A 288,358-nucleotide genomic window follows, 5' to 3' on the forward strand; every position below is an offset into this window, starting at 1 on the left:
ATACCCATCCAGTCAGCCCAACCTTCATGATCAAGGACAACACATAGGGAAGAAATGTAGCCATTTTTTTTCTGTTTCTTGGGCTAAATAATTGTATTTATGAGGATGGAAGTTACACATATCTTTCCATTCAAGAATGCCAAAGAATATAATTCTGCAAGGGAATTTTATGACAATTGATATACAAGCTCATTTAACCAAATATTTTGTCTAGATTAATAATGTTGACTGCTATTGTGTACTGAGGAGTAACCATGGCGCAGTTGCTCTCCCAGTGTTAGGCAACTTAATCCTTACTACAGGTTTATTAGCCCAGTATTACTTAACACTAGGACACTAAGATTAAGCTACACATAGCTTTCTCCTTTAGTAAGTACTACATAAGTATAAAATGTTGTTTGAAGTGCAATAAAATATATAGTTGAGGAGTGATGAAGTTCTGAGAAGCTAAAGCCAAAACAAGAACTAGAAATCTCAGCTATCCTATTTTCATCAGCTTTGTGTAAAGGTGAAAATGAACCGAAGCTGTAAAAGTATGATTTGCACTCCAGGTTAAAATATGAAGGAAACACGTTTTCATTGATTTTGTTACAAACTGATAGAAAATTATATCACCATGTAAAACCCAGACTATCTGAAACCCAAAAACTCAAAGCTCAGCTGTGAGTTACTGTGAAATCTGCACCAAATTGCAGATGGGATTTAATCACTTCACACATTTCTTATTTTATATGCATAGATGTTTTATTTACATGTATGTAATGTCCACTGCATGTGTGGTGCTCATAGAGGCTAGAAGGTCTCAGATCCCCTGGAACTGTAGTTGCAAACAGTTGCAAGCCACCATGTGAGTGCTGAAAAACCTGGTTTTCTGGAAAAGCAGCCAGTACTCTCAACTGCTGAGCCATCCCTCCAGATCCTCACACTCTTAAAGTTTGGGGGGCACTGCCTTAAGTGGCTTAAACAGATATCGAGTGATTCAAGGACTAGAGCTATAATTCTTACATATGAAAATTGGTAAGATATCGATGGAAGTTCTTAGACAGTAGAATGCAAAGTGGGGAAGAGCTAAGGGTGAAACTCCCTCTGAGAATTGCTTGGGTCACCATCATCATGCCTGACGATATGGTCACTAGAGGGCAAAATAGGAAGAAGGAGAAGGACATATGATTGATTGACAGTTAAGAACTGTAAATGAAACTGTCTTTAAAAGTACACCGAAGACCAAAGACACCAGCAATGAGAACAGCCATTACCTCTAAAGGAAGGACGATAAAACCCAAGAAGGCTAGCCTGTTTCAATAGCACTATTTCTCTCCAAATGATGCTTCAACGAACTTCTCTGAAAGTAATAAGGATAATGGGACATGTTTGGAACTCTTACATGAGACAGGATGAATATGGATCAGAACACTGGTCAACACAAATGAAAGGAGCACAGTGCAAGACAGCTGCTGTTTCATTTCTTAAAACAAACCCAACAAAACTTTCAAAACTTCCAAAGGAAAATTACACAAAATTAAGAGAGGAATGATGTTTTGCAATCAATAAACTTAAAATAAATTCTAAAGAAAAAAACAAATACATTTTAAAAGGAAAATTACATTTCAAAAGCAATGATGACAAATACAACACTCATATTTTCAAGATAAAGAAAATGTTTCATTTAAAAAGAAATCACAAAGTGGCATTTAAAGAGATCATCCAATAGTGTCACTTGAATGATAGAATACTTGAACTTTTATTAAATCCTCTGACATATAATAATACTATAAATTATTTTTGAAGGAATAAAAATATCCCTGGCACCCAGAAAATGACCCTCATGAGCACAGGGAGCTGGAAGGAAGTGGGTCCTTACTAACAGGTGCTGCTTGTTTTCCTTGGGACTTTTAGGTGATGTCACTTTCAGGGTCTACCAGCATAGAGATGCTAAACAAAGAAAATACCGTATTCTTGAGAAACCAGTTATCAAAGAGTTTTCTTTTTAAAGAAAATGTAAAACTTAGTTTTTACATTCTGGTCCTACCTTGGGATGATTCAACTACCTACAACTACCTAGAAAGAGAAGCAAAAAACAGGCAAAGAACTATAGGACCAGAGAGCAATGTCAGTCTCTTTCCTGGAGGAAAGACGAAGCTGAAGATTTAATTCAAGTTAACTGCCCACTACTACTGAACTACAACTCTTCAGAAGAAAATAGCAGAAAATGACCAGTGACAATGACCCTAGACCCATCAGACTCCAGCAAAGACAAAAGTGCTATGATGGAACATTGCATGTCAACAAGAGTGAGAGTACTTTTAAAATAATCAGATTCCTAAGAACAGTGGCCAATGTTGACATAAAAATAATCTTGGCAGTCATAAAATCATTAAAAAGTTTAGCCTGGCAGAGGTGACACACACCTCTAATCCCAGCACTATGGAGGCAGAGGCAGGTGAATCTCTGAATTTGAGGCCAGCTTGGTCTACACAGTGAGTTCCAGGACAGCCAGGGCTATATATTAAAACCCTGCCCCCAAAAAATAATTACAAAAATGTCAACCCATTATTGAAATATTCCCATCATGAAATCATCTGTGCTTTATGGCTTCTCCAGTGAGCAATCTCAAAATTTCATTAAATAAAATTCAAAATTTTGTGAATCTAAGATGATATTAGACCAAAACTAACAAGGAAATTAAAGCAACAAATCACATGTGACTTTAGAGAATCATAAATGTGATTTTCCAAATGATGAATTTGTCTATGTCTAAAGTCTTAATTTCTCTTCGTTTCATAATGTAAGTGAGAAGTGATGTGCTGGCTAGTTTTTATGACGCAATCTGAGGTCATCTGTCAAGAGGGATCTCAACTGAAATTAATGATTGATCTGGATGGCCACTGCTAGACCGTGGTGCTAGATGATATAAAAAAGCAGGCTGGGCAAGCCATGAGGGAAAGCCAGTTATCACCGTTCTTATGCGACTTCTGTTTTAGTTCCTGCACTCAGGTTCCTGTCTTGACTTCATGCTCTGACCTCCCTCACTGATGGACTGTGACTTGAGTAAGAGTTGTAAATTGAAATGAATCGTTTCCTCTCCAACTTGCTTTTGGTCATGGTATTATCAAGCACAGAGCCTGAGTCATATAACTGTCACTTGCCAGAAAGAATGGGAAAAAAATAATAAGATAATCTACTTAAAAGAAAATGAGATAAAATGCCAACCAAATTGGGTAGGGTTCAGAATATACGCAGGTGTGTATATATGTGTCAAGGCAGAAACACACACATTAGTATAATATTTGGCTTTTGTTTTCCATGGGTATCTACAGGAAACACAGCCAACCATCATGGACAGCATACCAGAACCCATAGAGACAGTTTATCCAGGTTAGAGATGCTGAGGAACACGTAGAACTTGGCCTCTGTGGTTGTTTTAAGGAAAAACTAAAAAAGTTTGAAGAGCATTTATTTGACTACATAATCTTTAATTAAAATTGCTTTTGGAGTTGTTGACTTGGGTTTTATTTAAACATTTTTGGGTTGAACTCACAATAAAATTTCCAACAATTTCTAAACACATACTCGAATAATTTTGTATTATGTATTTATGCAATGTGTCATTCTTGCTGTTATAAATCAATATAGCATTCGAGCTTTGCCTCCAATAGTGTTAATAACTAGGCAAGGTTTAAAATTTTATGGTAAAGCAAGTACTTATACCCATCTCCTTACTACAAACATTCACTGTCATCTTTAATAAATGACAAAATTATAACTACATGAAAGAATTGTTTTGAACTAAATTTTTTATGCTTATTGTCAGCAGATGATATTTGATTTATGTACATGTATGCCTAGGGACACATAAAAATTTCTTAGGCAAAGAGGTGTTATGAGTGGAGAAAGTTTGAGCACCCAGAAAGGCAATGACCCTGAAGGCAAGGATCCAGTGGTGTCTGGCTTTATCCACACGTGGGGTGAAGATTAGCAAGCTCCTTCTACTAAATCTAAAGGAAGTGACACATGTAGCAATTTCATGTATCTAGCTGATAACTGTTTATAATTCCAGGACAAAAACAAATGCAGAAGATAAGTGTAGAAGAAACTCTCTATTACACAGGCTCTGTGACAAATGGTGTTTACAGTCTTGGCAAGAGGACCCAAGGTTTACAGCATTAGCTGGCATCCTAGTTTGGAAATACCTTTCTTAGTTTCTCAGCAACAGTTCACCCATGACAAACAATTTCAGCATCTCCTTTTTTGGTTCTGAAAAAAAAAATAACATAAGCACATTTGAACATCTATCTCCTTCTAGTTTTAAAATTCTTAACCACAGGCTCAGTCCATCTCAACAGACATCCAGGAGGAGAATTTTCTAGACTCTCAAGACACAAGTTTCTTCCTTGATGCAACAGTATCCCATCCTTCCCTGATGTTTTTTGTCATGATTCTATTGGTCAAAACATGAGCAACTTGTGGTTCACATGCAGACTCCATCAACTTTCCTCTGCTGGTAAATTGCTTGAGTTACACTAGAATTTAAAGAAGTCCTAGGGTCAGTTTCAGCCTTACTGTGTGGAAACTTGTAATAGTGAAACAAGCCGCACAAAGTATGTTAGAAACAATGTAATCTAATCCTCAGTGTACTTGAGGTTTGATAGCAGTATGTCTGTCAGCAGTCAGTGGTCTCCTCTTTAACATTGGAGGTGAAAGGAGAAGTAAATAGCAAAGCACTATCTTTATGCTTCTTACTCTTGATTTCCAAGTTGGGAAACTGTTGCCTCTTAAAACCCACATTGTTTTGTGCTGATTGTGGATTGCCAAAAAGAAATTCCTCACCTTCCCCAGATATTCACAGATTATATTAAACTCTGATTTAATTAGCTAAAGTCACAAATAATTAACAGAAGCAAGATGGACTGTGAAACAGATTAGAGCAAGTTAGAAACAGATGCACCTTCCCTTAACATAACTTTTTCCAGGTTTCAAATTCTCTTTAAGAAAAAAAAAAAAAAAGCAGAAACTAACACTTTGCTTAAAGTACAAAAAAGCCTCATGTGTGAAAGTGGTCTGTGTTCTGATAGCATCACCTTTGAATTCAGGGTTTCCCACGTGCTATTGGCAGAATTATGAAGTCCCTATACCTACATCCTAACCTTTAGAAACAGTGGCTGTTTTGTTTCCAGGCAATGGAAAGTTGGTGTGGCAGATAGAACTAATGATCAACTGAATTCAGCATAAAGTACCCCATATCATCCAGGTGGGCTCAAGACCATCCCAGAGTCCTTCAAAATGAAAAAACTGAAAAACCGGTGAGAGTGAATTGTTATTAAAGGCAATCTACTTTAGGCCTGAAGAGGAAGAAAATAGTCAGCGTAGGTACATACAGACACTGAACATGCAGAGACACGCTTCTTCCTAAGAACACAGTGCTAAAACACTCCATTTGCAAGGGCAGTGATTTGCTCTCACAGTGATTGGTTTCAACCCTTGTTGGACCTCTGTGCAAAAACAAGCCAAACAAAATCCCAGAATGGACACACACACACACACACACACACACACACACGCACACACACACACACACACACACACGCACACACACACACACACACACACACACGCACACACACTCGGGGAGGAGAGAGGAGTTTCCCTGACCACACCCAGTGGAAGGCCACCCATCCAGATGATTTATCTTTAAAAAGGACTCACAATTGGGTGAGTAAGAAAGGGAGTGGGTAGCTCTGGAAAGAGTTGGGAGAGAGGTGAAAACACATTGTGCTCAATTCTCAAAGAACTAACAAAAATTAATTTTGACAAAGTTATTTACATAATTTTAGCAGCAAAGGGAACAAAAGAATAATCATGCAATCTCTCGTTTTTACATGGAAAAACTAAGAGATGAATGAAAACAAGTTTCTTAAGGTTGAGTAGTTGACTACCCAATACAAGGCCTATATTTGAGATAATAGGAAAGGAGGGAATGTAGATCTCACATTAAGTACCACCATGAAAGCAGAACTTGAAGCATCCAGACATCCCATAAGGGAGCTCTTAAGACAGTATGGGATGCTTCTTCATGATCTGAAGACAATGACAAGAGGTCTGAGATATTCACTCACCTTTGGCCATCGCTGCGAGCACACTGTTCACACCATGGTGATAGGAGCAAAAGAGAAAACTCCTGGGTACTTTGTGCCTGTGAGCGAATGGGAGACCAATGCCTAAGGCATCTTCCTATGCAGGCGCTACAGGACCAAAATGAAACTTGTATGATAACTTACACATAGGGATTTGGGAAGAGATTTGAAGGAAGAAGGCTTTGACCTGACAGTGTTTGTAACAGCTCCAATATAAAGAGTTTTCATCTGATAATCTGTGTGGTCCCATTTAATATTAGTGAAAATTGCATTTTTACTATTTTTATATCTAACACACTATCTTCAAAGTCATATATCCCCCAAGGGAGGAAAACAGACTCAAGATCCAGCACTCCTGAGAAACATCCACCTTCACAGGGACCTGCACAGCTCCAGCTTTCCAAACTTGAGCAAATACTTTGAGTAATTGCTAGGTTCGAAACAATCCCAGAAAACACAGAGTGTGGAACCTTGTCATATTTCAATAGACACCGTGATACAGTTACATAAAATCTAAATACTCGATTACAATATTGGACAATTGTAAGCTTTGAACTTTTTCAAACCTACTTTATTTAGGCTTCTTTAGTGCTTATGCCTCCCTTGCAACCCACCTATCATAGATAGGAGAGAAAAGAGGTTAGTGGGAACAGGAGAAGTAGACCTTCTTAGACTCAGTTTCTAGGAGCAATTCCACACTTCGTATTCAGCAGGATTCCAGCAGACCCATTAAAGAGCAAACCAACAATTTAGCAAAGGTGACTGCACCTGCAGTAGCTGGAACCTGGAGCAGCAACCAGAACCCAGAACCTCGAAGCATTCTCTGGAGTGGTTCTCTCTTGGAGTGTCTGGAAGTGGATCGATGAACAGTCAAACAATAGGAAATTATGCCAAGACCAAAAGCCTCTTTTTTTGGGCTCATATATATCTCCTCTCAGAGTCAGTACCAGGTTGTCTTTTATCTGGCAAAGGCCAAGCCCCTTAAAGAGGCAGTTCCTCTTCTAGTGGATAAGCATCACCTGTTCTCTCGCAAGTCTGTTTCCCATCCCACACTTGGGATCAAAACAAAAACATGTTTACATTCACTACAGACAACAGTGAGTTTTATATTCTGTCTGCTGTTGGCACAATCAATGGAAAGGCTACAACCTTAAGTGGCAATGCCTAGCAATGGTTATTATTTACGAATAGGTCTATCTCCTTAGGGTGAAGTGCATCCTTTCTCAAGGCTAAAGTGGCACTGATTTGGCCTGATCTTCAAGAGTGTATACTCAAAATCAGTTCTCTTTGCCTGTAGATATGTTGTCCCACACTTTTTATGAATGGCATTACCCTTATGCCTATATTTTTTTTTTCTTTAAGACAGGGTCTCACTGTGTAGTTATGAATGTCCTGGAACTCTCTCTGTAGACCAGGCTGGCCTTGAACTCAGAGAGATCCATCTGCCTCTGCCTCCCAGTTTTTGATATTGAAGGCATATGCCTGGCTGCCCTTAGGTTTAAAGTTATCTCAGGGAGGTGTTTCCTCCCTGTGTCCTTAACTGCTGGCATAGTCTCAGTTTTGTTTATGTTGCTGTTGTAGCCTGGTCTATTGAGTCCAATCCATCTATCGGAAAAACCAAAAGTATTATTTTCCCAATGCCACTTTCTGCATTAAGAATCTTCAGGAAATTATTTTTCATGGTGCTAGGAAATATGTTATAAAAAGGCTTCACTCTTTTGCACAGGGGACAATACAGTACTCTAACTCTTGTTACTTGTTACTCAGCAGCATTCTATGTGTTTTCTGTAATAATAGCCCCCTTTCACAATTGAAAACTATAAATTTGACTGCCAGTTTATTTTGCCTCTTTGCCATTTCTTGTATCATACTCGCACTGTTTAATAGCTGCCTGCAATCTGTTATCTTCCCTGAAGTTGCTACAAATTGAGTCAAGTCGCATGTTATATTTCCTCTTGATTTCCTGATTTCTGCTCCATATTCTTTCTGTGTTATATCCATGTGTTATATTCTGCCCTAGTTCCCATCTGTATAATTTTGGATACTTGGTTATATATTTTTCTGTGTTTCTACGAAGAAGTCTGCCACTGAGCAGCAGCACCTGCCCTTTGCTGTCTAATTGTTACAGAGCATTGAATTTTTATGCAATGTTTGTCGTTTCATCTACTCAAAGCCACTTGTCATTTTTCCCTGTTCTGATCAATTCCACACTAGCACATACTACTAGGGCTTCCAATTCAATGTCCTCCCTGAGCTTAACAATGGGAGAACTTCATGAAAGATTAGGAAGAGTAAGGAGGGACACTGAGAGGTCTGTTTCTGTGGCTGTCTTTGTCAGCTGCTGCCAGAAGGCCTCACCCATGCTTCTGAATCTGCACAAGCCCTTTCCAGTTTCTAGAATGTTTCCTCTGTGGCTTACCTCTGGGTTGTTCTAACTTAACCTTGCTGAACTTCCGTTCTTTCACCTCTGTTGCATCTCTTTCTTCTGCTCGAAAGACAGACTATACGTCCTTTTCCCAGCAACACGCCTCTTTAAATCTAAGGAGATATCTTAACTGTTCTCTTAAGCTTCCATAGCCAGCCATATTGGAATGCTACTTAGGTACGCAGCTGTTGTTCACCAGCGTTTCTGGCTTATATGAGAACCCGGCTGCCAAAACGTGTTCTTCAAAACATGTCCTCTAAGAAAAGTTTAGGAAGTACATCTCCCCCAGATATCGCTTTCAACATGTTTTTCCTGTAAAACTTATTGAAATTAAGTGGATTTTACTGGTGATAAATAAAAGTCATTACACTTAGAGATCATTTTAACTAAGCTACTGACACCAAAGAACATAAACATGTGTTAAATGCATTTAACACCACAAAGAAAACATGTTCATCAATTCTCACTGTACGCTGAACTTCTCATACATGGAGAAAATGGTTAAGAGATTAAAAGATAAGCACCAAGGGGACCTGTCAACTAAAGTTGGGCTGTTGGCTTCCAAAGTCCATGTACCTGGTGTGTGACTTGACTCTGTTTAGTTGCATCAGCAATGGGCACAGCTGTAGGACTGTATCTTGTCAAGTTCTTCTGAGTGAGTTTTTTTTTTTCTCTCTCTCTCTCTCATCATCCTACCACTGGCTGAATCACATTACCATGGTACCATAGCTCAAGCAAGGGAAAGACTTCTATGACAAGAACTTCAAGCCTGTGAAGAAAAAAACCGAGGAAGATTTCAGAAGATGGAAACATCTCCCATGGTCATGGAACAGTGTGATTATCATAGTAAAAATGGCCATCTTCCCAAAATCGATCTACAGATTTAATGTCATTCCCATCAAAATTCCAACACAATCCATTAGAGACCTTGAAATAGCAATCCACAACTTCATATGGAAAAATAAAACCAAGGATAGATAAAATAGCCCTGTAGATTAAAAGAACTTCTGGAGCTACCCATGATTTCACGCTGTACTACAGAACAATAGTAATAAAAACAACAGGGTATTAACATGAAAGCAGACAGTTTGATCAGTGGTTTTGAATAAAAGACCCAGAAATAAACCCACATACATATGACACCTGATTTTTGACAAAGAAGCCAATGGATGGAACTAGAAATGATCATCCTGAGTGATGTAACCCAGACCCAGAAATACATGCATGTGATGTACTCACTTATAAGTGGATATTAGCCATAAAGTACAAGATAACTGGGCCACAATCCACAAGCCTAAAGAAGCCCCAAGGGAGGATGCTTGAACCTCACTCAGAAAGGGAAATAAAATAGACACCTGAAGTAGATGGAGGGAGGGAAATGGATGAGAGATGAGGTAGGAAAGATAAAGGATAAGGATGGTAGGATGTGGGTGGAGGGTGGGGAGAGGATTGGGAGAGAGAAAGGAAATAAGGTTTCTCTGGAACAGGGAGGCTCCCCAGAGTCTAAGGTGATCTCTGCTGAGACTCCTAGCAGCAGGGGATATGGAGCCTAAAGGGTCCACCTACTGTACCCAGGTGGGACTTCCAGTGGAAGGAGGGGGACACAACCCACCCATAAAACCTTCAACCCAAATTTTTTCTTGCCAACAAGAAGTGTAGGGATAAAAAAAAGGAACAGAAATTGAGAGAATGACAAAGCAATAACTGGTCCAACTTGAGACCCGCCAAATGGGAGAAAGCCCACCCCTAACACTATTAATGACACTCTGCTACGCTTGAAGACAGGAGCCTAGTATAACTCTCTTCTGAGAAGCTTCATTCATCAGCTGATGGAAACAGATGCAGAGACCCACAGCCAAACAATAGGCCTAGGTCAAGAAATTTTGTGGAAGAGTTCCACAAGAAGACTTACAGAGTAAACTAATCTGGGCCCGTGGGAGATCACAGAGACTGAAGAGCATGCATGGGCCTGATCCTATGTATATGTAGCAGATGTGCAGCCTGGTCAATGTGTGAATCTCATAACAATGGAGTAGGGGCTGTCTCTGACTCTGTTGCCTGCCTTTAGATCCTTTTCCCTTAGCTGGGCTGTCTTGTCTGGTCTCAGTGGAAGATGATGCATGTAGTCCTGCTGAAATTTGAGGTTCCAGGTGGGTTGGTACCCCTTGGAGGCCTCCCTCACTTTGAGAAGGAGAGGGGAGAATAAAAGGAGGGATGTGAGACTGGGGTTGGGAGAGGAGGAATAAATAAATGAATGAAAAATAAAACTGAGTCTCTGAAAGAGCAAATCAGAAAATTCAAACAGACTAGAATGCACATTGGGATGAATACTGACCCCTGGATGTTTAGGATTGGTGGTGTGGACTGTTTCATCTGTCTTGTCTTCATCAGTCCTCCAGGTTAGCTTGAGTTATCTACTATAGTTCTTTAGTTGAAGACAACACAGGACACACAGTCAAAAATCACAACCAGAAAGCACTTCTTTTGATCTCAATATATGAAGAATCACAGTCCGTCTGTCTGTCCGTCTGTCCGTCCGTCTGTCTGTCTGTCCGTCTGTCTCTCTCTCTGTCTCTCTCTCTCTCTCTCTCTCTCTCTCTCTCTCTCTCTCTCTCTCTCTCTCTCTCTCTCTTTCTCTCTCTCCATCAATAAATTTAAATATTTGGCAATTTTGCTATTTGCTATTTGCTAAGGAATTTGCTATTCCTTAAGAACTAGTTTTGCATTGTAATTTTCTGTTGTATTTTCCATCTCCATTTCATTAATTCTATTCATTATTCTGCTCTTCCTCCTTGTTGCCTTAGTTTTTACCTTGTACTTGCCAATGTCTTAAGATTAAAGTTTAGCTCATCAGTTCGGGGTCCGCATTCTCCTTTAACCTCAGCACTCACCACTCTGACTTTGTCCGGGAACTGCTGAGTGTAAATCCTCAGCGATGCTATCTTGAGCGTTCACCTTGTGTATCTCAGAATAAGTTCTATTTCTCGCAGAACTGATTACTGAGAAACGGAGTAGACAAGCACACACTCTACATGCAATGCCGAAGATAAATGTGAACAAAATTAAAATTGACTTTGTCTGGATATTTCCCGCTCACAATGTTTTTCCTAGTTTTATTTTTAGGATATTTGAATATTTAAATGTAGAGTTAATATGTATGTCTCAATTAGTATTAGAACCAATTTCAAATGTAGACCAACTTAATTTCCATGAGCTGTAGAGATATGGTTCTGAATGCACCCCCCTTTCTTCTTTCATAATACTGTGAAACATAGAACATTCTCCTACATGCTACATGCTCAGTATTTACTTGTATAATTTTGTTTGTTTTTTAAAGAAGCCAACAAACAAATAAAAACACATATACAATTTCTGTTACCCCAAACGTCTTTTCAGTTCTGAGTCTCTTTCTTCATTTCCGTGGATTTGCGCTACTACCTGGAATAATTTTGGTAGACCGATTGACACTCAACCTCCTCTGCTGTTACTGGCAAAGATGTTATATTCTTACATTAACTATACATCTATCTTCTTATTTTATACACTTGCTTTTTAAGGTCTGTAAAGGAGGAAATATGCTGTTCCACTCTTAAATTTACACAGTTGGTGTTCTCCGGATGAATAGATCCACAAGACCATCCGGTTTTAGTATTCTTGCAAAGCAAGCCTTCAAACAACAAAGTATCTTACTCTTTGTTATAGTGAATGTATTTTTTCTGTTTTCAGTTTTGAAGGGTAGATAGATTTTCTGTGTGCAGTGGGATACATGGCTTTGTTTGTTTTCTTTCACCAGGAACTTTCCTTGTGTTATCTACCACTCAGCTTCCTAGCGCTTCCTTCCGGCTTCCATCCTTTCTAAGAAGAAGTCACCGTAAGTCTGACTAAGTCCCTAATAAATGTTGAGCCATTTTTTTCCTTTTGCTTTCAAGACCTTCTGTCTTGCTTTTAGGATCCTGGCACTTTGGCTCCCCTGTGGCTTTGCTCACCTTCCTTGGTGTTCACCTGAGACTCCTAGGCTCATAGGTTCGCATCTCATAAACTTGGAGACCTTTTAAAATTATTTCTTCAAAAACTGTTTTAAATCATTTATCTTATGTTCTTCAGAGTTCATAGTCTCAGTGGATTTACTTTCATGCCAAACCTAACCTGTGGTTTATGCACACACACTCTCATATGGGCTCCCGCGATGATGTGTATTTGTTGTTTTCATGGCTCAACTTTTCATTTGCAGTCTCTCTACAAATAAGATGTTGTATCCAAGGACACAGCCTTGGATAACCCACAACCACACTGAGATGACAATACTTTTGGCAGATATCTTTTGCCTCTTTCCCAGGCCACACCTAGTTGTTGGGCTCCAATAATTGTCAGATGACATTATTTTCAACAGTGTGCTAGGCCCTGAATGGTTATGTGGACTGATTTAATCAAATTTGGGCACCTTTGAAGGTACCCTGAGGTCAGCAGTTTGAAATGTGTTCATTCATACAAGTCAAAGAGGGCTCCATCCAGCTGTCTCTTTCTGGCTCTGTCTGACAAATTAGCCAACCAACAGTTTAGCCTACATCCTCAGTAAATCTGCTAGCCACCCAGTGTTCCAAGTTATTGCTTTTATCATGGTGTGTTAGGCTTGAGGTTTCCCACTGTTTACTCCCAGTGACATCCTTCTTTTGTAGGATAGAGTCAGAGTTATCTTTAGAGCCTGTTATCACAGCCTGTCCACCACAGAAAAGTAAACCCAGGAAATGACAATAGCATAGCTCTCTGTCTCTCTGTGTCTCTCTGTCTCTCTGTCTCTCTCTCTCTACATCTCTCTCTCTCTGTCTGTCTCTCTCTCTCTCTCTGTATATGTGTGTGTCTGTCTGTATGTCTGTGTATGTCTTTCTCTGTGTCTCTGTGTCTATGTCTGTTTCTGTGTCTGTCTTTCTGTGTCTCTGTCTCTGTCTCTCTGTCTCTCTGTCTCTCTCTCTCTCTCTGTCTTTCTCTCTCTCTCTCTCTCTCTCTCTCTCTCTCTCTCTCTCTCTCTCTCACTCACTCTCTCTCTCTCTGAGTGAATATAATATATTGGGACCTCTCTTCTTAATCTACCTTTCACTCTAGAGTATCTAAGTGGAGAATGGCTCACTGTTTTCAATGATGGTATGCCCAAGAGAGTACAGCCTTTGTCATGGGGAGAAGGCTTTGTAGACAGTGATGTCTTTCCTCATTGATTCTCTGAACTCATCCCTAGACCAAAAGTGGGTCAACTCAAGAAGAGCTAAGGCCTTGCCTGACCTTGGAGATGACACTCTAGGCCATCGCTGTGAGAAGGAGCCTTGTGTTCTTGGATGTGCAAGGCTAAAGTACAGTTTGTATCTACTGGAAAGTGGGAGCAAATGAGGGACTAAGCCTTAGTTCAGATGCTGTGAAGCTCACAGATCTTACTGTAGCTGCCTTCCTTGGGTATTATTTCATATGCTATAGGCCATGGGCTCATTTCCAATGTGCTTTCAGAGTTCTATTTTGAATAATACTTTTTTAAGTATAGTATTTTTTTTAACTTTTAAGAAACTATACATAGATGAGATGTGTACATTTATCAAGTCATGGTACATTATACTTTCAATCTAATGTCAGCTAATTAAATTGTTCAGATAATATTCATGACAGTGTGTGTTCAAATATGAGAGTCAGATGGTATAAAAGAACAGTCTTCCTCACAAGAAAGTTAGATTCTACTCCTTAGCCTGGCCCAGGAGTCCAATTTTATTGTGCATTGTCTAGAAGATTCGTATACACACTAATATTTGATAACCACTGATCATAAACATCAAATACTAATAAGTACAAAATATTGTAGCAGGATGAAGCAAAGAGCCCCTGAAGAAAACTCAAGGATAATCATAGAGATTAAGGTGTAACTAGGGACAAGACTGTCTCTGTCAGTATGTAGAGTCCATACGTAAAAACTTAATAGAGAACAGCAGAAGATGGAAAATATTTTTAATTATCAAAAATAAGTTATAAACATATATACAAACAGAACAAACAGACATAATATTAAGTCCCTGATCAGCCTTGGCATATGACAATAATTTAAATCAGATATTTCTGTTTTTAAAAAAGTACATCTACAATGCATATGAAAAACAAAGAAAATGATTTAATCTTTGTTAATTGCAGGTTAAATGGGTAATGACATATTAAAGGACTAGAATTTCATCAGAGGTCATTTAAAGCAAAATGCTACTATTGCTTACTTTTTGCAGATACTAATCATATTTTCACTCAGGCTTTCAGTATTTCAGAATGAAATTGTTCCTCATTTTTGTGCCAAAACATCTTTATAGAAGTTGTTACAGATTATTTCCAATACCTTTTGCTCAGCAATTTGGCATCAACACTGTTCAGGCAACAACATTCATATGGTAATAGTTAAATTTGTTTCTCATGAGGGATCTCTCAGCTTTTTTTTTTTTTTTTTTTTTTTTTTTTCCCATTTTCAGCCGGCCCAAGCTGAACTCTAGAAAGTGCTTTAACTCTTTTGTTCAAACGTGAGTCACTCTAAATCAGTTTATATCACCCACATTGCCAACTCCTTTTGTACTTGAAGAGTTGGCATGACTTGAAAAGTTTCAGTTGTCTTATCTCTCAGGCTCCAGCTGGCCAAAAAGTCTTGGCTTTATATTGCAACGTTTTTCTTCTTGCCCATGTGACGCTGGCAGGGTGTTAACTTTCCAGGCCATTGCTTCCTCATCTCCAAAGTGAAAATAACACTTTGCGTTGTAGTTGAACAGGGAGGTTGACTGGGATAGTGCACAGAGTGCAGTTCTTGGTATGTGGTAATCAGCTCCACGTGTTGCTCCCTAACTGACTAACTCAAAACTATTGAGGTCAGCGCTTAATGTTGATCTGTGTTTACTAAGTTAAGAATTAGGGAGAGGCTTGGCTGGGAGGCTTGTGGAGAGGGCCACCAAAGCCTCTCCTTTTGGATGAAAGGATGGGCTGCTGTTTTCTGAAGCACAGATGGACAGGATACCAAACAACTCGCCCAGTGCTGACACATGGAGAAATGTGAAGGACCAGACTTCTGTTACAAACTCAGACACTGACTCCTGTCCCTAAAGGAGCAACAATTAAATATCAGAAGTATAGTAAGTGGGTGGAATAATGGAAGTAGACACAGGATGCCAATGCTCACATGTGTTTGGCATCAGTGTCCACTAGAAGGGATTCCCACAGGAGGCGTTCACAACCAAATGGGTGCCAGGACCCACCTTTGTGGAGCTCAACCACCTTAGTAACTGAGGCAAGGTGAAGCTGACAAAATGAATTATGAATAAAGTTGGTCTTTTTCTCATGGATAGGGACAATGAATGGACCAAATATCACAGACTTTCTCTTACCAAGGACAATCCATCCACTGCCACCACTGAAGAGCCCATCGCTAGTGACAATGTGGCACATCTGACTTCAGCTTTGTTGTGTGGCACATGTTTTACATGTTACGGTCCTCACTAGAACTGAATCGAGTTTCCTTTCATTACTAGAAGCTTTTCTAGGATTAAACTTAGGTACCTAATTCTTGAAGCTATGGTGCGGTATTATATTCAACACTGTCTCACTCTAACAGACCAATTCAACAATGAAGGTGGTATCAGAATAGTTAGGTACCCACTGAATCCATTGCGCTCAGTACATACATACTTCACTCTCTAGAAGCACTTATCTTTATGAAACAGTGAATTTACCTGTTAAATGGCTTGGAAAATTGGCACACAGTTCTCTAGAGTGTGGTCAGTCTTTGAAATCAATAGTCCATCCCCGGTTCTGTGACCACAATAAGAAGAAGATGGAGGTCCCGGAACAGTGGTGCTTTTCATCGCCATCACTCCTAGTGACTCACCTTAAGAGAGTATGCTATCACGATTGGTTCCCTTAGATGTTCTGATAGAGGAGACGCAATTTGAAAGAAAGAATGGGCACTGATGAGATCAGAAAAGAGATAGGAGAAGACCGGGTTCAGGTATATGAGCAATAAAAGGCTCTTCCAGAGATAACCAAAGGATTGAAATACATACGTGAAAATTCATAAAGAAACCCATTATTTTGTAAGCTTATTTTAAATTTTATATTAAAAATAATGTGAAATTAAAACTATGAACGAATTTTTAAAAAAGAAATTAAAAACAAGTTCTGTTTCCTTGAGACCTTTGTATCAGGAAAGGAAAGGTTCTGGTGTTTTCTCAAGTTGACATAATGGCTGCCAAACTGTTTGTTGTGCTCTAAGATGAGGAAGTGAAGAATTAGCTGGCAGTGTCTTGCCTTGGTTAGTTAGAGATAAGTGTTACCCATTAAGGTCTGGAAGGACTACACCTGGGGAGGGGACACTGTGATGCCTTTCGGTGATTGTGCTGTACTCGAAGGCAGCAGAAGAAACATCTGTAGCAAACACAGCCTGTAAACCTCAAGGGCCAAGGGCCCCAAACTTCTAAGTTTAAAATTCTAGGTTCAAAGTTCATCAACTATACCAGCTAGTGACCAAGTATAGGCATAATTTAAAGTAGATTTTGTGTGTGTATGTGGGTGGGTGTCCATGTGACTTCAGAACTATTTAGAGCAGCAAGGACCAGAGTTCATTCTACTCAATCGCTTTCTTTTATTGCAAGTGTCCAAACTCAGGGACCATCTTGAAGAGGGCTACGTGATAAGTTAGAGGGAAACTGAGAGGTGAGAGGGCAATCCTCTGCAAAGGTGATGCAGCATTGGACTCTACCTCAAATGTTCTCCTTCTCCTGTTCCAGGATGCTATGGGCTTTTGAAGATTTTGCTATAATTCCCAGTGTTTGCAACCTGATCACATTGTTGGCCCTGGATTAAGCATCCCTCAGACTCTTCCTGTGTGTTTTGTCTCTGTTTTGATACATCTGCATGGGACATCAGCAAGAACCTACAAATCAGTCAGAAGTGAGAAAGAGAAAGTGTCAGGAAGGTTTCCTTAACCAACAGTAGACAGACACTAAAAGACAAAATCATTCCTGTTGCCCCGCAATCGGTCATTTCTGAAACACACACCACATGGCTTTTCTGAGAAAAGCATGGGGTTGAGCACTCCCTGCTCAACTTGGCAATGTGCTCTTACAGCAGCATTTTCCATTTCCTGTCCAAACCTCCATCGCCTCTTCCTTTCTCCCCTGCTACTTCCTGTAAAAATATCTTATACAGAACACTGCCTTAGAACCTGCACTCAGAATCTAGGATTGAGGGGCTACTGGGCAAGCTAGGGTCATGGAACAGCAAAGGAGAAGAATTTGCAGAATATGAAAGTTGTAAGGACTTTAGGCATTATGTTTCCGCATAGAGATATGGGAAACTATTTGGTCATTAGTTAGGGACTTTAACCAACTAAACAATTCTTGAAGCCATTAGAACACGGATGTTGTATTCGCTCTCATTACTTCTGACTCTAAGCCTGGGGCTATCCTAGCAAGTGTGTTCAAAGAATCCCGAACACAATGCATGCACTTCTGGAAAATTTTCAACTCGACACTCCCATTTATGTCACTGAAGTATACACATAAAGACCCAACCACAATGGCTGGCCGGCTGGCTGGCCTTGTGGCAGAGAGACGTCTGTATTTGTGGCACAGAAGCAATGACATACATGGTTTTGTTGTTGGTGATGATGTTTATTCTCATTTCACAAAAGCTTTCTCCTAATCTCTCCTAGTTTCTCAATGAAATTTAAGAACCCACACAATTCTCTTTGTAGGGAGCCCTACAAAAACAAACAATATGTGTTTGGGGTTCACAGATAACTTTGTTTCTGATAAACAATTTATAAAACCTCAAATATCCGGCATGTAGGATTTAGAAATTATAAGAGGCAAATATCACTATCAACAAAGTTTAATCGCTGATGTCTTCAATGTTGTCACAATTCAGGATGGACACACCTGAAAATTATTAAGGTTAGAGACAATTTTCCAGAAAAACTCCACATATGTGTGGCTTTCTTACCAAGAAAATTTAGAGCATGCACAAGGATTTTGTAAAAGTTAAATGCTTTTGATAACTAAGCAAGTTTCTTAATCAGAAATTTTGTCCTACCCTTAAACATATACCTGTCACTTTAAAATGGATGTATTTGTATCCACTAGAAGAGCCCTAAGCTTAAATTAAAAATGATAATAGTGGAAATTATTATTATTATTGCTAGCATTATTGAACACTTTCTATACCATAAGCATTTTGCTTAGTGCTTTACATGTATTATTCTATTTAATTTCACACTATTGCACGAGTTGATTCTAGTATTATCTCTGTTTTGTAAGTGTAATTACTAAGTCACAGGGAGATTAGAAACCTCAAGAATAATGTCCAGCTTGTAAATCACAGAATAGTAATGAAATGTACTCAAAGAGCCAAGATAGAAGGGCAATTGCTTCATATTTCTCTGAGGTATATACAGTAATCGTGTCTTTCCAATGAGATAAGATTAAATAATATCAGCTGGTATTCTAAACTAATTTTGCTTCATTGTAAGGGTCTCTCAGTTATTGTAAGGTGTTAGTTTACTGGAATGCGTCACAATGTGAGCAGTGACACCAAGCTCTCATATGCATATTTAAATATTTAAAATTGAACTTTATTTCCTGCTGGAGTTTGTGCCTTATTATTACAGCAAGAGCAAATGTTTGCAGGCTTTAGTAGACATGCTTGCCTTTGCCTTGCCAGATGCTAAGATGTGCACAGAACTTGAAGGCCTGTTTGCAAGCACCTCTTGCCTTGTGATATGGTCGTGCTCCTCAAAGTTGCTCTTCACGTCTCTATCCTCGCATGGCCATCACGGTTGAGAACAGTGCCTCCAGGCCGTCAGTTCTAACCCCACAAAAGGGGAGCTTTAGAGCCTCTGTGGGATCCTTGGTGATCTTCACAGATCATGCCTTCCCAGTTGTTCCCTCTCCACCTGGCCTTGGGCCGAGGAGATGATGCAAGGTTGAGCAATGGGACCGTGCTGAGGGAAGCGGGCCACAGAGGTCACAGAAACTCCATGTAAACAGAGCTGTGCCTGCCTTTTGGAAATCGTGCTGAGCACTGCCTGTCTCAGAGAAAGGCACACATCTATACAATAGTCAGAAGGGTGTCTTTTTTGTGTTAATGACATAAATTATTTTAACAATTAGTAAATTTTGTATCCCTATCAGGGCGGGCCTTTGGAATAGGTATGAACCAAGCTTTTACCTACTGAAACCTGCATCCTTTTCACACCCTTTTTCAGCACTGCGATTGGATTTTCAATATTCCTATGTTGTCATCTGATATGGAGGTAGCACACCTTGTTGTCATTCACAGATCTCGTGGCTTGGTGTTCTCAATCATATCCCAGCCAAAAATTAACATGCTACAGTTGTCTACATTTTGTCTGGTCGGTGCAGAAGCTAGCCCCTAGTTGGCCTGTATTTCACAATAGGTATGCTAATCAAGCTTCAAGTTTGAAAACCCTTTCAGAAATAGTCTATTAAGCCAAAGAGCAAAACTGGGTGAAAGAATTTCAACTTACATTTGACACTGGGGCAACTAAGTTTCTTCATCTCTCCACACGTAGCCATAGCACCGTATATTCCTATGACCCTCAGATATGCTTGAAAACCGAAGTTCTTAGTGCATCCCTCATTTTACTTCCAGTGCAGGTCATTTGATCCGCAGCTCAGCCTCTCTGTTGAGTAGTATCACCCAGCACTTATTCTTGCAAGCCTGAGCCTTTCTAATCTTTCCTAGCTGTTCATTTTGCTTTGCGCAATCCGAGCCCCACTCTTTCCTCCAACGTACTATGAGGAAACCAGAAGAAAGGCTGCATAAGAGTGAAGGGCCATTGAGAAGCAAACTATTGCCTCCAAACTCCTGGCCTTTACAAAACTATATATTTTAATTGAGAATATGGATAATCAGTGTCTATCTCAGTTTCTGAAGCACAAGAGGAAATGCATAGAACCTGGCATCGGAGATAGAATACTCACTCAATCCTTAGCAGTCCTCGTGTGGAGTGTGGGCTTGGGAAACTTCTTACACATTGGGTCTCAGTTATGTGAATAAGAAGGATTTCTACAGAAGTAAAATAAGCGGCTGGAGAGGTGGCTTGGTGGCTAAGGACACTTTCTGATCTTGCAAAGGACCAGAATCCTGTTCCTCGCATCTAAATGGCATCTAATGAATGTCTGTAATTCTACTTCCAAGAGAATCCAACACTGGCATGGACTGCATACAGGCGGTACACTGGCTTCCATAACACAATTACATAAGAAACATATGCATAAAATGAAGATGAAGTCATTTAATTTTACTTATGATATATGAATATATATGTGAATGCATGTGTGTAGTAGAATGCACATATAGATCTAAAAGCTGAGTGAAAAAAAAAAAACAAAGGGAGAAAGTAAGCAGTTAACAACCTGGTATAAACATAAATGTGTGTCCTTAGAATTCTACAGTAAGTGATGCAATCCGTAGATGCTTCCCCTTCGTCACCGTGTGGTCTAGTCTGATGTAATGAATAGTTTCTGCTGCCTTGGCTTCTAAGCTCTTGCCAGCTCCTCACCCAAGGATTTGCTCCTCTACTCCACATCCTTGATCTCTAACCACCTGGCCTTCCTTAATTCCACTGTCAAATCACATCCTGTTCCTTTCACATAAGCTATTCTTCTCAACCTGAAGATGCTTCTCTACCTTAATCTCCTGAAAATATTAAGACCCAACTTCTGTGTGGAGCCTTACCCATCTTCCCAAGGCCTCCAAGATATGCAAACACGTTCATGCGCGCCAAGTTACGCCTCCTCTGTTCCCTGGGTAAGCTGCAAAAGACTCCAAAGAGGAAGTGGATCCCTGAGCGGAGTTCCACTGGTGATTTCAGGCAATCAGGAGCCTCGTAGACTTGTCAGTCACATTTGTTTTCCTTTTCCACATTAACTACTTGGATTTTGATCGTATTATCAGTAGGGTCTGTTATCCTGTTGAGTGTAATAACCATTGTTGTAGCTCTAGGACAGAAATGGTCATTGTGTGGCAATATTACTGAAATGCCACTAAATACCCAAAAGGTCCATTATTGGTGATTAGTTGAAGTTTCAGTGGAGCACTCTCAAGGTATTAGAAATCATGGTCACAATGCTACATGAGGAAAGTGACATCTATAGGACAGGCAGGGCCTTCCTTTTCCAGCTGACAGCAAATAGAACTTGGTTGGTGTGGTTCACAGTTTGCTAATAATTGATGCTTTTTCTACATACAGGAATTAATTATAGCATAATGGAATTTAACAGCATTTGTTCTTAATTCTCCTCTGATCTGCTGTTTGTTCTCATTTGTTCTGATAAGGTCCATTGTCTCTAATGTTGCTTCACAAAGGGCAAGAAATAAATCAATGGTATTTAGCTCCTCTAACCATCTGGTCTGGCAAACATCCCAAAATTAATGTTTAAATCTGGGTGCAGTTCATGTATTCTGTCTTGTCTTGGGGAAGATCTCTGGAGGCAGGAAATGAGGGGTAGGAACTGCCCTTGTAATGCCTGGAGAAATTTAAGGGTTTCTTTCTTTCTTTCTTTCTCTTTTCTTTCTTTCTTTCTTTTTTTTTTTTTTTTTTTTTTTTTTTTTTTTGTAGTTATTATTGTGCTTCTAATGTGGATTTCCACTGTGGGTTGTCACCATTACTGGTCATTCTGGAGGTTCCTGTTTAGGACATGACATGCTTTAGAGACAGAGTTAGCAAATGTTTAGGCTCAGGGGTCAAATAGTCCAAGCTTTGTAAGCCACCCAGTCTCTCAGCCATTCAATACTGCCAAGAAAAACCGACACAGCCCCTTACAGACAAACAGGTCTAGCTATGTACCAACAAAGTTTGTCTACAAAAATGAACACTGAAGTGGAGTTTATTGACCTTTAGAGAAAGGAATTCTTAAAAATACTATTAATGGACCACTTGATAATTTCCAAGTTCCTGTAGTATAGTGGAAAATCATCCAGCGATGTTATTGAGGGTCATTTCTCTAATCTGCCAATCAAGCATGCAGGCACCAGTCTGAAGAATTATCTTGAAAACTTGGGAACATGTTTTAATGTATTTACAACCTTTCCTCAAATGTAGGACTTAATAAACCATCAGTCCCATCAGAGGCTCTCCACTAGAACCTACTTGACATTGCTACCAAAAATGGCAGTTGACATATTCTGAGTGTCTGCTTTGGGAAGCAAGTACCATGCAAGTTTGTTGTTGGTTTTTTTTTTTTTTTTTTTTGGTTTTTGGTGTTTTTTTTTTGTTTGTTTTTTTTTTTTTTTTTTTTTTTTTTTTGCTACTCATAACAATCCTATGGAGTAGGCATTACCACAGACCTATTTTCCAGAGAACAAATAGAAGGCATAAATATATTGTATCATTTTTAGAAGCTACCCTGCCAGTAATTTTCACAGCCATGTTTTAAAGTTTTGAGGGCATAAAATGAACTTCAAGAGAAGATATCAAAATAGACAGGTGTAATCATTTATCCTATTGTAACATGGGAAGGGTGTTTCTTTTACATATCCAAAAGTTCTCTGATACATCTAACAAGGGGGGAATCATCTCTGCAGCACCCCCTTTGATCTGGGAGGCCATTATCACCTATTTCACCAACAGTGTGGCATGACAGCAAGGCTGCATGGCTCATGGGGCCAGGTCAGGCAAAGCCAGAGGGCTTCCTCCTTTTTATCCCAGGGTGTCCGTTCTCGGGGAGCTGTGCCATGGAAGAAGTTCAGGCACCCAAGAGAGGCTGCACGTGAATGTTAGCAGACAATGGCCTGTCTGTGCCCAGCCAGCAGCCAGATCATAAATGAGGTACCTTTCATTGTTAACTTAGTGTAGTCTTTAAGGGGCTATAGCCCTACTTCTAAGCTAGCTAAAGCTTTGTGAGGGAGCCCACAAAACTCCCAAACTTTCATCCATAAGTTCAAGAATACCAGGGTGATATAAAGACTCTCTTTTTGTTGCCTTCCCACATTTAATTAGTGGTAAAGAGTCTATCATCTCTGTGACATCTTTTCATCATTAATCCTTTCTGCTAGTCTGATTCCACTCAGATTACATTTTTGGGCTAATAGGAAACTTTCTGGTTTTATTTTTATTTTTGGTATTTTTTTTTTGTTTTTTATTTATCTTATTATTTTATTTTATTTTATTATTTTTGTTTTGTTTTTCAAGACAGGGTCTCTCTGTGTTAGCCTTGGCTGTCCTGGACACTCTTTGTAGACCAGGCTGGCCTCGACCTCACAATGATCCACCTTCCTCTGCCTCCTGAGTGCTTGGATTAAAGGGGTGCGCCACCACACCCAGCAAACTTTCTGTTTTTATTAGCTACTCATTCCCCATCTAATTGGACAATAATTCCTTCTATAGCCCTTGTGTGTGATTCTAAGGAACTCTTTGTGTAAAGAACAGCACAAGTGGCATGTGCAATTAGTAATACTGTACTTCAACCAGGATTTCTTCAGTAAGATCTGCAAACTTGAGAAAACTTGTCATGATGTAAGAAATCCACGGCCTTTCACTTAATTAAGAGTATTATTCCATAATATACATTTCTAGACCATCCATATCCTGTCCCTAGCCTGCTTTCCTCCCACCCCCACCCTGCCTTCCTTGTTCTATTTTTTCCCCTGCATTGCAGCTCCTGTGCTTACCATCTGTGGCAGTGAGAGCAGGGAGGGTGGGTTTTGTGGGGAGCCCCTGCTTAAATAATGAGTGTATGTGGATGACAAGCAGAACAAAAGAAACAAAATTATTATAGATCTTGTAAAGTGGATAGATGCCTGTCATAGAAAGCCTAAAGTTAGGTGATTCAAAGAAAACAGGGATCTCTCTGGCATGACTCGAACCTTCTCATCCACTCCCTTGGATAACTCAATTCCCTTGGACTTCTCAGTTAGCATATTAATCTGGAAATGCCCCTTCCTGGATCCACACTCAGCTGAACTTTGCTGGGGAAAGCATGCAGCTCTAAATGCGTGGGCCCCACTGGTGCTCATGAGCCTCTCCCTGCTTTTCATAAGTCATCATCTCATATGTTTGAATATGTAATGTCCTCAGAAGGGACGTGAAACAAGTTCATGCGGCCCCAGCCAGTGGTACTGTTCTAGTGGGCTATGGCACCTTTGAAGCAGAAACCCCAGTGGGCATAGCTCATGAGGGTTATTGATTACACCTGCCTGCAGTTTCAATATAGTTTTCCCTGCCTTTTTCTGCCACAGTGAGATCCCTGCAATATGTTCTCATGACATTTTCTTCCCTTAAGCCGTTTGCCTCAGCTATTTTGTCACAACAAAAAGTAACATGTTCTCTCTCACTTCTAGAACATTCCAACCCTTCTCTAACATCACACACAGAATACGTCCCCTTAATTTCCCTTCACATGTTGACCCTGATTCCCATTTTAAAGGATAAAATAAAACAATGTAAAACAAATCAACATCCACAGCTTCCGTCTCTACTTGTCACCACAGTTGTACGCCCATGTCCTATACTCTTCCTTCTTTCCTGTCCTCTCAGCATTTTCTACCAAGGATTCTAGCCTAGGTCCTTTGTAATGGGGCCATACAGTCTATTGTTTTTTTTTCAAGGCTAATTTTTGCACATCTTTCTCGCTTCTTGGATTACCACCACATTTTCCTCTTTACCAGTTTGTAATAGCTTGCATGCATGATGCCATCTGTTCTACAGTAGCCAAGAAATTCTTCTCCTGACATCATCTCACCCATGCAAACTTCGCCTTCTTCACCAATACTTTCCCACCCTCCTCTCTCCAAGTTGTTTGCATTCAGGGTCTGCATTTTTCTTGTCTCTATCCCTGGAACTAACTCCTTCTCACTTCTTTCTCTCCTGCTCTCTGAGAGAGCCCTTTGTGGTCACCATTGATGCCTATACATCTAAATCCAATGACTAGCTCTCAAAGTTCATCTCCTATCCCTCTCTTCTGGGTTTAGCTCTTTTGACATTTTTTCCTTTAGTTCCTCCACCTTCAACACAATGGAGAACCCAGAAATCAGTCCTCAAATTTCTCCTTACCTCTTTGTTGCATCATTTGGTATGATGAAAATAAAAACAAAATTTATATGATGCCATGCACGTTGGTCTACTGGCAATGCACATTTATTTCTATCTTGTTCTCTTGTGGGTATCAGAGGTATATTTTATCCTAACATCTACAACTGACCGTCTTCCCAGTCTCAAGGAATTGGAGCTCCTTTCTTCGTGCTCCTAGACTCAAATTTTGAGGTCACCCTTCACTCCTCCTTCAGTGCTACCTCACACTTTGTATGCTAGTAGAGCCTATTAGTTCTGTCTTCACAATGTTTTTAGAGTCTTATTTCTTTCACATGCACTAGCGTCTACGACTGACTCTCTTTCCAACTAGTGCGTCTTCTTCTACATTTGCCTACACACTCTCAAGTCCAGTTTCAATGCACTTTGAATTCTGAGCGTTATTCTTTCATCAGACAAGTGGTAGGTGGTTAAATACTCTCTCCTGATGTGGGGCAGGAGGAGTGAGCACCAGCTTCTTGTCAACCTCATGATTGGGATGTTGGTAACATCCCAACACTCCACAGACTGCTATGTTCCATGCTGTGATGCTTATTAGGGAAGGTGTGCTAAACGTTTTACCTGCTTGTGGTATTTTAACACAGGATAGAATTACCTGGTTATAAGTAGGAAAACACCTGTATTTCTGGTAAGATCTTCATAGATCTCCTCCTTTTTAAAATACCACAAGATCATTCATCTGTTGCTTGTGTATACCCTTCCAGACCACTTAACATAACAAGTGCCCTCCTTCTGTACACTAGAGGAAGGCACAGGTTATGTACTATGGCTACATGAAACAGTCCTAACACTGCACACCACCGGCTCCTGCGACAGCAGCTAGGGTAAAAAGGTGACCCAAGAAGATGTTAGAGAGTGCATAGCCCCAACACACAGGCCAGCTGGTCCACTCCTAACCAAAGAGCTAGCTTTGTATCACAACACATCTACTTCATCCAGTGCCTCTCTGAGCCCGTTTGAAGTGACTGTGTGGAAACAGATTCAAAACAGATTCCCATATCTGTCTCACAAACACTTTACCCAAGCCATTGATCTTCAATTCATCATTTCCTTTTCTTTTAATTTATGCTCCCTTTGCTCTACTTTGAGTACACAAGTGAAAATGTGTTTGACGTTACTGATGTTCCTCTTTATCCCAGTGTGCCAGTTTGCTATGCCTCTAGAAAGGTGACCTTTCCTGTGAAGGAACAAGGACATAAATAATGTTGGTAGTATCTCCACTAATGCCTTTGTTAGGATGTCTTAATGAACGAATTTGCAAACTCTTAATTTAACCACTTAGTATATCAAAATGCATGCAAAATACAGTTTTCAGTATGTGCATTTGCATATTTACATGTTTTCAAAAATAAAGGGAAAATACATAATATTTGGATATAGCATATGAAAATGATTTTCACAAGTTACAGATGTCCTGATAACTCATAAGTACTGAAGCTATATAAGGTCATCTCTAATGAGTGAAAACATTTTTTATTTCACACTTCCCACATCTTTTTGCTCTGCTTATAAAACTGCTTGAGATATTTTAATATTTTAAAAAATAAATGGTAGTTTCATTTAACTATCAAAACTGGATAAATAGGTTCATACAACAGCCTGACATTGCTAAGTTTACATTTGACATAAGGATGCTGGGAATCTTTAAGGTGGTAAGAGGAAGGCAATTCTCTTTTGCTGGAGTGGGTTGGCCAAGACAAGGTCTCTCTGTGTAGCCCTGGCTGTCCTGGACTCACTTTGCAGACCAGGCTGGCCTCAAACTCACAGGGACCCGCCTGCCTCTCTCTTCTCAAGTACTGGGATTAAGGTGTGTATCATCATGCCTGGCTGAGGAAAACAATTCTTACAACTTAGAACTCGAAGTGTAATCTCTTAGTTATAAATCTATTTCTGTATGTCAAATTTCCTTGTAATATTTTGTCAATGGAGTGTAAATGTTTTCATAAATATATTCACATTTTAGGACACTTGTGGAGTAGAACACAAATATAGAAGCATGGCTCACTATTTAAAAGACATTTAAAAATTTACAGAGTTCCTAAATTCACTGGGAATATTTAAATCCTAAATCTATAACTTTGTATTAATTATTTACTCATTTAGCTATGTAAACTTGACCTCTATTTTTTAATGTGTTTAGTTTTCTCAAGAGTTTTCTTTATAATCACATTTGAAGAAAAAGTTAATACCTTATTTTCTAAGAATTGTACAAATAGACGAGAAGTCAACCATCTTAACTGCAAATTCCTCAGAACAGGCATGTACTTCTCATGAATGTGACATGCTACAGAGAAAGCAGAGCTAAAGGGATTCTGCAGGACTATGGATGCAAGTTGAGGCAAACTCAAATTTAACTTTAGAAATGTTTCCTTAACATCTGTCACTCTTAACTTCAAATAAGATTTGAGGAATTTATAGTATGTTCTTTAACTGCATACTGTGTTGATTACTATTCTCTTACTGTGATAAAATATCCCGACCACACCTTGCCAGGGGGAAAAAAAAAGCATTTATTTGGATTTACAGCGCTAAAGAGCCCTCTGTGCCCAGAAGGTATGGGAGCGGGAGTGTGAGGTTGGCCTGGCAATCAAGAAGCAGGAAGATCACATCTGGTCTGACACACACACAAACACACACACACACAAACACACACACACAAACACACACACAAACACACACACACGGAGAGAGAGAGAGAGAGAGAGAGAGAGAGAGAGAGAGAGAGAGAGAGAGAGAGAGAAAACAGAAAGTTGGACTAGTCTATAACACCCCACCATGGATTTTCTCTGTCAAGCCTCTGTCTCTTGAATGCCCCAACACTTTGCTAAACAGTGGCACGAATTGTTTAAATATATAAGTGTATGGGGACATTCAAACTATGACAGGAAGGAAGGCAACACAGACATAATTTAAATGCAGTTTGTTGAGAGACTTGATACCCTATGAGCATATACAGGGGGAGGAAGTCCCCCTCAGTTACAGTCATAGGAGAGGGGAATAAGGGGAAAGTGGGAGAGAGGGAGGAATGAGAGGATACAAGGGATGGGATAACAATTGAAATGTAATATGAATAAATTAATAAAGTATATTTTGAAAAAATGCAGTTTGTTGAACTTCTAGATGGATGACTCCAACACTAAACTTCAACTGTATTATCTAAGATCTACATGTGATTATACAGCAAGTATGTTACTTGATAGTAGCATGGAATTCTGGGTAATTACCATTTTCTCCACAGTACATTAGCATTCAACATTCACAGTAGTGTTAATCACTAGATTTGTTGCTTTATCTTTAGAGAAAGCTTATTAGACATTCGAAATAAATAGGCAACTATTAAGAAAATGGCTCTCGAGACACAAAGGACAAATAATGACTTACTTATGTGAGAACAGTTTTATATTTACTAAAAATAAAAGTGTAAGCGTGGGAACATATGCTCCAGTAAATTGTATTTTCCAAAAAGTCACCTTAATAATAATTTAGTCAATTACGTTATTCCAATTCACAGTGCCACGTCACATTCATTTGCTTACTTTTTATTTGCTTATTTTGAAGACATGTCTTGCTGCACTGTTGAAGCCGCCCTGGAGCATCAGGGTGTCCTCTCTCGGCTTCCTTCCTGACTGTTTGGAATTATACATAGGTGGGCTCTGCCACACCAGTCAAATTCACTTTTCTTATTAAACCTAAAACACCATAGCCATCCAAGCACTGATGACAAAAACAGACTCATTAACTGTGCTGAGCAAAGAAAGAAAGATTCCTTGTAGTGTTCCTAATTTAAATGTGCCCCACCCTATAGCCCAGATCATTCTGAATCCCAAATGGGAAATATTTTCTACTACTGAATTGCATGAATTTGTGTGTCTCATATTTGGTTAAAGTGTCTAAAGAACTTTATTCATTTAGAATGCAATGTGGATTTTATTTGTTCTGAAACCTTAATTAGGAAAAAGGAGCACTGTGTGGATAGAGGGGAGGGAAGGATGTATAACTGTCCCACCGATACTGGATGTAGCCACCTTCGCAACGACTCTCAGCCATTCTAATCCCCTTGGATGCTTTATCTACCAAAACAGCTTGGGCCCATCAGCAAATTGCAGTGGCATATGGTCCAGGTTTATGGGTAATCTGGCACATGATTAAGGCAAGGGAGATGCCACTCTTTAGCAAATACTGAAAATATCATGGAAAAAAAAAACCTTGGTGAGGCTTCAAAAGTCAAAGTGATAAAGTTATAATTGTTAAATTGTTCCCCCAAACCACCACTTTGGATAAATTTCAAATTTAAAAAATTATTTATCAGCTAGAGAAACTTTACTGTGGAATATTTAAAGAAAACCAAAGCTGGTGCCTAAGGTCTTCAGACGTGGTTCTGTTTCTGAGCCTAGACTCACTGCTATTTCTTGCATAGCTTGTGTATTGATCTGTAGGAGCCCGTGTGGCTGGAAAGGGGCTTGTGTTTAAAGAAGGACCAAGCTTCCACCTTGCAATATTATTACAGTTATTACCAGACAGATATTCCAGGTAAACAATTTAGGCCTTTCAAAAAAAGGCATGATGTAACAATTAATACAAGGGTAAACACTGTCTGGAATAGCCCCGCCCTTTTTTCTCAGGATGGAGGAAATAGCTAATTACAGACTTTATCCCTATATGAGCAATGACTCCATCTGGGGAGAGTTTAAACTGTATCAATTTTAAGAAGCTTCACCCAAGTTTCAGGCTTAACTGACCACTAACTCAGACCCAGCTCTGAGTGTCACTGTTGACCAGTCACAGTCATATCCCAGTTTGTCAGGGTAGCAGGACAGCATGCCATGCATTGCACAAATAATAGGTTAAAGGTTGAACCCAATGTTCTGGAAAAATCTATCTCACTCAAAATTTGGAAAAGAAGAAAGGCTTTCATTAAACTAAGTAAGACAGGTAGAAGTTTGTGGTAAAGTAGGAAAGCCACGTTAGTTTTTCGGGCAAAATTATGTCCCAGTAACCTATAGACATGTGTGTTCATCCATTACTTTGCTCCATTTTGTTCAGGTATCCATAAACAGCTAACATGCAAGAATACTGAGCTTTTGAGAGGGTAGGTATGTACTTGGGAGTTCTCCCATTTCTTCGTGCGCTCACCACTCTATGGCTACTGTCATAAATATCCATCCACTACTCAGTAGCACAGGAAAAGATACATGTGTGTAATTCCGTCCTGTGGGAAATAAGGAAATTTTCTTTTGAAGATCCTGAATGTCAGCTCACATCTACATTTAAACAGCCATAGAAGCTACAGGTGTGGTCCATGATCCCTACTGACATGTTGTCATCTTACTTACAGGTTAGCTTCTCCAACTGTGAGGTCCCTGAGTTTAGCAACTAATCCTGGCTGTCAATTTCACAGGACCTAGAATCGCCTAGGAGAAAAACGCCAGGCATACTCATGAGAAATAACCAAGGTTGGGCTAACCTCTGACGGTGACTGTGAGGGGTATCCTCAGTAGGTTGTCTGAGGTGGGGACACTTCCTCTAACTCAGGCAGCAGTGTTCTCTGGGTGTGGCCCCTGGACTGCATAAGAAGGAGAAAGTTAGGTGGGCACCAGCTTTCATTGCCTTCTGCTTCTTGGCTGTGGATGCAACATCACTAGTGCACCATGCTGCTGGTACCAAGGCTCCCTCATTATGATGGACTGCACCTTCCAACTGTGAGCCAAGACCAACACTCTCCCTTTAAGACATTTTTGGCACAGCGGCAAGAGAAATAACTAAGGCTCTGAGTAACAAAGTGAGTACCAGAGGAAAAATATATAAAAGTTGTTATTTCATTTAACTTAATTTTCATTGTGGTCTTTAGAGTCACAATAAAGCAGAAACAAATTTTCAGGTAATGTTCTTAATCCAAACATCAGAGCCTTAACTCTACCATACCAAAATATTTCTTATATTCTAGTAGTGTGAGGAACAAGGATATTCATAACTGAATAGTTTCATATAATTTATGCATACATACATATGCATTGAATTTTCCCAAACTTCTACTTGTACTAATACCTACTCTATGAAAGACAGGCTAAGTTTAGCTTTAGTCTTCTGCTCTTCCCCCTTACAAAACTTCAGTGGCATTTAAGAGGAGTCCAGAGACTTCCCCTACCCACAAACTTTCTCCTGTTTTCTCCTCAGGGTTAGTTAATACAAAATTCCATATTGATCCATCTTTCCTACAGCATTCAAGCGAGGAGGAAATGTGTTGTATTTCACTCTTAGCAAAGTCATTGTTGTAAAAAGTCCAGCTGGGAAAAATCAACAAGTGAGTACTTGGCCGGCTGCAGAATCACCATAGCAACACAGCCATCTCATCGTGTCAAGACCTCTGGGCTTTGAGGATGCTGACTGTATCAAGAGTCACGGAAAGTGACACAGTGAGCAGGCATGTGGGATTCAATATGGCTTTGGTAAAAAGTTGAGTATCTACCATATGGAAAAATCCTTGTGCCATAAATCAACTATAAGTTCTTTACATTGGAACAAATACTCAGGAAACTTTTTTTAAAGATGTGTTTGATGAATGCAGGTGGGAGGAAGAAATGAGAGATCTGGGGATAACAAGGTAATTTCCAGCAGTGAAAGGATTCAAGTCACCTCCGCCATCTGGCAGACTGGAGTGGCTTTTGATGACTTACATGGAAAGTTATTTAGGTGGAAGAGAGCTACTTCGCAGTCTGGAATTTTAAAGTGAAAAGAATGTTTTTAAGATCACATCATGAGGAAACTGTAGGCTGGGGCGGATTCTGCGTGAAAGGTTTGAGAGTAATTTTCCTAACTTCCTTATGAATCAGTTGAGGCACAGACAAGTGGCCACTGAGACACAACAGTCCCGGGGCAAACCCAGAGAAGAGATAAAACAGCAAGTGTGGATGAGTTAAGCATCCTTTCTAATAGAGACCAAACCCAGAGACAGTGCTCTACCAGCTTGGCTTTACATCTGCTCCAGGCATTTTCTTGTTCTTCTACCTACCTCACTGTGTTGTTAATCACTTTGTAACCTTCACATGACTGGAAATGTGCTTACTCTTCCCTTCTTACCTCCCCAAACTTCCTGTTGTCCTTGTTCCTCATGTGCACACTAACCCTCACCTAATCAGGCCTTTGACTGTCCCTCCAGGATTCGCCTCCTTCTATGGCTCTTGCTTACTGCAGCCTCAATGTGAGTGAGGCCGCAGCCCCTCCCGCCCAACATGCATATGACAGAAAACATCACCCAACTGGCTCTCTCTCTATCACTACAAGTTAATGGTGACCTTTTGGCCCTCAACATTTCCAGAAAATACTGCGTGGGTTCCTTATCTCATCTACAGATAAACTGTTCTTAACTGCATTTCAAAGACTTTTCTTCCATAATCTCATCCTTCACTCTCAGCCAAAGGCCACCATCTCATCTTCTACAAAGAAGAAAAGACAGAATCCAGTGAAATATACAGTTTCACATGTGTTCACTCACGTGCTCACTATACTTACATGTTCATTATATTTGCTTTTTGTCCCACCCACCCACCCACCCACCCAACCTCTAGAAAAGGTATTCTGTCCTCTGTTCTGATGCAAATATTTTTATCTTTCCTTGTCACAGCCAGAGGTTATCCAGGCATTTACCATTTACTCTCTCACTCTCTCATGATAAATTCTATAGTCTCTCTCTCTCTCTCTCTCTCTCTCTCTCTCTCTCTCTCTCTCTCTCTCTCTCTCTCTCTCTCTCTCTCTCCACTAATGCATTCTGTGTCACATAGAGCCTTCATTCAGTCTCTGCAGGTAAAATATTGTCTTCTAAATCTCTATTTATACCTAACTACCCCAGTTTCTTATCCTTAAGAATTCAAGAAATTGTTTGCCTCTCCTAACATTGTCTTTTACCATAGAGATTGCTGGCTACAGCCATCACTCCTGCCACTGCAGGGCATGCACAGACAGGCTGGCCAGGCCTGCTTACCTGAAACTCTTTAAGATTCTATCTGCTTTTCTATAACACTCACTAAAAACAGCACGTTTTCTCTCAAATCTATACTGTTTTAAATGCCAATTTATAAAGCCATCCTCTCTGCTTTCTAATCCTTAATTTCCTTCCAAGCACTGTAGCCCATGATCCTGGTACTTTCTTTCAATTATCTTGATTCCAAGAGTCCGCCTGCTATTCCTCTTAGTCTCTTTTGTAATGTCCAGTTTCCTAACTGCTGAAAAGGTCCAGCATTGTTTCAGGTTTGGTTTTAACCCAGTCCTTTTGGATAAATACTCATCCTGGTAGGTGTAGGTGGTGGCAACTGCTGTCCTTCCCAATTGCACATCTTTGGTAGGGATGGCTCCCTTGGCCCTTGTGTAAGGCTACTTGTGGCTATTTACTCTGGAAGTCCCCCAATGACACTGTACATAAAACCTGTCTCGGCTGAATGATCTATGTCCCCAGATCACTTTATTTCAATTGGTTCCTTCGAACAGGGAGAGAGCAACATCATACTGACTTTTGAACTCAGATCTCCATGTCATCTTTGGCCTACTTCCTTCCATTGCTCTCCTATTCATACCAAATTTGTCCTCAATTTTAATTAACTTGAGTTTCTAAATATTTCTTGAATTCCTGACACCCATCTACTATAAAAGGAAGAATTATCCTTTCTATATTAATCAATACAGTAAATTATTATGGCAGTAGTTGTTTTTAACCAGCTAGTTCCCCAATGACTGACACAGAGAGACTATGATCTCTTTTTAAGCTGTAAATATTATGTTGGGCAGGTTCTGAGCTACTCTAATCCCTAGTGCCTTTAAAACCCACATAAAAAACAATCAGTTGCTGATCTGATAACTGCCAGGGCAGCTTCTGCTCCATTGGTCTTTTTCTACATCCTTGTTCTCAACTCCATCTTGCTTTATAGTGACTGCCTCCTCCGCAACCCCTTCTTCCTCTCCTCCTCTCCTCTACCCAGTCATATGTTTCAGCATCTTTGTTTAGACAATCAGGATTGTCATCACATGTTTACAGGAGATGATGGGTCAACATTCATAACAATGTTCCTAGCAGGACAGTTACCAGATCTCAAGGCACTGAAATTAGCATTCAAAAATACAGTTGGACTTTCCTCCATCAACTTACATTGATCTGACTACCTTGCTTTGAGACCACTCTTGTTTCTAATTGTTCTACTCTAACTGCTTTTCAAGTGGGTTTTTTTTTCCTGCAATTTCCTTTAACCCATGTGCAACAATACCAGTAGATTGACCTTCCAGTGTCCCGTACTGATAAGCCCACAGTGGCAGGGCAGGCAGGGCTTTCGTGAGTTCACCTTAGTTTGCCTCCCCAGCCTTTGCACCCACACATTACCTATACTTAAGGAGGAATTCCTTCTCTGAGTCAAGTTTCTCCCACTTTGTATGCTTCTTCCTCTCCCTGGAAAGGCTCTGTAACACCTTCCTCATCTAAACCAATCGCACTTGCTCTTCCTGTGGATGCACTCAGAGAGGCTTCCAGCAGGATTAGCTACTCTGTGTTCCCTGCACCATTGGCCTTTTCCCCTCACAGAACTTATTATCTGGTGATACAATTGTTGCCCAGCTCTGCTGCTATAGGGCAGCATTGCTACCATCCTGCATTAGTCACAGACCTTTTTTTAAAAATCCTTTTTATTTAAACAAATTTAAGGCATCCTATTACACAAATTATAATTTGCAAATAGGTATTCTGTAGTTTGTTAACCAAATTACTTGGTGGGTATCTGCTAATTAAAAATCTTTTTAGCATAACAGGGAAGATACAACTGAAGAAAAATACTTTTGCTAATATTTTATATTTATATATATATTTATAAGTATTTTTAGATTTGATTTGAAACCCATATGGAAATGCTGGTTACTTGCCTACGTTGTTCGATGGATCATGACTTCTGTCTTGTTATTTACCATATATAGTTCATAGCTTGTTTTCTTTCTTATCTTTTGCTTGATTATTGTGTTTCACTGTCTGTTACTATGGTCCTAGCAGTGCTGTGGCTGTGTAATAATTCAAGCCTTTAGGAAGGTATATGAGTCCTTATAAGATTCATTTTCTTACTAACTGTGTGTGTACTTTTGGAAATATTTCACATTCCTAACACTTGATTATGAAATAATATTAAGCTAAATAATAATTTATACATTCTCAGGATACATTTATTTTTCAGATTCAAAAGATGAGTAATAATTTCCCATTTTTTCTTAGCTCAATTGTGAAATAAAATTCCTTAAATTTGCTTAAGTGAAAAGCATTAAAAAATAAAGTAAAGATCTATGTTTAATGTATGGAAAAGAACCTTCTAGCTTTAGCCATTTTATCTCAATGGGACAGTATGTACTGGACAGTATCAAGAAAAGAGAATTAGGAATCAAAGAGGTGACTTGAGGTAACACTGAATAATGAGGTGACTTGTGATTATTACCTTATAGTAACAATAGCCACCAAAGAAAACGCCACTGACACCTGTCCTAGTCGAGTTAGAGGGTGGGAGAAGCTCCTGAGAAAGAACAAAAAGGTTGTTCTTGCTTCCATAGACTAAGACTTTCCTGACTCTTTCCATGAAGAATTCTAACATTTGTCCATCTTCCACAGCTTTGAGCTTAACCATCTGCTGCTCACAACTGTGCCCGACAATTCACTAAGAAGGAAGGACTACATACTTCCATGTCAGTTTTTAAGACTATATGTGTCGAACAATGCCTCAAATGTTGTCTGATAAGTTTTACTATTAGGAAACTTCGAATGAATCACTCCCAGTGAGATTTAGCCAGCTAGATAGAGCCAAAGCTGCAGGGCCACCTGGGGCTGATGCACACACAGAGATGATGGCAGGGTACTAAGAGCCATCCCAAACAATAAAGACACAAGGCCACTCAAAGCCAGCTGGCATTAGTGTGGCCCACTGAGGCGACTGCTGACCACCTTTGCTCCAGTTTAACAGCATTTCCATAGCGTCAGCCTCTTGCAATTTCCAGCTTCCATTACGCAACCAATATCATAGCACATTTAAATTAAAAAAAAAAGGGGGATATAAATGGAAAATAATACTACTCTGAAGTAAATACAACCTACTCCTGGAATTACACCCCATGACCTAGAATTGATCCTGCCACATTGAAGGTTTTTCACATAAAATAGCCAAAGCAGAGTCCCACAGACTCCCTCTCTTTAGAAATATGCACTCACTCCCTGTTGAGTATGCCAATGCCTGCTTTCCCACAGTGCTGATTCCTTCTCTGATGAAGACAAGGCCTTACCACTTGATACTACTCCCCTCAAGTATGATCCCAAATATGACCCTGCAACGATTCTTATGCTAGCTGGCATTTAACTTCTTCCCCTTTATTCTTCAAAGAATTAATATATAGACAACGTAGCACAGTCCTCTATACACGACCACATCAGTGTCCAGTCACGAAGGTATGGTTATGTCTGTCAACACAGCAGACATAGTTGGGTCAAGGTCAACATTTGTTTCTGAAATGTGAGAATTCCTAGAGCTTCCTGTGTATTATATCACAACTTAAAGAGGTCTGTTCATCATCTACCAAGCTCCAAGTAGCCATGCCCTTCAAAGCAAGCCATTTCTATGGCTGAGTAGATAATCCAAGTTCATCAATTCAAAAGAATCAAACCAAGCAAAAGACTGCAATCCCAAGTATCTGGGAGGCCAGAGATGAAGACTTGCAAGTTAAATAAAAACTGCTTGGATTTCAGCATTAGGTCAATACCTGGCTAAGCAATTGTGGGATGAGTGGGATGAGCTTCTCTCAGATGAAAGCTAGAGATTGGGCTGAGTTTATCGGTCAGAAGTAGAGAGAAATAAAAAGGCAAAAGAGTCAATCTCCCAACTTATAGATTCAGTTCATTCTCAATCAAAATCCTAGAGAAAAAAATGTTTGGAAATAGCAAACCAATAAAAAGCTCCAGAGCAGTGAAAGATACAGAGTAGACAGTAAAATCCTGAGAGAATAAAGCTGTAAGAAACAGCCTTAAGTTCAAAATGGGTCAAAGACTTTAACAAACACCCTACCAAATAAAATGACACAATGGACCATGTCCCACTCCACGTGTCTTCAGGAAAATGCCAGTTTGAGAACAGTGGTATACTAGTGCACACCCCCTAAAACAGATGAATTGCCAGATACTGATGACACCCGGTGAGGGTGTGGAGCAACAGAAAAGTGTCATTGTAGGAAGTATGCAAAATGGCACAACCTGTTTGGAAGAGAGTTGACCAATTTCTTACAATGCTAAACATACACATTCCATGTTTTCTGGTAATCAGAGAAATGACAGGCATCTGAGTAGAGATGTTAACAGCATCTTTGTTTATAAGTGGAAAAACTTAAAAGCAGGCAAACTGCCTTTCAGTAGGTGATCTCTCCTGGCAATGAAACACTCTGCACTCAGTAAAAAGAACTAAGCTATGATGCCATGGAGAAAACATAGTATATCATATTACAGGGGATGGAAAGGTGGAACAGAGTTTTAGGCCTGTGAAAATTGTGTAGCACTGTCATGATGGATACAAAGTAGGATACGCTTATTGAAGGCCAGGGAACATTCCATGAATTATGACTGCACCGAAGGCTCACAGTTGTTACAGCTGTGCTGCGGGGTGCTGGCAATGAGAAAGGCTATGCATGCACCTCATTGGGGACATGTGGAAAGATCTTTGGACCTTCTTCTTAATTTTGTTGTAAATGTAAAACACTCTAAAATACAAAGTCTTTAAACATCTTAAAGTAATAACAGGTCAGGTTACAAGTGTTTCACACACACGAAAAAAAGAGACAGATTTTTTTTTTTAAATGAATCAAGGACCAAAACAAATTCTCAAATTACTAATTAACAATCCATGGTTTATGTCACTGAAGTTTTCCTCCTATGAGATCAAGGAAAACATAACTTATCATTTGATTTTATTTTGTTCAGAATCAAAGCTTTCTCGCCTCCTCCTGCTCCAGCAGCCAAGAGCTGGGATTGCAGGGATATAATACCACTCCCAGTGATCACTTAACTTTTGAACATATTTTAATATTGTCGCACTGCTTGTTGAGTTTAAGAACATGAGGTAAATTTCTCAAAATTCTCAACAAACTGCTTTCAAAAAATATTTTAAGGCAATGATGTTTCAAGCTAACCGTTCCTGTCTGAAGCTCCATGTAACAAGAGGGGCCATACGGGAGCACCCAGCCTGTGATGAACCATGGGGAAATGATGCTCATTCTAAAAGCTGCAGAATATTTTTTTTCTTTCTCATTTAAAAATTCACTGGCACCTGTGACCAACAGTTTTCTATAAAGCAAAATTCAGCATAAGGCAGGTCCATATTGAACCCTATCCAAAGGGGTTTAATTACTGAATCACCAAAAAAAAAAAAAAATCCTGTTATAAAATGGATTTACCCCAAAGGCAGCCAGATGGCCTAGTTCCAATGTATCATAGAGGACAAAAAAGAACAAGAAACATGTTGTTCCGTACCCCACCCCCAAGATATTTGCTGTGTTGCTTAGAGGCGTCAGAACCCAGGAATGAGAAGAGGTTGATGCCCAGAAAAATGACACCATCTTCATGACACTCTTGGCGGCTGAGCAGAACCTCTGAGGTCTGAGAAAACACTGAGGGAAGAAAGCCCCTCTAGACCAAGTTTATTACTTCCAAAAATGCTGCCGCTACTTGCCTTCATAAGCAACTGTATCTTAGGAACAGAAAACTTAATTGACTGAGATGCACAGTGCAAAACTTAGAATGGAAATTGGGTTCTCCACCTCCACAGCACCTTTATTTTGGGCCATAAAACTTTTGAGAGGACAGCAGGGAATATCAACTGGCTACTGGTTTTCTCCTGTATTATTCGATCATGTATTCAGACCCACCAGAAAACATTTCGGCTCAACAGGAATTACAGGGAGGGTTAAGAGTGCTGCTCGTGGGGCAGATGGCATGGCGCAGTGGTGAAGTGTGCTTACTAGTTAAGCCTGGAACAGACACATTGTAATTCTAGCACTGGGGGTGGGGAGCATCCCTGGAGCTCACTGGGCAGATTGGTAAGGTCCAGGTTCACTTATAGTCTCTAGTCTCCACATACACATGTGCACGTGCCTGCAAGAACAGGCATGCACATCTACTCACACAAAGACACACACACACACACACACACACACACTAGAACTAGAGAACAGACACCAGGAAATGACAAGTTAGCAGAGTTGCCACATGTTTTGAGATGAAAGGAAAGGCAGGCTTGGTCTCTGAGATCTGGGAAGTTTGTCAGTCATATAATCTTCTTAGCCTTCTCAGTGTCTTCAGTCAATCTGCATATAGATCCTTTTCAGGCAGAGGGTGGGGGGGCTTGTCTTATCCTTCCCACAGGACAATGCCTGCATCTTAGTTACTGTCCCATCGCCATGCACAAGGCAACTTATAAGAGAAACCATTTAGTTAGAGAAATCACAATTCCAGAAGTTTAGAGTCGTGTCCATCACGGCAGGGAGCATGGCAGCCAGCACTGTGCTGAAGCAGTAGCTGAGAGCTTGCACGGTGAAACAGCAACCAAGAGGCGTGCTCTACTGGAAGAGAGTGAGCCTTTGGAATCCCCAAAGCCCACCCTCAGTGGTACACCTTCTCCAACAAGACACACCTCCTAACTCTTCTCAAACAATTCCACCAAACTTGCATTAAACTTGAAACTACGAGCTCTGTAAAACCATCACACTCTGGCACACAGAAGTTTATTGATGAATACCCATACTGTGTGACTTTTTCTTAACTCCAGTCTCATTTCTTATATATTTGCGCCCCCAAAGGAAAACTTTTTAAAACTTTGCTGAAGTGAAATGTAATTAGGTATATCACATACTCTAATGAACTCCAAAGATGCATTAAAGACCCTTTCCCTGTAGCAGGTTCTAAAGGCTGGCCTGGTCATCACCCATGGTTTGAACTACACTATTGAGATAGAAGAAATAACCTGATCTAAAGATATCCAAAAAAATGTGGTAGTGTTGATAAATGTTGTCAGGGAAGCAAATGTGAAATTGCTATGTTTCTATCATAATAACTATTTGTCAAGTAGACACTGATCCTTGAGCAATGCACATAGGAAGGAAGCTGAGGTAGCTGCAGCCCCTGTGATACACCAGAGAAATCACCACACAGATAAGAGATCAAGTGGATACTGTGTATTGTCACTCAAGGAGCCTTCACCCTTAAATAAAGTGTTATCATTCCCAAAGTAGCCCCAGAGAGCTGTAGATTCGCAATTTGGGGATTACCAGTTTCTATAATACAAATTATCGGTCTGAAATTCCGTATCATATGTTTGTCCTTTATATAGAAGGACCACAGCTGGGTATGTCTATATGTAAGGTTTCAAGTTCATGCTCCTTTATAATTTCTATCTGTATAATTCTGGGAAAAAAAATTGGCTTCTTGATCTGTCATTTTGTGGGATTTTAAATTCATAGAATATTAATAAATAGATGAGGTATTACAAGTGAAGACTCACTGGGGCTCATGGTGAATTTTTGGTTTTGTCTTTTGTTGTTGTTGTTGGCATTTTTTTAAGAAAAGAAAAAGGAGAACAGGGAGGTGATGGCTACTTACCTTAGCTTGATGGCTAAGCAACCTATCTCTGTTGGATTTGTTTCTTTTTCAGATCTTGACGAGTGTGCCAGTCAGCTTTTTTATCACTATTAAAAAATACCCATGGCAATTTAGTTATAGAGAGAACAGGTTTAATTGAGGTCAGAGTTTTGGAGGTTAGCCCCTGAGTGACAGGCTCTGCTGCTGGGTTGATGATAAAATAGAGAAGGCAGAGAAGAAACATCGTGGCAATCTGTGTTGAAACAAAATAACTCCCCCAGGCAGAGACCAGAGGGAGGAAAAATATCTCCTTCAAGGATACTCTGCCAACAACCCAACTGCCTTCATATCTTGAAGTTCCCTCCACCTCCCAATAGTTTGGAGCTACTAAGCTCATGGCATGTGGGTGGGCTATGAGTGGTCTTCTAGATCAAGACTCCACCAACGTTTTACTGCCTGCACAACATTAGGCAAGCCAAGACCTTCTCTGAGACTCTGTGCCTTGGTTTTAAAATAAGGAAAACTCCAGGGCTTCCAGTTGTGTTGTTAAGATGCTTATGTGCGATGTTTCCAATTTCTTTTTAAAGGCACTTAGTGCTATGAATTTTCCTCTTAGCACTGCTTTCAATGTATCCCACAAATTTGGGTATGTTGTTTCATCATTTTCATTGAATTTCAGAAACTCCTTGATTTCTTTCTTTATTTCTTCCCTGACCCAGGTGTCATTTAGCAGAGAGTTGTTTAGTTTCCACAAACGTGTAGGCTTTTTGTTATTTCTGTTGTTGTTGAATTGCAGCCTAAGAGCATGGTGATCTGATAGGATACAAGGTATTATTTCAATCCTCTTGTATCTGTTGAGGCTTGCTTTGTGACCTACGATGTGATCAATTTTGGAGAAGGTTCCATGGGGTGCAGAGAAGAAGGTGTATTCTTTCTTGTTTGGGTGAAAGGTTCTATAGATATCTGTTAGATCCATTTGACCCATGGCATTGGTTAATGATGTTATTTCTCGGCTTAGTTTCTGTTTCAATGACTTATCCTTCAGTGAGAGTGGGGTGTTGAAGTCTCCCACTATTATTGTGTGGGGATCGCCCGAAATTTGTGGATAAATGGATTGAGCTAGAAATGATCATAATGAGTGAGTTAACCCAGAAGCAGAAAGAATCAAATGGTATATACTCACTTATATCTGCATACTAGCCCAAGGGGCATGTACCACGAAAGCCTTCACTTACCAGGAAACTGGGACAGAGGGGAAGGCATCCTATTGGGACTCTAAATGAGAGACGCATGGGAGAACAGCAAAATAAAAGGATCCAGAGGGTCCTAGAAATCTACAAGTAGAACAATATGATAGGCAGATTTGGGCCCAGGGGTCCCGCTCAAACTAAGGCACCAGCCAAGGACAATACAGGAGGTAAACTTTAAACCCCTTCCCAGATCTAGCCAATGGTCAGAATATTCTCCACAGTTGAGTGGAGAGTGTGATACGACTTTCTCACATACTCTGGTGCCTCACATTTGGCCATGTCCCCTGGAGGGGGAGACCTGGTGGCACTCAGAGGAAGGACAGCAAGTAGCCAAGAAGAGACTTGATACCCTATGAGAATATATAGGGGGACGTAATCCCCCTCAGGAACAGTCATAGGGGAGGGGAATAATGGGAAAATGGGGGGGGGGAGGAATGGGAGGATACAAGGGATGGGATAAACATTGAGATGTAACAAGAATAAATTAAAAAAAAAAATAAAAATAAAAAAAAAATAAATAAAATAAAATAAGGAAAACAATACCCCCATTTGTTGTAAAGATACAGTGGCTTCACGGACTATTCTGTTGATATTCAGAGTTGAGCTCTTGATACATAAAATCAGTAGGCAAAGCACCACAGGAGCTTGTAGATAGAGAGAGCATGTGTTTTTTAAATGGATGCGAATATGCATCCGGAAGAAGGTCAAGAGTCTATATGCATCTTGGTTCCTATGTCTCTCTAAAAAGACTCATGATTTCTCATCAATCTATGTGGTCAAAACTTAAAGCTGCAATGTAGCCACTGGCCTTCTGCAAGTGGCTAACACTAACCAGCAGAATCATAAAAGGGCTGTAGCCCCACCCTTCCCAGAGAGACTTCGCATGATCCACCCTTCTCACGGAATCAAGCTGAACATGGGAGGCCAGCTCCGTGGCCCAGGGGTCATTCTCAAGATGCAACCACAAAACAACAGGAATGAGCTCCAAAGCTCAAGAGTGTCCACCCTGCTAGCCAAGTTCAAACTCCCACAGATGGGTTGAAGAGACAAGAGCACTGATGACTCACAGGGGAATTTAGCTGCACCTTTCACAAGGTCAGATCCTCCCAGTACTTACTGGCTAGTTGTGTGGACCTAATAGAGAGGCTTTGAGAGAAGACATGTGCAGCTATTGACCTAGTTCCATGGCCAGGAAGAGATGCTGTTGTCAGGGGCATCCAACCTTCTGCATCTAGTCCAACAGATACCCAAGAGCCAGATTAAATCATTCACCTCACCCCGACCTCTTCCTCATAAGATTCTGACGTGGCCATTGTTTACTCCTATGCCAACCCTATGCATTGTATTTTTGCCATTAATTTTATGTTTGTCATATACATTTTACATAGAGTAAAATTTCATATAGTTTCCCTGCTGTTTAATAAAATGATATACCAATGTAACAGTCACTCAGAAGACACCCTGGCCACCTTTTGCTTCAGGAGTGCCCTTCCATCAGTAGCCACCAGAGAACCCTGTCCCTCTTTTTGCATGTGCTTTGAATCTACATCATGGCCAAGCACTTTTCTCCTCCAGTCTCCTATTGAGAATGTGCTGTGTTTGTCCACATGGGATTCTAATGTAGCTGTGGTTCCATGGCTATTTTCCCCATCCGGTATCTCTCAACAAAGAAGGGGAGCATCACTAGTGCACATCGTTTGTTTGTTTATTGGACTACTAGGATTGAAGTGATTGTGAGTGCTTGTGAACAAATTTTTAGTGATGCATATGCACACGTTTGTGGATAGGTAAGAGTAGAATTGTTCGGGGGGGCAGTTTCTTGTTAACTATCATTAGGATATACTCAACTGCTTTTTTTTTAAGAGTACAAAGCATTTTTTTTTTATTTTTAAGCTTAGAAAATGTAAAGTGTTTTCATGATTTTTGTAATTGTCTTTTTAAAAGTTGATTCTTTGTGAATTTCACAGCACACACCCCAATCCCACTCATCTCCCTGTCCCTCCATATCTGCCTTCTGCCATTTTGACCTCCCCTTAAAGAAAACAAACAAAAAATAACAAAACAACAACAACAATGACAATGAAAATGTTTTTGCCATGGAAGCAGCAGTGTGTCAAGGTGTGTCCCATAGTATACGTTTTTGTCCACACGGCTTCACTTGAAAATGTTCATTTCAATGAGTCATTGGTCAGGTTTGAGGTCTTCTGGCTTCTGCTACAGTGTCAACACTGGTCCTCACAGGGCCTCCTTTTGTGTACCCTATTGTCCTGTGTCATGGAGATCCTGCCTCTTCAGTTCTGTAGGACTGGCCCCTTTACTATCTCCAGCAGTTCACAGATGGGATAGATGTTGAGTGGGCTAACTCAAAGCCTTGGAACTGAGCCTGGATGGTGGCTGGGCTGATTTGCCCACCAACTCTCCTGCACTCAAACTACCAGGGTCAGCTCTTCTGCTTTGTCCAGACACAAAGGGGGAAGCATCACTCCTCTCTATGGAAACCAGCATGGGGCAGGACTGGCTCTCCCATGCCCGTATCATCAGGCCAAAGTTAAACATAGCAGCGAAAAACTGTAATTCAACAGAGAGTCACTCAGTTTCATGGTTGAAGCGCCACCACAACCAACCAGAGAGATCAGCAGATAGGCCAATGATGGGGAGTAAACACAGAAAAAGAGGCCAAGTCAGTCATGGGTCTCTACTCTGCATTTCCTGCTCTTCTTCCTGGGCTAGGGTGCAGCTCTGGGAGTCACAGAGACTCACAGTGGTCATTTCTTTTAAAGATTTTTTTTTTACATTAGTATCCTGCCTCCGTGTATGTCTATGTCATGTGTTAGATGCCCTGGAACTGGAATTACAGACAGTTGTGGACTGCCACGTGGGCACTAGGATTTGAAACTGGGTCCTTTGGAAAAGGAGCAGTGCTCTTAACCACTGAGCCATTTTTCCAGCCCTGGTCAATTTTCTCAATGGAAGAAGGCATAGGCCCACTGTCACTGGCTCTATTGATGGGCAGTAAAATTCTCCATTCCTCAAGGGTCAAGAACAGCAATCACCTTTGAGTCACCAGTTCTGTCTCTCTTCATAGTGCAAAAACTCTTCCATCTCTCCACCACCTACCTGCTTGCTTCTTTCTCTCCCATCATGCTACCATCTACTTGGTCACTTCCCACTGGGCCCAGCCCAGCAAGGGCCTGGGCACAGCAAGCGATGTTGTCTCAGTGCCAGGTGAGGGCAAGGACACAGACCCCATAGTTTTTAGTTGAAAATTCATTAAAAAAAAATTGTGACCATAATTTCTCCCGGCCCTACTTCATCACTCATCCAAATCCATACAGTCTTTCTCTCTCTTTAGAAAACAAACAGGAAAAAAATTTAAAAAGCAAATAAGTCAGAATGAAAAAATATCAAAGAAGTACAGAAAAGACACATGACTAACTCCTAAAAACACAAAGTTGGAAACCATACTACATAAGAAAAAAAAAAAAAAAGCAGTACAATGAAGAAAAAGCCCCCCAAAACAATATAAAACAAAAATAAAAGTAAAAAATAAAAAACCTACAAAAACACCATTGAGTTGATCATTGAGTTTATTTGAGCTGGCCATCTGCTTCCTGGTCACGGGGCCTGCTCTTATGTGTACTTTATATGTCCAGTGAGACTTCATTGCAGAAACCTAATCTTTTCTTGCAAACAGTAGTCAATCAGAGCTACCTACTTGGTTAGAGATGGCGGATAGTGCCCATTTCTTGAGCCTGTACAGGAACTGAGCATGCTGCCACAGTCTCTATGAGCTCATAAGTTTGTCAGTCCTGTTGTTTCTGGAAAGAACGCAGAAAGATTGTGAGACCCAGACAAGATGGCTAACAACATCAAGGAAACAGTGTTGTCCATATGCAGTGGCTTTTCTTTTTTCTTTTTTCTTTTTTTTTCTTTCTTTCTTTCTTTCTTTCTTTTTTTTTTTTTTTTTGTGTGTGTGTGTGTGTGTGTGTGTGTGTGTGTGTGTGTGTGTGTTCGGTTTGGTTTGGTTTTTGGTTTTTCGAGACAGGGTTTCCACAGTGGCTTTTCAAAGCTGTATGTTATTCCATTACTCTGCCAACAGTGTGATTTGCTTCACTCAGTGCCAGTGGTTGATATGGTCAGTCCTTTTGAAATTTTTATTCTGTTGTGGCAAAAACACTTAACATGAGATGTACAATATTAACAAGATTTTGAAGCATGTGACAGTTTTGTTAGCTACAGGTATGGCACTGTACTATAGAACTGAATCATTGGTTTAGTTTAAACTCTGAGCTTGTTGATTACCAACTCTTCTTTCCCATGGTGCCCAGAAAGTGATGGCTGCCACTCTGTTCCTGACTCTGATTTGATGGTAGTAGGTTGGTCCCTCCTCTAGTCTAGGCTTTCTACTTTGTAAAGCTGATGGGCATCAGAGACTTCCTCCTACCGGTTTTATATTGTATTTCTCTGCAGACAAACAAAGTTCACCAACTTCTCACATGCTCAGTTATGCTCATGTACCATCTGTGATGCATATGCCCATTTTATAAGTTATATATTTATCATTTAATTGTAATATTTTCCATATATCCTAGAGATAATTTCTTTGTCAGATTCCCACCATGTGCATAAATCATCTTGTTTGTAGCTTATTTTATTTTCATTTTTACAATGAATTTCAATGGTCACATTTTTGTTATTTGTTGTCTCAATTTCAATTGTATATTATACATGTGTATTATTATTATATATTATGCATTATATATAATTATACTCTAGTATATGCTATCACAAGGGTAAAGAACACTGTATTATTTTTTATATGTCCTTCTTCACATTGAATTTACAAGTGATATATTATGTGTCACATTGTCCTGTCGAAAAACACTTTTTCTGGGAATTTTTTTTTATGGTTTTGGTTTTTCAAGCCAGGGTCTATTTGTGTAGTCTTGACTTTCCTGGACAGGCTGTCTTCAAATTCACAGAGATCTGCCTGCCTCTGCCTCCCTGAGTACTGGGGTTAAAGGTGTGCCACCATGACCAGATCCTGAGAATATTCTTTAAATTCCTCCACAAGTTTTGTAATATTAGGCCATATGTTAAGGCCTATTATTTACATTCAACTTTTGTCTGTAGACTACAAAAAATGTAGAGAAATTTTGAATGAGGGAAGATTCAAACTTATTTCCAAATATGTTCTTGAAAATACTGAGTATTGAAAATATTTTCCTGTGAACTTATTTCTACCAATTATTCTTACATGTGAGCTTTCTAAAAAACAGTGGCCTTTGTGAGTAACACATCTTTGTATTTTTAGTCTTACACAGAACCTGTTTGAAACAAAAGCTTAACAAGTAAACACTGATCGAATCCATTCAAGAAACAGAAAGCTGGCTTAATCTTTAAGACAGTCACATTTCCTCAAAATACTTTGTTAGGTTCTGTGAGACATAATTGAGACTGTTGGGGCTACTAAACCTTATTATATAATGGATGCTGCCATGAGCATGCCATGAAAGAGAATGGATAGTTAGATGCCATAACCACAGACTACTGCATGCAACGAGCATACATGGATGGTTGTGTATCATGAATGTGCATGGATGGTTGTGTACCGTGAGCATGCATGGATGGTGTGTACCGTGAGCATGCATGGATGGTTGTGTACCGTGAGCATGCATGGATGGTTGTGTACCGTGAGCATACATGGATGGTGTGTACCGTGAGCATGCATGGATGGTTGTGTACCATGAGCATACATGGATGGCATGTACCGTGAGCATGCATGGATGGTTGTGTGCCATGAGCATGCATGGCTGGTTGTGTACCATGAGCATACATGGATGATTGGGTGTCCTGGCCTAGAGGGTGTACACTTACTTTTCTTGTAACAAAATACACAAAAGAAATAAAAGAGGAAGAATTGTTTGACTTGTGTTTCAGACAGCTGGATGGGACATGGCAGAGAAGTCACGGAAGCGTATAGCTTTACTATCTAAGCCAGGAAGCCTGGTAAGTCTCAGTGTTTGCCTCACTTTACCCCTTTGCTCTTTTGTCTTCCTGAGTCATCAGACTGTAAGAGAATGTCACCCATGCTTCCCCTGAGATGCTGGGAAACCCTGCATGAGCACCACATATCTTCCTCTGTACTGTAAGCAATGCTACATCTAGTCAGGCTAACAAAGAGGCTAAAGACCACACTCAAGGGACAGATTTAAAATTCTCCTGTACACAGGTGTTGTTTTAAAAGTTAAATTTGTTAAATCAACTATTCTAGACTTCCCAAATAGAGCATCTCCTTGAAGATGGAACAACTCAAATCTTTGATGTTGAGGTAATCACTATGCTAATGTGTGAGGAAGTTGTTTTCATTAATCATAAAGTCCCATATGAAGAATAAAACTTCAAAATGACTACTACAGTCTCTGTCCTCCTATTTTTTTTTAATTTTATTTTTTTTATTAATTTATTCTTGTTACATCTCAATGTTTATCCCATCCCTTGTATCCTCCCATTCCTCCCCCCCCCCCATTTTCCCATTATTCCCCTCCCCTATGACTGTTCCTGAGGGGGATTACGTCCCCCTATATATTCTCATAGGGTATCAAGTCTCTTCTTGGCTACTTGCTGTCCTTCCTCTGAGTGCCACCAGGTCTCCCCCTCCAGGGGACATGGTCAAATGTGAGGCACCAGAGTACGTGAGAAAGTCGTATCACACTCTCCACTCAACTGTGGAGAATATTCTGACCATTGGCTAGATCTGGGAAGGGGTTTAAAGTTTACCTCCTGTATTGTTCTTGGCTGGTGCCTTAGTTTGAGCGGGACCCCTGGGCCCAAATCTGCCTATCATATTGTTCTACTTGTAGATTTCTAGGACCCTCTGTATCCTTTTATTTTGCTATTCTCCCATGCGTCTCTCATTTAGAGTCCCAATAGGATGCCTTCCCCTCTGTCCCAGTTTCCTGATAAGTGAAGGCTTTCGTGGGACATGCCCCTTGGGCTAGTATGCAGATATAAGTGAGTATATACCATTTGATTCTTTCTGCTTCTGGGTTAACTCACTCATTATGATCATTTCTAGCTCAATCCATTTATCCACAAACTTCGGGAATTCCTTGTTTTTAATAGCTGAGTAGTATTCCATAGTGTATATGTACCACAGTTTCTTTATCCACTCTTCTACTGAGGGACACTTAGGCTGTTTCCATGTTCTGGCTATTATGAATAAGGCTGCTATGAACATGGTTGAGCAAATTTTCTTGTTGTGTGCTGGAGCATCTTCTGGGTATATTCCAAGGAGTGGAATAGCTGGGTCTTGAGGAAGCCCTATTCCCATTTTTCTGAGATAGCACCAGATAGATTTCCAAAGTGGCTGTACTAGTTTCCATTCCCACCAGCAATGAAAGAGTGTTCCTCTCTCCCCACATCCTCGCCAGCATGTGGTGTCGCTTGAGTTTTTGATCTTAGCCATTCTGATGGGTGTAAGATGGAATCTCAGAGTTGTTTTGATTTGCATTTCCCTGATGACTAAGGAGGTTGAGCATTTCTTTAAGTGTTTCTCAGCCATTTGATACTCCTCTGTTGAGAATTCTCTGTTTAGTTTCAAGCCCCATTTCTCAATTGGGTTATTCAGTTTGGTGGTGTTTAATTTCTTGAGTTCTTTATATATTTTGGATATTAGACCTTTGTCAGATGTAGGGTTGGTGAAGATTTTTCCCAGTCTGTAGGCTGTCGTTTTGTTCTCTTGACAGTGTCTCCTGCCTTACAGAAGCTTCTCAGCCTCATGAGGTCCCATTTATTAATGATTGACATTAAGGCCTGGGCCGTTGGTGTTCTCTTCAGGAAGTTGTCTCCTGTGCCAATATGTTCCAGGCTCTTTCCCACTTTTTCCTCTAAGTGGCTTAGTGTCTCTGGTTTTATGCTGAAGTCTTTAATCCACTTGGATTTGATTTTTGTGCAAGGTGACAAATATGGGTCCAGTTTCATTTTTTTACACATAGACCTCCAGTTAGACCAGCACCATTTGTTGAAGATGCTATCCTTTTTCCATTGAATGGATTTGGCCTCTTTGTCAAAAATCAAGTGACCCCTGCGCTTTTCTTAAGCAGCCTCCCTTTGCTGTTCTCTTCTCCTGAGCGTTGGGTGTATCCTATCTCTGACTCCTTCTGTCACTTTGTACCATTGCCTTCATTGTTTTGGGATTAAAGGTGTGTGTGAAAGAATGTCTGCATCACAGGCAGATCGTACTGTGATCCAGGGCGTATCTGCATTCCAACCGGATTGCATGGACCTAGAACGTCTTTGGATGCTTTTTCCAGAGCAGTCATGTTGCAGGATTAAAGTTCCACCACTGCAAAGGATCCAGGTTCAGTTCAGCACCTATATGACAGACCATCACTGCCTGTAACTCTGGTTCCAAGGAAATCATTGCATTGTATTAATATAAAACATTGTTAGCATCCATGTGGTTTTACTGACTTGAATTATGTCACCCAGCATTCTTTTAAACACTTGATTATATATAGACTCATTTGAATTTTAGTCCAAGCAAAATGTAGTCCAAGGGCAGATGGTTCCACAATGACTTAATAATTAAAAAGCCACTTTTTCACAATCTGGTTCTATAGCCATTGTAATATTCAAAGTGGTCTTTATCACACAGATATAGCTAAGAGAATGCATGGTACAAGCTGCTAGTTAGTAACAGAAATGAGAATAAAACCTTAATCCTTTTCTCAAAGGATTGGAAAAAATTATTATTATTTTCTGTATCTCAACAAGTCAACTCAGTTGGCCTTCCTGCTTACAGATTTGGTGTTACTGACATGTTGGTATTACCAACAACAATTAAAAACACTGTCAATATGAAAGGAATTGCTCTGATAAAGTGTAAGTGCTCAGTCTTTTAAAATTTGTTTTCTAAGGTTTTACAGATGGTTGAAAGAAGCATTAGAACACATTCTGAACCTGTAATATGTGCTCACTACTGGTAAAAATAAAAGCACATCCTGAAAACTCTAGCCTATGTCTCTTCCCAACAAAACGTCATCAAGTTTGCAATTAACTGCAAATTAAAGTGTTTTTCAAACAGCCTGTTCTCCATAGAAGAAGAAAGAAAAAGTTTTTTAAAAGGCATAACAAGAAATACTATATAAATTAGCTAGTAGTGTCATAAAGAATAGTGAGCCACTATTCACACCTTGTTTTTAAAATGAACAAAACACTCCATTGCAAATTATTGTCCACACAAACAAGCTTATAAGAGTCACTGTAACTGTAGCAAGTAGATAAGTATTAGAGTGGAGGCAGACATAATATATTTACTTTTAGTAATTCTTTAATAAGAAATATTTAGGTATGCTTTGCTATTGAAATAACAGGAAGAAATGGTATGACTACAACATGTGCTAACCCGATAACCTCATTTATTTCTGATCAATATTGCTCCCCTGTTTTGGGTTTTATTTGTTCTCTAATGCAAAATGGCATCAAATAGCATGATTTCCTGCATATTAGTCATAGCCTCACTTTTTCCAGATAAATTGTTGGTGGTCACATGCAAAACCTGTCTGACTAGTTAATATCTTTGCCTTGGAACATTTCAGACACAGATGGGCTGGCCTGAATACAGTTAACTTTATTTCCTAAAGGAGAAAATTATTAACTTTAAAAACTGAGACGCACTCCATCCTTGGGACAAAATGAGTCTAAACTACTTTAGTTCAAATAACACTTTCCACTCTCAATGAATAGACTTAGAAATATTATTTTTATATCTAATGTACCCGACATCATTTTAATGTTGCCTCAAGTTTTAGACATTATGTGCTATAGATATATTTTCTAATGGTATAAACCATTCCTTGAATGCTTTGCATTCACTTTAACATTGGCTAACATGAGCTAATATAGAAACTGGAGCTTCAAGCCCTATACAGAGGACTCCTGCCTTAAGAAGACCTCTGTGATGGGAACAGCAGGCAGAGCGCTCTTAAACGGCTCCATCTTCTTGGGCACGTGATTGACTCTGTTAGTAAAAGGACCACAGCGTCTAGCTGAGCAATTCTCTTTGCTGTACCAGATTTATGAAGCCTGGGTCCATATAAATCGTTATAGGAGACCCACAAACTTGTAATTCACTGAGGAACAATAATTGAAATGAAAACACGGCCTTGATGGTGTCTTTGCTCGCTCTTTTTATTGGCAGATGTATAATTGAATAAAAAACTATCATGGCATGTAATGAGCAGGTACAGCATGAAGAATTGCCCTCTTTGAACACAGTCTTTAATCTTTAGTGATGGCTCAGGCAACAGAAACAAAGGTGAGCTTTAAACACAGAATTGACTGTCGTTCCACCAGAGGTCTCATCAATTTCCTTTGAATTAAGGTATTTATTTATGAGTTTTTATCTTTTGAGGGAGAGAATTCTCTTAACATGTAAAAACCGTGTACATATGAAAACCCCACTTTTCAAAGACACATCATTGAATAGCCCAATTGAACTCACAAAGTATTTTTGACCTTAAAGTTTATTTTAAAGGCAAATGTAAACTATTCACACTATCATCCCCATATAACACATATCATCTAGACAGTTCAAAAGACCTTCCAGAACATTAGGCTAAAATAACAAAATAATTCATAAGCATAACACTGAGTGCTTATCATCACTCCATTGTCATCATGGTCATCTACAGGACTCATTCCTTTTATTACATCTATTTCTTATATTGTTTTTTTAAAATGCATTCAGGCTTTGTCACACTTGTTATCAACAGACACATCGCCTGTATTTCATATGATGCTTACTCCTTTCAGTTACGCTATGCCACCATCTCTGAAAGTTCAGGCACCCATCCATGTTTGTCAGATGAATCCTGGGCCCTAACTGACACAAACACAGTTTAGCATCAGTTGCAGTTATAGAGACTAGTGAAGGAAATAAAAGCCTAAGATAAGGCTTTCAACTGAAAAGCAAAGTAGAATGTTTATAGAAGATCGTGTGTCCTGCCAACACAGATAGATTTGTAGCAGTTCGTATAATGTGATGCTCAGTTTACCAACTGATGCCTTGAGCCATCACTAAAGATTAAAGACAGTGTTTAAAGAGGGCAATTCCTCATGCTGTACCTGCTCATTACATGCCATGATAGTTTTTTATTCAATTATACATCTGCCAAAATAAAGAGCTTCTGGAAAATACTATTATTATTATTATTATTATTATTATTATTATTATTATTATTATTATCTGCGCAAACTAAAAGTAAGTTGAAATGGCAATCATGTTGTCCACTAGATGGAAAAGCTGGGTCTTTGGAAAGAAGTGGCTGAGTGAACTTTTTACTTGCCATCTGAAATAAGAATAATGGGAATGTTAAACGCCATCATTGGAATGTCATCCTAGAGATCCTTGTTGAAGAGACGCTGCAACCACAAAATCTCAACAGCCTGGCTGCCTAACCAGGGCCTGAGAAATAACAATGCCAGTTGGCATGACAATGGATGTGAGAGGAACCTCACAAAGTCTTATGCCTACATGAAGAACTGCTGCAGGCAACTAATGAGTATAGGACATGGGAGAGTCAGTGGAGGTAAGCCCTAGAGCTGGTAATCCAATACCAAATGGCCAGCCCTAAAAACTTGTACATTTGACCAACATTAAATGGACTCAGCATTGTACTTATGCAATTACACATATACATACATACAGATGCGATAATTAAAGAAAACGAGGTCACGATTTCTCTTAGAATATTAGGTTTATTTATTTTATTTTATGTTTGTTGATAGGTGTTTTGCTGCATGTGTGTCTGCACTATATGAATGCCTGGTGCCCAAGTGAAGATGTCAGATACTCTGGAGCTGGAGTTACAGATGGTTGTGAGCCACCATATGGGTGCTGAGAATCAAAGCTGGGTCCACTACAAGAACAAGTGCTTTTATCACTGAACCATCATTCCAGCCCTAGGAAGTAGGGGATGACACATGAGAAGTCTGAAGAAAAAGAAAGAGGAGTGAATGGAGTAAGTATAGTAGTCACGTATGAGATTCTCCAATAAATATATTTTTTAAAGGAACAAAGTTACTGCATGCTACTAAGGTGTGTGAAGGCTCCCAAGATGGGGGACAGGGGCTTAAATTGCTCCCAAAAAAAGGCCATTGATTGAGTAGCTTGTGTGAAGATCACACTGAAACCAAGACAATCGCAATCTCCCTCAAGTCCTGAAAAAGACGTCGCACTACAGGTTGTCTACTATGTCTGAGAACCCCCAGGGCGATAGACCAGGCTTCTTACAGGTCAACGTGGGCAAGGCTGGTTTGGTGGCTGGCTTTGAAAAGAAGTTTAATGCCCTGAAGGTTGTTGTCCTGGAGATAAATGGGCCCTGGTAGATACTGAGGAAAGGATAAAATGAAAATAGTTGTTCAGGCTCAAGCCTGAATTGAAGGACCAAGCTCAAGAAAAAGAAGAGCATAATTTTCTCTTATTGGATGACCAATGAGCAGGTGAAAGAAATGTCCCTAGAAACTAAGACAAGAAACATTCCTGTTGGCCTCACCAGCTGATTGAGAACCTGGAAAGACTCTGGGAGGGACCTGCAGCTCTTGCGTGATAAACTCTGTACATAACGATAGCATTCTTACATACATAAAATAATAAAGTTCCTATATTTTCATGTGAAAAAAAACACCACTCAAAAAAAGAGAAGTGAATTGTGACCAACATCGGTTACAAGCATGGGTGAAATTTGCACTGTTAATACTTTTACAGAATAAAATATCAAAGATCCTTGTTAAAGTAAGAAAAGGATGAATCAAGTTATTAATGCCTCATTAAAAGTAGCTCTGAAATTAATTGACTAAGTAACCTAATTGAAATTATGTTAAGTAACACAAGTGGTGCTTACTCTGTGTCTAAGTGATTTCTCAATATCCTTTTGAGGTGCAGAGAAGAAGAATGCTCTTGCCTGTTTTCTTCCATTTTACACATGTGGAAACCAGCTAGAGTCAAGAGATTGTGCAAAGTGCTTCTTGGAGGGATTATGAGTGCTGGGTTTCCAGTCCAGGGACTGCATTTCCTGTGCTCCTGACAGCTGTGCTATGGTCTTTTTTAAAAAAGACAAGAACATTATGATAATTGAAAATTTACTGTAGGAAGATACAGGAAACAAATAGGACACAACAGTACCACGGCTCTCTCAAGCTACACACACACACACACACACACACACACACACACACACACACACACACACACCATGTAGTGAATGAAATTTCATGCAGATGTGCCTACGGTTAGTGATATATAATCAAGGTGAGAAACTTGATAATTACTAGAGTTTAGCACCTACAAATAAGTATGAAAACATACAAATGTACGCACTGTGCAGCCTTATACAAATGCACGTGAACACAACTGAGACATGGCACAATATGACCTGAAAGCAAAGGCATAATAGAACTATACCAAACTGTCAGGCCTCAGGCTCCAAGTGTGTTTTCTACCACAGTGCATTTAATCCGGTACAAACAGATCATCTCATTTATAACTATTTTTGCTAAGCTTTGTATTCTTTTCTATCATTTAATTATCTTTAATCATTACTCATCGAGTAAACGGATGAATATTTAGTAAGAGACAGAATTAATTATTATTTATTGGGAGCTCACCATGTGCCAAAGACTGCTGGCAGAGCATAAAGGAACACAACACAGCCTTTGAAGAATTCTCCAGATAAAAAGAAAAGACAAACGCACTTGGCCTTGGTCTGTAAGGAGGTTAGTGTGTGTGTGTGTGTGTGTGTGTGTGTGTGTGTTCACTCAAATAACCTATGACTAACCCTGACCTGATTATTTTTCATCTGGCCACTGATTTGTAGAACACGAGTCTCAAAAAGTTGAAATTAAAGAAACTTTGTCAGATTGTATAAAAGGAAAGATTCCATTTTAAACACACAATATGCATGAGATGTTAGAAAAAGCAAAGAAAAACATATGGCAAAAAAAAAAAAAAACAGTCGTAATTGTATATAGAGCCTCAGTTCTCAGCCTGTGGGTTTCGGCCCCTTTGGGGGTAGAATAGGCCTTGTACAGGGCTCACCTAAGGAAAACACAAATATTTATACTATGATTCATAGCAACAGCAAAATTACAGTTATGAAACAATTTTATAGTTGGGGGTTACCACAATGAGAGGAACTGTATCAAAGGGTCTCAGCATTAGGAAGGCTGAGAACTACTGATATAGAGCAATAAGAAAAGACATATTTTGTGTCTTTCCTCTTTTCTTCTTACCTAATACTGCATTGCTGACACGTGTCTGTCCTGGGTTTCCTACCTAAGCATTTCAAGCTCATCGAGGTGAGGTATGCTGTTCCCACGAATGTTTACATGTTTGCCCCCTACCTGTAATATAAAGTGTATTTGTTTAATTTTCAAACGTTTACAGGAATTATCATATAGGTTTTTCCAGAAGTCTGCTTTCCTCGGTGGCCCATTCTGGAGATTTACTCAGGCTGGCACATGCAGTTCCAGCAACACAGAGGATCTTACAGGATTTCAGTGGCCCACAAGAAACCATGGACTCACTTGCACCCTTTCATAGGTATTGAGTGCAGTAAACATTTGGACCCCACATTAGTGCCCCTCTGTACATCTGGAGAAGACAGCCAGTGTAAACATGGAGCTTCCCAAGCACTGCGATGGCATAGCTTTGTCAGTGGTGAGCTCTAATCACCAGTCAGGACTGCTCCCTGTTCTTATCACTCCCCATCTCAAAGATGATGTTTTAACTGAAAAAAAAAAAACCTTTAATTGTATGTATATAGGTGTTTTGCCTGCATATGTGTCTGTGCACCATGTGTGTTGGTGGTGTCAACAGTGACCAGAAGAGGGTATCAGACTGCCTGGAAGTGGAGCTACCGGTGGCTGTGGGGTGCCGTGTGGGTGCTGGGAATAGAACCTGGTTTCTCTGAGAAATGTAGCCCGTGTTCGTATCTATGGAGCCATTGCCCCATCTGCAGAAGATGGTTAATTTCAGAAAGAGCCCCTCGACTGCCTGATGTGCATATTCTACTGGAGACTTCGTACTTTATTTTCTACTCACCACAACAAAAGAAGGCTGAGTCCTTTCCTGGACAACGTAGCTATCTGCTGCCTCAGACTCTTCTCCTTACCAACGTTGTGAAATGGTCTTCTTCTGTACTAGCCAACATTCAATATTCAGATATATTTTATTCTTTTTAAAAATTTAAACTATTTATTTATTGCTTTCTTATTTTCAAGATAGGTTTCTTGGGCTAGCTTGGAATTCACTTTGTAGACCAGACGGGCCTCGAACTCGAAGAGATCTGCCTGCCTCTGCTTCCTGAGTGCTGGGATTAAAGGCGTGCACCAAAGAGAGCAAAGCTTGTTTGAGCTTTCCAATTTTCATTTGACCTTTCCAGCCAATCTCCCATCTTATCCTTGACCCGTTAGCATATCCCTTCTAACACTATTATTTCATTGCAATTGTCTAACATGTCCTCTTAAAAATTATTACATCCAAGGAATATTTTCCAGTTCTTGCCTTCTTGTATTTCTTAAGAATTTGGCAAAATTGACTCATTCCTTTCTGTTTTATTAATGTTGAAGTAATCCAAATACATAAACAAGTGTTTCCGATGAAGCTTGGACATCCATTACATGCCACCCCATTAAACAAGCACAAGTATCTTTGCTGCACTTTCTCAAATGACTATTTAGAAATATCACATGCTAAATCTTATCGTTCTCCTTCGTCTTCTTCAACATTAACTTACAGCCTGAAACCAAAGAAGATGTCTCTGAACGCGCCTTGGAGCTGAACCGGCTTTCTTTGGCATGTCTCCTTCCATCCCCAGGGTTCAGCCCTCCTGCTCTCTCTCCGCAACTGCCTGCCTGAGCCTTTGTCACCAGCTGCTGGTGGTGGACATCCTTATCACTCTCTCAGTGCACTTCCTTCCCTTCCCCAATGAATTCAACACCCTGAACAAGTCCTCATTTTCAAGCACTCTCTGGTTTTTTTTTTTTTTTTCCTTATCACAGTTCAGAATTGGCTGTTCTTGCATATGAAGAGCATCAGATTCTGGTGCCCTATTTTAATTCCTTATAAAGTAGTATGTTTTCTATTTTACTTTATTGGGGTATAATTAAGATACAAAAACACATTTGATGTGTTCATTTTGATGAATTTTGAAACACTGTTTTCTTGTAAGGACGCCATAAAATAAAGCTGTTACATATCTCAACCACTCCGGGAGTATCCTTGTAGGTTGGATGTTTTTGTATTTTTGTTTGTTTTTGTTATCAAAGGGAAATAACGGATAGAAATAGTTCATTGAATTCAGAAGACAGATATGAATAGCTTGTACATCACTGCCTCTTTTGCCCAGTTTCGTGATCCCAGGCGCCTGGCTTTGTAGGGAAGATAGAGGAAGAGACATGAAAACCACAGACACAAAGAATGTCAACATGTAATTGTAAACAAATGAATGCTAAAGGAGCCAGGTAATCCAAAAGAGATTTTAAAGATAAGAATAGTTATACTAGTATGTGATTAAGCCATGGCCAGGAAAAAATATTGTTATAGACAAAATGAGATGATATATAGTGACAAAATATCAACCTTTCCAAAAGATATAACACTCTAATCTTGCACACGCCGTGATCAAAGACAGTACTTTGCGTTGTTTTTAAAATACTGGACATACTTTAGTAACTCACTTTAGTTGCTACAGAAAACTAGTATTAGTGATAAGTTCTGTAAAGTAAGGATTGTATTTGCCCTTTTCACTGCCATGAATAAGGGACCAACCTTTGTTCCAGGTATACAGCCAGTAATCAGTATATAACTATTAATTAAATTAGCAAAATAAAAATCCATTAATACCCAACTAGTGTTACATTATATAAGGGGATGGTCTCTCTGGTGTTAGTAGGAGAGCAAGAACACACCAATAAGGTTTTCACTATGTTGAAAGCCTTTGTTTCTTATTATAACTTATATTTAACTGTATGAATGAGAAGGTTGGCTCTTCCAATGGAATTTTATTTATCTCATTTTACTTGATTAGGAAAATTGTGGAACAATGCTGGGAAGTGTGTTACTGTAGCAATGTGGCCTCCAAAATCTCATCTCATTATGGCTGTGGGCCTGAGTCCCTTTGACGCTGAATCAAAAGAATAAGTTAAAACAGCTCAAAAGAAGGTTCATACATACATCACTTGTTAAGTACTCTTTTGAAAAGGAAGTCTTAACTTCTATGCTTTGTTCAGGAAAAAAAAAAAAAAAAGGAAATTTGCACAAGTGGACTTCTGAAAATGATAACAACTTAAACGTTGCAGTAATTCTAAGCATGTGCCACTGTGTTTGACTTGGATGTAGATAGTAAGCAGTGGGTGACCAGGCTACAGAGGACTTGGGTGTAGATTACACAAGACAATTCCGTGCTTTATCAAACATCTTGTCATGTTTTTGTTCGAGCAGCATCTGTGACTCACTCGTGCTTGGGAGTTCAACCTCACCGTGACTCTAAGGGAAGGTACACGCTAGTGATTTGTGGCACTGTGTTCACTAGACTGGACTCCTTGTAGAATGCTTGCAGTGTGGACTGCAAATTACTCTGCATCAGTGACAGCATCCTGGTTTAGCACTGTAGACCCCACACATTGAGATTCCATCCAGCGCTCTGGCTTTCACGTCTTTTCCTTTACCTTCCCTACAAGACCAGTCACCCAGGTCACAAAACCAAGCGAAGGAAACAATAATGTGTGAGTTACTTATATCCTTTCCTTGAAATCAATTAATTGTTCCTCTTCCTCATTTCTATGAATTCGAATGACATACCTGTCATGCTAATTGGGCAAACTGGAATTACTAAAAGGCTAAAATAGTCAATATAGAGATGTAAAATGCTACAGTGCGTTTGAAAGATGGTATACTGGCCTTAAAAAGTTAAATACATACTAATCACTAATAGCTACTAAATCTTTTAGCAAGCAAGATTCATGCATGTGAACATACTCCAAAAACATCCAAAAACCTCTATACAAATATTTACACACTTATCATAATTACTGAAAACTAACAATCACCCAAATGCCTACCCACAGGTGACCAGATGAATTATTTCTGGTACATCTGTACAATGGACTATGACTTGGGTAATAAAATAAATGAACTGTGGACACACGCTACAACACGCACAAGAGAAATAAGCCAAAGCATACTGCCGTTTCCTTCATCTTACATTCTCACAAAGAGATGACTGTGACAGTGAGGTAAACATGCATGTCTGGTGTGGATGAGGTGGGGCTGCTGTGAGCACAGGGCACATGGGAAGGGAGTCTTTCTGAACCGCTCTGCTTTGTCTTAGGTAACCTCTGTTATTTAATTCCTAGCTCAAGAGGACACTGGGAATAATGTACAGTTTATCTGCCCAGGTGGGCTCTATCTCAGGGGGGTTCCGGATGGAGAGAAGACCGCTTGCCACTTTCGACAAACACTGTCCTGTTTGGCTCAGACAAGGTCAGCCACTTCCTCTTGCATGATCTCATCCCACCTTCTTTCCTCTTTGGGAAATTCCTGATATTCACTTTGTCGTTGCTCCGTGTCTGTCCTCGTTTGACCATCAGATTGTAGAGATCAGTTTATCTGCGGTCTCCCATTGTCCTCTGCTGAGATGACTGGCACAAGATAGACATCTGTTAGTATTAATAAGTGTCCTGTCTGGTGTGGATGAGGTGGAGCTGCTGTGAGCACAGGGCACTTCTTTTCCTCTCTGGCTTTGCTCCCAAGACCTTCATCCTGTGTTCTGCAGCAGTAGTGTATTGACTGCATCCTGTCTTGGGGAGATTTTGGGCTCCTTTCTCTTAATGATAAAACGAAAACTCATTGACCCATTATCATTTCCTCATTCAAACAGTCCTTTTTATATCTGAATATGAAGCGCAGTTAACCTTCTGTTCCCCCAGGGTTCTGCCCCCAGCAGTGTTCCTGCCCTTCAGTAGGGACCATGAAAAAACTAGTGTTAGGGAAACTGTAGGACAGCATTCCCTGGGTTCCCTTTCTCTACTTTGTGTAGGTCGGAGAGGGAAGTGTTGATGACAGACTAGAATATGTGCCTGGAACATATTGTTATCACGAGGTTTGAAAACAACATATAAGCATTTTTTCCCAGTTTTCCATTGTGAGGGGCCATTTCACCACATATTCCTCAGAAATGAACACTAAAATTCTGAGTTAATTACTGTGTCGGTGTTCCGGTTTCTCCTTGTGTTTCTGTTCCATACTAAGTGCTTCTGGAACATGTTAAGCAAACAATTTTCAAGTGTCCTAGACACAGGGCACCCTAGAAGGGCCACATTGCCGCAGCAGTCATGCCAGCCTCTAGGTTGACTCATCCTCACAGCATTTGCTTTGTTTCCTCTGGAGGATATTAAATTTATGTGGCTTAACTTTCATGTAAGTTAAGCAAAATAATATTTTTCAACAAATGAAATGACTTAAAAGCCCCGTGATTCTTCAGTAAGACTTCATGTACACCAAAAATAGGGTGGCGACAAAATAGGGGGGCCTGCAGAGTTTATCTACGCTTGGCCATATAAAACAGTCCCCACTGAGCATTAAATCTCATTTTATGTGATTAGGTTTATTTTGTTAAATGGACAACTCAGGATTCATGTTATAATAACTTCTTCTTCTTCTTCTTCTTCTTCTTCTTCTTCTTCTTCTTCTTCTTCTTCTTCTTCTTCTTCTTCTTCTTCTCCTTCTTCTTTTTCTTCGTCTTTAACTGAGTATCATCAGAAGACCCTTCTACCTTCTAAGCATATTCTAAAATACAAATTAACATTTCCACAGGTTTTGGCAAAACTAACGTCGTGTACTTAGTATGTGCCTTTTGAACAAAAGTTGAATAATGTATGCATGAGGACATTGAGAAACCCTCAGATACTCTGCAGACACAGGCAGAGTCTTAGGATCACAAAGCATATAAAGATTCACCTCTTGAATGGTTCTTAATATTGTAAAATATGTAAATGTACTTTGGAGAAAGGAGTGTTTATATATTATATAAAATCTAAAATATGCAAAAACAATTCTTACTGCATGAATCAAAATCAACAATTTCATCACACCAACTCAATCTACATAGTTTTAATCACTTTACCATCTTAGACTTTATCATTTCTATAGGTATTTTTATAATTGTTTCTCTCACAATATTTGATAAAAATGTGAGGTTTGCTTCAATTTAAAATAACTCATTAAGAAAACACTTTTAACTATGGATTAAAAACAGTTAACAGGTGGGAGGAAGCTCTGGTTAAGTCCATATGTCTGTTCCTGATGTTAGCATTAGAATATCAATGCATTTTCCAATAGTCTCTGGTGATATTTAAATGCCTTCTTAAACGTTTTTCAGAATGACAGCAGGAAATTTTCCAGTAATAACTTAGTTAATCTATTGTATAGTCTTCTGCACTAAGGCTTTGGAGGGGGAAAATAACTGATCACACGGTTCCTTGTGGATTTCTCATCTGGCAGATAGCTCCCAGTAATGTATCCCTTAGCTACACTCCATTTATGAAGTCTCAAGTAAAATAAAGCAGAAAATACAGCACGAAGAACTGGGACAAAAGGAGGTCCTCTCCACGCTCCAGTTAAGGTAATGAATTTGCACAGGGCATGACTTACCATCGAAGTCCGAGCCTGGGCCTTGTATCTTCCTTATTATGACATATTCAAAAAGCAGTATTTACTAAAAGGAAGATTCTTACAAATTTGCAGTAGGCTGAATATTATTATTATTGGCCTTTCCAACATTCATGTCTTTCTCCCCAGAACTCATGACTGACACTCTGTATGGAGAAAAGGAGTCCACAGGCATGCTCAATCTGAAGTAAATCAGTGGGCGCAGGACAGTCATAACGATCTTTACTTGGCAGCAGGACATCACAGACAACTGTTGGTGTGGTGCCTGTAGGAGGCTAGTGTGGGGCACTTTGGAAGTGGATGAAGCTATAGACCATAGGCAGCAACAGAAAGTGAGGAGGGCGAAGAGTAGAAATCGGGTTTGGGCACCTGGAATCCAAAACCGGGAGAGAATAAGTGTTTGTGTTTATATTCCGGATACTAAATGAATGGAGATCTGTAACAGCAGCCACAGGAAAGAAAAATAAACCATTTCTGCTCAATTTCGTGGTAGAAGGTTCTGAAAGCCAGAAATTATGAACATATGTGATTATAACCTTGAGGTGAAATTTATCAAACTGATTTGTGAAGTTACAGGCAATATTTTTAAAAGAGAACTGACCCCTGGCCTATTCACAAGGCCAACTGAGGAACTTGAGAAATGCACTGTATGTACTCAGGGTGCACAGTGAGTCAGCTTTTCTCTGCCGTTTTCTCAGAACTTTTGAAAGTATTGCTTTAGTGCTAGAAATGCATCTGGTCAGTAGTTCTGGGGCAGTGGCAGGACACCAAGTTGCTAGGCAACTTCCTTATTTAGTGTTGTGCAGTAGGCCACCGAATCCCTGAAAAGTACACTACAGGTCATGATGCAGTTCCTGATAGTGTTAGATTATTTACACTTCTCTCCAGCTTTCTGAAATATCTTTCTCCTTAGAGGAGACTCAAGATGCTCATTACAAAACTCCTCAAAATTTCTCCCATAAAAAGCATTTAGAATTTGTTGAAGATTTTTTACACTTGAACATATTGTTTAAAATATAATCATTCTTTCTGTGTGACAGCCTCACACAAACAAAGTATTTAAAGAAAACGAAGGTCTGTCATTGCTCTGTTTAATTAGCAGAAACTTTTACAATTAAAAGCTGTTCTGAAAAGTAGAAGAACTTGAAGGGAAGTTTAGTGTGATTGTGGTAATTGAATTCACATCAGAATTTCATCAAGTCAAGATTCCATTTGTAGGTGTCATCTGCTAGGACTGGTCAGTTTTGTTTCACATTTTGAGTTTTTCCTTTCCCCAATTACTTTTACAAATCAGATGGTGGAGTCCATGAGCCGTGCCAAAAGATTTAGACTTGTTCCTAACTTAACATAGTAGTCAAGAACTTCCTTTATCATCATCTATGGTTTGAAAGCGCTCAGCCCCTTTCATTTGCACCTATATTGTTTACCACTAACTTGTGTTTTCCTTCATGAAGGCAAGGCACTTATTTTTAATGGTCCTGTACTCTGGACATTCTTTTCTAAAATTTCTAGTTAATTTGAATCGACTTAAACATACATTTAATCATGTTTAAGATTTACTCTATACTGTGACTAACATTTCCGATCTTGCAAAGCCAATTCACCCGAGAGACACATGACTTTGCAACGATTAGGAGAAATATTAGGATTATTTTTTATGGGACTCTTGCAGTAGGCTTCTACATTAAGAGCAGGGTAAATCTGTAGAGCAAGGTAGTTAACCTTGTACAAACATGCTGCAGATCCCACACCGCGCCAAATCACTCCACAGAACAGTTTCTGCCGATGTCGAGCTACAAGCAACACAAGCACAGTTGTTAATTAGGAGGTTTTGTTGTTGTTTTGATTTTTTTTGGTCTAATGTTGACTTTGAGGAGGCTTAAACTTTAAATTTGGATAAAATGTATAAACTATTTTGTAACTACTTCTGTAGCTACTTCTTTTGCCTCTTTCTATGCACATTTGAGACAGTGAGACTGTAATCTTCTGCTCATCTTCTGAGAAATTTTTTTTTCATGCGCTCGCCATAGTACCAGTCATTCTGACAAATTCTACTGTGAAAAGATAACTAATAAATTACTTCATTGTGACTAATTATGAAATTATACACTATAGTTCAGTGTCTTTCCTGCAACCAAATTGGCAGTTTTCAGAGCAAATACTGCCAAATGTTACAAGGAAGAAGACAGTCATCACACATTTGAGATAAATACTAACACCTCTGATTTCATCATTTTAATGCAAACATCAGAACTGGAGGAACTGTTGATATTACTGCACAGTTGGCCTCTCAAGCCAGCCAGCGGGTCACTAGGTCTCCATGTAGGACCTCCTTCACCAACTTCCTAAGCTGAGCAACCTAAACAAGTACATTAAAGTATTGATATATATGTTATGTCCATGTGCTTTCATATTTAATTTTCCTTCTGGTAAGAGAACAAAAAATATATTTTTATGGAACAGCACAAGGCAGGCTACATTATGAGTTTTCAATAAATTTATTCTTTCTTTTACCTACTTAATTTAATAAAATTCTAGTAAGTATAGACATACACAAAAATTACAGTGCTCTTAGAATATACCATAGAAATCTACTAGACATAACAGCAATCTACTGATACTTCACTAGGCTACACTGACTACAGACAACTTTTGCTAGCTTTACCTACCTACAATTTTCTTTAACTATACAGCAGATTCACCAATTAGTCTTATCATTTAATGTGTGTGTGTGTGTGTAAGAGAGAGAGAGAGAGAGAGAGAGAGAGAGAGAGAGAGAGAGAGAGGTATCCATCTTCCCTGTGTGCACATACATACCACTTTGAGAGTAGTAATTAAATTCTAATAAGTTTCCTAATGTGGTAGGAAGGAAAAAATCTAACAAAAGTTAGCCAGACTATGCAAAGGAAGAAATTACAATGCTTTCTAATACTTGTATTTATAACCTTATTATATTTTGTCTTCAGAAATTTCAAATGCAACATCTGTAAGGCAGTTAATCAAAAATGTCTCCATTAACTTGCTCGCCACAACACGGATAGTGTTTCAATCTTAAAATAGAGAAGTAAGTATACCTCTCGGCAGTAAACACGGGTCAGAGGCAATCAGATAACGAAATTCATTTCATAGAGACACTCAAATCTTATATAAAGATTTATTCTTTAAAAGATAATAAATAATTTGTTATTTAAATGATTAGAACAAAGATCATTGGAAACATAATCAAAACTTCTCAAATATTTAAAATGTAAGGTTTTAAACTTTATATGCTCTTACAAAATAGTAATTAACCAGAGATGACAGATGCTGCTCCCTAGTCAATGGAGACTCTCAAGTTTTACTCTGCATCTCATTGGGAAGGAAATATAAATTTTTAAAATAGAATTAACTTGGGGGAAGGCATCAGTGATGCAACTCTTAGCACCAAATGTTTCTTCTTGGAGCACCAAATGCTTTACAGAAAACATTCCAAGTATCAAAGTTTTCAGATAGATAAATATTTATGGATCAAATCCATAAAGAACAGACATTGTTATGAAATATATATAGATGCCTTCAAAACTTTCTTTCTAGGCAGAGGAGACACATAAGTTAGGAGTCATTTCCCACTTAATTGCTTTTGCAACCTTATGCAACACAACGGATGATGGACAAGACTCATTTGCTTGTAAAAAAGAAGGAGATCTTGGCTGACGTCATGTCCAGACAAATTAAATGGGAGCTATTGCTATGTATGTGAAAAGTGTCACGTAGAAATTTTCAGTGTCCTGTGCCAAGAAGATTAATTTTAAAAACAAATTATTCCCATGTCTGGGTAGATTTGTGATTAAAGCATTACATTAATCTGGTTCATAACTGTAAGGGCGAAGAAATCCCATCTGTCTTTGAACCTTATGAATGATACTTTTTCAGTCCATGTATAGACTCATGACTCACCCTCTTCATTTAGAGATCTTTGTTGTATTTTTATTATGCATCTCTAGCCAGGGCAACAAATCTCAAGACAGCTATTTTGCCATTTAAAGGCAGAGGGTTATTTACACTCCGCATGGTGCAAATACACTACATGATTCTGTAAAAAAAAAAAAAAAAAAAAAAAAATTTAAGTGGTTACCAAAGAAACATAGCCAGAACTTCTGTAGTATTTTTGATGCTCTTAAAATATCACTACTGGGTGTGCCTGCATCAGAAATAAAGTGCCCGTTGGAGAAAGTAGCCATGGGCCCTGCCCTAGAGGCAAACGCAGAACAAACGTCTACAAGGACTTACTGCTGAAAGAGTTGGGTGTGCTTACCAGCCTTATACATTGCACGTGCACACACAGATTGTACCCACAGCATCAACTGTGAGTCAACTGTGAACATGCGGGGTGTTTTGCAACGGAATAGAATTCCATCTTGTTACTAACCAGAGCTCTTATGTACTCAACCCAAGAAAGTGTAAGTTGTAAGCGGACTTAAAGAAACTGATAACAGAGACACAGGTAAAAAAATTTTTATTCACTAATATGTGAAGGTGTGACTTTGGATCCAGCCAGTCCAGTCAGTGACATAAATAAGGTTGAGCAAAAAAATAGATTCAAGCTAGAGAGTATGTGCGTGCATCTGTATATTTGTATGTGTGCATAAGGCTTCTTGGAGCCCTGCCACAAACCTGGATACCAACCAAAAGTATCACTGCGGCCCTTGGAAATCTCCGCGAAGAGCACAATGTGGGTAATTATACCAGGATGCTCTAAATCGTTCATTTCCATCTTGTGCACTCACATGCCCGCCAAACATGAGGCGTTCGCCTTCTCCCTTCCAAAGTGATGGTTGTTGAACTTATTTTTAGTGTCATTTGATAAGCCTTTGTGCTCGCAGAGAGACATCCCACTGACCCGGCCACTGGTCATTGTCCATACCAGTTCACATCAAAGCAGGCGCGCTTTGTCAGGTTTCCAGTCGAATATCCATTTCCCATCTGAAGTACAGTATCGAAAGTGACTAGATCATCTGAGCTATTTCCTTCAGCTGCGGCCTTCCTCCCCCACCGTGTTTCTCTGCTCACGCTAACATAATTTGGCATCGTCGATGTGACACGATGGTGATATTTCTAAAAATTTATAGTACGTATATTGTCAATGCTTTCTGATGGCGCCCCTCCTGATTTTAATTTATAAACTGAAGGAAGGAGGTCTTTTTTTTTTCTCTCCTCTAGGCTGAATCACAACCAAGGTGCGGTGCTCTCCATTTTCCAAGTAATATCCATACAGTGGTAGGTCATTCAATGTCAAAAGGCATAAAAAAGATGAGAGAAATCTTCACAGGCTGCTGCTTGCTGTTGCCTTTAATTATATTAATTAAACTTTGAAATTTTCATGCAAAGAGAGTTGCTGGCTTGTGACGCCAAAGAGCCCTTGGAGACTTGAAGGAAGGAAAAAAAAAAAAAAAACCCTGAGCAAAAGCTTTGTAGTTACTGCTTCCTTAAATTAAAAGCCAAACAAACACCTAGGTGTGTTTACAGATATTAATGCTTTACGCACTGCTAAATCGTAAACACTGAGACATGGGGTCTACCAGGCTAGGACAAGATCTCAGACCATGAGTCTTTATGCGGCACTCCAGGTCTTTGGTTGGAGGCGGTCTTCCTGTTGAATTAATGCTCTATTAATTCTCTTGTCCCAAGTGCATAATGAAAGAAAAGGTGTCTTGGAGAACTAAAGGGCAAAATCCTGCTTGCATCCAGTACCTTGAGGCGTCTCGTCTACATTTTGTCATGCGTGTGCACTCTCCGTGTAAAGTGACAAGATTTTCTCGTCAGAAATCTCCCGTAAGGCACAAAGTAATGGAGGGCTTGGAAAGGCTTGGCTATCTGACATAGCTACAAGGCAGTGGGCTCCATTATCTGTTTAGCTTGGTGGGAAATTTCATGTTTCGCGTGTAGCTAAAGATCTTGGTGAACAAAAGCACACACGCCATGCGTCACAGTCAAAAGCAACCCGTCTCCATTACAAACCTGCGTGGCTGGTGGATGTGCGGTTGGTCCTTGCTTTGGAATCGTTACCTCATTGCTGTGCCTGCTTTGTCCCCTTACACATTCAAACGAGCTTTGCATACATGGCAGCAATGCAAATTAACATTCCTCTGTATTCTTGGTGTTGTGAATCATGAGTTATCGCTGACTTTCATTACCTCTCATGTAAATGGCAGGATAAGTGTTTGAAAACGTTTGATGCACAGGAAGCAGAAGGCGGAGAGGACATTTCCTGACAGAGAGGAGCTGGGCTGTTGTGCCAAGAGCTTCTGAGATGCACGAGGCTGTCCATTCTGTTGGAAGTCAGCATGATGAAGATGTGCTGTCCCTCTTATCTTCTCATGCTTCGCGCTCTCGTCTTATTGATGTGGAACTCGGGAGAAGTTTATGCACCGGCCCTGAGGAAAGAAAGGAATCCAGAGTGAAAAGCTGGAGCAGTTGTTTAAAAGCCAAATGATAGCCATGAAGTCACATCGTTTTCCTTGGCTCAACACAATACGGCCCAGATTTTATTTTATGTATTGTCTACAGAAAAAGTTTACTTATCTAACGGCATGCTAAAAATCCACATAGAGAAAAATTCATCATGGAACCAAAAATCGTTAGTGCTGTCTGAAGTACGGCACCACTGCTGTGGAAGTCAAACCATCAGTGACACTGCCTTAGACATTTCTATGATGAAATAAAATGGGTGGATTTTCTTATGCAATTCAATGATTCTAAAATGTAAATATCATGAGCATATTTGAGAAAAAAAGTCATCCAAAGTAAGCATAAGGAAATATGAGACTGGGTAGATACGTTTTCTTTGTGCCGAATGTATGAATGACTTTTGCAGTTCATAGCCTAATTCTAGATTGTGTCCTATGTTGATGATCCATTTCTTATACCACCATAGATACTGTTTTTTGCTCCAAAGTAAGACTTATTTGAGTTACACATTTGACAAGAGTATTTGTCAGTTCAGTGTCTAAACACTTTAGTGAAAGTTGTGTGGACATATTGATTCGTGGACTAGTCAGTAATCCAATAATTATTTGAAAACCAAAAAAAAAAAATGTCCAATTACTGATGAAGACCCCTTTCTATGATACTGCTGACCTAGCATGTGACTTGCATGCAGCGTGCTCTGCTGGCCAGAAGCTAGCCCACTCTGCGTTAGCTTAGGCCAGAATTATCGTGCAGCTAAGGCTTTCCCATTTGCTGTCCGGCGTTCCTCCTGTCAGAGCTTCCCCTAAGGTTGGTGCTTATATAGAACATGTGGAGCATGGAAAAAAAACTTTAAAAACTTAAAAGATATTATTATGTAAGAAGAGAAGTTAGAACTGTTCATTTTCTTTTCAAGCACAATAATTGCTCAACAAGTTTAGAAATTTCGGGCATTTTTGAAAACTGAAAACAAAGACCAAAAAGAGCTGGAGATTTTTACCAGTTTCTGCTAAAAGCCCATCAAAGTCTTTGTCTTCTACATGATTTTTGGAAGCAACAATATTTCTTACAAATACTAAATTTTTTAGTTTGTGCCTAACATCTGTAGTCCTGTGGCATAAGTTTTAAATAATGATAATGCATAATATATTTCATAAATTATGCTTGTTAATATGAACACATAATTTAATTTTCCTGGTTTTCTGAATTTTTGACTCGTTATTTTTCTAAAAACTTTTCTGGATTAAGGATCATGCTCTAACCATACATATAATTCACACATGCTCTTTTGATGCTTTGGGCTGTACCCATACTGCATATTCAGACACTAATACAACCAACTTGAATCTGATGGTCTACAAATGACTGAGTCATATTTGAACCATAACACTTGTCAATAAAAATTGAATTAAATTAATGTCATAATGCTTCATTAGTTCCAAAATTAATTATGAATACACTTTTTTCTTTTGCTTTGAGGATGTAGAACTCTTTGAATGCAAGGGAACAATGATTCAATTTGTTCATTTACATGGAAAAATATTAGAGGTAGAATTTGCTAAATATTTAAAGAAACTAAAGCTAGGCAGAACAAATATTAATTAACTAATGACTTTAGTGCTATAACCAAGTATTTTAAATACATTGCATTACATATTTGCTGTGATAATTCAAACATCATATTGTTGATCTTTTCTCAATAAAATAAAATCAATTAAGCAAAAGAATTCCAAACCAGATCATTCATAACCAACCTGAAATAAAGGTTTCCTATCATATAAGAAGTTGTTTCCATGTTGATGACCTGAATCATCTTATGTACTCTTTATAGGCCAAATTTACTTGCCTAATAAAAGCTATAATTTTAAAGAAATAAAACTGCTTTCCTTTTAAAGCATATTGTTTTATTCAACCTTATATGAAACACATTATCTAATTACTGAATTTCTATGGCAAGAAAAGAACTCACATGCTATTTCTTTATAGACAACTTCCAGAACTCTCTCTGAGGAGGAGGCTTTAAGTGAAATATTAGCCAGCTCTTTCTCTAAATCAGTGGTATTACGATTCTGTGGTGCATGAACTACTGTGGATACCGCACGTGCCCCAAAAGCTACCATGGTTGGAGTGGTGCACATGAAGGTCTCAAGCCCAATTCTACCCAAGGAGCTCTGCTGTCTGCTGTCTTGAAAATTATACGTCCATACTATAAGATTTTTTTCTGTGCTAAAACATTAGTTTGATGACTAATAATACAGAAATTTAACCCGATCTTATGTTATATGGTGAATGAACTATTCATATACCTTTATTTTATTTTTTATAGTTCTGATAAATGTCTTCATAGGTCTCCAATATTATATTATTATCCCCATAATTTCTCTTAATACAAAGAGTCTATATGACCACTGGGCATATAAGGAGAAGACTCGGTTTCGATAATCACATTTATGATGCCAATATTAAAAAATCGGTTCACTGGGAGCTAGAAAAGGTTAGGCTGAGCTCACATGCTCCCATTTTGTGACACAAGGCAACTGTGTGGCTTAGTCTTTTTCTCTATCTGCTTTAGGTTTAGGGTGCTAATATTGGGAAGGGTTATTTAAAATAACAAGTGATCATTGCAGTCATGACAGTGCATTTTCTGAGATGATCAAACTTGACTTTGGCTCATAATCGTTGTTCTGTGTTTACCCTTCTGAAGCGTTGCTGGGTGGTTTTTCTCAGTATTTCTTTAGACATAGTGTATGGTTAGGCAAATATAAATTAATATAAACTTCTTCCTTCTTACTTTTCCCAATGATAAAAAACATTCAAATTCATCTCAACCTCCATAACCCGCCCCCCCCCCCAACAAAGCATTTCTGTAGCCCCTGCCTTGTGCAAAAGACCTTTTAATATCTACTTTTCCTTCTTTACTCTGGAGGCCTTTATGGACGTGCCAGGCAGGTACTACTATGTAGATACCAAATGATGATGCATTTGAACTAAACCTGAGTTTCACAGAACCAGATAACATGAACTTGAAGTTTAGACATGTGAAATGTGAAAGCCATGTCATTCGTCACATAATATTCTACGAAAATAAATCCTCTGAGTCTAAAGACTGAAAATGGACGAATTTCACTGAGCTCTAGGAAACAGTATGCTAGATATGACTCATCCCAAACTGGAAATATAGCGAGTGACGCCGCACACTCGCAATCCCAAAACTTGGAGGTAGAGCAGAAAGATGCTCATCGCCAGATAGGTGAGATCTAGGCCAGTCTAGGGTGTGTGACACTCTGCCTTAGAAACAAATCTGCAAGTGTATTAACATTCTCAACGTGCCCTTTAAACGAGAGCTCAGCGTGAAGTTTTATTCCATTACAATTTTTTTTTTTACCATAAGAAGGAACAGAATGTACCAAGCAAGCATGTACTGATGATAACAAGTGGTAAACAAAGCTGAACTCACAGTCAGATCTGACAGCTTCAACTGCACCCAAGCGATATTTCAGGCAACAGCTAACATCTCCTGTGTGAGGATCTATCTTACTGACGCTTTCCCAGAAATCATTATCAGCAATGCCCCTTCTCTTAAGGCTTCACAATAAATAAGAAATATGTCAGAAATGCTACTGTTTGAGCTAAGGCAACAGAGGGAAAACAAGACTCCAATCAGAACTGGCATGTTTGCTGCTGGTGACATGTGCAGATACGGTTCCTTCGCAGTATTTAAAACCTGATTTCGCCTCCATTTTTTTTTTTTTTTTACCGTGGTCAGTAGCAGCAGGATTAGCCAGAGCAGACTCCACGTTTCCCATCTCTGAAGCATTAGAATTCCACTAGCATCGCTGCTCGCACGGCCCTTTACTAGCTATCTGCGCCGAATGTATTTCACTGCTGTAACTGTAACAGGATTATGCTCGCCTCATAAACATCCATTGACAAGCCAACGCAAACAACTGCACTTTAGTTGATACTTTTCAAACATGGAGAGCTGATTTATTTTTATCCCCACTTCTAAAGAGACCTCCCTAGGCCTCCATGAGTGGTGTCATAGTAAACACCATTTCAAATTTTAAATGAGTAAAAAGAATTAAAGACCAAAAACCCACAAATACACAGACATAGATACACGTTGCCGATAAGTCCAGGAAGTCATTATTGCTGGGGAGACCAGAGAAAAGAAGAGGCCTTTTGATGCTGATTTCCTATGGTAACTGGTGGTTGTAACACTGAAAAAGGGTCTGTACTCTTCCTCCATTTGTAGAGAATATGAGCTAGAGATGGCTTTGCCAAAAACTGAAAGGTTTTGAGCGCAATACAATTCTACACATAGTTTTCTAGCCAACGTTCACCCCATAAATGTCCCATTTAATATAGACCATAATTATATGCTACGAAAGGAATTGTTGAGTTTGCCTGAAATTCAGAAATTGTTTTTTTCATTCTGTCATGGTACCTGCAACAGTTTTGTAACTCTATATAAATATGAATAATACTTTGCAAATATTCAGTGTATTGGCAGTTATGAAATGTGAGCATATAGCTGGCAGTAGATGAAACGTCTAAACTATGGGTCATAATAAGAGATGAAAAGATTCCTCTAAGTTATTAAATGCAATTCAAGATGTGTGTGTAATAGAGAGAGAATGAGTGTGAATGAGTGTGTTTTTGTTTGTGTATAGATATAGATATAATGTTGACAGTTTTCTGGAAGTCATTATTGGCAAAGGCCTTGCTAAGCTTCATAATAAGTTATAGTTGGAAGTAGATAACCAAAAGACACATTACATACGTACACAGTCAAAACAAATTCCTGTGTACTTTAATCTTTGCTTAATATTTATTTTATTAGTTATATCATAGGTAGTATAGCAATAAGTTTTCTTTCCCAAATTTTAGTTAGAATACAGATTATGTCTTAGGTAATATTAAAAATAAAAAGACATCTTTAAAACAATGGAATATTTTTTAAAATGAATAGAGAAAGATAGCCAAGTTGGTAAGATTCTTGACACATAAGCATAAAGACCTGAGTTAGGTTCCCAAAAATCCATTTACAAAACCTGGTCGTGGTAGCACATTTTGTGACCCTAGAGTGAGGGTGGATGTGGGAGGGGCAGGTGTCAGGAGACAGCTCTCTAGGCAGTTAGTCTAGTCAAAAGATGAGCTATAGTTTCAATGAGAGACTTTCTCTCTAAAACTAAGGTGGACAGTAATTAAGAAGACATCTGAAGTTACCTCTGGGCCCCATCCATGTGCACAGGCAAACACACACACATGTACACACTCCTATGCAACAGAGACAAACAGAGAAAAGCAAAAAGTAATGCAAAGCAAAAAAAAAATGCAAATAGAAAATTTAAAACCATCCAAATATCCATCGTTATGAGGAAAATACATAAACTAATATCTAGACAAGATGAGAATAATATTATTATAATAAAGGCCATTGTAGAAAGATGGCCAGTGTTTATTATTTCCTTTCATCTTGGTGGCATGGTAGAAATATTATATTAACTTTTATAGTATAGAAAAAAATATTGGGATTAATATACAGTTATATTATGCATTTACCATATGCAAATATCTAAATATTTTATGTTAGAGGTGGAGTTACTTAATAATAAGAAGCATCTACAAATAAAACAATTTCACTAAGTGCAACAATGAACCTGTCAAATGTGGAAAAGATCTCACCATAGACCAAACTAGTTAACTAGCCTGGAACTAGTCAGCTGAGGGCTAGATAATGAACTGTCCCCTACATCTTTACCAGGCAAAAGGAGCGTCCCAGTGAGAGTTTAGGACAAGGTAGGAAAATAAGAACCACAGCTCTATGGTACCCAGACCCCTCTCCAGACACCGGGATGTAACTGTGCAAACCATGATCAGAAGGACTGAAGAGACCCTTCCTACAGTGCAGTGGTTGACCTGCCTGAAATTAAGTATATAAAGCTACAGGCTGCTGCCCACTGACTGACTTTAAATGACAGCAGCAACCACCACCCCACTGGCAAGAGTCTTCCTGCTTTCTTTGGCCATATGAATATTCAAATGACCTAAACACAATGACTGACATAACAGAGATGTGGCTGGGTTGCAGGATGGAAGTGTTCTAAACTGGGAAACTGTAGGCATCATAGAGACACCGATCTTGATGTCAGTCCTGAACACACAGCAGATGGTAGGAAGTTTGGTCTGTCTTATGTTGAAAGCCACCAACAGACAGGGACAATGGAGGACGGTAGATATTCCATCTCCAAAGCGATACTTGAATCCACATACTAGGTAAGTTAAGCCAGAAGCAGAAAGACTCACATGGTATATACTCACTTATAATTGGGAGCTAGCCCAAAAGGCATGTCCCGTGAAAGTCTTCACTTACCAGGAGATTGGGATAGATGTGAGGACATCCTACTGGGTCTCTAGGTGAGAGAAATATAGGAGATGGGGAAATAGAAGGACCCAGAGGGTCCTAGAAACCTACAAGAAGAACATCATGACAGGTGGATAGGAGCCCAGGGTTGTCTGCTCAAACTACTGCACCAACCAAGGACAATATAAGCAGTAAACATCGAACCCCTACTCTGTTCTATCCAATGGACAGGACATTCTCCACAGTTATATGGAGAGTGGGGACTGACTCTGACATGAACTCTGGTGCTCCATATTTGATGACCTCCCCTTAGTGGAGAGGCATGGTGGCACTCAGAGAAAGAATAAGCAGGCTACCAAGATGAGACCTGATAACCTATGATCATATAGTGGGGGAGGAGGTCCCCCTCAGTCTTAGACCTAGGGCAGGGGAATAGGGTGAAAATGGGAGGGAGGGAGGAACAGGAGGATACAAGTAATGGGATAACAATTGAGTTGTAATCTGAATAAATTAATTAAATAAAAAAAGAATCATACAAAAAATCCACATACAACCCTCTTGGACCCTGAGCGGGAAATGAGCCTCCTGGCTAATCTCTCCACTGTTTATAGAGAAAGTAGAAGGTAAAATTGTTGCTAGTTAACAGGAGCATTTATTCTCCTTGATGTGTGTATTATTTATTGTCAGGGCAGTCAGTACTTGAAAAAAATTCTTCACACAAGTAGCACAATTCTTGGGGCATATGATGGGGACAATTCCAGCAACCAAGCTATGAGTCAGGAAGGAATTTCTCATTCACGTCATTAAATTAAAAAAATGAGAACATAAAGCCAGGCGGTGGTGACGCACACCTTTAATCCCAGCACTTGGGAAGCAGAGGCAGGTGGATCGCTGTAAGTTCAAGGCCAGCCTGGTCTACAAAGTTAGTCCAGGACAGCCAAGGCTACACAGAGAAACCTTGTCTCGAAGAAAAAAAAATGAGAACATAAAATGCTTCGGGGTAGATTTTTTAAGACAAATATTTTTAAAAACTCTCAAAGTTGACAATATTTTCAACAAATATAAACATTCATTAATTTTAGAACTTAAAAAAATAACAAAATTATTCTTAAAATAATGAAACGTGAAGTTGGAGAGATCGGGTAATGGGTAGAGGCACTCGCTACTCTTTTTTTAAAATATATTTCATTAATTTATTCATATTACATCTCAATTGTTCTCCTATCCCTTGTATCCTCCCATTCCTCCCTCCCTCCCATTTTCCCCTTACTCCTCTCCCCTATGACTGTGACTGAGGGGGACCTCCTCCCCCTGTATATGCTTATAGGGTATCAAGTCTCTTCTTGGTAGCCTGCTGTCCTTCCTCTGAGGAGGCACCCACTACTCTTGCATGGGAGTTCTGTTCCCAGCACCCATGTCCTAGCTAAAACCACCTGTAACTACAGTTCCAGGGGATCATTTGCCTCTTGTGACTCCCATGGCCTTCCATACATATGACACACACACATACATACTCAGGACAAGCACACACACACACACACACACACACACACACACACACACACATACTCAGGACAAGCACACACACACACACACACACACACACACACACACACACACACACTTAATTAATTAGTTAAAAATTGATAATGAAGCCTAACTCAGTAAGCTAATTTCCATTACTACTCTTTATTGATAGTGAATAAGAAAAGTACTTATCTCTATTTCATTATCAGAGTTACTCTTCCAGAAATGAAAGGCTAAAGTAATTAGTAATCTGTGGCAGGGACAGAACACAGACACTCTTTGGAGCTGAAAACATGAAAGAGAAGAAAGCTAGAACTGCAATCAATAATAATAACAGTAATAGTAATAACAATTATTGTTAGTATTAGTATTAGTATAGTGTTTGTAAAGCCCGTGCTCTTTGAATTGAATTTCAAAGCCTTATCGTTTGGAGACCTGGGGAGATGGCACCGTGTGTAAAGTGCCCAAGAACCCACATAGTGCCTGCCCTGTTGTTATGCATTTATTTAAACAGTCCTAAGGAGGGAGACACAGGTGGTCATGGCACTTACTGTTTACATACCCTAGCCTTCTCAGATATGAGCCCCAAGTTAGTGAGAGACCTTACAATTGATTCACTTTATGATTCATGTTTCTTGAGCAAAGACACTCCAAGATTTACTTGTGGCCCCAACAGACATGCAAACACACACACACACACACACACACACACACACACACACACACACACACACGACAACTTGTTACTTGAAAATATCTCTTTGATGACTGAAGCAAATCAACAAGAGGCCACAGTACCTCTTGTTGGCTCCCACAACACCACAGTAACGCTTGTGCTAAGATGGCGTATCCAACCACAAGAGCCTAGAACAACAGGTAGAACGGCTGTTTGGAAGGGTGCTGTAGTTTTATTTGAATAACACCTCTAAGGAAATTCGAAAGCAATAGCACACATTTTAGACTGAAATGTGGAATACGCTTTTTAAATCGCATTTTCCCACAAAAATCAACACTGTCTTTGGAGCTTGGAAAACACTCAATGAACATTATGGTGCTGGCACAAGCTGAGAACGGACAATCGTATCAGGATGTTCGCGAGTCCTCCTCTGAGGACATCAGTGCACCTGGTAGAATGACAGCCAGTTGTTCATCTATGTGGTGCTGTTAAAAATCTGTGTTACAGACGTAACTTACATCCTTTCTCTTTCCTACTCCAAATGACGATGGCACTGAAACCTCTGATAATGAAGAAAACATATTTTATGTGGGGTTTTTTTTTTTTTTTCGGTACTTCTAGTTTTAAATAACATCGTAACATATGTTTAAAATAGAGCATATGGAAATAAGAAAAAGCAAATCTGAATTCCAGGCACAAATATTGGTTAAAAAGATAACACTAAAAAAAAAAAAAAAAAGATAACACCATGTAAATCTATTACTTCATCGTAATCTCAAATCATGCCTATCAATAAAAGTAGACACCAATGGGAGCATAAGGGTTTTCTATAATCACACCACCCTCTAGGAATTCAAAATGTTCACAGCTAACATTTCAGTCTTTAGGGGACATGAAACTTATTCGCACAGTCAAAAGGATTACATCAGGCCTTTTTTTTTGTATGACTAGGGTCAGTTTTCACTGATCAGTATTAAAAGTGCACGTTTATAGAGCCAGTGAGTAACTGCAGCAGCTAGCGGGTAGCTTCTGGGTAACTATGTCCACCTGGCTGTTACATCAGGCAGTAGCTATGAAGAGGAAAGCCTCAAGGAGCCAAAGTCTAGCACACAATTCAGCCTCATTCACTAGTTCTCCAGATGAAGAGAATTTCGAAAAGACTTTGTTTCTTTTATTCTTCTCCACTTGTATTGGAAAAGGCAATTTATGCCTGAGAGGAAATGGGCTTAGGAAGTATTGCTAATCAAAATGTCCCTAAACAATGGCTGCAACGTCCTATGCTTTTTACCTTGGGAGAAGTTAGAAATTAATGATTAAAACAATGGCTGTACCAACGGTCAAGATCACAGGGTCAATATCGATTGCTATACAATGCGGTGAGGTGACAAATACTTACAGATGAGAATTTGCAAACAGCATCTTAAGTATGTACAATCTACACCAGCCTCATGTTTCTGTGACATTTAAGGGTGGTTAAATAATGGGTTAATGAGAATTTTCATTTTACCAAAATGTAACAATTCCAACCACTTCTATACAAAATAGTTTTATATATAATGTTACTAGTGTGCTTACTGTGATCTCAAGAGGTCTTAGTTCTAATCCCGCCATCTCACAAACCACATGTCAACTATATATGTGGAAGATCGTGTGAGCTAACAAGTCAGGAAGAGGAGAAATTGCCACATTAAATCAAACGATGAGTTTTGACTTAGAGCTGAAAAGGGAACGGAGGATTTATAAGGATCTATGAAGACTTGCATACTAACGTATCGATTTGATTGCAAAAATACATCAATTTCATCAAATGAGACAGCCGCACATAGCAAGTCTATAGATATTTTTAAATGAACTAAGAAGGCCAATTCCACTTTTTATATATAAAATCTGTTGTGAAGTTATATCTCATGCAACATAAAGGCTTTGTGTTTGTATTCCCATGCTGATCCAAACGCCTGATGGGGAAAAAAAAAAAAGCATTCTTGTGTATGCAGAAATATTTACAATAACCAAACTATAGAAGCAACCTGTGTCTACCAGTGAACTTTTAAAAAGGGTAAAAAAAAATTTTTTATACAATGTATGCCTTTAAGATAAACACAATTTGTGCACCACCCCCTGAAAGGATAATGCATGCAGAGAACCTCCCTGTTTAGTTCTAGCCAATGGACAGCTCATTTTCCACAGTTGTGGGGCGGTTGGGGACTGCCTCTGACAGGAACTCTGGTACTCTTGACTTGATCCCTCCCCTTGGCGGGGAGACCATGCGAGCACACAGTGGAAGGGGATGCAGGTTATCCGGATGAGACCTAATAGGTCAGACAGTGGGGGTGGGGTGGGCATCAGAGGTCTAAGGGAGAGGAATAGGGCAGAAGGGGGTAAGAATGGGAAGATACAAGTGAGGAGATTAAAAACTGGGGTGTAATATGAATAAATTATAATAAATAAATAAAGGAAAAAAGATGAACACAATTTTAAAAGAAAAGAAAATGTGGTGTGTATATATAAAGGAATGTTACTCAGCATTCAGAAAGAATATCCTGACATGGACAACATAATTAATCAGAATGACGTTGTGCAAAGTCAGCAAAGCCAAACACAGAAGGGAAGGGACAATATGATCATACTCATGTAAAAATTATTTTCTTAAAAATCAAATAAACAGAGTGACTGAGTAACAATGGCCAAGGACAGAAAGTCAGAGGGAAAATGGAAAAGTAGGTCAAAGGTCTTTCAAGACATACAGTGTGAAAGTTGTAGTTGGTACTGACACATTACATGTAAGATATGAGCTAAAAGTCTGTTCGTGCTGTCGTCTGACACACACACGAAGAAAGTATGCCATGGAAGAGGGTGGATATATATTTGATTTTTAGTAATTATTTTATTACATATGTATAAAATCATTTTGTATCCTAATTATATGCAAAAGATAAATTAAAAGAACTATAAATTATTTTAAGATAAAAATTAAGGAAGAAATAGAAGCTTTAAAAAAAAAAAAAAAAAACCTATCATTATCCTAGGACTCACCCCTGGGATGGCTATCATCATTTTCCATTTTTATGTAACAAATCTGATGATGGCTTGTGAAAAGTAATGCTTAATATGTATTTTTACAAAGTATGTATTCAAGAAAATACATAGCATTTCACAAGCTAACTAAGAATAATGTGGTAGAAATATTACTGACTCAATCTCATAGGATGCTTACCAGAGTTGAAAACTATTAATTCTGCATGATAGCTGGAAAATCAGTAATTCAAACCTGAGCAGTTACCCTAACAGTTGAGCGGAGCAGGTGGAGGGCTGGTTACCCACCTGTCCTAGGTCCTCAGTCTATAAGTAGACACTGGGAGAGTTTCAGTCATTGTCAACTATCTGGCAAACGAAGGTGACCACAAGTGGGATCACAAACTAGGCCACCAGGGGAGAAATCAGTTAAGACTCCAACATTTGTTAGTGAGAGAGTACCTGATGGGCCTAGCAGTTAACCAAGCATCTGTGACCACTAACCCCCTGCCTCCCCACCACCAAGATGGGCCCAGGATCTTGGAGCACTTCTGCAAGGCCTCTTCTCTTTAAGCTAACACAGAAGCAGTGCTATGGTTCTCAAGATTTTTCCAAATCAACAATACTAAATATCCAGAAGACAGTAAAGCATAATTACTAGTTGCAAACATTGTTTTAAAGTAAAATTTGAGGGTGGGCCATGTGATGTCTATCTGTAAATTCAGCACTGGGAAAGATAGCCTCAGGAGGATTGACACATGTTCCAGTCTAGCCTTGCCTACATGTGCGCTCTAGGCTAACCCCTGCTATGTAGAGAGACTCGGTGTGCATTTCTCTTTGAACCTAAGGTACAAGGTAGCACATGGAACAGTTATGCTCGTTAGACTTGAGCACCTTAGATGCTCTCCATTTGGGGTTGAGTCACTTCCATCTCCCTAAATGGAGCTATGTGCAGAAGCCCTCCTGCTGAAGGTGGCTGTAATTGCTAGAACCGACCATGCCTGCTGTCCACAGTGCGGGGAGCTGTTTTTTCTCCCTTCTGATGAACAGCTGTCTAGTGCAGTGCTTCCCTGAGTCCCATGTCTGTCTGCTCCTTCCTCCTGTTTTTCGAGGCTGCGGCTCCTCTGCACTGTGTTGTATCTATCCCTAGGGGCCCCCTCTGACCCTGTCCTAGTTCACTGCCTCGAATCTGCCCCAAGAATGGAAACCAGATGATCAAGCATCTGAAAATAGGCACAATTTAAAAATAAACAGTGCAAATGAGCTGAAACTTTTCGACATCTATTTTTACTGATGAGAAAATGATTCCTCTATTTCCACTCACAGCTTAGGGTATGTTGGAGGTAGGAGAACTGTGGCAATACCATATGGCTTAAAATAATAATGTCTTGGAGGGAGTCTACGGAATAATTCAGCAATCTGATTTATATATCGAATATAGAGCTATCGCTTCCTAAATAAAATTGTGAAATTAAGTCTACGCTTCAACACATTGATCAAAATAGAACTCAGTTCAAGTATGTACCCTGTCTATTCAGCCACAGCGACCCCCATACTATGTATGTAAACTACCACGTAAGACGCACCCTCGTATTCAAATTGCACATATTTTTTTTCTCAACTTGAAAATCTAGCAAATGTGCTCTTTGTTGTATTCCCTTATTTAGACACTGGGTTGTAACTTCTTTTGCATTTCAGAGGCTAAAAATAAATAATTATTATATTTAATTTTCTAAGAGACAGGAAGTCAGTAGAGATGGCTTTATATGTCTCTCTTGCTAAATTCCAGCGGTGTCAACAGTGACTGAGGTCTCTCTCTCTCTCTCTCTCTCTCTCTCTCTCTCTCTCTCTCTCTCTCTCTCTCTCTCCTCTCTCTTTTCTCTGTTTCCAGATAAATGCCAGTCATTTGGAAGGGCTAACTCACAGAAGGTGCAGCAGGCACAGATGGCGCTAATGCATAAATGTAATCTCGCAAAAGAATGCCAACGCCAAGGCAGAAAAGGTTCCAAGTCACTGCAGCGCACTTACAGGAAGTCTGTGATTGGCAAGGTTAGCGCTGCACCAGGGAGGCCTCACTGTTGGTTCCCAGGGCAACACTAGCATATCTCAAGCAAACAAGCACATCCCACGTATTTGCCACAAGTGCCCTGGCCGAGACCAATGGGACATCCGTAGAAATAACAAAGTGCACACACCACACCCACGGACACGCTTTGAGTAAAGGTCTTACTGGATTCAAATACACAATTCTCCTGCCTCAGCTTTTATAGTAGCTGCTGCCACAAGTAAGCATGTGTTAACAAAAAAAAAAAAAAAAAAAAGAAAGGAAAAAAAAAAAAAGAAAAAGAAAAAGAAAAAGAAAAAAAGATTAAAGATATGATTTGTGCCACCTGAAGATTTTCAGATACTGATACCTTCCTTATTCCTGGGCCAATATTTCAAACTTATTTTCAACATTTACCGACTGTCTGCCTTATAAGTTAGAGATTAACTCCATAAGGAAAAAAAATCAATTTGTATTTTGTTCGTCAATTCCTACAGTGCATTGTAATCAGCCACAAAGTAAATAAATATTAAATGAAATTAAGAAGAAACTGATGTACATTTATTTAACACCTGTTGGGTACACACTTAAAATCATTGCAAACCAAGGACAAATGACACCTTAAGGACACTTCATTTGCACTCTCACCTTCTCTCTTTTCCTCTTTCACTCTCCTCTGAGCGTGGAATTCCCACCAACTCCCCATTGTATAGAGAAATGCAACCATACCTTTAACATTTACATTTTGTTAAATTTTAAATACAAGCAAAAGATTAATAGGGCTAAGCTTGTTTAAGAGTCTTGCTTGTCCCTGTTCTGGAAAACCTCAACCAAGAAAAGGGAGATAAATTCAGCAGGAGGTGCAGTCCAGAAAAGTTATCAAGATAGGAGATGGGGAAGGGAGGTTAGCAAGGGTCAGAACAATAGTGCAGAAAGACTTCCTGGAACAGTTAATTACGGTCATTTACAATAACTGGATAAAATGGTCTACTTGCCTTGAAAAAAAGAGAATAGTTTTTAATCCTTCCTTGTAAACTATGAATGTTATTCTCAGAACACCCCATTTGGACTAAAAGTACCCCTCACCTCACCGCACTCCCGATGTGCAGTGGGCAGGTCCTAAATGCCTTCTGTCTGGGAGGAGCACTGAACACTAAGATGCAATGTTTCCCTGTGTGTTCGCACACAGGTAATGTGTCTCCATCCTGTCTAAGCAGCACCGTAGGCTTGGGTGTGTTATAGACTCTGTGTTAGCACAACAGAAATAGCCCTGATTCCTTCCTCTGTCTCAGCACTTACATGGTTGGAGGATGTGTGAACAGAAGGACCATTTTGACGTCAGATCTTGTCACTCCCAGCATACAATTATACTTTCTTAATTTTATTTATTTTATTTTATTTGTTTATTTTGGTTTTTTGAGACAGGGTGTCTCTGTCCCTAGCTGTCCCGGACTCACTTTGTAGACCAGGTTGTCCTCAAACTCACAGAGATCTGCCTGCCTCTGCCTCTTGAGTGCTGGGATTAAAAGCATGTGCCACCATGTCTGGCTCAATTGTCCATTCTTAAGATGAAAACTTGCAGGTTTTCCATTTTAATAAGTGCCTTAGAGGCTCTCACCTTTGCGTTGGGGCTATTGCCAAGTAAAATAAGGTTACTTGAGTACAAGCACAGTAACAGCCAATCTGAGAATGTGGCGGTGATGAAGAGGCAGGTAGCTTATACAGTGTGGATGCACCAAATGGAAAAATGATTCATTCTTCTGTCGATAGCAGACACAACACCACTGTCCGCTTTATAATGATGTTACTCAGAAAAGCGTGGAATTTAAAACTTAAACGTTTCCTCCTGAAGCTCTCCTTTTAATATGTGCAGAAAATAGTTTACCACAAACAGCTGAAATGGTAAAAAAAAAAAAAAAAAAAAAAAAAAAGGAAGCCTTAAAAAGTAAGAAGGAGCCCTTACAAATATTGCTGCTTTACATATAAAGATGCCCTTCCTACCATGAACGAATATTAAATGTCCAAAATGTGGATAAATGAGCAAGCATAAAACTGCTTAGTAAACTCAACATGGCTGTTACAAACAATATGTAAAATAATATAAAAGAAGGTATAGTTTATTTTTATTCCAATTAGTAATTCATATTAATTGAGATAGAATTCACCTTGAAACCAAATATATCTGTACATTGTGCAGTAATGAAATAATTTACAAACAGGAAAGAAATTAGTGTTTATGTGGCCTAGGCTATTTATACCATGTAGAGTACAGTACACCTGCCTCATAGGTTGCTGGGAGAACTGTGGAAATGCATGTGGTGCTCAGTGTCCATACATGATGAACACTGAATAAATGTCACGTGCTACACTGCTGTGTCCACTCAACATACGTAAAATACTTTGAGGCACGCCATTGCTTTCAAAGGAAATGCCAAAGTAAATGGTAGAGTTGAAGCAGAAAGAGGCTCCAGGAGTCAAGTGTGAAACAAAAGAAACATCTGTTTGGCAGTCCTTTCATGAAAGATGCATGCTCCTACGCGTAGAAAGATCTTACTTTAGAAGAATCCACTTCACTGTCCAATGCTAAAGGGACCGTCACAAAGTTCTCATATTTTCTAATTCTATAAGACCTTATTTTTTCTTCGAAGATCATTTATTTTTTTCTATAAAGCTTTCACATGTAACAGTTGATGGAAGGCATTAGTGAAGCAGTTAAAATTTAGGGACTGGGTAATAAAAGCATGCCTAAACCGTAGGATGAAGGAGAAAGTAACAGAAAACAATTCAATAGCAATTGATTTAAGATTATTGTACAATCTCAAATGAATTCACTTTCAGCTCTTGTTAGTCACTGCATCATGGGCTGTAACAGTCTTTCTACATCTGCGGACACTTCTATCTAGTACTGAACATAGGTAATATCTAAAGTAATGTTTTATGTTTATTACTGTTTCTAACTACTGAATAGTGCTAGGTATAGTTATTAAAAGGGAAAGGTTGACTGTCCAATCATTTAATCATTGGATGACAGTTTTTATTTTAATCTTTGTTACAAAGATGAAAAAATGTATTGATAGGTTTTTTTTTTACTTTAAGAAAATTAGTAAATGAATAAGTTCTTCTAATGTTTAGAAAACAGACACAAATGTTAATAAACTTTTCCTCCCACTAATAAATGAACAAATAAATAAATAAGTAAAAAGTGTTAAAAAATATTTCCTTTCCTAACTATTGTGATCAGAGCAACAGTGAATATGGTTGAGAGAGTTTGCAATACCACCAACTGTGAATGAGGAGTCCCTTTCCCCACATTCCTGTAGCATTTGTTTTCAATTCTTTTTATTAGTCTTTGTTATTCTGAGTGGAGTAAGATGAAATCTCAAAGTTGTTGAGAATTGTATTTCCCTAAGTACTAGAGATAAATAAAAGTTTGGGGAATATTTCTTAGCCATTTTAATCTCTTCTTGTGAGAACTCTGTTCAGATTACAAGCCCTTTTTTGAATGGGTCAATTGTTGAGTTTTCTTTGCATTTAGAATTATAAATGTAATCAGCATATTATTCTCTTGTCAGATGGACAACTGGCAAACATTCTGTCAATATAAATGTCCTTCAACTGATTAATGGATAGTGAGAATGTGAAACATATATACTATGGAGTACTGTTCAGATATAAATAAAAATAAAACCATTAACTTTGCAGGTAAATGGATGCAACTAGAAAAAAATCATACTGAGTGAAGTAACTAACCCAGAAACACAAATGTCACATGTTGTCCCTCATTTGAGTCTCTAGCTCCAAATCTTCAAATGTGAGTAAGTAACCTGAAGGGGCTGCTGAAACGGGGAAGGGAAAAGGGAACCACAGTGGGGCAGGATAAGCAACGGCAAGGAGAATATCAGGTTATGAGTAAGCCGAAGAAGAAATAGGGAAAACAGAGAAAATTTAATTAAGGATAGTGAGAGACATAAATACAGAAGAAAGCTCCCTGAACTCCACCCAATGTTTGGCTGTGGATCTCTGCATCTGTTTCCATCAGCTGCTGAGTGGAGCCACTTAGAAGACAGCTACGCCAGGCTCTTGTCTACAAGTGGAGCAGAGTATCTTTAGTAGTGTCTCGGGTTGGCTGTCTCCCATGGAGTGAGTCTGAGGTTGGGTCATGAATTGGTTGAACTTTTCCTCCAATCTCTAAGCTCCACAAGAAGACCAACGGAACCAACTAACCAGGACCCAGCAGGGGTCTGTGGAGATTGAAGCTCTAACCAAGGACCATGCATGGACTGAGCCTAGTTCCCCTACACAGATGTAACCGATGGGCATCTCGGTCCTCATATGGGTCCCCTAGTAAAGGGAGTGAGAGATGACTGACATCAACTCTGTTGCCTGCTTTTTGATCATGTGCTCTTGACTGGGCTACCTTGCCAGGCCACAGGGGAAGAGGGTGCAATTTAATATGCTGTGGTGAGTGGGTAGGGGGGCTCCCCTTTTCTGGGGGTAAGGGATGGAAAGAGGAGAAACAGAGAAAGAAGGTGAGACTGGGAGGAGAGGAGGGAGAGGGTTATGACCTAGATGTAAGGTGAATACTTAATAAAATAAAATACAGAAGAAAGGAGGGGGTAAAACAGCAGTAAGTCTGTCTGAAAAAGTTATAAGAAATAATACAATCATCTATCATCTATCTGTCTGTCTATCAATAATATATATATTACATACCACATTTCCCGTCTTGGGTGACATTGCTTCCCATTCAAGAACCATAGACTATTTAACAGAAACCCCAATATTTTAAATTGTTGGTCACAACTGACCAAGAGACTTACAAAATATTACAGGCTGTAACTATTATCCTTAGTTACCTCCAGACATGGAAGGTAAGTCTCTATTGCTGAAGATACCATCTACTCCTTATACAGGGCCCAGAGGAATCCAGCTGATCTGACAGTAAAGCTTCCTTCCTAATGACTAGCTTTCATGGTACTAGATGGTGCCCAGTAGGTTTCCAAATTATGGAAGCAAGCAATAGAGCTACCCACCTATGATGCCTATGATGCCACAACAATGACCAGAATGACATAATAACTCTAATAGTGGCGTGAATACTTTGGTGGTAACCAACAGCTTTTTAGTTGGACCTGCTCAACAAGAGAGAAGTCGTTCTTTGTATTGGAAACCTAGTCACCTACTCAGGGCTAATGAATTCATGAAGCTTGGAGGAGAACCTGCAAACTTCACCTCACCAGCCTAATCCCTAACTACATTCTAAATATTTCTCCTTACACCTACATTAAATGTAGGGTTCATCTCTCATCAAAGAAAATTCTCTATGCAACAGATAGATACCATTACAGAAAACCACAACCAGTCAAAATGCAGAGTTATAGAAACCGACCCCAACTGATATATCTACAAGACATCTAAGTCTTAGGGATCATCACAAAAGAAGGGACAGAAAGGTTCTAAGAATCAAAGGATCAGGAAGTTTTCCATGAGATTATTGCTCCTGGAAATGTCAGTGAAGTGAGACACATCAAATGTCACCAACATGACTGCCTAAACATAATCTGACCAAGGACAACATCAATAGACATGCTATAGTGGTGGATAGGGGAAAACTCATGAGGACTCCCCCTAGACAAAGAACTACAGGCAATTAAGGAATGCTGAAAACAGGCAAAATAGTCTGCTGTAGCGAAAAGCACCCCATTTGCTTATCCAATACCAAATGATCAGCCCCCAAAACATAGATACAACGAATGTTATATACTCTGAGCAGACTGTATGTGTGTGTGTGTGTGTGTGTGTGTGTGTGTGTGGTGTGTGTGCACATACACATGTGTTTAAGTAATAGCAATTAAAGAAGAAAAGGACATGAATTTTTAAAGGAGCAAAGAAGGGTTCATGGTAGGTTTGGAAGAATGAAGGAAAATGGGAAAATGATGTAATTATGTTATAACCTCAAAAAATAATAATAAAGAAAACTCAGTCACTCAAGTCACAACAGCAACATTAAGAAAACCAAGGCCCCCATTTTATATTCTTAATGGGCCAGTACCTTGTCCTAGGAAAATCTCAAAAGATCCAAATTTGGCTTTATGGATTTCCTTGAAATGAATCCTGTATTATTATTCAAAACAACGGAAAATCAGCCAGAGGCAGTTCTCTGGAAGATGGCTTACAATGTCTGGCCAAGCTTAGGCTCACCTGGCTGCCTTCTAACTAACTGCACTGAAAGTCTTGCTTGAGAACATCCATGGAAAACTGCATCTTTGGAAGCAACTTTTCAAGCCATTCTCTTGGTCCAGTTTTTCCAGCTTTGATTTGTAATTTGAATATCCCCTTAGAAAAACACTGCCTTGATCATGCCTTTCTCAAACAGTCGATGAAATTTGTTATCTAAACTAACAACAACAACAACAAAAATCCTATGAAATATTCTGTCTCCTTAAGTAATAATGAGAGTGTTCCTCTCTCCCCACATCCTCGCCAGCATGTGGTGTCGCTTGAGTTTTTGATCTTAGCCATTCTGATGGGTGTAAGATGGAATCTCAGAGTTGTTTTGATTTGCATTTCCCTGATGACTAAGGAGGTTGAGCATTTCTTTAAGTGTTTCTCAGCCATTTGATACTCCTCTGTTGAGAATTCTCTGTTTAGTTCCAAGCCCCATTTCTCTATTGGGTTATTCGGTTTGGTGGTGTTTAATTTCTTGAGTTCTTTATATATTTTGGATATTAGACCTTTGTCAGATGTAGGGTTGGTGAAGATTTTTTCCTGGTGGGAATGCAAACTAGTACAGCCACTTTGGAAATCTATCTGGTGCTATCTCAGAAAAATGGGAATAGTGCTTCCTCAAGACCCAGCTATTCCACTCCTTGGAATATACCCAGAAGATGCTCCAGCACACAACAAGAAAATTTGCTCAACCATGTTCATAGCAGCCTTATTCATAATAGCCAGAACATGGAAACAGCCTAAGTGTCCCTCAGTAGAAGAGTGGATAAAGAAACTGTGGTACATATACACTATGGAATACTACTCAGCTATTAAAAACAAGGAATTCCCGGAATTTGTGGATAAATGGATTGAGCTAGAAATGATCATAATGAGTGAGTTAACCCAGAAGCAGAAAGAATCAAATGGTATATACTCACTTATATCTGCATACTAGCCCAAGGGGCATGTCCCACGAAAGCCTTCACTTACCAGGAAACTGGGACAGAGGGAAAGGCATCCTATTGGGACTCTAAATGAGAGACGCATGGGAGAATAGCAAAATAAAAGGATACAGAGGGACCTAGAAATCTACAAGTAGAACAATATGATAGGCAGATTTGGGCCCAGGGGTCCAGCTCAAACTAAGGCACCAGCCAAGGACAATACAGGAGGTAAACTTTAAACCCCTTCCCAGATCTAGCCAATGGTCAGAACAGTCTCTACACTTGAGTGGAGAGTGGGATATGACTTTCTCACGTACTCTGGTGCCTCACATTTGACCATGTCCCCTGGAGGGGGAGACCTGGTGGCACTCAGAGGAAAGACAGCAGGTAGCCAAGAAGAGACTTGATACCCTATGAGAATATACAGGGGGAGGTAATCCCCCCCAGGAACAGTCATAGGGGAGGGGAATAATGGGAAAATGGGGGGGGGGGGAATGGGAGGATACAAGGGATGGGATAAACATTGAGATGTAACAAGAATAAATTAATAAAAAAAGTAATAATGAGAATACTAAAGTACATATTGAGCATGAATTATAGGCTTGACACTGCTAGGTTGGGTTTTTTTTGTTTTTTTTTTTTTAATCATCTAACAGTACTCAATGATGCATTGGTTGTGAACTGAAAGCAAGAAATACTACTTTGATGGCTGGTTACTCCTTTATCTATGTATTTATTCCAAATGGCTCATCTTCAGTTTGATTATAGACCTCACTAGTGACCATTTAGACAGACGTTGCCAGAAGAATAGAATATGACCTTTGCTGACTCTAGATATATTCATTTCTGTTCGAATTCCTTAGGTAGAACCTGCCGGAGGCCGTGACCCATACAGATTACAACACAGAATCCTCTAGTGGTCCTCAACCTGTGAGTCTCGACCCCGACAGAGGCTGCGTATCAGATACCCATGTTATGATCCATAACAGTTGCAAAATTACAGTTATGAAGTAGAAATGAAATCACTTTATGGCTGGGCGCTGAGGTGTCACTGCACTAGGAAGGGTGAGACCCGCTGCTCTAGAGCATATCTTTGTGAACTACAGAGCATTGACAGAGTACAGGGAGGGGCAGGCACTCCAGAATTCCAGCGGGAGGAACGTGTGCAGAATGTGTGCACTTTCACGTCAGATGCTCAATAACTAACACTGGCCGTACAGAAAACAATGCCGAAAAGTGGAATATTACCTTAAGGACTGCGACTTTGCTCTCCGTTATGGCTGATCTATTGCATTACATATAAAAATAATTGCTACTCCTGCCCTCATTAAAAACCATTAAATCATGAGACCATTTGAAACTGCTGCAGTAGGATAATTTTTTTTTCTGTACCATACCCTAGAAACACACACACACACACACACACACACACACACACACACACACACACACACACACGGGGGGGGCGGGAGAGAGACAGACAGACAGACAGACAGACAGATAGAGACAGAGACAGAGACAGAATTGTTTTCAGCCTTGCAGATCTGAGAAAAATCCTGCCTACACTGTGACCCCTCGAATACAGAAGAAGTAAGCCAGGGTCTGGTGCCGCAGCCCATGTGATTGTCATGCATGCATTTGTGAGTTAGCCTTGCACACTTTTGTTGGAGGTTCTAATTTCAATAGGCCATTAATCCTTTAAATACATTAAGCATGTCCACCACGGCTGGCAGGCCCTTCTGCCATTCCAAATCTCTGCTATAGTTCAGTGTTTTATCCCCAGAGCCCAAGGAACAACTGCCAACTGCAAGATGAAGAAACTAGATGAAAATTACACCCTCAACCACTCAGTGATATCACAGTAGGCTCTTCCTGCGTATTCTAATAATTAAGCATAAATATATTACAAACAGACACATGTGGATTTAAAGCATGGTTGTTTAGTCTAGCCTTCCTTTCAAGCTCTTTACTACAAATAGATTCTTTCACACTACAGCAAGCTCAGCAAGGAGCACAAGCCTTTCTGTCCCTGCCACATTCTCCTACCAAAAGATGCCCACTGACAGCAACAACAAAAGCAAATCTACAGAGACCTGCTGCCTGGACCGTGTTCTGCAAAATACACCCAGAGCAGAAATGCCACCTTTAGGAGGATGTTCTCCCAATGCTGCTTTAGCTGGCAATTTAACTTGACTATGGAGAACTCTCATGCCTCAAATTCCCATCACTTCAGCTTCCAGAGCTTCATGTCAGTCAGCCTTCACGTGCTCTAAGAAGAGAGGCACAGACCGCGGTATATCATCAGCAGAGGCTATTGCGGCTACCCTCACTGAGCGAGCGTTTACTCCAAGCCCGGCGATGGTCTCAGTAGTGACCCATGCGTGTTAATTCATTCAGGCCCCAACAAAAAGTGAAGCTGGGTGTTTATATGACACAAAATAAAGCTGGGAAATCAATTGTAAGTTATTTTCCCCAATGACACATTATTAACTTTATAATAACATTATAAACACATTATTCCCTGATTTGAAATCCTCATTGTGGGTTGGAACTGATATAGGTATCAGTGTTCCAGCTGCTCAGACTTCTCCTGCGTTCATCTGGCATGTTTTTCCTGCGCATTTAGGCATCCCACCTGTGTAATGCAACAATGAATGGAGATGCGCCATGCAGTCAAAATGACATGGGCTGAACCAACAGACCCTACATCAATATTGTTTTGGCCACCCTAAATGCATGTGCCATACATTAACATGGGTGCTCTATACCTAAATACATACTCCAGATATGCCCACTGCACAATACTTAAAATTATTTGAAAAGGAGAAGCGAATAAAGGTGAAAGCAGAGTGCATCAACTCTTCCAGAGCGGAAAATACAAAACGTGAGAAGCAGAGATGCTGAAAATAAGCATAGTTAAAGTTTGTTGCTAAAAAAAAAAAAAAAAAAAAAAAAAAAAAAATCAAGTATTTATTTAAAATTTTCTGAGTTTGAGTCACAGCCCTGCAACCTTTAGTTTAACCTTCAATCAACCCTGTGGAAGAACATCTATCATATAAAACATCTCATTGTAAGCATTAAAAGGGAGGAAATAAAATTTGGAAATTTGATTACGAAGCAGAGGTAGTAGAGTCAGGACTGGAACCAAAGTACAGCAACATAGTGAAACTGGATTTTTATAACATGATCATAGGCCTGGAACAGTGGCTCTCAACCTGCTTAATACTGTGAGCCTTTCATACAGTCCTTGGCATTGTGGTGATGCCCCAACCATCAAGTTATTTTCATTGCTACTTCATAACTCTAATGTTGACGCAGTTATGAATAGCTGATATGGGGGTTATCTGTCTGATACGCAACCCCTATGAAAGGGTCATTTTCTCCCCAAAGGGGTCGCAACCCACAGGTGGAGACCCACTGACCTGTAGAGACTTTGTCTTGAATCTAAGTCCATTCTTGTTGAAAGCAGAGGACGTTTAGTTGTCTTATGTTGCTAATGAAGTATCCAATGTGCAAAGACAAACAAGTAAATGAAACAGGCTGTGAGTGAAAACAGGCCTCTCTGCATGTGTTCGTTTCTCCCCACCCCCATTAGAGGCCTGCATTGGTTTAGGGTGACTACCACCACCTGAAGACAAAGAAAAATAGGCCACAGTGCAATAGTGTTTATATTTTATATTTGTAACCTTGGTATCTGCACACAACATAAAATAAAAGTCACAATGTTTCACTTTTTCTTACCAAAGTACTCCCGGAGGCACTACTGCAAGTTGCTATCTCTCCTGTGTGTAAGCTGTTGTCTGCTTCCAGCCAGAAGCAAATATGGATCCCACCATAACAGCTGACTCAGAGTTTTCCTAGTGTGATGGGGGTTCCCTAAGGTACAGTGTAAGCACCCCCGGTTTGCGGTTCCTGCTTTAGAGCCACCTTTCCATCCCCACATTGATGCTAACTGAATCACCCACACTTTTCCCCTTTAAAATAGCTCCTATAGAAAAGGGAAGGCAATTTTTATAAGTAAAATACAAGAGTGGGGGGGAAATTAAACTGCCCTGTGTGCCGCTATCTCACCTTAGAATAGATGTGTTCATAGATTTTGTTCCAATGAGATTTTTGGCCTGGCAGTTAGCTGAGTGCCAAGGTTCTAACAAAGATGTGGTATAGTCATCTTCTTCTCGTTAAATGTTAAAAGACTAAACATTAAGACATGCTTGATCTACACAAAGCCAAATGAAAGTGTTTATTATCATGACAATGCCAGCAGAACACTTTCTAGCCCACAGCTCCCACTCACCCTTCGCCACGGGTGGTGTCAGAAACAGTTACTGCGTAAGGCAGAGACCCGTGTTTCCTTTGCCACAGACAATAAATCGTTAGTGTCTTCTCCTGATACGCATGGCTCCCTGTGCTCTCGCGAGGCACGGTACGTCTCTCTTGCTATCCCCCCCTCACCTACCAAGGTCATTTCTGAGAGATGATACAATGTATGGAGAATGTCCAGCCATGCAGGATGACCAGGATCCACTTTGGAGAACTTTGCCTGCAAATACTGAAAATTCAGAAAAAGACTTTCTCCCCAAGCAAAATATATCCAGAAGCTTTATTTCACAAATACACATATGAGTAAGTCTGAGTTAAATTATTTCTCCTCTATTTGTTACTGATATTAAAAAAACACCCTTATAGAAAATAGATATTTGAGAATATAATTTTAGCTTCATAGAAATCACCTTGTCATGGGATAGTAATGTAGGAACCAAAAATAAGAAATTATCACTTGACTTCATTCATTTCTATATTGCAAAACTGAATCTTTCTCTCAATATATGAAGGGGGAAAGTAGTGGCAGAAAGAATGTGGGAGAAATTTGATTTTTGTCCCTGTTAGCCTTTCTAAACCAGGTTCCTGGGTGCATGGGGACCTGGTGCTCAACAAGGCCCGGTCTCTATGGAAACCATCACCCAGGCCTTAAACTAGCCATGTGGCATTCCTGGGAAAGCTAAGAAGAATCTTTTGAAATATTGTCTCTGTCCTGGGGTTCACAAATGAAGCTTTGGTTGAAAAAAATCTATCTTAAAACAAAGAGCTGGCAGAGATAGTCTAAGTTGCTCCACAGCAACACCAGTAAGTGAGAGAGGCAATGCTGCTTCTGAGCTTATGACAATAAAGTCAGGTAAGTCCCAGAACATGCAAAACACATTGTTCCAAATTTCAGCCATGACATTTTGTTTCCTTAACGTGTCAAACTAAGACACAGAAAAAAAAAAAAAAAATCAGAAGCTTGCTTTAGATTTGCTGTCCTGGAGCCTGTAAAAGTGTTTAGATACCAAAGGTGCCTGCTGCCAAGCCTGATACTCTGAGTTTGATCCTTAAAACCCACACAAAAAACAGAGCTATCTCCCAAAAGTTGACCTCTGCCCTCCACATGCACACTGCAGCACACACACACACACACACACACACACACACACACACACACACACAAACACACACCTGACTACCTGTTTGTTTTTAAGTTCTCCTAAGTGTGTAGGGGAAGCCACGACACATGTCTAGGAAAGAGGGTCTTAATCAAAACACAAAAGGTAAAACTCAGATGTCTCAGATGGAATTGTTCAATATATTCAATAAATATACAGCACTGTCATGACAAGCTCAGTTCAAGTTGAAAATCACCAAGGAGATTTCTTCCTTTTCTACTTCAGCCATTTGGTGAGGAGAGAAGTAATAAAGAGAGAGGCGGAGAGATTGGGGGAAGAAAGGCTAGATGAGGGGGGTAGGAAAGGGAGACGTTTGGCTCAAAGCAAAGGTTTGATGTAGACATTATAAAGTCCTGCAGCATGATTTATACTCTGGATTTCCTTGTTCCCTGAGTCAGCTCTATGGTTGCTTCTCTGGTTTCCCCTCTAGTATGTTTCAACGAGATTAAAAAAGAGAGAGAGAGACTGTAAGTCCACTGGCCATGCTTTATGTTCAGAAAATATTACATTAATAAATGTCAAGCTATGACTTTAAGAAAGATCTTCTCAGTAGGGGCAGTATAACGAAACTTCATCAATTTAGCTGTGAAATGTATTTCAACATCACGAAATAGAAGGAAAGAGGGCAGACGCAAGTGGCCACAGCCAGGAAGAGAAGGGCAGACTGCAAGGCTTGGTGCCTTATTCCATCATAATTACATATCTGGAATGACTGGGAGCCGTCTAGTAAATAGATGGTGACAGGTCGTAATTATTCTAATGAACATATGTGTACACTAAGCAAAGACGGCCAGGACACAGTGTCAAATGGAAGCCATTAACAGTGACAGGAGCTGGATTCAACTGCAGTAGCTGTCACTACCGGAGGTCAGTGACCACAACAGCAGTCCCTAGACAGCACTTCCTGGGAAAGTGAAGTCTAATGTGATATATATATATATATATATTAAAAAATATAAATGGCAAGTGTTGCACACAGAAACAAAATCAGAGTCCTTGATGCCTCGAGATTTTGCTCTGGGGTAGACGGTCAGATTTATTAAACCCAGCATAAAGGAAGGCTTCACTCTACAGGAACTCTGAGTGTAGGCTTCACCACCCTCTAGCTGCTGGGTCATTACTAACCTCCCACGTGTCTGACGAAGACCGCATCTCATGAGGATCCACTGGATGGAATAAGCAATGAGGTAAATGAGATAAATTTCAGCTCTCTCCTAAGCTAAGTTCTTTCCTGGAAAAGTTAATCTGTAACATTCTTAAATATTTTGCTGAAAATATGATAAATGATAAAGTGCCATCTCCCACAATTGAAAGTGAGGCGCATAGCTGATGATTATAAAACTTGCAAACATAGCATTCTATCAGTGGTATCTCTCAATGTCACTGTTTCCATAAAACTGAAAAGAAAATACTACTGCTCTTGGCTGGAGAGGCAGCCCAGGTGGTAAAATAGTTGCTACACAAGCTTGCTGACCTGAGTTTGAGTCCCAAGTGTCTTCATAAGAAGCAGAACTGAGTTTCCTGAACACACCTGAAAGGACACTTTGCTACCCATCTCAGACTTGGAGTTGTGTAGGATGATGTTGGGTGTACCATTTTCAGACAGAGCAGCGGATACATTTGACAAGTGCAACCAGTCACATCATAGGTCAACACAAGAGCCCACATTTGCAGAATAAATAAGCAGTAGACTCAATAATAGTTTAACCAAAGCCTCAGATGGTGAGGAAATATTCTGTCAAGCAGATTTTAAGAATGAATCACAAACAATAAATTATACAGCCATGATAACCAATATCCAAACCAAAACTTAGCATTTCCCGTACATGAGTGTGAGAGCTTTGCTATTGGGAAGCTGCAACTGGGATGAAAATCTTAACCTCCGAGTGGATCACTTCCTCCTTTCTTTGCAGTTCTAGACTGGGAACAAATCATCTATTTTGATAGTTCCATATTAAGAGTAACCTATTGATTTATTATATTATGTTCCCTTTTAAGAAGCAAGCCCATAAGCCCTATTCTTGTTTCTGGCCCTTCACAATATCCATAGGTGAACCCAAAGTCTACAATTAGTATTCTTGACCAAATATTTATAACTGAGTAAGTGATTAAAAACCCTTGAAGTTTCTTCTTCAAAGTCTAATATTTATGGTTGGGCATCCTACATTATCGAAGCAATTCACTATTGCTTACCATTTATTCGCTGATCTTTAAATTTCATTTCATTGTACTTTTCTTTAGATTTATTTATTTATTTATGTATATGAGTGCTCTGTTTTTCAAGCACACCAGAAGATGGAATCAGATTCCATTACAGATGGTTGTGAGCCACCATATGGTTGTTGGGAATTGAACTCAGGACCTCTGGAAGAACAGCCAGTGCTCTTACCCGCTGAGCCATCCATCTCTCCAGCCCTTTGTCATACTTTTCTCCTTGAACTCGTGGGCCCATAATGAGATGCAAACACTGGGTTCAAAACTACTGTTCATTTATGTATGGGCAATCAATAAATTTTGAAATATGATCAGGATTAACCCGTGTCCTACATTTTACAACCGTGTTAAGTTCAGTTCATTCATCCGGCCGCACACCTAAGTGCAGGACTTCAGTAACTCAGCCAGCTGCCAAGCCTCGGCTGCTGTATCTTTAAAATAAGGATGAAATGCTTTTCAGTGAGTTGCTTTAAGAATCAGAATAACACAGGTAAGGTCCCCAGAATAGCGCATGGTACACCAAACACTTAGGGGCAAGGTCCTTTGTTTTTAGCATGGACAAGGACAGTAGTCAAGATGACTGTGTTTGTTAATTAGGTCCTTGGACACTTGAGTGCTTTCTCTAGGTTTTGACTTCTCATCTCTGCCTTCACATAAATATGATTATTATTTACTATATTTTATGTCATGGTAACTTCTGGATTTTAGATTTTTTGCATGTTTAAGACTAAAGTGTAAGGCCTGGCGTGGTGGCACACGCCTTTAATCCCAGCACTCGGGAGGCAGAGGCAGGCGGATCTCTGAGTTCGAGGCCAGCCTGGTCTACAAAGTGAGTCCAGGACAGCCAAGGCCACACAGAGAAACCCTGTCTCAAAAAAAAAAAAAAAAAAAAAAAAGACTAAAGTTTAATCTTGGTAAAACTAGCCTTGTATTATACTCTTAATTGAAGCATTATATGTATTTGTTATATTAAATGCCTAGCGAAGTATAGTCAATTAGCATTTTTCTACTTATAAAGAATCTAATATACACTTTTCATCTGACTGATCAAGAATAAGGTAAGTACAATACAGGAATAAAACCATGAGCAAGCCATTCTCCTTAGAGGTTTGTTGAAATCTGAGGCTAGAGGCCAAAGGCTACAGGAGTATTATCTGTCATCCAGTTAGCTGTATAGAAAAAGACCACTTAATAAATGAAGCGTATTTATCTGATTTAAATCACAGTGATTGATTTTCATTTAACATTTGTCTAGTATTGTTAGCCCTGCTTGAAAAATCAATTTTAGTGTGACCCAACATGAGAGCAGTTTCATGTATCTCTATATATTTAATGACAGGGGCAGGAAATGCTCTTCTCTGTATGACTATTAAATAAAAGGAAAGCTTGTGTTTTTCAGTCATGACACACAGTAGCCATTTGCAGCCTATCAAATTGGCTGTGGGAATAATTCAATATCACATATTAGATTCTCCTTTTTTGAAGAAATATCAAGAAAGAAAGAAGTTATAAAAATAGAACTCTAGCATACAATTAGCTACAAGGTCTCTTAAATCTTCATCCCCTCTACTTCCTTCCATATGTAGCTATTTTCAATTTATCTTAAAGCATAACAGTAGCAGGAAAAGGCCACTAAGCAGCTAGAATTGTGGCTTTGTGAAAGTCACTCGAGCAGATTTCAGCATATTATGAAGAGAGTGTGCCATTTTTCAGGATTATCTGTTATATTAAAAAAAAAAAGGTGTTGTATATTTTTCTTAATAATGGATAGCCTAGGGAATATCTTATTACCAAAAGGAATTATTAGTTACTGTAAAAAATGTTATTAGTAGTAAGTTAGAATTTACCAACATAAATTCTCTTAAAAGCCTCATTTCTGAGGGGTGACAAGCAGGCTCCAGGGATCTCCAGCATGTAAAAACAGGAAAGGGCCCTTCTTCAGAGAGCTGTCTTGTTTAGATTTTTATTTAAAAACAAAAAACAAAATAGAAAGACAAGCTCATATCCAAAATGGGGTTTTTTGTTGTTGTTGTTTATGTTTGTTTGTTTGTTTTGTGATCCTTTCAGAGTCTACACAAGTGAAAAAAATAAGAGGGCCAGAGGGACTAGAAAAAAAGTGTGTTGCATTTACACAAATCAGTGACAATGTAGCGATTCCACACCCCTGGGCTCCTATGAAGTAGCATTTCTAATTGCATGTGGTGTTAGAAGCTGCATTAGTTCTGCCTTCGTCTAACAGAGTGCCCCCCAACTCCCCGTCTTCTGCTCCCTCAGAGAAAGCAGCCTGTGATTCCTGGACACACTAGCTATTGATGTCCCTTATGCCCCTGCAGATTCTTTTCTACTTGGCCACAGATTTAAAAGTATGGATGAAACCTGCAGTCTAGCCAAGGGACAGGACATTTTCCACAGTTATGTGGAGAGCAGGGGACTGACTCTGACATGAAGTCTGGTGCCCCATATTTGACCACTTCACCTTGGTGGGGAGTCCTAACAGCACTCAGAGAAAGAATAGGCAGGCTACCAAGATGAGACTTGATAGGCTGTGACCATATGGTGGGGGAGGAGGTCCCCTTCTGTCACAGACCTAGGGGAGGGGAATAGGATGAAAGAAGGAGGGAGGGAGGAATGGGGCGAGGAGACAAGCAAGGGGATAACAATTGAGATGTAATCTGAATAAATTAATTAAAAAAAGAAACCTGCAGTCAAAGAGATTAAATCACACAATTGCTGAAGTTATCTTGATTCAATTATTCCTTACTCTGCAGCCTATGAATTTCCCGTGGAATTCATTGCCACTATGAAACATCAAACTTTATTAAATCTACGTATACAAATTAAACACATACGTTATATGTATATCATAGAGTAAGGTGCATGCATTCTGAATGTACGATAACAGCAGTTTATCAATAACAATTTAGTTTGTAGGAGAATCAAATTCAAAATTGAAAGTTTAAAAGCACCTCCATGCCTGTATACCTGTCCTCACTTGGCTGGCTGTTCAAAATAGACCATGTTATACCGTAAAATGGCAGCATGGAACTGGACATGGTGGCATATGCTCTACTTCTAGGAGGCTGAGGCAGGAAGGTTGTCACAAGTTCAAAGCTAGCCTGGGTTTTACAACAGCAAGAACTAAAACAAAAGCAACTACAGCAAAACAAACAAACCAAAAGTGTGGGAGTATGCCATACTCATTGAACTAGAAATCAAAAGACCCGAATTTAAGTCTAGTCCTGACTACTTTCCAACAGTGAGATGTCTAGGGATGTACTAAATATCAGATTCTTGTTTTCATCTATGAAGTGGGACTGATATGATGGTCCAACTCGGAGACTGTTAAGACAAATATGAGATAAAATATTGGAGAAGCCAAAGATGTAATGGATGTTAAAGGGCTGCTGACTGAATTGGGGTTCTAAGGCTTTCCTATGAAAAGAAAGCTACAAAAGGCCCTCAAGAATTGGAGACCTGATGGCACTCAAAGGAAGGATAGCAGGTTACCAAGAAGAGACTTGATACCCTATGAGCATATACAAGGGGAGGAGATCCCCCTCAGGAACAGTCATAGGGGAGGGGAGTAAGGGGAAAATGGGAGGGACGGAGGAATGGGAGGATACAAGGGATGGGATAACCATTGAGATGTAATATGAATAAATTAATTTTTAAAAAAAGAATTGCAACACCTGCCTTCCCTACACCATTAGACCCAACCTTCTCTGGCCAAGCAGTTGGAAATACTGAACTTCTGAGCGTTAATAATCTACTCAAATATTCCCAAAAAGCAAAGAAAGAGGCATCTAAAAACCAAGAAACACATGAGACAATGAATCCACAATATCTTGGGTTCATTAAGCAAAATTGGTGCTCTGAAAAGGAGACCTATTTCTATCAGGAGATTGTTCCTTTGTACAAGAATCCGACGAAGTCTTAATCCAGCAGAGATGAAGGACCACAAGTTTTGCACCATTCTGTTAGTGATCCATGACAAACGACTGCAGATGAAACCATCACTAGAGGCTAAGCGATGCAGAAAAGCATTTTCTTCTTCAGTCACCACAATCTGAGAGACTTCCAAGAGCACAGGCCTAACATCCTTTGTATTGTGTCATTACTGACCATGCAAAACATCTGTGGGCTCTTCAGAGCCTATAAATTCAAATCTACACTGTTGGCATCAGCAGGCTTTTACGCTTGCAATACTTACTATGCACAAATTAAACAAGTGAACAAGTAGATTATTTTGTTTCTGTATCTTTTTCTATGTACTGTGGAAAGCACTAATTAAAAAAAAAAAAAAAGAACACTGCAAAGAATAGAGTTTATATCAAATGACAAATTCTAAATCTGCTGACAATCAACAATACCCAGTCCCCTGAATAAACCTTACTTCTGAGGATTAAGTCACTTCTATCAACTCAAGGTCTATGTGGAAAAGCGATAATAATTCCGTAAATTGTATTTTCTTGCCACTGGTTATTTTTTATTCCAGCACATGGAGAACATGAGATATAATCCCGAAAACTTATTTCAGAAGTTCTTAGCCTTATCTATTTTTAAAAGATTTTCCCTTGAAGATTTACAAGCCATTTTTAGCAGCCAGAAACACTTATAAATAATATAAGTAGTTACAACTTTCCATTGAAAAGCACCACAGAATGCTGCCATAGACTTAAGAGTTAATAGCAAGCATGAGAAGCAAGGGGAAGAAGATTTTAACAGCAGACCAGGACTGCAAGAGTTAAAAAAAAAAAATACATCATTTGTTGTGTATTACCAAAAGAAGCATTTCATGTTCCTATTCCCTGAATCTTGTCCAGAGAAATTATATTCTTCTGTTTCTTCATCTACTTCCTTCTCTCTTTTTTTTTTTTTTTTTTTTTTTTTTTTTTTTTGCTTTCTTTTCCTTATTTAGCTCTGACTCTCGTCCTTCTATGTCACTCACAAGCTGACATCTCCCCGAGTAAAGCATTTTGTATTCAGGTAAACATAAAAATAACATTATTCAGACTTATTGCTATTGCTGTATCTAAACATTTTTATTTAGACGTGTTTTATTTAGACGTGTAGTTACTTGTCCATCATTTCTGCATGCTCACAGTAACTGTCAAAAGATGATGGCCTGAAAAGTAACCCAAAGAAATACTTGAAAGATATAAGTGAGAATACTTCTATAAGGCACATACATGCTTGCGTGAACCCAATCCCCCCCCCACACACACACAGTTCTCTGCCTCCTAATTTTCTTATCTCATACAACACTGTTTGATACCACAGCATGAATGGCAAATTAAGGGCTTAGCATCAGTACTAATAGCTCATATTTAAAATTCCTGGCGATTAATTAAGATTAATGACAACAGCCATCCCCTTTCCCCGACGTAACACTTCCTTGCACTTCTTAAAAACCTTCCCCATCATACCTTTCAGGCTCCATTTGGGCTGTGCAAACAGAGGTCCTGAAACTTTGAATCTGTTATCTGCTGCTTTTTGGGAAGTAGACATGAGCAAATTTACAACCAGCAGCTCAGACAGCTGCCTTACTTAGCAGTTAATATAAAAGGCACTAATCTAGTTAGGATCTAGGACTAGTTCATAAATCTGAATTCAGAGGACAGTTTAAAGCATCACACATTTTTCCAGACAGTAGGATCCAAATTAGATTGTCAGCCTTCTTGCTGGGAAGAGCCAGTATTTCTGTAAACTGGAGCAATGAGACAGGGAGCTAACATAAGCTACACGTTGGCCAGCTGGGTGAGTGATTAGGAAACAACATATAGATTGACAAGAACCTACATGGCTTGGCAGGGACTAATACATGGCTAGAAACAAACCAATCAGTAAATACTTTTCTTGGATCAAATAGGAAGCAAAGATCAAATACATTTTGAAAAAAATGAAAAAAAATGCTAACTTAAGGGGGAAAAGTCATACTGTAATAAAGGGAATTAATAAAAATAAATAGCCTTCATCTATGCAGAATCCAACCTAAAGGGAAATTATTGTGTCATACTTGTATAACTCAGGAAAATGCTTAATAGAGTTAATTATAACTTAAAATTGATCATCACACAAAGACGACAAATCTTAGCTCCATAAAATAACATTTTATGTACCACTATTCCCTACCACTTGTCAAATATTAGAATTGCTTTGTCTTCATATTCCATGCAATTTATTTTCAGGAAAGTATGGGACAATAAAATACAAAATTATGATGATAGAAACTTGTAAATCTGAAAAGTCAAATGGCATAGCTCTCCCACATCTCTAGGACCTCGACATACATTCACTGAGAATTTTTTATAAATTACAACAAATCCCGAGGCGACATTTGTATACACAGTTGTGTGCACTGAATCTGTCTCATACATACAACAGAGGGATGGGATGCTGTGCCCAGACGTAGAATGTCAAAAGTCCTGCTATTCCTTACTAGGAACCACATAGGCGTGTTTATGTCTACTGGGTCTCTCCTTAGATGTACTTTAAAGGATAGAGTAAATGACTGAGAAAATGATATAACTAAAGTCTAAAAGCCTCCATGAGTCATATGGTTAAGTCCAGTTAAACACAGATAATGTACTGACAACCAGGCGCCCAAGTGGAAAATCACATAAGCTCTCAGACGTGCAGGTGGAAGTCAGGAGGGAGGACAAAATTGTCTCAGAATGATGTTCTTAATGGTGATAACAAATCACGGGGCACCTCTGTGCTCTCCAGAGGAAGGTGAGATGCCAGAGAAGTAGACCAAAGACTAGGACTTAGGAATACACCAGGGATGAGAGCTAAGATGAGGGGGCTGAAATGAAAGAGGGGCACTGCAGGAGAGAAAGCACCTCTCGCTCTAGAATTCTTATCAGTATGCTTTGTACGAAAACATCCTACATGAATATTCCACTGCGGGGCCCTGCACACTTACTACCTCTGTCAGGCAATTAAATGTGAAGGGGATTTATTTGTGTGTCTGATCTTCCTTTGGGTAGACTTTAAACCTATGGCATAAAATACAGTGAATTAATAATAAACTGCTAAGAAATCATTAGTGTCATGAAGTGTGAGGGTAGAACATTTATTTTAGAAGGAAACAGATTTATTTAAAAAAGCCTGTTTAGATATGTAATTTTTATTTAAAACAAAATATGCTTAGTAATCAACCAAATTATGAAGTATAAATTCAATGTAGGTGTACGTGTCTGTCTGTGAGATATAAATATGTAAGAATGTTATATATTTAACACTTAGTACATTAACCAGCTTGCTAATAAATATCATGTGCATCTAAAATTTAGGAGATGTACTAGTTTCCTCAAGCACCATGAGCGATCTGTGAGCAGAAATATATGATGTGCATCAGAGAATAAGATTAAGTTTAATTGAGTTTAAATAAACAAACATCATGGTTTTTGAAAAGCATAATAAGAAATAAAGATAATTCCATATAGTCTATTTAAAGTAATTATTATTGTAAAGCCAGAAAAAAAGAAAATAAATCATAAATAAATTAAAGTGTGTTGGTGTGTATGTGTTTGTGTGTGTGTGTGTGTGTCTTTGCTATTTGTTCAGTTGTATATCAGAAAATTATATCAGTTTCAAAAGTTATTAGATGCAGTAATATTATTCAAAGTAAAAACAATGAAAATGTGAAGACAATTTTAAAAATGAATTAAATTACTTATTGGTTATATGTATATATTATAAGAGATACTAGGTTTTATTTGTAAATAAAAGTAAAATAGAAGATATTTAGCAAATAAGTGCAGATAACTAAGGAGTGGGAAAAATACTGTTCCTCAGGGAGTAACATCCCAATACCAAACAGGCAGTACTGAAACATACATACAAGTAACAGATTTATATTTTGGAATATATATGTGCATAAACATATCTGTACATAAATGTATGTAACAATGAGACAGAGGCCATGATAGCAATAAAGGCTATGTGGGAGGGCTCGGAGGGCGGAAATGGAAGTGGGAATGTAATTATCTTATAATCTCAAAAGTAGAAGAGATAAGTTTTAAAGTATTTAGCAAAGTAAACAAGACTCTGTCTCCAAAAACATGTATTTATATTGTGTGTTTAAATGCATACACCTTTTTTTTTTTTTTTTTTTTTTTTTTGAGAATCAGAGTACACCCAAGCATGCTGGCACAACACTTGTAATTCAGCACTCAGGGGACTGAAGCAGGAGGATTGTTACAAGTTCAAGACCTGCACAGTGAGTACAAGCCAGCCTACAGCTGTACAGCGAGGCTCTTTATTTGGGAAAGAAAAAAAGATGAAGCAATATAAACTTGCTACTCAAATCAATTTCCTTAACTGAGTTGCAAAATTTTTTTACATTAAACTTGTAAGTGGGCAACTGGGTGACCTTAGGGCACAGTCCTAACACACTCTTTTAGAATAATAAGCTATTTCAAAATGTTTTCTTTCTTTTAGATTGCGCCCTGAGTTCCAAATTACAAATCAAATACTTAACATAATGGAAAAAAATACAATTTTCTGTTATAAAATTTGTGAAGTAATTGATTAGAGATGTATTTACACCTTTATGATAAAGATGATATTGAGGTTAAACAGAACTAGACAAATGGCTCCGCAGTTAAAAGCACTTTCTGCTCCTACAGAGAATCCTGGTCCAGCTCCTGGGACTCACAGGGAGGCTTACAACTACCTGCAATTCCACTTTGAGCGGATCTAAGGGCTTCTTCCAGCCTCTGTAGACACCTTCATGCCTGTGATGCGCATACATACATTCAGGCCCACATATACACCCACACACACATACATGCAAAATAAATAAATCCTGTTTTTAAGAGATTATATATAAAGTATCCAAAAAAAGAGGTCAGGGGAAAGACGATAAAATACAAATCTGTGAGGTAATTTCTGTCCCCAGAGGAATAATGTGTTAATGTCCTCAAGATGATCCCATATGTAAGCAGATACCAAGCTTACAAAATTAACGGGCTCAGCCTTGGAAAACTGAGGGCGACTTCTGGCCTTAAAAATATATATATATAACTTATTTTATTTTTGATATTTTAATATAATTACATTTCTCCTTCCCATTTGGCCCCTAATTTTCAAATTAACACTGTCTTCTTTTATTGTTATTGCAAATCTGACCGTGTCAGTACTGTTTATGGGTACTTTGAAAAAACTTCATCTAGCTTGGTAATGGAAGTAACAGAAGCTCACATATTCTGTACCTCCCTTCAGGAAACCAGAATGAGTTAACACTTGCCTGTTCCATTACATAGTAAAGAGGTGGTTTTTTTAATCTAATCTACAACATGGTACCCCAAGAGCATTCTTTGTGAACGTTAATTCCAGTGCAAGGGACATTAGTTGGTAACTTTTATAAGAAGCAAATGTGTTCTACCCAACTGCATACATTTACCCAGGCACAACACAAATCCAGGTTCACCTGCGCAGGCACACCCCCTGCCCCCCGTAGCAGTCAGCGTGATTGCTGTAATAATGCCATGCTCAGGACATGGCTTATTCTAGTTGAAATGTTATCGTTCAAACATGTATCAAACAAAGGTAGCTAGTTGTTTCCATTAAGAGGATGAAATGGGGGCTGGAGAGATGGCTCAGCAACTAAGTACTGGCTGATGTTCCAGAGGACTAGGGTTTGATTTCCAGCACCTGCATCATGTACATCTGTCTTTAACCCTAGTTCCAGGTAATCTGATGTCCTGTTCTGACCTCTACAGGCATAGGCATTGCACAAATGGTGCACATACGCAGACATGCAGGCAGAACACCTAGACACATACTATAAAAATATTTTAAAGGAAAAAAAAAAAGGATAAAATCCCACTTTTAAAGAAGCCCCAAGTTTAAAGATGACACAGGGAGGCTGCACCCCATAAAATCTCAACACTGTGGTCACCTAAACAAGACCCGCACAGTGACAGCACCAGTTGACATGTCAGTGTGGATGGGAAAACCTCACAAGGTCCCCCACCTAGATGAAGAGCTACAAGCAGTCAATGCCCGCTGAGACAGCGAGAATCAGTCTCCTCTGGGGAGGAGCCCCTGAGAAGTTATCCACTGAAAGGACTCAGCAGGTTGTACTTAAAAACAAACACAGCCAGAAACAATGAAAATGCAAGATTCTAAGATTAAAATGAAGAGCAAAGCGCTGGCGGTGTTCTTGGAGAAGTACTAATCAGATCATAGTTGGCCTAAAGGACAATAATGAATTGTAGATGTCATATATGATAAATAACCAGTCTAAAGTTTTTTAACATTTTTGTACTCAATCTATATATTATCATTTTAATTACTGAAGGTAGTATATTAAAGTGTGAGTATTTTGTGATCAATGGGACTGCCTCAGGCTAAAGTAGAGGGGTCTTTCTGGAGCCCATAAAATCTATTACAAAGCTCACCCATATTCCACAAAATACATATATCGACCTTAAAACCAAGCATACAAATGCAGTCACCTAAAAGATGACAACAGCAAATACTACTATTGAGTAGCCCAGGACACAAAATCAAACTTTTAATACCATTTTTTAAAAAATTTACAAATGTATTTCAAAGTCCTAAGTCATTAACAGTATATATCCAGGTAATAAAAAACATTATAAATATAGACTCATTTGAGTAAAAAGATCACTCTTCTATAGAAAACCCACAAACATGGTAGACAACAAAAGCAGGTGGTGGGAAGCCCAGATGTGGAGGAGTTGGTCAATCTGAGGGTGGAGTCGCTGGGCGAGCTGGGCACCATGTGATTCGTAAGCACAAAGCAGCTTACAGGACACCTGGAAAGGCTGGAGACATTGAAGAAGGTGCCACTCAAAAAGGGCCAGGCCTGCCTGTTGGCCATGAGAATTCAGAAGCAGAGCTAACAGGGGTGTGGACGTAATTCTACAACTAGAAGTGTGAACTGAAGGGGAGCTTCAGTCACCCACCGGCCTCTGCAGTACCAAGGTTCTCTCCAGCGCCTTCGAAATGAACTTGTGATCCCTGTGATCCTGATGCGTCTTGTTTTGCCATAAACTTATAATAAATGGAGGGGTGATGTCCTGTCAGAATGGGCATCAGTCAGTTCAAGAAATGCGAAGCACAGTTGTATAATTTGTAAGCGCGTTCTCCGCAGATGAGGGCTGGTGTCACCGAAAACTCCCTGTGTACCTAATGCTGCTGTACAGTCACGGCTTGCTGATGAGCAGATGGATGCGAGCCCCAGCTATGCCCAGGCCCTGCTTCCTGCTAATCCTTTGCTCCAAATCACACATTTACATGGCTGCTCTCTTGCTCTCTTCTCAAAATGACCATGTAGCTGCCTCACTGGGTGATGGAGTAAATCACATGGCTTCAGCCTTGACTTTCCAGGCTAATATTTTAATCCACCTCCATTGCTGTTTATACGCCTGTACACGATTATGGCTTTTGCAACGCTTTGGGTTTTTTGTTTGTTTGTTTGTTGGTTGGTTTTTGTAAAATAAATAAATAAAACTAATTGATGAATTGTCTTCCAACTAAATGCAGGTAATAAAAGGGGTGTTTTCCCTCCAGAAGAAAAATGCCTATTTTGAGGTCCTACAGGTATGGAACCCTGAAAAACAAACTGAACTGAATTCAATTTACTATATTTTTGTTTTACTTGGGGGGGGGGGACAACAAAACAAAACCCTGCATTCATTTGAAAAACAATACTAAAATTCATATCCACAGGGCTAGGCGACTCTGTAGGACACTGAACAGCTTTAATCCCATGTATTTCAGGCATGTTCTGAGGTTTTTCCATTGCATATGTAAGTTGCTGTCTGCTCACTGGTGGATGAGGAGCCTTTTGAAGGTTAACATAACCTCGAACACAGTCAAGAAGGTCTTCGGAGATTTAATTGGTTTGTGGAACAACTCCAAACTAGTGCTCTGCTTTCTTTTTTGTTTGCCTTTCTGCTTCTCTCTTTTCGTAGGAAAAAAAAAAGGAGGACGCATGGTAATGCATCATTTATAAATTACTTTGTTATTGAGGAGAAAAAAAACACATACAAAACACACACACACACACACACACACACACACATTGCTTTGAAAAACCAAACAAACTCCTGCTGCGGACTCAGGCCTGTTTGATGGAGACCCTTCAAAAGAGTCCAGGGCGTAATGGAGGTTGTTTGTGCAGAGACTTCGATCTGTACCTGCTGTCCCCTGTCACTCCCTGGAAACTTGGCGGCAGATGTTGCAGCGGTAAGTTGTCTCTGAAGTGGCTCTCTATCCTGTCTCCCCACCGCCGTGGAGTCAAACTGCATTAGATCTCCTATTTGTGCCTCAGGCAAGTTTGGGAGCGCAGCTGTGTCCACCCGGCTCCTACCTTTGGAGTTTCAGGCCTCCAGGCAGCGCGAGCGAGACCAAAACGGTCCTGCCGCTCTCAACTACCTCCGCTGACAATCGGGCCGCGGCGGTCGCCGGCAGATGTCGGGACAACCTGCTAGCGCGCACCTGGCCGCGGAATCCGCGACTCCCAGGACCTGCCGCCCGCATCAAAGTCCGCGCTCGGCCGCCCGCAGCCCTGCGCGGGGAGCCCGTTCACCCCGGCGGCCGCTTTGATATTGCGCGCGCCAACTTCAGCCTGCGCATCAAGGACTTCGGGGGCCGCGCAGAGCTCCGCCTGGGAGCCCCGCGGCCTCTGCGCCCCAGCACAGCTTTGGCTCCAAATGCACCGTGAAGGACTCACTGCCCCACCTGCGGGACTCACTGCGGTTCTGTGGTGCCCGGTTTGTTTATTAGACTGAGCTCTCTCCGGAGGCAGACTTTGCAGTAAACTGTTCCTACATAAATGACAAGGCCGTTTTCCAAAAGCACAAAACAAGCTGCTGGGAAGGCAGGGGTTGTGTTCCTTCGAGCCATTAGTCAGGCCCTGAGAACAGCTGTACGTTATTATCTGTCATGAAGCTTAGAGTCAGCCTCCCCCTCCACCCTCGGAGGATGCGACTCTTTGGTAACCAGATGAAAAGGTATTATTTATGCCCTGACGATGTCAATGAACACCCTCATCTAAATCCTGGGGTTTCCGAGCCTTCCTAACGCCTAAAATGAGCAAACTGTCTTATAATCTCGCACTTACATTTCTGTACTAAACACTTCATAAAAAGTACAAGCCAATGTAAATATTGTGTTTATGTATATGTGTGCATACAAAAAAAAAAAGGTTGATGACCACAGGAGACACGGGGAAATAAACTTACTAATAACACCAACTTACGTGTTGATACATTTCCAATTTTTTGACCTTACTATCAGATAACACTTGTTCCAATGAGTTCATCGATATCATAGCCAAACTGTTTTTAAAAAGGAACTTACTGTGCTCACCTATGTGAAAACACACCATTTATAGAGTTAGTATCATTTAATGGAATCGTTTACTGGAAAGTAAAATTTTAGAAATGAAAGTGAAGATCTCATATACACACACAGTTCATATATGTATGAAGTACGCACGTGCATATTTAGTCAGGTTAATGTTTAACTTGGTTTAATCGAGTATTGGCGGAGTAAATTTTGCAAATATCCAAACTTTCCATAATAGTTAAAAGAATTACAGAATTTTAGGAAAAGAAGAGATGTCACCCCCCACCACCACCCTGGCAATATCACACTATTCACTCAGTCCCCAGCATCAATAAGATGAAAATTATTAGGCATACAAACTGGCTTCTAACCTGGTGAAGAGCACACCGTCATGGGGCATGGAAATAGTTGTAAACAAAATGAAGTGAGCCTCCAGCATGCTACAGAGGAAGAAGAGCTAGGCAACAAGACCACTCTGAACTTAGGCCAAGGAACGGCTTTCCATATAAAAGAAGCTACTAGGAATTATCTGCCAATGGCCTGGTGATAGGAGAGGCTGCTACATATGACATGGACTTCTCTCTCTCTCCCTCTCTCTCTCTCTCTCTCTCTCTCTCTCTCTCTTTCGTGATCCTAGCAAAGGGCTCTGGCACCATCTTAGAAGGTTGGGCAGTATTTCTCAGGCTTTATATATTCTAACTGGCTGTCCCTAAGTTGAAAGAAGTAATCACTGATTGATTAAAATTATTTTAAACTTGTAAACACGAAGTTAAAACCACCTAATACTAAATATACCTCATCTTGGCTTCACAGCGTAAATACTAATTTGACTGATTATCCCATAGTTTTAAAGAGCAGCATATCAGACTTAAATGAAACCAAAGCCCTCCAGAGATGTGCCTGGCATTCAGTCCTCTGTAGGAGAGGAAGGGCTACGCTCACACAGTGAGAGCTGCTTAGTATTGTGAAAAGCTACTGGGTCTCTTAAATAAACCGGCCACTGTTGCATATGAGGAGGCTTTGAACAAAACTGCAGCCCTTGGAAATGATGTAAATTACTAGAAAAAAAGTATTAAGAACAGGATAATTCTAAGCAGATTTCTAAAAGGAGGGCTTTAAATAGACTCGCTTGGTGAGGGAAAGATACACAGATAGTACTCCTGTAAGGATGTACATCTAAGTACCACCATCACAGAAGGCTATGGTACCTCAAGCCTTAAGGATACCTTGACATATTTCAGGAACTAGGCTGTGACAACTATTGAAGGCAGGTAACATGTTTATACCTAAAGAGAACAGTTCTGAGGTGTTTTCCCCAGCTCTCATGCTAGAAGAAAAAAGTCAGATGCTAATCCCCAGTCTGCTTCTTCCAAAGAAAATAACTCAGAACACACGGCTTCAAAGTCAAGTACTGAAGCAATGAACGTGCCCGTGACTTTAATTAATTATCTGGAAATGCAGTGGTATGAAATTGGCTTGAAAATGCTGTTATAAAAACCACAAAATTTAACAAGCGCCCTCTCTAACAAGACCGTGCACCGGTCAGAATTAATTCTACCCTGCGTGCCAGCAGGAAGTTTTACTTAAATTATTTTCATCAATACTTCCCGACTTTCATTAACCCCTCCCCGCCACCTTTCTCAAAAGGTCACAAACCTCATCTCCTTCCTGGGGTCTCATCAAGGACACTCGGTCATATTGCTTCAGAATCAGAGCCCAGAGTGCGTCCAGACGGCCCTGAGGAGATATTAGACTTGTGAACTTGGGTAACTTCCTGTCACTAATCAATTAAGCAAGTAAATAAATAAATATATATATATATATATATATATATATATATATATATATATATATATAATTCGAAAGCTCTTATGCAAAGAAAGAGGTTTTGTTCTAGCAATTTTAAACAGTCGCTAGGGCATAGCGATGTATGCCTGATATTTGATTGGCCTTAGTCTTTCTCGGGGCACAGGAGAGACTGTAAAAGCTACATCTTCCTTACGTTCAAGCTGTATCATGCAAAAATGTGGGGACATACCTTAATTGGCGTGTACCACTTTGTCTGAGGTGCCTGGTGTGTGGGTTTGGGTCGAGGTGGTCTTGGAGGGATGGATATTTCTTCTTCAGGGATCATCACCACAGCATTTTTTGCCTTCTCCAGTCTTGCCCCTTCCTCAGTAGATCCTTTATCTCCCCAGCGGACCTTTAAAATGAAGGAGACACTACTGTCAGACAGAGTGTCCGAGAGGAGCAAGCTCTTATGTGGCCCACAGTCGTTTGAGTCACCAGCCCAGTGTAAGAAGATGCATTGGTATACAAACTGCAGTTTCTTTACTTTTCTTCTGTTAATGGGTTCCTTGACACTTATTATTATTTTCATATATATATATATATATGTGTGTGTGTGTGTGTGTGTGTGTGTGTATGTATGCATATGTGTGTATACATGTTCAAGTGTGCTCAAGTTCATATGTCAACCTCGGGTGTTGACCTCAGGTGACTTCCATTTTTTTGTAAGACAAGGTCTCTCACTGGGACCTAGAGCTAGCCCATTAGACTAGGCTGGCTAAACAAGACAGTCCAGAAATCTTTCTGCCTCTGTTTCCTCATCATTATTTATTATATTAATCTCATAATCCTAAGGCAAAATAACTCTTTGTAAAAATATGCTATCAGTTAAATCTGGTGCAATGTTTTCTCCATCATTTCAAATAAGGAGATGATTTGCGGTTTACATAGAAAATGCAAGACTATGTAGTTCAATTCTACCATAAGGCATGCAAGGTGGGAATGGCAGCATCTATTCAGTGAGTTCATGTTTATCCAATCCATACAAAAATGCAAAGAAATAGATGTCATACATTTCCCTTCCAGATGAGGGACCTGTGGCGTGGGTTAAGAAATGTGCGCAAGCCAAGCTCAGTGGCACACACCTGTAATCCCAACACTCAGGGAGGCAGAGGCAGGTGAATTGCTGTGAGTTCAAGGCCAGCCTGGTCTACAAAGTGAGTCCTGGACAGCCAAGGAAAGATACATGAAGAAACCCTGTCTTGAAAAGCCAAGGGAAAAGAAAGAAAGAAAGAAAGAAAGAAAGAAAGAAAGAAAGAAAGAAAGAAAGATGTTCAAAACCACCGTAAGTGTGTACTGACAGAGCAGGCATTAGAACATAGGCAATAAGAAATGAGTGAATAGGTTTGACATGATTTTTAATTGTATAAATTTATACAATTTACATAAAAATAATTAATCTTTTTAATTTTCAGAATATTTGAATGATTTAGAAAGTGTGAATTTCCAGTTGCAACATTTTACTTGCCAAGGTAGCTTTCTGCCTTTAGTTCTCTGGCTTATCTGAATATAGTCATTTGATAAGTAAATTCTTCTTTTTTTTTTTTTGCAAATTTTTATTATGTTTCTTTTTAACATATACATTTATATTATTACACCTGAGTAAAATAAACTACACACATCAGGAAGAACCATGGGACAATCAGGAATTATATAAATGTTACAGTAATAGTCATTTGGCCATTTCTATTTGGCAAATTTGAGGTAAACATCTTTCCTATCTTGTTGGGTCTAAATTTCTGAATGGAGATTAATATCTATTATATCTCATCTCTAATAACTTAAAACATCTATCTTGATCTAAAAAAATATCTTAACTCCTACTTACTAAGCTTAATTGAAAGACTAAACTATCTTGTCTTCAAACTCATCAGAGACTTGCGAAGGGATAAAACTTAAATACCTGAGAGAACCCGGAGTGCAGGTTAGCAGCTTCCAAAATGAAAAAAACGACTGAGACAGTTTACTGCCTCAACAGTCACCCAACACCCTCTATAGATAAGTAAATTCTTAATTAAGAGACACGAATTGAAAAAGATTCTGTTTGGGGGTGGTGGAGACAGGCCGTCAGGGAACCCCACAAATTTTAGGTAATTTCATTCTCTGGTAACTCTTGAAATTGAGCAAAGCCATGGGGATTTGGGGTATTATTTGCTTGACTTTTCAGTAAACAGAAATGAAGAGCCAAATCAGAGCCCAACAGCATGTGAGCAGGTAGTGGTCTCTGGAGGACTTTCCTGCGGGAGAATCCCAGGACACTCCCGAGAAGGACAGAGATAAACAAGTGACAAGTGACCTGCACGAAGCAAAACAAAGCCGAGGGCAAGACACGCTGCCACCGACACACGTCGGCCATCTCAGCGAAGGGAAAAGTTCAAAACCACTAGCTTGAGGTGTAGGAGGGGGTGATGGCTACTTTCCATAGGAAGAGCCATTCGCAGATTTTTGATAAAGCCTCTTAGATATTTTACCAACCCCTTTCTACCACAATTTTAGAAAAATTTTCAATTTCAAGTGGACCCCAACGAGTCATTAAACGATGTCTGTATCTTTCAATGAGATCAATGGCTAGAATGTTCATCGTTTATGGGGTTGCTAAATGTGTTTGAATCATATTAAATCTTTAGTACTAGATAGTTGAGCTCTCTCTCTTTTTTTTTTTTTTCTTCAAATCATAGACATCACCCAGATAAGCTAACATGTGGAGTAAAATCTTTTGACATTACTAGTTGATTTTAAAACTCTAAAGCCAGTGCCCATTTCTTGCAGCTGTAACATCACAATTTTAGGAAATAAGACAAAACAAAACAAAAGAGACAGATGGCTTAGGGAACACATAGACACCACAGCTCAGAGAAACAACTCAGGGTAAAGCAGTAAGTAAATAAAATTTAGACCCATTCAGAATGACTAGATTTTAACACAAATAGCTCCTTATCCTACCCTTCATGTTTGAAACCATAGATGTCATGATAATTAGACTAAAATATCACTGTGACTATTCTCAGGTTTACAAAAGCAAAAACGTGTTACACTGGAGTTCTGAACCAATGTGGCATCTGGTGACTTATGCGTGTCCCTCAGTCATGGGGGCCTAAGGAGATTTAATAAGTTTGCTGTCTTCTCTTCATGAACGAGCGTCCAGGTTATTGTCAATCATCACCAAACACAAGCTGCGTGCAATCCCAAGGTCTAAAACTAGGAGACACCCTGTGGAAGTTTCTCTAACTCTACAAAGAAATTAAGCACACACATGTACATACATGCATGGGCATGCAAATCTTAACCACATTGAGATGTCCTAAAAGGAGAAGAAAGAAGAAGAAAAAATAGATTGCTAAAGAAAGCCTTAGCAAAGTTAATAACCCTAGCCTTATTTTAGTGTGTGTGTGTGTGTGTGTGTGTGTGTGTGTGTGTGTGTGTGTGTGTGTGTGTAAATGTGTAAGTACAAGCTTCAGGACCAAATTCTTCCTATTCACTTGGTTTTCATTATGAACAGTGAGTTTCATAAATCTCTGATGCATATTTGCATAACTAAGAGTCTATATATAATAAAGGATAAATTTCAGAATTTTAAAATGTCAATTTCACAGGAAACTGGCAGAAACACCCATGTAAACTTGCTAGGAATTGTAGTGAGTAGTTTTGTTTTGCTAACAGCTGATATTTAAAGCTCAGCTCTCTGAAAACTCCACCACAGGAAGTTTAAATAAACATTTAATTTAAAGGAGTGAGATCTGTAAAATCTACAAACAAACAAAAAAAGATGAGTTGTGACTTACTATAACCTCAGCTCCAAAGTTTTATTTGCAATTCAGATGACCTCAACCTTCTATAAATCATTCACTCTCTCCAGCTTGAGTACTTTGCAGGTTTGAATGGGTGTGCTTATAGACACACTAGGAGTGATTTCTCACTCCAACTTTAAATTCACATTACAGAAATTTTAATGATGCTTAATTCTCAACTCAGCTTATTATGTACCCTTATATACTGAATTTCTTCTTTGTAACTATCTGTGTTTTCTCTGTCATTTTTGAATTTGTTACCATCTACTTTGCTACTTCATCAATAGACTATTCCAGTAATTTAAAATTTGCTCTCATCTACTTTACCATCCCATCAATAGAACAGTTCAGTTAATTTGGCCAAAATTTTCAAGATTAACAAGTCATTGCAATTTGGCTGATTCTTTTCAAAAATTTTCCTCAACTAAAAAAGATGAGCGGGTGATGCAGTTTCACATGCTGAAACTTCAGGACTCTTAAAATTTGAATTACAGACTCCTGGGGGATGTGTGTTCTTCCTCATAGAGAACTTACTGCAGTTTGGATATGGAATGCCCATAAGGGCCCGTGTATTAATGTCTTGGCCATCAACATGGCTCTTTTGGAAGGCGACAGAACCTGCAAGAGGTGGGACCCAGGAGGAGGTTTAAGACTTAGACCTTTGTAGGCGGCACATGTAGGGGCTGATACCAAGACTTTGTTTATCTTGCTTTGCTTCCTACCTGTCCATGGTAAGCAACTTGCTCTACCAAAAACTCCCTACCAACGATGCTCTGCATAGAAACGGGCCCAGAACTAATAATGCTTACAAACCATAGGTTAAAACCTTGACCCAAAATAAAGTCCCTTCTTTGTTACTTGATTAATCTAAAGTACTTAACTGATATGTAAGATCATATTCAATTTTATCCCGTATCCATTCATGGGGTCATGTTATTCTTTCCTCTAGAAAGAAGATCAATCTTTGGACTACTGGACTAACAAAAGTTAGTTCAAAACAATAATTGGTAGACAAAAGGTGTAGAAAATTTTAAACCTGACTCTTCTATATTTGTGATAAAGTCATACCCATGCTGAATATTACAAAAAATTCCCCTCTAATAGTGACTAACTGTTGAGCTCTTTTCAAAGAAGAGTATTGTTGCAGCTGTGAATGACTGGCATTTTAGAGTTGATGTCCCATGGGGTAATTTTTTCCAAGGCAATGAGGAAATCCATTACTAATTTTATCCTTAGGACTCAGAGGGCTTATCAATGAATCCTTTGACTGGTGAAGCCTGTTGCTCTTCAGCTCTGGACATGGCTAGGATGGTTCCACAGAAAAGACCCAGTGCTAACTAAAGAGGAATGAGACTATAAGAAGCACAGTGTCTGTGGCTCGGTAATCCTACAAATACAAACTTTAGTACTTTCTATTCCTTTAAGAGACCAACCTCCATCCTTTTAATTCCTCCAACCCCTCGACCACCATAGTAGGAAGCATCCACAGTTGGCCATTTCTTGTTGGGCAAAGGTTCTTCCTCCTCCTCCTATGGAGATACAATTATTAAAAGTGTATTTATTTATTTTCTTACTTACTTATTTAGTCAGAGATAGGTCATATTTAGATGCTTTAAATAACGCAATTGTTATGGAAAAATGTAAAAAAAATATGTGGGATATATAGGTGCATTTATAATCAGGTATATCAATTTCAAGTGAAGTTCTATACGGTATGAAAACTCCCCCCTTCATCAAATTCTCCCTATATCACCCCTTAGCTAACAAAAGTTTCTTTTGAAACTATGAGTTTTATATATTTAAAGCAAATACATTCATCAGTTCAAAGTTGAAAAGATTAGTGAACTTAGGGCAACACGTCAACAATTATTTCATGTGTCTGTATATATGTAACTTGGAAGTGTGAAATTTACAGTGAGAAGATGAACATTAAAGAAGCCCTGAAAACGTACAAAACCAGCACATTCCTTACTTTATATTGCTAGCATGCTATTAACTAACAGAATAATATAATAGCAATTATCACTTTGAAGAAAGTAATGGCATCTTTGAACTGCCAGCTTGGATATTTTAACAATTTTAGATAAGTGTCATCAGAACTATTAATATATTATTATAAATTATATTAAATATCTATGTACTTTTGATCCCTTTGTCAGTCTATGTCTACCAATTAAGGTTACATCCCTCAAGTCCATGTAAGAAATCATAAGATAAAAAAAGTAGCGGTTGGCTTTCACAAAGTTAAAAAGTAGAGACTCTGCTATCATATAAGTAGAATTGGTCTCATTTTGGAGTGATATTTGTGTGAAAATAAAACAATTCTATTTAACTTTATTAGATACTCACTCACCTCCACTGGTGCAGAAGGCTGTGGGGGAGGATCCTTGATAACCTGTGCCAGAAATAAAGCAAAATAAAATGTCAAAAGCTCCATAACGTAAGAAAAGTTAAGAACGTACAATAACAATGGCTACTGTGGTAACTCCAGAGATGGGAATTAAGATTTATGACAAAATGCAGGCAAGTGAAGCTGACAGGGCTATGACGTATATACCCCCTTTATAAAGAAGGCAGTACTCTGCATCTTTAGCAAGCTGCACATCCAGTGAAAACACAGCTGTCAGCATTTCAAGCAGTAAGATCTACACCAAGTCACCCTTTGCTCCCAGTGCTCTCTTAGTAGTTCTTCTCTTTCCCAATGCAGACAGAACCTACCATCTCTTCCTCTCGGAAGAATCTCCATACCTGATCTCAAACTGTACTATAAAGCAATAGTAATTAAAACAGCATGGTACTGGCACAGCAACAGGCTGGTTGATCAGTAGAATCGAATCGAAGACCCAGATATGAATCCACACACATATGGTCACCTGATTTTTGACACAGAAGCCAAATCCATTCAATGGAAAAAGGATAGCATCTTCAACAAATGGTGCTGGTCTAACTGGAGGTCTATGTGTAAAAAAATGTAACTGGACCCATATTTGTCACCTTGCACAAAACTCAAATCCAAGTGGATTAAAGACCTCAACATAAAATCAGAGACACTAAGTCAATTAGAGGAAAAAGTGGGGAAGAGCCTGGAACATATTGGCACAGGAGACAACTTCCTGAACAGAACACCAACGGCCCAAGCCTTAATGTCAACCATTAATAAATGGGATCTCATGAGACTGAGAAGCTTCTGTAAGGCAGGAGACACTGTCAAGAGAACAAAGTGACAGCCTTCAGACTGGGAAAAGATCTTCACCAACCCTACATCTGACAAAGGTCTAATATCCAAAATATATAAAGATCTCAAGAAATTAAACACCACCAAACCGAATAACCCAATAGAGAAATGGGGCTTGGAACTAAACAGAGAAATCTCAACAGAGAAATATCAAATGGCTGAGAAACACTTAAAGAAATGCTCAACCTCCTTAGTTATCAGGGAAATGCAAATCAAAACAACTCTGAGATTCCATCTTACACCCATCAGAATGGCTAAGATCAAAAATTCAAGTAACACCACATGCTGGTGAGGATGTGGTGAGCGAGGAACACTCCTTCATGGCTGGTGGGAATGCAAACTAGTACAACCAATTTGGAAATCTATCTGGTGCTATCTCAGAAAAATGGGAATAGGGCTTTCTCAAGACCCAGCTATTCCACTCCTTGGAATATACCCAGAAGATGCTCCAGCACACAACAAGAAAATTTGCTCAACCATGTTCATAGCGGCCTTATTCATAATAGCCAGAACATGGAAACAGCCTAAGTGTCCCACAGTAGAAGAATGGATAAAGAAACTGTGGTACATATACACTATGGAATACTACTCAGCTATTAAAAACAAGGAATTCCTGAAATTTGTGGATAAATGGATTGAGCTAGAAATGATCATAGTGAGTGAGTTAACCCAGAAGCAGAAAGAATCAAATGCTCACTTATATCTGCATACTAGCCCAAGGGGCATGTCCCACGAAAGCCTTCACTTACCAGGAAACTAGGACAGAGGGGAGGACATCCTATTGGGACTCTAAATGAGAGAAGCATGGGAGAATAGCAAAGTAGAAGGATCCAGAGGGTCCTAGAAAGCTACACGTAGAACATTATGATAGGCAGATTTGGGCCCAGGGGTCCCGCTCAAACTAAGGCACCAGCCAAGGACAATACAGGCGGTAAACTTTAAACCCCTACCCAGATCTAGCCAAAGGTCAGAACATTCTCCACAGTTGAGTGGAGAATGGGATATGACTTTCTCACATACTCTGGTGCCTCACATTTGACCATGTCCCCTGGAGGGGAAGACCTGGTGGCACTCAGAGGAAGGACAGCAGGTTACCAAGAAGAGACTTGATACCCTATGAGCATATACAGGGGGAGGAAATCCCCCTCAGGAACAGTCATAGGGGAGGGGAATAATGGGAAAATGGGGGGGGAGGGAAGAATGGGAGGATACAAGGGATGGGATAAACATTGAGATGTAACAAGAATAAATTAATAAAAAAAATAAAAATTAAAAAAAAAAAGAATAACACCTCCAAATTCTTTCCAGGTCCAACATATTCCCTGAAATATTTATCTACCCTCTGCCTCCATGAATTTCTATCTTCTCAAAGCAGATTAAAATGTCTATGATACTCACAAATGCTTCTTTCTCCTTCCCCAACATATATCAGAGATCTTGATTTTACCTAGCTTAAAAGAAAATCCCCTTGCAAGTGGTAATACAAGTTTCGCATGTGCCTTGCTTTTCCTCTGTGTTCCTACTATTTAGCAGAGTGGCATCCGTACAAAATATGCTTTCAACGATTTAAGGCAGAAAAAAAGAAGTCAGGAGAAGAGAAAGGCAGAAGGAGTGGGAATAGGAAAGAAAACTTGGAGGAAAGGGGAGGGAAGGAAGGAAAACAGGAGCAGGGAGGAAAATAGAGAGAGAGGAGGAACTACAGAAAGAAGAAATATTTAAAAAGTAAGAAAGGATTATTTTCATTCAATTCTCACTGTCACAACCCAAAATCAGTGACTTAAAAAGTCCATGACCTTTAAAAATGTCAAGCGCACTTTTCAATTCATGCAAGGTACATGCAACTAAAATGTTAATATCCTTAAAAATTCCCCACCCAGTATTGGTTCTATTTATGTTTGGACTGTTGCAAGAGAGAAATTCACTACTTCACACAGCATCATTTGAAAGTTTTTTCCCCAAATAAAGCCAAAGTATCTCTGTCTAACAGTTTCCACTCCTCAGCCTGGATCCTGGAGTCTGGGAAGCATGTGCACACATGTACACACACACACACACACTTTTTTTTTCCTAATGGAGAGAAATTGCTGGGTTTGGAAGCTACAATAATTACCGCATTTCGATTGAGCTTATATCTGGGAGCTAAAAACATCACTGATTTCTAATACAAGGGCTATGAGTTAGCTGGGTAATTTTGTCCATTTTTGTCAGTATATATTCATTAGTCAATATCCTAACTATAGTTTCTTTCGCCCCAAATAACATCTTAAAATATGGCTCAGCAGTTATACTCAATGGTGTTTAGACAAAGCAGTTGGAATGTCATAATTCTTTGCCTCTTCACAGCATTTTAACTGATGGCTTTCAATAAAGAACATACGAGGTTGGAAGTAAAAGTGGTAAAAATGATAGAGGAGAAATTGAAGGGAGGGATCAGGGGTGGTAGATTTGATCAGAACATATTACATGTGTGTATGAAATCTCAAACAATAAAGACCATAAATGGAAAATATTAATAATAATATCAATGCTATTGATAGGCTGTCATTACAGTACATTTTTCACCATTTGCTACATGCAAACCTTGGGGTAAAAAGTAAAGAACTAGTTTATTTCAGTATCTTTAGCACGTCTTCATTTTAACATGTGCAACTGTGCCAATATTCTTCTAATAGAAACTTAATCAATCATTTCCCCACCTAGTCAAAATGGATTCAATGTTCCAATGAATGCAGTTCAAACCAAGAAGTTATTAAATTTCATTGAAAGGCTTTGGAATTTGCATCTCTCTGGGTTTTCCAAGTGTTCTCTTGAGTTCTCCCACCAGAGAAAGATCAAAACACATGCTTCTCTTCAACTAAGCCTGGACATATCTGAGGTTGATTTCATTTCATAGTGAAGATTTTAAACTTACTCTCATTGTATGTACTTCTTGCACAGACAAATAAAAAATAATATAAGTAGACCCTCCAGCATGCTCTACTAGTGTACTATCCTGAATATTACTGCACAATCCCATCAATAACTCTTCCTTTTTATTTCATGTTAACCTTCTATGTGAGCTCTAATAGGGAGGAAATTGAATTTCAAATTAAGATCTTTCTGTGAGGCTGCAGGAACTGGCTCAGGAGTTAAGGGCATTTATGGCTCTTGCAGAAACTGCAGTTCCATTTGCCAGAACTCACATGGTGGCTCACAACCACCCATGACTCCAGTTCCAGGGGAACCAATGTCATCTTTTGACCTCTGCGGACTCTTGTATGTGTGTGGTATACATACTCAGACACACACACCACACACATAAAATAAATAAATTTATATTTAAAAATCTTCATGTAGTCACTTCTATCAAACTCATACAGGACAAAAAGCACTTTTGTATGTTTTCATTTTACTGGAAAGCCTTTACTTAGCATTATCTATAATATGGAGAAATCAAGCCTCTTTCAAGTACATCTATACGACCCGGCTGTTCTGTTGTCATTGTTAATCTGAAGTCTCAGTGTAGTAGGTCATCATTCTCCACACAGCTCTGCCTCAACATTCTCTCTACATGTGTCTTACTCCACCCAGGATGTTAACCCCCTACTCCATTCAAATATATGGACCATTAGTGTTTAAGGGCAGGATCGAGTTCCACGTTTGCAAATGAAATATTGATGAAATATTGATAAAATACGAAAATGATAGAGTGCCATGATAGTAAACATATTGCTAACTTCAATGAAAATAATCCTTTTTCTCTGTCACCCAATGAAGCTAGAGAGCTTGTGAATATAACAGCAGTTAGGGCTACATAAAATCGTCCCAATTTTCTACATCTTAGAAATAGATAGGATTGATATTGGAGCCTCTCTATTGTGACAAGCCTAGTGAAGTAATAAAAATAAGTCCATCACAATATTTCTGATAGGTTTCATTTTTTCTATGAATTTCCACAAGGACATATGGACATATGTGCCTGTGCCTTCTATTCATCTCATTTCTGAAAAAAACTCTTTCAGAGGTTATTTCATCAACTAATATGAAAATATCTATGTGTGTTACCCATTATAAGCTTAAAGATATTTTGAAGTCTGGGAGTGTGCATAGTTAATAATGAAATAGCCAATGGTCAGAACAGTCTTCACACTTGAGTGGAGAGCGGGATATGACTTTCTCATGTACTCTGGTGCCTCACATTTGACCATGTCCCCTGGAGGGGGAAACCTGGTGGCACTCAGAGGAAGGACAGCAGGTTACAGAGAAGAGACTTGATACCCTATGAGCATACACAGGGGGAGGTAATCCCGCTCAGGAACAGTCATAGGGGAGGGGAATAAGGGGAAAAGGGGAGGGAGGGAAGAATGGGAGGACACAAGGGATGGGATAACCATTGAGATGTAACAAGAATAAATTAATAATAACTAAAAAAAGAAAATAAAGTCTTTATGTTCTACTTTATGTTCTACCTCAGTCCAGTCTCAGACTACTGAGTAAAGAGACACAAGCTCCATCATAACAAATGACAGGGACCTTCAGGACAAGACCCAGAACCCCAGAACCACGGTTGGGCCATGGTCTTTTTACTAGAGGTGACAGTCCTCCGCCGTGTAGCCATGCAGCAGATACACAGTCCTCTTAGCCGTGTAGAAGATACGTGGTCCACTTTCATTTTTATGACTGTAAGATTACTATGCTGATATCCACTTTAAGCACAGCAAAAAGAAAGCTCTAATTCCAGCAATCCTCCCCTCCCCTCCCTCCACCCCACCAAGTGCATACAGAGAGAAAAGACAAAACTAAAATTCAAATCCAGCACTTAAAACAATCTCACTCCATGGAATACTTCCAAAGTAAATGTTGGATGACCAAGGGAAAGCCTGTGGGAGATCAGGCAGTTGTCGTTGAGATGGGTGGATGAATGGACCTCACAGGCGATAGAAAATTAGAGTCACATGAAATGTATGCTAGAGATGAGGTTAACCCCATTTCAGAGAGGCACTGCATATCCACCATGACTTTCAGGAGAGGAGATAAACTAGTTTTCTTATTACATTTAAAAATATTCTTATACACACTGCCACATGGCCTCATAAGCAACAAAAAGGAAAGAAAATAAAGTGACATCACTTGCTTCTAAAGCCAAAAAAAGACGGGAGTCTATATGGAAGCAGTAACCCTGCATGCCAGTAAAATTAGCTGGGGTGGAGGGGAAGAAAGAAAAACTTAGTGTTGTCCAAATGTATTAAAAATAACAGTCATGTGAATCTCATTCTTATATTAAATAGTGCAAGAGCACATTTGCTCTAGCGAAGAATGTATTCATATGCACCATATTTCATGAGAATTTGCAGGTTTTAAAAGGCATAATATTGCCTAGTTGCCAGGATTTTTTTTTCCACTTAGCATCCTTCAGCTCTGTATTGAAAATTCTGGGAAACACTTCCACCACTTTATGAACCATATGGAGAGTTTGAGTCTTCTCCAATTTTTTTTCCCGTTTGTTATTATCATCATCGGGGTGGGTGGGGATATTACATCTCATCTACTTAGCTGCTAGAATGAAGATTTCAGTTTGGAGGAGAGCCGATTTCTTAAAAATTAAAAAAAAAAAAAAAAAAGTTAGCTGCCTCAGGCAACAGTCCTTTTGATCTGCTCATTAACACTTTTCAAATGTTCGAGTGATGTGGGCATTCTTTGCACTAGAAAATGTCAGCAGTGGAGCGTGCAGCCAGCTTGATGCAATCATATGTTCTGATATTCAGAAAAAAAAAGTGAAAGAACTGTCAACATTGAACTGCTTTGGATTAAAAAAAAAGAGAGAGAGAGAGAAAGTATAATGACTGTGGATGTAGTATTTCAGAAGTACTTTTTGCCAGTAACTAAAAGAAAGCCATGTAAGTGCTACAAGCCCACAGACAATGGGAAACAGTGTATTTACAGGAATTTTTTTTTATAAATATGTGTGAGCTTTCCTTTCATTTTTCTCCTTTCTCCTTGACAAAAACACGGAGCAAGGACAGCACCTTTCTTCTGGGGTTCGTAAGTCTTAAGTTCCTTTAGATTTGTTCTTGGAAAATCCTTCTCTGATCCCACAGCTGGACACTGAAAATAACTCCGTTATCTCAGCTTCTTTCCTTCCTCTCTCAGCAAATTCACAAGTCTTTGAAGAAACTTACCTTGAACAAATAAACCAGAAGCCAGAAATCTACACAATAAATGCAACTTAAAAAGATCAAGTGGGACACAGGAAGAACAGTAGAAATGTATTTCCCGCCAGGAGTTAAGAAAGGTGCTATTGTCATAGACCAGGAAGGAGTTGATGCCATTTCCTAAGTGATGCTGTTGGAGACTATCGCCATGGAAGCAATACATCCCAGCATCTATCACACTGTATTTCAACGAGGCAACAAAACATAAATCATTTTAATTAATGGTGCAAGGAAGGCATATTAAAATTTAAATTAATTCTGTTTTATTGTACATTCCTCCCCAAGTCGGGCCTCTCTGAAAGTAACTCAATAAAGGTTCCAGGAGCCCTCCTCAACAATAAACCTCAAGTGCAATATAGAAGTGTTATTACTATGTAAGAGGAACTGTGCAGCTGTTGCTGGCTAAGAAAACTATGCTATAGAGCTCTGGTTAGAAACATTGCCACAAAGCTCAATGTATATGCAAACCAGGCTTTAAAAAAAAAACGTTTAAGTTGTGTTCTAATTTAAGATTCACAATCCTTTCTGTAATATCCTAAAGAAACATGCACGAAAGATACAATGGATTTAACAGCACTTCCTTGGGGGTGAAGAACTTTGGCTGAGGACACTACAGCAACTCGGATGTGCATTGTTTCCAGCACAATCAACCATATTTGCAGCTGTGCACCACACTCATTGACAATAATTCAGAGAGCCTGCTTGCCACTTCATTAGCTTTACATCTGTAATTCTGTGGAGTGTCTGGCGATCTGGAATGGTGTTACTATCTGGCTGTCACGTCTGCGTCCTGTTTAGTCAAACAAATCTACAGTAAATGATACATATCCTGTGAGATCAACAGTACTGAGAATATCTGTCTTTTCTGATAGCTTATTCATAACTCAGTACAGAAGAAGCTTTATCTTAGCCCCGAGTCTTCCTTCTCTTAAACAAAGGCAAATGGGAAAGTGATGCCCAGATTGTTGTTTTCAAGAAAGCAGTTGAAGCAGAGGATGTGAGGATGCTTATGGGCAGGCTCAGCCTTAAACGGAAAGCACAGAATGACTTCCCACCGAAAGAAGGATACCCTGGTGAAGCAACTCACCGTACACAACCTACAGCTGACTAGTGGGAGGCCTGCTCACCCACCTTCTTCTAAGAGCTCTCGTATGAAACTACTGCTAGCTAACGCCCTCCAGGTCACACCGTCTCCTGTTTCTGATTCTGTACAAGAGCCAGACACACACAGGCCACAATCTACAGCATTTTCAATCACAGTAACTTCTCTCTTTCATTCTAAAAAAAAATGCACTCCTTAAAACGAATGGCAGGATAGGAAAATATAAACAATCACAGTAAAGGCATCTAGAGTGACTACACAGTCAATGACAGACACCTTTGCCTTCTTTTTTCATTTCTTATGCTTTACTTCAGCGGCTGCTGAATCTTACAGGACTTTTCTCACACTAACAAGCAACATTCAAATACATGGGATTTTGAGTAGTCAAATAAGACAGAAATTATATTATAGCTATAAATACAATGCATTTACGAAATCTTTTAAAAAGTCTGTTACAGACTGGCATGTTTCTTCATTAATGTGTTAAATAATGAAACCAAGTAACAGGCAGGTACCTTTCACAACTTTGAAGTAGCGATGCATGTAAAACATGTTTCAAAACCACCTGAACTACAGATGTGCTATAGAAAATGTGTTTTTAACTGCTGACAGTCTTTAGAAGTCATAGTGCTTCAAGGGCCACAGGCCAAAAAACAAAGGCAACTGATAGTTTTCCATTACAAGTAGATACAAATACTTTTTCATACAAATTCTTAATCCTTCTGTTAGAAAATCCCCTGTGGGTTATACACAGCGGCCACTCCACAAGAGCTAAACTGATTCTACTTCATGTTATTACAATTAAGAATTCTTACTTGATGAAAGTACAAAACGTGTATTTTCTATTGTGTATTCATTCATAAGTGACAAGTTTTTGGTGAAAAATGAGAGAACCAGACATCCTTGGTAACTACAAAGAACCAGGCATCCTGGATAACTACCAGTATCTTCCAGCACACTATGTTTCCACAGCCAACAGGACTTATTTTATGGTGAGCGACAGAACACTCTATTTTAATGTTGATGTGGGTAGGTACAGAGTACACATTTGGAAGTCTGCAACGAAGAGTTTGGGAAGATACTTCTATAAAAGTATTTACTGCACAACACTTATTTGTTGCTTGTTTATACATTTATATCACTGGGCACATCTACAATAAGTAGCACAGTGCCTGTCTTCATAAACTGGCTGAACTGAACTAGAAGACAGATATTAAATAATCACACTATCTGCCTGTTTATTTATTTTTCACTTGCATATCACCAAAGAAGTACTAGTTCACCCTATGCATTTTGACCAGAATCAGTATAGAATAGTTTAGAAGTACAGTTGCTGGTTTTCGTTTGTTCCCTGTGCCCTGGAATGAAGCTGGTGCTGTCAATGGGCATGTGATAGTTTCACAGATACAGCACTCAGCTCAACATCGCATGCCCATTACTCTCTGCAAGGTAAAATGCCAATCTCCTGCTTTCAGCAGAGTCAACAGCCCCATAGCTAACTTTGTATAAAGCCAGACTGTACACTTCTTGCAAGTAGCATCAGCCTGAGGGACTTGTCTGTGCACCTAGAACTAAACTCTAATACTGTTTTCATCTCACTCTGAGACAGTCAGTCGCTCTCCAGTCCATGAAGTTATACGTGCTACTTGACAGCTAACCGCAACAAACCAAGAACAGGTTTTTCTATTTTTTTTAATTTTTATCACATTTACTTACTTATTTTGTACCATAGTGCAAACATGGAAGTCAGAGAAGAGCTTTTGGGAGTCAGTTGTGTCTTTCCACATAGCGGACCAGATACTGAACTCAGATCACCAGCTTTGGTGGCAATGTCTTTACCTCTGAGCCATCTCTCCTGCCTTCCCAAAATCAACAGCCCTAGCCATCGTTTCTAACTTGGGAATCTCAGAATCAGTCTAAAGATATCATTTTGCTTATTGTCACAACAGCAACATCAAAAGTCATCAAAACTGTGTGACTTAAAACACTAGCGATTTATTTCCATTCACTTCTGGAAGTTGGGAGTCTGACCTGAGTATAGAGGGGTTAAGAGTTGGCTAGCAGCTTCCTTCTGCAGGCTGTGGTGGAGACTGTTCTTGGCCTCTGCCGGCTTCTACTCACACCTGCCTTCCTTGTCTTGAGGTCCACGTCATCGCACTGCCCTTCCCCCTTTCAGTTTCCTGCCTAAGAATCATGGGTGTGTATAGCGCCCACCTAAACCACCCAAGACAATCTCTGTATTACAAGAGCCTAAGCCATTCAGTCCTCAGAGCCCCTCGGATCTCCCCCAGTGACTTTCTGTCCTTGAGTGAGTGCAAACTTTCTAGACGACTTAGGAAACCCTTCCACATGAGGGTCAGGTAAAAAACCCAGACTGTCTTGCACACTAGACCTCAGCCTAGCACTTTTCAAAGCACAATGTAAAACCATAAACACACACACACACACACACACACACACACACACACACACACACACACACACACAGTTGAGATCATAGAATCGGTGAGGTTCCTCTGAGCCTAATGTTTTTCATATGTTGCTATCGGGCACTTAGGGACTTTCACTTACAAACCGGGCCCACATTTATTTCTTTCCACATTAAAATAGGACATTTCACATCCTAGTGAGGGAATGTATGAGCCCCCAGTACCTAGCACAGTAGCTGCCCCCTTCTACATGCTCAACTGCATATTCACCAAAGGCTGAATGAAGAGCTTCCTTTGCCTGCACCTTACCCCAGTTCTCGGTCTCACTAGAACACATTTGCTACAGTTCGCTTCCACCTAGGTGTGACTATAAAGTTCACGCTCAGGACTTGCTGCTCTTCATTCTGTGCTTCTAAGTGTAAAGCCAAAGTGGCCGCCCTGTTAAATTCCAGAACTAATGAGCATTCATACTGTTTCTGAAGCTAGGGACTCTTTCTGAAATCCTATAACATAACCGAGGGGATGTCTCAATGCTTTACATAAACAGTTTCATGGTTTATTATCTGCAGAGCCTCAGGTTAGAACGGACCTGGTCTCTCCAGCTGATGAGAGGATCTCCTTTGTAATGCCCAAAATGATGTTCTAAATCCACAATTCAGAATATATAACAACTTCCTAAAAATGACTCATTTCTGGTTTGTGTGTGTGTGTGTGGTTTTTTTTTTTTTTTCATGTATCTTTCAGGGAACAATCACACCGTTTGGCACTTTTGCACCCTGTGACCAATTGTAAATGAAATTATAAACTAATGAGGGGAAGAAATCTGCCACCGTAAACATTAAATTAAAAAGGCAAGGAGCACAAATCACATTAGGGCACCTTTTTGCTTTTTAATTTGAGACTCAAGAATGCCATCCACCCCAAAATAGCCGTATCTAAGATAATCAGGATTATATCAGGAAACTTTCTGAGCATAAACTGCTGTAGCAGAAACTTGATGAGTTCAGCAAAGAAACAGGAAGAGTCTCGTCTTTCCTGTTGTCTGAGTTAGTGCCCTGCCCCCTCTGTGGGACAACTACCGGGCAGCAGAGGATGTTAAGGCTGCCTCATGAAAACAGGCTGTGGAAAGGCAGTCTGCTATGTCATGTTCAACACTCCCATGAGATAGGGCAAGTGTGTTTACACAGCAACAGTCTCACAACCAGGAGCAGGAACACTGAAAGATTTTCCTGGCATAAACTTGTCTATAAACTCTAGATAAAGGTGATTAAGAGAAATATGCTAATACATACATTGTGTATGTGTGTGCGCATGTGCGCGCGCGCGCGTGTGTGTGTGTGTGTGTGTGTGTGTGTGTGTGTGTGTGTGTGCGCACTATCACATAGGAGGCTGGTGATCCCTCTGTAGAGATAGCTATAACTTAATTTCCTGGTACTGTGAATAAAGTACCTTACACGGTTAGGGGTTGTAGAGATGTGATGGTTAACAGCCCTGAGCTGGAAGATGCTGCTCCAGGATCCAGAGGATGCTGTGGTATATGGGTCTTTAATTTCAGGTAGCCTTGCCCTTTTGGGGTCACTCAGAGAGACAACACAGTGGCACAGCCTTTGGGAGTGATAAGAGCGGCCACAAGGCAAGGAACAAGGCTGCCCCTTTAAATCATAAGTGATAGGGAAACAGACTCTGACCCAGAGCTTCAGAGAGGTGTGGCTCCTCAGGGAAGCCGACTAGCCCAGGTGAGACCAGTGAGCTCTATGCAAGAGCAGTAGTGACATAAATGTTAGATAAAAAAGTGTGGTGCTTTTACAAGTCAAGCAGGTAGCGGCTTTTTAGGACAGCCAATAGGGAACTCCACAATGCCAACCTCTGTCACGGGTTTTCTGCGAGCATGAAACTTTTCTCAAACTTAAGTGGAAATAATTTTTTTTTTTTTTTTGTCCTAACCATCCCAACCTCTGGACACTTCTTTCCACAAATCTGAGTTCTGAAGTGCCTTCGAGGTGAGTCTTATACTCAATACTGACATACATGCTTTCTCGAATTTACTACAGTTGTAAAACAATTGAGAGTCAAATTGCCAATTGAAACTTTGCTGTCACTGGACCACATGGCATCCATTCATATATTGGGCCTTACTTTGCATCATACCGCTTTAGAAAATAAATAAGAGAAGAGTTGAAAGTTGTTCTTACCACTTTGCAGCAAAGGGGCCAAAACCACCACATCAAGGCAACACCCAACAGCAACAACAACACCAAAATAGCTATGATGGCCGCAATCCCATTAGACTGTAGAGGGAAAAATAAACAAACAAAAAGAAAAGCTTAAGGTCAAAACCCACATGTTATTTATTCTTTTTTAAAAAGCACACACTGGGGCAGGGGAGGGGGAAATGAACACAAAGGGCAAAACCGTGTCAGATCAAAATTCTGTTACATTCTTTTAAATATTTTTCAGTTATTGCTGTCTTATTGTTTCATATAACGTATGTTATGTTGTCCTAAGGTGGCTAACAATAAATGCAACATCTTCCGACATGCTGCAGACTGATTTGAATATGTCTTAAAAAGAATGTGAGAGCCACAACTTTTAAGGATTAAACAAATGGTCCCTTGGGGACTCTTGCACTTAGGAAACAATCATGTTAGTTCCAGGCAGAATTTCCCCAGGTTTTATGATGCGATAGCAGCAATTCGTTTATATACTTGATGGGTAAAGTAAATACAAAACACAGGTTTATAAGAAAAGCATAATGGTTGTTGCTATGTATGTCTCAATGAAAATTCAGTCTGATGAGTCCTTCCTTCCACTGACTTCCGGTCGGAGTTCATATGTGACTCAGGCAAGACCTGAGCTTTAGTTCTTTCACTGTCTGGCTGCCAAGCTCTGCTACCTTTTGGGCCCCTGCTCGGGCCCTGCCTGTAGCCTTTACTATGGCAACCACTGATTCACCGTTCAGGTCTCAGGCTCGGTGCTCCTCATAAGAGCGAGTCCAAGGATTCCACAGCTACAACATCCGCCTCTGGATTAGACAACCAATGTAGGCAGAGCGTGTCTAGATTTTAGTTGCAGCACTTTTACAGTGGAATTAATTACGAGCTTTAGGTACTTAATACAGTTTTCCCATCATGGTTGCGCATCTCCTAGGAAATCAAAGGCCGAGTTTTAACCAGCTTACCACTTGATACAAACTATGTACCGAGAAAATGAACTCCAAACCAAGGAGGCTCCACAGGGCACAGATGTCAAAAAGAACACAGACACTTTGACTTTACGAATGGAACTGTTCACTGGGTTTACATGAAAACGGTGTCTTTTGTAAACCCTGGGATTCCCAGGAAGAAAAAAAAAAAAAAATTTCAGTTGGTTGTCATTTGTGGCATTTGTTTGTTTTTTTTAAAAGAAAAAAAAAAAAAAACAAAAGGAGAGAAAGAGTTTACAGGGTATTTTAGGCAAACATCTAAGAACTGTCTTCTTAAAGCCAACAGAAGACAAGAGGGTATAGATCAGGAAAATAAATGGAGCAGGGCTTCCTCCTGTTGCACACGTTGCACATGTAGACACAAATCACGCCGCCGTACAGGTGCAGCTAGAGTACAAAACCAGGGAAACAAGAATATACAGGAAGAGCATGTTCTAAAAGTACATGGAAAACTACAGCATCATATGCATTCTGGGAATCACCTTCTTTTTTTTTTAATTTTTTATTATTAATTTATTCTTGTTACATCTCAATGGTTATCCAATCCCTTGTGTCCTCCCATTCTTCCCTCCCTCCCCTTTTCCCCTTATTCCCCTCCCCTATGACTGTTCCTGAGGGGGACTTCCTCCCCCTGTATATGCTCATAGGGTATCAAGTCTCTTCTGGGTAACCTGCTGTCCTTCCTCTGAGTGCCACCAAGTCTCCCCCTCCAGGGGACATAGTCAAATGTGAGGCACCAGAGTATGTGAGAAAGTCATATCCCACTCGCCAGAGGGGAGGACATCCTATTGGGACTCTAGATGAGAGAAGCATGGGAGAATGGCAAAGTAGAAGGATCCAGAGGGTCCTAGAAACCTACAAGTAGAACATTATGATAGGCAGATTTGGGAACCACCTTCAAATGCAGGGTCTTGCAGAAATAATCTGCATCCCCCACCTAGGCCTGGCAACTCACATAAAAAACCCTCTCTGTGTGGCTGTGCCCAATGCACTTTTTTCTTAGCATTTACACCCTGTGTTCACAGATGAGGAAATGCAACCAGAGGCCATGAATCTGCTAAAACTAAGTGGCCAGTTTGTTCTTTCTTGCAGGCGCCATGAACTAGAGACTCACAGACTGTGTCGGCTATTGAAATATTAAGTAGATGATGCTTCAAATTCTTGATGTTTTCCTCTCAAAATGAAGGGCCTCTGTTAGTAAGACTGACAATAAGCAAAGCCTCCCCACAATGGAAATTGACATCGAGTGTGCCGACATTGTCGTCCCAACTGATCCCAAAGACTGTCTCCCAAACGTAGACCTAGAAAACATATGTTCCAAAGAACTGCGAACCCCACTTTCCTTTGTCTCAGCCAAGCTTGATGAAAAATAAGATGGGAGGAAGGGATGACTTCAAGCTACCGACCTTGTTCTGAATGTCTGTACTTATCCCAGACGCTAGCTCAGCTCATTGTATACAAATCCCAGCTTTGCCATTTCCTCTGTTTTCATTGCCAGGGCTAACATCAGGGCATAGAAGGGTCAGTGAGGAAGAGGAAATAATTTCATTGTTCACATAACTTCATAAACAAATTAAGGGAAAGCCACGCATGGACGCCATAGTCCTACAAAAGGGCGCCATGGAGCAGACCTAGAAGGCAGATGAGGAGGAGCATAGAACAAGATCTAGTTACTTCCAGCTCTGTATCAACCATCACAAACCAATGGTCTTTCACTTTTACTCAGAAATGCTGTGCTTAAACAGACCTTCAGCTGGAAAAAAAAATCTTCATAAATAATCAACACGTGATTGCCGTTCTTTCTTGAACGGCAATGGATTCAATATATATGGCAGAAATCTAAAAATATTTTTCCATCCGTCTCAGTCATACTTGATGAGCCATTGCTGTATGCTGGACTGTTAATGGCTGCCAAGGCCACATACAGAACATGGATTTGTGTAGCCCATGGGAGGTAGAGATGGGCTCTGAACAAATACTTATGAGCATCAAGGCTGAGGAGAGAAAGCCCATGGAAGCACAGAGGCTCCGGCAGGCAATTGGTGAGGAAAGAATAAAAGGTGGGGGAAGTGGGTAGATGTCACAGTGGCCTTTCACACTAGAGCAGCCACCATGGTGTAATGTACAGTTAGAAAAGGTGAGTGACGCAGAAGAGACCCAGGAAAGCAAATGCAAACCAGTGAGGGGCTAAGTTCGGGTCTCTGGCAAACATGACATGGGAATTGTGTGGTTGATGCCTCCCAGAGTCACCCTGCAAAGTGTTAGCACTTGGGCACCCAGAGGCTTCCATAACATCACCACTGAGTGAGCACTCAGACATGTCTGCCACTCATCGGTACCAAAAGGGACCTCCTCATGTTCCACCTGATAACTAGGCATCCTTCCAGCTTCTCAAGGAAAATAAAAAAGGAACTATTCCAAATGTCCTTCTTGTTCACACAAATTACATTTAAGCTCTTAAGACAGATAAAGGGCTCTAACTTTAAAAGATATTGAAATTTAACCTCTTTTTAATCATCTCTATCACTGTCACCCAGAACAGACTACTTCCTTCCCATGTAGAACTATAGAAATGCTAACAGGATTGGTGTCGATATTTTTGTTTCTGTTCATTTTCACACGGTGGCCAGAGGGATCCTTTTATGAGTGTGGCGGCCTTGTTCAAGCTTCTTCCTCTAACTGGGAAGAAAAACCTTAAGTCCCTACAGTAGTAGCTCACACACTATCCAATGTCCTACAACCCCTCCACTACAGTTTCTCTTTCATTGAGACCCCCAACTTTCCTGGCATGGCGTTCACTCCAGCACTGTCCACTGACTCTTCTTCAGAAACTGTCTCATCTCAGGCTTTGTCCCATCTGGCTCATCTGCACAGAGCCTTCTTATAAACACACAGTCTTGAGAACTCATTCCCTCACCTTTCCAGCCTTGGCTCAAATGTCCTCTTCTCAAATGGGAATTGTCTTGACCCCTTATGTAATGTTTACTATTTCCATTTCCCACTCTTCCCCACTTCTGACATACCCAATAGTCATTTTTAAACAATTTATTCTTCAACAATCTCCAGTAACATAACTCTGTTGAAAGCACACCAGGTTCAGATAAAAATGGTCTTTTGTATTTGTAAGTACCAGGTGAGTCACTCCACCCCAGCACCCCTGCACACAGCCAGTTCTTGGCTATAAGACAGAAACTCTTTTCCTGCCTTCAAGGAAGAAAGATTGTTAAAGAGGGTGGGGAGTGAAGAAGAGGAAGAAGGATGGAGAAAGAGTGTCATTTTGGTGAGCTAAACCCTGAGCAACTAACTACGGAGCACAAATATTTGTAACCTCAATAAACCACATCCTGAGAAACCAGAAAACCAAAAAATTACAACATCCACAAAACCTATAAGTTGCAAAAGAAAATTTCTATTTACAAAACAGAAAGAACTGTTAATAAAATTATCCAGAGAGTTCAAAAGACCCAAAAGCCCTTGTGGATGCTTCATTTTTCCCTACAATGAGGGGGAAATGTGTTACACTGAGAAATAGATATTCCTACAGAGTCAACATTCTGTGTCTTCTGAATTAATATATTAAAAGTCATGGTATGAGAAAAATCTTAAGTTTTCATGTACAACAATCGAACAGCGAGACTTTCTGTCAATATACAAAAATAAGTACAGTGAAAAGAAACTGTCTCGATGGAGTTAATGTTTTAAAATACCAAATTTTAGGTAATGCAAGTAAATCACTGAAATATAGTTTCAAACTTAGCTATTACAAAGCTCTAAGAATAAGACTTTTTACTTATATTAGAAGCTCATACAGAATATATGTGAACAAAATGATGTCACCTATTAAAGATCGCTAGTAATTTTAAAACTTGATCAATATCTTAGATACTAAATTCTTATCTTCACAATAGAAAAACATCACTTCCATATGTAGCCTCCCAAAAAGAATGCTTCATTTCTACTGTTTCCCTTATTCAACCTAAAATATGACATTGAGGGTTTTATAAATGTTAAAATGTAATGTATAGCATATTAGAAAACAGAAAATCTTAAGATAAATTATATACGAATGTTTCCTTGTCATGTTGTTGCTCTTAGTGTATAGTTTCCTTGTTGTAATTAACAGGGCAGCGATTCCCCAGGCGTGTTTCTCATAATAAAAATATTTTTAAAGGTAATTAGCTTTTTACTCACACATTCTGTGGCTGTAATTGTTAAGGATCTTGAGACTGCAGACTTCCCATCCTTAAAGCTGATTGAAACTTCAAGAGTTCTGCAAGAAAAGTGAAGACGCGATCATAAAAAGTCAATAGGATTATCTCACTCAGGATGATCTTTTCTAGTTCCATCTATTTGCCTGAAATTTTCATGATTTGCTTGTTTTTTAATAACTGGGTAGTATTTCATTATGTAAATGTACCACGGTTTCTTTATCCATTCTTTGGTTGAGGGACATCTAGGTTGTTTCCAGATTCTGGCGATTGTGAGTAAAGTTATTATGAACATAGTTGAGAAAAATGTCCTTGTATGGTGGAGCATCTTTTGGGTACATGTCCAGGAGTGGTATAGCTGGGTCTTAAGGTAGAGTTATTGCCAATTTTATGAGAAAGCACCAGATTGATTTCCAAAGTGGTTGTACAAGTTTACACTCCCACCAGCAATGGAGGAATATTCCCCTTGCTCCACATCCTCACCAGCTTGTGTTGTCACTTGTGTTTTTCATCTTATCAATCAAAACACTTAGTGAGTCATTTTGATTTACATTTCCCTGATGGCTAAGAACTTTGAGCATCTCTTTAAGTGTTTCTCAGCCATTCAAGAGTCCTTTGTTGAGAATTCTCCATTTAGCTATATATCTTTTTTTTTTTTAATTGGATTATTTGGTTAGTTGGTGTTTGAGTTCTTGAGTTCTTTATACACTTTGGATATTAGCCCTCTGTCAGATGTAGGATTCTCCTAAAATAGCTGTCTCCTGAGAGGCTCTCCCCAGCAGTGGATCAAAACAGATGCTGAGACTCACAGCCAAATATTGGGCAAAGCTTGGGAAGTTTTGTGGAAAAGTGGAGGGAAGCATAGAAGGACAGGAAGGTGACAGGAGCTCCACAAGAAGACCAACAGAGACAACTAACCAGGGTGCAGAGGAGCTGGCCAAGACTGAAGAACCCAGGGCCATGCATAGACTGGACCTAGGCCTCCTACACAGTTGTAGCCAATGGGCAACTCAGGCTTCATGTGGGTCCCCTAGTAAGGGGAGCAGGGGCTGTCTCTGACATGGACTCTGCTGCCTGATTTTTGATCACTTCCCCCTGGCAGGGTTGCCTCGCAAGTCACAGAGGAAGAGGATGTGCTCAGTCTTGATGTACTTGATAAGGTTGGGTGGGTTGGTGGGGGGAGCTCCCCTGCTCTGAGGAGGGGGATGGGGAAAGAGGGAGGGAGAGTGGGACCAGGAGGAGAGAAGGGAGGGGGCTATGATCAGGGTGTGAAGTGGATTAATTAGTTTTTTAAAAACTCAATAGGAGATACTGAAAGTGAAGACTACTTCATCTTTACCACAGCTGTTTAAGGCAATCGGTATCTTCCCAGTTTTACAGCTGGGCCCAGGAGACTACGTGCTAGATGCTTTGGCAAAAGCCTTGGATGTAGGATTTCTACCTGAATTCTGACCTTCCCATCACACCACCACTGAGGCCAGAGAAAATGATGCCATAAATGTTCTTGTGGTACATGTTCCTCAGCATAATAACTTAGTTCAGATCCACACGGGAATAGAGCCACAGGGAAACAGTGAGAGCTGAGAGAGTGCTAAAGATCAGACCTCAACTCATTAGTCATAAACACTCCTTTTAAGAATCTTTCTTATAACATAACTACTTCAAAGACTCTTTCTTAAGAAGAAAACAGTTTAGTTTAAACCACAAAAGAGGGGGACTTTCAGGTTTAACTGAATTTTTGTACTATCCAAAATAGAATGCCAAATGGCCTATTTTTTTTTTTTTAAAGTTAAACCAAATTGCTTATTCTGAAGAACTCGGTGTTTGTTTTGCTTTGTTTTCATGACTAAGCATAACTGAATCCAAAATAATCTTGCCTATTTCCAAGTCTCATACTTTGATGCGCACAGTCATACGACAGGAGGTCATATTTCTATTTGAGGAAAATATTTTTTTATTTTACTGATATATTCTTGTCAGGGTAATCTCATTTACTCCACTTTAAGAGATCCAGTACAAACTGGCTACAGTTGTTTATAATTTAGCACTTAGAGTGCAGCAAAAAAAATATTCACAATTTTAGCACTTAGTAATGTGAAATAAGAGCACAAGACAAAATTTGAAGATTAAGGTCACGCCTTCCTGTAGAAGAAACACATGTTGAGACCTTAGTTATCCAAAAGAACTATTTATCCTCAAACAGCATCCTAGTATAATATAACCAGGGCATGAGGAAGACATGGAGGTGACAGGAGCTTCATGAGAAGACCAGCAGAGTCAACTAACCAGGGCCAGAGGGGCCTGTGGAGACTGAAGCACCAGCCAAGGACCATGCATGGAGTGGACCTAGGCCCCTGACAATGATGTAGTTTATGGGTAGCTCAGGCTTCAAGTAGGTCCCCTAGTATTGGGAGGAGAGCTGTCTCTGACACGGACTCTCTTGCCAGCTTTTTTATTACTTCCCCCTGGTGGGATTGCCTTGCCAGGAAGAAGACTGGATGAGCTGGGATGGATGGGAAGCAGGGTCCCTTTTTCTGAGGAATGGGGGGGGGGCTATAGAGGAGAGGGAGGGAGGATAGGACTGGAAAGTGAGGAGCCCCAGCGTGGGGCTACAACCAGGATGTAAATTGAATAACACCCCAAAAACATTAATATGACCAGGGTTGAGTAAAATGGAAACATGGATAAGAAAAATCTACCAGAAGCTTTTCCATATAAATGTATATGGTCCTCACTGACACAATAAAATGTCCGTATTGTTATCAGAATGCTGGCAGTACAGTCAACAAAAGCAGTGGTAAATTGAGCTCTCCCAGTCAGCCAGAACCATTAGTTAATTCTCACTGTAGGCCACTGCCAATATTTCCATTTTGCAAGTCGAGAAACTGGAACTTCAGAATGTTGCTCACCAGAAGACTGGACCTCTCTGACTTTGCACCCTAAGAACCTCCATTTCTCTAACACATCATCTCAGTCGTCCCCCGCCCCCCCCCCCGCCAACACACATTTTATGGACTTAGATTTGTTTATCTCATAAACATTAGCCTAGAATTCCTTATCCAGATTTTTTTCCCTATAATTGTATTTTTTCACGGTTAACTAGAGTACCGGTTTTTTTAACAGGATATTTATTCTTGAATGTATATTTATGAATATTTATAATTTTCGGAAGGAATTTCAAAATTGTTGCAAACGTGAAAAAACACAGTTGCTTCCACTTTTGAATTCTGTTGTTCCTTTAAAGAGAGCTCTTAAATTCCTGGTATGGAATGATATAATCATGAAGCCAATGACCGCCACAAACACAAAGGGATTTAAAGGCCTCCCTCCAGTCCACAGCCAATACTCAGCATTTTGTTTATCCCAAGATTGCAATGTTCACAATAAACATTTTCCGTCACATTTTATGTCCTTCCTCTTGATTCCAATACACTGCTCATTCCTAACCCTATCTTGCTCCTAGTTTGGGTCAGCATGCTTTCAACAATGGAGTCCAGAGTCTCAGTTAAGAGATATAATCATGGGCTAAAACATATTAAATAAAGACTGTGTTTGCTTGATCTAAGACACAAATAGGATGCAATGGGACAGTTCATCTTTATTCCTCCCAAATGTGAACACGAATTAAAAAGCAAGCATATTTATGACACAAGTTAGGGAACCTAGAGCTCTAAGCTTGAACTTGTGTCAATATAGTCTTAATGGTGCACTCCCTGACCACCAAGAGTAGGAAGGGGCTGCAGGAAAAGAACGTAATAAAATACATAGATACTTCTTGTTGTGTATGAAACTCAGAGGCTCTAGGAAGATTTCTAATATCCAGTGGGTTTGTTTGTTTGTTTGTTTTTGTTTCTCGAGACAGGGTCTCTTCTGTTAGCCTTGGCTGTCCTGGACTGCCTTTGTAGACCAGGCTGCCATCAAACTTACAGAGATCCGCCTGCCTCTGCCTCCTGAGTGCTGGGATTAAAAGTGTGATTTTAATAAGGACTTCAAGAATAAAAATGTTTTTACTAATCTTATTAGAGCCCCTATAAAAACCAGCATAGAAAATATAGAATATTCAACTAGAAGTAAACATATGTGCAAGACTTTTGCCTAAAGAACTACTAGTCTACTGTCATAAAAACAGACAGATAAACTGTTCAAAAATGCCTCCCAGCTAATTTCATGTAGACTATGTAAAGAAAGTTTGCAGTTCTATTCCATGTTATAAAACATCTTTTTAAACCCAATAGTATAGCTGTGTTGAATTGTGCTTCGATAGATAGATAGATAGATAGATAGATAGATACTAAAATTGTACCCCAAAATGGTTGATGAATATTTGCTAATATCTTTCATTCTTTTACTAGTTAAAACAACAACTTTTAAATTGACTAAGACATCAATAATAATTGTTATTAAAAAGAGCACAGCCAAACTAGGACTCACTTAATATGACTGTAATAACAACACAATTTATAATACAACTGGAAGGAAGATACATAGAACTTCACAATGCTGTGTGACTAATGCTAAGTGAAACAGATATGAGCACAGGCATTCTACGTGACCATGATAATTCACTAGATAATTCAAGCTTGGCATGAACAAAATGGCAAAAGTTTCCTGAAGACAGTCACCTATAAGAGAAACACAGAAGAGTGATCAGGAGTTTGAAAGTAAGACCACAATGGAATTCTTGTGGGTGGAGAACCTGGCAGGCTGAAAGACAAGAAAAGCAGAGGACAGTCATACTAGAAAATACTTTGTAAGGCCAGCAACACCATGTGAGAGAGTGGGGTGGTAGCTTTAGGCTGAAAAGGGTAGTAGCAAGGAGGGCTGTGAGATTTCCAGAATTCTAACTGCAAGAATCAGGAAATAGTCTGAAAGTGTAAAGAGCATCATAAAGAAATGTGGTGATAATAATTGTCATTCTTATTAATATTTCTAAGTGTAGGGCACACATGTGAAGAACGTATTTCTAGAGTACAAAGACAGGTTACAACGGTCTGCGTCTGCTTCAGATAAAATCCAAAGTGGAACTGAACTAAAACAGTGGCAGTAAGGGTATATACAAAAGAAAACTGAGAGATCTTAAAGCTGGAATTGAAAGGCCATGGCCACCCACTGGATGCAGGAAGCAAGCAAGAGCAAGAAGATGGCTCCAATGTTCTATCTTGCAAGTGGTACATGGTCTTGTGTAGGGAACAGAGGAAAAACCAAACATTAGTCTTGCAACCCCCATGTTGAAAGTGCCTATAGGGAAGTCAGGTGGACATTTGCCAAGGGGATATGTAGGAAATAGATGCAAAGGATGATGGGACCTTGCCTGGAGATTTGGAGCTGGTTAGTGAGAAAGGAAGCCTTTGAGATGATTTTCTAGGTCAGGAACCCAACCAGGATGAAAACTGACAGTTAAGAGACACAAAGAATCACCCCCTGGGTGTGGTGGCGCACGCCTTTAATCCCAGCACTCAGGAGGCAGAGGCAGGCAGATCTCTATGACTTCAAGGCTAGCCTGGTCTACAAAGAGAGTTCCAGGACAGCCAGGACTACACAGAGAAACCCTGTCTCCTCTCAAACAAAACAAAACAAACAAACAAACAAACAAAAAGACTCAAAGCCTGATGCAGTATCTGTAGGTGACAGATGACATGAAGACATAAAGTCCTGAGAGTGTGAAGATGGCCCAGGAGTGGCTATCACCCAGAAGGTGCAGAAAGGTTAGGCTGGAACACAACTTGCTTGGCTCTGTTGGCCACAAACAGGACTGGAATGCTCAGATCTTTTCCGAGGCATCTTAGCACGCTGTTCCTACCACCCTTTTAACAGCTTCTCAAAGTAAAAAGACAAGGAAACCTTTTCAAGGCATCACAATGCAAACACTTGTGAAGTGTATTTTCATGGTCCCCGGCAGGCACTCACTTAAAAGCTGATAATGTAAAATTCAAGCACACTAAATTCTTCTACAGGATAAGTGACTAAGTAATGCTCTGGCCACAGTGCCTTAGTACACATGGAGGCACACAAGTAGTCTGAAATGGGGCAGGGGAGAGCTCAGTGCTGTGTTAAAGCCACTCTGATCTAAGAACTGTCAGACTTCATGACATATGGCTCGCATTTCAATCCACAGTAACCTAGTTGAAACATGTGCATTTGCTCCCAACATACATACATACATACATACATACATACATACATACATATCCTAAATATGACCCATTAAAGAGGATTTTTTGAAATCAAATGAAAATGTTAAAGCCATTCACTGGAAGCACTACATGATTTACCTCCAATTTGCACATACTGAAAATTAAAGTGGCAACTTCTCAAAAAGTTCTAAAAACTGTGGTGCCTCTGGATATTTTTAAAGCAAGCATTACTATTTAATTCTCTGCAGAGTGTTCGCTGAGTTAGCTTTGTGAATGATAGAGACTTACATTTGAAAAGCGCAATCTCAGATTTGTGTGTAGTTCAAAGAAGCCATTTCAACTTACGGGCACGGGTGTAAATTACTGTATTGTCTAAATGTGTTCATTAAAGATATTAAAAACAATCATGAATTAAATAAATTCTTTCTATGCTATAGTTTTGTATATATGTATTTATATGTATATAACCAAAACAAAAATTACAGCTAGCAGAAATGATCATACTGAGTGAGTTAACCCAGAAGCAGAAAGACTCACATGGTATATACTCACTTACAATTGGACACTAGCCCAAGAGGCATGTCCCATGAAAGTCTTCACTTACCAGGAAATTGGGATAGATGTGAGGATATCCTATTGGGACTCTAGGTGAGAGAAGTATGGGAGAATGGGGAAATAGAAGGATCCAGAGGGTCCTAGAAACCTACAAGAAGAACATCATGATGGGCAGATCTGAGCCCAGGGGTTCTGTTCGAACTACTGCACCAACCAAGGACAATACATGCAGTAAACATCAAACCGCTACCCTAGTCAATGGACAGGACATTCTCCACAGTTGAGTGGAGAGCAGGGACTGACTCTGACACAAACTCTGGTGCCCCATATCTGACCACTTCCCCTTCGTGGGGAGCCCTGGTGGCACTCAGAGAAAGGATAAGCAGGCTACCAAGATGAGACTTAATAGCCTATGACCATATAGTGGGGGAGGAGGCCCCTCTTGGTCACAGACATAGGGGAGGGGAAAAGGGTGAAAGCGGGAGGAAGGGAGGAATGGAAGGATATAAGAGATGGGATAACAACTGAGATGTAATCTGAATAAATTAATTAAATAAAAAATATTGATAGAAAAAAGATTTAATTAAAGAGAGAACATGAGAGAGATAAATATACATAAAATAAAATATTTTAACTTTTTTACATCTCAAAAAAAAATTACAGCCAGCAAGACTGGCAGCTTTTGGGGAGAACGCAGTACACATTCAGAGCTGTATGAGCATGGGCTCTGAGAGCGCTGTAAATATCTCCAGTGTTGCACCAGCAACAACGCTGTAAATATCTCCAGTGTTGCACCAGCAACAACTCCTTTTTAATAAGCTGGTGAACTTTAAGTAAATATATAATATAAATATATATCATATATACCTACGTATGTATTATATATATATAGGATATAATTTTAAACACTTTCTTGAAAAAAAATGCCACGTATTCCCATAATCACCAAGGTGATAATGTATGTTCTACAAGCAAGTATGTGAAAGCTCTGTGTGCATTTGAGAGATATATGCTCGTCATCATCTGGTAGCTTCCAGCACACTCACTAAGTCGTTCTAGGTTGTGCAAAGATCTTCCTTCCTTTGACACATTTTTTTAAAGTTTGAGGAGGCTATGTGCTCACCACACAGAAGACACACCACTGCCCAGTCTTGGAAGCGTTTGATTTAACATTACCACATTTGGCAACATCTTGGTGAGCAGCCATACGCGTGTTCAAAATAAGTGTTGTTTCTCTTAAAAGACAGTGCCTGCAGCTGTCTCAGAAAGAGATAAACTGCTGGCCAAGTGAATATAACAAAACTTGTAGATTGGTATAATCAGAAGACACTGTGCTATTGAAAAAAAAAAGGTGAATGTTGCATGATGGGAGATTAGAGTAACAGCTTTAACTTATTCCATCATGATTCTAATGGTTTTAATCCAAATAAAGGCATAACTGATGTCCTGGTATCCAGGATTGCAAATTAAATCATCAAGTCTCATTTCTTACAAAAAAGGACAGATTGAATCAATAATGTTTGTGTCACCTGCTGCCAACACAAAGAATCTAGGGACTGCACAGATACAGATATACACACACATATGTGGGTATGTTTTTACAAAAGAAAGAAAAGCTTGGTTCAAAAACAATCAGCCAAGTTAAAAAAAAATAATAAATGGAATTAGTCAATTGGATGCCAGACAAAAATAATTTAAGCTTTATATTGAAAAGTAACAATACTCAGGAAAAATATTCTAATCAATCACAAAATCCGGCCCTCACTCCAAGTCACCATCACTTCATGTCCAGAGATTCTTTATTGGAGCCTTGAAATGACCCACCTCCACCGTCTCTAACTCTGCCTACTCTCTCAGTGGCTCCCACACTGTCCTTTAAGAAAGATAATGCTATCACTTTCATCTGATTTAGCTATTTATTTCGTATTTGCCAGAAGATTCTGGCCAATGTTTCTGAAAGCACATTTAACTATACCATATGCCTCCTTAAGTCATCTCTATCAAGCAAGCTGTAGATTAAGGCTCTGCCTTGTTCCATTCTGTTTTTCTTTCTTCACAATGTGTTTATGTATGTTTACCCAATTTGTTCTGTTCTTTTTGTCAAGTTGCAGGTTTGAAATCTCAAGTATTCCAGGGTGGCTGTGCTCCTGTTTGCTGCCTCCCAGAACAGAGTCAGAGAACAACCTCTGTACCACAAACATGTGTAATGACTGCACGGCATTACCTGGAGGCTGCTGCGATGGGTGGGGACCAGTCAAAGAACTTTTAAGAGGCCATCTTATTTAAACTCAAAGAAAGCATCTTGCTACAAATGAGCAACTGACAAAAATAAACTAAATAATCTACTAAAATTTTTGGCCAGGACAATTTTCTTAAGTAAATGAAGTTTTGAAAAGAAAGCCCATTCAATGAGGAGAGTAGAAGGGGAAAAACCCTGAGATTTCTATTCTTCCTTCCTTTCGCGTACCCTAGGAATTCATTCGTCTTAGCCAAAACTCTGTACCAAGTCAATTTAGTAAACATTGATCTCCTTCGAGGCCCCACCGCCACGGGCTTAGCAAGGTTACTCCTAGATAGGAGCTGCCCAGACATTTCAAATTTCCTTGTTTTGAAATTTGTTTACTAACTAAATTTGCTATTTGACAATTTCAGACTTACATATGAGACATTCGGATGCTCTTTTGAACTCCCACCCCAACCCCATCCTCTTATCTCCCTCAACCTCAACCCTCCGTGTCTCTTTCGCACATTCAAGTCTTTGTAACTTTTTTTTTAACTTCAAATCATCAGTATTTGAGTATAAGACATATTAGCTCTTCTAATGTGTCTTCTTAGTCCCACCTCCCTTAAAATATCCACCTTAGATCCTCATTTAAATCAAAATCCACAAGCACATTTTTAAAAATGCAGCAAAAAGATGAGAAGGGCGCCAATAGACCAGACTAATGAGCTGAGGCATGTGTCCGTGGACCAGCTCTGAGACCATGCATCTGTCTTTGAGGCTAGCTGTCTAGGACTGCTTCACCAGTGCATTGTTAATTATTTAGGTGAGAGAAGAGGGGGACCCATCACCACATCTGTCACCCTCACACAGGAAAAGCCCTTCCTTCACTGATGGGCCAGATGTGTTCATTTGAAACACAGACTAACTAGCTATTTAATGGGTTTGAATCCTTAGCCAAAAGGTAATTAGGCAAACCATATTAAGCATCAGTTGCCTTACAAGGCTAAACTGTTTCAGTTCTGTTGATTTTAATTCAATCTTGTAAGAGCTGGTCATCTATAAAAGGTATCTGAAGCAAAGTCAAGGCAAAGAAAACTGTCTAAATTACCTGCAACACACTAAATAGAACGAGTAATGATATTTCCCAGCACTCGGTGTATTTACAAAATTATCTAAAACTTTGTCTTGGTTATTAGCTAGAGTCAGATACTGAAATAAAACAAAATAGTGCAAAAGCAATACTTCTAGATGAATTCCCCCCCCCCAAACCTTCTGTACCTCTAAGTAAAATGTTAATAGCAAATGCTAAATAAATGGTAGCTTTTCATACCCAATATTTACCATTATATGTGAGATTTTTAAAAAATCTTGTTATCTGAAGTATATATCCTATCTGCAAAGCATCTTAGAATGTCAGCACAGGCTACGGTACACTATTCAAAGGAAAAGGGAAAAACCCTGAGGGCTAGGAGTTAGCAGGTAAAGGTGCCTGCTGCTAAGCCTGAGGACCTGAGTTGATCCCTTGGAGCCCCATGATGAAAGGGAAGCTGAAATCTCCCATATACACCATGGCAAGTGCATACAGACATGTGCACATAATACACATACACATAAAAATATGTGCAAAAGTAAAAGGAAATAGTTTTAAAAGTTTAGTATCTGGCATAAAATAAGTGTAATTTCATTCTATAACTACATTAAAGGATAAACTGTGTTCTTTAGTTATTCACTTATTTTAAAGTTCCATGGCTTTCTGTTCTTGTCAATGGTATGTTGTCCTAACATAGAATTCTGACCTTTTTCTCCTAGGTGATACAAGCCCCTCTCATCAAAAATCGAATGCCCTCTTTAAACTTTTTATACTTATTGGTAAATAAAACTACCTGAGAAAAATTCAACCACCTTTCAACTTTCAAATGCTTAGGGAATTTGCACATGGTCGGCAGGGGGCAGTGTAAGGGAGTCTGCAAGAAACAAGACATAAAGCATTTGTCCTAGCAGAAAGTAAACACAGTAAGCATTAAGGATTTTGGAGAAAAAAAAATCAGACCATGTTGAACTAGAAGGAAACACCGTCAACTCTCTTTTACCCTTGACTGAGATGAGGAACTCATTCCTAGTAATCCCACTTGGAAGGATAGCACGAGCCTATCTACTTCCACAGTATCACTGACGCCAAAGGCAGAAACATAAGGACCAACAGAGAGATCAGGGATGCCAGCATGAGACAACATGACTTTGTCTAGACGGCAGTTGCAGAGGTAGTGAGCGGGGATTGAATCTTGTAGTCTAAAATTAGTGCTGAGTGAGTTCACCAATGAGCTGAGCATAAAAGAAGAACAAATCAATTATGATTCAATTGGAGTTTTTTTTACATGAATGACAAAAAAATGGATGTTATAATCAGTGGGAAGACTAGAAAATATAATGTGGGAACAGACTTGGCCAAAAAGCATGAAGAAGACCGACCATGATGAAATTCCAAGTTGAGCTAAACAAACTTCAGTGCTTTGTCATGGCTAATACAACAAAATCACTGAAGTCTACTGTACACTTGGGTAAAATGACATCATGAAAAACCAAACTTCCATAAAGTCTACTGCTTGTCTAATCAGTCATCACTGGTAGTAGATTATCACACAGAACACACACAAAAATTAAGTAGCAGTCATACTTCTAAAATTATGTAATGTAGCCCTTTCAATCTATTTCAAATAGAGGACAGGTACTGCTTGGTCTTGTTTACATGACTGCAAGTGTTGTCCTATATCTGTACTGGATACTTTCACAAAAAGCAAGAATTCATGCAAAATATGAAAACAATCCCCTTTGATTCCACAAAGGAAAATAGAATTCTTGCTGTGTGAACACTAATTTTGACTTGAAATTATAGCTTTTGGTGTTTAATTATTTTATGCTCTGTGGAAAAGATCAAATTAAGTAGTTCCATCAGTTGGATCAGCATTATGAACAACTGCACTCATTGGTATCAAAGCGGACCACAGCTCAACTTTTGGAATTATTTGCTGCATATTGAAGAGTATAAGAAAAAAAAAACAGTCAAAGAAGAAGATAAGCATCAAAGAACCTCATTATGGAGTTGGCTTCAAATGTGGCAAACAAGCCACTGGGCAAAATGTCTTTCTTTCTGCCCCAAACAGAATTCTGCCTTAAAATGGGCAAGCTTGGATGCAGGCAGAGTCAATGGCCAAACTCTGCCAAGACAGGGTAAGCAAGTCCTCAATAGTTCCTGCCTCGCAAATATGTCTGTCAGATATACTGGGCCAGAAGGCTGGAAAGGATGCTCCAATGTTATAGCGAGTGTTGGGTGACTGTTCAGGCAGTAAACTGTCTCAGTCATTTTTTTCATTTTGGAAGATGCTAACCTGCACTCCAGGTTCACTAAGGTATTTAAGTTTTATCCCTTCTCAAGTCTCTGATGGGTTTGAAGACCAGATAGTTTAGTCTTTCCATTAAGCTTAGTAGGTTAGGAATTAAGGTGTTTTTAGATTAAGATAGACGTTTTAAGTTAATAGAGATGAGATATGATAGATATCAATCTCCATTCAGTAATTTAGATCCAACAAGATAGGCAAGATGTTTACTTCAAGTTTGCCAAATAAAATAGCCAAATCACTATGAATGTAACATTTATATAATTCCTGATTGTCTCATGGTTCTTCTTGCTGTATGTAGTTTATTTTACCCATGTGTAATAATATAAAATGTATATGTTAAAAAGGAAGCATAATAAAAAATGTTTTAAAAAGAGAAGAAAACAGAAATACTAAGTTACTAGTAAAACTATTTATGGATTGATGATTCAAATAAAAGTCTGAACAAATTAACAAAATAAAGCACAAAATAACAAAACTGTATGCCTAGTTGTATGTACCATGAGCCATATTTTACTTGCTTTTATCATGAATATTTATTAGATCCCATATCTTATTTAGAACTCTTGTGTGTGTTCATGAGTGTGTACATTCGGTACTTTAAAAGTTTGAAATAATGGGTGTGTCTCTGGCTACTTAGTAAATTTGAGGTTAACTTGGGCTTCATGACACTTTGTCCTCAAAAGACAAAATAAACAAAATCACCACTGTGTAACTGTCAATGTGTACTAATTTGTTGCACTGATCATTTGTTTTTGTTTGTTTGTTATTCGCTTTTAATTAATGAAAAAAGTCTTTTATTAGGAGTGAGGAGAAGGAGGGAGAGAGAGAGAGAGAGAGAGAGAGAGAGAGAGAGAGAGAGAGAGAGAGAGAGAGAGAGAGGAGGAGAGAGAGAGAGAGAGAGAGAGAGAGAGAGAGAGAGAGAGAGAGAGAGAGAGAGAGAAAAGACCCTTGGAAAGCAGAGTATTCACTCAGGAGCCAGAACTCTATGCTGAGCTGGTTGATGAAGTACTTACTCCCCAGCTTTGTTCAGGACAGGTGCAGGACAAAGGATGGATTTATGCTGAACACTTATTGGCTTTTCTCCTAAAAAATAAAATGCAATTTATTTAATAAAGAGTTGCACATCACTAACATAGTCTCATTTTAAAAGTGCTAAGTATTCCACAATAAGAGTTCAGGTGGGGAACATAAGAAAGGTCGACAATATTTTTCAAAAGTCTGGATAAAGAGGCAAAAGAATGAAGATCAAAAAATGAAGAGTTATAAACCTTGATAAAAAGATGTCATAAGTCATAAGTTAGGATTTCTTAGCTAATTTAATAATATACGGTTATAAATATGACTTTTGATCCTGAACAGTTCAAGTATCTCAGACTTTCAAGGATAAATTAGTGTTTCTAAGAAACAGAATTTAGAAAGGATGGAAAAAGGAAGACTAGGGCCTAAGTATAAATGAATTTGTCTCATGAGTTGACAAAAATGCTCTCTATACACCGTTTAAACGCATCCTAGCAAGCGGGCATTAAACCCCTTTACAGTTTTAACAGTATGTGTGAAAGTTCATCTAGGAATGAAAGTATTGAAAACATTTACATAAGCAAATGGACCATCTCAGGATGTGAATAATGAAAATCCAACTCCACTTCCATCTATTTGAGTATTGACTTCAATAAGCTGAGTCTTATTGATGTCTTTATGATAATTGAGCCAAAGATTCAATCTAAAGGAGTCATATAAACCCAAGACTTACATACAAATAACTACTGGACAGAAATAAAGTTCGTCTTCCTTGCTCAAGTGTGTAATTTATTATGAATTTGTTACAAGTAGCAATTTGCCTCAACAAATGATGTCTCTAATGCAGAAAAGAGAGAGTAGTGACCACATTTACCACACTCAGAGTCACGCTACTTTTCTTCAGTGAACTGACAAGTTGCTGTGTGTGTGGCCAAAACTATGCGAGATCATCAGAGAAACAACAGAATTATAGATGAATCTCTTTAAAGGCAGATCTACCAAAGTTCATGAATTTTAGACGCCAAAATACCATTGATTGAAAAAATGTTTTACTCCATGACCTATTGATGGGATGACTATCAGCCAAGACGGTTGGTGAACTTCTGAGGCATAAAAAGCCAACAGCACAAAGACCAACCAAACAACAATAAAAGAATCTCTTCAACAAATGGAAATGTTAGAGCTGGAGAGATGGCTCAGAGGTTACAACCTCTGAGGTCAGGACCTGCTCTTCCAGAGGTCCAGAGTTCAATTTCCAGCAATCACATGGTGACTCCAAACCATTTATAATGTGATCTAATGCCTTCTTCTGGTGTGCGGGTGTACATGCAGGAAGAACCCTGTGTAGATAATAAATGAACAAGTCTTTTTTAAATTTTTTAAAAAGAAACTAAAAAGTTATTGGACTTATACATTGTAAGTATGGAGAAGAGACGGCCAAAACAGCTGTTGCTACAGCAACAGGTAATGAAGTTATCTGATGCAATTACATCTTAAGGGAAGAATCGCAAAATATAAGTCTGAGATAACATGACTGATGTGCTTAGTCCAAAGCCTAGGTACAGGCACTTCAGCTCTCAGCTGGGCTTGTTATTAGCTGTTCTCCACACTTCACAGACCATCTTTGGATAATGAGGATACTGAGGACAGGGTCTCCTGTTTATTAAGTAATGAACAAGTATTGTCTCTACTAAGTAATCATTACTCTTTGTTTTATTATGGATGCTTCATTCATTTCCTCTCTCATGAAAAACTATAGCACATCTGATTTAATGTAATGAAAGAAAAAAAAAAGAAAAAAAAACATTGTAGACTGTATAAATGGTTCAGAGGTTAAGAGCACTTTCTGCTCTTCCAGAGGACGCGAGTTTGGGTCCCAGCACCCCCATAGCAGCTTACAACCATCTATAACCATCAGTCTGAGAGAATCTGCTGTCTTCTTCTGGCCTCTGCAGGCACCAGGCAAACACTAGGCACAAATATATACAGGCAAAACGCTGACAAACATAAACCAAAAATACTTTTTAAAGAAGAAGAATTCTTAAAGATTATGTGCAATAAAGACACTTAGGTGACATTCCCGAGGACTTACTCTTTGAGTATGTGCTGTTCACAGTGAATGTACACAGGACACTGTCATCATGACTGATGGATGTGACCGCTCTTCCACTCAGAACAACTTGAAATTCCTCTAGAGGTCGAAAGAAAGGTAAGCACTGTAACCAGTGTTTTCCTGAAAACAACCTCAGCTGTTTTTACCAAGAGGCTCAGAATTCATTTCCTCATTTGTTCCTTTTCACCAGTAACCATGAAGACACACCTCCAGTCAAGCTTGCTTTTTTTAGATTGCCTAAGTGCGTACGGTGGAAAGAGCATCCAGCATCACATGGAGCTGTTATTTTGGCTTTTGTTAGAGAATATTCCAATAGTAGCACAGGTATCAGACTTAAAATATAGTATTAATTACATGGCTTATCTCCATTCCCAGAATTCTATTCTTACCATTTTTTTTTTCAAGAAAGAATATTCTCTTTTTCTTTCTACTCTCAGTCATAAAGTTCATGTAGTAAATAAAGAAAGCTTGTCAACTTCTTTTGTCTTCTGTTGCATACAAGCTTAAAATAGAGCCGAAGTCCTATCATTTGAATTACTGATAGCTATGCGCCTCACTAGAGGGCGTTGATTTAGAACGAGTGAATATGGAAAAAATATGCCAGAAGAAAAGCTGATAAAATCTCTTAATAGACAGGGAATTGCTGCTTGACTACAAGAGAACATGTCAGTGAATCCCAATGGACAAAATGCTTCAGAGTCGATCTGAACAAACTACAGGTTAGGAACTGGGAAGCTCCAAGGCAAAGGTAGTTTGAGGACCCCAACAAAATAATTAGCAAATTTTTTTCTAGAAAGAACATAGAAATAATGCGACCATACAGAACACTATATACACACACACACACACACAAAAAAAACCACACAAACACACATTTACATCATAGATCTATCGTGTGGAAAAGTTCCCGCTTTAATATTATAAATGTGTTGGTTGCTTTTGGCTGGCTGAGCTGAAGTTCTGTTTTTTCTTGTTTGTTTTTTGTTCTTATTTTTCAGTACATGTATTTTTTTGTTGTTGTTTTGTTTTTTTATTTTTTTTAATTTTTTTTATTTTTTATCGATACATATTTTTTTATTAATTTATTCTTGTTACATCTCAATGTTTAGCCCATCCCTTGTATCCTCCCATTCCCCCCCCCCATTTTCCCATTATTCCCCTTCCCTATGACTGTTCCTGAGGGGGATTACGTCCCCCTATATATTCTCATAGGGTATCAAGTCTCTTCTTGGCTACTTGCTGTCCTTCCTCTGAGTGCCACCAGGTCTCCCCCTCCAGGGGACATGGTCAAATGTGAGGCACCATAAAAGAAATATAGCTCAGATTTTGTTGAAGTTTACAAATCAGGCAAAGGCCACTTATGATGCCTTGCTGTAGGAAAATGTCTTTTCTCCCATCCCCAAGCTCCCAGAATAATGACCCATGAGGCTCAATTATTATTTTACAAATACCTAGGCCATATAGCTATTCTAGCCGACAAGATTGCGGAAGATGAATGCGTGTGAGTTTAGGTAACCAGCCACCTGAAGGAATGTAAATTAGTATAAATGGGTTATTTTTAAGTTATGAGCTAGTCAGAGAAAAGCCTAGCTATATGGCCTAGGTACTTGTAAAATAATAATTGAGTCTCATGGGTCATTATTCTGGGAGCTTGGACAAAGGAGGAAACACCTCCCCTTACAGGATTGCCTGAATGGACTTTTATGGTGAGAGTTCTTTCATTTTAATTCACCTTAATTCTCTCTTTCATGCCAAACTTCCCCCTTTTCACATTATGCCACATAGATACTGTCATCAGCTACAAGGCAAAACAGATAGGCCACTCTCCATTCACTGTGTCGTGAAAGGAGGCTTACTTGTGACTTCTAATAACATGCAGGCAAACATAACCTATAATTCAGTAAGACCACAGGCACTGGTGCCAGGTAGACAAGGATCCGGAGGACAATGACTAGCAGAATATATCAAATCTGTCAGTCTGCCCCTGCTTCGCTGCCTCCATCTGCAAATGGAGGCAGATACAACTTACAAATAGTGTTGTTACGGTGATGGGTAAAACTGTATATTCAAAGGACACAGTCCAATAAAGAAACACTGTTGCTTTAATGTAGCTTCCAGTTACTTGTCTCTGTTTTCTTGAGGAAAAAGCAATGACCTCCATCCTTAGAAAAGACCCTGATGCCCTGAAGTGTCTGCATGCGCTTCCTGCTCAGCATCTCTGTGATCATGTATGAGGGAGCTTGAGGATGCAGGGCCCCAGAGCCTGCCCAACAACCATGATGCTCTGTGGTGATTCCATGATGTAATCCTTTGAGAGTCAGCATGTTTCCTTCTCTAAGTAAAGGTGTGCTAAAATGAACTCTAGGTCAACTTGAAGAAGAAAATAGGCCAGGGAGAAGCAGACTCTCTGGGCAAGAACGTCTGGGAGGGGAACCTGAGCCTGATTTAAGCGGCAGTTGATGAAGCCATCTGCTTCTTCCCTGCACTCTGCCCCTGAGTCACTTCCATATGTGCCTGGAGCTGGCAGGTATGATGACACGGCCAGGTCACTAAAGAACAGAGGTATGTGCCTTCAGATCCAAGATGACCCAATCAGATAAAGGATGCTGTCATTCATTTTGTTTGCCACAGAAAAGGTCTCAAACATGAACTAAATATACAGAACATTCTAAAAGCCTGTCACACAATATGCTCATTATTTAAAATAACATTGGAATCTTAAAAATTTGAATTTAAAATAGAAATATTTCAAGGAATTATTTAAAAATTCTTACACAGAAAAAAAAAAGATGCCAGAAAAGTTAATTTTGCTATTCTCCTTCCAACATGAGTTTTAAATCATATATTTTAGCTAGGGTGAAAAGAAAAACAATTTCTTACGTGGTATTTTTAAATTCTAAACACTTACCCCCCACACAGACAGTTGAAGGACTCAGTTCCAGGATTTCAGTACATGATTGATCTAGTATCTGAAAAAAAAAAAAAAAAAAAAAAGAAATAAGAATAAGCTACAAGATTAATTGTAACACGTGAATTCTGCATTTACTAACAAACTTGAGGTCATCCCTCTATTTCAAAAGATACCAAGGGAAAAAAATCAATTCACCATTACACTCTTTGGAAATACTTGTGTTGTCTTGGGGTATAATCTAAGATTGTACAGTGTAAAGCCACTATCTGATCAGAGTAAATCCACATAAACAGAGAAAAGATGTGCACTGCCTCAAAGTGGGGTGGCCATCGATATGAACAGAGAACTAAAATGTCCTTATATCAAAACCAATGTTATCCTTCCCTGTCCGGCAAAAACAAGACAGCAAAGAAAACTGCCTGCTTAATTCTGCTGCCTGTTATGGTCTCTGTTTTCAAAGACTACCAACTTTCAACAGCTTCTTTACATGATGATGTATGCGTTCCTAGTCCATTTCCCAGGCTTAACTAACTCCCAGAGGCGCTCATCTTCCTCGTGTGCGTCAAACGTCACACTTGTGGAACGCAGATTCCTTGTGGAAGCCAAACATTATTCTCAAAAGCACAGCCTGTGTTCAAGCCTGCACAGAGCATGGGAGCAGAACGGCTCCACCTAAGATGCTCTGAGACACAGAAGCCACCACACAAGGCACGTGGATACACGTGAAAGACAATGAAGCGAGCAGCGCCTGATGGTCCTCACAGTGCTGGCTCTATTGTTAGGACTCTTCTGCTCTGCCTTATCAAAGTCAGATGAAGTCCAGATGGTCTGCGACCGGCATTCCGCTCTTGGCAGAACTTGAAGACAGATGAAGTGCAGTGGTTTCCACATCCCCTGCCCATAACTAAACAGGACGGAAGTCCTGCAGCCAAAAAGAAAAATAACAAGCCTTTTTCCTGTGTGTTTTAATTATAGTGGAAATTCAGACACTCCTCGTCTAAAATCCCCCATAAAATCACAGACTTAGCCCCACTGAATATGCATCTGATCAGAGGGCATCTCTTGGACTTTTGAAAGTTTTTTTTTTTGTTTCCCAAATGAACACAACTCTTCATGCAGCTGCCTGTTATGAGGCCCCAGTGACTAGGAAACAAATCTAGAAAGATTTTACATTGTAAAAAAGCTACCAGAACTCATGGATGACAAAACTGGGGACCAATGGTAAAAAGGAAATACACCCTCATGGAGGGGCAGGATTTCAAGTCATCAGCATCTTAAATATTTTCTCGGAATTTGGGTAACAAGACTCTACTAGAAGTAGGTAGAATGGTGTTGTTGGTTAAGACTAAGCGAAAAACATTCCAACTACTCAAAAAGGGCATGATTCGTATAGTTGAGGCTAAAGGGGACATTGCTTAAAGTAGTGAATCAGAAAGTCAGCATCACCATGTGACATAATCCAGTTAAATTCGCTTAGCGTTTCCTCCCTTCTCCAGAAATTGAACTTTATGTTGAGGGTGGAACTTACTTCACCTACAAGAAGGTATTTAAAATAAATAAATAAATAAATAAATAAATAAATAAATAAATACATTAGATTATACAGCAGAACCAACTTCGTGATGAATACATTGTTTTATACATGTAATGCAAACAATGACTGTTGAAGTTGAAAAATAAGCTAGAAATAGCATTAAAAATGTTTCTCTAATCATCAAACCAACAGTGACATTGGGACACAGATAACTCAAGACAGGTTTTTTTAAAAGAGAAAGCACCTAACCCTTCTATAAACTGTGGATTTTTAGAAATACGGGATGATATAACTTGAAACAACATTCATCAAAATCACTTTCAGAAAAAAATGCTCAGAAGGTGTGGGTGGACAAGAATGACCAGAGAGTTAATACAGATTTAGAAATAAAAATGGTGTGTAAATTTGTTTTCCGCGAGAAGTTACCATATTCTATACTACGAAGGCAATAACTAGAAATCGAATCCCTTGATATTGGAATGTAGATAGTTTCCATGTAATGCTTTAAATAATAAGCACCATTAAAGTACAATAGTTCATAAAAAAAATCTTCTCTATGAGTAATGATAACAAGTGAGACGCTCAAGACGTTAAAAATGGAGATCTTCCAAGTAAGATGGTCAACTAGACAGCATGAACTAGTGAAGAGAAGCCAGAATAAGAGAGACACTGGCTGTATTCCAAAGGGGGAGAAAAGGAACAAGAAAGCTGAAAATTTCCAAGACTGTGTGGGTAGGATACCTAAAAAGTATAGATAAAAACACACTGGTTCATGGGAGATGCCGAGCTTAGCACAGTGCAAGCATAGGGATGTCTGATAAGGATAGAGGAAGGAAGGCAGAAAACTTCTCTAAAGCATAAGGCTTGTGGCTCTGGTGAAAGGAAACTTGGATTCCCAGCTCTAGGATAGGCCCCCCAAAACACTTGCAGGTCTTTAGGCAAGATGGTTTTGATGAAACAGTGAATCCTTGGGCAGATGGTTCTACCATGGTACAGAATCACACTCTTTCATTCTGTGTGACTCAGAGGGAAGGTGCTGAGCCAGGAAGCATCTTGAGAGAAGTTCTGATTGACACTAAACTATCCTCAGGGGATGAGAATGGGGACCATTCACAGGACAAGGAATTGGAATCTAATCTGCCAACTCTGCCAGGATAAGAAGAGCTCTGGGATACAGAGGTAGAGAACTGGCTGGAAGTTCCAGGGCCAAAAACAGTGCACAGAGGAAGGCTGGGCTCAAGAAACGGAGTGTGTTATGAGAGGTCACTGCCCCTCCTGGTTGCCTGGAACAGATCTCATCAACTACAAATAACTCTGAAGTTAGGTAACTTGGAGCTTAGAAGCTCAGTGAATACACCCACTAAAACCAATTATCTGTTATGAAACACCATAGAACCTAAAATCCTACAGCTCTCCTGGTCCACTAACACCACAACTGGATTCCAGGGAGTGGATAAAATATTTAAGAGAACCTCTAACTTGTAAAGATCTCAGTGCATAGCTTTTCATACTTCTAGTGAGTTTGGGAAAAACCTACAGAAGAAACATAAACTACACTAAGGCGCGGTGTGAACTGGAGAGTGCAGAAGGGTGAGAGTGTTCACACAGAACTGATTGCAATGCTAGGTGTGAGCAGCACTGACCCTGGTAGGCAAAGAAGGGAAACTATAAAAAAGAAAACTTGAGACCCTGAAACCATGATACTCAATAGGCATATCCTAAAACACAACTGAAAGGCACAGAAACACAGGAAATACAAACAAAGCGAAGGTGTCATGACTCCTCCAACACACCATAATTCTTCAACTACTGGTTTGAAGATGTGGAACACGCCTCAAAATGTTCCACAAGTAGAAAGAGAAAGCAAAGTGCTGCAGGACAGTTGATCCCAATGTGATCCCTGAGATTGTGAGCTGTAAAAACCTGTTTTTGGTTGGCGTGGTTGAGCCCCCCCGACACACACCTTTAATCCAAATAGCTTTCTGTACACAGGATTGAATGAAGTTAAGCCTAGGTCAAGAGGCAGAGCAAGAAGGCAGCTGACAGGGATTAAGGAGTAGGGAGGGACTTTGGATAGTTTGGGAAGCACACATATGAGGGAGGAGAGATGGCTCAGTGGCTGAGTATGTGCTGCTTTAACAGACGGCCTAGATTCCCAGCACCTGTATGTGGGCTCACAAGCCTCTGTATCACCACTTCCAGGGAAGAGGACACCCTCTTTCGGCCTCTGCCTGTACCAGATTGCACATGTTACACATGCACACAAACATTCATATACATAAATTGGAATTAGGTTTATTTTAAAGAAAAGTATCAAAAACATCACAAATATATTATGGCTGAATAGGCCAGGAATGCGAGGTTGGTTTAACAATACTAGTGCAACACACGCAGACTTAAAAGATAAAAATCACATCATTGTCAAATAGTTGTAGAAAGGTCTTTGACAATGTTCAACATCCTTCTTGATAAAAAGCCCTTAAAAAACAGAAATAAAAAGAATAGACTCTAGTATACTAAAGATTATGTACGATAATTTTACAGACCACGTAATACTAAACAGGAAAAAAAGCTGGGAACATTTTCTCGAGTGTCAGAAATGAGACAAGAGTGTCCATTCTCACTGCTCTTGTTCAATATGGTACTTCAAGGGTTAACTAGAGCTAAAATGGAAGAGAAAGAAATTAGAAGGAACACAAACAGGAAAGGAAGAAATCAAAATATCCCTATTTTCAGATAACACAAACCTATAGTTTTAAGAGCCTAATGAGAGAAAACACTCAGATATTCTAAACCCTTTCAGACAAGCCTCAGGGTATGGTGAACAATGGCCATTCAGCGCCTTTGTATATGCTGATAAAACCTTCCCAAGAAGAATGCAAGGAAAACTTCGCAGTCACAATCGCTTCAAGGAAAGTGAAGTAGAACTAATAAACATAACAAAAGAGGTGACAGGAAAGTAAAGGAAAAGTAAAAAGGAAAGGAAAGAAAAGTAGAACTAATAAACATAACAAAAGAGGTGACAGGCCTCTCAACCTGTAGATTATAAACCCGTCAAAGTCCCAATAAGGATCTTCACATAACTAGACAAATTAATTCCATAATTCCTATGGAAGCATAAAATCAGTGACTATCCAAAACAATGCTTAGTGGACAAAGTAATGGTGGTGGTTCACAATATTCCATCTCAACACTCCTATATGCTACAGAGCCACAAGAACTAAAACTAAATTGTGGTGCCATTATTTTTTAAGGCTAGACTAGAGTACACAGAAATTCTGTAGAGTTGTAGCCATCTAATTTTTGAAAACAAAATTTAAAATATATTTTGTAAAATGGCACTCTTAAGTGATACTGGGAAAACCAAATATCTGCCTTATTATTCATTCTTCTATAGGAATGAGACTCAGCCCTTATCTCTCACACTGAACAAACATAAATTCAAAATTAATCATCTACTTTAATTCACTACCCAAATCCTTGACACGCTAGAGGAAACGCCAAAGAAGAAGGTTAAGGTGTATGCATGGGCAAGGTCTTTCTGAAAAATAATCCAAGAGCACAGAAAATAGCTCCAAAAACTGGCAAACTGGATCCTAAAAAGTTGCAATGCTCCTGCACAGCCTGGGAAACCATCACCAGAAGAGGAAAGTCTCTATGAACTGCACAGCTCACATGGGTTTAGTACCCAGTCTATATAAAGAATTTAAAAATTGAGCCCAATAAAAATCAACTCATTCAGTCAATCAACAAACCATCCTCAAAAGTGAAAGAAGTGGCCAGTAAACATAAAAAGTACTCAACGTCCTTAGCCATCAGGGAAGGGTAAATTAAAAAGCAGTTTAAATTCCTCTCACTCCAGTTAGAAGAGCTGTCATCAAGCACATAAGGGACACATAATAGTGAGGATGTAAAGAGGGAGCCATTGCCTGCTGTTTAGCTGTTTTCCTTCACACTTGCTGACAAGTGCATCTGTTCTGTTGCTGTCACTGCTGCTGCTGTTATGTTCCCTCACGCATATCAGAACCCAGCTTCTTTGGGCTCTACGGCACACATACCATACACATGCACACGTACATATACACATGTGTGCACACATACATACATGAGGACACACACATACATACACATAAATATATGTCAAATGTTTTCTTAAGAACATTAACTGAAAATAGAACCACCGCATTACACGGCTATACCCACACTCCAGGGTGTATACATGAAGGACTCTACATACCACATACACATTACAGAGATATTTGTATGTTTACATTTGTTCATTTACTATCCTTAATAGCTAAGACACACAACCACCTAGATGTACATCAGCAGGTAAATGAGTAATATTCACATGCACCATGAATCTCCATTCATTCATCCATAATTAAATAAATGAAGGCGAAGAGATGGTTCAGTGGTTACAAGTGCAAGCTGCCCCTGCAGAGGACGGAAGTTCAGCTCCCAGCACTCAGATTAGGCAGTCTGCAACTGCCTGTAACTCCATCTGTGGGAGAGCCGATGCATCTGGCCTCCGCGAACGCTTAACGTTCCCATGCACACATCCACATACACGATCATAAATAAACACTTAATAGAAAGTAAATCTTAATAGGGAAAAAAAAAAGAGGATGATACTTGCAGAAAAATATTCAGAGCTGGAGACAGTGTTAAATGACATAAGCAAGGTTCAGAAAGATAAATACCATGTGTTCTCTCAGAGGCAGTGTGTGTGTGTGTGTGTGTGTGTGTGTGCAACAAATGTCCTGCTGAGGATTGGTCATTCTTTTAGTTTTTTTTTTTTCCTTCTTCTTTTTATGAACCAAAGCCTCTACAGCCCCTTTAACCCACATTTGCTCCCACAGCATACAACCTGAATGGAAGATGAGTATGTAAAATTCCGGAACATGGAGGTCCTAGGGGAGCCACTATTGGTCTACACAGTGCAATTTGTAACTCTTGTGTTTATAATCTTGTGAAGAATTACAATGGGATACAGATTGACAAATAGAATGGTTTTTTAAAACAACTCTATGCTCCACTGTGTTATTCCAAACTTCTAATCAAATGCCCATGTTCAATCAAGTGCCTTTGTTGAAACTCCCTCCTACTTAGGATTTCTTCGCAAGCCTCCTGTAGACTGTATTTTTTTTTTTTTTTTAAGGTTTTCTAGTAACATACAAAAATACATCATCTTTTCCAAGTTGTGTGGAGGAATAAAATTTCTGGCGGATTTAAGAGCAGGGTGGTGGTGGTTTACACCTTTAATCGAAGTTCTTGAGAGGCAGAGGCAGGCAGATGTCTGAGTTCAAGGCCAGCCAGGTCCAGAAGAGCCAGGGCTACATATAGAAACACTATAAAAAAAAAAAACAAAAACCCAACGTGTGTGTGTGTGTGTGTGTGTGTGTGTGTGTGTGTGTGTATGTATGTATGTATGTATGTATGTATGTATGTATGTATAAATTGCTGATGGACTAGTTGCATTATCCCTTACAAATAAATAGTAATTGCTGATATTCTGTGGATTCTAACAATAAAAACTCAATATGTGACTCATAGAATTCAAAAGTCAGAAAGCCGTGAATAGCTGATGAAATTGCAAGTACTAATTTTATGGAATTTCTCTATCTGAGAAGGGCAAAGGGAAGACTTGGATAAGGCTGCTTAGCATCAGCTCTGAGTTCATTCCGAGTTAGCAGCAAGGCCAGATGCAGTGAGAAGAGGCAGCTGTGGAGCTACCTGCACCTCCTTGAGGATGCGGATGTTTGGCTGGACATGGAAGTAGAGGCCACTCTTGTCCCTTTTCCACAGCCGAATTTGAAGGAAGTATCAGAATGGGCACTACAGGCATGTTCCAAATTAAATTGGGTTAAACCTCCTCTGTCTCATGCAGCATCAGTTTGCAGACTTTCAATATAGACTGGGTTCCTCACCAGCTACCAAGGGGCAGACATGCCTTCTGAGATCAGGAACCAGGTCTATGTCAGAGCCCAGCTATTCCAGGAAGTCTGCTGTCTGTCCACAATGAGTGCATCGTCTTGTCTTTCATTTGACACTCGGGGCTTTATAATTGCTGATTAATAAACAAACTCAATGACATTGTTATCAAGGAACCATCACTTGCAGAGAAAAAATTGATTTTATGGTATACTCAAGGCATGACTCATGTCTATGGAGTTTTGCATATTGTGATTAAGATTGTAACTTCCTTAACAAATCTACATATTAGAGACACGTTGTAGTACCTAGTAGGACACAGATAAAGTAAAAACCATATTATAAACTTAAAACTACATATGGCATAATTAATGGGGTTTTTTCCTGATATTTAGCACAGCATAGGGCTGTTTAGTGAAAAATTATACTTGATATATGACCAACATAAAAATTCAACATGGGATAAATTAATATGAAACAATGAAGTCAAAATATTACCTACCTATGGTATCATCAAAGCTTATGATAACATTGTAAGAAATAGTTCAAAGCATTATGATTTAAATATCAAATATCCAGTGTGGAAAAAACAAAATCAAAATCTCTCAACAACCAATATAAGCCATTTTAAAATCCATATATTAATTTCTAAATAGCCTATTTCACAAAAATGTAGCAACTAATTTTAAGTGAGCAGGATTACCATATGTGTAAACCGCAACCTAATATTAAAAAAATGTGTGGAAAATTTTGTTATAAATATCACTTGCTCAATTTGTATTAATTAAAATTGTCCGAAAAGCAAATATAAAGCTGGGCATGTAGTTCAAGGACTTTCTCAGTGAAAAGCACAGGCATTCTGACTATAAGACAAATGAATGAACACAGAGTTTCCTAGTTTGCTTTCCATTGCTGTACCATAAACTGACCCAAAGCAACTTGAAGAGGAAAAGGTTTATGTCATCTTACACTCTCCAGTACACCGTGAAGGGAAGTCGGGGCAGGAGCCTGAATGCGGGAACAGAAGCAGAGACCATGGAGGAACGCTGTTTACCTGCTTCCTTTCCATAGCTCACCCAGCTTGCTTTATCTGATCTAGGACCACCAGCCTAGGAGTGGCACCTCCCACATCCATCACTAATCAAGAAAATGCCCCACAGACTTTCCATAGGCTAGTCTAGTAGAGACATCTGGTCAATCAAGTGTTGCTCTTCCCTGATGACTCCAGTTTGTACCAAGCTGACATATAACTAGCCAGCACAGAGGGTAGTGTTGGGCTACCTGAAATAAACAAATCATTTTAAGCCATACACATTAAAAATATGTTTGTATGGGTTCAAATTTCTAGTCAATATTGCTCACAAGTCATGGGGCCAAACGCAAAATAATAAAACAAAGATGAAAATGAATAAAGTAGCAACCTAAAAAACATACATTCAGTCTGATGCTATCTTTTGAAGAGAGTTTTTCATGTAGGGTGTATAAAAAGAAAAAAGGATAGATATTAAATCCTATCTGTGGAGTGGTTTTTTGGGGAGTATTGTTTTGCCTTGTCACTGTTCGTTGTTTGTTTGTTTTGAGACAGGGTCTCCTATAGCCCAAACTAGACTATGAAGCTGAGAGTAACTTTGAATGCGTGAATATTCTGGACGACCCCCCCAAATGGTGGGATTACAAGAATGTACAACCAGGTCCAGCTTTCTGAGTTATTTTTTGTAATAACATCAGTGTGCGTGTGCCATGCGTGTGTGTGTGTGTATGTGTGTGTGTGTGTGTATGTGTGTGTGTGTGTGTGTAAAAAGGGTATCAGATCTCTTGGAGCTGGAGTTACTGCTAGTAGTAACCTGCCAAATATGGATGCTAAGAACCAAATCCTAGTCCTCTGAAAGAGCAACAAGCATTCTTAACCATATCTTAACCATGTCTTTATCCCTACATCTTAAAATATCATTTCCAAATATCAGGCTTCTCCAAAAGAGATTGTATCCTTAGATTTAAACTCACATAGGACTGACATTCTGCAGCATTTTCAAACTTCTGCTAAGTACCCTAAATAACTGTCTAACTAATTCAGGTAGAACTCATTAACAAAGGATGGTGACGTCTAACTAATTCACGTAGAACTCATTGACAGAGGATGATGACGTTGTCTAACTGATTCAGGTAGAACTCATTGACAGAGGATGATGACATTGTCTAACTGATTCAGGTAGAACTCATTGACAGAGGATGATGACGTCTAATTCAGGTAGAACTCATTGACAGAGGATGATGATGTCATCTAACTGATTCAGGTAGAACTCATTGACAGAGGATGATGACGTTGTCTAACTGATTCAGGTAGAACTCATTGACAGAGGATGGTGACAAATAACTGACTACTATTCGAGCCATGTACCTGACACAAAAAAAGCTGTATGTGTCTGTGGCACATAGTGTGCCAGCAAATATCAGTAATGGTAATAATAGAGCCTTCAAAAGCAAGCATTTTAATCTTCTGACTTACTGGGCAGATAGAAGGTATAGGAATGGACCCCAAATACAAAGGTTCAAACTTTAAATCTTACAAGGGGGAAAATCACTGAGTGGTAGTGGCTTTAACGTCCCAACAACAGGAGTCTTCCCTATGGTTGCCAAATACCCCAACCAATTATCTTTCCTGTAAGAAGTAATATTTCAGTTTAAACCAATGTCATTTACCATCACATGCTCTGGGTAATTTAGACACTTGGCCCCGGCATCAAGATTAGCATTGAGGAGGTCAGTTGTCCAGAATGCTGAAAGGCCTTTCTCACCTGGACTTCATGGAAAAAAACAATATGTGTGAGGGGAAAAAACAATCTTGGAAGAACTGGTGTAATGGAAATGCCATGGGGTAGGGTGAAGGGTATGTCCCATACAATGGTCACGCCGCTGCAGACCCAACACTGTGGGGTCCTTTCTCCCTCCACCCGCTAATCCACTCCTGTTCCCTGCATGCATTTAAACTGGCTCCACTTCTATTTCTAACCACATTCCCTAGTACAATTATTTGTTCTGAGACAGAAAAACATTGATACTTCTGTAACTGCCCCAGGATACCTACCAGTGTCCTAGTTGCAGCCGTGGCTATTAATGTTAATAAAAATGAGCCCAAATGGCAAATGTCAAGTGACATGAAGTTCCTCTGCACCTCATAGCTACGGCTTTATACCAACACACCTTTTTGGTCTTCCCATTTCACAAAAGCACAGGAGTGATCCATGGTAACTGAAAAATTCATTTCCGAACCTAAAGAAACCGATTTGCTGCACGTTTTTCACAGTGATGCATAGACTATTGCTTAGTACCCAGAGTTGCTCATTTCTATGTTTTATTCACTACAATTATTGTCTATATTTGTTACATCTGATTTTATACAACTTTGTACTGGTAAATAAAGTGATTTTCTGCGAGACAGTGATAGAAGAGTCGTTATCATCAGTTCTGTCAACTTCTCAAGTAAGTATGCCTTAAAAACAATGAAGTTTAACAGGTCTGTGAGGGATGTCCCATCTTTGTAACCACAACCCAGGAAAGCGTCTGCATTGAGTACTCATTAAGAGCTTTTTTGAAAAGTTAGGCTGTGGCTAAGGATGCATCTGAGTGATACAACACTTGCTATAATGTTTGAAAGGGCTGGGTTTAAAAAGTCCCCAGCACCACAACACACACTCACACACATTTACACACACACCCACACATGCAACATACACAGATACACATGTACACATTCGTGCATGCACACACACACTTGCACACACATACATACACACCCACATGCACATGTATTCACATACATAAACACATGTGCACACACACACATGTGAAAAATAATCAGGACTTAGGGGGAAAACAACTGATATCTTGATATTACAAGATATAACTGGGAAATCACACTTTGGCGCTACAGTTTATACTCCACAGTGCATTAATCATATATTTTATCCAGCTTACCTGCCATCCTTTTTTCCTCCTGACTTTCTATTCAATTCAATCTGCTCTCAAGAACCACGGGGGGGGGGGGGGTTGGCCCGGGGGGCCTGCAGGGAGGGCCTTGCAAGCTTAAGAATCTGGGTTGATCCCCAGAGCCCATAGAAAAGCCAGGTGCTATGGTTGCATGTGTTTTTAATCACAAAGATGGTGAGATGGGAGACAGAAGCAGGTGGTGGATCCTTGGAGCTCCCTGGCCTTTGAACCCCACTTGAAGTTCTAGGCCAAAGAGAGAAACTGTTTCAAACACAAAGGTTAACAGCACTCTGGTCTTCTAACCTCTACAGGAACGTGTATACCCCCACACACTAACAAGCATACACACAACACAAACCACAACGAAAGTCTAGTTAGCACTCATAAGTTGTTAACGAACAGAACGTTGTCATTTAATTTTGTTTGGATTACCTAATGCCACGGGGTTACTTTTCTCCCAGAATATGATAAAACTGTAAATAATTATTTATTCAAAGTGGGTTTGATTTCTTTAAAATTCCAACCAAAGATTTTCTTTAAAAAAAAAAAAAAAAGTAAAATGTGCATATGAAATGTCAAAGTACCAAAGGTTGTTTAATAAAGTGAGCAATTTCATTTCTTCGTTTTCTTCTTTAGGTAAAGAGAACTTAGGGTAAGTGTGTTGTCTTGTCTAGAGTATTTTTCGAACAGCTTAAATGTGTTCAACTATTAGAGTGAGCTGTGCTAATGACTGATTTCTTTCTCATCTGGAACATTTTTTTTTTCATCTTCCTTTTCTATGGATAATGCCTCCTCTCTACTGGAGAAACTTTCTCCTATTGCAAACAGCCCTAGTGAATTCACTGGCCATGATAGCTCCCTGTCGACCTAAACTTCAGGCCAGGAGAACAAAGGTGAGTGAGCATTATGCCAAGTGTTCTTAATCATTCCAACATAATGCCATGCCTCAGCCGAATAGGATGGAGTTCAGATCTGAGCGAGGCCTGTGATCTTAATGCAGTCAGTGCTGGTTACTTTCCAGGTGGCTTGCTGGCCACAGACAAACATTGCAACCTTTTGTAGTCCTGACGCTCCACCGTCCTCCACACAGGAGAGAATAAATAAACACAGCCATAGGCAAAATTCACAATATGGATCTACCATTTGAATTACCTAGTTTTACAGATCAATTTTTTTTTCACTCTCATACTAGCAGTAATTGAATTCTTATCATCTGTGATTCAGATAGTCTTAAAGGAGTGCGCCATAAATACCAGATTAAAATCAAAGTCATGTGGAATCAAAGTTAATTTTTAATGTTCAAATACTGCATAACTATCTAGATTAACAAGGAGTTGGTTTTTCTATGTAGGGTGTAAGTTCTACAATAACTGAAGTTAGAGAAAATTTATGTTGCACCTAGTCCTCCTTAGTAAAAAATGTTCCTAGAGCTAGGCAAGGAATTCAGCATGTACTGGCAGAAGCTGGTAAATAAAAACATTGGATGCTAACAGTTAGCTTTAGACTGCTTAGTGTTTTATGCATGTGCATAGTTAGGGCAGTACATTTTATTTGCCTTGCTTTATTAATTTAGCATTTCTGAAAGATAAAAAGCAACTCCCACTTCAGATAGTTTGTTAATTGTGTCATAGCTTATATATATATATAAATGTGTGTGTGTGTGTGTGTGTGTGTGTGTATTTAGCCATGGGTGTAGTGGTTTTTCCTTTTTAATTGACAAGTACAGTATCTTAACTACAAGATTTTTTTTTTTTTACTTAATAGCTTGAATAAATAAAAAATTAAATAATCTTTGTGACGTCACATACGTGGGGAGGGGAAGTCCGTGTCTAATCCCTGGCGATCATGTTGTAGCTCCTAACCAGCATCCTGAATACTGATTTCTGTTTTTGGAATAAATCTTGCCAGTTTGGCTTCTTCTCTCCTAAGATGGACTCTTTACAGTGGCTCAAGCGCTGAACTTTCCGTCAACCTGATTTTACAGCCACAGGTTTTCCCCAGCTGAGATGCTCACACAAGCCGCTGTGGTGGATGTCTGTCATCAGGGTTACTAGCCTCCAGCTTCTCCCTTTGACAAGAGAGACGGGAGTTTGCAGTATCTCCTCTATCCATTATAACATAGTTTTACACCCCACTCGGATTTTTTAAAAAACAGAACAGCAGTGAATATTACTAAGAACAGTTTAGCTACAAACGCCCATGTTTATATTTCTGACACGGTGAGTGAAGTGACTTTTTAAACCTATGTAATATAGTTTCTCTTAGAAAGCAGCTACTGCAGTGCTATCTGCAAATCCTGCCTGGCATCATTCCCTTCCTATTTATGAGTGTGTGTTTTATGTTAGGTTCTGTCTGCCCCTCCCCCCAAACAAATTCTCGCTAATCACAGTTGCCCTGAGTGTAGTGTGCTTAAGTTTTGGATCACAGTTAGTCTATGAAGCTGGCTGGCTTCACAATGGATTCATCTCTTTCTCCTTAATCTTTTCCAAGGTACGTTTATTAAAAACAAAGTTTGTACAGATAACTTCAAGTAGTGAAACAGCCACAATCTTATTTCACAAAATAAAAGCAAGGAAGTTTGCACACAGCATTTTTTTATTTTCCCTGTTCCCAGACTGCTCACCAACCTGCGGGTTTGTTTTATTTTTATCTTTTCTTCCCAGCATTGCACAATGAGTCACTGACTTTGAACCACGCGGTAAACACAAGTCATTCTGACTTTTAGTAGTTCAAATAAAATTTCATTTTCAAATATAAATCTTGCAATCATTTCCGCAAGAAAACAAAAATAGTTTTAATGACTACATCTTTTTAAAAATAACCTAAATTAAAAACCAAAGAATTACATGTTTGTTTGTGGTCAATGTGGTGGGAGAAGTAACAAAAGGGGGTGTAATGGCTCAATTTAAAAAATTTCCAACCTTAACATTTAACTTGCCCTATAATTTTCTAAGGGACATCCCACTGGGGTTTTCTTCCTCAGGGTCAACAGGATTCCTCTCTCTCTTCCTATCTTTTCTGTTGTCTTATGTGAACGTCTGTCCACTCTGTATAAGAAATTTTCGCTCTGCCTTCAGCTAGCTATTCATCTTAGGAGCCAAAAGCCAATGTTACATCAGAGTCTCTTCTTTGCTCCTTTAGTCCTGTGAGCCAGTGACCTCTCAGGTTTTGATAACTTTTACACTATGGAAATTTACCATTTTACTAGCAGTCTATCACAGGTATCATGGTGGCAACACTAGGATGGCCCCTGTCCCTGCCAGTACATGCAGCTGGAATTACGAAGTACATTAGCTGAAGGTTCAAGGCTACCCTGTTCTTGACTTCCTTCTGACCAGGGAGGAGAATCTGTTAGATGCTGCCCTAATTAGTTCCTTGACTTGCTTTTATTCTCAACAAGCTAAAAACTCCCTTCCTTAGGGAACTCACATACTTTAAGTATCCTCTGTTCTTATGATGCCTGCCTCTAAGTAGCAATGGTGATTCCTCAAATGAAATTGTGGCCCTTTTTTGATTGTGGGGTCCTGAAATTCTATATAGCTTTGATATGACAAACTCAGATCTCATTACCTGGTGTGGGACGGAGTCCTGATCCATGACCCAAAGATTTGGAAGTAGCGTTGGCCCAACGCTTGACATTGACTTCTCTCACCATCTGGACGTCTTTGTTATGACACACTTACTGAATTCAATCCCCATTCAGTTACTCGGAGTCAATCCTCACACAACTAGTAGCGTTGTGAGCATAAGACGCCTAAGATTTTGACATACACACTGCTGAGCACCTTTCCTTACAGGTCGCCTCACAGTCAGATCAAGGGCTTCGTCTTCTATTGTCATAGATCTCCGCTTTCCTCGCTTCCTGCTGACTGTTTTCAAGTGCAGCCTCTCTGCCCTCAAGAGCACTTAACGATCTAACGATCCATTCCACAGGTGGAATGCAACACCCAGAGGAATTGCAATACGGGATATACTCCAAGGCACGTGGGTTCATAGCAGCCTGTTAGACGTCAAACCTGGTCCTCCTACTGCCTACATCAGACTGCGTCCACCCTTTTACCACATCCCACAACGACAACTGTAGGAGAATTTGAACACAGGACTCTATAAATCACCCTGTCCACTACTATTTGGTGTTCTTCCTAAATCTTCATGACTATCAAGCAAATTCCAGGCTCAGATGAACCCTCCATTTCACTTACGAAACGAAATGAATCCGCTTATGGATACATCTTCCTAACCTTAATCCACGACACCTGCCAACATATATTCTTTAAATTGCTAAGCCCAGACCATTCTGAGCTCATATAGTTACAGTTACAGCTTCTCTGATTGTTAGACCGCAGTTCAAATCCCGCCATGAAAAGCCTTCCATGGCTTCACGTACACAAACCAATCCCATCTTTAGGTCAACTTACATTCTATCCACATTAGCACCTGACGCCAAGTCTAATCTTACTTTCCTTTCAATCCCCCTGAAGTGACTACCACACCCCTCCTCTCATCTGATTTAAGGGTTCTTATTCATTTGCTTAGCTTTATTTAAACACACTCCAAAGCACACTTTCAGCCAGTAGTTTGGTGAAGTATAATGAATGGGAGAAAATCTCCTAATTGTCCTGACCCTATGAAAGATACACTGTACTTATTTTAAATAACAAATATGTATTTCAAATAAGGCAATAGTGTGTAACTACAAAATATGGTTCAGGTTTAGGGGAAAATAGGTGCCTTATACATTCTTAGGGACTAAGCAACTTCCGTCCTAAACAAGAGATAAACTATCTGTGTTGCGTTTTATTTCTACAAAAAAAAAAAAAAAAAAAGAGCCACAATATGAAGCTAGCCTCACATGGATAAACATCTCAGCCATTACTGAGTCCAGACTGCTTGTAATGGCTCCAGTTTCTACCTGCAGCTCCTACCAGGTTTCCCCAGAGGCCTGTTCCTTTCGGGTAACAAGACAGCTGCAGCTGAACTGTGCTAGCCTGCCACCATACCCATCAGCACCCTCGAAATGTAACGCAAGTGATTTTGTTGGGGAAATGTGTGCCTAGAATATGTGACTTTTTCTAATATCCTGCTGATTATTTCGATGCAACTTATTCAAGCTGGCGTCCACCAAGAACCTCAGTGCAGACAGGCTGCATGGTACTTAAGTCACATTCTGAACCTGGCCTCAGGGGAAAAATACCTGCATTTCTATGTCCCATGACAATGGTTTTAGAAAGCTAGGCTGTCATCTAGAAGATTCTGGATTGGGTTTCTTAACAAAAGTAAAAATCAAAGAAAGTAATCCAGAGAGGTCTTTATGTGTGCACCCCTAAGCATACTAAAAAGTCTATTAGAAATACACTCCTCTGACTGGTTTATTGGGAGTCAATTATTCATCCCTCTCCTTGGATTTTAAAATTTTACATCATATTGTTATTTACCCTGCACTTAGCAATAAAACTTAACTATTTTTCACACCATGCTTTTTCCCTAAAAATCAAAATTAATAATCCACTAAAATCCTACAATGATTTCATCTCTGTTCCATTCTGCATTTACATTTGGGATGTCCACCGGATGTACCTGAACCAAATTATATGCCTTCTTCAAAACCTCCAAACCTAAAACTAAAACTAAACTCAATAAATCTGACCCTGTCTGCCTAAGGAGCACGGTCTTCAAGAGGGAATTTAAAATGCCCGAAGCAAATGTTGGAAGTGAGACACTTCTCCTTTTTATAAATGCCAAAAGATTAAAGGAAAAGATCTCGCTTAGAGAATATAGATTCCCATGCAGTTTGGGGTGATGTTTACCAAATATCATAAATACTTAATAGCAACTGTTCCCAGAGCTTCTAGCAAAAGGCAGTAAAACGAAACATAAACCTCTGCAGGAAGAGCCGGGAGCTCGACTCCAAATTTCATTCCTTGCCTTCCCCACCAGACCCAGCTCAGGAGGGCCCAGGGTGTAACAGTCACGGGGAGGACTCCACGGAATCCCAAACAGAAATATTATGTGCTCTGGGGAAACTATTAATCATTGAAACGGGAGGAACAACTGCAGTCAAATCCTCAGCCACCGGCTCAAGTTGCCCGACTAATCGGTAAGCAGGCTCGGAGCAGGCAGTCATCACGCATTCCAATCAAGTTTTTAATTTTACATTTTCCCTGTAAAGCCTGGAGAAATTCTAAAGGTGGAAGATAGTAAATGCCATGCTCAAAAAGGTGGAGGAATCAGCGACATTTTCTGAAAAATTTCAAGCTAGAAATCTCAGCCCAGGACCACAGAGCACATGTGGAAGACAGTGGCAGAAGTCATCCACAAGCAAGCAAGCCAAAGCTTTGTGATGAGATCATGTTGGCAGAGGCATTCTCCTCTCGCTAACCACTACCCACCTGCCCCACGTGCAACAGTTGCTCTTACAGCTAAAAAGGAACATCAAGTTACCAGCCTTCCACACCTCAGGAGGGAGGCATACTCACAGAATTGATTATCCCTTTAAGAGCCTGAAATCCGCCTTTGACAGGAAACACTTGGTCTTTGGAATCAGCAATTTTTTCCAGCTTTATAAAGAAAAGGAAAGTTTTAAGGGGAAGTTGAGACACACAACCCTTTACAGCTTAAACTCACATGGAAAATTGTTCTGGTTACATTGATCTGAAAACTTACTGCCTGTAACTCATTCATTCGGTGATTATAGTACATTTTTTAAAGATCATTATACATGTATATAATATATATATATATATATACAAATTTACATACAAGACAGTGTTATGTAATTATAAAGTACAATTAAAATTCAAGGCCAAAAACTATGGGGAGGAGACCAATTTCTCTCCAGAGACACTGCTGTGAAATGACCTAAGGTCACTGGCTACAAAGCCAAAAAGCATTGTAGAGGGCTAATTGTTGTTAATAGCAGGAGAGCCTGGAATTTTAACTATTACTCACACAAAAATGTAAATATAAAATGGCTTATGAAGAAATAGATTGGTACGAAAAATCTTAAGGATTTCTAAATGTACTCTTCAAATTCCTGCACACAAGAAAAGCTTCAAATCAGAATAAAAATTCTAGATAAAACTATCATCATTGTCTCACCAATTAAGGCGTGGGGCACATTCACATAGCATTAATCTAAACATTTGTCATCCTTTAAGGCCCACACCAAATACATACAAAAGGAATTTATTTTGAATTTCAGTTTCCATGAGGCCTATAAACAGTCTGACATTTTAGGAGCACTCAAAGCACAGTCATGTTAGGTAAAATCTCCTCAAGTTACAGCTGAAGGCCTCATGGAAGTACCTGTAAGGCAAGATAGTGAGCTACAGTTTGCAGCTCTGTTGTAACTCACCTGAGCCTGTTCAAAATCAAGGACCCCAACACAGTAAACACTGGCACCAAGTGACCTGGACTTTTTCGCCTATGAAAAAAATAGGGGAGGAAGAGAGAGGGGAGGGAGGGAGTGGGAGGGGGAGGGAATACGGGATGGGAGAGAGATTCAAATAAGCTACATGTGCACACACACAAAGGGCAACAGTGGATATACACACCCTCAGTTCAGCGCTCACCTCTTTCTCAGCGTATGATGGTACCAGGCCATCCAGTTTACCATCTGTCAAAGCAATTATGATACTGGAGGTTTTTAAGCCTCTTGCATTTTGAATTTGTTCATTTGCCTGAAAATGAAGAATAATTATGCAACTCACAATTTAATTTTAACTTTTAACCAGATGAATTTGAAGGCCTGACAAAATAAAGATATTAAGGGCTACAAAATAATACATATACATTTATGTGTACTGTTTTATAAAACTGGGTATTTGTGTTAGCCTTTTTATTTGTAATGCATGCATATTTATATAAAAGAGTTGCTACTCATAAGTTCCTGTGATGACACTTTTTATTACTATGATTGACTAATCTGAAATTAACCCCAGAGGGATACAGATTTGTTAGAAGACAAAACGCAAACAAATGCTTCCTTTCAACAGCCACAATAAATGTTTTTGACCAGTCTCATGTCTAGGATGCCGAAATCATTGGGAAAAAAAAAAAAAAAGACATAAACATGTAAGGGGATTTCCCTTATACAATTAAGAAGCCACTCTCTCCCATAGGTCCAAATGTGAAATAACTCACAAGCTTTAGTCCTTCGTGGATGTACGTCTCTCCGGTTGGCTGAACAGCCTTTAAATTCTCTAGTCCTTTATCAATTTCATATCTGAAAAGGAGATTGCGCAAAGACCATAACTAAACCCTTTCTGATGACGTAACTCTCCACTAGTAAGAAACGAGGGGAAAGACATGGCAGACACATGTCACAGTCTCTATCCTGTTACAGGCAGGTGGTGATTAATGAATTATAACCAAGTAATCGTAAAGACACTAAATATGTCATCAAATCAAAGTGTCTCGTGTACATTGTGAGCCATGAACCTTTGATCGTACTTGTCTTCAGTAAGTGTTAAGGAGTCAGTCCAATGTGCTCCCCTTCAAACCAACAAATGCACAAATGGAGGCGCTCAAGCCTCCAAAAAAGGTTCTGGATGCACTCACTGCACCTCCCTGAAAGGGAACATTGCCTCAAGCCTACAGACTCTTACAAACTATTACAGACTAATATTAACCCTGCCACATAGAAAGTGACATTTTCTACCTCGGTGTCCCCATCTCATATCTCAGGACTTCACTTTTGGAGGACCTAGTCATACATTCAGGCTACAGCACAGTTTCTTTAATACAGTAGAAACAATGCAAATTTTATGAATGGATGAGTCGATGGATGGGTGGGTGGACAGGTAGATAAACAGATGCATGAACAAGAGGGCAATGAACTCTTGTTAGAAATAATGTAAACGAGAAAGACTAAAAAAGCCAAAAAGCATCTTTGTCTTCTTTCTCCTCCTCTTCTTCTGCTAAGACACAGACTCACCATGTAGCCCTAGCTTACCTAGAACTCATTGTGTAGACCAGGCTGGCCTCAAAACTCACAGAGATCCACATGCTTCTGCCTCTGGAGTGCTGGGACTAAAGGAATGGATTGACACCTCTGGCAAAGAATCTTTTTCATCATAACTGATTTATTGCACCAGTGGAATGTGTCTACAATATTACTAAAAGCTATTTCATATGGACAAGGAAGACCCACATTTTAGGGTTTTTTAAAAATTTTTTTTAATATTGAAAGTATTTATTTTCATGTATTGATTTTAGAGAGCAGGAACAAGAGTCAGAGATCCATGACATAGGGGACGGGAGAAGGGGGGAAGTGGGAGGGAGGGAGGAGTGGGAGGAAACAGGGGAAGGGCTAACAATCGAGATGTAATATGAATAAATTAATAAAAAAAAGTCAAAAAAAAAGAAAAAGAACTATAATGCCAATTTACAGTTAAATACTGCGATGTTCTATCTTGATATAAACATTACTTTTTAAAATAAAATTATTTTAAATTAAAAAAAACATTGGTATGAAACCATGTCTCCATAAATAAATAAATAAATAAATAAATATGTGTGTGGTTATATTTTGAAATATTGAAAAGTGTGATGACCACAATGTAAAAAAATGGATTTCTATGGTTTCTCCATATATCCAATACAGTAATGATTAAAATTTCATTAAACTTAGAGATGATCTTCAATAGAAGTATACATCCTCCTGAAACACTAACTACTATTATATATGTTCTTATTTCAATGAGTTCTGTATATACGTTCAAATATTGTATATTAAAAGATAATGTAAATGTCTGCCTTAATAAGTGTCCTAATACAGTGACTAGTGTAGATTGTGATACTATTGTGAAACAATTATATTTTACTCATTTTCCTATGAATGTATTAAAGATATTAAATGATTAAGTATTTCTGTTATTATTATTTCCATTTATTATTTCATTTTAGGGTTTTAAACATATATATTAAAATATCTTTTAAAAAACTAAGAATCCTAAGAGATAAAATAATATCACAAAAATAGTCCAAAATATATTCAATTTTTTAGTGTTTTTGTTTTGTTTTGTTTTGCATTTGGTGGACTTGTTTGTTATGCACCCTAGGTTGGTCTTGAACTCAGTACCCTCTCTCTTAACTTCCTGGGTACTGGAATCCACATCTAGTTTGTCAACCACACCTAGTTTGAAGTGTTAACTTGGCAGAAACTTGTTTTGCTTTGTTTGTTTGTTTGTTTGTTTGTTTGTTTGTTTTGAGACAGGGTTTCTCTGTGTAGCCCTGGCTGTCCTGGAACTTGTTCTGTAGACCAGGCTGGTCTCGAACTCAAAGATCCACTTGCCTCTGCCTCCCAATTGCTGGGAATAAAAGCGTGGACCCGCACCACCACCCAGCTTGAAGTGTTAAATTTAAAGGTCCAGAGAAGATCTTCATAAAATATTTGTTTTAATTCTTAGTTTTCAATAGAAGCAAAATGTGTCCTTCTAAATGTAAATCTGGAACTATCAACAGAATTAATGTCCTTTAAAGAACAGGAACAGGAATATCACTGGGAATGACAGCCAAAAGAGGTGGATTATAAAAATAATAGCATCTTAATATCAAAAAGCATTCTGGATTCTTACAAAGAATTCCATGTGTACATTATACGTATGTGCTTATTTGTGTAAAACATGGCTATAACACATAAAATTAATAAGAAATATATTTAAACATTTCAAAAAGCCATGCAACAGTGTTTCACACATTTTAAAAGTAACTTATTGATCACACTTTAATAGCATTATAAAATTTTTTATCATATGCATCCAGGCCCCATTTCATGAATATTCTAGAAAACAGCACAAGTTTCAAGGTATAAATAAGCCTAACTACATTTCCTGTTTCAATAGAATCTTCCAAATGAGGCCACCTGTCTCATTTAATGCTTGGTTTTAAAAATCTACCTACTCAAAGCCTTTACGTGATTTTACTACGCTCTCAGCTTCTGCTCATATCTATATTTAAATTTTACTACAAGAAAACGTGTCTTTTATGTCACGTTACTTAACTAATTAACTTAAACTTTTCACATCTCGGTGAGTCTAGAGGTTTGCAATAGCTGCCTTCCTCTTGGTGATGGAGTCACCTGCTCAGAACCTGCCTCTGGCAGAATAAATGCTCAATAAAACGTTCAGTCTTTCATGGGAAATAATCATAGTTCCACAGATGACGCACTAAATATCATAATGTATAAGCTTGTCTTGTGTAAATATTTATGTCTAAGATCTATGGAAACAACTTGAAGCCGATTTTGTCTGAGTGCAGATAAATATCAAATGCTTCCCCAAAATGAGTGGCAGTGTGTCCTCAAGCATTAATGTTTTCTGTCAAAAGGGAGAGAGACAACTGATGTGCAAGCTTACACAAACAGAATCTGTGTGGTAAAAATAGCCTTCTCATTGGCTGAGATGCACTCACCACGGCATGTGAGAGCCAGAAGCAGGAGAGAGACTGATTAGGAGGAACCTACCAGTGTGGGATTCACAGTCTTTTCCAGCCACTGCTGGTTCACTTAGGGTAACAGAGAACAGATCAAGATTTTTATCACTAGTGTGCCTACAGCCCTCAATACACCGTACTGTACGGTGGCCCAGCATTTTCATGTTACAAAGACACGGAGGGAATGTGCTTTTCCCCAGAGTCAGTGACATGGGCACACAGGGCACCTGTGTGGGCCAACTACACCAGTAAGTACTCATGCTGTCAGTCTCCTTTTAGTCAGGGTTGGATTAGAGAAATTGGAACCCAGACCAAAATAGGGTAGGTAACAAAGGGGTTCAAAGTCTCGACCAGCAAAGGAAAAGCAAAGCGATGCTGTATTTAAGGACAGAATTCTCACACTCACAATGCTGACAGAGGACTCTTGAGGAAATGAGAGGAAAATTAAGGGTGAGATATGGTGGAACAGTGGGTCTGCTGAGAGATGCTCAAATGCATGTCATCCTGAAAGCCCCGTTTCACTGGGGTTGGCTTTAATGCTGTGTCTTCAACTACAAGGAAGGGTAATATCGAAACCACATCAGTATTTGTTTGAAGCTGTTGTCAAGGAAACCACTATCTTGTAAGAGCTGTGAGGACCCACAGCTGCAGGGCTGTTGCCACCTTTCAGTAGTTGCTAAGCACTTCCTTCTTTCTGCTTTTTACGACTATATCAACTTTAACTCTAAATGTCTAGTCCTCTTCTTTTCATTTATTAAAAATAGATTCTCTTCTCATACAAGAGATCATGACTACAGTTTGCCCTCCCTCTACTCCTCCCCACCTCTTCTCCCCTTTTCTGTCTCTCATTGCAAAGAACAGGCTTCTTGAAGCTCCTATGTCAACTTTTTACCTTGCCTTGACTTCCAAGAAGCCTACAGGAAATAAACATCTTAGTCACAAAATTTTGTTTAGTTCCTATAGATCTCCACTGGTTTAATCTGCTTTTCTAAGATCTTATCTTGTTTTTTTTTTTTTTTTCCCTTGTGTTTTGTTAATGTTATTATGCCCTAAGAAGACTCGAGCATGTTTTGGAAAGAGACAGGACTAAAACAAATACAACTGTTTATTAAATATGTTTGTTTAATTGAAAACCAGGGGACAAAACTCCGTAATCATCATAGAGAAAGATAGAGGGAAAAGACAGAGGAGAGGAAGGGTGGAGGATGAGGAGACGTGGGGGGGGGGGGTTGGAGAAGGGACACGACTAGACACTGATTCTTACATGAAACATCAAGGTCTTGCAATGTCACTCACCCATCTTTGCTGAGGAGAAAAAAAAAGGGGGGGGGAAGAGAAAGGTGGAGGAAGGTGATGTGGGGAGGGGAAAGGGAGCCTCGGTGCATTCTATTAAGAACTTCCTATCTTACCTAATTTTAAAACTGTCAATTTTTTGGAGTGCTTCCTCCCACTATTTATACTAGTAGGGTCTGGACTAAACAGGATAGTCTCAAGCCGTAGCTGGGAGTTTCTAGAATGGCATGACTCCAGACGGGCATAGACTGATAGAAAGAAGATAAATTAATTTCAAAGACAATCTTGTTTCCTCGGCTGTAAAACTTCTTGATGGAGCCTTTATGAGCCTTGATGGTGAATACTAAGTGCTTAGTGGCACTAAGTCACAGCTACTGTTGATATCAGCCATTTCTCTGTTAGTTACAATTCTGTTCGCCTACTTTATGCTCTTCCTCATTCCAAGGCCAGTTCACACAACAAAGGGTCAAAAGAGGAAGTAGAGACAAAAGAGGAAGTAGAGAAAAAAAAGAGGAAGTAAGAGAAAAATGAGAACACTTATATCAAAGCATTGGTGAGGGGAAGATACCAGATAAGAAATATGGCTGGCCCACAAATTCACAGGTACCACAACAGCAAATTCAACCAACTGCAGGGTGAATTATTTCTCTCTTTATTAAAAAATGTGCATTGGTGTTTTGCCTACTTGTATGTCTGTGTGAGTGTGCCAGATCCCCTGGAACTAGAGATAGAGACAGTTGTGAGGCGCCATATGAGCTTTGGGAATTGAACCTCAGTCCTCTGGAAGAGTACCCATTGCTCTTAACCTCTGAGCTCTATGAATTATTTCTTAAAGTCATGTTTTGAGACACGATCTTATATCCCAGCCTGGCCTCAAACTCATGATCCTTCTGCTATAACTTCCAGGTGCCTTACAAGTGCTCACTTGTAAAAACCATCACTACTGGGCAGGTATGGGCTTTTGTTCTTTGTCTTAGTCCTGAAACAACTGTAGGTCAACATAACATTTGCATATATGTTATATACAGTAAGTACCCTACAGATGGCTGAAAGCATCCAGGAGGATAAGGTACATGTGAACATGACTGTCTTATTCAAAGTATCTGAGCACGTGCAGTTTTGGCATGTGACAGTGGTCCCAGAAGCACCCCCTCCTCAGATACTGGGGCGCAATTTGTTATGGGAAGCCATCTAATGAGGAAGGATGATCCAGGGGTTGGAGTAAACCAGAGATGAATTAAAACCCTGGTTCTGCGAGTAGTATACTATATACACATAAGCAGTTACTTAACTTCCCTAATCCGCTTTCTATACCCATGAACTGTGAGTAGTAACGTCTGTCTGCATTTTTGTTTTTGTTTATTTTAGAAATATATGGCATCACGCAACAGCACTGAGCACTCAGGACACTGCAAGGGCTTAGACACAGATAAGGGATGAGAAAGGAGCTGACAGGCACTAGAGCCAGGCTGTGTGGTCTCAAAGCATGTGAAGCTGAAGTAGCCTTCAGCTGCCTCATATAAGACTTAATGTAATGGTGATAAGAACACCCCAGGGCTATGTGAAAACAAATGAGTTTGCAAATGCAATGTACTTGCTACAGGTATGTCAAGGGCTACTATTCCTTTGCCAGACAGTTCCTGTCAGAGACAGAACAAGGTCTTCTGCTGGTCAACCCTCTCGGTTCTTTCAATTGCTCTCTGACCAAATAGCAAACACCACACTGAGGTCATGAGACCTTGGCCTTAACTGGCAGCTCTTGTGTGGACTAGTTTTATAACTTATGGCAACTTAGGGTAGTCTTCCTGTTCCTTTCTTCCCATCGTGTGAAAATAGATATAAGCCAGTGACGTAGTGAAGTTGCTTTAATATTAAAGGAACTGTTGTTGCATGTAGCATTCAGTATGAGGAGAACTTGTTCACAATTATCAACGGTTAATATGTATTTATTTTCATCCTGCTTCTGTCCCTTTAGTATAACTTAGGCATGAATGATCAGCCTAGCTCATCACAGACTACATGCCTCCCTTGAAACCCTCTCACCTTTTCTTTTGAAAGCACACAAAGAAGAATGTTTATGTTCTGTGTAATCCTACAAACTACAAATACTATGTACGATGTGTTCTAGATTCCCTTGGATTGTATTTATGAATAATTTCAAAATGCAAATTTGGAAACACCTTATTGAATTGTGGTAATCTCTGGAAAATGTAAAGCTCCACACCTTCGCTCACACTACCTATTTTCATACATTATTCATGCTCAAGTCCTTGGGAGTTTGCATCTGACAACTATGCAAACTGGGGAAAGGAAAGGGAAACAAACATGCCTATCTATTATAACCCAAGGAAAGAAAGAAACAGCAGCAAAGGGAGAATGTGCTGCTCTTTAAGAAAGATAACACTTTACACAAAAGGCAAAAAGGAACAAGAGAAGAGTTAATGACTAACAAGAAAGCAGATGACATGCTCCAGAGAAGTTTCTAGTGTGTCAGGTCCCCAAAACACCCAAACAGTGCCACTGCCTTGGTTGCTCATCAGGACTGGATGGTAAAACCCCATTGCAGAAGACACCCAGTCACTTTGCATGTAAGGCATAGAGAAGCCAACCTGGAACTAACCAGGGGACTCTGTCCTGATGTCTAGTTTACATCATGCCAGGGGGTGCTGTGTAGGCTGCAGGGGGAGGAAAGCATCAACAGTCTTACCCAGCACTGGATCCTGCAGCCTACCCATCAACATGTGTCCACTAGTGCAGTAGTGATGTAGAGTTATCGATTAATAAATTACTATTGGTTGGCTACAAAGCCTTCTTCATAGGATTTTATGTCTGGTACTGTACGCCTTGTCAAAAGATCATAGGTACCAGGAGAACCAACTATTGTTTTCCTGAATGGTTATGACGCCAAAGTGCATTCTACATCCTAATGCTATAGAACTGATCTCATTTTGGTCAGAGATTCTTTTGTCAATGGGTGACGATGGTTAATGCAGAGACTTATAGTTGGTCAGAGTGCTGAGTATAAATAATACTGATGGGCAGATCTAGAAAAGATTATATTGAGTGAGGTAACCCAAACTCAGAAAAAACAAACATGTTTCACATCCTCTCTCATCTGAAGTCCCTAGCTCCAAATCTTCACATGTGATTATCCAACATAGAGTAAAGGCAGAAACGAGGAAAATATAGAAAGAGACCATCAGGCAGCTTGGGAGTAAAATATCAGGGTACAGGTGATATAAAGTAGAAAACGTAATAAAGAGGGGTCAATACAGAAAAAGACGGAGGGAAGGGACAAAGCACAAATAATACAAAGATTGTTTCACCTCAAGGCATCATATTATCTTATATTTACTAAAATTTATACAATATATAAGTGTATTGTGCAAATGTATATATAATCTGGAAGGAAGTTAGGGCTGACAATATCCCTCATAAGAACCACAGATACCATGACAGAAACCCCGGTATCAGGCACCAGAAATCTCCCTTTGAATGTTTGCTCATAGTAGTCCAAGTGATTCAAAACAATATAGACCATGGATGCAGCCCTTGGTAGCCTCTTGAGGGTTAAAGGTGGATGCCTGTTGATGAAGACCCCACACACTTGGGACACAGGGCCTGGAACTAACCTGAAACTTCTTTCCTGCAGTCTAGCTTTCACGGTTCAGGAATTGTTATGCAAGCAGCAGAAGGAAGCAATTAATAGTCCTATCCTGCAATACTTATGAACCACACAATTCCCAGCATGGCAATGTATACATAAAAGTTCAGTAAATGGAACTTACATGTTGGTTGCAACCAACAGCTCTCTAACTAAATGTGGGCCCACTCAACAGGAAGGAAATCATGCCTGGTAGAAGAAACCAGCCATCTTCCAAGATCTAGTAAGAAAGTGGATTTTAGGGGGAAAATCTACTATCACCACTTTGCTAGACCAGGATATTCCTAACTATATTCTAAAACTTATCTTGTTTCCCAAAGAAAAGTGTAGCTCTGACCCCTCATCAGAGAAGCTTCTCTTCACAGCCATTGGAGAGCCTCACATAAAAGCAGAGCTAGACACAATGCAGAGATCAACAGATCATGAAAGTCGATGTGTCTACGTCACGGCTCCTGCATCCGTGGCTCAGGGAACATTGAGGAAGAGAGAGTGGAAAGACTGTAAGAGCCATAACACTAAAACGTCTGCTGTGAAACTGCCTCTCCAAGAAATGGCTCCATAAACAGGGGCAATATCAATGGGAATGTTAACAAAGAACCTAGACATTTTTGTGGGGGTCCCACTCCCAGGAAAAAACACTCCAGGTAACTAATGATTGCTGGGAGAAAGAGAATTAGCCTCTCTCAAGGATGATCTCCATCATTAGATGTCAAGTGAAGAGTGATCAGCCTTGGAACTACATAGACACAAACAAAAATGAACTTAGCAGGTGTGTGTGTGTGTGTGTGTGTGAGAGAGAGAGAGAGAGAGAGAGAGAGAGAGAGAGAGAGAGAGAGAGAGAGAGAGAGAATTGGTAGGTACTTGAAAAAAGAAATGGCATCAAAGTAACCGATTTGAAAGCTGACAGCCCAGTCCTAGTATGTGCTTGCCATGTATGCATACCTGAGGATCATAATTCCATTCCCAGGACTCATCTAACAAGCTGGCCCATGCGAAGGCAAAGACAGACAGATCCCTGGGACTAGGGGGCCAGTCAGCCTAGCCTAAACGGTGAGCTTCCAGTCCTAGTGAGAAACTTTGTCTCCAAGAACAAGGTAAGTGGCCATTTTGAAGGATAGCCCTTGAGGTTCTCAGTCTTCCATACATGTGCACTAGCACATGTGCATACCAATGTACACACAAGAAGCATTAGCTGTATCATTACCACTCATTAAGTGTACCCCAGTCTCAATTCTTAGAAATAACCTCTAGGATTCTTGAGTGTACTTCTGGAATTTTCATTCTGTGTTCTGAGTCATTCTTCCTTTTTCATAAGAAATGGTTTGCATATAAAGTCCCTTCCTGCCCATGGGAAGCCTGGAGGCCAGCGGCTAGTCACTTTGGAAAATCTGTCCTTTAATTCATGGTGTCAATTTATAATCCCTTTATATCAAATGATGATCCATCCTTCGGCACAAAACCCATAAGTGCTTTTTTTTTTTTTTTTTTTTTTTCAAAAGAGTGTGTTCTTTACATTTTTGCTTCCAACATCCTACCAATTTTTCCACAGCTACTCCCCAGGCTCAACTCTGCTTCTGCCTCCAGCAGAGATGTAAATGCCTCCCTTCCGGTCATCGCTAACCTTCTCCCCGAGAACTTTTACCTCCCTCTTTACCGACGTTTCCCTCCTTGGCTCTTCTAATGCTGCATTTCAAACTATTCAAAAGTTAGTCGTGTAAAGATGAGGTCATGTCTCACCATGCTGCTTACTGACGAAACAGGTCTGACTAACACACGGTCCTCAAAAAGCTGCAATAGCTACAAGGCTTGAGATGGCCGAATTCACAGGGTTGGCAAGGTGGAAGATGCTGGTACCGGCTTTGAACTCAGCTTGGCCTGTGCCTGGATCTACTCCTCATGGGTAGGCTGGGCTTGGCTCCAGCACAGTGGTCTTGGGGCCATCACAGTTTTACACGGTGAATGTTTTCCAAGGCCATGACAGAGAGAGCTACCATGCCTTGGTAAGTCACGGGCCTAGAGCTGGAGCTCACAGATTTCATAATTCATGTCTGATGAATGGTGCAGCCAGTCAGTCCCAGGCCCAGCCAAGATTTGAGAAAACATGTGAACGTGTGAGTGCATTGTGCTCTATCGTCTTAGAACACGGTAGACTCTTACTATAATTTATATAAAATCTTGCCTATTGCTTACTTCAAACATCATCCTACGCCCTACATTTGTGGTACAGCATCTAGACCAATGGAAACAAAGGAGTGGTCCAGGGATCTGAAAACATCTGCTCACCAAGTCTCCTGTTAGTCTGATTTTATGAAAGGATTCTGCAAGTTAGTCTGCATTTCTAGTACTCCGGCCTTGAAGTTCATTCCTGCCGCATTTTTTTATAATATCACTTTATTTCCTCACTCACTCACTACCCTACTGAACCACTGGAAGTGGCCCCTGCATTTTATCATTTCTGTGTGTTCAAGTACCTATTAGCATAGTCATTATCAGAACCTAGCAGCTGCCATGACCAGACCCATCAGGAGGGCAAGTCTGTGGCCGAAGCAGATTTTTCTAAACAGAAGATTTCCCTAGTAGAATTTTTGTCTAAAAAAAAAAAAAAACAACAAAAGCAAAAACAAAAACAAAAACAAAAAACCAAGCCAAGCCAAATATGGTCACTCTTTCTCCCCAGTTCACTTGGTTTGTAAGAATGGAGTAATGCAGAACGTGATGATGTTTTCAAACTATGACAAATTCTGATTCATGTAAAAAGTACAGAAGGGGAACTCAGGCAGCCTGAGTCAGCGCAGCACACCGAACTGTTCGTGCCAGGCCAGGGAGAGTGTGACTACCCGGCTGAACTTCTGTGAACAGCACTTCTTGAAATCTTGGATCTAGTAGCCCATTAAAAGATGAAGCTGGGTAACCTTTAACTCCAGTTCTACCTTAGCCCCTTTCCTAACTAATCATTAAAACAGAAAGAAAAAGAAAGCAACTCTGAAAATATGCATAAAGGTACATAATTGCAGGCAGGTGATAGAAACAGAGAGAGAAAAGCAAGCAGGCACACACATTGTGGTGAATCCAGTATAGGCTAAATCTTCAACTAAACCTTCTCAGCCACAGCAAGCGGTCACCTCGGCGCTGCTGGACGGTGAGGCCAGTCAGATCCTTCTGTGTAGCTCAGGACTTGGGCTCAGGAAGTTAAGTAACACACCAGTGCCCTCCAGATTGTCAAGGGGACTCTGAGCCCTCCAACTGAGTGTGTTCTGTAGCTCGAGGCTTTCCACTCTGATTCCAAGCCTACCACCCATGGCTGCAGAAGTCAGGAAGGTTTCTGACTTTTAATTCAAGCATTTTCAAGGCTCTTCTACAGTGTAGTTCTACTGAATACATGAAGGCTGAGATTATGGTAACACTGCATACTAAATCCCCTGCCTAAAACAGCGTCATTAATAGCTGACTGTTTATCTTCCAGCCTTCTACACCATGTGTTTTTCAACACATACAATACATTAAAAAATTTTTTCTTTTACAAAATAAATAAATTTATGTTAAGTGTTCTGCAACTTGAGTTTTCTTTACTATATCTTATAGATATTTTATATCAGTATTTTGCTTTACTCAACTGTAATGACTGTATAGTATTTCATCCTATGTATATATTGTAACTATTAAAATATCATCTATTGATGAGTATACAGATTGGATTTAGTTTCTCATTATTGCAATTAATTCTTTAGTGTCCAATTTTGTACCTATCTGTCTTTGCTGAGCAAGTGCTAAAAGTGGAATTTCCTTCTTGAAATTTTCTACTTTTATAGATGCTAACAATTTTTCTTCAAAAACTGATGTGCTAATTTATGAGATATCAACTGTTTATTAGGAACTCCTTCCCTACAAGTAAACATTTAATTCTTTTTTTAAGAATTAAAAGAAACTCATTCAAATAATAAAAAAAATATATTATGCAAATTTAACTAACTGACCTCTATCAACTCTACAGGTTTACATAAGAAATATATTTTTCCTAGGTCAATTTGTGCTCAAAATCTAAATACCAGTTGAGGTGGACAAGACTTTCCTAACTCAACACAAATATAGATATTCAAAAGGAAGATGAGAATATTTACAACTATCACGTAAGAATAGGAATTTGAAATGTAGCAACTACAAGTCAGTATGTACATTGCATTAGTATCATTTATATTATTGGCACAACTACAGTGTACTTTATTATAGTGGCTCTAAGTATTAGCTTAGGCTCTGGCACCAGAAGAATTCCATCATTCAACAAGGGTTTGCTGAGCTTCTACCATGTATCAGGCTATGTTCTAAGGTTGGGTATATGAATGAAAAAGACAAATAAGGATCCTGTACTTTATTATACTATAGGCTCAGGAAGATACTAATTAATTAATTAATTAATCAATAATTAAAAAACAATAACCAGTATTTTTGGAGATACTGGGGAAGGGTGAGGATACCTTAGACTTGGAGGCAAGCCAAGACTTCTCTGAAGTTATAAGTTGGGTTGGTTGGTTTGGAGTTCTGCTTGCTGGTTTACTTACTCTCTTTTTTATTTTTTTAATCAAACCAGGGACCATACCCATGAACACTCTGCCATTGAAAGACATCCCTAGCCCAGCAAACGAAAACAACACAAACAAAACCTCAGAAAATACCTGGGTTAGAGAAGGAAGAAAGGACCTAATATACAGATAGGATTGGTTTGTTCGTGGGACAGGAAAAAGACCACAGGATGTGAGAGGAAGACTGAGTGGGCAACTGGAGGGGTTTGGGGAAACACTGGGAGACATTTTAATTCTATTATAAGGCACTAGACTTTTTAAGGCATTGTAATAACATAGTCTACTTAAACATTAAAAAAATCATGTGGCAAATACACTGCTTGGCACCTGCTGCTGGGAGTCTTTAGACAAGATAGATGACCTATCTTAAAGTGGAGGTAATTACAACACCCATTACATAGAGTTAACAGAGGCTATGCACAGAAACCACTTTGCAGACTATCTGGCACGTAATAATTGTTCAGCAAACGCTTTTATCTATTTCATTATCACAAAATTAAATAATTATGAGCAGAACTGGGAAGAAATCACTATTCACAGTTATGCAAAACAGTAACTAGTAATAGCCTCAAAATTCATTCTGATTCTAGTCTATGAGGCTACACATTAACATAAGCGAATATCACCTCTCCCCGATCCTCTTCTACAGTGGCTCTCACCCTTCCTAATGCTGCAACCCTTTAACACAGTTCCTCTATTGATGCGACCCCACCATAAAAATTATTTTCATTGTTATTTCATAACTGTAATTTGGCTACCATTATGAATCATAATGTAAATATTTTTGGAGAAGAGGTTTGCCCAAAGGGTTACAATCTATAGCTTGAGAACCAGTTGCCAACTATAAATCTTGGTTGTGTATGTATTGTGTATTATTTATGTAATCATGCCCTGGCCTCTGTATCAATGGCCTAGCAGGTGCATGGACAAGAAAAGGCATAGGAACAGGAGAAAGGTGGGTGTGCTTCAGATTAAAATATCTAATGTAATTTTAAAAAATTAAGCAATGGGTATATAAAGTGTATAGGTGAAATTGTCTGATGCGATTATGAATTTGTGGATTTACTTAACACTGAACATCATGCAAAAATTATAAGCAAAGACACAGGCCTGGTGTCATTAGTCATTGTCTTCCCATCTTGCTTCATCTCTTTAGCAAGCCCTGGGAAACATGAAAGGGCTGCTTCTTGTATGTGCCAAGGTACTGAAAAATGAGTAATACAACCAAAATTATGAAACTCCCTATTCTTCTCATTTGCTTAACTACTGCTTTTCAAATTATATGCTTAGATCTCTCTGTCTCTGTCTCTATCTCTGTCTCTCTCTGTCTCTCTGTCTCTCTCTCTCTCTCTCTCTCTGTGTGTGTGTGTGTGTGTGTGTGTGTGTGTGTGTGTGTGTGTGTGTACACAAACCCTTGGGAAATGTATAAGTCGTGAAGATTCCAGTTTCAAGATTTTAATACAAAGATCCACGTGGGTCTTGGAAACAGCTGTCCATCAATCTTCCATCTCAACAAGCAAACCATTTCTCTAAATTTAAAATTGTGGAGTGATGCCATATCCAAAGATAGAGAATTGTAGTAATAGGACACCAACTCAACAGAACTAGTGAAGTGGCAGCTTGGGGGAAAGTAGCCCCTTTTATTAGAGATTTTCCTATGACATATAAAATATGTCCATTGTCTTATTTGGCAGACGGTACGTCTGTGTTCCACAGACAAAGAAACTGACACTGAGTAAGGGAGTCATCTCGTTTTGTGTGTGCACGTGGATGTGGAGGTCAGAGGCAGCCATGGGTGTCACTCCTCAGAAGGTATTCACTGGTCTTCTTTTTGGTTTTGGTTTGGTTTGGTTTGGTTTGGTTTCTTGTTGTTCAGAAGCACCCAAAGAATCCCCCTGCCTCTGCCTCCCCACTGCTGCTATCACAAGTGTGTACATCCATAACCAGATCTTTTACATAGTATCAGGTCTTTAAACTTGCATGCATGCACTTCCCTGACCAAGCCATCTCCCCAGCTCCAAAGCCCTTATCCTGTGAACACTAACATTAGATCCTTGGTCACTTGGCTAGTAAACTGGAGGGGTGGGATTCAAACTCAGGTAGTCTTAGTACAGTAACTCTTAAGTGTGTCATTATGTTGCCTCTTGAATAAAAGCCTCTTCCACCTATTTCGGTCCCTTATGCCTTGGATTTAACCACTGACCGAGGGTGTGACTTGAGCTTATATAAAAGATTTAAGTCTCCTCCTCACATGTCTAAACATTATCCGTCTGGGTGACCAGTAATCACTTTTCATCTTCAGAGTGATGGAAGATCCATATGCAAAGTGTCTAGCAGAAACCTTGGCACAATGTATGCAGCAGTTCATTACTAAGTCTCTGACATGCCTGGCATTGTACTAAGTGCATACATACATACATGTATACATACATACATGAATACATATATACATACATGCATATATGTGTGTGTACATATATATATATGTATAACTGTCATGAATATTAAAACTGTGTTTTCCTTCTTTGACATGCTGGGTCCAAACCTCACACTTTGGAAATTAAACTGGACAGTAAAGATATTTCCTTTTCATAAAACCAAAAATTGTTTTATATGGATGCACATAGGGAACTATGTTCATGGGTTATAAAGAACTGTAATTGTTGAGAACCATGTGTTCATAATAAACTAAGGAGGCAAAATACAAATGGGGAGACTGAAATCCTAGGCTGGACCCACAACCTAGAGATAAATTTCCTCTCTAGGAAAAGGAAAACTTAATGCTAGATTACACACACAAACACACACATGCATGCACATATGCACATATATATTATATTATATATTGAATTTTCCAAACCAAGGCAATGAACTATAAGCAATTTATCTCCTTGAGCCCTTTTAAATATTATGCTTTCTTAATCTTTTGAGCCTGAAAGCTCAAGAAGTGTTAATGCATATTAACTGATCAGTTTCACAATAAAACAAAAACTATTTCCACAATTATTTTTCAAAAGTTTACATATTCTGCAAATCAAACTATAGCAGTCACCCTTGCTTGAAACTATAGATCAGGCTGGATAACAAGGAGGCACACCTTTAATCCCAGCATTCAGCAGGCAGAGGCAAGCAGATCTCTGTGAGTTCAAGGATAACCTAGTGTACAGAGTAAGTTCCAGGACATGTGGGGCTACAAACAAAAACCATGTTTCAAAACAACAACAAAAATAAACAAACAAAAAAACCTATATATCAGAAAGAGGCAACTCCAAAATGATTTTGGCTCATTTTTCATTCAACAAATATTCACTAAACAAGGTCTTACACTCTTTATGTTAGACGAAATGAAGCAAAAATTAAAAACAACATCCCATTTCTGACTATAGAATTCATAGTCTAGTAAGCAAAAGTCACCCCAGGAAAGGCAGCCAGGGTTTAGCTATGTGAGTGGCTACTTCCAAAGTGCCGTGACATGATCAAACACCATAGAAATAGTCACAGAAATACTATGACACTGGACAGGAAAGTCACTCCTTTTCAAAACACTGAAGGGTGGCAATGTGTGTGTGTGTGTGTGTGTGTGTGTTCTTGTAAAGTTAAATATGTTGAGTATCACTGAACTTCAGAGAAAGGCTAGAAATCTGGGATATCTGCTGACCCTAATGAATTACTAAAGTGCATCCATCTCTCCTCTTTCAAATTCCTTTTTGAGTCCTCCTTCTCACTAATGAAAATGTACAGCTGTTCACAGTAAGAGAGGGAGAAGGGTGGGAAATGGTGAATACACAACTAAGGCAGAGGCTTGGGCTTTGTTCTACCACCAATATAAATAATATTGATTTTCAGACAGTTACTACTTCAAACTGCTCATCCTGCCTCCCCCTCCTATTACTGTAGAGCACTGAATTGCCTGTGAGCCAGCTTGATCCCACTGAGAGGCCTGGATCACCGCATGGCAATATCCATCATGACTTTATGATTCATCTCTACTAAAAGCCTGCATTGAAATGATAATGCACTAACCTGTCTCCAGTTAATGGCAAAATAATGTTTGCTTGAGAAGAAAACACAATGAAGGACAATCTCATTTCAGGGCTGCAAAATAAGGAAAGAGGCAGTTAAAATATTTTTAAAAGAAATATTAGTACGATACAGAGGCCCATCCAGGGAGCATCATTTCAAATTAGTCTCACAGAACAGTCCCAGCTTCCCATAAATGGAACTCTCTAAGCAGACCAGAGAACTCTGCTCAGCATTACTGTCTGAGTTCCAATCCTTTTTATGTAGTTGGTGAATGTCAAGTCTCCAAACACTCCTCCATGAAGTACTGGAGTTTACATCTAGAAAGAGAACCTCTGGAAAGATTCTAGCTGGCCACAAAATTCTTTCCTAGAAAAAAAATGTTCCTTCCTTTAATCATTGACTTCATCTCTCTGCAGGAGGCCACACCCTTCAGAGTAATTGATAGTAACTTCTCCCGTCTGCAGAGAAGCCAGTTTGACCCAATGGCCAGGGTTATAATAGGAGTCCAAACAAAATCCACCCTAAAGCAAGTAGTTAAGGCATTAAGGAATCCCTTTTTGATTTGGCAGTTTCCACTTTCCAATCTACCTCCTAGGATTCAGGTGCCGGTGCTATGGAGGTACTGTAGTTTCTGGAGAAGTGTATACTAATGTTGCTCGGGTCTGAAACTAAAAAGATGAAACTAAGGCAGGAGCTGAGGGTCAGAATTATCTCCAAAGCTCCTAGATACTGTAGCCCTGTGCTTGTCAGTAGTCATCTTTTATTCATTTCCTACAGCATATAATTAGTAACTGAGTGACTAAAGTTGAGCCAGAGGACAGTATACGTTATAGAAATCCAACTTGCAAACCAGACTCAATGCATAAGAGCTCAGTTTTCCTCAGACGTTACATTGAAATGCCCCATCGCTTCTGATTAGCACTGTATAACACCCCCAGCACACTCCAGGACTGAACCGGAAAAGTATAAGAGGCTGTCTATTCTGCTTTAATGATTTCAGATAGACGCTCTTGCTTATTTTTCTTTCCTGTTTTACCTCAGACCCTGTCCAGGAGCTGGAGTGCCATCTTGGGTTCCTAAAGCAGTAGACTGATGACTGAACACGGACAGGCATACGTTTTTATAGGGATAGTTCTACTGCTGCCAATAACCAAGGCAGGGATTGCCTAGGCCTCTACAGACTGTTTGAAGTTACTTGCAACATGACTTTCAAAATGTTTTGATCATCCAAGCCTGTTTTACAGAAAACATTTGGGCTAACAAGACTGAAGGAGGCAATATTTAATGACACAGTTCCTGCTCGTGTCCTTTCCCTGGTCCTGATCAACTCACATTTGTTCCTGGCTTTTTTTTTTTTTAATTCAAAAAAAAAAAAGAAAAGAAAAGAAAAGAAAAGAAAGAAAGAAGGAAAAAAAGGAGAGGGGAACCACAAAAACATGGTATCTAAGGGTTATTTTTAAGTAGGGAGATACCACTAATTCCTAATTATTTCTAAAGAGAGTAAGCTGGATTTACTAGCAGCCATGCTTTTTATAGGCAAGGAAAACAGTGTTTGCTGGTGACGCCTCCTGCATACAGAAAACCGTTTAATTTTTAAACCAGCCACACACCCACACATTGTATAAACACAACTCGGTTCTTTAAACGCGGGCGTGCGCGCGCACACGTACTTTTTCTGCTAGTGGGTTATTAACACATGTTCACTTAAAGTTTTCAAACTTTTGCCTTTTACACGTGGACGTCTACAGTGCTAAGTATGTGGAGTTGAAAATATAGTATGGAGACTATTAGCATAAAATTTATTTTTTTAATGCGATAAATTATGAGAAAGCATAACTCTGACTCAAAACAGATGACAATTCAAAAAGGAAAAGACATTAGGAATTGTGGTTGAAGATGTTTCCCCATGGCCTGGGCCAAGTTTCTGGGCGCCAGATGAAATGAACTTCCAAGGGACAGCTGAAAAGTTGGAGAGAACACCATGTGTGCAAGGGCCACCTTGAGACGTTTAAAACTCAGCATTCAGGGAAAGGTCTTTCTGCACAGAGCAGGGAAACCCGGCCCTTTGGTCAATTTCCTTTCTGATGCCAAGAAGAGTGAAACATACCTCACAAATCTCTCTGTAAGCTGGTGGACAAAATTGTAAATTTCAATCCAGTTATTTGCCACACTCCCAGACCTGGGGAAAAAATGAAAAGAAACTGCTCATAAAGATAAAGCACGGGCCTTAAATGCAAACATTTCTTCAGTTCTGCGGGAGGAGGGGTGACCAGCCCTCTTCTCAAAGTACGTGTTCGTGTTCAGAGCTGAAACTTTACCGTGTCTGGACTGAACCAAGGAAGCCAGGAAGACCACACTTCTTTGGGAGCAACTTGTTTGCGAACTGTTTAGAGTGAGACCCGGCTTTCAAAATAAAAGCACAAGCCCTCATTTCTCAGGAAATGCAAACCACTTTAGGTATATAAAGGCTATCCCTCAACCCCGCCCCACCCACCCCCAACCCGGCTCCTATGAAAGCGCTGTGATCAGGTCAAAATTGGGCAAACTTCAGAGGGCCTATAGCGGTATGGGGGAGTGTGATAAAGGGACCACGGAGCCAAAAGAGTTCCTGGGATGAAACATTCTGCAGGTGGCCACACTCTCATTTCCCAAGAGGCCTCAGAACTAAAAGCATTGAGCCAAATAGCCCTGGGCTCCCACAACCCCTAGTCCTCTCCAACCAAAGAGCTCCCACTGCCTTTCAGTAGAACCCAAACACATCTCAACTTCAGTTCCAGCTGGCCCAGCGCTGCCCTCACCGGAGACCCAGACCCCACATTCCACCTTCACTCACTTGTCCAGGACGAAGTACAGATCGAAGGCTTTTTTGCAAGAGGGTTGATCCTGGGCTTGCAACAATGACCCTGGACCGCCCACAGCTAGCACCCACAGGCAGGGGTACAGCCAGCTCCCAGGGCTGCGACCCTGGAACCGACCAGCTACCATCCTGGGGCCCGGGCCCTGCGGCTCCCTCTGGCTCACAGCAACTTGGGCTTCGCGGTCTGGACTCCCAGTTTTGCCCAGCCGAGATGGAAAAGAGGCGGAGTCACCAGGGACTCACCCCGGGGTCAGGGGCTGAGTGGGGGGTGGGACGCCTGCTCCTGATTCAGCGCCACCCAGCAGCTGCCACTGAGGAGAGAGAAGGAGGTCCTGGGAGGAGGACAAAGGGAGTCTCCGAGGCCGCCACAGCTGCCGCCGGAACTCTGGACAAATCCCAGTGGACTAGCGGTCCAGTCCTCCCCCTCCGGAATCCGGAGAGTTACTGCAGACAATGAGGCCCGCTGCGACAGCTCTCAGGATAAGTTCTTCGCGGCCTCGGGCCAAGTCTCTAGCGCCCACCGGGAACCGGAGGGCTGAAATCTAGCTGCCCGTGGTGAGCTGAAGGACAAGCGCCAGGGAACCCCACGATCGCCGCGGGAACTCTGCTGAGTCCTCCTCTTCCGCCTCTCTTCCTTGGACCGCCCAACTCCTTACAACTTTCTTCCTAGGGCCGAGTCTGGTGCAGCACCTCGGGGTGATCCCCTGCAGCCGGGGATGCTGAGCGACCTCGGGGAGCGGCAGGAGGCAGGACACCCCAGGCCGGGTAAGCCGACCGGTCTGCTCGCGTGAGGCAGTGCGAGCCCGAGGGCGGGGCGCCGGGAGGAAGCCCGCCCAAACCACACAAGCACACTTAAGGGTTAGTGCTGAGCAGCGGATGACTAACGCCTGCCAAATTTCAGAAGAGAGAGAGGAGTTCTGAAAAACAAATGTCCTCTAGAAACTAAACATACCCAGCTCTCCTGCAAGTCTGGCCGGGCCGTTTTCCCCAGCTGTGCTGGAACTGACCTCCGTGTGGTTTAGAGACTCAAGACCAGCTGTCCAATGGATAGTGATGGCCTCTTATGCCTCATCCATCAGCACCCCTCATCCATCAGCACCCCTCATCCATCACAGGCCGACTTAGTGACCCAGGCCTTAATGTTTAAGAAAGGGGACTTCCTTTCTTATTTCTTTCTTTTTTCCTACTCAATTTTTCCCCATTTCTTATTAATTCTTTGAGAATTTCATGCAATGCATATTGATCATATTCACCCCAACACTTCCCCTAACTCCTCTTAGACCCATCCTTACCTCCCTACACACACCCCTCAACTTCGTATCCTCCCTCCTTTTTTTTTTTTTTTTTTTTTTTCAAGCGATCCATAGACTCCAATTTGAGCTGTCCTGTAGACTCCTGGGTCCACATGGGGCCATCTACCGGACCACATTCTTAAAGAAAACACCAACTCCAGAAGCCATCTACTGAGCCTAGCTCTAGACCAAGATGAGGGACTCATGAAACACACACACACACACACACACACACACACACACACACACACACACACACACCTCCATGACTGGATGTTAATTGGCTTCGTCTTCTGCGGGTCTTATTCCGGCAACCACAGCTGCTGTCATGTCTGGAAGGAAATGCTTTGCTCTGGTCCTCCCTGACTTCTGCCTCTTAGAATCTTCTCACCCTCGTCTACACCCTTTCTGCATTGCTCCTGAACCGTGAGGAGGAAGGATTATGGTTTATATGTGTATCTGTGCCTGAGCCCTCCACCAGCCTTAGTCTCTTCCATTCGACCACTTGTGAGTTTCTGCATTAACCAGCATCCCTGCACAAAGGAACTTTTCTGATGAGGTCTAAGAGTTGCACTGATCTATGAGTAGAGAGGGGTATACAGATTTGGAGGGCTGTTTGCTTTGATGTCCATGTATTCACCTCAGAGCAGTGGGTTCACTCGTGTGGGCTATGAGCACCACAGCCGTGGTTTCTTGGCCAGACTTACAGTATCACGTATGTTTCTTTCTGTGGAGTGGGTCTTGAATCCAATCAGAAAATGGTTGTTACTCCCATAGCATTTGTACCGTTATTGTAGACATGGGTGTCTTGCCATGTTCCTCAGTCCTGCGGTTTGTAAGCTTTCACTGGTAGAAGGGAATATTGATTGCTTTCCTGCCTTGGCAACTAAACATAATTCCTAAGACTAGGAAAGCTAGTCTCCAGAGAGACTATAGGTCAGTTCCAGCTGGATTCCTCAAAGTTCCTATGTCCAAAATGGGTGGTGTCCACAGCAACAGGGTCTTGACCTCAAGTTCTGGTCTGCAATCAAGAGCAATCACATTAGCCTGTATTGATTTAGGGGGTCTTTGGGACACCTCTGATAAACAATTAAAGGGACATTATTCCCACACTAGGCACTAGACTTTTATTTTGCATTTTACCCAGCCAAGGAAACAAAACAAGGGAACAGAGATCACTTCTTTAGCAATGGAAAATTGCACCTCAAAATGTTTTGTCTTGCTCTCATTGGACCCAGTTATCAAAAATTTCACTTGGAAGAGGTTAAATATTTGAGGCGACAAATATGGGTAACCTGTAAGGAGTGTACAATGTGTACATTAATATATGTATAATACTATGCTTATGTATGGATCAAAAAACTCACAAGCTTAATTAATAACAAGACTTCACCTGGGGGGTAGGGGGTGAGCCCCTCCGCTCTGTCTGAAATCCTATAGGAGCTAGTATTTGTAAATTTCCACTTGCTGATTCCGCACTCGCCCTCTCCTCTACTCTCCAGCACTTCCACCTGTGACTTCCACTCTTGCTTTCAATGTCACTGGTACACAAAGGCTGAGGGGAGGCACCGCCTCTTCCTCTCTGTTTTAACAAGCCACCGCTCTAAAATATGAAGTTCTTGTGGTCCTTACAGGCTGCCCTTTTGCATGTGCATTGTTGCTCACCACCTATTTTTAACATTTTATTTGTGATAGCTTTTATTTACAGCCAGATATGTCAATGTCAGCTCTTTGAGGATAGGACACAGTCTCTTTAAGGAGGATGTACTGAGTGCCTATGATGTACTAGGAACTGCTCGGCCAATGCACAAAATTCCAATACCAAATGCCTTTTGTGAGACTTGCAGTTGGGTCTCCAGCTTTACCTCTAATTAAAAGAGAATTACACTTTAAGTACTTTTGTCAATTAATACCATACAGGTGTCTGTAACCTAATAAAATCTGAGCTGAATGAAGTCTGCCAAAAACTATAAAAAGTACTTTCAAGAAGCAGTTTGATGATATATACTGCAGGATGCTGCCCTTGGCGAGGTGCTTGATCTCTTGTTAATTGGCCCCCTTTGCTCTAGTTTCGTGGATCATTGCTTGATCATCTTGAGGATTTTGATGTCTTCTCTTATACCTAAATTATAGCAAAATACACTCTATTTACTAAGAACGTCCCCAATTACAAGGCCAATAGAAGTAACACATACTAAACCATGTCTCTCATGGTTCCATGCTTGGGTTTGTGTAGGTGATGACCTCAGCATAGCACTCGTCTTGCAGTTCACTAGCTTGCTCATGCAAGATCTACCACAAACCAGGAAATGGCCTCACCCAGCACAGATCAATGGTCAACCAAATCACTTTCATTTGTAGGCAGGTCTCTGGCTGTTAGAGTGACCAGCTGTCCTGATTCTCTGTGGGGAAATCCAGGGACTAGAGCTAAACCCAGGTCAGTCCCTCCCTGGGAGTGTCCCTGGCAAATGTCCCTGCTGGCCGTGCTTTCCACAAGCAATCATGGAGGAGGATGAAAGCCAGAACACACTTAGAAATCTCCCCAGGCGGTGCAGGCCTGAGACAAGAGTAGAACTTCCTTCTTCTATCCCTAGGAGGGCTGAGGGCTTGAGTGAGCTGCAGTCCAGCCATACAAAGTTTCAAACTAACTTTCCTTTGCCCCTAAGAATGGTGAAAGAAATGCAGGATTTCAGGGCCTGAGGTAGGGGTGGGGATGTAGGAAGAAAGAAGAGATGAAGGCATGTATGTATGTATGTATGTATGTACGTATGTATGTATATGTAAGTATAGAGAGAAGAGGACTAATTAGATTGAATTCAGATAACGCAAACTAAAATGGTAACAGTTAATTATCTGAGTTTATGATGAAGTATTGTGCTTAACAATCTATCCATGTCCTCTTTTGAAACCATTTGTAGCATATCAAACTTTGAACTCAATGGTTTTTTTGTTTGTTTGTTTGTTTAATTTCTTGAGTTCTTTATATATTTTGGATATTAGACCTTTGTCAGATGTAGGGTTGGTGAAATCTTTTCCCAGTCTGTAGGCTGTCGCTTTGTTCTCTTGACAGTGTCTCCTGCCTTACAGAAGCTTCTCAGCCTCATGAGGTCCCATTTATTAACAACAACAATCTTTTGTGATGGGAATACACAGTGAAAAGACATCCTACCATGTAACTAAAAGCCAACCCTGATAAGACATGGAATATTCTAGTGCCCTGACTCTATACTTACCACTCTAGAACCTTGGAAAATTCATTTCTACTATCTTTTCACAGCAGCCCGATTGGACTTGAACTCAATGTTCTAATAAATAGCTATTACTTAAAAGTGTAAGTAAACCCCAAAACATTTAACCTCAATTAAATACAGCATAATGTGAGTTTATATCTCATGCTTGGTTTTCATTGGAATCCTATAATAGATTATTTCTACCTCCTACAATGCTCCAATGGGCTCATGTTATACGCCTTATAATTATTTATGTACCAATCTTTGTTAACAGATGTTATTAATACCCACAATGTGCCTTGCAACATTCTAAGCAAAAATGCAGGAGTGAAGAGAGGGCTTAATGCCTAAGATTATGTACTCCCCTTGCACAGGACCAGATTCAGTTCTGCTCCAGGGTATCCAATGCCCACTTCTGGCATCTGTGAGCAAATGTACATGCTCATACCCCCACACACAAACACCCATATACACACATAATTCAAAAATAAAGAGCTACACACCTTGATCTCTAGGAACTAATTTATTTCCATCTACCTTTGCCAACAAACAATAAGTAAGCAAACAAATAGCAATAAAGGCAAACATTTTAAAAACATATTTCGGGTCTAAAGAAAACAAAATCTGTATTACTTACAAATAGGCTTCTTTGCCTGGGATCCACAATGATGGACATGACTCTCTTGAATGTCTAGTGCCAGAAGTGATTCATGGACCATCACAGAGGAAGTGATTCAGAGGAAGAAAACAAATCCTTATTGCCTACAGGTGATAAAGCCTACTTCAGCCTTTACTGTACATGGTCATAAAAGAACTAAATTTCCCCTATGTCTGAACTCGTTCCCGTGAGTGGCTGTGGGAGTGGTAATTTCCTGTAAATGAGATTCTCGGTGTGTGGCAACAAAGCTTTTCAGTCTACATTACAAGAGGATTATCACCATCTGCATTTGGGACTAGATGCTTAAAACCCAGGTTCCTGGAAAGAGACATGAAACTAAGAGGGCATATAGGAGGTGAACCAGGGAATCCCGTCAGGAGCAGAACCTAAGAGATGAAGGAGGCAGGAGTGGTCCCAAGCAGGACACGATTCCAGAGGACGTCTCAGCCATCGTCAAGGGTAACAATGGAGCTGAAATGGCTGTTAACAGTTGTCCCTAATTGAGGTGAGAGGTGGGGGCGTGGGTTCTGGGTTCCTTCATAAAATAATCATCATATTTGGACTGTTCCTCAACTAGAATAAACTCTGGCAAGGAAACAATATTTGGCTAGACACAGTTATGAGGAACTCAACTGTGAGCTGTCCCTGGCAGCTTCCGAGGGTGAAAGGAGTGCCCCAGTCCCGAAGCACGAATCCAGGCAGTGTAAATGTAGCATCCAGAACATCACACAATGCCAGGGGTCTGAATCTACTTGGATGCATGTCTTCTTTTGTGTGGATTTAGGCCTTCACAAAGCAGCTCAGGGTTTCACTGACCTGCTGGGAGATGAAGCAACATGAATGTCACCCTTCTGCTGTGCTTTCCACAGCAGTCCGGTTCCAGGTCAGTTTCTCTTTGTCCTTCCTATACCCTTCAATGTGTTTATTTGTAAAACTGATTGTGAAAAATAACACACCTAGTTATGGCCAATGGAATCTCATTTCCTAACAATTTATGACTCAACAACAGCATCACAGCTTGACTCTGTACTCTCACCTTAACCTACCTTATGGGCCACAAAAACCAGTTATCCTTCCTGTGCCCCTAACAGGCACTATTGCATCTTGGAGGCTTATCTCGATTTATATGCCCATTTTCCCTGACACACATTCTAAGTGTCTGTGCCAGCTTTTTTTCTTTCCTTCCATTTCTTTGTTGGATAATACAGTGAAAAGCCCCTAGGCAAGGCCAACCAAATTTTGGTTACTGAGAGGTGTAGCAGCCCAGAGCAGGCTGTCTGAGACTGAGCAGAGTGAGAAGGATGCCCCATGTGCAGAGAGAAGTGGCCTAGAGTTGGTGTTAGAACCTATGAAAGGTGATGGAAATAACCACATAAAAGTTGGTGTCATGAGTCAAAAAATAAGCCTAAAAATGAGGTTACCTTGGAGCTAAAGAGAACACCTAAGTGTCTGAGCCTAAAAAGATGAGAAAGAACTTGGTATGGAAAAGCCTGCCTTGGAGTGCCTACAACCTTGCCAAGTCCAGAATCTAGGTAACAGCTTTGGGGTCTAAGGAGAGCTTTTGCTTCAAAGCTGACCTCTTTTGCTACATCCTCACGTGGAATCTGGTAGAGAGATCTAAAGGGCTGGACTCACTGCCTACAGCCTTTGTAAAAGGGCACTGGCCTGTCTCAGGAGGGTAGAATCCTTATGGCCCAGTCAACTACCGAGTGTCCCATTTCTGAATATCATCACCTTGGCATTTAAGTTCCAATGTATAAATTTTTAGGGTTGCATTCGCATTCAAAGGAGTAGATACAAGGTTGGACAAGCTAGGCTACAATCACCGCATATGCTGTTACTCAACAACAAAACTAGTGTATTATTGATGCACAGAAGAACTTGGCTCCATCTCAACCAAAAGTGTGCTGTACGTTTTTCAAACCCAATCTAAAATGGTTACATTCTGTCCTAGTCAGGGTTACCATTGCTGTGATAAAACACCCTGACCTAAGCAACGTGGGGAGGAAAGGGTTTGTTTGGCTTATGCTTACAAATCATGGCTAATCACTGAAGGAAGTCAGGACAGGAACTGAAACAAGACAGGAGCCTGGAGGCAGGAGCTTATGCAGGGCACGGAGGGGTGCTGCTCACTGCCTTCTTCCCCATGGCTTGCTCAGCCTGCTTTCTTTCTTTTCTTTTCTTTTTTTTTTTTTTCAGCCTACTTTCTTATAAAACCTGGGACGACCACCCCAGGGATGGCCCCACCCACGATGGGCTGGGCCCATCAATCACTAATTAAGAAAATGCCCTACAGGCTTGCGCACAGCCCAGTTTTATGGAAACATTTTATTAATTTAGCTTCCCTTCTCACAGATGACTTTAGCTTGTATCAAGTTGATATAAAACTATCCAACACACACTTTATTATTCCATTAAAATGCTGTTGAAATGAAATCAAATAAACTAAGATCAAATTAGTGGTTCCTAGGATTTTAGGACTAAATACAAGAGGGCATGGAAGTGTTTTAAAAGTGGTTATTTAGGGCAGCCCAATGTGCATGCATCCTTATTGTGCTAACACTTATGTGAGACACACAGGTGTGAAATTACAGAGAACTACATATGCAAATAAAACCAATGAGACCTGAATAAATTTTGTTGATTGTACCCATGTCAGTTTCCTAGTTCCTATGTCGTGATGATAACTTAAGATATAACCATCAGGGGAAACTAGATGAATCACATGCAAAACAGAACCTCCATGCGTGTTTCTTTTTGTGTTGTTGTAGTCTGCTGTGAACACCTAATTCTAAATAAAAAGTTGTTTAAATGAACAATAGTAAAGCATTATAATTTATTAGATAAAATAAGAAACCATGAGCCCTTGCTGATGTAAACAAATATATATGTATATATCATCATTTCTATAGGTCATCACCAAAAATACTTATACATGACAAAAAAAATAAGTAAATTTACATTATATATGTCCCTCAGATACTTTCTAAATCCAGTTATCAAAATTAACATCAGCAGCAATGATACAAATGGAGTTATGGGACTGAGGAAATGGCTCAGTCAATAAAGTGTAAGGACCTTAATTTGATCACTTGATGGACACAAAACATGGGAGTAGTAGCACACACCTGCAATCTCAGTGACAGGAGGAAGGATCAGAACACCTGAGTCCGTGTGCTGGAGGTTCAGTAAGTTACCTTCTCTAAAAAATTAGAAGGATTCAACAGGTTCTATCTGTGTATGTATGTGTGCGCATTTATTTATGTTCATACATATATATATGTGTGTGTGTGTGTGTGTGTGTGTGTGTGTGTGTGTGTGTGTAACAATAATAATAAAAGAAAGAGAGATCATCAATTTGAGAGGGTAAGGGCACAAGTGAAGGGTTCAAGAAAGGGTAGCCAGCCAGGATAGTCTGGAGGCAACAAAAAGGGAGGAGGAGGAGAGTGGGAAAATGATGTAATTCTATTTCAATTAAAAACATATTTAAACAAATAAGATGAAAAAGCAACTGAGGAAGACAATACCAATCTCTGTCTTCCACGTGCTCTCATATTCTTGTACACACACACACACACACACACACACACACATACACAAACACAAAGCAGATACATTTTATATTATATGGAAAGAATACTGTATTACTTGGTGATATTCCCGTGGTAGACATATAACATGAATCTAATTATGAAAAAGCATTTTACAACCACGAGTCAATGGGCTTTCTGCAACCTCACTAGCCTGGATTCTTGAGATGCGTCAAGAAAAGACTGACTTGAGATGCCAGGGTCGGGTGGCATGCCTTGGGGTTCTCCTCTTCTCTGAGAAGAAGAAGGAAGAATGGGGGAGGGGCATGAGTGTGGGGCTGGAAGAAGGGAAGGAAAGGGGCTAGGATCAGGCTGTAAAGTGATTAAATAAAGAAAGAAACAAAACAAAACAAGACTAAAGAGATGAGGCAAGCACATGAAATATGTTCTTTTCAAGTGAATTGCTGTGTTCTAAGTGACATTATTGGAATGGGACTTTGAAATGGGAACTTTTAAATAGTTTGGAGACTGAAAGACCTTGGGGACTTTTGAAGTTGAACTAAGTAAATTTTGCTTTATGATGTGGCTACAAGCCTATGGGGGGGGGTTGTTGTTTCAGGAAGTTATTGTGATGGTTTGAATAAGAATGACCCCAATAGGCTCATACATTTGAGTGCTTGATCCCCAGGGAGTGGCACTAATTGAGAAGGCACTATTTAGAAGGACTAGGAGGTGTGACCTTGTAGGAGAAAATGTGTTGCTGGAGGTGCCCTTTGAGGTTTCAAAAGCCCAGAACAAACTATTCTCTCTTTCTCTTTCTGTCCTGTCTCTGTCTCTCAGTGAGTGTGTGTGTGTGTGTGTGTGTGTGTGTGTGTGTATGTGCGTGTGTGTGTGTCTGTGTGTGTGTCTGTCTGTCTCTCTCTCTCTCTCTCTCTCTCTCTCTCTCTCTCTCTCTCTCTCTCTCTCTGTGTGTGTGTCTGTGTGTGTGTCTGTCTGTCTGTCTGTCTCTCTCTCTCTCTCTCTCTCTCTCTCTCTCTCTCTCTCTCTGTGTGTGTGTGTGTCTGTGTGTGTGTCTGTCTGTCTGTCTGTCTCTCTCTCTCTCTCTCTCTCTCTGTGTGTGTGTGTGTCTGTGTGTGTGTCTGTGTCTGTCTGTCTGTCTGTCTGTCTGTCTCTCTCTCTCTCTCTCTCTCTCTCTCTCTCTCTGTGTCTGTGTGTGTGTCTGTCTGTCTGTCTGTCTGTCTGTCTCTCTCTCTCTCTCCTTACAGAGCAGGACACAGCTCAGCTACTTCTCTAGCAACTAAGAGCACTGGAGACTGATTCACTCAACACTCATCTATCTGGACACTAGAAAAATCTGAAAATGGTTACCTTCAATACCCTCCACTGCATAGTGTCCTCCCAGTTTCAAATAAGTCCCTGTTTATTCATGGTAGACTCTGAACCAGAACTGAATTCCTAAGTTCTGGTTCCCAGAAGAATTAAGTCATGATGCCTTTCCATCTGGATCAGGTCATGGCCTTACAATGGAAGATGCCACCCTCTCTCTGGCTGTTGGCCTTGTTGCAGTGCACTCTGGGAGCTGCTTTCACAATCCACAGGCCCCCTGGGAGTTGCTTCTAACTCATAATGCGTTTCTTCTCACTGGATATGAGTTGAAGATCTTCAGTCATCCAAGACAAAAACAAGTCCTCACTTTCTATCCTCTCTACAAAACTTAAGCTACTCCCTCTGCCTGCCATTTGCAATTATGAAAAAATGTGTATCATAAATAAGAGATCATCCTTGGTCTGTTTTTCTACTCTTATGACAAACCCCATGACCAAAAGCAACCAAAAGGAAAACATTTCTTTTACTCACAGGCCACAGCCCATCACCAAAGAAAGCCACAGCAGGAACCCAAGGAAGGAACCTGGAGACAGGAAGTGAAGCAGGCACCAGGGAAGAACTCTGCTTATCCGGCTCACTCAGTTTGCTTTCTCCAGTAACCCAAGCCTACTTGTCCACAGATGGCACCGCCAGCCACAGTGTGCTGGCGTCCCTTCTCCATCAATTGGCAATGAAGACAATGCCACACAAACTTGCTCAAAGGACAATCTGAAGGAGGGACTGTCTCAGTTGAGATTCCCTCTCCACACAAACATCCAGGCTTGTGTCAAGTTTACAACATCTAACCTGTGCAGGGAATAAAAACTGTGGATATTTAAATTACCCATTCCATTAATTTCATATTATTCCTCTCCTTATAAATCCACATTCCTTGGAAGAAAAAGCAAGCATGTTTTATATTTGGGAGAAGGAAGAAGAAAATAGATGAAGGAATGAGAGGAGGAGGGACAATACACATGTTTTGAGAAATTTTCAAACAAGTAAACATCTTTTTGGTTACCTTAACATTCAATATAGAAGTAGGAATTTTAGATAACAAGATTTAAAGAAATGACATTGGTTACAGTTCCAAAAGGAAGCAAACACAGATAGGTATGGTAAATCAAAACCGCAGTTTTTCAATCTGCCTTTCCCAAATTCAAAATATTACATGTTTATATTTATGCCTATTTCTAAGAAGTTACAATATATGATGACCTAGAATGATTTAAATGATAGTATTGATATTTATTTTGTACTATGATAGTACAAACATTTGAAAATGTTATGAAGCTAATTTTGATAATAACATAGTTTTAAGGTAATTTGTTTTGTGTTATCTTTTATAAACATTTCTAGTTTCAAACCAAGTGGCTTTGAGGTATTCAAGATTAACAGCATCCAATAGTGTTTCCTCCTTATCTAGAAGTTTCCTCCAAAGAAACAAATAATAAGAGGTTAGTCTGGGAACAGTAGCTAAATACAGAGGCCTCGGTCACTGCATCCTGCTAAGGAAATCCATGGTTATGTACCCTTGTTCTTATGGGGGACAAGCATCTTATGTTCATGGCAACACCATTTGCACACACTATAGACAATAGAAACTCAGTCTGGGTCTTGGTCTGGGGCTCTGTCTCTCTCTTTCTCTCTCTTTGTCTCTGTGTCTCTGTCTCTCTATGTCTCTGTCTCTCTATCTCTCTCTGTTTCTCTCTCTCAGGCTAAGTACTAACTCAAGGCTTTGGAGGCACATGAAAGACATAAAATCTTTTTACTTGTTTCTAACTTGTTATGTAACGTTTTTTAACAGCCATGGTGTTTCTGCTCCAAGTTATTTCAGCTTTAGATATTTAACTGCTTTTTTTTTTAAATGAAAAGTTTGAAATGTAATTTTGCTCTTTGGAGTGACTACTGTAAGAAGTACAATTAAAGATATTTTTTTCATGTTTTGAAGGCCTCATGTTTCTCATGGAAACCACTTGATGAACATGTAACCAACTTTACGTTAACAGCACATATGGTGTATAGATTATCCATCCCGCTTTCCTAGGAAGTCCTCTGAAGGAGCAGTTGGGAAGTTGTCAGTCCCCAAATGGCCAATAGCCTTCACATGGAGCTAAGTGGGCTAACAAAATCCCCAGAGCAGCTTCCGTAGAATTAAACCACTCGTGAGGGAGGACATTTTAAAAAACCAGTACAGCAGAGATTTGCCTTTGACCCCTATCCTAACACAGAATAAACACTTCTTCATCAAATAAAGGAAGCATCATTTTATAATTTTTTATATTTTTTTAACTTATTAGTCAATCCCATAATATCTATTCTTACTAAACTGATCTGTGCTATTAGAAACAGATAAAAGTCCATTAAGACTGATACCCTAATTAGATCGTCTAGTTACTGAGCTAATCTACATAAAAAGTAAATAGACCAGGATTAAAATGGTACAATAGAGTGTAGTAGATGTCCAACAAGGGAGAACTTACTTATCATTCAAGGCATAGAGAGGATCAGGGGTTGATCTCCATATCTAAAAGGGGGTTGTGGTTTTAAGATTGGCACAGATAAAGGGAAGAAAAGGAAAAAGAAAAAGAGCAGCAGCTTCTGTCTGGGAATGAAGTGAGGATAAGATGGTATCACTGTTTGGAACTAGCAAAAGAGTGAGCATATGTATATATATGTTAAAGTCCTTATTGTTGGGAGCTCATGGGTGCAACTTCCTTGTTGTATATAGCAGACACCATTTCACAGCAGATGCCCTGGTCTCCTGGCTCCTCCAGTCTTTCCACCCCGTCTTCCGTGATTTTTCTCGAGCACTGGACGTAGGGATTGCATTGGAGGTGTATCAGCTGGGGGCAGGCATCACACAGTCACTTATTCTTTGCTTTCTGACCATTTATGGATCTCTGTACCAGTGTCCATCTTTTAGGGAAAGATGATTCATTGGTGAGGGGTGAGAGCTTATATCTAAAGACTCACAAGGTCAGTATAAGGGCAACAGCAGTGAACATGCAGAGTTGAACATGGGAAATTAAACGTGGTCCCACAACAAGATGAAGAGCTACAGGTGGTCACTCCTCACAGAGAGATAATTAGTCTCCTAGGACAAACTCCTCTGTGGTTTGTCCAATCCCAAGGGGTCAGCCAGGGACATAGGTACATACGTGCAAAGTTAAATGGACTGAGTAAGTTATCTAAACATATGTGCACACGCACACAGACACACACACACACACACAAGGCAACAGCAATTAAGAATGAGATCATGAGTGTCATAGTGGAGATGCAGTAGGAGAGTTGAAGGCAGGAGACCGAGGGGCAGGGATGACGTAATACAACACTCATTTATGAAGTTATCAAAAAATAAGCAAAATAAAATAAAAATTAAAGATGATGCAGTCCTTTGGCTACTTCCTGTCTGTCTCATAGTATTGCCTATACCATAATATTTACATTGTTAAATGAGGGAGGATTGCTTTTGTTAGGCAAGGTCTCACTACGAGGCCTAGGCCTGACTCCAGCTCCTATACCCAAGTGATCCTCCCACACCAGTACTCCCAGGTGACAAGACTCTGGATTTGAACCTCTATACCTGGATTTATTTGTTTTGGCCATTCATTTTTTTTTTTTTAAATCATGCTTTCTCCAGTAAATCTTCATGACATTTTAAACAAACACTATGCCAACATTGTGTGATAAAGTTAGGTGGCTGTACCACTTATGGAAATGTGTTTAAAGAAATAACAGCATGCCACCCCTCATTGGAGGAGCATAATATAGGGTAGTGAATGCAGAATTCCCACCAGAACAGAGAGGAACGCATTTCAGGATTTGTGTGAGGGAGGAAGTCTAAAGATAAAAGGGGTAGAGTTGAGCAAGGCTCAGATGATAGGGACTTCTGTGTGTCCTGCTGGCCACACATTTCTGTAGATAAAGTTTTGTGGCTCTTTTTGCCATTTAGAGTTTATTTTTTACATATATGTGTGTAATAATAGAAATGTATATGTAAAAAAAATAATTAATTTTTAAAAAATTGTCCAATACACCTGTGCCTAGATATCTTGCGGCTACTTCTATGCTATACCAGAAGTAGAGTAGTTGACCCAGAAACTTTACCACGCATAGCTTTTAACATCAAACATGTTTAAGTTTAAGCATCAGAGAGGTGAGACAGGGTGATTTTTCAAGAATTGACCGGTTGCTATAACAAGACAACTTAGAAAGCAAAGACAGTCTGGAGCCATCACAACTGTTTTTTAAATAGATAAAATTCTGTTATTTATATTAAGAAAATACAAAAGCCCAGATGGATTAAAAACAGAAAATTTAACACAAAAATCAGAACAGTGACATTTTTTTTTTTTTATGAGCAGGGAAGGCAAAGTGTTTCTATGCATCAGAAAATGCCATGGTCTACAGTGAGCTCTACCTGTGAAAGCTGCTGATCGGGGGCCTGGGGACCAGCACATGGAAACTCCCCACTGGAATATATCTGGAAGATCTTGCCAGTAAGTAACCTATTTCAAGCCACAGGGCTTACTCAAAGGAGAAATAGATTTGGTTTCAGAATTTGGTTTTAAAATAAGAACTGAGTTTTTGTTTTGTTTTTTTAATGGTGGGGAGAGGGGCAGGGTATGATATTAGGGCACAGCTTGTCTCCTGGAAACAAAACAGTAAAGGCTCCAATGTGAAGTCTGGTGGCTCATCTGGAAAGAACAGGTCTTAAATTCAAATTGCTAGCAAAATACGTTGAACCCATTATGTTGAACTTTTTAGGTCAAAGGGTCATTGTCGATTAAGTCTTAAATTCCAAGGAATGCTCAAGTAACCAAAGTGTAACAGACAGGGCCCAAGCCCAAGTGGCCAAATTACATTTCCAGAGACAGTGGACTTGGAAGAGACTGCAAGAGGGGGTCCTCCATGAGAAGTGCACCCCTTTTTGATAAAGAGTGCCTGGGACAAGGGCAAGATCCACATTCAGAAAGCTCTGCTTTCCATTCATGGTCAAGCTCTTCGGGATGCCTCCACTCCACAGACCATAATAATGTAGTTTGTTTATACTTATTATGTCCCATCTCCTCATTCCAAAAGAATTTTTATTCTCATTAAGCTTAATTAGACAAAGACAGAAAATGACTTTTGTAGTTCATAGAAAAAAACAATTAGTCAATATTTTGATTGATAATCTAGCAGACTGTTAAGGAGCAGTTTATTCAGTGCAGGTTCAATCAACAATCTTCTGTTTTTGAATTTGACCTTGCAGATTTGCACTTTAAAGTCATTCATTAATGATTTTCCTTCTGTGGCACAAATACAGGATGCAAAGCAAGGGAGCTGAGTAGGCAGGAACACCAGCACGCAAAGAATATCGTCACGTATCTTGAAGTGGCTTTACACTCTGAATTCCAGTCTTTGCATTAGGGCTTGTTTCTGCTTGTACATGATATTGTACAAGATGCATCAGGAGGCAGTCGCAAAAACTAAGCTAAGCCAACATCTCTATTCTTCGTCTGTTCCTTGACTTCTGTCAGAATGTCTTCCCACTCTGACCTGACAGTCAAAATGGAGGACCATCACATAGAATTTCAAATCACATTCCTGTGGGGTGGCAACACGGTTCAGACCCAAACTCCTGAGGTCAAACACGCAATTTCTCTTCTCCCTGAAGCTGATTTGAGACATGCATCGTCCCTTTTAACTACTGATTTTTCACCCAGGATTCACGTCGAAGACAAAGCCCTTCGACAATCTTCATACACCACCGTGTGCCGGGACTTAAACTGAAAGCTACTTCTGTAGGAAACAGGCAACGATGTGCTTTTCAGTCCTTGCAGTTTAATAAGAATGCTAACAGCCAGGGTTACAGTGTACGTAAGAATACAAAGACACATGTATGTCCAAAGAGACATTTTAAAACAGTCGTAATCACAGCCTGCCTATAAGCTATGAGCTACTCTGTGACTGTCTACACTTAACTTTTTTTTGTTCTAAAGACTCAAGAAAATGCTTAGGTTTGCTTTTGTAGTATTCTTCCTCCTCCACTCCATCCTCCTCTCTTTCAAAGTGTGCTTATTTATTGGCATCAGATATCACATGTGTGTCAGCATGTGTACATGTACATCTGTCTGCATGCCCCATGCCTGATAGCTCTAGGACAGACATCAGGAAAATAAGATGTTCCTTCCTTTTTATTTGTTCCTTGAATTTATTATTATTATTTATTATTATCATCATTATTATTATTATTATTATTATCATCATTATTGGTAAATGCAAGATATGATGATGATATTGGGGGGCTACACTTGCCATGGACTGCATGTTGAAGTCAGAAGACGACTTTGTGGAGTCAGATCTCTCCTTTTACCTGTACACAGATTCCAGGGATTGAACTCGGGCTTTTAGGAGTGAAAGCAAATGCCTTTACACAGTGAGCCATCTCACTGGCCTTATGTCTTGAGTCTTTGTCTCCTGTTCAGATTAAGTGTTTCTTCTGGCTTTCCTCTCCTGAGGTTTCTGTTTGGGGAGCCTTTATGTAAATGACGCTATCTTGTCCTGAAAATCACTTCTTAGTGAGATGCTGTTAGTCTTTCTTGGGATCCATCTCTAAGCTTCTATTCTTTTCCCAGACTCAGAATTTGCCACTGTGTGGCTTTCAAGTGGTGGAAGATCCAGACAGAGGATGCTGGGTCCACAGAAGCCAGCAAACAATTCCTTGAAATGTGAGCTGTGTATAACATCCTATGACCCATTTTCTCCAAGGTATGTGTGTGGTTTTTCTGTTTTAAAATACATCTAAAAGCTAGGTAATAGCTCCATGCATAAGAGCATTTCCTCTGCAGGCATGAGGACTTGAGTTCAAATCCCAAGCACCCACATTAAAAGATAGATATTACTGCACATGCTTGTAACCTTGGCATTGGAGAGTGGAGAAAGGTAGATACCAAAAAACAACAACAACAACAACAAAAACACAAACCAAACCAAAACAAACAAACAAAAAAACTCCAGCTAGACATCCCAGACAAAACAGTAAACTTCTACTTCAGGAAAAGACTACATCAATGCAGCAAGCAGCAAGGGAAAGCATTCAAAGTCTTGCTGTGGCTTCCAAATGCACGTGCAAGGACACCTGTACCTGAACACTCATGTGTGTGCATGACACTCACGTACACAACATAGAAAAACACACAAGGAGTAGTGGGAATACAGGAACTAAGAAAGGAAAAGAACTTACAGAAGAACAAGAGGATAGCCCATCAGAGCATCAGTCAGGCCCCTGCTCCTCCACCCAGAAGACACAGCAGTAAGCATGTTGCTACACACTGAGGTGAGTGAATATGAGGGGGCACTGGACACACAGAAGCTGCTAATGTGGCCATATATGGACCAGTTCCTCTGGACTGCAACTTGGGCGACCAGCCATTTGGCCCCAGCCTATCAGCTTACACCCCCTGTGATTACTCCTTGATCCACCCAATCAAATTAGAAGATAGCACACCCTCTTAGAAGTCCCCTAGTTCCCTATAAAAATCCCTGTGCACCTTTGAGGGAGGTCACTGTATGGGTGGTGTTCACCCCTGCGTGCAGGCTGTTCCTGCAGACTAAACACTCTTTGCTTTTACATACTATTTGAGTCTAAAATTATGTTTCAGTAATTTCAAACGCTTGCAGTATATGTGTTGTAGAAAAAATTATTCTTTCTATGTTAATACAATAGATTATTAAGGCAGTAGTTTTCTTCAATCAGCTAATTCCCAGTGACTGATATAGAGAGACTGTGGTTTATTTTTAAGCTATAAGCACTATGCTGGGCAGTTTCTGAGCTAGTCTAATCTTAGCACCTTTAAAATCTACATAAAAATCAATCACTTGCCAATCTCATGACTCCTGGGCGGCTGTGCTCCATCAGTTTGTTCCTACAGCAGTGGGCTCAGTGTCATCTCTTTCTCCTCCTCTCTTCTTCCTCTTCCATTTTCTCCTCCCTCAAACCCAAGTCCAGGCACCTTAAACTCTGGCTTCCTTTCTTCTACCCAGCCATAGGCTTCAGCATCTTTATTTAGCTAATCCGGGATAATTGGGGAACCTTCCTTATCATCATATGTTTATATGAGATAGTTCAACATTCATAACATTGCCCATCTCAGGGTGGTAACCAGATCTCAGCACTGAAATTAGCATTTGAAAATACAGTTGAACATTTCTCCAACATATATGGCAAGCCAATAAGTAGTAATAAATCTGATAAGAAAGAAAGGAAAAATAACAATGAAACTTGCAATATCACACCGCACCCCACCCCACCCCACCCACACACAATTTGACCAAGGGTGTGGAAGCACTCTACAGTGAAAATTACAAAAGACTGAAAAATTACATTGAAAAAGACATGAAAGGGTAAAAAGACGACCCATATAGACAAGAAGACTAGATTGTTAAAAAGTTTCCATAGTATCCAAAGAAATGTATCAATTCCATGCAATCCCCATCAAAGTACCAATGACATTAGGAGTCCAAAACAACAGAGATAGGGGCCAACATGGACCCACAAGTGAGATTACACCAAACAAAATGCTTCTGAAAGTGGAGGAAGGGACAGTATGGAAGGACAACACACAGGATTGGAGACACTAATGGCTAACTATTCATTTGGGAGGGTGAATACAGAGCCTATATGAAGAAATCAAAAAATTCTACATGCAAAGCCAAGAAATCTAATTTAACACTTGGCAAATGATATGAATAGACACTTCTCAAAGAAGAAACAAAAGTGCTCAATAAAATTAGCCACAGAGAAAATGCACATCAAAGTTACAATGAGATACCACTCCATTCCTGTTAGAATTTTTTTTTAAAGATTTTGGGGTGTGTGTGTGTGTATGTCTGTGTGTGTGTGTGTGTGTGTGTGTGTATGTCTGTGTGTGTGTGTGTGTATGTCTGTGTGTGTGTGTGTGTGTATGTCTGTGTGTGTGTGTGTGTGTGTGAGAGAGAGAGAGAGAGAGAGAGAGAGAGAGAGAGAGAGAGAGAGAGAATCACATGTGTGCTGGGGTCTGTGGATGCAAGAGGGGACAGATCTCCTGGAGTTGCAATTACAGGTAGCTACGAGCTGCCCAACATGGGTTCTGGGAAGCAAACTCAGGTCTTTTACAAAAGCAGTACATGTCCTTAATCTCTGAAGCCGTATAATGGTTATAATTTTAAAAAGTAAAATAGCAAATGTTGGTGGGGATGCGGAGAGAAAGGAACCCTAACATGCTACTGACAGCAAATAAAGCCTCTATGGAAACCAGGCTGAGAGCTCCCTCCAAATAAGAAAACTACAGTGTGATTCAGCTCTCTCTCTCTCTCTCTCTCTCTCTCTCTCACACACACACACACACACACACACACACACACACACATGCATATACACACACATACAATATATATATACGCAAAAGAAAATACCTGCATTCCCATGTTTATTGCAGTATTATTATTCTCAATAGCTAAAGTAGGAGACCAGCATAGGTTCTCACATAAGCAGACAAAGAAATGATCGTTTACATATACAATGAAGAAATATTTGGCTATGAAATATAATAAAATCCTGCTGTTTGCAGAGATGGACAGAACTGGAAGACATCATACTAAGAAAACTTAACTTACATGTAGAAAGAAAAAGATCATGTTTCCTTTCAAATATGCAAACAAACAGAAAAACTCAAGTAGAAGATTTAATTACCAAAAACCAGAAGGGGAAGAGGCCACCAGTGGGAGGGAGTAGTGAATAAATGAGGAAGAAGTGGAAAAGTTAAAAAGGAGTTTATAGATAATAACTGTGTTAATGGAAATATCACATTAGATCATATTACTTTGCATTATTATTGTAAAGTGAACGTAATAGCTTTAACATATAAAAATGTTTTATCTAGTCTTAGTGTAGAGAAAAACTGACACAAGACTTAGCTATCCCACTGCCCACGAGTCTTTTGATGGATACCGTGTGTGGTTTTCTTCCTTCTGTGTCTTTCTTGGTTCTTGTTCCCCATGTTCCTCAGGCTGTTTCCAGACTGGCAGTTACACCCCATATCAGAGGCCATGGTGTCTGTTGGGCACTCAGTTCTCTGCTTCTAGAATATGAAGGTCCATTGTATTAGAGTTTGTGAGGAAAAACAACAGTGTGGTCCAGTTGGAAGTTGTAGCTGCTGCTGGAAGGAGGGAGAAGGGAAAGAAGAAAGAAGAAACTGGTGTCTTCTGAGTTATCGCACAAGAACGCAGGGAGGTTCAAAAGGGAAGTCAGTAAGAAGCTCACCTAAGGACATAAAAGCCTGACATGGCTGGTGGCACTTATTTGTAATTCCAGCAGTGGAAAGGGGGGAGCTGGGATGAAGGACACAGTGACACGTGGAGTTCATTGGCCAGCCAGTCTAGCCAAACCAATGAGCTCCAAGTTCAGTGGCAGGCCCTGTGTGTGATGGTTGGAGTGAGAAGTGTCTCCCATGGGCACCAGTGTTTGAATGCTTGTTTCTCAGTTGGTGATGCTGTTTCCGAGGTGATGTGGGGAGGCTGGAAGATACATATCCCCTGGAGCTGGCCTTTGAGAGTTCATGGTCTCGCTGTAGTTCCAGCTCACTCTCTGCTTCATCTTTGCCAGTAAAAGTGTGATCTTTCAGCTTCCTGCTCAAGGTGGCCTTTGAACTCACAATTCTCCTGCCTCAGCCTCACAAGTGCTGGAATAGTAACTATATACAACCACAGGTGATTCACAGAAACTTCCATATGCACTGCTTATGTGTAGTCTGTTAGGCATTTGTTTATAGGAAGGCTACTTTTAAAAAATCCAGTATGAAAAATAGTCAATAACTATGTTCTCTGTTGCTTTATGTAGCAAATTATTCTCATCCTAATTAATATGGACAAGTTCCTATTTCATTAAATAAAATGGGAATTTAAAAAAATTTTCCCTATGAATATTTTTTAAACTTTTAAAAGAAACAGACATATTAGAGGATTGAAGACTGGATTGTCTGTACATTATCAAATTATAACCCAAATAAAAATGTGCTTCGAGACATGTACAGATGGCAGTTTAAAATCACTGAGACTTTAAAAATGATGAAATATGGCTGGCCTTTAGGTTTTCTGGATGAAGTCTATTACAGAACAGCTCAGCATCTGAGGACCCAGGGGATGGGTAACAAGTGTTATCACCAAACAGCATTGGATAAAATCTTCAGCCGAGCAGAAGTAAGAAAGCAGCCTGGGGCCTGGAGAACCTTCTGTCTGGCCTCTGGCACGCTGTCTGCCACCGCATCTAGTCCATACAGAAACCTTATTTCAATTTCACTCAGGATCCATATGTTTCTGCTGCCCTTTCCTTGCAAAGATGACTTTTTTCCCACATTTTGCTATTTTCTGCTTTATAAGCATGTGGATGTTTTTTTTAATTCTTTTGGTTTTGTTGAAGTGACATTTCACTAACTAAGACAAATAAAGCATCTAACATAAGGGTAGTGATTAAAAGATTTTGATAGTATCTTAAATGTACACACAACAACGTAAGGATACCATAGGCAGTGCATTCTGTATTCTGACACTGCCTCTAACGAAGTCTTTGATTGATCAAAATTAATTGTTTTTAGCTTTCTTTTTTATCAGAATGGAATAAAGTTTATTTCAATTACTTTGCGCTTCTTAATGTACTTCTGATGGTACTAGAAACCCTGCTGGATGAGGTCATATACTCCAAAGTTTAAGATTACAAGTTTGAGGATGGTCAGGGCTATACAGAGAATTTTAGGACAGGTTGGCCTGCGTAGCAAGATCCTAGATCAGAAATTCAAATACAAAAGCTTGAGAATAATATGAAAGAAAAAAAACATATGAATACATTATCTATAGTAATTTTTGTAATCCCTGAAGAAATTGATTTTGGATTTTACTTTTCCATCTATAATATCAAAAATGTATGACTGGAATATGATTTGGTATAGAAAAAAGCTTTTACCTAAGCATCTGAACTAAAGATGAAGATTAAATGTCAGCACATACGTAGTCTTACTCAGGCTTGAACCCTGCATGCTGTAATATCAACTGGCCAGGCAATATATGCCCCCTGGTGCAATAGTGATATGACTGTTACAGGGAAAAAAATAACTGCTTTTAGATGGGATTTGATGCCTGTTCCAGATAAATACATTTATGCCTGCTAGTGTAATCCTGGTCAAATGCCATGCATCAGGATGTTATAGGCCTTAGCAGTAGTCTACTACTGATACTTTACTAAATGCTCTTGTTGTCAAGCTTTCTAAATATTTATGTTTATACCCAGAGTTCTGTGCTGTTCTCAAGCATTGCCAAAGAGGTTCCTTTTTGCAGTCGGTAGGGGTTATACAGAGACTCATAGTGGGTCTAAGTGTTGAGTCTAAGAGACTGTAAGTGTGCAGACTTACATGGGACATTTATCAGAACCCCCACCCCAGAGCCCAATGAACAGAATGGCAAAGGGGTGGAAAGAACCTAAGAGCCAGAGGTTGGGGAGACCTGCTGCGTACTCCTGTGTTCCCCAATGACGCGGTTACTCGCAGTTACTTGCAAAAGGCCTACAAAATGTCAAGCCAATCAAAAGTCCACCATAGGTCGGGGAGGGGTTGATGAGACCCTATCCTCAGCTGAGGAGCTATTGAAGATTCGGCTACTGAAGGAGGGAGAATCAGTTTCTCAAGAGTGTGGCCACTGGTAGGTTATCTATGCTCAAGTGAATGACCCTATACTCATCCACCATATGTGTGATACTAAGTAGACTCAGTGGGATTAAGATTAAAAACAAAACAACAACAACAAAAAAAAAAAGATGTGAAATTTGGAGAAAGGCTGTGTAGATTGGGGCCAGTTGTGGAGGAGGGAAATGTGGTTGGTATGATCAAAACACATTGGACACTAGATCTGAGTAGGGGTTTAAAGTTTACCTCCTGTATTGTCCTTGGCTGGTGCCTTAATTTGAGCGGGACCCCTGGGTCCAAACCTGCCTATCATATTGTTCTACTTGTAGATTTCTAGGACCCTCTAGCCAATGGTCAGAATATTCTCCACAGTTGAGTGGAGAGTGTGATACGACTTTCTCACGTACTCTGGTGCCTCACATTTGGCCATGTCCCCTGGAGGGGGAGACCTGGTGGCACTCAGAGGAAGGACAGCAAGTAGCCAAGAAGAGACTTGATACCCTATGAGAATATACAGGGGGACGTAATCCCCCTCAGGAACAGTCATAGGGGAGGGGAATAATGGGAAAATGGGGGTGGGGGTGGAGAAATGGGAGGATACAAGGGATGGGATAAACATTGAGATGTAACAAGAATAAATTAATTAAAAAAAAAAACACATTGGACACGTGTAAAACTCTCCAACTGTAAGTTTCAACTATCGCTATGTCAGCAGATGCTCTGCATTAAGTCAAAGACATGAGTGTACCATATTAGTTACAGCACCACCTGCAGCTGAGAGTAAGCTGCCCTGGTCATCCATCTGCCTAGCAAGAAAACATCAAAGGATATTGAGGGGCATCATGTGTAAGTTGGTATCATTCACCATTAAAATTATCCCACAATTGTGATCCAATTACATTTCTGCCAACATGTTTCAATTTCCCCAGAAACTTATAATGTATAAACCAGGTAACATCAGAAGTTTAGCTTCTTTGTTACATATTTCTCAATGAAAATTAAATTTAAATATCCCTACACTGCACTGTAAAGAGTTCCACCCAACCCATCTTGCTCCTATAGCTATGCTAATGCCTAGGCAACTGCTGTGCCTTGCTTCTCTCCTACAACTTTTCCCTCATTTCCTACCTCCTAACAAGACCAACTCTAAAATGCTAATGTACTGGTTATGCAGGGCAATTATGAAAATCATATGGAAGAACATATGTGAAAGCGCTTTGATCAAATGTGACAATCATGCGGATTTGTAATTGAACCTCGTGCCTAGACAATGTTTAGCACATTTGTAGATACTCACTAAACCCTTTGGGCTTTTTTATAAGAAGTCTATGGCACAAGGGAATTAAACTGAGTCAGTAAAGGACCACTTAGTAGAATTTGTCTTCTTTCTCACTGGAACTGACATTATTTGTTTTAATCTATTCATTTAGATGAAATGTAAAAGGCAAACAGCACTGCTCCTCAAGAGATTTATTGTGTTTGCTCCTCATTGGACTCCCATTTATCCATACACATCATATCCATATTTACATACATGTACACAAACATGTATATGTACTCATATACATAACATGTGTTTACTCAAAGCCAAATATTTACTTCTTTCCTTATTCTGAGTTGATCTGGTGTTGTTCCCCTCCCCCATTCAAAACTGCTATATTGGGGCCAAAGGGAAATCTAAGTGGTAGAATGGTTGTCTAGCATGACTGAGGCCATGGAATTCCCAAAACTGTAAGGAAGGGGAGACAATGAAAGAGAAGAAAAGAAGTATTGTCATAATAACATACGTCTTGGCGTTATTGAGCATCCCGTTGCTATAGCAAATACTTGAGATAACTGCCTCATGAAGAGAGAAGCTTTGATTTGGCTCACAGTTTTAGCGAGTCTAGCCCATAGACTAGAGAAAGCTATTGCTTCTGCTAGTATGGGGAATGCGCGTCACAGGATGTGTATGGCAAGAATCAAAACAGAGGGAAAAAAGAATGGCCTACGTTGGACCATCCTTTCACAGATGCATTCCAATTACCTGAAAACTTCTAGAGAAGCCAAAGTTCTTAGAACATTTACCACCTCTCCCAAACACCAAATATTCATTTTTGAGGCCTTTGGAGAGCACATATGACTTTAATTCTAGCATTTTATAACTACTTAAACATAATCACCTTACATAATAATCAAAATAAACTCAGGATAGAGGTTCAAGTATCCCCAAGAGTAGGAGTTTTTTTAGTTTGGGAAGACAAGCTTGGGGCTTCTGGCTGGGAAGGAGTATAGAGAAAAGAGGGTTGGTTTCCTTTACCATCCTCTGCCCTCCGCTCTGCCCCCCCCCCCTCCTCACCTACCCTGTCCTTCTGTTTCTGGCCCTCCTACTCACCTTCCAAAATGGAAGCTTTGTCTGTTTCCAAGCAGCTCCAAAGCTGGGCTCAGCTTTAGTTTGCTTGCAATTTAGCTCCCCAGACCTGTGAAGCCCGTTATCACTTATCCATCTGCTTGACAACTTCCAAAATTATCAGTGGGTCCCAAAATGTACCAGAATGTTGGTCAGTAACTGAGCGGTGAGGTCCTCTTTGAATTAACAAGCTAGATCAACTTACCCACTTACCCACGGCATTCTTAGCTTGCAGGCAGCCTAAAACTATGCAGGGAAAGAGTCTGTTCATTGGGAGAGGAAATTAGAGATTCTCCAATTCCACTTGAATCTATAATTAAGTAAACTCATGCAAGAATCACTTATAATAAGCACAACTCACCCATCAGCCTTTTGCCCCCATAGACTCTTAACTTGCATCTGACATAGAAAACCTCTTCTTAGACCATACATGTTTCTTGGCAATAAATTCTCATTGCAGGCATGCTGCCTGACCCATAACTGTTGCTCAACAAATGTTTGTTGAATGAATGAGCACAAAGATCTGTCCCTCAGAAGTTTAATTCAGTTGAGTGTGAGTAATCCAAAGTTGGGGCTTTCAATATTGGCAGAATACTGATTGGAAGCAAATCTTCGCAAGAAATTTTCTTGTACCCACTTGTTCATGAGCATCACGAAACATTGACCCTTTTAAAGATATTCTACTTAGTTTCCACTTTAGATAGGGAACTGCTGCCTTAGCCCTTTGATGCTAACAGCACTAAGTGCTAAAGACCAAGTAACTTATAAACAACAGAACTTTACTGTCATTCTGGAGGTTGTGAAATGTAACACAAAGCACTAGTAGACTTGACATCTGGTCAGGTCTCATTCCTGCTTCTGCCGTTTCATGTGACAGCAGAGACAAGAGGGATTTGTGAGGACTTTTCCTTAAAGACAAACTCTATTACCAGTGACTGCCCCCTGTAACATAAATAACCCCCCAAAGACATACCTCCCAATATCATTACCTTGGAGATGGGGTTTTTCAAAATCCAAAGTGTAAAGAGACACATCCCGTCTATAGTAGGTAGAATTTGGAAATTCAAGACAAAGAGAAAAGAATATGTATGTGTATATGCATCATATTTCAATCTCACCAAACAATTAAGATACTCAAGATTTAATATTGGACATTTTTCCACGGACTGCTACATTTCTGGTAGAGTCAAGAGTCCCTGTGTGATTAAAAACAAAAAACAAAAATGAAACAATTTCAGTCAAACTTTGGCTATGAGGAGGTATGGATACTGTGAGGAGTGGAGAAATACAGACTTCGGCTGGCCATCAGCATCATCTGCTTTCATGGGATGTAGCAGCCAGCCTTAGTCTATAAGAGGAGAAAGGCAGAGGGTGACTTCAGAAGGAAGCATGGTAGGAGTTGAAAATCTCAACCAAGTTCCATTAATATCTCATCTAAGCTTTTCTAACCTGATTTGGATATTTAAACTTTAATTGTATCACACCCCTGTGCAGCCTCCTTTGTGTTTGCTTTTCTGCATGCTTTCTGTGCCTTCTCCCATAAGCCCCAGAGAGCTTTGCACCTGGCTCAGGCAGCTTTCTTCTGTCTGACAATTTCATAGTCCTCCTGCTGCTGCCAGTGGGTGGGATAAGCAGCCGGTGCCAAGCAATGCAGATAACATCATTGCTGGCAGGAAGAGAGATTAGCCGCAGTGACACACATTGTGCCTTCCTCACATTCCGGACACTCCCAGGCATCATGAGGGGCCCCCCTTGTATAAAATTGGGTCTTTGCATCATTCATCTGGCAGCCAGGGCCTGAGACCTAAAAGCTGTTTTACAGAAACAGCAGTGAGAACATCAAATCCAAATTGGTTGGTACTGTTCTGCAGACATTTAAAAAGTAAGTGTTTTCATTTGTTTTGACAGGTACTTCTGCAAGCACTGTTTCTGGGGAACATTATGGCCATGGTTTTTACGGAGAAAATTTAACTTTTTACAAGTCATGACAATAATGATAACTGACATAAAGTGAATATTTTCTGGGCTTAAGCTAAACCATGTCTCTCTAAATCCACACAATTATATCTATGTTTTACCAATAAAGCAAGACGATAATGGAAAGTGGTACTAGGACAAATAACCTATAATCCAAAGTTCATGGTTGAATAAAAATTGTACTGGGCTCTGAACCCAGTTACTATTATATTAGTCAACTAAATTGATATAAATATTGATAAAGTTTTAATCCCAGGTGTGGGATATAGGGCTGATTCAGACTGTTCACAGCCGCAAACTGTTTGCCTCATTCAGGCTCTGGGAGGGGCTGTTTGCCAGCTGAAGATACGTTAAATCTGAGGACTCTGGAGAGGGAATAAATGACAGACCCAGAGAGCCATGAGGGGCCGAGAGAAAGAAGAAGGCTGCTGGTGCTTCCCCTGTGCTGCTCTCGGTTGCTGTTGATACAGTTTGATGAGAAGAAGTCGAAGATATCCTTAAATGAAGACCAGACTTGCCCCCAAGGAACCTGACAGGAAGTAGCTAAGGAAAACTACGGCCCTCCTCCTCATTAACGTTCTTTCGCTCCTACTTGATGTCAGGGATTGAGGTGGAGAAGGGAAGAAGAGATATAAGGAACCAAAATAAAAACAGATTTAAAAAAATATACCACCATGTCTTGGTATTCCCTCATGTAAAAACAGAGCCAAAGACATCTGAGCCACCAATAAGCTAGGAAGCAGAAACTACATTTCATGCAGTCTCAACCTGGAAGCACTTATAAGAACTCGGTGATGGAACTGTTTGGCACTTACACCAGGGAAACCTGCAGCAAAATAAGAGGAGGCTAGGCAGACTTGCAGGCTTTGCTTTCCAGCCTGCAAGTTCTATTATTTCAGCTGTAGAGTTTAATTATCGAATTTCTCTGGAAAGAAAAGAAGAAGAAGAAGAAGAAGAAGAAGAAGAAGAAGAAGAAGAAGAAGAAGAAGAAGAAGAAGAAGAAGAAGAAGAAGAAGAAGAAGAAGGAAAGAAAAAGGGGGAGGAGGAGGGGCTAAGGGGAGGAGGAGGGGATTCTGATCAAACTCAACATTCCACATTTTTGAAAGACAAATAATCTTATTCTCTCAGTTGCTTATAAATGCAGTTTAAATGGCCCAGGAAAAAGAGATTTAAACTTTTCTCTTTAATACTTCACCTCTCTTTCCCCCCCCCCCCTTCTCCTCCTCCTCCTCCTCCTCCTCCTCCTCCTTTCTCCTTCTGCTGCTGTTTATTTACATACAGGTACTCTCTATGGCAATAAGATAGGAGACAGCTGCAATAGTTGTGGAAATGGAAGTGGAGGGTAGAGCCTGTACGGACAGCTGAGTGAAGTACAGAAACAGTTGGGGAAGCAACTTTCGCTGGCTGTCTTCTGACTCCAGCCCAGAGCCTAGAGTCTTCTGAGCAACACCTTCTGTAGGAACAATGTCCAGAGCCACTGCTGTCCTCTTGTGATAAAATCAGAGGGCCTCGGGTCCTGCGTTCCTTTTTCATGCCTGGTTTGAGTAGATCCACAATGGGCAGCTGCACTGTTTCAGAGAGGCATTCATCTTCCCAGGGCTCCAGCTCACCAGTGCCACACAGCCCAGACTGAGCACTGGCCTCTAGTTTCTATGGCCTGATTTTAAGAATGGGGATGAGACAGGGGCTGGAAGAAAGTCTCCAGGAACATCACAGCACTACACTCTTGGTGGTGATGAAAGGGAAATCAGGACACTGCCTGGCCAGCATGATGACCACCTCTCCCTTTTTGAAAGCCTCAGGACTTGCCAATATTCCTGGCCAAGTTCACCCCAAGGTCTACCTCCTCCACCCAGGCCTCCCTGAGTAGGGTCTTAGACAGCACAGGGAAGATGCCATAGTACTGATGGGTATGGTGAGCCGCCTGGGCTCTGGGGCTTAGGTGCCACATCAATGAAGGAAGATGTAAGTGGTACATAGCCACCTATCGAGCACTCCTGCCAAACTTGATGAGAATGATAACAGTTTCACTGCAGTAATTGAAGGAGGCCATAGTCCTAGCTTCTGTGGCATCACTGGGAATAGGCAACACGTGGCACAGTTCCTCATGACACTGCAAGTGGTAGTTGCCAGTTGATCCCACAGGCAACCAGGTCCTGTACTCGAACAGCCTCTAGACGGTAGTCCACTTCGGCTGTTTCTCCACCTTGATGGCCTGAGCTACACCTACAACCACATTGGCCATATCACTGGCCTTCAGTCCAGGCGGGATACAGTTTCTTGATCACATTCAGCAGCGTCTGTGTGGAGCCAATAACAGGATTCCTAGCTCTGTGACACCACCCTATCATCATCATCTGAGTGAAAAACACCTCACTGGACACTTTAGTGGTGAGATCACCACAGCCACCATGAACCTGCAACTGGTCTTGGGGTCACATCAAACCTATGAACTCCCTTATGATTCTAGATTTTTTTATTGAGACAGTATTTCTCTGTGTAGCCTTGGCTGTCCTGTCCTGGACTCACTTTGTAGACCAGGCTGGCCTCGAACTCACGGAGATCCGCCTACCTCTGCCTCTTGAGTGCTTGGATTAGAGGCATGCGCCACCATGCCTGGCCCACATGATTCTAGATTTTGCTGACAACCTTGGCATTCTTCCATTTCTCTCCCAGGACCTTCTTAACTCTAAGTGCATCAGCTGCCTTGTAGATGAAAGATATATCACCATGTCTGTATTTTGTTCCACTCTGGACTTGAGATCCGGGATGGCCTTTTTCAGCCTGGCTAGCCTCTGGAAGGTTCACACCCTTTTTGTTTTCCACAGAGCCACCATTTTCCTTGGCTATCCCTAGGAGGTCAGAACCTTGCTCCTTCACCCCTGCAGATGGTCTTGTCATCTAGCCACAGGTGTTATCTTCACAGTCTTCCATTCAGGTGCCATCCAGAGTGATCCCTTATTCAGGTCCCCTCTGCAGTGCTGCTGCCCTTGACAACCACTGTAGGGATACAGAGCCCCAGCAATTGGCTACATGCTACATGTGAGTTCTAAGAGAGTAATTCAGACTAACTGCATTCATTCCAAACTTGATCATTTCCTTCAACAACTGCCCACAGATCAGGAAGCAGGACCTATGCCACAAATGATGCCAGTGTTGCAAGAATGATGAGGAGTAACTTACCATCTAGGCCGAATGAATGCTCCAGGAACATGCCGAGATTGAGTGGATGCAGCTGAAGGGTCCAAATAAAGGCAGCACTCTGAGTATTTTGGTATAATGTTTCTAGTCCTCAAGAATGCCATAGCTATACTGTGCTGCTGAAGTCAGGGAGACTAAAGGATATGGATACTTAACTCCTATATGTATGGGGGGGGGATAGGAAAGAAATATCTTCATCGATATTTCTCTGCGCTCATCCTTAGCATAGACTCTATGGAATCTTCCTCAACTTCCTCTAGAGGAAGATAAACACTCCCTCTGCAGCCCAGTATTAGCTATTGTGATGCTGCTACTGTCTATGAGATACTGTGATGGTGATGCTGGGTATTGGCTACTGTGATACTGATACTATGTCTGAGCTACTGTGATACTGCCACTGTGTCTGAGCTACTGTGATGCTGCTACTGTGTCTGAGCTACTGTGATGCTGCTACTGTGTCTGAGCTACTGTGATGCTGCTACTGTGTCTGAGCTACTGTGATGCTGCTACTGTGTCTGAGCTACTGTGATGCTGCTACTGTGTCTGAGCTACTGTGATGCTGCTACTGTGTCTGAGCTACTGTGATGCTGCTACTGTGTCTGAGCTACTGTGATGCTGCTACTGTGTCTGAGCTACTGTGATGCTGCTACTGTGTCTGAGCTACTGTGATGCTGCTACTGTGTATAAGATGTTGTAATGCTGCTACTATGTATAAGCTACTGTGATGCTGCTACTTATTATAAGGTACTGTGCTGTTGCTGATGGTGTTTTTAAGCTACTGTGATGCTGCTGCTGTGTCTGAGCTGTGATGATAAACCCTGTGCATTTCATGGCAAAGATGTTCGATAACTTACTGAAATCATTTATGAATTCACTCTTCTTCCAAAGCCATATTTTATAACTGATACTCTGTTTCCTTTCCTCCCCAGAACCCTCAGCAGTTCCCGACACACAATACTTTTTCAATAAATGCTAACTAAACTTTTCTGTGGTCCAATTTCCTCACTTTTCAGATGAGAGTCTGGGCTTCTGGACACACAGCTGACCTCTAGGGAAGCGATCTTCCATATACAACACTAATTCTCAGAGTATGTGCCATCCTAAGAAGAAGTTTAAAGAAAGCTAGGTATGTCAGTAACTGGTAGATGGGAAAATGAAAGGGCATATGGGGTATAAAATTGTAATAATTAAATGAAAGGAAACACACACACACACACAGAGCAAGAAACATGAGGAAAAACTCAGTTATTGGACTTACAAGAAAAGAGATGGCTTTAAACTTTGTAGCATCTGGGTATATTTTCCATATATACATACATATATGCTTTCTTAGAAAAACATGGGCAGGAGAGCAGGAAACACATGCACACACAGATGTAAACACATAGGCATACTCACATACATTTCCCACACCACCACCACCACCACCACTACCACCACCACCACCACCACCCATGCAAAGATTTTTTTTAAAGTCTTTTACCATAAATGATACTTTGCTTTGTTTATAGACATGAGCCTACCATAATGGTCCTCTGAGAGGCCTTACCCAACAGCTAATCAAATCAGATGCTAAGACTCACAGCCAAGCATTAGGCAGTACACAGGGAGTCCTGTGGAAGAGTGTCTGGAGGATGGAGTAGAAGGATCCAGAGTGGACAAGAACATTACAAGAAGACCAACAGAGTCAACTAGCCTAGACCCATGTGGGCACACAGAGGCAGAAGCACCAACCAAAGAGCATGAATAGACTGCCCCTAGGTTCCCTCCATATATGTAACCAACGGGCAGTTGATTGTCATGTGAATCCCTTCGTAAGTTGAGTGGGCGCTGTCTTTGACCTAGACTCTATTGCCTCCTTTTGATCACTTCCCCCGTAGTGGGGCTGCCTCGCCTGGCTTCAGTGGATGAGAATGAGCTTGGTCCTGATGCGACTTGATGTTCTGGGGTGGGTTGGCTGAGGGCTCCCCTTTTCTCAGGAGAGGGAGTCAGGGGGAGAAGGGGGGAGGGAGGGATTGAGAGGAAAGGAGGGAGGGGTTATGATCGGGATGTAAAGTGAATATGTAAATAAAAAATAATTCTTTAAAAGAACTAATGCAGGTGTACATGTGTATCACACACACACACACACACACACACACACACACACACACACACAGACACACAATCCATCCAGTCAATACAATATCTCAGAATCCAGAAGACAGAGTGAGTCTTCAGAACAGGATGACTATGAATCGAACACAGTGCACATGATTTTGTTCCCAGATGACTTACTCATCACATCCGTTTTCAGTTATACTAACTTCCCTAAATCTCCCACAAGCACAATAAACAAAAACTCAATTAACCCCACTTATTTCCAGAAAACCCTAATCAGTTAACTCTAAAAATTGAAGTTCAGAGATGGAAGTGAAGGGATAAGACAGTTGCTAAAGGAAGAAACCACTTAAGTACAGAACTATGTCCCTGGCAGAGGAGCCTATAAGCTACCTGGTCCTCAGCCTTTATTTTGCATGTTGTAACTTTTAGGGTGACAGCAGCCACAGCAAGCAATGTGAAAGCCTACACTGATGCTCTCCCAGGTGGCAGGGTGGAACAAGGAGGGAAAGCTGACTTCCAGAATCATTTGGAGCCTTCTGATTTGCTCTGTCTACCCTAACAGAAGATGTATACTTGAGTCAAGCTAGAACATGTTCACTAAATGTTTTCTGTAAGCACTTTACAGGGACAGCCACTTAGAATATACCTTTGTATAGACACATAGCTAACCACATATGACTGGCATCTGTCAATACTCCCTAATGTGTATGTTAATGAAAGTTGGAGGAGGGGTATGGTCCTGGGAGAGTTGAGCTTCTATTGTCTACAATAGCCACTGAGATTCCTTATTCTTATTATATTGAAAAAATATTCCAGGGCTTTTGAAAGGATTGATGGGTGTACTTTCTCTGTGTAAACCAACAGATTATTTGCTTACAACAGTGTATCCCATCTCACCCCAAAAAGCCCAAATCCCAAAGGTATGTGGCCAAAGATAACACCAGTAACAGAACTGATAATAAGGTAAAAATTACACCCTCTTCCCAATGAAGATCCCCTTGTAACTACTTAGAATACCATCAGGTACTGTATCTCTTGTGACCCAGTTGTATTTACCAAAGTTATGATACCAAACATAGGATGCATGGACACACTCATAAAATGATACTTAAAGAATAGAAAACACAGAATTTGCTTAATTTGATTTGTATAGTGGAAAATGTGTAGCATGTAAGAATATTCTATTGTCAATATGAAGTAGACCAAAAACTGTGCTTTGGATCATGAGCAGGAAACAAGCATAACTACTCTTTGGCCTGAGAGACAAAGGCTCCTCCATCCCACGATGGCAATGCCTGGAGTGGCAACCATTTATCCAAAGCTCCAGCTCACCTGACTTGATTTCCCCTTCTGCGTTGCTACCAGACCCAGGGTGCACTCCCTGTCCATCTTCTCTCTGCCTTGCCTTCTCCTCAGCTGGCATGGATGTACTTCCATGCCTGCATTTCTTGAAAAAGACACTCAAGGCTTCTTGAGAAAGTTCTGTCCCTCTCTTCGCTGCTCTGCAGCACTCCCAGGTTGAAGGTTTTCCCTGTGAGGTTCTCCATAAAACAGAGGAGTCCAGAGAAACACAAGTGATCACTCCTTCACCAGGAAGAAATAACAACCCAAGGGAGGAAAATGCGATAAAAAAACAACTGCTTAGAGTGGTGTTTGGAGAAAATTATGTAAATATTTATGCAAAGACAGCTTTGCAGAGCACACCGAGCTGCGTCAGAGCTGTTCCTGCCAGTGCGCACAGGCAGCCTCACAGTTGGATCAACAGCCTGAAAAGCAGATGTGCCAATTTCCTGTATTTGATTATGATGATTCCTAATTATGCCAAAGCTGTGGCAATGTCCTTCCCTAGAATGACTCTTAATTTTGTTTTGCCAAAGCACACACACAACCTGCTTTGGACGTGGCATTTATTGTCACGTTAGGTCCATGAAATACTCATTTGCTTGCTGAATAACACTGAGGACAATGGCTCGTGTGAATGCTGTTCCCATTTTTTAATTTGGTGTTCTCCAGCACACAGGGGGAAAAACAGAAAGAAAATGTGCAGAGCGCTGTTGCCACAGTACCTAACATCAGCTGATCACAGACTCCCCACTGCTTTCTACAAATTCAAATACAGTTAAATGCCAGTTCCTCAAAGGCCCACTTTCTGGTCTTACACATACTCACATTTACAGTGTCATTACCAACTAAACCTCAGCACTGTTTATGTGACTCAGCTGCTGTAGAAAACTCATATGGGGGACTGGGAGATGGCCCAGTTGGAAAAAGACTTGCCCTGCATAAAGCCCTGAGTTCAAACCTGAACAGCCATGTCAAAGCCAGATAAAGTGCTACACACCTGTCATCCCAGTGCTGTACACCAGAGGATCCCTGGCTGCTGCTGATCAGCTAGCCTAGCTCAGTCCTTGAACCTTAAGTTCACTGGGAGCCCTGCCTCCAAAATTAGGCTGGAGACTGAGAAAGAAGGACACCTGATGGGACCTCTGGCCTCCGTACACACAGGCACACACACGCATGGGCATACATTCATGTACAAACACACACACACACACACACACACACACACACACACACACACACACATACACACACACACACAAAACTGCATATAACCCACAAAAGATGTTAAAATAACAAACTCCCTGGTTGTTTGGGTGTTTAACCCTTAATCAAGGGTTATAATATTTGCCACGGGAGAAAGAGCAGAACATGAGCAATTCAAGGTCACTTTAAATATCTCACATGTTCCCTGTACACTTAAAGGAAGCTTTGCTGATGAGGATGTTAGGAGATACAGACTTGGGTATCCCAGAGCTGTAGCTGATGCTTGCTTTTGCGCACAGTTTAAAGTGCTCATTTCACTTAGAAGCTTTTATTTGTACAGCACTGTAGTCCTGTCAGGCCAGTGGTCTTAAAATCCTTATTTAGAACTATAGAAATGTGTCCAAGTGATAAAATCAGGTCATCCAAGTAAACAGGAAAATCAGTAATTACACTCTAGCCTAAGCTCTGGTCAACAAGTCCTAATTGTTTATGTTGTCTGAGGCAGGGTTTCACTATGCAGCCCAGCCTGGCCTGGCATAAGTAGTCTACATTAGCCGTCTGAGTGTGAAGACGACAAGCACGCAGCACCACTCCTGGAAAATGATTATGTATTAACTGGCCTTGATCTTTGTGAAAAACAATAATGAGAGAACTCTTGAGTGTAGGCAGCCTGAACCAAGGCTTGTGTTGGTGTTTAGATGTACAAATGTGAGGTGCACGGGGACGTGATTGACCCTGGGAGTCAATGCGAGGTATAATGGCCTCATGGGGTGGTCAGAGTGGCACTCTCCTTAACATTTTAGTGGCTTGCTTTGTTTTATCTTTTAACACCAACTAATTTGGTCTTGAGCTCTTGACAAATTGTGCGCTCTCTCTCTCTCTCTCTCTCTCTCTCTCTCTCTCTCTCTCTCTCTCTCTCTCTCTCTCTCTCTCTCTGTCTTCTTGCTGTTCTTTGTATCAGGAATCAGCTCTGATCCCTCTGCCTCAGGGAGGAAGCTGTGCTCTAGGTCGGTCTTTCTCTCTAATCTTCTCCTTCATCCTGCCGACTGTGTTTCTCCACATGGTACCCCAGGCGCCGTATGAGAAGTCTCTGAGGACTTGATTGTGACCTGTGTGGTACCCAGGTTTGACAAGGAGAGATTCTTTGCTTTCTTTGTTCCTTCATTTCCAGCAGCACCTCCAATACAGCCCGAGGACACAGCAGTTAGCCCCTGTTGTTACATTAATTTAGTTGTGTAGTCTCAAGCTCATACTCTCATACTTGAAAGCAAAGGCTAAGATAAGGCCTTTGGGTAAGGCGGTGTATATGGAAGGTGACCTTTGGACACAGCATGAGTGTGGGTTAGAAAATCAACTATAAGGGGTCATAATCTAGGCAGCTACTGTAGATGAGAGGAACTTGACTCCTCCGGAAAGTGCTAGCAGTGTGGAGTGAACACATCACCATGTCCTGAACAGGGCAGTGGAGGGAGATAGAGCCCCTTAGAGGCCACTGACTGAGGGTGCACATGGTAATCCCTCCATACTTACAAAGCGCAAACGCAGGTTCCCACAACTTTGTAGAAGGTTCTGAGAATGAAAATGGGATGATTGAGACAGCAGACGACATCAGCATGAGAAGATCTTAGCTTACACTCAACATTAGCGTACATACATGCACATATACATACAATATATGTACATACATACACATATACATGTACACATATTTCTTCTCACTGCTCTAAAATTATATCTAATACTATAGGCCTCCAGCCACAAGGATGCATCTCAGAATTCTCTTCAGTATGGAACTAAATAAGTTCTCTGTTTATACCTCTCTTTAAGGATAATCTTACTTCTGCCTTGAATCTATGGCAGTTGCCACTGTGTCAGGTTTCAAGTAGGGAATCATTTTCTTCCATCAGTCTGAGGCTGCTCTGTGATCTGTCTGTTCCTCCTTCCCAGTCTTCGGTTGCTCTTTCTGCTCTAGTCTCTGATATACTCACTCTAGACTGTCTTCGGCATCTCTTCTCTGCTTTCAGTCTCTGCTCTCCTTGCTTTGATGTCTGCCCTTTCTCTGAATCTTTTCTTTTTAAGCCATTTTCTAGTTTGTTTATTTCCTTAAAACATTATATGACCTGTTGCCTCTATCGATTTTTAAACTTGTTATTTTTTCCTTATAAACTTTTCCTACATGTTCAAAATAAGGTTACTGTCTCAAATAGGTTTGTTTATGTTAATTTATCAAGAACAACAGTGAGAAAGCTACTGTGATTGCTTTGTCGCTCACAATTTTAGTTTTGTCTGGATGTGTGTTTGCACTAACCGTGCCCCCCCCCCAAGTTATGGTATATAAGCACTCCACAGGGAGATGAGTGAAGCCCTGCAGTGTACATCTCTCTCCGGAGACGATTTGCATTTGTCTCTCTAAGTTCAAAGCATTCTCCAGTGCTTTTTAATTCAGACATGACTGAGGAAATTTGGGGTGAAGTATTCAAGTTCTTGATTTTCTCCAGCCACCATTGACATTGCTCTAACAATTTTAAGTAGTGTGCTGACATCCCTTTCCATCCCCTGCCCCAGATCTTCAATGACTGTGCACTCTTTAAAACATACATTTTACATTTTAGCTCCTGCCTGCCTCCCAATCTTGTAGTCTACTGCTTTTCGAAATGTAGTGTCATTTTCTGAGAACGATTTCTTTAGTGCTCCATGACTGCCTTTCCTCTATCATTTCTGGGCCAGCTTTGTCATACCTGGAGAGCTCTGCCCTGCCTTCCAAACCCTCATCCATTCCAAGCTTCTAGATCTATCCAAATGGCACTTTGTGTCTTGGAGCCATGACTTGCAATCAAGTTTGTCGCATTATCTATCTACTTCCTCCAATGATTCGTTTCTTCAAACTTTACTTAGCAAGAGTAAGTCCCTGCTGCCGTGTTGCCATAACAGGAATGGATTGATTTTTGCGGATCGGTGTCTGCTTCCTTGCAGCAGGTGTTTTTACTCACTCACCTCATTTCTGCAATATCCAGAAATTTTAAACATAAAATCTATATGTATGTTAGTGTCTTGAAATAATACAAATATATTCTAAGTTTCCATGGTTTCCTTAAAAGCTTTGGGGATAATTAGACCTGGATGCATCCAGCTTCCCAAGGGGCCCTCCTTTAAGTCGTAGGGACTTCTTCTGGCGGAAACAGGTTCTTATAGACCCTGAGAGATGAAATAAACTGGTTTATTGATTCTTGACTAAAATCAAAATGTTTACAAGAAACTCTTTGCTTATAGTTCTTACATTATAAAAGCAGATTTATCCACCAGATATGAGCAAAGTGAGAAAAACAATAGGGTTGTCTTCTTTTAATGCTGTTTTACTAAAACTTAATTACTCTTGGTGTGTATTTTTGATTGAGTGGGTCTTCTAGTCCATTACTGGAGGGAATGCTACAGCTGCTTTGGAAGACAGTTTGTCATGCAATTAAGTGATTGTGGCTTTTGATACTTTTCCTAATGTGTTGAAAACTTATGCTCACACAAGAACTTATACACAGGTGTTGATAGCAGGTGTGTTCATGATCACTAAAAGTCAGAAGCAGTCAAGATATTAGAAGCAATCAAGATATCTTTCCATAGAGAAATGGGTCAATTGTGGTATAGCCAGTCAGCAAAATACTATTCCATATGCTAAAAAATTTGATCTATTGAACTAAGAAATGACCTGGAGGAAACCTACATAAATAATGTTCAGTAAATATAATGATTTACAAAGGCCACTTACTACAGAATATATTGAAAAGAAACAGAGTGTAGGCAGCCTTGTTGTGCCCTTGATTTCAGTGGGATTGATTTAAGTTTCTCTCCATTTAATTTGATGCTGGCTATAGGTTTGCTGTATATTGCCTTTACTATGTTTAGGTATGCGCCTTGTGTCCCCAATCTCTCTAAGACTTCTAACATGAAAGGATGTCGGATTTTGTCAAATGCTTTTTCAGCATCTAAAGACATGATCATGTGGGTTTTTTCCTTCAGTTTGTTTATATGGTTGGTTACATTGATGGATTTCCTTATATTGAACCAGCCCTGCGTGCCTGGGATGAAGGCTGCTTGGTCATGGTGGATGAGATTTTTGATGTGTTCTTGGATTCGGTTTGCCAGTATTTGATGGAGTATTTTTACATGAATGGTCTGAAATTCTCTTTCTTTGTTGGATCTTTGTATGGCTTACGTATTAAGGTAACTATGACTTCATAGAATGAGTTTAGTAGTGATCCTTCTGCTTCTGTTTTGTGGAATAGTTTAAGGAGTATTAGTGTTAGTTCTTCTTTAAACATCTGATAGAATTCTGTACTTAATCCATCTGGTCCTGGACTTTTTTCGCTTGGGAGACTTTTGATTACTGCTTCTATTTCCTTACGGGATATAGGACTATTTAATTTACCTGATCTTTATTCAACTTTGGTAAGTGGAATTTATTTTTAAAATTGTCCATATCATTTAGCTTTTCAAATTTTGTGGCATGTAGGCTTTTGAAGTAAGACCTACTGATTCTTTGAATTTCCTCTGTATCCATTATCATGTCTCCCTTTTCAACTGATTTTGTTGCTTTGGATACTCTCCCTTTGCCTTTTAATTAGTTTGGCTAAGGGTTTGTTTATCTTGTTGATTTTCTAAAAGAATCAGCTCTTGGTTTCATTGATTCTTTGAGCTGTTTTCTTTGTTTCTAATTTATTGATTTCAGTCCTGAATTTGATTATTTCTGCTGTCTACTCTTGGGTGTATCTGCTTCTTTTTTTCCTACAGTTTTCAGGTGTTCCATTAAGTTGCTTGTATGCAATGTCTCCAGTTTCTTTATGAAGGTACTTAGTGCTATGAACTTTACTCTTAGCACTGCTTTCATTGTGTCCTAAAGGTTTGGATATGCTGTGGCTTCATTTTCATGGAATTCTAGGAAGTTCTTAATTTCTTTCTTTATTTCATCCCTGACCCAGTTGTCATAGAGTAGAACATTGTTCGGTTTCCATGTGTTTGTAGGCTTTTTGTTAATTCTATTGTTGCTGAAGTTCAGCTTTAGTCCATGGTGGTCTCATAAGATGCAGGAGATTATTTTGATTTTTTGTATATGTTGAGGCTCGCTTTGTGACCAATTATATGATCAGTTTTGGAGAAGGTAATGTGTGGTGCTGAATAGAAGGTATATTCTTTTGTATTTGGGTGAAAAGTTCTATGGATATCTGTTAGGCCTATGGAACTCATGATCTCTGTTAGTTTCATTATTTCTCTATTTAGTTTTTTCCTCAAAGATCTGTCCATTGGTGATAGTAGGGTATTGAGGTCTCCCACTATTAATGTATTGGTATCAATGTGTGATTTAAGCTTTAAAAGTGATTCTTTTATGAATGCAGGTGCCCTTGTATTTGGGGCATAGATTTTCAGGATTGTGATGTCCTCTTGGTGGATTTTTCTTTGATGACAATTAAGTGCCCCTCCCCAGCTTTCTTGATTGATTTTAATTGAAAAATCTATTTTATTAGATATTAGAGTGGATACTCCAGCTTGATTCTTGAGTCCATTTGCTTGGAAAATCTTTTTCCCAGCCCTTAAATCTCAGATAATGTCTATCTTTGTTGCTGAGGAATGTTTCTTGAATGCTTCAGAATGTTGGATCTTGTTTCCACATCCATTTTGTTAGTCTGTGTCTTTTTACTGGGGAATTGTGGCTATTGATGTTGAGAGATATTAGTGACCAAAATTGTTGGATCCTTTTATTGTGAAGAAAATTTCCTCAACCTAAAGAAAGAGATGCCTTTGAACATACAAGAAACCTACAGAACATCAAATAGGCTAGACCAGAAAAGAAATTCCTCCCATCAAATAATAATCAAAACACTAAGTCTCCAGAACAAAGAAAATATATTAAAATAAGCAAGGAAAAAGGGCCTAGTAACACATAAAGGCAGACCCATCAGAATTACACCTGACTTCTCAACAGACAACATGAAAGCCAGAAGGGTCTGCGCTGATGTCATGCAGACACTAAGAGACCACAGATGCCGACCCATACTACTATATCCAGCAAAACTTTCACTCACCATAGGGTGGAGAATGCAAGATATTCCATGACAAAACCAAATTTGGAACATTTATTTTTTTATAATTAGAATAATAATAGTAATTGTTCCATTTCTTGTATAGTCCACATTTCCTGTTTCTGCTAATTTCTACAGTATCCAGTCATTAGGAAGGCTCTGAGTAACGATCTGCAATGCATTCCTCAGTGATACAGAGCGTTACTCTCTCACTGAGAATGTGCTGAAGAAAATCAAATAAACTTTTCCCAACCCACACAAATGCGCTGCAAACATGCAGAAAAACAAAACTAGCCACACTTTATGCTGGGTTTAGTTTGTTTTAGAACATCCAGTCACCATCCTAATGGCGGGACATCCTACTTTAAAATGCTAGCGTCGAGCAGAAGACTAAAAAGCCTGCATGATTAACATCATGGAATGTTTAATGCATTCCAGATACTTCATAGAGAGCTCTCCCACACCCCAGAATGACCATATAGTCTTGGGTGCCTGAGATAAACAAAGGGGCAACTAATCCTCTCTATTGAACCAACATGAAAGATCTAATCACACAAATTTCAGCAGATGTTCAGATAGTCAGAGGTTTACTGTGTCCCTTCATGTGTTGACATGTTGACCCTGATTTGTTACGAGGAAATAGAGATGCTTTCCACATAGCAGGAGGTGTCTACAGTCAAGTTTCTTAAGGGCTCCAGCAGTCCGAGCAGGTGACTGACAGACTTGATTACAGCCTACAAGAAGCGGAATCTAGTTAATCTACCTTGTCAACCCTCCCCTCTCAACTAGCTCACACTAAACAGCCAAAATAATAAACCTCAGAAAACACAGCCCACTGACAGCTGCACATTCTAACTGTTATCGTCAGCCTCTCAGATACCTGACTATCTGGATTTGTGTGACTTGAAGGCTGATGAACCTCTGTGCTTTCCTTCATCATCTTACTCTGTCCTTTTTAAGAGTGGGAACAGGACAAGAGGATTCACCCTAGTGAAGTGAAGGGCCCTGTATATGACTTCATAGAAAAAGAAATAAATTACCATCTAGACACCTTGCTTTTGCAAAAAAAAAAAAAAAAAAAAAAAACAAAAACAAAAAAAAAAACAAAAAAAAAAAACAAAAAAAAAACATGGTGTTAACCATTTAAAAATAATGAAAGTGATAGATTTTGCAGGTGAGGTACAGAGTTTCCCATAATTTCACACACATGACCACTTACAGTTTCTCAACGATCTTAAGTCAAATTCATAGAGCCACCTCTGGAAAAGCATCGTACATAGACTTATGTTCTTGATCCCAAGAACAAAGACTCTAAAACCACGAGGGGAGATTTTACAACACAATGCATAGTCTTCATCAAGGTCAGTAATGGCGTGAGCTTCCTTCTTGTGCTTTTATTTTCTTCCCTGACAAGGAACACATGTCAACCTTGCTGAGATGTAGTTACTTTGGTTTTCCATATATTATTATTTCATTCTTACACTTGTTCTAGCAGAAACTTTGGCTCACTAATTGAAGGTGCCTTAATCGGATCTAGATATGCTTCTGTCTCTTGGCTTACAACTCTACCGGGTTCAAGCTCTTCCCCTTCCGTGAGGACACTTCTGAGATGTTTACTGTCTCCAGGATCAGATTGTGGACATGGAATGGACCATCTTTGGTCCACATAGGCTAACACTGTTTGGTTTGCTTGACCTTCGAGTACAATTCTGCCTCTTGGTACCTACCCTGACATGCAGCTACATCCTACAGGGGCCACCAGTTTGTAAACCAGCAGCTGTCTGTGAGATTGCTTGCCTACACCCCACTAGGATGTACAGGACTATGAAAGGCTGCTCTTGAACCAGTTAGCAGACACTAGTGTGGCAGAGGTTGACCTACCATGTAGTCGTGCTTGAGGGCCTAGTTGGCATGCTGCACCTATGGATGTCCGTTGCAATTTCATTTCCCTGTGATCATAGCACACTAAACTTCCAAAGGCAATTGAGGTAATTTACTAAAAGTTGAACGTACAATTGCTGCAAGATGTTGCTTAAAAATAGATAAAAGATGAACCTCTCCAATTTTTGAGTATCCTTGTTGAATAGAGATGGCATCTCTTTAAGAAAGCTGAATGTTTTAGACTGAACTAGGATGAATTGTCTTCTATAAAGGTTAAAAAAAATCAACTATCAGCAATTTTCCATAATTTGACTAATGACAATCAAATTTTCAACTAGTTTCCTTTCCTTGCCAAGTATCAAATGACCCACTGTTTTCTTACAAGCCAAAAAAAAAAAAAAAAAAAAAATTGTATCTTGAGTGAACATACTTTTTCCAATAACATGGTAAGTATTAGGGTATAATAGTTATTATTTTATTCTGTCAATTAAATTTTAAAGATAGCATAGACTTCAGAGTAGTTTTTGCGTACAAAATGCTGTTGGTTTCAAATGCCCTGCATATATTTACCTTCTGAATCAGTGTCGCTTTCATCGTATGCTACCACAGTAGAATGTTTCTTCTGTGATGAATTTTTTAAAAAAGAGCAAAAGCAGGAAATTCTTGAGCAAGCAGGCTTTGACCAGCTGCTCAGCACAGTGTAAGCCCCATGCATGCTCTAGATAGAGTCAGGTACGTATAATTATCTAAAAAGCAATCAAGATAGACACAATTTCCATCCAATCCAGGTGATCCCCTCGAGGCTGTCCACCTGGAGAGACTGGATACAATGGGGGTTCTGGAAAGCTTGGCAGCAGCTCCCCTCAGCACAGGGCTAGAGTAGTAGAGAAAAGCCAAGAACATGCTACTAAAAACCAAACTAAAAGTTGCAAGCGTGTACCTGGTGGCTTAGTTCGACTTACTAACAGAAGAGCAGTTGACAGGGAGAGGGGTTCTAGGGTCCTGTAACACAATCCTGTCTCACGTTCTTGCTCCTTGGATTAAAATCAGAAATCTGGAACACTTTCAAGTTGCGCAAGAGAGAACTGGAAACTCGTCCAGATTTAGAAAATGGAGCGAGTACTACAAAAGAAAAATGGAGAGTGTCGTTGTTGCTGCTGCCGCTGTTTCTTGAGATGCGAGGTGTAGGACCAGGAGAAGTGCCTAATGAATTCTGCTTTGCTTTATGAAATAATACCCGAATTGCTCAAAACAAAGCAATGCTACACAGTACTGCCGCCAACCACGTGCCTTCTGCTCTGGGTATTTAGAGAGTCTCAAAGAGGCAATCTTCTCCTTTTGAAGGTGTAAATAAATACATGAGAATAACATACTATACTGCACTTATTATTTTTTTTCCTAGCAAGATGCTTTTCCTTTAGAGCTATCAAGAATGTCCCATAGAATTGACAAACATAATCAGACCCTTTCCCTTTCCAGCCGCTCCCGCCCCGTTCCACTTGTCCTCCAGATCTAACCGTCCTTTTTCTAGCAAGTCTAAAATTTAAAATTCATTAAAATTTCAAATTAACAAAGGATACAATTCAGAAGTGTGGCTTTATGTTTTCGCTGGCTTTAATCAAATCCATATATAATCCAGCAACTGAAAATAACCATGCTTGAGGGTAGGGAGACATGTTTTAAATATCTCCTTTGGGATACTTTTTTTTAAAAACCCTCTTGGTTTCTCGTTGGGCCATCCTACCCATTGTAATCTCTGCCCACTGGTAGAACTGTATGTACATCCTGACTGAGAACAGAGTGCCTAGGTATGCTAACATGACACACAGCATAAGAAAAGGAAGGCGGTGTGCCTCTTGGATTTTCTTTAAGAGTGCTTTTTCCTTTTCTTATCATTTGTCTGACTCCGAGGCAGTGAATACTGATTACAAAAGATGCATTGGTGCACCCAACTTCAGTCCGCTTTCTCCATCTGGGTAGAGAAAGTTTGACAGGCGTGCGTGGGTGTGGATGTGTGTTGTGAGAATGTATAAGCAGGAATACAGGCTTGAGAGAGTGAGAGCGAGAAAATGGACTGTGAAAATTTAAGTCTACCCCAAGTCCTTACAAGTCTGTTATTTATCTTAGCTCATTTTGTAATCGAGGCACATGTTTCTTCAAGCTCTCTCTGATTAGAAAGGCAGAACCAACAGAGCTGAGAGCCATCATCCAAACTGCTTCTCCAGCCCTTCTCTTAGAATGTGTGCCAGTAAAATCAATTTCACAGGTGTAATAGCCAAAGCAAAGACCAGGATACTAAAATGCAATTTGGCACCAAAGACAGCTCTATCAGGCAGGTGAGCTTTGTAGTTGGCGCATTGCCTTTGGCCCAGATACTGTCATTAACTTAGTCTTACTGGTTTTCACCCTAACCTCCCACTGTTGGTTATAGCTATGGCTTTCTCCTGGATTTATCTTTCATCTTCTAACTCTTTGTTTTCTCCAATTTCTCACCCCTTTTTTCTTCCATACCTGTTATCATTTATGACATCTATTGAAACTTCTTTTATTTTATTTCTTTTATATATCCTAAAATTTATTTTTCTCTATAAAGGTGCACTTCTTCAATCCTTGTGATGGCAGAGTAATCTATTTCTCTACGTAAAGCAGCTAACACAGCCAGAGCCTCCTTGGATCAATTTACTTCTCATTTAGGGAAGGTGCAGAGAGCTAGCCCATGAAGGTATTCACAGGGAAGGAAGCAGCATGTGTGGGCTCAATTTTCTTAACCAATATATTTTATTACGAACTTATTAACTGAGCGTACGTCCCTTATAACCCAACTAACTGAAACAATAGGAAAAGAGAACTAAAGAATAACAAAACCGTAAGGATATCCATTCTGAGGAATGATTCTCCTGGCATAATCATCAGGATTTCTTCTGCTGGAACCTGGAGTAACTAGGACCCAGAACCTCAGCAGGAGCCCAGAGCCCCAAAGCCTTCCCTTGAGCAGTTCTCTCTAGGAGTGTCTCAAAGTGGAGCAATGAACAGCCAAAACTATCCCAAGCCTCCAAAGCCCCTGCCTCCAGTTTTGGGCTCATTTTTATATCTCCTCCCAGAGTCTGTTCACAGGATCTTTTCAGCTGGCAACAATCAAGCTCCCCCACGAGGTGGTTGGTCTTCTAGTGGATTAACATCACCTGTTCTCACAGGACCGTTGTGATCCCACACTTGGGAATCATAACAAAAACAGGTTTATCTCTCCTTCAAGCATGGCCAGCCAGTAACCCAGAGTAGTGAACACCATAGCATATCCACAGTGATTTTCATAAGACTATGTTCATGCGTATGATTTAGTTCTCACATATAAGAACTACAGTAGATCTGTTCTGAGACTCAGAGATGGTGAGCCCACACTAAGCTCATAGCCACACCAATGGTCAATGTAAAAATAGGCCATGAATTGAGGTCCTCTAGCTGTCAATTTTATTGGTGCTTTAACATATGATTCTGGAGATAAAGTAGGCCTCTATATTCTCTATATGTTCTCTATATAATATATATGTGTGTGTGTATATATATATATATATATATATATATATATATATATATATATATATACACACACACACACTATGTAAAAGCTCACCATATACATGGCTTGAACTAAAGACAGTTTCCAACCAAGGAAACTGCGTCTAAGCCCTGCTGCCAAAGTAATTATTTTCACATCTCTGTTGAATAATCTCGAGTGCCAGCCAGTCACTCTTTAGTTGACTAATTCTGCCATGGAGACTCCTTTACTGGTTCCTGAAAATCAACAGTTTTAATACAGTTAAACTGCAGCCTAGTCATCTTAAACAAATGAGCTCCAGTGGTAAATTTCTCAGTTTCCAGGTTGTTTTCAGCTAGGATTTTTGCTGATATTGGCTAGCCTCCTCCAGACAAGAATTAAGTGGTTTGCTTAAGAAAGAAAAATATTGAGAAATGTTTCTATGTTTTACAGAGCTCAGATCTGTTGGATGTTCACTGCCTTGTCTCCATAGTAACTAAACAGTGTGGTGTGACAGATGTTGGAGAAACTTGTATACTAATTACACATCTCCGTGTTTTACTTTCTCAATGAATGAAACTGTTGGTCCTAGACAGTTTCTTGGGTTTTCTTATTTTCCATGGAGCTACAAGAATAAGTAAGAATACATACATACATACATACATACATACATACATACATACATATGCATTCATGTCCTCCAAAGTGCATGTATTAGAAACTTAATCCTCAATGCCAGTGTGTTAAGCTGGAGGGACCAGGTGGATGGTGAAGGGTCAAGAAACTAAAAACCTCTCATGAGGTTAGAAACACCAGACATGGACATTAACTTGTTGGGTAACACAGCAGGCTGTGGGAATCCAGGAAGCTTCTGATGAGACAATCAACATGCCAACCTCTGCTGGTATTTACCACTTTGAGATTTTAGAGGAACACACCTAGAGATGGAATCTTCCATCCCGAAGGTTACCTTTTTGCTTTAGAAAACCAACGTCCCCTGTGCTAAACTTCTGGGGAGACAGTGGAGTCCCTCAGGTCTGATTAAAGAACAATTCCGCTCATGTAGAGGTTCATCTCTACTTTCTCTTATTTCCATGTCACCTCGATCAATCCCAACCCAATAAAGGCGATCCAATCTCTGCCCTATAAAAAGATTCATGTAACTATCCCAAACATGGGCTGATAATCATGAAATTGAGGCTGATATGTAACCACAATCAGCCTCGATTACTCATTTGCTTTCTTATTATTCTGCCTTCTATCAGGAGATGACACAGAAAAAAATAATGGTTTTACCTGCTGGGAGCACAAAAATCCTTGTGCTCACAGATAATCCCTAGGAAACCCAGGGTTAGACACACATGGTTGCCTTCTCAAAGGAGGTATAATCTGTTTTCTGCCCAGAAGGCTGGGAATAGAAGTGACTAATAGTCTAGGTGACATCTGTGCTATCTTTCTGGCCACTTGTGCTCCTAGGCTTTCCCACAAACAGGACTGGAGGTAGTTAATAACCTAGGTGGCCTTGGTACCATCCGTATGTCTGAGACCACAGCAGATCCTCCCACAGGCCCCTGAGATAATGCATGCAGCCCATCTTTAGCACCCATGATCGTGGAAGAAGTGGCATGTGCTTTGGGAAGAGTTTCAAAGTAATCATGCCTCATTGTGCACACAGGATTGTATTACACCGGGAATTTTTTTTCCAAGCTATATTGTACTTAAACACGCTAAAATAAACTGTCTGGTACCAGACTCTCTAAGATTGAACCAACAACTGCTCCTGAGTGGGTTGAACTTAACTTCCTTCTTGCCTCACACAGACTGTAATTCCTCTGGCCATGGAGTTTGCAGAGACTACCCCAACCCCCAACCCTCACCCCCCACCCCCGACACACACACACTTGCCAAATGTCAATATCTTGATATTAAATTTCCAGCCTCCAGAGCTTTGAGACAAACATTTTCTTACACGAGCTATGAGAAATACATTTTCTTACAAGTTTCTGTCAGTCATGTTCCATCACAGCAACACAAATAGGGCTGATATAACTGACACACAGCTCAGAATGTTGAAAATTAATCTAAAGTTGTATTTTCTTTTGAATAGCAATTCTAGTATATACTGTAAGAGTTTATTATGTTATTTTGGGAAATTCTATTTTTATAAAATATTGTTTCTCCAGTAAATAATAAATCCAGTCGATGCCACACCTATCAATTTAAAATTCCTTTGTCTTGCTTCTTCATTAATACTGAAGGCTTGACCTTTGTTCCCTTTCAAACTCCACCATTGCATATTGGAGTGTATATCTTTTCAGTCTACACTTACATGGTGGCATCGCCAGTCTCCTTGTTTCTTTCCTTTTTTCCATATTTCATATTCATTAAAAACATTCTTTTCCATTATTTTTGTAAATATCATAGCCAGACCATTACAAATAGTCACATCTGAACTGTGATTTGCTATATGAAGATTTCGTGTGGTACTGTGTTTCCTTTCCTTCCTTGTGGTTACCAGAGTTCCATCAACCTTCTCTGTACTCATCACTGTCCTCAGGGCCAATAGTTTCTGGGTGGCAATTAAGAGCTCTAAGCCCATACATTGAAGGTATATGTTGGACTATTTTCTTTCCAAATGTGTAGGTTCATTATTTTATGTCTAAGATTCATTTTCAATTTTTTCCACTAATTCAGATTCATAGTGTTTTCTACAATTTACACTTACTGGCTTGGCACTTCTTCATCGAAAAGAGTTTATGGTCAGTGAGAGACTTGGGGATTCTATCATGAATATATCCTTTTTCACAGAGTTTATAAAGTAAAATAAGCCCATGAACTGGCCTGACACTCAATTATTGAATAATTTATTAAAATTTAACAAACCATGGAAGAGAATAAAATATTGCATTTTTCTTTCAATGAACACATAACACAATTCTGAATCAATATGATTTGAGGAAATGAGTGAATTAAATTATCTGTGGCGAAGGTACAGAAACTTACTGGGATCCTTAACTGTTCACAAGGAGGTCCTATAAGAAATTTAACAAAAGGAAAAAAAATCCACATGATCTCCACAACATGAATCTAAGATTCCTTTTGAATCTGCTCTTCCTTAAAAGCTACCAGGCTAGACTGGAGGTATGCCTTTGGCCCTTAGCATTTAGAACCAATCGCAAGCACAAAGTCTTTTGCTTACCATCCATGTGCATGGTAGAGAACAGACAATAACATTTCAGAAGTTTGGCTTGATATATTGGGAAAATATTCACATAAAGAAATGCAGGTATACAGGATGTGACCTATAAATCATTATTTTTCTAGAGCGTATGTTACCTATTCCATCCAAATAGGTTCTTGTCGGCTTCTATCAATTATTAGCATAAGCTTTCCCAATCAGTTTTCTCACTGAGACACCCACCAAAGTCAGTACGTTATAAACGATACCTTGATTTGATCAATGGAAGAAGAGTAGCCATAACTATCGATGAATGTAAAGACATAGCTATTTCTAGAAGTTCTGGGATCTAAAAGAACACCAAGCAACTTAACTTTGCTTTGTTATAAAGCATGTAATTTTTCATCCACACCAAGTAAGCTTGGCACCTAGGAGGCAGGTCCCCAGGTACACCTAGGTAAGGTTAGTCTCTGAGAATATATGTTAGGAATGTCTTGATTAAGATAATTAATGTGGAAAGACACATGCTAATTGTGGATGGAACCATCTGCTGAGCAAGGGATCCCTGACTATAAAAAACAGAGGTGATGAGATGAGCACTGTCATGCGTGAGTTAATTCATGGATGGAATTCTACCAGTTCTCTCAATCTCCTGCTGCTCTGAGTTCTCTGCCAAAATGGACACTGACCTCGAAATCTGTGTCAAATTGAACCCTTTCTTTCCTGAATTGCTTTTGTCAAAGTATTTTATCACAACAACCAGAAAAGAAACTAAGACACCAGGTCAAGAGGTAAGACACTTGGTGATGGTGTGGATGTCTGTGGTCAAGGGATGGTCTACTTAAGACATTTTCTGGTTCATTCTTGAAGCAGAAGTTTTTCTTTTCTTTCTTTCTTTCTTTTTTTTTTTTTTTTTTAACCCTGTGGCACTTCCTTTCACTTCCCCATGGGTTTTAGCAGCTGCTATTGTGGAAGATCTCATGCAAGATGTAAGCCTCTTCATCTTACTCAAGTCCCAGCTCCTACAGCAAGCACTCCGCAAATTAAAGAGCATCAGAAAGACTCACATGGTATATACTCACTTATAATTGGGAGCTAGCCCAAAAGGCACGTCCCACGAAAGTCTTCACTTACCAGGAGATTGGGATAGATGTGAGGACATCCTACTGAGACTCTAAGTAAGAAAAATATAGGAGATGGGGAAATAGAAGGACTCAGAGGGTCCTAGACACCTGCAAGAAGAACATCATGGTGGGTGGATCAGGGCCCAGGGGTGTCTTCTCAGACTACTGCACTAACCAAGAACAGGATAGTCTCCACAGTTATGTGGAGAGCAGAGATTGACTCTGACATGAACTCTGGTGCTCCATATTTGACAACTTCCCTTTGGTAGGGAGGCCTGGTGGCACTCAGAGAAAGAATAAGCAGGCTACCAAGATGAGACTTGATAGGCTGTGACCATATGGTGGGGGAAGAGGAACACCTCGGTCATAGACCGAGGGGAGGGGAATAGGGTGAAAGTGGGAGGGAGGGAGGAATGGAGGGATACAAGTGATGAGATAGCAATTGAGTTGTAATCTGAATAAATTAATTAAAAAAATTAAAAGGAAAAACAAAAAAAACACAAACAAAAAAAAAATAAAATAAAGGGCATCAGTAGCGTATGGCACTGAGTCAGAGTCTTGTTCCTATGGAAAGGTGCTTCCAAAGTCACCCCAGAGGATCCACAGCAGGACTGTTTTGCTTGTATAAACCATCTCACCATCTCACACCATATGCTCTCCCTCATTTCTCACCCTATCCTCCTCACTTTTACCCAGAGTGCTATTTCTCACCACCTCCAAATAAACAAATATAATCTATAGTCTTTGTCTCAGGCTTTGTCTTTTTTTGAGGGATGGGGGTGGTGTTTCGGGTGGTGGTGGTTGTTTTTCCTTTTCTTTTCTTTTATCTTATTTTCTTTCTTTCTTTTTGGCTATCCTGGAACTCACTATGTAGACTAGGCTGGACAGGAAGTTACCCAATATAAAAAGTCTTCATTTTAAATAACTATATTGAAAAATGAAAAGTTTGTGAGTAAATTTTAAACTCTGTACCTGTGGTTTAAAGGCAGGATAGTGTTGTGGTGGGAATAATACCATCCTGCTTTTATAACTTTATTTTGGATTGATTAAGAAGAAAGCAGAGGAATGAAGGAGACAGATACTAAGATAAGGCTTTTATGGCCTAGTCTGTCTTACAGGCTGTCTCTCTGTGGATTCATTCTGTCACGCTGACAATAAACCAGCCCAGGAAGCTGGTGTCAGGATGTGCATGTGTGCATGCGTGCATGCATGTGTGTGTGTGTGTGTGTGTGTGTGTGTGTGCGTTCTATGCAGCTAGCTGAAACTGAATAGAAACAAAGTGACCAGGGGCTGTCTTTTTTCTCCTTCTGAATTCAACCACCGAATGTCATTCCTTTCTTTCTAGCACAGGAGTGAAAACGTGGAAACCCCACCAGTCAAATTCCTTCTGCATATAATGAGGCAGCAATTGCTGAGGATCTTGGGCCTTCTGAATTAGCACCAGACTCCCACAATTCCTGCCATTTCGACTTCTCTTTTCTGTGCGGCTGCGGAGCTTCTAGTCTACATGGATTTTACTACAACATGACACTTTCTCACAAACAAGGGGTCCCAGAAGTATGATTCTCAAGGGCATCTTTCAACAACTGAGAAAGAATCATAAATTTAAAGGGTTGTTTACCTCCAAAAGGATCACAACCCACAGGCTGAGAAACACTCTTCTAGGGAACCCAACCAAGACAACACCAGGAAGGTAGGTTCTTGTACAATCACACCAGCAGAGTCTTACCTGTGGTGAATTGTATGACTGCAGGAGAAAAAGTTGATGATAGATATATCGTCACTTGGAGGACTTGAGAGGCAAGGAGACAATGGTACTGATGAGCACCGACAGGTGTCTAGTTGCTTTGCCATGGACATGAGAAAATCATGAAGATAACTCAGGCAATTATCAACTCAAAACTCAACACCATTGGTCTTTTATACCTGTATTTAAAGATGCCTTCACCTTCCACCGCCAAAGGACAGACATCCTACTTTACTCAGGCTGTGGGTCATGTTGTGAATCAACAGTTAACAAGAATGATTGTATAATATTGGGAATTTCCTATGCTAAAGTCATGATCCTGGTAGGGAAAGGAGAACACCTAAAATCTAGAATAAGAGTAAGTAGAGTGCTCACATTAAAATCAGGAACCACTAATCTCCCGAAACTCCTTACCTAGCAAAGCCAGCTCCTTCCTCCGTGGTGGAAAATCATAACCTGGACCATGAAAGTTTAATCTTAAATAGTTTCCTTATGGGACAACATCTGACACTGTGGCTTCTGCACACCACCCTGGCTCATGGCTTAAGTATAGGTGGTTTTCAAACTTTATTGTGTATCCGTATCACATTGCAGATGGACAGACAAGTCGACACTTTGAGAGCCTCTGTTCCAGGACTTGCATTTCTAACATGTTCTAGATGGTAGCACTGGTCCATACTTTCAGAGTTACTAATGCAGAAAAGGTGATCAAGATAACTCTTTTTTAACCCTTTAAAGCGTTTTCATTTTTTAAAATGTATGTATTTATTCACTTTACATCCTGATTATAGCCTCTCTCCTCTCCTCCCAGTCTCCTTCTCATACAACCCCTTCCCCCCTATTCTCCCTTCTCCTCAGAGAAGAGGGAAGTCCCCCATGGGTACCAACACATCCTGAGACATTAAGCCCCTACAGAACTAAGCACATCCTCTCCCATTGAGGCCAGACAATGCAGCCTGGTTAGGGGAATGAGATCCAAAGGAAGGCATTAGAGTCAAAGATGGCCCCTGCTCCAGTTGTTGGGGAATCCACATGAAGACCAAGAAGCGCATCTGCCACATATGGTACAATGAGCCTAATACCAGTCGTGCACGCTCTTTGCTTGATGGTTCAGTCTCTGTGAGCCTCTATGGGCCCAGGTTAGTTGACTCTGTAGGTCTTCTTGTGGTGTCCTTGACTCCTCCAACTCCCTCAGTCTTTCCTCCCAACTCTTCCATAGGACTCCCCAAGCTTTGTCTAATGCTTGGCCATGGATCTCTGCATCTGTTTCCATCAAATGCTGGTGAAACCTCTCAGAGGTGTTGTGCTACGCTCCTGTCTACAAGCATAGCAGAGTAACAATAATAGTGTCAGGGATTGGCTCTTTCCATGGCATGGGTCTCAAGTAGGATGAGTCTTTGGTTGGTCATTCCCTCAGTCTTTGCTCCATCTTTGTCCCTGCACATCTTGTAGGCAGGACAAATTTCGGGTCAAAGTTTTTGTGGGTGAGTTAGTGTCCTTATCCCTCCACTGGAAGTCCTTCTTAACTACAGAGGGGGCCACCCTATGATCCATATCTCCTGCTGATGGGAGCCTCAGCTAGGGTGACTACTAAAGACTTCCTGGGGCCTCCCCTAGCCTCACAACTTAGCTCAGACTAAAGCAGGCGTCAGAGATCTTAAATAGCTGACTAAGAATGGATCTGAGGTATAGACCCGTGGGGAGAGAGACAGACGTTAAGTGGTTTGTTGATCTGCAAACTTCGAACACTCTCCCATGACTCAGAACCCACACATCTGAGCCAATGGCACCTTGCTGCTGTGACAGGTCTAGACAGGGAGATTATGATGGCCTGTGTCAAGTGAAGTAGAAACGGCTAAAAATAGCCTTGGTAGAGTACTGATGCTGGATTCAGAGGCTTATGTTAAAAATAGATTTAGAATACATGACCAGAAAATCCACCAATTCTGCCCCTCAGAACACATCCAAATAAACTCCTTTCACTAAGGAAAGAACTAGGTCAGGGTATACAAGTATCTTTCCTTTGTAAATCAGAAACAATGATGGCAAATGCTCTTATAAGACAAGGGATCCTTGGTTTCAATAGAAGAGATAGGATTCAAAGATAAGAAATGGCTAGTTGAACATGGCTAACAGCTGGGGTGTCAAGCAGTCTTCACCCGTGGAGGTGCATAGCACCCATCTTGAAGTTCAGCAAACAAGACAAAGGGGGTGCCCTATGGCATATACAACCAGAAAAAAAAAAAAGGCCAAAAGTAAGGTGAGTGGAAGGTTGATATTAGACGGTAAAGTGAAAAGTCATGATTCTTTATCCAGGCTTTATCTGACTCAGTTTACATTGCTCAAAAGTGACTCAAAAGGTGTTTTCCCCGATAAAACAAAGCTGCTGCTGCTGCTGCTGCTGCTACTGCTGCTGCTGCTGCTGCCTGATCGTATCGGCCAAAGCCAATGCTGTTGCCTGCAGATCATTATCAGATGTACTTGCTGACTTAAGTGCTTTTAGGGAAGTACCTGGAGCAGGTGTGACTCAGATAACCCACAAAACGGGGAGAGGGAAAAAAAGCCTGAAAATCGCAGAAGTTTCAGCTAGACAAAGCCACAGTAAACAAGGACATGAAACAAGCAAGAAAGCAAAGTTGTAGGGAAGGTTCAAGGGAAACAAGGGGTAAGTGAGGTGAGTAACCTAGACCAGCAGAGGCGCTAACTACTTACTGGTCAGGAGCAATTAGGATGCATAAGAGTGGGAGAGCTGATCACTCTCAACAGCAATGCTACCAGAGGAACAGGGTCCACTCTTTGTCCCCTAACTTGCTAACATTAAATGGTTTGGGATTTTTTGGGGTGTGGGGGGAAGTGGATTTTGGTTTTCCAGCACTATAACAAGAGCCACAAATTTGAAGACTATGGAACAGAGCAGAGTGACTCATCACAGGGCAAGGATGCATCTAAATGGGGCCAAGAGGGGACTGTGGCAGATGCCACCAATGCTACAGCTGTACCCCCTCAGTCCCAACCATCTGCTGAGATTCTTAACAACTAGAATATGGAGGCCGAAGTAACCACCTCCTGTACCAGGCAGGACTTTCAGTGGAGGGATAAGGACACCAACCCATGCACAAAACCTCTGACCCAAAATTTGTTCTGCCTACTGGATGTGTATGGGCAAAGATGGAGCAAAGATGGAGGAAATGACCAACCAAAGACTGGCCCTTATCAAGACCGATCCCATAGAAAAGAACCAATCCATGACACTATTAATGTTACTCTGCTGTGCTTGTAGACAGGAGTCTAGCATAACACCTCTGAGAGATTCAACCAGCATCTGATGAAAACAGATGCAGAGATCCATGACCAAGCATTAGATAAAGCTTGGGGAGTCCTATGGAAGAGTTGGGAGAAAAGATTGAGGGAGCTGGGGGAGTCAAGGATACCACAAGACCTACAGAGTCAATTAACCTGGGCCCATCGGGGCTCACAGAGACTGAACCATCAACTAAAGAGCATGCATGAGCTGGTCCTATGTCTCCTACACATATGTAGCAGATGTGTAGCTTGGTCTTCATGTGGATCCCCCAATAACTGGAGTCGGACCCTCTCTGACTCTCATGCCTTCCTTTGTATCCCATTCCCATAACTGGGCTTCCTTGTCCAACCTCAGTGGGAGAGGATGCACTCAGCTCTGCAGAGACTTAATGTGCCAAGACAGGTGGTATCCATTGGGGACCTCCTCCTTCTCTGAGGGGAAGGAGGGGAAGGAGAAGGGAGAATGGTTGTTGTGTGAAGGGGGACTTGGAGGAGAAAAGGGAGGCTGCAATCATGATGTAAAATGAATAGATAAATACTTTTTAAAAAAAGATACACAATAGGATGTCCTCCCCTCTGTCCCAGTTTCCTGGTAAGTGAAGACTTTCATAGGACATGCCCCTTGGGTGAGTGTGCAGATATAAGTGAGTATATACCATTTGACTCTTTCTGCTTCTGGGTTAACTCACTCATTATGATCATTTCTAGTGGAATGGGAGGACACAAGGGATGGGATAAACCATTGAGATGTAATATGAATAAATTAATAAAACAAAAAAATACACAAATGAGAGAAGAGGGAATTAAAAGCCCTGTCATCTGGACTGTGGCATAGTCCATCATCTATCATCAGCATATGGTGGAAATTAGAGTGTGTTCTGTGCAGACAGGCACCAAGCATAGGTGTAAAGTGACTATTTGAGTCCCTTCTCTTTCACTTAAGATTTAAACATTCTTGTGTAAAATGAGTTGGGAGTCAAAGCCCTTCTGAACATATGGGAAATGACATGATATTGCTGCTGGGACTGCTGGGGACTGACAATGATGTCAAAACCTAAAGTGGAACCAGCTGTCTCCGTAGAGTCTCACGCTCAAGCCAGAAGACCTGACCACATGTTCCATCAGATATAACTTCCGTAGGCTATCCCAGAACGCTATCTTACAATTTTAAGGCAGGAGACATTGTCCAGAAGCCAAGGATAACCGAAAACCCAAGGAGATTAACTTCCACTTGTGTGAGGACCATGGAAAATCCCAGGGACAAATCCTACTGTTGAATCCAGATGTCACCTTTTAGTGAGACAGAAGAAAAGGAGTCTTGGTAGCAGAAAACTGTGGCATCTTGATCATTGTATAAAAAAAGATTGCTTTGAGTTCGAAGAGACAGAGACCATGGACCTGACAAGTATGGCTGGCTTCTGGCACTGCCCAGTCCACACAACCCAGAAAAGGACCCTGGTGTGAGAATCACTGTAGAGAAATTTAGTATTTTCAGGAGCAAGTGAATCTGCCCTTCTCAGGCTTGTTAAGGAGAAATCATTTTTGGTGATGATTTTCTGCCTAGCCCACATGAAGAAGTACGTGTTTGCATTTACATTTTGCAGAGATGTGAAGAAAGGAAAAGGCAAGTGGACTTGTTTGGCTGCACATAGGAGAGTCTTCTGGATGCTGTCAGCCCCACTGATCCAGGATCAGGACAGAGACCGTCAGACTGTAGCTTGAGCACTCCAGACTTCAGGGCACAGGACAGCAGGCCAAAAGGCAGACAATGACCATCTTTATCCCTTGTCTTCTCCGTGAAGACTCTTGCCCATTCCTGACTGCTCGTACATCTGTGCTGTGTCTTTAGGAAACTGAGCTACTCAGAACCAAAACACTCTTAGGAGATAAAATCCCACATAAAGGATCTGTCCAGCGACCTCGAAAAAGTCTGTTCAAAGTGTGTGATATATTAAAATTATTTTAAATTGTGGAACGGATCCCAACACAGATACAGAAAGAAATGGAGTCTCAAGGTAACTAACCCAAGGAATATTATCTGAATTCCAAATCTATGTCAATATTAAACAAAGCCCTTCAAATCGTGGCTCAGCAGAGCGTTCCACAAAGTACTGTTTAGAGAAAGGTAGCACCCCACTTATATTTTCCTCACAGGTTTCTTTTGCTAATTAGCATGGGCAAAGGCAAGGATGAGAATTAGATTTTCCACAGTCTGAGAAACAGAGCAAATGCTGGGAGCAAAGGATCCTGGATTTCACCAAACCTGTTCTCAGGGAGGAAGCAAACGAAAGGAATTAAAGTCCAGCTTTGCCACCAGGTGAGTGTAGCTTTTAATCCTGGCTCTGCCACCTGCTACCTGTGCAGTCTTGGGCAACTTGTGTACCACACTAAGAACGTGCAAAATATTGTGCAAAATAGAGGAGGCCATAAGGTTACAGGAAACCCAAATAAGCTAAACAATTGTGCATCTTTTCACCTCATTCAAGTCACTGGCCAGAGCTAGAGTTTCAATCTTGGAGAAAGAGGAAAACATACACACACACACACACACACACACACACACGTAAAAAGAGGGAGAAAGCACAAAAAGAATTAAGAAAAAAATTCCCAGGAAGTTTCTTTGCATTCCACCATCCATATGCTGATGAATTGAGGTGCATGTTTAAGCAGTGAATCTGTTCTGAGCAGTCCACAGTTATGATTCACACCCACCAAGCCAACTCCAGCTCCTTCAGGATCCTCTGGAGTCCACTTGAGGTCACCTCCAAACAGGGACTCCACCCACTGAACTGATCATTCCAGGCCCTTGGGCCCATTTTCTTTCTTTTTTCTTTTTTAAAGGATGTATTTATTTATTATTAGGTATACAGTACTCTGCCTGCATGTACACCTGCAGGCCAGAAGAGGGCATCAGATCACATTATAGATGGTTGTGAGCCATCATGTCTTTGCTGGGAATTGAACTCAGGGCCTCTGGAAGAGCAGCCAGTGCTCTTAACCACTAAGCCATCTCTCCAGCCCCTGTTTCTAATTTAAAACGTTGCACTTCCTTTTCACAAAAGATGTTACCTTAGAAGATAACTGAATTTCTAATGTTTTTTTTTTTTTAAGTGAGAAAATCCTAATGCCAAGAAAAGAAGAAATGTTTTCTGAGCCCACAGAAATCTAGGGACAGTTTAACTTCCCACCAGTAAGGGTGGGACAATCTAACAATACATGGCTGTCAGGTGGAAGTCTCACAAACACATCATGAAAGCAACAGGAGTAAATGAGTCCCAAACTAATGTGATCCTTATGCCCACAAGTATTAAGTCTGAATGAATATAACTGGTTAAATGTGCTACCTGGACAAAACCCAAGACTTAAATAGCAATTCAAGAACCATTGGCCAACTATGCAAATTCATAATATCTGACTCTAATGAATTATGCAGTAATCTGGGCATAGTGGAGCACGTCTTTCATCCCAGCACTCAGGAGGCAGAAGCAAGAAGATCTCTGTGAGATCTTGGCCAGCCTGGTCTACAAAGCGAGAGTCTAGGACAGCCAGGACCACATAGAAAGACCCTGTCTCAGAGCTCCACAAGGAGACCCATGGAGTCAATAAATCTGGGCAGTTTTTTATGGATGACCAGATAGCCAAATTTTCTATTGTTTTGTGGGGCTCTGCAAATGCCATGGCCAGCAGAGTTATGACCCACATAAAACAAGACAGTAATCTGGTTCAACATGACTACTTTTGGTTCAAACTTCTGTAGTCAGTCAGTAGACACTTTATTTAAGGCATATTTAAGTACAATAGAATTGCGGGGGCAGGGGGGAGTTTCCTTGTGTAACACAATCCCCTTTGCACAGGAGGCATAATTACATCAAAGCCCTTCTCAGAATACATGCCACCTCTTCAATGAGGATGGATTCTAGATACAGGCTACGTGTGTTATCTTAAGGGTCTAGGGAGGATCTGGTTTGGTCTCGGTCATGCACATCCTGCAGAGGTTACCTAGGCTTGTAAGCACCTCCCTCCCTATTTGTGTGAGCCTCAGGGAGGCCTTGGCCATACAGATAGTGCAGACGTCATCCAGGCTGTCAACCACATCCAATCCCATCCTTCTAGGTGGAAACAGACCATACAGCTCTTCCTTTGAAGAGACATCCTTCATGTTTAACATTCCCGGTTCCCCGGTGCTTATGTATGAGTGCCAGGACCTCTGTGCTCCCAGCAATGTTTCTCCCATTCTTTGCTGGTGTACATTTTCTATGATGATAATAATAATAGATAAAAAGCTGACATTTGTTGAGTTTTCAGCCCAAGAAATGAATGTTTAATGTAAGTAGTCTCAGTTTAGTCCTCTCAGCCATCTGTTAAGAGCTCATCTAATGTGTACTCGTCTACGGGTTGCCCCACCAATGAAACTGCTCACTCAGAACCTCCTCATTTCTCTGTGGCATTTCAGCTAGAGTCTAAGCCTTAACATCTAAGCCTTTTGAAGGGGACCCTTCATGTCTAAACCAAAATATTGACGAATGTGCTACTCTGATTTAATGAACAAATAACTATTACAGTCACATTCCTTATGTTAAAGGCAGAGAGCGGACATTTAATAACCTTGCAGATCCTAGCACTGGGAAGGCAGAGGCAAGCAGATCACAAGTAAGTGACAGGTCAACTAGACCTACGTAGTGAGACTGACTCAAACAAACAGAACCAACAACAAGGAGAAGGGCAGCCATACCTCCACATAGTTGATACAATGAGCAATCTCAGCTGTCCTCACATGAGACCTAGAGCCACAACCTCTGGCATGCCTTTGGGAAATAAGTCTGATTACATTACTTGAATTAGGGCCCGCCTACCATGGGCGGCGCCATTCCCTGGGCTGGGATCTGGGACTGCACACAAAGGAGAAAGCCTCAGTTTCTTCTTCCTAGCTGCAACATGGCTGCTGTCTCAAACTCTCGCAGCCTGGGTTTCACTGCCATGATGGGCTGTGCCGTAAACTGTGAGCCAAAACAAAGTCTTCCTTCCTCGAGTCTTTTTTGTCAGACCATTTTATCACGACAGTGAAGAAGAAGCCATGACAACTAATGATGCCCCAGTCACAGAAAGAATTTTCCCTAAGTGCAGCAAAAGTAGAAACAGTTTGACAACTATGTTAATTTATATTAAGCTTTAATGTCCCTCACTTGCATAAGCTCCATTCATAGCACCCAAGAGAGGTATAAAAATACATTCATATAGTTATGTATGTTTTTGTATATGATTATATATATATATATTACATATATAATTGTGAAAAGAATATATCTTAAATACAATTGATTACGGCTTTTGCCTCTTTCTACTCCAAACATTCCATTGAATTTCCATGGTACATATAATCCTTGGCATTTTGGAATCTTGTATGTTTTGAATGTTGATAGAGTCAGTTTGGCCTGGCTGAGATACACTGATGCTCACAGAAAGACTATGTTCAATTTCGATTTCTAACCATGCAAGGCAGGAGTGTTGTCCCATAACATCACACCTCAATATGTTGATATACTTGAGGCTGTGATCTGATAACACAGTGCTGGAACTGGACCAGGATATGATCCTGTCCCTGCAGGATTTAACTTCAGGTTAGAAACCAGAGGAGGAAAAACTACAGTATAAAATGCATTGGTCACGAAGCTAGTCTGTGGAAAATTCCACCGAATTTCATATTCATAAAACTATACACAGAAAAAAAATATTTATCCAATGCTGCAAACAGATGCCAATTATTCTCAATAAGTAAAATCTCTATCAACGGCATTCTATTTCCTTTATTAGTAATGATCTTTCGGCCAGTAGGTGGCGCAGCAGGTGGAAACACTTGCCACAGAAGCCTAATGATCTGCTTTCAATAAACCTGGAACTTACATAAAAATCCAGGCGCAGTGATGCACACCTGTAACTCCTTTAGTGAGATTGTGGCAGAGAGAATTGTCCAGCCATCTAGCCTGGGATGTGTAGTGTGAAACAAACAAACAAACAAACAAACAAACGTGAAAGACACTTTCCAGGGCTCAAGAGAAAACTAAAGGGTTAAGAGCACAATCTGCTCTTCCAGGGGGCCTGTGTTTCATTCCCAGCACCCACATGGTCGCTCACAGCTATTTGTAACTCCAGTTTCAGGGGAATCCAGCACCCCTTCTGATCTCCGAGGGACCAGACATGCATATGCTGCAGGTAAAACACCCATACAGAGAAAGTAGATACAATGTTTAAATGAAAAGTAAATACGCTGCCTCAATAAGGTAGGAGGAAAGAAATGACTCCAAAACCGAAGAGGCTACCCTCTAACTAGGCAGGACTCGTAGTGGATGGAGGGGAACACCCACCACCCACCCACCCACAAAAATCTCTACTCCAATTTTATCCTGCGTCCAAGATGTACAGCGATAAAGATGGAGCAGAGATTGAGGTGTGTGGTCCAACCCAAGACCCACCCCAAGGGAGAGAGCCAACACTGACTCTATTAAGAATACTCCGCTATGCTTGGAGACAGGAGCCTAACAGGGTTGTCTTCTGAGAGGCTCCACCCAGCGGGTGCCTCAAAACAGATGCTAAGACTCAAAGCCAAACATTGAGCAATGTGTAGGGGGTCTTGTGGAAAAGTGGGGGGGAAGGAGAAAAGGATCTAAGCGTAACAGGAGCTCCACAAGAAGATCAGCAGAGCCAGCTAATCAGGAACCTGGCAGGGTGGGAGCGGGGCGGTGGGGGCTTGCTGAGATTAAAGCACCAACCAAGGACCATGCTTGGATTTGGTCTAGGCCTCCTACACAGATGTAACCAATGGGCAGTTCAGGTTTCATGTGAATCCTCTGGTCAGAGGAGAGGGGCTGTTCCTCAAGTGGACTCTGTTGCCAGCTTTCTGATCAGTTTCCCCTGGTGGAATTGCTTTGCCGGGCCACGGGAGAAGATTCTACTTGATGAGCTGAGGTAGATAGGAAAGGAGACTCTTCTTATCTGAGGACTAGGGGAGGAGGAGGGGGAAGAGGGAGCGAGGATGGGACTGGGAGGAAAGGAGGGATGGGGGCTACTCCTGTGATGTACAGTGAATGACAAACACTTCTAATTTTAAAAAGAATATAAACAAAAAAGAAAGAAATTACTCCAAAATTTGACCTCTGATCCTTATATGCGTGCGCGCGCACGCGCACGCGTGTACACACACACACACACACACACACACACACACACACACACACACACACACACACTAAATAACCCTACATGATTTTTGTCATAAGAAATGAAACAAAATTTTATGAGAAAGTAAAAGGAATAAAAAAAAATAAAAAAAATAAAAAAAAAACCGAGACCAGGCACTAGTTTAAAACCAGGTTACTCATTTTCTACATTTTATGATGTTTGTGACATCTATCAGCACTTTAAATCTTTTGCATTTTGAAATATAAGCTTTCAAATAAATATGCATTATTGCATCTAATTTTTTTTATTCATTTCATATTGTTCTGAGGGGAAAAAAAAAGAAAGATGTCTAAGACTCCAGGTCCCTCTCAATATCTGGCTCCTCCCCAGATATAAATCTGATGTCTACTTAAATAATGTCTTGTGTGCCACTGACTTTTGAAGCACATTAGTAGATAATTAAATTTATTAATGCTGCAATACTCTGTATACTTCCTCTCAACAGTAGATCTGAATTATCAATGAGACCACTGATGGGAAACACTTAGGAAGGGAGTAAGTGCCATATCAATGCAGACTGCCACCTTTATACCCTTTTAAATGCAGGCATTGGGAGTCTGGATATGTGATAGGTAGCTATGTAGCAATATTTCCCTAAGTGCATGGGGTTCCTGGGACTGTAGAGGAATAAAGATAATTCATACCCAAACTTGTCTTCAGGGAGAATACTGTACTGAACATAAAGCAGGAGATCAATTCTACCTTAGTAAGCTTCTATTCTTTATTACAATCCACATTTTAAAGTGAAGCCCACAGTCACACACATATAGATCTAATAAAAGATAATAATTATTTTTTACCTGACATACACTCATATAGTTCCCTCTTCTAGTCTATTCCACAAAATACTGGTCATACATATCCTTTAACTCAAAATTTAACTTCCTAGTGGATCGCAGTCTATCATTTGAAAAGTACTGTGCTATGTGATTCTGTCTTACTGGGTGTGAATTTAAAAAAAAAAAATCCATGAATATACTAAAAGAAAAAAAATCTTCATTATCTTCAGCAAAATTTTAAACTTTACTGGGTGAAAAAAAAATGTCACTGAGATTCTCTGTGACCTCTGGCCCCAGTTCCTCATGTGCACGCTGTTGGAGGAAACTGTCAGCAGCTCTCCTACATACGTAGGCACAGGCGTGCGAACAGACACTTGCCCTCGCGTGCCTGCACTCTCCGTGTCTATGTGTTACACTAGATTGTTTTTTGCTGCACAGTGACAACTGCATTGAAAGCTCCCTGCAGAGAATCACGGGAATTTGAGTGAAAGGGTTATTTTTCTGGTTCTTCACCATCTCAAAACTGCATTGAGCCACAAGGGCTTTCTGACAAGACTTGGCAAGCTCCATACTACTGCCACGATTGCTTATTCTGTTGACAAGTTTTTGATAAAAGGATTTTTTTCTCTTTATTCTAAAGTATTTGTGAGTGTGTACAGTCATGTATATATTTAATTTTTTACTGTTTAAGATCATAATAAAATTACATCAAGTCCTACAAATTCTCCCATATAACCCCTCCTTGATCTTTTTCAAAATCATGGCCCCTTTTACCATGAATTGTTGTTACATACATGTGTGTGTGTGTGTTCTTAAATACATAAACACAACTTGCTCATTTTGTATAATGTTACATATGTATGTATATGTATATACATATATATGTTTTAAGGACTGACCATTTGGTATTGGATAACCAGTTGGTGAGCTCTTCCCTGGGGAAGATTATTTCTTCTGCGCTCAGCAGTCCTTACATGAGCTTCTCCTTGCATGTTTTCATGTCTATTGGCATTGTCCTTGTTCAGGTCATGTTTAGGCAGCCATGGTAACAGGATTTCATGGGCGTAGCTCCTCTGAAGTTTCTAGGAGATACTATCTCCTAGACCCAGAAAGCTTTCTTAACCTCCAGCTCCTACCACCCTTCCACTCTCTTCCACAGTGATCGCTGAGCCTCAGGTGTGGGAGCTGTAGTGTGGATGGGTCCACTGAGACTGGGAGCCACAGTTCTGTACTTAGATTGATTGTGGTTTTCTGTAATGGTCTCCATATGTTTCAAAGAGGAGTCTCCTTGAAGATAAATAAGAAGATCACAGGAACAAATAGAGTGTAGTTAGAGCTTATGCTTGTTTACTGAACTGGCAGTTGTAAGTTTTCCTCCAAGACCCATGACTTCCCTAGCCCTGTGCAGTTGGCTAGTTTTCCAGTACTAAGCACAGATATTTAATTCTACAGAAGATGTACACATCGATGAGAACACATAATTTCCTAAACATTTTGGCAGCATTCATGCTTAAGTTGCCTTATGATAGTAAATAATTTCCTTAGAAATGTGTCATATTGATGGAATGGTTCTCCAAGTCTTCCTCCTCAAACAGAACTCAACTATAGTTAAGATGCACACACTGGATTTGTATGTCTCTGAATAAGGTATTCCATATGAGTAGCAACTGTCGTGGTGGAAAAGACGACATTCTAAAATGCAAAAGTATTAATAACTCTCTATTCAAGGAGATGACTAAAAAGTTTATTTAGTCCACTTCTCCTTATGTCTGAAGGAGAAATACAATTTCCAGTCTTCATATTTTGCTCTGATCAGATTTCATCAGCAGAATCCATTTTCTTTGGCAAGTTCAAGAATAAGAAAAATCATGTTGTAGTGAGGGCACGGACCAACAACTTTGGGTGTCCAAGAAATGCTCCTAGTGTCAACCCAGGAGTCATGGGGCATTGCAGTTAAGTTACTTAGCCTGAAAGCCCCGGCTGATGCATGCCATGCTGGCATATAGACATGCTCTGAAGACATTTGGCAAGATGAGTATTGCAGGATGAAGAAACTGAACAAATAAGATGATGGGGCAAATTTAGGTTTTAGATATACATGAACCAGACATATGTATCATTGGGATGTGTCCAATGTTTTCTTTTAAGTTAAATTATACTTTATATATACTGGTTGGTTTAGTGCAAGAATTCAAACATCCATGATTTTCTTGTTCTACATATTACATGTAAAATTCAGTAATTGCAATTCTCAGTAACAAAAATCTCTGTTTTTAAGTTGTTTCTAAATTTTATTTTTGCTGTGACCCATTCTTTCTGAATATCTCAATTTTTTTTGTGCTCTGCCTCACCAATGTGTACTTTCATGCCACTTACATATGCCTAATGCTGTTTCCCCTAATTATATTTTTCCTTCTTTTACAAAATAGCAGCCATCTTGATTAAACTTAAATAATTCTCCTGTGAAATCTTCTGAAAACCCAAGGAAAGTCAGTCCCTCTTCCTCAGACCATGAATGACCCTTGCACGATCTTTTAATATTTCTTTTTCCTACTTTATTAAACTGGAAGGTCTTGAAAAATTGAACTGTATGTTATTTATATTTTGTTCTTCATGGCTCTTATAGAAATAAGTTCTGAGTCTTAATAGATCAATCAGTTCATTGATGCATTCACTCAATATGACTGCCTTGATGTCTTTATTGTTCTTGGAACCCTATTTTATCCCAAAGAACTTTTTTCTCTGCCCTATCTGTATCTTTCAAACTGTGTTCAGTCATCATTCATGGAGTTACTATGTACTGCTCCTGAAGTCTTAGGTATTCTTTGCCTAATAAATAGGCAAAGTGACCTCATCTGCCTCTACCTTGCAAAGTGTCAACTGATGGTGGGTGAAGCCATTGACCGTGAGTGAGCATACGAGAATCACATCAACTCATGAGTGGCTGTGCTACCTGAACAGTCCTGGTCTCCTCTGAATTGTGTTGGCTCCTTCTAACGTCAGGGGCAAACTATTTCAAAAGCTTTTTGTCACAGCTGTTATTTTCTTCCTTGCGACTGATGGAATTTGTAGTAGATCTAACTACATCCAGATCAATGGTAAAATCAGGATAGCATCTGGTACTGATAACACATCAGTGATTAAAGATTTAAAGATATTCCAAGTTAGCATCATTTCTTAGCTCCTAGAGCCCATAGTCTAAGATTTATCTGCCATAACTACTGGTTCTCTGAAGCCTTCTCTGATCTACTGTATTTGGAAACTGAACACATTTTCCAGGAAGCGTTTGTCACTATTTTACCTGTGGTGAAACTTGTCCAAGAAATCATTTTGTATTTCTTGACACACAGAGACAAGTTTTACCCTATTTAATATGTGAATTGAAACATATCAAGATATTAGTAGCATATAATTAAAACTCCTGAACAAAATGAGATTCCATGAGAAGAGTTTTATTCACTTTTTTTTTTCAACTGAGTGGCAGAACATTATAGAAAAGAGTTCAACAACCTTGAGCCACCTTGTTTAAGAAACAGTTTATCAGTGTTGTCTGTAGCCTTGGAAGGAAAAAATATTATTGCTGCCTAATAGAGTTCCAAAGACCACAGACCCCAGGTTAGAACTTTTCCATAGGCTCAGCCATAACAGCTCCATCTGCATTGCTATAGTCAGTCTAACCCCTCACTGGGGACAGCGGCACATACCTGGACCAGCACTAATGACATTGAAACAGAGATTGGAAGCTCTTGATCAGGCTTGGCGTCATAGTGAGCCCATGTTTCAAGAAAGCACAGATTCAAAAAGTCCAATCCAAGCCCTAACCTGTCTCAAAGAATCACTCCTTGCAGACAATTTTTTCCTTCATTTAGGAAAAGACTCATCCCTCAACTTCAGACACTGGCACTGGCAAACTTTAATAGCAGTTCTAATAAAAGTCCTATTATCTTAACTCAGAGCACCTTTTTTAAAAAAAAATTTTATCTGCCTCTTTGGAATAGCTCTGCACAACTTTTTCTTAAGTGTGATGGCTACTCTTGATTACTAACACTAGCAGATTTATAATCACCTAGGAGGAAAGCGTCAGGGTCTACTATAAAAGCATTTCCAGAAAAATTTTGGTGAGTGACACCATTTCAGTGACTGGGACCCCCAAGCTGAATAAAAAGGAAAGTGGGTGGCCCTCCAGCCTTTCATCTCTGCTTTCTGGCCAGCTATCTTACAACTCCAGCTGCCGCCACAGCTGGCGATGCCCAGAATACCATGCCTTACCCACAGGGCAGGACTACACCTTCTAACTATAAAATCCATCCTTGTGTTGTTTTAGCAATGAGAAAAGTAATTGCGATACTCTGTATTGTTTGTCCTAGGTGTTTTATTGTCTGTTCAGGGCAACACGTTGGATCCCAGATAAGCTCTGGAGACACCTTCCTGGCCAGGCTCTCGCTTCTCCTCCAGCTGCTCCTGAGTGAGCACTGCCGTGGCCACAGAAGTGGTCAGACAGAACATCATGTGGTAAGTAGTTCCATGGCCCAACCACGAAATGAAGGCCTGGAAAGTTCACGTTTGACAAATGGTCCGAGATCATAACCAAAATAAATCTTAATCATTGAAATTAATTTTTAAAAAGGAAAACGATGGACAAAAATGGAATCGGGTTACTGTTCTAGGTCTTCATTAGCTGCAGTAAATTGAGAGAAGGACAGTGGGAAGGGAGGGATAGAGGAGGGGAGGAGGGAAGGAGGAGAGACAGAGGAGGGGAGGAGGGAGGGAGGAGGGGAGGAGGGACAGAGGAGGGGAGGAGGGAGGGAGGAGGGACCAGGAGGGAGGAGGGAGGGAAGAGAAGAGGGAGGAGGGGGGAGGAGGGGACAGAGGAGTGGAGAAGGGAGGGAGGAGGGACAGAGGAGGGGAGGAGGGAAGGAGGAGGGACAGAGGAGGGGAGGAGGGACAGAGGAGGGGAAGAGGGAGGGAGGAGGAGAGGAGGGAGGAGGGACAGAGGAGGGGAGGAGGGACAGAGGAGGGGAGAAGGGAGGGAGGAGGGACAGAGGAGGGGAGAAGGGAGGGAGGAGGGACAGAGGAGGGGAGGAGGGAGGGAGGAGGGACAGAGGAGGGGAGGAGGGAGGGAGGAGGGGAGGAGGGAGGGAGGAGGAACAGAGGAGGGGAGGAAAGAGGGAGGAGGGGAAGAGGGGCAGAGGAGGGGAGGAAGGAGGGAGGAGGAACAGAGGAGGAGGAAGGGAGGGAGAAGGGAGGGAGGAGGAACAGAGGAGGAGGGAGAGAGGAGGGGAGGAGGGACAGAGGAGGAGAGGAGGAGGGGGGAGGGACAGAGGAGGGGAAAAGGGAGGGAGGAGGGACAGAGAAGGGGAGGAGGGAGGGAGGAGGGACAGAGGAGGGGAGAAGGGAGGGAGGAGGGGAGGAGGGAGGGAGGAGGAACAGAGGAGGGGAGGAAAGAGGGAGGAGGGGAAGAGGGGCAGAGGAGGGGAGGAAGGAGGGAGGAGGAACAGAGGAGGAGGAAGGGAGGGAGAAGGGAGGGAGGAGGGGGAAGGGAGGGAGAAGGGAGGGAGGAGGAACAGAGGAGGAGGGAGAGAGGAGGGGAGGAGGGACAGAGGAGGAGAGGAGGAGGGGGGAGGGACAGAGGATGGGAGAAGGGAGGGAGGAGGGACAGAGAAGGGGAGGAGGGAGGGAGGAGGGACAGAGGAGGGGAGAAGGGAGGGAGGAGGGGAGGAGGGAGGGAGGAGGAACAGAGGAGGGGAGGAAAGAGGGAGGAGGGGAAGAGGGGCAGAGGAGGGGAGGAAGGAGGGAGGAGGAACAGAGGAGGAGGAAGGGAGGGAGAAGGGAGGGAGGAGGAGGAAGGGAGGGAGAAGGGAGGGAGGAGGAACAGAGGAGGAGGGAGAGAGGAGGGGAGGAGGGACAGAGGAGGAGAGGAGGAGGGGGGAGAAGTCCAATGGATTTCCTTATATTAGATAATTTTAGAATTATAAAACTGGCAGTTTCCTTTAAGTCCATTTCCTCACTGCCCGCCTCACTAGCACTTCACAATTTTCCAATATTCCTCAGAGGTTTTTTTGTGTATAGAGAAAAACACTCAGAGATGAATAGCACCAGCCTCCTTAGGTCTTTAGACTACCAGAAAGTCTACAGATGCTTTCTTTTTAATAATAATAATGCCGGCTAAGTGCACTTTCGCAACGATTATACCATATTATCCTCACAGTAATATCCCCAGGGACAATATTATCCTCATCACACATATGGAAACAAGCTCAAAGAGGTTAAACAGCTTGTGTGAGGAGAAGTGGAAAATAATGACCTCTGAGTACGCCTCCTGTCCTTCCCACTTTGCGTGGACTGTCTGTCTGTCTGCAAAACACAAACAGGGAGCCATGGTCAAAAGTAGCAGAGAAAATAAAACAGAACAAGATTAGATTTTACTCCTCAAACTGTGATCTCCTCAGCATTGTGATTTTTTTACACATTGGCTCAGATACTCATAGCAGTAGGAAAGCTATTAAAATTACCGTTATTTCCCACCTTAAAATAGTTCTATCCAGAGCCGTCTTCTCAGATACTGCAATCCTACAGAACTTCAGTGCCAGGGAGACCCCAGGCTCACAGAAAAGAAATCTTGTCTTCTTTTACTGTGATTAGTATGCCCTGGCGGGATCAGCTTTTGCCTCTACACTGTGTTATCTAGAGCACATGCCCACTGCATTTTCTTTGTTTCACAGAAGAGGCCCCCAGAAGAGCATGGGTTTTAATTTGAAAAATAAATAAGCACCCTTGAGAAGGGAGAGTGGATGTGTTCCCATATCCTCACTCATTAGCAGGAACTTCAGGAAACACAGAGATTGGCGGCGGGGCTCAAGGTCAGAGGCAGCGGAGCACACAAACTTGGATAAGCCTTAAAAAAAAAAATGAAAAGGAAAAATGTGGTTTCTAAGTTGCACCAGTTGTAGAATGAACAGCATATTGTATGTGCTATGCTAGAGGTATGTTATGAATAACAAAAGCCCTGGCGCATTTACATATTTGTTTTCAGCAATCCTGGCAGTTGGATTTCACCATTCTATGCCTCTTTGCCAGAATCACTAAACACTGGTACATATGGCATCTGAAGTACCATATGCCATAGAAATGCTAGCTGATGCCTATACTTCTATATTATATTTTTATTTCAGATTTTTGCAGTTTGAACAAAGAATAGTCGAAAAAACATAAAATATTGGACAAGCAGTAAACAGTAAAGTGAAAAAAAATGCCTTCAGAGAAAGCAAATAAAAGAAATGAATCTATCATGAGTTAACATGGCTGTATGGTAATGAGTCAGATATGAAAAGTAATTGTTTTGCATGAACAAATTTACATAGCCTTTCACTCCATTGTTTTTGAAGCTAAGAGCTACAGCGCGAAGATTGAGGGGTAACATATTTTTCCTACCTTATTCTGTCTGACATTTCTTGCTAAAATCAAATCTCCATTTGATTGAAGTTAATTAGGAAGAATACTTCAGTTGGCACATCTAAATTCAGGTTAAAAAACAGAACAATTATAATATCAGGAATTACTTTTCCTGTATTTATTCAGGTTTTTAATAGAGACTTTTAGTACAATGTAGGTGGGGTTCTGTTGTTGTTTGTTTTGGTCTTGGGTTTTTTTTTTTTTTTTCTTTCTTTCTTTCTTTATACAGAGAAGGTATAAAACAAAATCACCATGACTGAATATTTTGCTTTATCAAAACAAGAAAACAAAAATGTCAGGCCAAACTTTTACCAATAAGAAAAACACCAAAATATCTGCATAGGTCTGGTATGTAACAAGAACGTTTTCATCTCTGGAGGGAAAAACTTACATATTCACAATGTTCCAAGTGCAGTTTACTCTCTTTAAAAATGCCAAAATTCTGACACAAACTGCCCAGTCTGGTTACGGATAGTGACTCAGAATAATCTTGTAATTCCAAATTGCAGAGCCTGATAAGGTTTTGAGACAGGTGAATGCATGACTCTGAAGGAGTATGGAATAATAGAATGAGAAAACTACTTTTATGTTGTAGTATTTCAGCTTTAAATCACTTAACAAAGTCAGTCATTTAAAGCTATTCTGGTATAACACGTTGTAGCTTTAAAAAAAGATTATTCATATTTTCTCTCACGGAAACAATTACCTAAACAAGGCAGAAGTGCTTCCTCATTTCACACGTAAGAAAGCCACTTCAAAAAGGTTGCTCTCTTCGCTCTGTGTCCTACATGCATACAGTAATTGTGCTGCACTGTGAGAGAAAGATCACAAGACTGGAAAGAGGTCCATATCGAGCCGTTTTTGCAGTGGGATCGCCCAGTATGGGCTGGAGAGATGGCTCAGAGGTTAAGAGAACTGACTGCTCTTCCAGAGTTCCTGAGTTCAATTCCCGGCAACCACGTGGTGGCTCACAACCATCTATAATGGGATCTGGTGCCCTCTTCTGGCCCACAGACATATATGCAGAACAAACACTGTGTCTATAATAAATAAATCTTAAAATAAAAAAAATTAAAAAAAAAAAATATTTTCCTGAAAGCTTATTCATGGGAGTCATGGAGTTTCGATAAACTTGGGGCTGTATTTTCTACACTTCAGTCATTCCAAAGTCAAGAATCTCAAGCTGTCAAATCTACACAAGAAACCAACTGTCGCATGTGTGAGCATAAGCCTCTCTTTCGGGACACTACAGCTATAGCAAGGAAGACATGTTTGCTTTTGAGCTAAACGATCTAATGATGATACATTTTAGAGATTAAAGCAACCGCACCTCGAGTTACATCACGGTTCTGAGCCCCACAGTTCAAAGATCTCCCTAAAACTTCCAGAGGCGCATCCTGCCTCATCCAGCCTTGCTTTTCCCTACAGGCTCCAGGGGTTCCTTAGACTGTGGCTGTGTGGCTCCAGGTAATGCAGTTTTTCATCTATGTGTGCACTGTTGTCTTTTGATGCAGTTCTTCTCATCTTTGTAGGCACCCTCCTGCATCTTTTCCAGGACATTTTCTTGACATATGCCAGTTCATGCATTTCATGTCGAGATCGTCTGGGATGCTTAATTGCACCAGTCAACACACTTTTTCCAAATAAAGTCACTATAAGGCTTCCATTTCTCGGAACTAGAATATAGGCTCAATCGCATTCTCTCATGTTGGTCCTTATCTTTCTGAGTTCAAACTATCAGTATGCCTGATTATAAAACGTTATCATAACCCTTGTGGGTCTCCCCTATGTGTCACATCTGTCACAGGGGTGCATGGCATTAGACAAGGAAGTTCTCCCCCAGAGCTTTTCCAGACCACCATATCTCTGTTCCAGACATCTTCACAGACCATTGAGTGAGCCACAAACCTAACTGTTTGAGTAAAAGTTTTTTTTTCTGGTTGTGCCCCGAGGCTTTTCTCCCAAAAACACTTGCCTAGCCACGAATCTTCCCATCCCAGTAAGCTTTGCAGTCTGGATAGTCAAGCCTCTCTCAAACCAAGTACTGATTTCTTTTTGGCTGACAGTTTTTCCCTTAAGTTATGTCTTCCCTACAGTGAAGAAATGAGAAGGGAAAGGAGGCCACACCTTCCACGCCTCCCTTGAGAATCTCTTCAGCTACGGATTTGATTTCATCACTTCCTATTCTCCCCATTAGTGTGGCACATAAATCAACCATGTCTTTTGCTGCCACACAACGATTCCTCACGTGTAATGACCCTTTCAGTATTCAACATTGCGGTCATTTTTATTTCTACTCATCCCCTTTAAAGCAAGAGGCTTTTCTGTGATGTATTTAAATTTCCTGCAGCCTCTACTAATTGCCCAATAGTTATATAACTGAGCCAGAAACAACCTCTCCACATTGGCTCCCAGGTTGTTGATTTTGCCATTAACCAAAAAGCCTGCCAGCAGCAAACTCAGAATTCATATGTCCAATTGTTTTAAAAGAACTCAAATAGACAGACTATTAGTTCCTTCAAAATTCTCTTCCTCATATAATCCCATGAAATTATGTGCAGCACTGATGATTGCTAGCACAGGATTAGAGGAGGCCTGAAACCATGAAGACAGGAAGCTGCTGGAAACTTCCAGAACCTTCTGGCTAGGGAATCTCCACTATGCTTGAAAAGGGTGTCTCAACACATACAAGTATCGTTCATGCTCCCCTTCTGAGAGGGCCCACAGTGAAAGCTCTAGACCGTGGCACTGTGTGAGGATCTTCTTGTAGTATGCAGCTTTGTCCTGATAAAAACCTCATAGTGTCTGTGTGTGCTCCTGCCATCTCTTGGTCACACCTTTTGCTTGGTCAACCCCTAAATGCTTTGCATCTCTCTACAGAGAGAAGGTGGGAATAGCCATTCCCAGGAGTTTAGGTAATTTGTCACAGCAGCCCTCCATTTTCCAGGGCAATGATTTTTGTCTCCTTAACAACATCATGCAAGTGAAAGCAGCACCATACAACTTTTTTAGATTATGTTACTCAGCTTGATGCTTTTCCCGTCCATCAATTTCGCCTGCCCCTCTCTAGTAAACCCATTTTTCTCAGTAAATGGTATTTCTCTAATATGAATGAACCAAAAAATATATCACCCACTGAGGATATTTCCGTTTCTATCAGTTTAGGCAGTTATGAAGACAGTTGTGAGCATCAACGGATAAGATTTCGTGAATGTGTCCCAGTTCTTCAAGGTAAACACCCAAACCATAGGACTACTGGGATACAAAGCATAGGCAATTAAAAAAAAAAAATCTCAACTATCTCACAATACCTGATCTTTTTCACACTCATGGTCAGTGAACGTGAGTCCCGGATCCTCAGCAGCCTCAGCTGCTCTGAGAGCTTCCACTGCCTTCAAGCAGTTCTCAGAATTCAATAAGGAAGTCACCATAAAGACTCCAGAGCTGAACATCACATTCTGCGCTTGATTGCCACTGCACCCTCTCTGAGGAAATGTCTGCTCAAATTGTCCACTCACATGTTAACTGGGCTCCTTTACACAGTGTTCAGTGTGAGAGTTCTGTGTTTCACTACAAGTTTTACACATATAGCTTGCCGTTAGCTTCTTCCAGTGAGAAGCTTCCCTTTCGTTGTTGCAACCATGTACTTCACAAAGAGAGACCGTGTTAATGTGTTATTAAATTCAATTTATTATTTTTCAGAATCGTTATTTTGATGGAGCGTCTAGCAATGTTTTGACGCCGTGTCTAAACCCAAGCCACACATCTAGGTATTCTCCTAACTGCTATAGGTTTTAGGTTTGCCATTTATATCCATGGTTTATTTTTAGTTAATATTAGTATATGACATGAACTCTACCATCTTGTTTTGCTTTATTTGCATACAGATGCCTAATTGTGCCAACAACCGTTCTCCAAAAAGGCTCTCAGGACGGAACGATGCTGCTATGAGTAGGAGAACTTCCTGCTCTTGAGGACCCGGGTTTGATTCCCAGTGCTCGCGTCAGGCAGCTCTCAACAGCCTGCAATTCTAATTCCAGAGGATCTAACTTCTAACTTTGGCCTCTGTGAGTAACTTTATATTCTGGGTGCACATAGAGTTGTGAAAGTAAATACACATGAATAATAAATATATTTTAAACTCCCACTTACTTATGTTATGCCTTTATAAATTTACAAATGTGTATATGTATGTTAATTTATTATTTTTTATTTTTTTAATTAATTTATTCTTGTTACGTCTCAATGGTTATCCCATCCCTTGTGTCCTCCCATTCTTCCCTCCCTCCCATTTTTACCTTATTCCCCTCCCCTATGACTGTTCCTGAGGGGGATTACCTCCCCCTGTATATGCTCATAGGGTATCAAGTCTCTTCTTGGTAACCTGCTGTCCTTCCTCTGAGTGCCACCAGGCCCCCCCCCCTCCATGGGACATGGTCAAATGTGAGGCACCAGAGTACATGAGAAAGTCATATCCCACTCTCCACTCAACTGTGGAGAATGTTCTGACCATTGGCTAGATCTGGGTAGGGATTTACAGTTTACCACCTGTATTGTCCTTGGCTGGTGCCTTAGTTTGAGCGGGATCCCTGGGCCCAAATCTGCTTATCATAATGTTCTACTTGTAGGTTTCTAGGACCCTCTGGATCCTTCTACTTTGCTATTCTCCCATGATTCTCTCATCTAGAGTCCCAATAGGATGTCCTCCCCTCTGTCCCAGTTTCCTGGTAAGTGAAGGCTTTCGTGGGACATGCCCCTTGGGCTAGTATGCAGATATAAGTGAGTATATAGCATTTGATTCTTTCTGCTTCTGGGTTAACTCACTCATTATGATCATTTCTAGCTCATTCCATTTATCCACAAATTTCGGGAATTCCTTGTTTTTAATAGCTGAGTAGTATTCCATAGTGTATATGTACCACAGTTTCTTTATCCATTCTTCTACTGATGGACACTTAGGCTGTTTCCATGTTCTGCCTATTATGACTAAGGCTGCTATGAACATGGTTGAGCAAATTTTTTTGTTGTGTGCTGGAGCATCTTCTGGGTATATTCCAAGGAGTGGAATAGCTGGGTCTTGAGGAAGCCCTATTCCCAGTTTTCTGAGATAGCACCAGATAGATTTCCAAAGTGGCTGTACTAGTTTGCATTCCCACCAGCAATGAAGGAGTGTTCCTCTCTCCCCACATCCTCGCCAGCATGTGGTGTCGCTTGAATTTTTTATCTTAGCTATTCTGATAGGTGTAAGATAGAATCTCAGAGTTGTTTTGATTTGCATTTCCCTGATGACTAAGGAGGTTGAGCATTTCTTTAAGTATTTCTCAGCCATTTGTTATTCCTCTGTTGAGAATTCTCTGTTTAGTTCCAAGCCCCATTTCTCAATTGGATTATTTGGTTTGGTGGTGTTTAATTTCTTGAGTTCTTTATATATTTTGGATATTAGGCCTTTGTCAGATGTAGGGTTGGTGAATATCTTTTCCCAGTCTGTAGGCTGTCACTTTGTTCTCTTGACAGTGTCTCCTGCCTTGCAGAAGCTTCTCAGCCTCATGAGGTCCCACTTATTAATGGTTGACATTAAGGCCTGGGCCGTTGGTGTTCTGTTCAGGAAGTTGTCTCCTGGGCCAATATGTTCCAGGCTCTTTCCCACTTTTTCCTCTAAGTGGCTTAGTGTCTCTGATTTTATGTTGAGGTCTTTAATCCACTTGGATTTGAGTTTTGTGCAAGGTGACAAATATGGGTCCAGTTTCATTTTTTTACACATAGACCTCCAGTTAGACCAGCACCATTTGTTGAAGATGCTATCCTTTTTCCATTGAATGGATTTGGCTTCTTTGTCAAAAATCAAGTGACCATATGTGTGTGGATTCATATCTGGGTCTTCGATTCGATTCCACTGATCAACCAGCCTGTTGCTGTGCCAGTACCATGCTGTTTTAATTACTATTGCTTTATAGTACAGTTTGAAATCAGGTATGGAGATTCCTCCAGAGCACCTTTTATTGTACAAGATTGTTTTAGCTATTCTGGGTTTTTTGTTTTTCCATATGAAGTTCAGAATTGAACTTTCAATGTCTTTAAAAAATTGTGTAGGTATTTTGATAGGGATTGCATTGAATCTGTAGATTGCTTTTGGTAGGATGGCCATTTTTACTATGTTAATTCTCCCGATCCATGAGCAAGGAAGATCATGCCATCTTCTCAGGTCATCTTCATCTCTTTCTTCAGAGTTTTGAAATTTTTTTCAAACAAGTCCTTCACTTGCTTAGTTAGAGTAACTCCTAAATATTTTATATTGCTTGTGGCTAATGTTAAGGGTGTGGTTTTCCTAATTTCTTCCTCTGCAAGCTTGTCATTTGTGTATAGGAAGGCTACAGACTTTTTTGAGTTAATTTTGTATCCAGCCAATTTGTTGAAGGTGTTTATCAGCTTTAGGAGTTCTCTGGTGGAATTTTGAGGGTCACTTATGTACACTATCATATCATCTGCAAACAGGGATAATTTGACTTCCTCCTTTCCCATTTGGATACCCTTGATCTCCTTTTGTTGTCTTATTGCTCTGGCTAGAACTTCGAGTACTATATTGAAGAGATATGGAGAGAGTGGGCAGCCTCGCCTTGTTCCCGATTTTAGAGGAATTTCCTTGAGTATCTCACCATTTACTTTGATTTGGCTATTGGCTTGCTGTATATAGCCTTTATTATGTTGAGGAAAGCGCCTTGTATCCCCGATCTCTCTAAAACTTTAAACATGAATGGGTGTTGGATTTTATCAAATGCTTTCTCTGCATCTAAAGAAATGATCATGTGGTTTTTTATTTTCAGTTTGTTTATATGGTGGATTACATTGATGGATTTCAGTATATTAAACCATCCCTGCATGCCTGGAATGAAGCCTACCTGGTCATGATGAATGATATCTTTGATGTGTTCTTGTATTCATTTTGCAAGTATTTTATTTAGTATTTTTGCATTGATTTTCTTAAGAGAAATTTGCTTGGAATATTTTTTTCCAACCTTTTACCCTGAGGTAATGCCTTTCATTATGGGTGAGATGTGTTTCTTGGATGCAGAAGAATGTTGGATCTTGTTTATGTACCCATTCAGTTAGTCTGTGTCTTTTTATTGGAGAATTGAGGCCATTGATGTTGAGAGATATTAATGACCAGTGACTGTTAAGAGTCTTAATTTTGATGTTGTTTCCAGTCGAGCGTTTGTGTAGTTGTGTTTTTGCAATCTATTTCCTGAGTAGTTTTGGCTGTAGCTTGACCCTTTGGGATGTAGTTTACCTTCTAGTACCTTCTGTAAAGCTGGATTTGTGGATAGGTACTGTTTGAATTTGTTTTTGTCATGGAATATTTTGTTTTCTCCATCAATCCTTATTGATAGTTTTGCTGGGTAAAGTAGTCTGGCCTGGCATCTGTTGTTTCTTAGGGTTTGCAGGATCTCTGTCCAGGCCCTTCTCACTTTTATAGTCTCTGCTGACAAGTTGGGTGTAATTCTGATAGGTTTACCATTAAATGTTATTTGGCCCTTTTCCCTTACAGCTTTTAATATTTTTTCTTTGTTCTGTATGTTTTGTGTTTCGATTATTATGTGACGGGCAGTTTTTCTTTTCTGGTCAATTCTATTTGGTGTTCTGTAGGCCTCTTGTATGTTTATAGGCATCTCTTTCTTTAGATTGGGGAAATTTTCTTCTATGATTTTGTTGAGAATAGTTTCTGGGCCTTGGAGTCTGATATCTTCTCTTTCTTCAATGCCTATTATCCTCAGATTTCTTCTTTTCATTGTGTCCTTAATTTCTTGGATGTTTTGTGTCAGGAGTTTTCCAGATTTGGCATTTTCTTTAATGGTTGCTTCAAGATCTGTGATTGTATCTTCTAGACCTGAGATTCGTTCTTCCATCTCTTGGATTCTGTTAGAAAAGCTCACCTCTGTGTTGCTCGCCTTCTTCTCTGAGGTCTCACGTTCTCGTTTTTCTTCTGTCTGTGTGTTTATCATTGAATCCATTTTCGTCTTCAGATCTTGAAATGATTTTTTGATTTCTTTCATCTGATTGTTTTTATATTCCTGAGTTTCTTCCATTGCCTCCTTATAGGTCTTCAGAGCTAGAACCATTTTATTTATTTCTTTCATCTGGTTGTTTGCATTTTCCTGCAATTTTTCCAGTTCCATTCTATGTGCTTCTTTTATGTCTCTCACCTGTTTGGCTGCGTCTTCCTGCATTTGATTACGAATTTTATTTGTTTCCTCCATTATCATCCTCATTACTAAGGATTTGAGGTCATTTTCTTGTATTTCCGTTGTATTTGAGTTCTCTGGGTTGTTTTCTTTGGGATAGCTGTAAACTGGAGATGCCATGTTGTTTTGGTTTGTTTTTGTTTTTGCGTATGCTTTTACGCTGTCTTTTAGACATCTTGCCATCTTTGTTTTTGTTGGGTATCTTCCAGAGTTGGATGGAGGGAGTCTGATGATAGATTCACTTGTTTTCTCATGATTTCCCTAGGCTGGAAGCTCTAATGCTTCACTGGTATAGATGGTAGGAGGTTAGCCCTGTCGTTTTGGTCTCTCACAGCCAGTGATCCTCAGCTCCCCTTTGCTGTGGGTCCTGCAATTGTTCTGGGTCTCTGAATGAGCGTTGGGTCAGGCCAAGGTATCCACAGCCTTCTGTGCCCCTACCAAGTCCAGCCAGGAACACTGGGCCCAAACCACGGGCCGAACTCAGCTAGATTCTCAGGGCCTGAACCGTCTGCCGAGCTCAGCTAGGGATTCTGGGCACAAAATGCACACAGGGTCCAGCCAAAATTTTTGGGCTGGGGACTGTGCACCAAGCTCAGCTAGGGGCTTTTGGCCCAAAGTGCATGCTGTGGACAGTTATTGACTCAGGGCCCAAACTGTCCGCCAAACTCAGCCAGGAATTCTGGATTCAAACTGCACACTGTGTCCAACCAGAGTCTTAGAGCCAGGACTGTGCCTAAAGCTCAGCTAGAGTCACTGGGCCCAATCTGTCTGCCAAGCACAGTTAGGGACTCTGGCCCCAAACTGCACGCCGAGCTCCACCTGAGTCTCTGGGGTGGAATTGTGCACCGAGCCCAGCCAGGGACTCTGGACTCACACTGCGCACTGAGTTCAGCCCAGGACTCCGAGCCTATACTGTGTGGATAGTCCAGCCAGAGTCTTAGGGCCGCCAAGCCCGTGCGCACAGCTCAGCTAGAGTCTCTGGGCCCAATATTCCTGGCTAGTCCAGCTAGGGCCTCTGGGCTGAATCTTCGTGCTGACCTCAGCCTGTGTCAGTGCCCCAGAACTGCCCATCGAGCTGAGGTAGTGTCTCAGGCAGAACTGCTTGCTGAGCTGAGCTAGCACCTCCGGTGGAACTGAGTGCTCCGCCCAGCCTGCGTCACAGCAGGAGAACTGCGGCTGCACTGAGCTAGGGCCTCCAGTGGAACTGAGCGCTCTGCCCAGCCTGCATCACAGCAGGGGAGCTGTGGCTGCTCTGAGCTGGTGCCTTGGGCAGAATTGCTTGCTGAGCTGATCCAGCATCTCCACGGCACTGCGCACTGAGCTGAACCCGGGACTCTGGGGGCAAACTGTCCGCTGAGTCCAGTCTGGGTCCCAAGGCACCACGTGACCCAAATCCTGCCCAGAGTCTCCTCTCCCGCAGCAACTCCCACCGGCCACCACACCAATCGCCTCCACTGGAAGGCTCTGAGCTGCAAACCTCAGCCACCGCCGCTGCTGACGTTGGTGCCACTGGTGCCTCTGCCACTGCTGCTCTGATACGAGAAAATCTGCGCTCCTCCCATGTGCAGGGGCACGCAGGTCCTCCGCACCCTGGTCCCTCTGAACCGTGGAGCACTCCCACTGCCGTGGTGTGGGGACCTTGGTGTTCCTGGCTCAGAAATCTGTGCAGTTCCCTGAATTGTGCACTGTAGCCTCCAAACATGGTCCACACTGCTCGCCACCATCTTGGATCTCCTCTATTAATCTATTTTTAATTAGTTATTCTGTTCCAAGATCTCTTTGGACTGAGCTACCAATGGATACCTTTGCCAATGTCACTGCTTAAATATCATAGCCAAAACCAGATGCTAATAACAGCTAACTTTATTTTTTCCAAGTTGTTAGGTTTTTTTTTAACTATTCAAGCTCCTTTGCCTTTTGATCAAAAATTTATAATTGTATTTTTAACATCATGGGTTGAACCCAAGGACTTAAATGTTTTAAGCAAACATCCTACCACTGCAAATATTGTCCTAGTCCAAGTATTGGCTTTTCTATGTTTACAACAAAATCCCTCTAAAATTTTTTGAGATGTTCATACATAAGGTACAGTGCATTTAGATCACATCTACCCCTTCCTCCCCCAACTCCTCCTGTGTTTCCTCAACATCTTCTTTTAAAATCATGTTTTCTGTTATTATTATTTATTATATTATATTATATTATATTATATTATATTATTGTTTGATGATTATGATTATGATGATGATGATGATGATAATTATAATAATAATAATAATAATAATAATAATAATAATAATAATAATAACAATTTTAAAACCTATTGAGTCCAGTGAGTGTTGCCCTTATGCACATAGGTGTAGGCTAACTAGTGGGACATTGGGGTTCAACCCTAAAGAAAACTGACAATCCTTCCTTCTGTAGCCATTGAGAGCTTATAGTACTTAAAGCAAAGATGAGACCCTGCAAGCCTTTACCATCCATGCTGCAATGTTGACTTCTGTGCAGGTCTTGTGCAAGCCACCATGTTGAAAGACTAGGGGTACAACAACATGTCTGTCATGTCCAGAAGACGCTTTACTGCACTGGTCCTCCTGGTCTGCCAGTTCTTACAATCTTTCTTCCATGATGATCCCTGAGCCTTAGGTATCTTAACTGTTAGAGATGACTCATTTGGGGTTGGATGTGCCACAGTCACTTATTCTCTGTGTTTTGCCCAGTTATGGTTTTCTATAATAGCCTCCATTAACTGCAAAAAGATGTATCTTCGATGAGACGTGAGAGCTATCCTAATCCATGCATATTAGGATAAGTACTTAAAAGGCAGGTGAATACCACACCACTCACAAGAATGACAGTTATAAATTGTCCTATAGTGTCTATGACTTTTCCAGCTACCAGTTCTTGGCTAGGCTTACACTAAGAGACATGAGTTCCTTCCTATTGGGTGGTCGCTGAGTACAATCAGGCAGCTGTTTGTTACCCACAAGAAGTTAGAACATTTTTACAGCATTGGGTATATCATGCTGCGCTAGACATTACTGCCGTAGTCAGAATTCAGAGCTGTGTAAGAATGTTGGTGACTTCCCTTTTCTGGTAGCCTAAACAGCATCTTCCAACACTGCGAGAGGTAGGAACCACGGAGCAGTCTTCCAGGTCTATTGACCTCTCCAAGCCCTATAAGCAACACGTGCAGTGTCTTCAGCACTATTCCTACCTTCCAGTTCTTGCAATCAACTAAGAGCAATGGTAACAGCCTATATTGTTTGTGGCTATCTTGGACATCCTGACCTACAAGCTGAAAGAAGAGATTCTACACCTGACCCTGGGCTTTTGTTTGATAATCTATTGTAAGTACCCACACTTACTTTCTGGATAAAAATTACCTGATATGGCCAGTTGAGGAGCTAAACCAGGCTCAGGTTAGAGGGGCCACAGCAAGACTGATGCTGTGACAATTTATTGAGAGCAATCAGACTTGTTATACCCTTATCAGAAACAGAATACATTGACAGTTGCCAGGATCAATACAGTTGCAGTTCTCAAGATACAATGAAGTTTGCAAGCTACACAGGGCACATGGGATTAATGTCTAGGACCAACTGTCCTGTCAAGCTTCCATGCTTCCTTGACTTCTAAGGAAACATACAAAGAAACACAATACAGCCTGAATGCTTCACTGCCTGAGAGAATGCATCTCAGGAACTGAAGGAACACTTTGCCCCAGGAACCGTAGACTCTAACCTGAAAAACCCATGACTCATGCCTCTCAAGGCAAGGGAGCCCAGCCAACTGCATGGTTCCCTACAGTCTATGGCTTCTTGGGGGAGCATTTTCCACCATGTAGGGGGAAAACTCTAACTATGTTTTTCATAATTTTTTTAATCTTGTAAAATAAGTTTGCCTGTCTTGTTCCAGCATCTCTCTTAGTGCTTACACTCCTCACTCTCCTCTGCTCTGCCTTCTCATGTTCCTTCCCACTTACTTCTTCACCACACCATTTTCCTCTTTATAGTATCTGTATTCTAGACCCACTCTCTAGAATGCCTCCCCTCCCTTCCCACCAGTATGTTTATATTTTCCTGACTTCTATAGTTACTATAAATAAAACACCCAAACCTACAGATTAGGGGATAAAGTCTACATGTAAGAAGGATCACAGAGCATTCATCTTTTTTGGGTACGCTACCTCACAGTGTAATATCTTCCAGTTCTGTTAATTTACCTTCAAATATCATTATTTCATTTTTCTTTCTGGCTTAATAGAATTCCATTGTGTATGTTTACAACATTTTCATTGTCCAGGATGGAGATAAGTGTAGTGGGAGGAGTAGTTGGTTTGGCTTTTTAGTCACTGGTCACCGGGTAGGTTTAATTCTAGTACTACTAAGTACAATATTAGCTACAGATTAGAGATGCCTTTATCAACTTGTACAGCATTTCCTCTGTTCCAAGTATTTAGGATTTTTAACCAAGAACAGATGCTGATAACATAAAAAAGAATGGAACTGACCTTTTATTTCACCCCATATATAAAAATCAGCTCAAAGTTGGCTAAAGATTCAACTGTAAGATTTCAGAATGTAAATTTACTGCTTTAGAAAAAAAAAGAAAAGCTTAGCAGTGATCTCAATGACAACAACAAGAACAAAAGTTGGACATGTCCCCAAAAACCCAGGAAGAAACACAAGCATAGACAAAGAATTGTATCCAATTAAAAACTCGACCATAACAAAAGAAACAACAAAGTAAAGAGATAGCCTATGAAATGTGGGGAGGGGATATTTTTAAATCATACATCTGATATAAGTCTAAAATACATAAGATAGTCAGACAAATCAAGAACTAAAAATACATGAAATATCTCAATGACACACACAAAAGATAATCAAATATTCAAAAGACATATAAAAATGCTCTTATCCAGGATGGGGTTAAAATTCTAGTGAGAGGCCATTTCAAATTTTCTAGAATGGATTTGATCAAGAATACAGGAGAGGGTAGGCATTTACTACAGATGTGGAGTAAAGGAAACCTTTCCACACTCTTTTTTTTCCTTTTTTTTCTTAATTTATTCATATTACATCTCGTTTGTTAGCCCTTCCTATGTTTCCTCCCATTCTTCCCTCCCTCCCATTTCTCCCCTTCTCCCCTCCCCTATGTCCGTGACTGAGGGAGACCTCATCCCCCTATATATGCTCTCAGAATATCAAGTCTCTTCTTGGTAACTAGCTATCCTTCCTCTGAGTGCCACCAGGTCTAACCCTAACCCTAACCCTTTCCACACTCTTGATGAGAGTATAAATAAGTACAGACAGTATGGAAAGCAGAATCAACCTTCTTCTCCAAAAATTCAAAATAGTTTTATCATATGATCCAACAAATTCCTCTTCTGAGTATATATTCAAATAAGATGAAATCAATGTGGAAAATTTTGCACTGTTATGTTCATGGCAGCATTATTCAAAACAGCAAGATATGGAAGCAGCTAACAATCCATGTTGAACAATGCAGTGAAGCTCAGTGGAACAGTACTTGTGTGGTATGTACAAAACTCTGGCTTCAATTCTCAGCCACAAAATCAAACAGACAAAAAGAATAAAATAAAGAAAGAGAATAAAGAAACAAGCTTCCAAGATAGTGACAACCACAGTGTACTGTATCTGAGTGGCAGAAGACCAGAGACTGTGGTTATGGTGAGTAACCTAACAGTTGACCCCAAAACACCTACATCTGTGTTTCTTGGACTAGAGGGGATATTCTGAGAGCTGGGAACCCACCATTTTAGGACCCCCACAAATGTCTCCCAAGTCCAGAAGTCACACAAGATCCTATATGGCCTGGTGTGATGTGATCTGACTATATGGATCACAGGTCCACAGTCCCAGAGACGCTGTGCTCCAGTAGCTAAAACTCAGATTCTTCCCACCTCCTTGAGGGTAGCACCTGGTCTACATGTCCCATCTGAGACTCAGCCAGAAGAGAGGTGAGCTATAGGGAGGACCCAACCCCCCTTGTCTGCCAACCTAAGGAAACCTGTGCAAGCCCAAGAAACATTCAGCTTAGAGCCCTCTCCACTGCCTCTTGAACTGCCTGGGCATTGGACCACTAGGCATGCTGTCTCCAAAGACAGCCAGATGGCTAGAGGTCAGCATAAGCACACAAGTAACAAAACCCAGGGCCATATGTCACCACTCAAAACAAGCTATCCTACCACAGCAAGCCCTGGAGATACTAACACACCTAAAGCACAAGGAAAATATCTTAAGTCTGAGGTTATAAAAATAATAGGGCCTTAAAAGAAGAAAATAAATCCCTCAAAGAAATGCAAAATAATACATTCAAACAGATGAAGGAATTGTATAAATTCTTTGAAGAATTATAGGAAAATACAATCAAATGGGAGTAAAACTGTTCAAGACCTAAAATGGAATTAGAAGCAATAAAGAAAACACAACATGAGGCAACCCTGGAGATGGAAAACCTAGAGAAGAGAACCAGAACAGCAGACACAAACATCACCAACTAAATACAAGAGATGGAAGAGAGAATCTGAGGTATAGAAGATACAATTGAAGAAATCAATATGTCAGTCAAAGAAAATGTTAAAACTAAAAGTCCCCGACACAAAATATCCAGGAAATTTGAGCTACTATGAAAAGACCAAACCTAAGAATAATAGGAATAGAAGAAGAAGAAGATTCCCAACTCTAAGGCTCAGAAAGCATTTTCAACAAAATCATAGAAGAAAACTTTCCCAACCTAAAAAAAAGATATACCTATAAAGATACAAGAAGCTTAAAGAACTCCAAATAGATTGAACAAGAAAAGAAAATACGCCTGCCATATAATAATTAAAACACTAAATGTACACAATAAAGAGAGTATATTAAAAACTGCAAAGGAAAAAGGCCAAGTCACATATAAAGGCAAAATTTCAGAATTACACCTGATTTCTCAACAGTGACTATGAAAGCCAGAAGGTCCTGAACAGATGTCATGTAGACACTAAGAGACCACAGATGTCAAGCCAGACTACTATACCTAGCAAAACTTTCAATCACCATAGATGGAGAAAAATATATATTCCATGACAAAACCAAGTTTAAACAGTATATAGCCACAAACTCAGCCCTACAGAAGATACTAGAATGAAAACTCCAAACCAAGGAGGATAAGCACATCCAGGAAAACACAAGAATAAATAATCTCACATTTGCAAAAGCAAAAAAAAAAAAAAAAAAAGGAAGCATACACATACATACAATCTAGCACCACCAACATCAAAATAACAGGAATTAACAACCACTGGTCAGTAATATCTCTCAACATCAATGGCCTGAACCCTTCAATAAAAGACAGAGCTAGCAAAATGGATGTGAAAACAGGATTCATCGTTCTGGGGCATAAAAGAAACACACCTCAGCAACAAATATAGACCTTACCTCAGAGTAAAAGGCTAGAAAAAGGTATCCCAAAAAAGTGGAACCAAGAAGAAAGATGGAGTAGCCATTTTGGTATCTAATAAAGTAGACTTTCAACCATAACTAATCAAAAGAAAGAGAATTCAAACCAATTTCATTTATGAACACTGATGCAAAACTACACAATAAAACATTCACAAGCCAAATCGAAGAACACTTCAAATATATCATCCACCATGATTAAGGCTTAATCCCAGGGATAAAAGGATGGTTCAACATACGAAAATCCATCAATGTAACCCACTATATAAATAAGCTGAAAGAAAAGAAATTACATGATCATCTCACTAGATACATAAAAAGCCATTGATAAAACACAACACCCCTTCATGATAAAAGTCTTGGAAAGATGAGCATTACAAGGCCCATACCTAAGTATAATGAAGGATACATACATCAAGCTAATAGCTAACATCAAATTAAATGGAGAGAAACTCAAAGCAATTTGACTAAAGTCAGGGACGAGACAAGGCTACCCACTCTCTCCATATCTCTTCAATATTGTACTTGAAGTTCTATCTAAATGAATAAGACAACTAAAGGGGATCAAGGGAATACAAATAGGAAAGAAGAAGTCAAAGTATTGATATTTTTAGATGATATGATAAATATATGTAAATGACCCCCAAAATTCCACCAGGGAACTCCTACATCTGATAAACACCTTCAGAAAAGTGGCTGGATACAAGATTAGTTCAAAAAAAATCGGTATCCCTCCTTTTTACAAACGACTGAGAAAGAAATTAATGAAACTATACTCTTCACAATATCCAAAAATAATATAAGGTATCTTGATGTAACTCTAGTCAAGCAAGTCAAAGATCTGTATGACAAAAGCTTCAAGTCTTTAAAGAAGAAATTGAAGAAAATATCAGAAGATGGGAAGATGCCCTGTGCTCATGGATCATTAGGAATAACAAGGAAAATTGGCCATCTTACCAAAAGCAATCTATAGATTTGATGCAATCTCCATCAAAATACCAACACAATTCGTTACAGACATTAAAAGAAGAATCCAAAACTTCATGTGGAAAAAAAACAGAATAGCAAAAATAATCCTATACAATAAAAGAACACCTGGAGGTATCTCCACCCCTGACTTCAAGCTATACAACAGAGCAATAATGATTAAAAACCTCATGGCACTGGCCTAGAAATAGACTTGTTCATCAATAGAATCAAATCAAAGACCCATAAATAAATGCACACACCTATAGACACTTGATTTTTTGTTTTACAGAGCTAAAAACATACAGTGGAAAAAAGACAGCATTTTCAACAAATAGTGTTGTTCTAACTGCATTTCTACATATATAAAATACAAATAGGTCCATATTTATCACCCTGCACTCAAGTCCAAGTGGATCAAAGACCTCAGCATAAGACCAGATACACTAAATCTGTTAGAAGAGAAAGTGGGGGAGAAGAACTCACTGGCTCAGGAGACAACTTCCTGAACAGAGCACCAACAGCTCAGGCTCTAACATCATCAATTAATAAATGGGACCTCTTGAAACTCAAAAGCTTCAGCAAGGCCAAGGAAACAGTCAATGGAACAAAATGACAGTCTACAAATTGGGGAAACATTCTCACCAGTCCTACATCCAACAAAGGGCTAATACCCAAAATATATAAAGAATTCAAAACATTAAATACCAACAAACAAAATAACCCAGTTGAAAAAATAGGGCAGGGAGATAAATAGAATTCTCAAGAGAAGAATCTCAAATGGCCAAGACGCACTTAAAGAAATGCTCAATGTCTTCAACAATTAAAAGCAAGGAAATCATGAAAATTTCAGGCAAATGGATGGAATTAGAAAAAATTACCCTGAGTGAGGTAATCCAGACCCAGAAAGACACACATGGTATATACTCATTTATAAGTGGATTTTAGTCATAGAGTACAGAATAAACATACGCATAAACATGCGCAGACCCAAAGAAGATAAGCAACAAAGAAGTTCAGAGGAAGCTTAAATTTCACTCAAAATTGGAAATAGAATAGACAGATTTAGTGGTTGATGGGAAGGAACAAATTAGGAGAGAAAACACAAAGAAATATTAGGGTGGAGATCAGACCTGCTGAGAGCAGGGGCCAGAGGACAAAAGGCCTGTAGATAAAAGAGAAAATGGATGGGAACATATCTGTGACAAGTTGGAGACCTGTGCCAGGTTAGGCTCCCAGGGAGATATGAGAGGGACTCCAGCAAAGACTCCTAGCAGCAGGGGCCATGGAGACTGAAAAGGAAACCCTCTAACTAGACAAGTCTTGTAGTAGAAGGAAAGGAACACCAAATCTATCCAGAAAAACTAACTCAAAATTATCCCTGCCTGCAAGATGTGCAGGGATAAAGGTAAGAGTCAGTCGAGCAGAGATTGAGGGAAGGTCCAGACAGTGCCTGGCCCAACCCAAGACCCACCTCATGGGAGAAAACCAACCCCTGACACTACTAATGATACTTTGCTATACTTGCAGACAGGAGCCTAGCAGAGTTGTACCCTGAGAGGCTTCACCTAGCAGTGCCTCGAAACAGATGCTAAGAGTCATATCCAAACATTGGGAGATGTGTAAGGAACTTTATGCAAAAGTGGAAGGAAGGAGAAAAGAACCTGGAAGTGACAGGAGATACACAAGAAGACCAACAGAGCCAACTAACCAGGGCCCAGAGGGGCTTGTGGAGACTGAAGCACCAACCAAGGTCCTTGCATGGACTGGATCCAGGCCTCCTACAAAAATGTAGTGGATGGGCAGCTCAGGCTTCATGTGGGTTCCCTAGTAAGAATATTGAGGGCTTTCTCTGACATGGACCCTTTTGCTGGCTTTTCCATTACTGACACCCCCTTTGCCAGACCAAAGGCCACTCTCAGTTCTAATAGGACTTGATGAACTGGGGTAGATGGGAAAGGGTGGGGCTACCATTTTCTGAAGAATAAGAGAGGGGAAAGTATGCTTAAGGAGAAAATTCTACCAGTTACAGCCATGTAGACAAAGCTGAAGAGCACTGTGTTAGGTGTGAGAAACCAAACAGATAAAGGCCCTGCCCACTCTCACTGAGACAAGGAATATAAAGATTGACCTCTAAGAGGTAGAGAGTAGAGCAGCGGTTAGAAGGGCGAGATGGGCATGGACGGGACGTTAAGTTTCAGTTATAGTGCAGGACCAAGTTCTGAGACAGACTCAGCATGTTGACCGCAGTCAGAACTGAAGTACCGTGTAGTTGAAAATGTGAGGTTGGTGCCTGGGAGATGAGGAAAGAAGTGAGTAGTGGGTAGGTTAACTAGAACTAAGGATGTATGAAAAAGCTCTTTGGAAACCCATTAGATAGTAATCTATTTTCAAAATACAGCCTTAAAAGAGTCTGGCACGATTTCCCAAATGGGTTGACAATTCCACTCCCAGAAAACATTGGTTATTAAATGAACACAGCAGTGTAAGGCAGGGGAAAGGTCCTGATGGGTTGTTGGTCAGGGAGAGACAACAGGTCTCCAAAACAACAGCTGGATATTACTATTACAGTTACATTGTAAGACCCTATTGCTGAAGATATCACACGCTGTGGCTGTCGGGAGTAAAGAAATCTGTTGACTAGCTTGCGTGGTGCCAGAAAGTGTTATGAAGGCTGCTGGAGGAAGAAAAGCATCAATCATTTTACCCAGCACCAAACTCTGCAAGCTTCAATACTGACATGTCAGACAGCATGTGCCCAATGGTGTGATGGTGTGATCGTGTCACAACTCCTGGAGGGTAATTATCTGCTTTCTGATTAGATTTGAGACATGCTCCACAGGAGGAAATGTCATGCCTGATGCTGTAATCCTAGCCAAAAGCCCACGGTTGGGGAGGTTATAACAGACTCACAGAACATCCTTTGCTAAATGGCCATGCTCTTGAGGTGCTTCTAAGTATTTATGCTTATACCTGTGGAGCTGGGCTGATCTCAACGGTGGTCGGAGAAGCTTCTTTTTTTCAGTAGGCAGCAGTAAATGGAGGGATGCATTAATGGTCAAAGTGCAGAGAATTAGAGACCGAGAGTTTAGCACTAAATACTTCCTCCATAGTGGACGAGGAAGCAGAAGGCAGGTCCCAGCCAGAGACAGTATGGAGAGGTGCTGGGAAATGACGTCTTCAGAACAGGCCATGGGTTTTGTACTCATAACTCATAATAGCTTAGGATTGCCCATTAAAGCTATTTTATTAAGATTTATTTATTTATTACATATACAGTGCTCTGCCTGCATGTACACTTGCACACCAGAAGTGGGAACCAGATCTCACAATAGATGGTTATGAGCCACCATGTGGTTGCTGGGAATTGAACTCAGCCCCTCTGGAAGAGCAGATGGTGCTCTTAACTGCAGAGCCATCTCTCTAGCCCCCACCATTAAAGCTATTTTTATTTTTTAAAAAATGTGTTTGTTTCTCAGTTTCTTTCTTAACCCAGCTATCACCCAAACAACTGAGACTCCATTATATTGTTTTTAATAAGACTCACAGTACAAAAATTGAGCGGTTTTAACTCTATTCTTAACCCTCTAAGATAGTCTGGCTCCCTCCCAGCATAAATTCCAAAGATATTTGCATTTGATGGCCTTTTCTCCTTAGTTCTCCTTCCTAATGTCTCCTGGACCTCTGCTCCAGAGTGAATCCCTTACTTCCTCCTCTAACTTCTCCTCCCCTGGCTGGCAGGAAGTCCAGCCCTATTCTTTCTCCTGCTCAGCGATTGGCTGTAAGTTGTTTTATTGGTTTATCAGGGGACAATTAGGGAGCAGTGTTTACACAACATTGAAACAGGAGATTCTCAGTACAAGGATTGCAAGCAGATACAGAGTTTATAGAAATCAGCCTTTAAATTACACAATAAGATGTGTACAAGACCTGTACAAGATCAAGGCAATTAAACATACAGCTTAGATGGGGTAAGTGAAGCCAGGCTTTAGGGTTTACTGAGAAGCTATTGACAACAAACAGTTAATGAGGAGGGAAGATCATTCTCTTTTGAGGATGTGGCCACTGATAGGTTCCCCATGTTCTGCAGATGGCCCACACCCATGCACATATTGGTAGCACTAACTGGACTCAATAGGGTTTTTTTTTTTTTTTAAGACATATAAAGTTTGGAAAGAATCATCCCTCTGGGGATAGGAGGAGAAATAGAAGGAGAAAATGGGGGTAAAGGTAATCATATTTCAGTGTATATATGTATAAAATTCTAAAAAATATATTAAGGAAAACATTTTAACTTGATTATATATATGTGAATATATATATCATGCACACCTCTATCCCCAGCACTTGGGACACGTGCAGGTAGATCTCTGTAGGTTTAAGACAACACTACTCTACTTAGCAAGTCTCATGAAGCCTAGGCTACATGTCTAAAACAACAGAGCAAAGCAGAACTATGACTTGGATCCGAAGCACTCACCTCCATTGGCTTGTTTTTCTGAATGCCTAATCCCTAGCTGGTGTCACTATTTAGAAGGTGGTGGGTGGGCCCTAGTGATTTAAGAAAATGAAGCCTAGCTGGAAGGAACCAGGCAAAGGTTCAATGGAGACTTATATCCGTGCGAAATTCCTGGCTCGTTCTCTCCCCCTCCTGTTTGTCACACTATGAACAACTGTTCTCTGCCACATTCTCCCATCACTACAGTATTTTGCTCAAGTGCCACAGATTAAACCCTATGAAGCCACGAACCAAAATCAACCCTTCCTTCTTGAGTTGTTTCTGCCAGATATTTTTGTCACAGTGGTGCAGAAGTAAGAACAATAGAAAATTGACAGCAGAAAACTGAAGGGACCTTGACCATGTGGTCCTTAGGCCTTTGAAACTTGGAAGAACTGGAGATGAGCCCTAGAGAAGTCGTCCGATATCATCAGCAGCTGCTCTGACAGGAACTCAGATGATCAAAATGTCAACAGGAAGCCAGGTGGAAAAACTAGCTTCAGATAACATAAAATATCTTGGAGTAAGCCTCACCAAGCAAGTAGGAAAGAACTTCAAGTCTGTGGAGAAAGAAATTGACGAAAATATCAAAAGATGGAAAGATCTTCCATGCTCATGGATCAGTAGGATTAACATAGTAAAAATGACCATCCTACCATAAGCAATCTACAGATTCAATGCAATCTCCATCAAAATTCGAACACAATCTTTGCAGACTTTGA

At 40.2% G+C, this 288,358-nt stretch overlaps 1 protein-coding gene across 2 annotated transcripts; it reads right to left on the reverse strand.

Moving 5' to 3' along the window:
- Positions 1-67,850: 67,850 nt before the first annotated feature.
- Positions 67,851-195,849, reverse strand: Antxr2 (ANTXR cell adhesion molecule 2). 2 transcript variants are annotated; one of them, XM_051170731.1, is made up of 17 exons: positions 195,150-195,849; positions 194,424-194,495; positions 192,317-192,388; positions 175,469-175,550; positions 174,898-175,005; positions 174,681-174,749; positions 173,803-173,883; positions 155,869-155,929; positions 152,940-153,038; positions 150,844-150,913; positions 137,503-137,581; positions 132,302-132,397; positions 119,506-119,547; positions 118,586-118,681; positions 113,555-113,719; positions 113,173-113,253; positions 67,851-69,682 (listed from the first exon to the last, which is right to left on the reverse strand). In XM_051170731.1, the coding sequence occupies exons 1-17, from the start codon at positions 195,299-195,301 to the stop codon at positions 69,644-69,646; spliced, it is 1,464 nt and encodes a 487-aa protein (XP_051026688.1). In that variant the 5' UTR covers positions 195,302-195,849; the 3' UTR covers positions 67,851-69,643. The 2 variants fall into 2 exon arrangements, with proteins under 2 accessions (XP_051026688.1, XP_051026689.1); XM_051170732.1 differs by lacking the exon at positions 132,302-132,397.
- Between the last annotated feature and the right edge of the window lie 92,509 nt (positions 195,850-288,358).

This window comes from Acomys russatus, chromosome 28 (genome assembly GCF_903995435.1).
Source record: "Acomys russatus chromosome 28, mAcoRus1.1, whole genome shotgun sequence".
In the NCBI taxonomy this organism is placed as follows: domain Eukaryota; kingdom Metazoa; phylum Chordata; class Mammalia; order Rodentia; family Muridae; genus Acomys; species Acomys russatus.

Coding starts and splice junctions, on each gene's coding strand:
- Antxr2 (XM_051170731.1), bottom strand. CDS start 195,301: ATGGTAGCTGGTCGGTTCCAGGGTCGCAGCCCTGGGAGCTGGCTGTAC. Junction 175,006..175,468: donor TCCACGAAGGACTAAAGCTT/GTGAGTTATTTC, acceptor CTTCATTTTCAG/GCAAATGAACAAATTCAAAA. Junction 150,914..152,939: donor GAACAGCACATACTCAAAGA/GTAAGTCCTCGG, acceptor TTTATTTTTTAG/GAGAAAAGCCAATAAGTGTT.